The following is a 288,358-nucleotide window of genomic DNA, read 5'->3' as shown; positions in this document are numbered from 1 at the left end:
AAAAATTGCGAAAAAATATAGAAATGCAGAAACAAAATGTTTTTGAATAGACCCAGGAGATAGGGAAAAAAACAACACACCCTCGATCAAAATAAAAGAATAGATTAAATATATACAATGATGCTGCAAAATGGGTGAAAACTCCCACTGCTAAGAATCACTAAGCAAAGCCCAGTGCAGGAAACACCAATAAAGGCACGAGAATGGGCAGAGATACGGTAAAAAGTCCTATCAAGACCAGGGGGCCACAAACTCAAAGACATGAAGACACCCCCCACAGGAACATAGGTGAGGGATGAAATGTGGTGGCAGAGATAGAGAGAGAGAATAAACCTGGGAAGCCATACAGGGCTTAGATAATGGCATTTTCCCAGGGAAGTGATTTGTTAAGTCCATGGCTGGCAGTCTGCAAAGTGAAAATCAAAAAACCTCTCTCTGCTGTCTCTGGGTGTCCAACATTGCCATCCCTCGGGCTGGACACCCATTCCAGAATGAGCCATTTTAATTCCTGAATCATATGTTTTTGATCATGCCAATGGGCAACCAAAGGGGCCACAGCCCTTTGGTTGTGAATAGACGATTTGTGCTCACTAAACCGTGTTCTAAACTCTTTGCTTGTTTCACCAACATACCCTTTCTGGCAGGGGCATAACACAAGATTAACAACATTGGGCATGATGCAATTCGTCATTTCCTTGAGGGGAAATTGTTTCTTGCCCCAGACGAGTTCAGATGTGACAATGGCAGCATCACATGCGTGGCAATTTCCACATCTGTGAGTGCCACAGATAGGAATCAAACCTTTGATCGATCTCTGGTCAAAACCACTACTTTGAGTGACTGAAGCTCTGACTAATGAGTTTTTTTCAAATTCTTATTCCGCCGGAATGCGAAGGTGGGTTTTTCAAGTGCTTCAACTGTTTTGTCAGTGTTAAGAATATGCCATTGGGAGTTGATGATATGCCGGAGTTTATCATTGAAATTAGAGTGAGTGGTAACCACAAGCAGTTTGGGCTCATCTTTTTCCTTGTTGGAGCAGAGAAAGGCTTCTCTGTTGAAGTATTTGGCCCTTTTATAAGATTCTTACACCAATCTGTGGGGGTACCCTCTATTGAGAAATGTAGTTTTCAATTGAGAGGCATGGAATTCGAAGTCGCCGATGTTGGTGCAATTTCTGCTGAGCCTCAAGAATTGGCTAAAAGGTATGCTATTCTTCTGGCTCCGGGGATGAAAGCTTTCGTAATACAAAAGAGTGTTGCGAGCAGTCGGTTTGAGCTAACTATAACTCGCACCCCTGTAATGCACTGCTGATGTCACATATTACATAATTCATGATTGGGTCAGTGACATCACTGATGACATCACTGATGACATCATCCACGTGATAATCTGATGCACCTCCTCATACCCTAATTTAACCTTTGATACACCCTCTCTAAAATACAGACTACCATTTTCAAAACCATAGACACACCAATACCATTTACTACATACCCACTCACTGATTCCTAGGTCTACATACATATTTAATTTAATTTTAATTAAAAAAAGAACTTATAAAGCGCACGTACACTGAGTCAGTTTTATGGCGCTGGTGAGGTCCCTAAAAGAAAAAAAAAGAAAAATAAAAGAGCTAGAGATGATAGGATAGCTAAGTGCCAAAAGCCTGCTGGAATAAAAATGTTTTTAGTGACCTCCGGAACTCCATGTAGGAGGAAGAGAGTCTTAAGGACAGTGGGAGGCCATTCCAGAAGGTGGGAGCGAGCACAGCAAACTTCTGCCCTCCTGCCCGCTTCTTTTTGAATCGGGGCGTTGTTAGTAAGGCTAAGCTAGAGGAGCGGAGGTCTCTAGAAGGAACATAGAGAGAAATAGCCGAATTAATGAAGGCTGGGGCTGTACCCGCTCGTGCTTGAAAAGTCAAACACCCCAGCTTAAACCTGGCTCGTTCTTTTATAGGGAGCCAATGTAAGCTCTTGAGTAGGGGAGTCGAGTGATGGGACTTAGACAGGCCAAAAACCAGGCGGGCCGCCTGGTTTTGTATTAACTGTAGGCGCTGCAAGGCATATGCAGGGGCTCCATTGTAAATGATGTTTCCATAGTCAATCTTTGACAGGACCATGGCCATCAGAATTAGCTTTAGAGCAGAAGTGGAAAAAAACCTGGCAATTTTCCGGATGAGTCGAAGTGTAAAGAAACAAGAAGAAACCACCGAATTAATGTGTGAATGAAGGGTTAATTGGTTGTTGAGAATGATCCCAAGGGTTTTAACTGAACAAGAAGGGGAAGGAGGGGGTCCAAGTGAGGAGGGCCAGAAAGAAGAGGACCAGGGATTGGCAGCGCCGCCCGTCGCCACAAGTTCCGTTTTATCCGGATTAAGTTTTAACTGGTTGGTGTTCATCCAGTCTCGGATAAATAACATGACGGACTGGAAACTGCCAACCCCTGAGGGGGAGGAAAGGTCAAAAATAAGTTGGAGATCATCTGCATAGTTATATACAGTGACCTCCATATTCTGTAAAGCAAAAACCAGGGGGAAAATGTAAAGATTAAAAAGTAAAGGGGAGAGAGCAGAACCCTGAGGAACACCACAGGTGACAGTACGTGGAGAGGCCGAGAAGGTGCCGAGATGGACTGTCTGATTACGATCCTTCAGGAACGACTCGACCCAGGCAAATGCAAGCCCCCCGATCCCCGCCGCCCTGACCCGTGACAACAAGATGTTATGGTCCACGGTGTCAAAGGCGGCGGAGAGGTCCAAAAGGACCAGAATCTTGGGGGTGTTTGCGTCGAGTCCTTCCCTAAGTTGGTCCATGACCGAAATCACCACCTTCTCGGTGGAGTGTCGAGGTCGGAAACCAGCTTGACATGGGGCCAGGTAATTACTGTCCTCAACAAAGGTGCTCAGGATTTGAGACACATGCGTCTCCGCCACCTTGCCCAAGTAGGGAAGCAGGGATATGGGGCGATAGTTGACCAGGGAGGCAGGGTCAGCCCCAGGTTTCTTTAAAATGGGGATGATGGTAGCCGATTTAAAAGCAGTAGGGACAAGACCTAGGATGAAGGTATTGTTTAAAACGGTGAGAGCAGGGACAGGACAGGCCAAGAACACCTGGGCCAATATACGGGCCGGGCACGTATCAGAAGGAGACCCCGATTTTACACGCTTAAGTAGCGGGGAGAGGGACTCACTGGTTAATATCGGAATAGAAGTCAGGCACTGGGTGTTCTGTGGCGGAGAGCAATCTGGTAAAGAGTTAGATGCAGGAGGAATGCGAGCTTTTATTTGCGCAACTTTCTCAATAAAAAACTCGTTCAGTGAATTGCACAGTGACTGAGAAGGTATAATCGAAGGTGAAGGCCTATCTGATAGGGCTAACTCGTGGACTGTAGCAAAGATTTCACGTGGCTGGCAATCTGCTTGCAGAATGCGTTGGGAGAAGTAGTCTTTCTTGGCCGCTAAGATAGCTTTTTTGTATTCTGCTAGCAGGGTAGTGTAGTGATTTTTGCTAGTAGGGCAATATTTCAGCCTCCAAGCCCGTTCAGCTTGGCGAACAGTTAGCTTAAATGCTTTAAGGGCAGGGGTGAACCACTTGTTAGCATGATGGTGGTGATTTATAGTAACCTTCTTTAACGGGGCCTTTTTATCCCGAAGGTGGATTATCCAGCTGTCTAAGGTGGCCAGCTGTTGTTGGGGGGAAATGTCAATAAGATCAGGGCAGGTGGCAGTTAGGGCCTCACAGAAAGCGGGGGTATCCACACGATTCCAGCTTCGAACCCACAGGGTTTTAGAGCCACGGGGGACATTTTGAGCGCGGAGGTCCAAAGAAAAGGACAATAAGTAATGATCGGACCACACGCAAGGAGCAATGGACAAGTTAGTAGTAGGTAGATTAAGAGTCCATACTTGGTCTAAGGTATGGCCCCGGACGTGCGCTCATTCACTCATACAGTCACCACTCATACATGCAGCCACTCATCAATATAGCACTATCATAAGCACTCATAACTATACAGGCACTCACATGCAGCTGTTCATCCATAGAGTTACTCACACACCTAGTCAGTCATGCAAATAATCAATCACACTCCCATTTACTCATGCATACAGTTATACACACACATCACCTTACTTATCCATACAGATACTAACACATTCTTACTCTCTTATACAATGACTCATACAAGCACACACTCATCTATGCAGCCACCCTCACAATCACTCACTCTCACATAGTCATTTATATACTCAATACTCACATACACTGCCTTTTACATATGTAGTAACTTACACATGTACCACTGAGAGATCCATTCACTAATCAACACATCCATACACACATTCACCCACCCATACAGCCCTTCACAGATGCACTCTTGAACTCATACACCCAGTGAATCACCCACTCACACATCTATGCACAGAGTCACACCCCACACCCACCAACACAGACACTCAGCAACCCATACAGATACTCAGACAACAAATCAATAACCCATATAGACACTCGTGTAGCTACTCACCAACCCATGCAGCCGCTTACACACCAACTGACAGACTGATACAGACATTCAGACAGATTAGTCACTAACCCATGCATTCAGTAAGACACATTTAATCACTCACTTAGACAGTCATACACCTACTTAATCATCCATTCAGACAATTATACAACCACTCATTCTTCAATGCACCTTGACATATACATATGCAAAACATATTTAAACTTTTCTTTTAACACACAGTTACTGGATGATATCATCAGTGATGTAATTTGAGATGTCATCAGTGATATCATCATTGATATCACTAACCATGTCATGAATGATGTAATATGTGACATCATCAGCCGTGCATTGCGGGGGCGTGAGGTATAGTTAGCTCAACTATCTATATCAGCTGAATTCCTCTGGTTTTGTATGAGTGAAATATCCAACTAAATATAGTGTCCCTGAAACCAGTGTTTTTTTCAGTACATTTTTAAGGCTTTTTAAATGCTAATTGTAAAACGTCACTCAAGGAAAAAAAAACACAAAAAAACAGATATTCTCCTGGCTAAGGGATAAGTCCTTACCCGCTCTCACTGAACCCTCCAGAGATGCGCTTGATGCACCCATAACTATGGAGGAGATTAGGAATCAAATAAAGAGATTGAAAAATAAAAAAGCTGCTGGTCTTGATGCTCTCCCCAATGAAATATATAAGCTGTTACTATTTAACATATACTATTTAATTCAGTTTATTGTTCTAATGGGGTGATGCCTAGATCCTGGAAGGAGGCCACAATACTTCTAATATTAAAGCCAGGAAAAGACCCCCTGATGGCTGATTCCTACCGTCCGATCTCCCTGCTGAATTCCGATTATAAGATCTTTATGGGTGTTCTAGCAAGGAGATTGGCGAAACTGGCACCTAATCTAATTAATTCCGATCAGAAAGGTTTCATGGTGGGGAGAGCAATCCAGGAACAAACACAATTATTGATTGAAAATATCGACCTGGCGGAGATAAGGGTGGATCCCTTGGCAGTAGTGGCCTTAGATGCTGCTAAGGCCTTCGACCGGGTGTGTTGGAGGTACCTTTGGGGGGTATTGGAGGTCATGGGTATGGGTCCTGTTTTTGTGCAGACTTTAAAGCACTGTTACTTGGGCGCATCGGTGAACATTCCCCTGAATGGTTCCCTGACTCCAAGCTTGGATATTCAAAGAGGGACAAGGCAGGGGTGTCCCCTGTCCCCCTCTTGCTTAACATTTATATTGAGCCCTTAGCCCAAACAATCAGACTATATAACACTATCATTCCGTTTAAATCATCAAACTATGACTGCAAATTAGCATTGTATGCGGATGATGTGATAGTATATACTAGTGATCCAGAGCTTGTTATTCCACAACTTGAAAACAGGCTGAAGGAATTTGGTTTGATTTCAGGTTACCTCGCCAGTTCGGCAAAAACTGAAGTAATGTGCTGGAATACCCTCTACAGAGGCGGCCCCACCAGTAAAGAATTTAGGTACCTAGGCATTGAAATCGTTAACCACATCAATGCTACAGCAATTCATCCTCTGTGCTGCAGATCCTTGAATTCCATTGTTCATGACGAGCTCAGCTCGTCATGAGCACACAAGCAGTGTACTGCAAGACGAGCTGAGCTCATCATGAGCATGGAAGGGCTTAAGGACTTGAGCAAAATCCCCCTGGTAAATCTGGGGAAAATTGAAAAGGAGATTGATTATCTTTTTGCTAAATGGAGAAACCTCCCTTTGACCATCTATGGGAGGGTAAATCTTGTGAAAATTTCGGTTTTACCAAAATTGACGTACATTTTCAATGCAATCCCTTTAACTTTCCCCCACAGAACATAAGTAAGATTCTGGGGGAAATTGTCAGTTTAATATGGGGCCAAAAAAGTGCTAGGATGTCATGAAAAAAACTAAGAAGGAAGCTCCTAAAAGGTGGTTTGGCCCCGGACGTTAATTGGTATTTGATGGCTTTCAAATTTAAGGGCATTAGGATGCTGTTGCCAAATCAAAATAGAGAGAGAGAGGACTAGATAAGCCCGTCTGGATCCCCTAAGTTATATATAGTTTATCAAGAAGGACTAGCTAAGTTGTGTGAAGGGACTCAATGGTTACGCATGTTGACAAACCATTTGGTTTGGTCATGAAGCCCTCACCCACCAACCTAGTTGGTGGCATGCTTCATCATCGGGCCCACCACAGTGACACCGAATGTGTCCCGGGTGTGCTGCGACTCCAGATTACGGAGGAGCTGGTATACTCGCTGAGTGTGCAGTGTTGGTGAATGTGAAGGTGAAAATTTAAAAGCTATACAGTGGGTCCCAGTACCCGAGGGTATATGGATAGTCTTTAATTACTGGGCCCCTGTTAGCAACTAAAAAGGCAAATGGACGCGTGGAGTAAATTATGACCTCCTACGTCCTGTGTGGTCTACATGTTTCAGCCAGGCCTTTTGAATAAAACTGGCTTTCCCTAGGACCAATGAGTATGTGAAGGTGATAATAAATATTTTAAGTGATTTGTTTTGTAATTAAAAGTGTTGCACTCGCTAAGGTGCGTTACGTGTAAGAGGGGGATTCCCTCTACTTTACTGTACACATAACATAAAGGACACAGACAGACGTACAAGGTAGAGTCAATTAGGATGATATTTCAAAAACACAACGTTATGCCGGCTTCTACGGTGTGTGAAACGACCTAAAAGCGGCAAGGAATGTGGCCAGGCTGGTTGCATGGCTGGTGTGGTTTTAAGCGTAAAACCGGGGTGGGGGTGGTGGGCTAAACAGCGGGGTAAGTGCAGAGTGAGGTACAGGTAAGTATAATACATTTTCCTCACACTCGCTGTTTGCTGTTAAAGCTTCCTTGGGTCACCTGGCAGGGAGAAAAGACCCTAGACATTGTGGAAAGGCAGAGATTAGCGCCAAAACCTGTAGGGATAAAATTGCTGCAGCTTACCTAGTTCGTAGCGGTAGGGTAGCGTGTCTACTCACGGAATTGCCGATCTGTGTGCTCCATAGTAAGCATGGGCAAATTTTGCGAATTCGCGATCCTCAAATTTGCAAATTTGCGAATTCGCGATCTGCAAAATTCGCGAATTTGCGGATTTTTTAATTTTTGCGTGTTCGCGGGGCTTTTGGCGTGTTGGCGGGGTGCTTTGCGTGTTCGCGGGGGTTTTTTTGTGTGAGACCGCGATGCGCCCTCTGGTTCATCACTGCCACCCTCTCGTTTTTTTGTGCCCTTCTGCCCTCTGCCCCACTCGTTTTTGTGCCCTTGTGCCCCTTGCCCCACTCGTTTTTGTGCCCTTGTGCCCCTTGCCCCACTCGTTTTTGTGCCATTCTGCCCTCTGCCCCACTCGTTGTTGTGCCCTTGGGCCCCTTGCCCCACTCATTTTTGTGCCATTCTGCCCTCTGCCCCACTCGTTGTTGTGCCCTTGTGCCCCTTGCCCCACTTGTTTTTGTGCCATTCTGCCCTTTGCCCCACTCGTTGTTGTGCCCTTGTGCCCCTTACCCCACTTGTTTTTGTGCCATTCTGCCCTCTGCCCCACTCGTTGCTGTGCCCTTCTGCCCTCTGCCCCACTCTGTGACCTTCTGCCCTCTGCCCCACTCCTGTTTTATTTTAGAATGGCGCCGGCAAGCTGCCAGCGCCATTCTAAAATAGTTACTAAGTTAGCTTCATCAGGAAGCACTAATAGATAAAATAAAGCAGGTGCTCGAGCACCTGCATTTGATCTATTAGTGCTTCCTGTTGAAGCTAACTTAGTAACTATTTTAGAATGTTGCTGGGAGCTTGCCGGCGCCGTTCTAAAATAGTTACAAGCTTGAAGCTTGAACTTTTGCCCCCCAGATCCGTTCCGCTCGCGGGTTCGCTGATTTTCGGCAAATTTGAGGGAATTCGCGGATCGCGAATTTGCCGAAAATCCGCAAAATCCGCAAGCGGAACGGATTTTGCGCCCATGCTTACTCCATAGACCTGTTATCCTGCTGCGGTGTCCCAGGTAAGTGAGTGAGGGCACTGGTCTCATTTAAATAGCCTGTATGATTCGCGACACCTGGAGCGGGAATAAAGATAGAAGAGGTGCGGTCGCGCTGAAAGCGCTTAGTCATGTGGAGCGTGCGCATGCGTGCAGGACAAGTATTTTGTGCGCATGCGCAATGGGCTCCGAGTAGTGCAGGGTTACAGTGCATGCGGGTGGAAGCGCCGGATGCCAGAATATGCCCGCAAGGTGTGGGTCATTCAAGTGGTATGCGCAAAAGCCAAGACTGGCCCCGCAAAGTGTGGGTCATTCAAGTGGTGTTATTAGAGTAAACAGACTGGGATGTATGGTTACAATAAGGAAAAAACGGAGTATAATTACGATATAGGCAGGGATATAACTAATCAGTAAGGGTAGTACTGACAAGTAAATATCCAATCAGTAGGCATACTGAAAATTGTACAAAGACGTGGGGCAAGAAAAATACTATGCTGCTCAGATGATCAACGATACAGAAAAGGGGGTGGTGATGAACAGAGTGTCTGAATTAAGCAGACCACTCTTACCCAGTCCAAAGATCAGGGCTTGATCCATCACCGTTATTTATCTCACTGCCCCATCCCAGCTCAGAACCTGGCTATATGCAAATTAGTCTGTCCCTGGCCCAGTGCATCATGGGAACAGGGCAGACCAAACTACCAAGCCAATTCTTCACCAGAAAGGAGACAAGCTACCGGGGACCGGTTTCTGGCATTTCAGCCTCTTCGGCCCGGCTTGCTTGAATCCTGATGGAGCAGTGAGAAAGGGACTCATGTCTGAGTATACCCTGCCACACCTATAGTGGCCAAAAACGATACAGAAAAGGGGGTGGTGATGAACAGAGTGTCTGAATTAAGCAGACCACTCTTACCCAGTCCAAAGATCAGGGCTTGATCCATCACCGTTATTTATCTCACTGCCCCATCCCAGCTCAGAACCTGGCTATATGCAAATTAGTCTGTCCCTGGCCCAATGCATCATGGGAACAGGGCAGACCAAACTACCAAGCCAATTCTTCACCAGAAAGGAGACAAGCTACCGGGGACCGGTTTCTGGCATTTCAGCCTCTTCGGCCCGGCTTGCTTGAATCCTGATGGAGCAGTGAGAAAGGGACTCATGTCTGAGTATACCCTGCCACACCTATAGTGGCCAAAAACAATACAGAAAAGGGGGTGGTGATGAACAGAGTGTCTGAATTAAGCAGACCACTCTTACCCAGTCCAAAGATCAGGGCTTGATCCATCACCGTTATTTATCTCACTGCCCCATCCCAGCTCAGAACCTGGCTATATGCAAATTAGTCTGTCCCTGGCCCAGTGCATCATGGGAACAGGGCAGACCAAACTACCAAGCCAATTCTTCACCAGAAAGGAGACAAGCTACCGGGGACCGGTTTCTGGCATTTCAGCCTCTTCGGCCCGGCTTGCTTGAATCCTGATGGAGCAGTGAGAAAGGGACTCATGTCTGAGTATGCCCTGCCACACCTATAGTGGCCAAAAACGATACAGAAAAGGGGGTGGTGATGAACAGAGTGTCTGAATTAAGCAGACCACTCTTACCCAGTCCAAAGATCAGGGCTTGATCCATCACCGTTATTTATCTCACTGCCCCATCCCAGCTCAGAACCTGGCTATATGCAAATTAGTCTGTCCCTGGCCCAGTGCATCATGGGAACAGGGCAGACCAAACTACCAAGCCAATTCTTCACCAGAAAGGAGACAAGCTACCGGGGACCGGTTTCTGGCATTTCAGCCTCTTCGGCCCGGCTTGCTTGAATCCTGATGGAGCAGTGAGAAAGGGACTCATGTCTGAGTATACCCTGCCACACATATAGTGGCCAAAAACGATACAGAAAAGGGGGTGGTGATGAACAGAGTGTCTGAATTAAGCAGACCACTCTTACCCAGTCCAAAGATCAGGGCTTGATCCATCACCGTTATTTATCTCACTGCCCCATCCCAGCTCAGAACCTGGCTATATGCAAATTAGTCTGTCCCTGGCCCAGTGCATCATGGGAACAGGGCAGACCAAACTACCAAGCCAATTCTTCACCAGAAAGGAGACAAGCTACCGGGGACCGGTTTCTGGCATTTCAGCCTCTTCGGCCCGGCTTGCTTGAATCCTGATGGAGCAGTGAGAAAGGGACTCATGTCTGAGTATACCCTGCTACACCTATAGTGGCCAAAAACGATACAGAAAAGGGGGTGGTGATGAACAGAGTGTCTGAATTAAGCAGACCACTCTTACCCAGTCCAAAGATCAGGGCTTGATCCATCACCGTTATTTATCTCACTGCCCCATCCCAGCTCAGAACCTGGCTATATGCAAATTAGTCTGTCCCTGGCCCAGTGCATCATGGGAACAGGGCAGACCAAACTACCAAGCCAATTCTTCACCAGAAAGGAGACAAGCTACCGGGGACCGGTTTCTGGCATTTCAGCCTCTTCGGCCCGGCTTGCTTGAATCCTGATGGAGCAGTGAGAAAGGGACTCATGTCTGAGTATACCCTGCCACACCTATAGTGGCCAAAAACGATACAGAAAAGGGGGTGGTGATGAACAGAGTGTCTGAATTAAGCAGACCACTCTTACCCAGTCCAAAGATCAGGGCTTCATCCATCACCGTTATTTATCTCACTGCCCCATCCCAGCTCAGAACCTGGCTATATGCAAATTAGTCTGTCCCTGGCCCAGTGCATCATGGGACCAGGGCAGACCAAACTACCAAGCTAATTCTTCACCAGAAAGGAGACAAGCTACCGGGGACCGGTTTCTGGCATTTCAGCCTCTTCGGCCCGGCTTGCTTGAATCCTGATGGAGCAGTGAGAAAGGGACTCATGTCTGAGTATACCCTGCCACACCTATAGTGGCCAAAAACGATACAGAAAAGGGGGTGGTGATGAAAAGAGTGTCTGAATTAAGCAGACCACTCTTACCCAGTCCAAAGATCAGGGCTTGATCCATCACCGTTATTTATCTCACTGCCCCATCCCAGCTCAGAACCTGGCTATATGCAAATTAGTCTGTCCCTGGCCCAGTGCATCATGGGAACAGGGCAGACCAAACTACCAAGCCAATTCTTCACCTGAAAGGAGACAAGCTACCGGGGACCGGTTTCTGGCATTTCAGCCTCTTCGGCCCGGCTTGCTTGAATCCTGATGGAGCAGTGAGAAAGGGACTCATGTCTGAGTATACCCTGCCACACCTATAGTGGCCAAAAACGATACAGAAAAGGGGGTGGTGATGAACAGAGTGTCTGAATTAAGCAGACCACTCTTACCCAGTCCAAAGATCAGGGCTTGATCCATCACCGTTATTTATCTCACTGCCCCATCCCAGCTCAGAACCTGGCTATATGCAAATTAGTCTGTCCCTGGCCCAGTGCATCATGGGAACAGGGCAGACCAAACTACCAAGCCAATTCTTCACCAGAAAGGAGACAAGCTACCGGGGACCGGTTTCTGGCATTTCAGCCTCTTCGGCCCGGCTTGCTTGAATCCTGATGGAGCAGTGAGAAAGGGACTCATGTCTGAGTATACCCTGCCACACCTATAGTGGCCAAAAACGATACAGAAAAGGGGGTGGTGATGAACAGAGTGTCTGAATTAAGCAGACCACTCTTACCCAGTCCAAAGATCAAGGCTTGATCCATCACCGTTGTGTATCTCACTGCCCCATCCCAGCTCAGAACCTGGCTATATGCAAATTAGTCTGTCCCTGGCCCAGTGCATCATGGGAACAGGGCAGACCAAACTACCAAGCCAATTCTTCACCAGAAAGGAGACAAGCTACCGGGGACCGGTTTCTGGCATTTCAGCCTCTTCGGCCCGGCTTGCTTGAATCCTGATGGAGCAGTGAGAAAGGGACTCATGTCTGAGTATACCCTGCCACACCTATAGTGGCCAAAAACGATACAGAAAAGGGGGTGGTGATGAACAGAGTGTCTGAATTAAGCAGACCACTCTTACCCAGTCCAAAGATCAGGGCTTGATCCATCACCGTTATTTATCTCACTGCCCCATCCCAGCTCAGAACCTGGCTATATGCAAATTAGTCTGTCCCTGGCCCAGTGCATCATGGGAACAGGGCAGACCAAACTACCAAGCCAATTCTTCACCAGAAAGGAGACAAGCTACCGGGGACCGGTTTCTGGCATTTCAGCCTCTTCGGCCCGGCTTGCTTGAATCCTGATGGAGCAGTGAGAAAGGGACTCATGTCTGAGTATACCCTGCCACACCTATAGTGGCCAAAAACGATACAGAAAAGGGGGTGGTGATGAACAGAGTGTCTGAATTAAGCAGACCACTCTTACCCAGTCCAAAGATCAGGGCTTGATCCATCACCGTTATTTATCTCACTGCCCCATCCCAGCTCAGAACCTGGCTATATGCAAATTAGTCTGTCCCTGGCCCAGTGCATCATGGGAACAGGGCAGACCAAACTACCAAGCCAATTCTTCACCAGAAAGGAGACAAGCTACCGGGGACCGGTTTCTGGCATTTCAGCCTCTTCGGCCCGGCTTGCTTGAATCCTGATGGAGCAGTGAGAAAGGGACTCATGTCTGAGTATACCCTGCCACAACTATAGTGGCCAAAAACGATACAGAAAAGGGGGTGGTGATGAACAGAGTGTCTGAATTAAGCAGACCACTCTTACCCAGTCCAAAGATCAGGGCTTGATCCATCACCGTTATTTATCTCACTGCCCCATCCCAGCTCAGAACCTGGCTATATGCAAATTAGTCTGTCCCTGGCCCAGTGCATCATGGGAACAGGGCAGACCAAACTACCAAGCCAATTCTTCACCAGAAAGGAGACAAGCTACCGGGGACCGGTTTCTGGCATTTCAGCCTCTTCGGCCCGGCTTGCTTGAATCCTGATGGAGCAGTGAGAAAGGGACTCATGTCTGAGTATACCCTGCCACACCTATAGTGGCCAAAAACTATACAGAAAAGGGGGTGGTGATGAACAGAGTGTCTGAATTAAGCAGACCACTCTTACCCAGTCCAAAGATCAGGGCTTGATCCATCACCGTTATTTATCTCACTGCCCCATCCCAGCTCAGAACCTGGCTATATGCAAATTAGTCTGTCCCTGGCCCAGTGCATCATGGGAACAGGGCAGACCAAACTACTAAGCCAATTCTTCACCAGAAAGGAGACAAGCTACCGGGGACCGGTTTCTGGCATTTCAGCCTCTTCGGCCCGGCTTGCTTGAATCCTGATGGAGCAGTGAGAAAGGGACTCATGTCTGAGTATACCCTGCCACACCTATAGTGGCCAAAAACGATACAGAAAAGGGGGTGGTGATGAACAGAGTGTCTGAATTAAGCAGACCACTCTTACCCAGTCCAAAGATCAGGGCGTGATCCATCACCGTTATTTATCTCACTGCCCCATCCCAGCTCAGAACCTGGCTATATGCAAATTAGTCTGTCCCTGGCCCAGTGCATCATGGGAACAGGGCAGACCAAACTACCAAGCCAATTCTTCACCAGAAAGGAGACAAGCTACCGGGGACCGGTTTCTGTCATTTCAGCCTCTTCGGCCCGGCTTGCTTGAATCCTGATGGAGCAGTGAGAAAGGGACTCATGTCTGAGTATACCCTGCCACACCTATAGTGGCCAAAAACGATACAGAAAAGGGGGTGGTGATGAACAGAGTGTCTGAATTAAGCAGGCCACTCTTACCCAGTCCAAAGATCAGGGCTTGATCCATCACCGTTATTTATCTCACTGCCCCATCCCAGCTCAGAACCTGGCTATATGCAAATTAGTCTGTCCCTGGCCCAGTGCATCATGGGAACAGGGCAGACCAAACTACCAAGCCAATTCTTCACCAGAAAGGAGACAAGCTACCGGGGACCGGTTTCTGGCATTTCAGCCTCTTCGGCCCGGCTTGCTTGAATCCTGATGGAGCAGTGAGAAAGGGACTCATGTCTGAGTATACCCTGCCACACCTATAGTGGCCTAAAACGATACAGAAAAGGGGGTGGTGATGAACAGAGTGTCTGAATTAAGCAGACCACTCTTACCCAGTCCAAAGATCAGGGCTTGATCCATCACCGTTATTTATCTCACTGCCCCATCCCAGCTCAGAACCTGGCTATATGCAAATTAGTCTGTCCCTGGCCCAGTGCATCATGGGAACAGGGCAGACCAAACTACCAAGCCAATTCTTCACCAGAAAGGAGACAAGCTGCTCGAGCACCTGCATTTGATCTATTAGTGCTTCCTGTTGAAGCTAACTTAGTAACTATTTTAGAATGTTGCTGGGAGCTTGCCGGCGCCGTTCTAAAATAGTTACAAGCTTGAAGCTTGAACTTTTGCCCCCCAGATCCGTTCCGCTCGCGGGTTCGCTGATTTTCGGCAAATTTGAGGGAATTCGCGGATCGCGAATTTGCCGAAAATCCGCAAAATCCGCAAGCGGAACGGATTTTGTGCCCATGCTTACTCCATAGACCTGTTATCCTGCTGCGGTGTCCCGGGTAAGTGAGTGAGGGCACTGGTCTCGTTTAAATAGCCCGTATGATTCGCGACACCTGGAGCGGGAATAAAGATAGAAGAGGTGCGGTCGCGCTGAAAGCGCTTAGTCATCTGGAGCGTGCGCATGCGTGCAGGACAAGTATTTTGTGCGCATGCGCAATGGGATCCGAGTAGTGCAGGGTTACAGTGCATGCGGGTGGAAGCGCCGGATGCCAGAATATGCCCGCAAGGTGTGGGTCATTCAAGTGGTATGCGCAAAAGCCAAGACTGGCCCCGCAAAGTGTGGGTCATTCAAGTGGTGTTATTAGAGTAAACAGACTGGGATGTATGGTTACAATAAGGAAAAAACGGAGTATAATTACGATATAGGCAGGGATATAACTAATCAGTAAGGGTAGTACTGACAAGTAAATATCCAATCAGTAGGCATACTGAAAATTGTACAAAGACGTGGGGCAAGAAAAATACTATGCTGCTCAGATGGTCAAAGCATTCAAATTTATCATACTGTTCAGGTGGTCAAAGCATTCCATGGAATGGAATCGTTCAGCCCATCAATGTGTGTGGATAGGCGGTATATCCAACGTTGTTCCTTCATAAGGAGGGCTTTTTCGTTGAAATAGGTCACATCAAACTGCTCAATCACTGTCCATGTGAAATCATTCGGGGTGTGATTATGAGTGAGAAAATGTTCCGTGAGTTTACTGATGTTTTTACCACAGCGGATGGTACTCCTTTGTTCAGTCATTCTTGTCCTCACTTTTCGAGTTGTCATCCCAATGTACCTAAGGCCGCACCGGCACGTTATGAGGTACACTAGGTTTGATGAATTACAATTGGTGAATTGGCTCTGAGTCCAGGTTTTGCCATTTTCCAGGGCAAAACTCCCCTCCAGACAAACGGAACTTCCATGGGGAGTGTTTTTGCCCCAGTGTGGCGGGACTCTATGTCCATCATTTTGAAAGGACCTACATTGAGGCACCCACTAATCCCTAATCAACCAACATAATGAACTGGCGTCGTTATATCGATGACATCTTCATCATTTGGGAGGGCAATAAAGAGACGCTTAAAAATTTCCTCATGTGGATCAATAACCAAGACGCCTACCTCCAGTTTACTTGTACAAATAGCTCTACCGAACTTGCCTTCTTGGATCTCAACATCAAAGCAGAACACAACGGCCTGACAACCACCACATACTATAAACCTACAGCAAGGAACTCATTACTCAGATTTGACAGCTTCCACCCCAGGCCCTTGAGGGTAAACCTTCCCTTCGGACAATTTCTGCGCATTCAACGCAATTGCAGCAACATCAAAGACTATAAACAACAGTCTCAGGCTCTAGTCCATAAACTGGAGGATCGTGGATACCCCACTAGAATCATCTCCAAAACCTGCAAAAGGGCGCGAAATTAGAATAGAGAGGCACTTTTAGAAACCATTATCAAACCACCTGAGAAACCAGTGGTCACATGTGTTACCACTTACAACACTGCTTCCAATCAAGTGTCCAACATAATCCGCAGAAACTGGAAGATTATCAATTCGGGAACAAGAAACTGGGAGACTGCACATTTCGCGTACAAGAGAGCTAAGAACCTAAAGGACCAATTGGTGTCTACCAAACCTAGAGCGTACTCCCGCCCTACAGACAACACGATCCTAAACGCCTAGGGCCTACCAAAGCTCACTGGCCACCAACCATGCAATAACTGTAGTGTCTGCCATTTGACATCACTTTCAAAAACTCTTGCCCTGGAAAATGGCAAAACCTGGACTCAGCGCCAATTCACCAATTGTAATTCATCAAACCTAGTGTACCTCATAACGTGCCGGTGCAGCCTTAGGTACATTGGGATGACAACTCGAAAAGTGAGGACAAGAATACTGAACACAGGAGTACCATCCGCTGTGGTAAAAACATCAGTAAACTCACGGAACATTTTCTCACTCATAATCACACCCCAAATGATTTCACATGGACAGTGATTGAGCAGTTTGATGTGACCTATTTCAACGAAAAAGCCCTCCTTATGAAGGAACAACGTTGGATATACCGCCTATCCACACACATTGATGGGCTGAACGATTCCATTCAATGGAATGCTTCGACCACCTGAACAGTATGATAAATTCGAATGCTTTGACCATCTGAGCAGCATAGTATTTTTCTTGCCCCACGTCTTTGTAAAATTTTCAGTATGCCTACTGATTGGATATTTACTTGTCAGTACTACCCTTACTGATTAGTTATTTCCCTGTCTATATCGTAATTATACTCTGTGTTTTCCTTATTGTAACCATACATCTCAGTCTGTTTACTCTAATAACACCACTTGAATGACCCACACTTTGCGGGGCCAGTCTTGGCTTTTGCGCATACCACTTGAATGACTGACACCTTGCGGGCATATTCTGGCATCCGGCGATGCCACCCGCATGCGCTGTAACCCTGCACTACTCGGAGCCCATTGCGCATGCGCACGAAATACTTATCCTGCACACATGCGCACGCTCCACATAACTAAGCGCTTTCAGCGCGACCGCACCTCTTCTATCTTTATTCCCGCTCCAGGTGTCGCGATTCATACGGGCTATTTAAACGAGACCAGGGCCCTCACTCACTTACCCGGGACACCGCAGCAGGACAACAGGTCTATGGAGCACACAGATCGGCAATTCCGTGAGTAGACACGCTACCCTACCGCTACGAACGAGGTAAGCTGCAGCAATTTTCTCCCTACAGGTTTTGGCGCTAATCTCTGCCTTTCCACAATGTCTAGGGTCTTTTCTCCCTGCCAGGTGACCCAAGGAAGCTTTAACAGCAAACAGCAAGTGTGAGGAAAATGTATTATACTTACCTGTACCTCACCCTGCACTTACCCCGCTGTTTAGCCCACCACCCCCACCCCGGTTTTACGCTTAAAACCACACCAGCCATGCAACCAGCCTGGCCAAATTTTTTGCCACTTTTAGGTTGTTTCACACATTGTAGAAGCCGGCATAACGTTGTGTTTTTGAAATATCATCCTAATTGACTCTACCTTGTACGTCTGTCTGTGTCCTTTATGTTATGTGCACAGTAAAGTAGAGGGAATCCCCCTCTTACACGTAACGCACCTTAGCGAGTGCAACACTTTTAATTACAAAACAAATCACTTAAAATATTTATTATCACCTTCACATACTCATTGGTCCTGAGGAAAGCCAGTTTTATTCAAAAGGCCTGGCTGAAACATGTAGACCACACAGGACGTAGGAGGTCATAATTTACTCCACGCGTCCGTTTGCCTTTTTAGTTGCTAACAGGGGCCTAGTAATTAAAGTCTATCCATATACCTTCTGGTACTGGGACCCACTGTATAGCTTTTACATTTTCACCTTCACATTCACCAACACTGCACACTCAGCGAGTATACCAGCTCCTCAGTAATCTGGAGTCGCAGCACTCCCGGGACACATTCGGTGTCACTGTGGTGGGCCCGATGATGAAGCATGCCACCAACTAGGTTGGTGGGTGAGGGCTTCATAACCAAACCAAATGGTTTGTCAACATGCGTACCCATTGAGTCCCTTCACACAACTTAGCAAGTCCTTCTTGATAAACTATATTAGGATGCTGTTGACTACTCCAGAGGAAACTAAGTGGGGTAGAGTGCTGGGGGAAATGGCGCTGGCTGAGGGAGGTAGCGGACAAGGAGGGTTTCTATATAAATTTGGGGTCCCAAGCTTTTTTAAACAGGTTTGCCTTAAGGTTCTTAAGACAGCTTTGACTACTTGGTATAAAATCAGGCGTATTTGGGGTATAGGTTACTTTTCCGACTTTGCCCCCCTTTTGGGATTCCCCGGGGAACTCTCCTTATTTGTGTGACAGTCTGGCTACCCCGATCAAAAGTGTTGGTTTTGCGAGGTGGTCGGATTTGGTGGATTTAGATGGGATTCTCCCATGGGAGGTTTTACAAGCTAAGATCAGCCCCAGATATTCCAGGTTTAAGTTTCTCCAATTAAGATCATGGTACGAGACAGAAGCTACCGAAATTACTGGGAATTGGGATCTTCAACTGCTACTACAAGACACTTGGCCTAAAAAGAAAGAAATATCTCTTTGGTACACAAGATTTTTAGAAGCAGAGGAAATAGAGGCCCCCTCAAAAATATCAGTTTGGAATCAAACATCTCTTGCCAATGGTATAGAAGAATTCTTTGAACCATCACTTAAGCTACTTTATAAATATATAAAGCCTGCCAGTCTTTATTATACCCCGGCCAAGATCGTCAAATTCGCCCCGGCAACGGCGCCAAGCTGTCCTAGATGCAAACTCGCCAATGCCGATGATATACACATTTTTTTTAATGCCCGGAGTTAACCTCTTTTTGGAAAAATGTGGTAGATACCTTAAGATCTATTTTTGAAACTAACATAGAGCTAGATCTCCACTTGATGATTTTTGATAAGAACGACTCTACCAGTGGGGTGCTCTCACAGACCCAAATGTGCTTGCTGTTATATCTGGTGCTATTGGCGAGGAGGGAGATCCGCATATGATGGAAGGCTACCATTCCTCCGGGGAGGGAACATTGGCTCAAAGCCGCCTTCAACATGGCACTCTTAGAACAAGACGGCAGAGAGGAAAACTTACTAAATACTTGGCTCCCATTGTTAAGTTGGGGTCAGTGCCTGCGTCTGATAATCGGCTAAATACTGACCCTGCTCCTGAGTCCTATGATTACACCAGACCTCAAAAACTTGAGGAGGGCCAGGTAGGCCTAGACGGACACGGTTAGCCGAAGGGCGCCCAGTAACAAATGAAAAGTCGGCTTGTTAAATCTGCTAATGTCTTTGGTGAGATGAGGACAAAAAAGGTTTTTTAAATGCTAATTCCTAACTATAACGTCCCTGAAACCCATGGTTTTTTCAGTGAATTTCAAAGGTTTTTAAATTCTAATTTCTAACTATGCCTACAGAGGTATGACATGTGCAAAAAGAGAAAGAAAGGCACAGAAAGAAGCAAGAGATATGCAGAAAGAACCAACCGAGGTGCAGGAAGAGGTCTTGTTTCAAAGTCATCCTGGGCCCCAACATTTTTGCTGACTGGTAATGGTATGTGGTAACTGACTCTGACTAACCAGGCCCTGAGCCAATGCTATGCTGAAAGACACTTAGAATATAGTGAAAACACCGACATACACTAGGGTACACTATGGGCTGGGGTACCCCTGTGATTGGAATGACCTCCCCTGTAAGGCCCTAGTACATAATAGGGCAGGGGGATTGAAACTAACTCTAAATCAGAGGTGCAGAAAGAGGCAAGACACGGGCAGAAGGAAGAAACAGAGGTGCAAAAACACGCAAGAGTGGTACAGAATAAGGTAACAAAAAGGTGTACAACAAGGCAAGAGAGGTACAGAAAGAGGCAGGAGGGTTGCAGAAAGAGAAATGCAGAAAGAAGCAACAGAAGTTCTGAAAGAGGTGCAAAGGGTGCAGAAAGAGCAAGAGATGTGCAGAAAGAACCAATATATATACAGAAAGAGGCAAGAGAGGTGCAGAAATAGGCAGGAAAGGTACAGAAAGAGAAAATAGGGGTGCAGAAAGATGCAAGAGGAGTGCAGAGAGAAGCAAGTGAGTTGTAGAAAGAAGCAACAGAGGTACATAAAGGCTCAAAAGAGGTGCATAAACAAGCAAAAGAAGTGCCGAAAGAGGCAAGAGAATTGCTGACAGAAGCAACAGAGGTGTGGAAAGAAGCAAGAGAAGTGCAGAAAGATGCAAGTGATGTGCAGAAAGAGGCAAAAGAGGTGCAGAAAATGGCAAGAGAACAGCAGAAAGGCAAGAGGGATGCAAAAAAGGGAAGAAGGGTGCAGAAAAAAGCAGGCGAGGTACAGAAAGAAGCAAGAGAATTGCTGAAAGATGCAAGAGAGGAGCAGAAAGAGGCAAGAGAGGTGGAGAAAGAAGCAAGAAATTACAAAAAGTTGCTGGAGATGTGCAGAAAGAAGCAAGTGAGGTCCAGAAAGATGCAACAGAGGTGCAGAAAGAAGCAAGAGAGGTACAGAAACAAGTAAGAGAAGTGCAGAAAGAGGCAAGAATTGCTGAAAGAAGCAACAGGGGTGCAGAAAGAAGCAAGAGCAGTGCAGAAAGAACTAACAGAGGTACACAAAGAGGCAAGAGGGATGTAGAAAGAGGTAGGAGAGATGGACAAAGAGGCAAGAGAGGTACAGAAAGAGGCAGAAGGGGTGCAGAAAGACACAGAGAAGTGCAGAAAGAGGCTAGAGAATTGCTGAAAGAAGCAACAGAGGTGTACAAAGAAGCAATAGAAATACAGAAAGAGGAAAGTGAGGTGCAGAAAGAAGCAAGAGCAGCACAGAAAGAACCAACATAGATACAAAAAGAGGCAAGAGGGGTGCATAAAGAAGGGAGAGAAGTGCAGAAAGATTCAACAAAGGGGCTAAAAGTGGTGAGAAAAGTGTGGTGAAAGCAAGAGAAGTGCAGAAAGAACCAACAGAGGTACAGAAATACGTAACAGAGGTGCAGAAACAAGTAAGAGAACAGCAGAAAGAAGCAACAGAGATGTAGTGAGGGGGAAGTGGGGTGGAGAAGGAGACAAGAGGGATACAGAAATAAACAAGAGAGGTGCCGAAAGAGGGAAGAGTGGTGCAGAAAGAGGGAAGAGTGATGTGAAAGAGGCATGGGGTGCAGAAAGAAGCAAGAGAAGAACAGAAAAAAGCAATAGAGGTGCTTAAAGAGGCAAGAGGAGTACAGCAAGAAGCAAGAAAAGTGCAGAAAGAAGCAACAGAGGTGCGAAAGAGGCAAGAGAGGTGCAGAAACAGGCAAGAAAGGTACAGAAAGAGGGAACAGGGGCACAGAAAGAGGTAAGAGGAATACAGAAATTTGCAATAAAGGTGCAGAAAGAAGCAAGAGCAGTGCAGAAAGACCTAATAGAGGTGCAAAAAGAGGCAAGAGGGGTGCAGAAAGAAGGAGGCGAAGTGCAGAAAGAAGCAACAGAGGTGCTGAAAGAGGTACAAAGGGTGCAGAAAGAGGCAAGAGAAGTGCAGAAAGAAGCAACAGAGGTATAGCAAGAAGCCAGAGAGATGTAGAAACAGGCAGGAAAGTGCATAAAGAGGGAACATGGGTGCAAAAAGAGGCAAGAGAGGTGCCGAAAGAGGGAAGAGGGGTGCAGAAAGAGGTGAGCGGGCTGCAGAAAGAAGCAAGTGAGGTGCAGAAAGAGTCAACAGAGGTGCAGAAAGATGCAAGAGAGGTACAGAAAGAGGCAGGAGGGGTGCAGAAAGACGGAAGAGAGGTGCAGAAAGAGGAAAGATCATTGCTGAAAGAAGCAACAGAGGTGTACAAAGAAGCAATAGAAGTACAGACAGAACCAACAGAGGTGCAAAAAGTGACAAGCGGGGTGCAGAAAGAGATAGGAGAGGTGCATAAAGACGCAAGAAAGGTACAGAAAGAGGCAGGTGGGGTGCAGAAAGAGGGTAGAGAAGTGCAGAAAGAAGCAACAGAGGTGCTCAAAGAGAAGCGAAGGGTGCAGATAGAGCAACAGAGGTACAGAAAGAGGCAGGAGAGGTGCAGAAACATGCAGGAATGGTGCAGAAAGAGGTAATAGATGCAGAAAGACGCTAGAGAGGTGCAGAAAGAGATAACAGAGGTGTGGAAAGACACACGAAAGGTGCAGAAACAATTAAGAGAAGTGCAGAAAGAGGCAAGAGAACTGCAGAAAGAGTCAGGAGTACAGAAAAAACAGGCAAAAAGGGGTGCAGAAAGAGGGAACATGTGTGCAGACAGAGACGAGAGAGGAGCAGAGGCCTGGTTTAACGACTCCTCCACACCCGACATCGCCATAGCCATCCCAGACGGCTACAAGATAACCCGCAGAGACTGCACCAACGGAGTCAGAGGAGGAATCGCCATCGTCCACAAGAACAGCATCAGATCTCGACTAGCACCGACGACGCGCTCAGCACCGTCGAACACATGCATTTCCAGATCCACACAGACCCTAACTCCACCCTCAGAGGCACCCTCGTCTTCTGACCTCCCCAGACCCCGCCCCAGTTCAGCGACTCCATCGCCCACTTGATCAGCACGCACGCCCTGACCTCCACCGACTACATCCTCCTCGGAGACCTGAACTTTCACCTTGAGAACAACAACAACAATAACTCCACAACCCTGATTCCTAACCTCGCCAATCTCGGACTGAAGAAACTCGTCACAACGCCCACCCACTGTGCCGGCCACACGCTCGACCCCGTCTTCTCCTCAAGCCTGCATGTCTCCATCAGCCATACCACTGAGCTCCTCTGGACCGACCACCGCTGCATCCACTTCGCCTTCCAGAAGCCCACCACAGACCACCGCACCCAACAGATCCCCCACAGCTGCTGGAGCAAAATCACCGAAGACCAACTACACGCAAACCTCGCTCTCAGCCCACCCACCGAACCCTTCAATACCGACGCTGCTGCCTACAGCCTCAGACGCTGGATCTAGGACTGTGCCAACACCTTTGCCCCGCTGAAGAAACCTCCCCACAGAGATACCAGCAAGAGGGCCAGCTGGTTCACCCCAGAACTCCTAGCCTCAAAGCAAGGCTGCCGGAAACTAGAGAAGAAATGGCACAGTGAACAAACTCCAGACAGCCACACAGCACACAAGGACGCCATCCGCAACCACCTCCACCTCATCAGGGCGGCCAAGAGGACCGCCTCGACAACAACGCACACAATAGCATGGAGCTCTTCAACATCGTGAAGGATCTCTCCAGCCCCAGCTCCAACACCAACGACATCCTGCCGTCGCAAGCCCTGTGCGACTCCCTCGCCACCTTCCATTGCAAGATAGCAGACATCCACAACAGCTTCAACACCCAGACAGCCCCAACAGACAGCAACACAACAGACCCTCTGCACACCATTGACCCCCTGCTAGCCCGCGCCAGCGTGAGCATCGATAACACCATCAAGTCCATGCGCACAATCCACTCCGGCTCTCCGTAAGACCCATTCCCGCACCACGTCGTCAACAGAGCAAGCAGCTTCATCGCACCCCACCTGCGCAACGTCATCAATCTCTCCCTCGAGACTGCGACCTTCCCAGAGATCTGGAAATATGCCGAGATCAACGCCCTACTCAAAAAACCTAAGGAAGACTCAAGCGACCTCAAGAACTTCTTGCCCATGTCTCTGCTCCCCTTCCCGGCCAAGGTCATCGAGAAAACAGTCAACAGACAGCAAACCTGATACCTCGAAGAAAACAGAGTCCTGGAGCCTTCCTAGTCAGTGTTCCACAGCAACCACAGCACCGAGACTGCCCTCATTGCCGCCACCAATGACTTCAGGACCCTGCTGGACAACGGCGAGACCACAGCACTCATCCTCCTAGACCTCTCTGACGCCTTCGACACCATCTGCCACCGCACACTACGCCCACGCCTACATGCCGCAGGGATCTGAGACAAGGCTCTGGATTGGACCACCTCCTTCCTCTCCGGCAGAACACAGAGCGTCCGCCTCCCCCATTCCATTCCAAAGCCTCTGAGATCATCTGCGGTGTACCCCAGGGATCCTCCCTCAGCCCGACGCTGTTCAACATTTACATGGCCCCGCACGCACACATAGCCCGACAGCACAACCTCAACATAATTTCATTCGCCGGTGACACTCAGCTGATCCTCTCCCTCACCAAGCACCCCATCACTGCCAAAGCCAAATTCCACAAAGGAATGAAGGCCATTGCCGACTTGATGAAGACCAGCCATCTGAAGCTGAACTCGGACAAGACGGAGGTCCTTATCCTCGGCTTAACCCTTCAGCCTGGGATGACTCCTGGTGGCCGACGGCACTGGGGGCAGCCCCGACACCCATCGACCACGCACGCAACCTGGGAATCATCCTCTACTCAATGCTCTCAATGACCAAGCAAGTCAATGCCATCTCCTCCTCCTGCTTCAACACCCTTCATATGCTCCGCAAGATCTACAGATGGATCCCGACAGATACAAGAAAGACAGTCACCCAGGCCCTCGTCAGCAGCAGGCTCGATTATGGAAACATCCTCTTCACGGGAGCCCCAACCAAGCTCATGAAACAACTACAACGCATGCAAAATGCTTTGGCACGACTGATCCTCGGCATACCATGCCACAGTCTCATCACTCCCCACCTGAGAAACCTGCACTGGCTCCCCGTCAACAAGAGGATATCCTTCAAGCTCCTCACCCACGCACACAAGGCACTCCACAAGACCGGCCCAGCCTACCTCAGCAGATGGCTCGCCTTCTACATCCCCAACCGCCAGCTACGCTCTGCCGACCTCTCACTCACCACGGTCCCGCGCATCCGAAGAACAACCACCGGTGGGAGATCCTTCTCCCACCTCGCCGCCAAGACATGGGACACCCTCCCACTGAGCCTACGACAGACTCAAGACCTGCTGACCTTCAGGAGGATACTCAAGACCTGGCTGTTCGATCAGTAGCGCCCCCCCCCCAGCGCCTTGAGACCCTCGTCGGTATGTAGTGCGCTTTACAAATGATTGATTGATTGATTGATACAGAAATTTGCAATAAAGGTGCAGAAAGAAGCAAGAGGGGTACAGAAAGAGGTAGGAGTGATGCACAGATTGGTAAGAGAGGTAAAGAAAGTGGCAGTAGGGGTGCAGAAAGACAGAGGAGAAGTGTAGAACGAAGCAATAGAGGTGCTGAAAGAGGTGCAAAGGTACAGAAAGAGGCAAGAGAAGTGTAGAAAGAAGCAACAGAGGTACATAAAGAAGCAAGAGAGATGTAGAAACAGGCAGGAAAGTGCAGAAAGAGGGAACAGGGTACAAAAAGAGGCAAGAGAGGTGAAGAAAGAAGGCAGAGGAGTGCAGAAAGAGGTGAGAAGGCTGCAGAAAGAAGCAATTGAGGTGCAGAAACAGGCAACAGAAGTGCAGTAAGATGCAAGAGAGGTACAGAAAGAGGCTGGAGGGGTGATGAAATACAGAAGAGAAGTGCAGAAAAAGGCAAGAGAATTGCTGAAAGAAGCAACAGAGGTGTACAAAGAAGTAATAGAAGTACAGAAAGAACCAACAGAGGTGCAAAAAGAGGCAAACGGGGTGCAGAAAGAGATAGGAGAGTTGCATAAAGAGGCAAGAAAGGTACGGGAAGAGGTAGGTGGGGTACAGAAAGAGGGAAGAGAAAAGCAGAAAGAAGCAACAGAGGTGATCAAAGAGGAGCGAAGGGTGCAGATAGAGCAACAGAGGTACAGAAAGAAGCAGATGAGGTGCAGAAACATGCAGTAATGGTGCAGAAAGAGGTAACATGGATGCAGAAAGATGCAAGAGAGATGCAGAAAGAGACAAGAGAGGTGCAGAAAAAATTAAGAAAGAGGCCAGAGAACTACTGAAAGAGTCAGAAGTACAGAAGAAACAGGCAAAAGGGGTGCAGAAAGAGGGAACATGTGTACAGACAGAGACAAGAGAGGTGCAGAAAGAGGGAAGAGGGGTCCAGAAAGAGGCCAGACGGATGCTGAGATTTGCAAAAGAGGTACAGAAAGAAGCAAGAGCAGTGCAGAAATAACCAACAGAGTTGCAGAAAGAGGCAAGAGGGGTGCAGAAAGAGATAGGAGAGGTGCATAAATAGGCAAGAGGGGTGTAGAAAGAAGGAAGAGAAGTGAGGAAAGAAACAACAGAGTTGCAGGAAGAGGCAATAGAGGTGCAGAGAGAGGCAAGAGAGATGCAGAAAGAAGCAAGTGGGGTGCAGAAAGAGGCAAGAGAGGTGCAGAAAGTAGAGAGTGGGGTTCAGAAAGAGGCACAACAAGTGCAGAAAGAGGTAAGAGGGGGTAGAAAGAGGCAAGAGAGGTACAGAAAGAGGGAAGATAAGTGAAGAAACAGGTAAGAGAAATGCAGAAAGAGGCAAGAGAGGAGCAGAAAGAGGCAAGCGAGGTATAGAAAGAAGCAAGATAAGTGCAGAAAGAGGCAAGATAGGGGTAGAAAGAGGCAAGGAATTGCAGAAACAGGCAAGAGAAATGCATGAAGGGGCAAGTAAGGTGCAGAAAGAGGCAAGAGAGGTACAGAGGGAGGCAAGAGCGGGGCAGAAAGAGGCTAGGGAAGTACAGAAACAGGCAAGAGAAATGCATGAAGGGGCAAGTGAGGTACAGAAAGAGGCATGTGAGAAGCAGAAAGAGGCAAGAGAGGTGCAGAAAGAAGCAGGCGAAGTGCAGAAACAGGCAAGAGAAATGCATGAAGGGGCAAGTGAGGTGCAGAAAGAGCCAAGAGAGGTGCAGAAAGAGGCAAGAGATCTGCAGAAAAAACCAACAGAGGTGCTGAAAGAGGCAAGTGAGGTGCAGAAAGGGGCACGAGAAGTGCAGAAAGAAGCACGTGAAGGGCATGAAGAAGACAGTGGGGTGCAGAAAGAGGAAGAAAGGTGCAGGGGTGTAGTGTAGTTCCTATCATCTCAATAGGCTCTGCGCATTGGAATAATACCTACAGCAGTAAAGGCCTAGGCCAGACGTTAACTAGGTCTACTACTGTCGATACTAGACTTAAAGTTTTGGGTTTGCCAGCTTAGCTCAGAGTTCACTAGAAACTTTCTCGAATGTTCAGGAAAGAATTAACTCCCCTGATTAGACAAGAAGGGATTTAGTTTCTGACAACCATAGAACATGACAACTTTGCTCTCCCCTAATCAAGAGTATATCTCGAGAGTCGTGTGAACAAAAGGCAATTTATTTTACTCAGTCAGTACGTGCATTCTTAGTCTCATCAGAATGTAGAGAAAAGGAAGAGACGGGCGTGTTCAATAAAAAGGTGTTATTTATTGATCAGTCTCTTTTCTCATACAAGAGAAATGGATCGATATTATTGCAATACTTATAGCTAAGTAAAGTGCATACATTAAAAGCAATAGTATAAAATAATACTGTAAAAACATTGATATGGTTTCTAAGCCATAAGATGTTTTAAAATGAATAAAATATATTACATACACATATACATTTGACTAAACGTACTCAACTGGTGTTTCTAGATACGCCTACCCCGTGTACCTGACCTAAGTCTAATACGTGGGCGGGAATAGAAAGTTACAGTTTAAGTTAAGTTTGTTTTTGCCAAGTGAATAACTAAAGAATTCTCTGTGAGGGGTCATTCAGTTCTGTACCTGGAAGTTAGGATGAATGAGGAATGGTATCTCTCTCTCTGGTCTCGATATTCCAGGCTGCCTGCGAGGGCTGCCCAGAAATGCCGGGGCTGGATTTCTCGGCAGGAGAAAGCAGCGCGTCTCTCAGCGCGTCAGGAAGGCGGGGCTGCTGCCAGCGGGGTCTGCTCTGCTCTTGGCTTCGGCAAGTATGGCTGCTCCGTCTCGTCACCACGCAGGTGTTTGCATAGGGCAAGATCGGTAATATTTATACCTTTAAGGTGCCGAGATTGACGTAAGGATGGACATAGATACGTCAATAAGGATGTCATACGACTTGCTCGTTAGCACATTCTTTTACTGAAGTTCTCGGTGAAATCAAAACAATGGCCGCAGGGTTTTGCCCAGGTTGTCATAGGTTTGATTTGTTATGAGAACTCCGTATGCCTTATCAGGGGCTGGAGGAATATCGCTTGTCTAATTAGATCGCAAGCGTTATGACCTAATCAGATAACACGTTCCTGTGCCGTAGTGTGACTGCGTCAGATAACGGTATCTGCATCATGGGGGTTTTCTGCCTCATGGCCTGACTGCTAGTTAACTTGTTGGTTTGTTTAACTAGAATAGGGTCAGGAATAGGGGGATCGATTCAGAACCTATAGGAATACATGACACCCACTCCACGCTAACTATGGACATATTTACTAATCTAGGCATAGTATAACATAGTACAACATACTATAGAGTAGTGTGTATACCTTACCACCCCAAAATACATAAATGCATTTTGAAATTCTTCAAATATACGGAAAATTTGCAGACATATATATTGTATGCACTCAAGCTATGGAATAATGCTAAAGTAATCACGCATTTGTATACATTATTGCTTATTTGGTATATGAGAATTACACATGAAATGGTTTCTTAAATACAGAAAAAAGTTTCGAGACCATTCCATCACAGAATAAAATATTTGTGAACATATCAGCGGGCAGCTAATGTCTATAAGCTATCTAAAATTTAGAAACCTTAGTTCTTTAAGAATAGTTCTTACTTTAAGCAGAAGATAGTGTCCCGAAAAATATGCAAAAATATTTGGGGCTGCTGAAAAATTGCTGTCCGTGAACTGGAGGGAAAATCTGTTCATGTGACTTTATTTTTTAAAGTTGAAGGCCGAATTCAGGGAACGCCGTGTGCGAGCTTGCTCAAAAGTCTCTATTTCTGTTCGGGTGAGAACATCATATCATTTAGGCTTTCGAAAAAACTGTCAACAGCTTCCTGGGAAAGTTCCACTAACTCGGAAATAGGTGTAATCATGCATTCTTGTGCATGATTGTCTCCATTGACATTCTGATTCGCATTGCTGACAGAAGGTCGTACCTGTTCGATGCTGCTTTCATCTTGAACTTCACTACCCATCAATCGTAGTGGTGAAGCTTCCACGAATGCCGTCATCAGGATTGGTAGCCTTTGAGGGCAGCACAAAGCATGAACCTTGATCGGGCTCAACAATGTTTCTGCATCCATCGGCGCATCCGATTGTAGCGTCAGACAGGTGTCTAACACGCATTCTTCTCCGCATAGCAGACACCTTAATACAGGTAAAACACATCTCTGCCACATTGGTCGAAATGATAGAAACCAAGTCATGTTCAGGTCTCTAAGCCGGGAGAGTCCCAGGATTTTTGATATCCGGTCCCGGTATCCAATGGCTAGGATTGTTTCTTTCCTTGTCGCAAAAGTTTTGTCTGTGACATGGGTTGCCATAACGAAAAATAAGGACTAAGAATAGGATTCCTGCAATTAGTCCCAAGATCAGGGGAAGTCCGCCAAAAATCGAATGGACGAAATCTGGAAAAATACCCAGTATGGCTTTGAATGGTGTTAATGCCATCGAAAATACTGTCTTAAATACCTTTGAGACCCCATTGGTATCAGAAATATTTAAGATTTCATTCAGGATTTCCGCGAAATGTACGGGGGAATTAGTTGATAATAATGTATGTATCTCTGCAGTCGTCCTTGCGACTTGTAGATCATACGTTTCTTTTGATGACGAGAGCCTGGTAGGCGTCTGAAGAAGCACTGTTTTCATTCTGCTTAAAGTATCTATTCGAATAGAAGTAATTTTCAAATCGGGCCATGCCCTTGCCTCCCTGTCTGGGAAGGAGCTGGGGAACAATGAGCGTCCACAGCACTTGACCTTCGCAGTAGTAGTTACTAGATAAGGAGTCCCGGGCATAAGACTACAACATCTGCGGTCTACAATAAGAATGTAACTCCCATTATAGAGTCTTTGAAAGAATGGTTCTATTTCTGTTGCAGGTGCGCCTTGCTGGTGACATGAAAGGTTGTATGAATTCCCTTCACAGGCTCCATGCAAACTAATTCCGTTACACAGAAGTGTGCCACTTAGTCACATTGCACAATTGTTGCCACTAAGAAACACTTTCTGTCCTTTATTACTGACACATGCATGTAAATAGGGCAGGTTCCATGTTGTTTTAAGGTACCCCTTTCCCAATTTCCTGCTTGAAGTCTTTTAGTAATTTCATACCAAGAGTTAAAGCGGGTTCAGGACCATATTCATCTTGAATTTGTTTTAGCACATCTGGTATTACCGAAATGGATGGAACACCGTGCGTTTTTGTGTAGATGGAAGCAAAGACTGTACCCCAAGTGTCACAGTCCTCAATGTGTGGTGCGATTCCCATTGGAAGACAGATAGTCAGAATCCTGTGTTTTTCTAGCGGGGTGGTGTCAGGAAACACCGCCTCTATTTGGGTAATTTTCTGTGCCAACCAGAATGGTATTTGTTCCCGTTTAGCCGGTACTTTACCTAGGCAGGATTGGATGTTCTGTGGTGTAATTTTATTTGTGTTCCCCTGGTGAGGGGTCAGCTGTGGAAGTTTAATCGCTGGCTGAATTGTTGATGTCCGCATCACATACTGAACTAGTTGTCTATGAATTTTTATTAATTGTTTTAGCTGTGTTAAAAGGTTTGGTGCAGACATCCCATCGATGTCTGGATGTGGCGTGTATCCGGCTAGGACCGGCCACGTTGCTCCTGTTCTACCTAAAGGACCGAGCCTGGTGATATGATTGTTATGTTTTAGGGCGCCATCAAATAAGAGCAAATGCTCTTGAAATTTGAGTGGTACTTCCACCTCCTCGAAAGGAGTGTACTCATTAGGAGGTTCCTCTATTTTGTAATAGTGGAAGTACTTTGTTACAGCATTTGCTGCTAGAAAATGTATCCATGAATAGTATACCTCTGTCTGCCGATATTCGTGTGCCTCAATTACGAATATGACTGTGCCACCTCTAGGTGTCAGTCCATTTTCTATAAGTTTCAGGGTTATAGATCTCCTTTTGATGACCGGGATGAGTATTATATCCCCGTCCGCATCTAGTGCTGCAGCATCAGCCGCTGCGAGTTCAGCTGCTAATCTAACTGCCTCTCTTTCTTCTTCATTGTCTGACATTTTACTGTCCTGAAGGTTATTTCTTTTGTTTGCAGATCAGGTTTCTTATGGAAACAAAGATTAGATGCACAATATTTTGGAACAGTGTATCCTTCAACGTTGACTATACCAAGAACCATACATAGGAATTCCCTCCTGCGAGGTCTGGCGGATATAACCTTTCACCCACTCCAGACGTCTTTGGAGTATTTGGGAAAAGGGGTCTGAGTGAGAAAGCACGACTGAGTTACTCTAAATGTCTTACGTTAGTTTTATCGCCCTTTCCAAACGCGTTGGGCGCCATGTAGTGTAGTTCCTATCATCCCAATAGGCTCTGCGCATTGGAATAATACCTACAGCAGTAAAGGCCTAGGCCAGACGTTAACTAGGTCTACTACTGTCGATACTAGACTTAAAGTTTTGGGTTTGCCAGCTTAGCTCAGAGTTCACTAGAAACTTTCTCGAATGTTCAGGAAAGAATTAACTCCCCTGATTAGACAAGAAGGGATTTAGTTTCTGACAACCATAGAACATGACAACTTTGCTCTCCCCTAATCAAGAGTATATCTCGAGAGTCGTGTGAACAAAAGGCAATTTATTTTACTCAGTCAGTACGTGCATTCTTAGTCTCATCAGAATGTAGAGAAAAGGAAGAGACGGGCGTGTTCAATAAAAAGGTGTTATTTATTGATCAGTCTCTTTTCTCATACAAGAGAAATGGATCGATATTATTGCAATACTTATAGCTAAGTAAAGTGCATACATTAAAAGCAATAGTATAAAATAATACTGTAAAAACATTGATATGGTTTCTAAGCCATAAGATGTTTTAAAATGAATAAAATATATTACATACACATATACATTTGACTAAACGTACTCAACTGGTGTTTCTAGATACGCCTACCCCGTGTACCTGACCTAAGTCTAATACGTGGGCGGGAATAGAAAGTTACAGTTTAAGTTAAGTTTGTTTTTGCCAAGTGAATAACTAAAGAATTCTCTGTGAGGGGTCATTCAGTTCTGTACCTGGAAGTTAGGATGAATGAGGAATGGTATCTCTCTCTCTGGTCTCGATATTCCAGGCTGCCTGCGAGGGCTGCCCAGAAACGCCGGGGATGGATTTCTCGGCAGGAGAAAGCAGCGCGTCTCTCAGCGCGTCAGGAAGGCGGGGCTGCTGCCAGCGGGGTCTGCTCTGCTCTTGGCTTCGGCAAGTATGGCTGCTCCGTCTCGTCACCACGCGTGTGTTTGCATAGGGCAAGATCGGTAATATTTATACCTTTAAGGTGCCGAGATTGACGTAAGGATGGACATAGATACGTCAATAAGGATGTCATACGACTTGCTCGTTAGCACATTCTTTTACTGAAGTTCTCGGTGAAATCAAAACAATGGCGCAGCGTTTTGCCCAGGTTGTCATAGGTTTGATTTGTTATGAGAACTCCGTATGCCTTATCAGGGGCTGGAGGAATATCGCTTGTCTAATTAGATCGCAAGCGTTATGACCTAATCAGATAACACGTTCCTGTGCCGTAGTGTGACTGCGTCAGATAACGGTATCTGCATCATGGGGGTTTTCTGCCTCATGGGCTGACTGCTAGTTAACTTGTTGGTTTGTTTAACTAGAATAGGGTCAGGAATAGGGGGATCGATTCAGAACCTATAGGAATACATGACAGGGGAGCTGCTGACATGCAGCTCCCATTGCCCAAAAGCAATCTGCTTTGCTTCAGGGAAGCGAGAGCAGGTATTGTGCTGTTGCTTCCATGAAGTGAAGCAGTGTTTGCTATGGCAAGGTGGGAGCTGTGATCCCACCTTGCAATAGCAAATGGCAATTTCCTGGGGTTGGGCACCCCGGGAAATTGCAGGAACTTGCCCTGGGGGGGGTCCTAGAGCTCCAGGACAGAGGCTGCGTAGCCCCCTTCTCAACTCTTTAAAGCCCTGGGGAGGTGGTGGTCCCCCAGGCCCAGAGATACACAACGGACCCCCTATTTAAATAATGAGTACCCCGGGGAGGTGGTGGTCCCTCATGCAGTGTGAGGGGGCAGGAGCCCCCCCCCCCCACACTCCACTAATTAGATTGGAGCCCCAGGGAGGTGGTGGTCCCCGGGGCTTGAGGGGCCAATGAGTCCTTCCTGCCCCAATTAAATCAAAGTCCCGGGGAAGTGGCGGTCCCCGGGGCAGCATGGGAGGGCAGGAGCAGTTAGGGTTTGTACAAGGAACATAGCTCAGCCTCACACTGTATCATAAGAACATTTTATAGTCATGCTATGGTTGTATTTTGTGGAATAGTTGTTACAATTGCCTTTGTTTAATTATTACTATGCAGAATATCAGTAGGGCTCCATTGTTTGTACTAAAAGCTTAGTGGATCATTGTATTTACTTATGCTTTTTTTATGTTGCCCCAGTCATCTGCACTAAAGTCTGGTTACAAACATTGCACTTGCCTGTGCTTGTTTCTAATATGAGAATCGTGGGTGCATTTGTTTAAAGGTCACACTGTCAAGCCAAGAACTAATTTTCATAATCTGCACCTGTCTGGTTAGGCAGTTAAAACATGTGAGCCACGTTTCTCTTCCATTTCCAACTGAAGAAACCCAACCTTCAAGAACTTTATAAAAGCCCTTGAAACCCAATCACTTGTGCTTGCGCTCATTAGCTCTCTTCCTCACATGGATTCCAGTCTCATGTCTCTATCCTTCCTGCAGCAAGAGGATCTCTTCTTCGGTGCTTCCATTCCTGTTGGGTCTCCATGGCTATGCAAAAGCGCTGATTCCTGTTTCCGGTCCTGATTTCTTTTTGCGCCGACCTGAAAAACAAACCAAAGGAGAAGTTCAAGTAAGATTATCGCGTGCATGATCGGAAGCGCTTTCAAAGGGATTAAGGTATTTCCGAACTTGAATTTATAAATACTTTAGTTTGGATCCAAAGCACTTGTTCAACCAAAAGTGATTCAAGGGTTTTAAAGGCAAGACACTGTCATCGTTTTAGCACGCAAACTCCCCCTACCCCCAAAAAATGATCTTTGAGAACAAATATACTTTTACGAATACTCCCCTTGGAATTCTGGAACTTTTCCCAAAACTTTGGTGCAATGAAGGGCAGCAGCTGTGCCTATAAAGAAATAAGCCAAGAGAATAGGACAATAATTAAAAGCATTTCTAGACTCATTAATATGTTTTAAGAGACACTATATGTTGATATTGAAGATTGTTATTAATAAATTAGAGACAAGAAGCACTTTATACTATGAGCAAAGATTTGGTGCATATAAGTGAATATTATTATTTTATTTCTCTGCAGATCGAGTCAGAAATATAGTTTAGGCTGCATTCTTTAACAAACATTGTTCTGGTGAAAATAACCACAAGCAGTGAAAGGTATTTTTCCTAATGATAATGTTTAATAGATAGACAGAATAAGAATAGTCTATGAATACAAGTTAATACGTTTAATTTGTGTATTTAAATAGATGTCAGCTCACAGACGCAAGAGTACCTGAAACTCTGAACAAAAGAAAAGAGTGGAGTCAAGTGAAGTTGAAACCAGTGGAGTGTTTATTTTTGTTTATTATTTTGTCCCATTTCTCCCCTTCCCCTGGAGATCTATTCTTGTCAGATTGCGCTGTGAATTCAGTCGGGCGGGTATAGGTTTTTAGGGACAGAAGAGAAATAACGTTTCATCTCTCAAGTTGAACAACCTGGATTTCAGGTGAGTGAAGATTTAACAGAAGCGCAAGCCTTCACAACAATTTAAGTTCTTCTTGAGTGATATGGACTTGGAAGAAGACAGTATAGATGGCCAAGCCATGGCCCATGCTCTAGTTGAAGAAGTAGAGAGGAATACTTCAATAACCTTGATGTTAGAAATAGATATGTTAAAACAGGAAAACATTGCATCAGGTGGTGGTTCGATATAAACCTAGAGAATCTTCATGGAAAGCCCCTTTTTCCTCCACTTTTAAAAGATCTGACGAAACAGGAGCCAGGACTAAGACCTCAAGCTATATGGTATACAGGGTTTTGTAGTGCACTCAAATACTCTAGAGTGTCCTGGCACGTGCACAAACAGTGAGAGTGTGGGCAGAAAAGTGTACTTGACCATTTTGAAGAGATAAGTTTTTAGTGTTTTTTTAAAAAGCCCGAAGTCCTGAGTATGCTGAAGCTCCACAGGAAGAGCGTTCCAGGCAGCGGCTGCTTTCACGGAGATGGACTGACCACCTAAACGCGCCGTACGAAACTGTGGGATGACCAGCCGACGTTGAGTGGCAGAACAAAGAGGGCGGTTCGGCGTCTAGAAAACAAAGCGTCTCTTCAGATACGCTGGCCCTTGACCATGAATGGCCCTGTGAGATAAAAATGAAGCCCTTAAATTGCACCCGCTGGGCCACTGGTAGCCGGTGCAGATCACGCAAATGTTGCCAGACCCTAGATCTCTGCTAGATGTTGAACAGGAGTCTTGCCACGGCGTTCTGTATGATCGGGAGTTTCCTAAGCAGATAAGCCAGAATGCCAATGAACAAAGCATTGGCGTAATCGAGGCGGGAAAGGATGAGAGCACGCGCTACCATTTCTTTGGCCTCCCTCGGAAGCAAAGGAAAGAACCTTCGTAGGGCCTTGAGGGTACCAAAGCAAACGCTAGTGAGTTTTTTAATGTGCTCTTCAAACCGTACATTTTCCACAAACCAAACCCCCAAGTGTTTTGCCGGATCCCCCACATAGCTGGGACAAGGAACATTGGGAGGCCACAATGATTCTCTGAAAGCGGAGGGGAACTGACCGTAGAGGAGTACCTCTGATTTTTCCTCATTGCACTTAAGTTGGGCATGTGCAAGCCAGCGGAAAACCAATGAGAGGCAGGTCTGAGTGGTCTTTTATCCAGATCCGAGCCCCGCCAAGTAAATAGCAACTGGGTGTCATCTGCGTAGGCTATAATTTTCACGCCCAATTCCTCCGCTAAAAAATCAGGGGGTTCAGATAGATGTTGACAAACAGAGGGCTTAGCGTTCAGCGCTGAGGTACTCCAGTGGAAAGTTTCCTGACAGAGGACGAATAGGGGGGCACCCAGACCTGCGGAGTAGGGTTATCCAGAAACAATGCAATCCATTCCATAGCAGGGCCGGTAATGCCAATGGATGACAGCCGGGCAAGAAGACGTTGATGGGGCACCATATCGAAGGTGGCAGAGAGGTCCAACAAAGTCAGAGCCGCCCTGCCGCCTCCATCTAGGCACTTCCTGACAGCCTCAGTCATTTCAACCAGCGTCGCCTCCGTGCTGTATGAGGCTCGAAAACCGGATTGAGCAGGGTGCAAAGCATTGGATGTTTCCACAAAAACCTCCAGCTGACGAAATACCACCTTCTCACACATTTTTGCCAAAGTTGGCAAGAGAGAGATGGGACGATAATCAGATGGAACCGAGGGACCAAGCCCCTATTTTTGGAGAAGGGGTAAAAGTTTGGCCTGCTTCCAGCACATAGGACCAGTGGCCACCTGAAGGGAGAGATTAATGATCTCGGCTACCTCTGAGCTAACCACCTCTGCTACCCCAGCTAAAACTTGAGCCGGGCATGGATCAGTGGGTGAACCAGACTTCAATGATTTAAAAAAAGCTAGAATATCGGGCTCAGCTGCCGATGAAAAATGCCTTAACTGATCGGCCGGAGGGCTAAGGGTCAACGTGAATGCCGGGGAAGCACTCTTCTGATCAGAAAGAGCAGCACCCAGGCTGTCCTGAATCCTAGCAATTTTGTCAATAAAAAAGGATGACAAGACCTCACACCATTGAACAGAGGAAGGTAGCGTTGTTTGCTCTGCACAAGAGGAAAGGAACCTCTTAACAATGGCAAAAATCTCCTTGCTGTTATTATTAGCCTTAGTGATCCTCCCAGCAAAGTAATTTCTTTTAGTTTTCCTAATGGCAGAATAGTATTCCCTCTGAGCAGTACGAAGTGCCGACTTGGCAGAGGGGCAATACTCCAGCGCCAGCTGCGTTCCAATTTTTTGCAGCCCTGTTTCAATTCTTCAAGGCGTTTGAAAACCAGGGCTTTGAGGGTGGAGAGCGCTGTTTGCCACTAGCAACTGGTTTGGCAATAGAACTAACCCCTCGGCTAATCCAGGAGTTGAAGCTATGCACTGCCCCAATGAGATCATAATCCAGTAACGGACGGGCCCGAAGTAAAGCATCGGAGAGCGCTGGAAGACTAATCTTCTGGGGATGAGTAGGAGAAGAAATGGCAGAAGTACAAGAAGGTTTCCCAATATACCAGGAAAACCTGATCAGATGGTGATCGGACCAAGTAACATGCTCTGGATCAGTTAAAGATAGATCAAAATTGGAACAGACTAGATCCAGTAGATGACCCCCTGAATGTGTCTGCATCTTTACCCACTGGGTCAGCTGAGCTAGGTTAAGAGAGTACAGAAGGGTTCTAGAATTCAGGGCTTCATGGGCGTCAAGATGTAAATTAAAATCCCCCAGAAGTATGAACTTGGGAAAGTGGAGGGCGCGTGGTATGAAAACATCCTCCAAGGCATTAAGAAACACTCTGGGCGGGCCAGGCAGGGGGACGGTATACCAGCATGCCTCCCAGCGTGAAATGAGGGGAAAGAATGAGGGTGAAATGCAGAGCCTCGCCCTCCCTCAATTCCTCTGACACCTCACTAGAGAAGGACCAGGTGTCCCTGAACACCACTGCCGTTCCCCCGGCTCTCCAAGCTAACTCGTCGGCCCGGATGATTTTGAAGCCTCTAGGAATAGCAATCTCCACCACCAGGGCGCAGGAGTCATTCAGCCATGTCTCGGTAATGAAAAAAATATCAAGTTTACCATCCGAAATAAGCTAAAAAATGTCGGCTGCATGTTTGACCATGGACCCGGCATTTATAAGCGCCGCTGAGATCATAGTCTCATTACTAACTTGGTGGGCGGGATCAGCAATCTTTTGCTGAAAGCAGAAGTTGCAAGAGGGACACGACTTAGAGAGACTGTCCAGAACGTCCCACCACTGGACATCACTCTTACAGTCCGAGGCGTTAAGCGCCATAAGCTGCTCGTGGTTATACACCATCTTACCTCCCGGCAGTTCAGCAGAAGCTTGGGCAGCATGGCTGGCACTGGGCGCACCCGGGGCATGGACAATCGCAGGTGGGCTTGCCTTTGGCGTGCCTTCGGTGCGCACTTCTGGGATAGCATGTGCAATGTATGCAAAAACCTCCCTTCCCCAGCTAGACCGCAACCAGTCGAGTCGGGATCCGGGGCTTCCCCCAAGATGGCACCCTACCCTCCACACAATTGGCACAGAAAGCCGCGGTGGAACGGGGCAGGGGAGGCACACCTCCTTCACAAGTAAGTTGGGAACAAAGGTGGAAATACTATCACTAGCGAGTACAGTCAAAGATGTGATTTTAAAAGTAAATGCGAGCGCCTTAGCACATGTCTCATGGGCAATTAAAAGAACAACAGTAATGAGCACAGAAAACAAGTAAAACAATCATAAGCACAGACTGCCACTGCAGAGCAAACGGGGTCGAGTAGGTACTGCCACCACCTACCCTAGCCGTTCATGGCATCAGAAGCAACTGCGTCACCTGTACAACTCACAGTGGCAGTTCCAAATGTTGTGCCTTTATCTGCACCAGAACATTTCTTTGGAGATAGTAACAAGAAGAATATTTTTATTAGTCAGTGTCAATTACACTTCATTTGTAAACCACAATTATTTGCTACTGATGCAACTAAGGTGGGTTTTGTGCTTTCTTATTTAGGGGGTACTGCAGCTAACTGGTCCATCCCATATATTGACAGAGATGATCCCATGTTGCATAATTGGCCAATGTTTGAGAGAACTATGACAAATTGTTTGCTAAACAAACTTATGTTCAAGCTAGTGATAACGAGTTACTCAACTTGAAGCAAGGAAGCAAAGATCTGTCAACTTATGTAACCACATTTAATAGTTTATTAACTGAGACTCAGTGGCCAGATGAGAAAAGCACTTCCTAATTTTATAGGGGTTTGTGAGATGATTTAAAAGATGCTCAGGCTCACATCGTGGAATTACCTGATGACTATTCGGACTTTGTAGATCTGGTGATAAAGTTAGATCACCGTTTAGGATAGAGAAAAGGGGATAAGTCAAGAATAGAAGCCAGATTCTCCATAATGAAACATGACTGCAAAGAGTCAGATAATAAGACATCAGAACCAGAACCTATGTAGATAGGGTCCATTAAAGGGCCGTTGACTAGTGAAGAAAAAAAAAGAAGGCAAAAATTAAATTTATGTTTATATTGCAACCGATCGGGACATTTCGCCAAAGATTGTACCATAAAGCCCAAAATATCTAAAAAGACAAATGCTTTAGTGATGAGTCCACTGGAGCAGGACAACAAAAAAACTCGTCAAGAACGGAGATCACTTGTATGAGTAATAAAAAGTCCAAGGTCTCCCAATATCTAGCAAACACAGTGGCCTGTATTCCTCGCCATTTTGTTATTCAGGTCATTTTAATTTTCAGTACTCAACTGCGACTTTCTGTACCAGTCTTGCTGGATTCCAGGGCTATGGGTAACTTTGTGGATATTAAATTAGCTCAAAAATTACATATTCCTACAGGGTGGAAAACGCAACCAGAATCAGTTTGTGCAGTTATTGGTTCAGCATTATCTTCAGGATTGATAACAAAAAAGACTTGTCCTACTACTATTGTATGTCAAAATGGTCATACTGAAATAATAGGTTTTTATTTAACTGATACACCTACATTTGTTCTTATTTTAGGTCTTCCTTGGTTGACAACACATAATCCTAAAATAAATTGGACCCTACGAACAGTAACCTTAGATTCCTCTCATTGTTGAAAATATTGCTATCAAGAAGCACATAATGATTCTATGACTGTTGTACATTGTGCCAATACAATAACACCATCTCCTACAAATGGGAGAGGTGTGGCGCCGCGGCCAGGGCGACTGACGCTGGAATCTGGGGATCACGGTTCGATCCCCGGCTCCGGCGGCAGATTAGCCCAGCACCATGTGACTCTGGGCAATAGCTCGCTTAATCTTCCCGACGGCCCCCAGCGCCTAGAGACCCTTACGGGTGATTGTGCGCTTTACAAACGTGGACTTTACTTTACTTTACAATTCCGCTTGAGTCTCAAGAATTTCAAGATGTCTTTCACCCATTAAAAGCTTGTATGTTACCACCACACAGTTCATATGATTGTTGTATAGATTTAATACCTGGGGCTCCACTACCTAGCAGTAGAGTGTATGCTCTTTCAGAAGAAGAAACGAAATACTTGAGAACTTATTTAGATGAACTATTGGCATCAGGTTTCATTCGACACTTAATGTCCCCTGTTTCTTCGCCACTATTTTTCATTCCTAAATGGGGGCTTGCGTTCATGTATAGACTATCACAGATTAAACAAAGCTACAATTAAAAATAAATGTCCTTTGCCATTAATTCCAGTTCTCCTTGACCAACTACGCGATTCAACTATATACACCAAGTTAGATTTACGAGGGACTTACCAATAGTCCGAGTCAAAGAGCATGATGAGTGGAAAACAGCTTTCCAAATCAAATTTGGTTTGTTTGAGTACACCGTCATGCCCTTTGGCTTGTGTAATGCCCCTGCGGCCTTTCAATATTTTATAAATTAAGTATTGAATTAATTCCTTGATATCTGTGTAATAGTTTACATAGATGATATACTCATCAATTCTAAGACCAAAGAAGAGTATGCACATCAAGTAAGAGCAGTCCTTGCCAAATTACAAGAAAACCATTTATTTGCAAAATTAGAAAAATGCATCTTTAATACAGACACCGTAGAGTTTCTTGGATATTGTCTATCTCCAGCCGGAATCATGATGGATACAAAAAAAGTGAGCGCTATAGAGGATTGGCCAGAACCCACATCAGTAAAAGAAGTGCAGAAAATGTTGGGCTTGGCCAATTTCTGTAGATGATTTATACCTCATTTTGCACAGACAGTGGTGCCCATTACTAAACTTTTACAGGAAGGACAAGTATTCTCTTGGACAGGTCAGGCAGCCCAAGCTTTTACTAAGTTAAAAAAGAAATTCTCTTCTGCACCTTTATTGAGACATCCAGATCCAGATCTTCCTTTTTTTGTAGAAGCGGATGCTTCACAAATGGCAGTTGGAGGAGTTCTCTCACAAAGAGATAATCAGGATGGACAGTTACACCCTGTAGTATTTTATTCTAAAACATTACTCCCTGCCTAACAGAATTGCACAGTGGCAGAGAGGGAACTCTTAGCAATTAAGCTAGTTTTCACTGAATGGTGTCACCATCTAATGGGAGCAAAATATCCTGTAACAATATTTAGTGACCATAAGAACTTATAATTTTTTAGTTCTGTAAAGGCACTCACACCTTGTCAAATGCGATGGCTAATTTTTTTTAGTGCTTTTGATTTTGTGATTACTTATAGGCCAGGATCACAACAAGTGCAATCAGATATTTTATCAAGATATGGGTACACTACTGAATCTAAGAAAGATGCAACTTGTCCTTCTATCATTCCTCCACAGAAAATTGGAGCCCCAATTACACAAAATGATTTCATGACGTTAGTTAAATCAGAACATCTTAAGTTAAATGCACAAGAATGGCTAAAACATTTCAAGAATTCAATCCAAGAGGGTTTATTCTACCATAACTCTTTCTTATATTTACTATCCATTGAATTACAAAAAACAGTGTTAGCATGGCATCATGATTCAACCTTAGCAGGTCATCCAGGATATCAGAAAACTCTAAAAAATTGTAGGAAACATTTTTGGTGGTCTTCAATGATCACAGACGTTCAAAATTATGTAACAGTCTGTCCTATTTGTGGTAGAATTAAATCTTCACATAAAGCCCCAACTGGATTTCTGCAGCACTTATCAACTCCTCCAACTCGTTGGCATACTATAAGTGTAGATTTTATTTCTAATCTGCCTGCAGCAAATAAGTATACAACTATTTTCGTAGTTGTGGATTATTTATCTAAAATGGCACATTTCATACCTCTACACAAACTCCCAACTGCAGTAGAATTAGCTAACATCTTTATCAAAGAACTAGTGCGTTTGCATGGCTTGCTAACCAAAATTGTGTCCGATAAAGGTAGCCAATTTACTTCTAAATTTTGGATGAATCTGTGTACAAAATTACAGATGGACATAGCTCTTTCCACAGCCTTCAATCCAGAAAACGATGTTCAAATAGAAAGAACAAATCAAACATTACTACAAACACTACGTTGCTTAATGGCTGAAGTTACCAGTGAATGGGATAAAGCATTGCCACTAGCAGAATTCATTTATACCAACAATGTACATTCAGCTTCACAATGTACAACATTTTATTTTCTAAATGGTTACCATCCAAGAGCGTTACCCTCAATGATAACTTCTTCTTTTACACCAGCTGTCACAGAACGTCTCAATCACTAATTAGACATTCAAGAAAAGGCAACAAGACATTTAAATAATTACAAAAAAGTAATGAAAAAACAAGCAGATAAGCACAGAAATGACGCTCGAGATTATCAAGTTCGAAATAAAGTTTGGCTTTCTACCAATAATGTTAATATGATAGGTCCCCGAAAATCACGACCACATTATATTGGACCATTTCCAATTAAATTGAATTATAAACCCAGTTATGGTACAGTTAGATTCACCTTCTGAATATTCTATGCATCCCACCTTTCATGTCTCCTTGTTAAAACCTTACAATCCTGAAACATAATTTGAACCTCCACCCCCACCTCTTCCTGTTGATGGACATTTAGTATTTTAGGTACAATGTATTTTAGATGCCAAAAGAATTCAAGGTAAACTGTATTACCTGATAGCTTGGAAAGGCTATCATGCTGATGAGAATTATTGGGAACCAGCATCTTTTGTTCACGCTCCTAGATTGGTGAGACTGTTTCATTTAAGATTGCCACAGAAACCCCGCCCTGTAGTGTGGCCTTTGAGGTGAGCGACTGTTAGGGTTTGTACAAGGAACATAGCTCATCCTCACATTGTGTCATAAGAACATTTTATAGTCATGCTTTGGTTGTGTATTTTGTGGAATAGTTGTTACAATTGCCTTTGTTTAATTATTAATATGCAGAATATCAGTTGGGCTCCATTGCTTGTACTAAAAGGTTGGTGGATCATTGTATTTACTTATGCTTGTTTTATCTTGCCCCAGTCATCTGCACTAAAGTCTGGTTACAAACATTGCACTTGCATGTGCTTGTTTCTAATATGAGAATCCAGGGTGCATTTGTTTAAAGGTCAGACTGTCAAGCCAAGAAATAATTTTCATAATCTGCACTTGTCTGGTTAGGCAGTCAAAACATGTTAGCCACGTTTCTCTTCCCTCTCCAACTGAAGAACCCCAACCTTCAAGAACTCTATAAAATCCCTTGAAACCCAAGCACTTGTGCTTGCACTCGTTAGCCCTCTTCCTCACCTGGATTCCAGTCTCATCTCCGCATCCTTCCTGCAGCAAGAGGATCTCTTCTTCATGGCATCCATTCCTGTTTGGGTCACCATGGCTACGCCAATGCGGTGATTCCTCTTTCCGGTCCCGATTCCTTTTTGCTCCGACCTGATACACAAAACAAAAGAGAAGTTCAAGTAAGATTATGATCGGAAGCGCTTTTAAAGGGATTAAGGTATTTACGAACTTGATTTTATAATTACTTTAGTTTGGATCCAAAGCACTTGTTCAACCAAAAGTGATTCAAGGGTTTTAAAGGCAAGACGCCGTCATCGTTTTAGCACGCATAAACAAAAAACGATCTTTGGGAATAAATATAATTTTACGAATACTCACCTTGGAATTCTGGAACTTTTCCCAAAACTTTGGTGCAATGAAGTTCAGCAGCTGTGCCTATAAAGAAATAAGAGCAAGAGAAGAGGACAATAATTAAAAAGCATTTCTAGACTCATTCATATGTTTTAAGATACACTATATTTTGATATTAAAGATCGTTATCAGTAAGTTAGAGACAAGAAGCACTTTATGCTATGAGCAAAGATTTGGTGCATATAAGTGAATATTATTCTTTTATTTCTCTGCAGATCTAGTCAGAAATATAGTTTAGGCTGCATTCTTTAACAAACACTGTTCTGGTGAAAATAACCACAAGCAAAGAAAAATATGTTGCCTAATGATAATGTTTAATAGACAGACAGAATAAGACTAGTGTATGAATACAAGTTAATATGTTAATATGTTTCATTTGTGTATTTAAATAGATGTCAGCTCACAGACGCAAGAGTACCTGAAACTCTGAACAAAAGAAAAGAGTGGTGTCAAGTGAAGTTGAAACAAGTGGAGTGTTTCTTTTTGTTCATTATTTTGTCCCATTTTCCCCCTTCCCCTGGAGATCTATTCTTGTCAGACTGCGTTGTGTATTCAGTGGGGCGGGTATAGGTTTTTAGGGGCAGAAGAGAAATAACGTCTCATCTCTCAAGTTGAACAACCTGGATTTCAGGTAAGTGAAGGTTTAACAGGAGCCCCCAACGCATATTTTTGAGAAAAGCCACAGGGAAGTGGCGGTCCCCGGGGATACGGGGAGGGGCGCGTGCCCCCACACCATAATTATAAATTGCCCATGGGACCTGGCCCACCTGCGGGCTTAAAAGAAATAAAGGGCAGCAGGCCACGCTTCTTTAGTACAAATTTTCAGCAGGATTCGAACACCCAGCATAATTTCTGCATATTTTGTTTTTTAATGCTTTTTGTGGGGCTGGGGGGTCTTTGTGGATCCCCCTGAGCAGGCCTACTGGGTCAGGGTGTTCCTACCCTGCCCCCTTTTCTTGCTTTTCATCTTTTTCTACTGTTTTCTTGTGAGTCGGTTACCAAGTCACAAGATGGCTGCCAACACACTCTGGTTTGGAGTGTTGGCAGCCAATAAGAAGGAAGCTTGTGCTCTGGAGGATTTGCAGCTCTTCCTCGGTGCTCGGATATCGATATTATATTTTTTTTAATTTCTCAGGAACTACTGAACAGATTTACACCATTTTAAAAAAAATGGTCGCTTTCTGAACCAAGAGCTACCTTTTTGCCAAATTTGTTATAATTCCATTCTGCAGTTCGGGCTATAGACTGTTCTAAAAATTCCTAGGGATATTAACATGAGGAAAACTTGTTTTGGGACCCCATTTTTTTGGCCCCCGCTTGATGAATCATCCAGAAACTTTCAAGACAGGAGCTGACCTGAGCGCCCCATTGGTTTTGAAACTTTCACGAAGATTCGTCAAATGGCACCAAAGATATTGGCAAAAGAAAAAACGCTTTTTTAATAGAAACAAGGTTAATGTTAATGTTAATGTTATTTTGGAATTTGTAGAGCGCGAACTGACGCTCCGAAAGGAGCATCCTGGCGCTATAGGGAGAGGAATTCAACAGAAATGAGAGCGAGATGGCAGCCAATACATAAGCATCTGACATATTAAAAAGCCAGCTTTTAAGTTGATTACGGAAAGAAGCTTCTCGATCAAGTAGCCTTAACTCCCTTGGCATCCCATTCCAAGCCTTGGAAACCAGGACGGTAAGGATTTTTCCCCCTTTAGTTCTGTAATGAAAGGTGGGGATGTTAGCTAGGTTACTGCCTGCTGATCTCAGAACTCTGGTGGGACAGTAGCGTGAGTATCTTTTTGAGAGAAACTTAGGGCCGATGTTGTTTAATGCTCTGAAAGAGGTCAACAGGATTTTGAAAAGAAAACTTTTATGGAGAGTGAGCCAGTGTAGTTTCCTGAGGGCCGCAGAAGCCGAGGATTTCTGGGCAGTTTCAGTACCAGGCGGGCCGCTGCATGTTGGACACTTTGTAGTTTTTTTTATGTCAGTTTTTTTACACCAGCCATTAGACCATTACAATAGTCAAGGCGGGAAAGTATAAGGGCCACAGCCACAGACTTTCTTGACTCAATGGGAAGAAAATCAAATAATTTTTTCAATGATTTGATGATATTAAAACAACTACCTGCTAAACTCCTTACTTGGTGGTCAAAAGATAGCGACGAATCAAAAAGAATGCCCAGATTCCTGACCGTTTCAACCGTACTTGGAGGCGGGGTGGCTCCCTTTGGCCACCATTAGTTGGGACTGAAGTTGCCGTTTTTCCCAATGGGCAATATTTCTATTTTTCTAGAGTTGCATTTAAGGCAATTGTCATTCATCCATTGGAAGACATCCGTAAGACAATTCTGGAAATTCTGTTCAGCCAATCTGGAATTTTTGTCCAGGGATACAATCTGTTGGGTTTCATCAGCATATGATGTTGCCATTATCGCATTGGATTCAATTAAATAGATGAGGGGCGCCATATAAATTTTAAAGAGTAGGGGACTCAAGATGGAGCCCTGAGGAACTCCTGAGGTGACACTCTTCTCCTTCGAGCGGAAAGGCCCCGAGGCAATATTTTGGGTTCTCTCTGACAGGAAAGATCTTATCCAGTTTAGAGCCCCATCTGTTATTCCACTTAGTCTCAGCCTATCAAGGAGGATTTCATGGGAGATGGTATCGAAGGCCGCTGATAAATCAAGAAGAATCAGGACGGCGTTCTTCCCTTCATCCTGTACATTTTTAATGGCATCCGTTAGTTCCATAAGGGCCGTCTCCGTGGTGTGCTTTGGACGAAAGCCTGATTGATGAGAGTGTAAGATATTGTGAGTTTCCACAAAGTTTTGACAGTTCTTGGTGGACCATGTACTCGGTAATTTTACCAAGAACTGGGAGCAGAGATATGGGACGAAGGTTAGAAGAATCTGAATGATTTTTATTTTGCTTTTTCATCCGGGGTTTGACTATGGCTTTTTTCCAATACCGAGGAACGATCCCGGAGCTAAGTGATTCATTCACTATTTGATTTATTATGGAGTTCACTACCTCAACTATCTGGTGAAGAATGAAGTGCGGGCAGGCATCAGATGGAGATCCTGATTTACAGGACATGATGACTTCATATGTTTGTGCGAGGGTAACCGGCTTGAACATGCCAATGGTATACGGCAAGGAGGGAACGGGACCACTTATATTCGCTCTACTGGAGTGCGCAGTGGATGGAAAATCTTCCTGTAATCGTTTCATTTTGTCATCAAAGTAATTGGCGTTCTGATCGCAAAGGATTTGAGATGGAGGGATTTCTTGTTTCAAAATTGTCGGATGGGTGAAAGATTTTACTATAGAAAAGACAGTTTTCTGTCTTTGGTGGGCTTCCTGAATGAGTTTTGAGTAATAATCCCTTTTGGCAATTTTAATGTTTGCAAAATAGATATTCCTGTATTTTATGTAGAGGCTTTTTGCAGTTGGGTCATAATTTTTCCTCCAGTTTCTTTCCCCCTTTTTACACTGGAGCTGCGCTTCAGCTAGGGACTTCGTATACCACGGGGCACTAGTCTTATTGGATTTCTCCTTATTTTTAGCAGAAGGTTTAGGTGGGGCCAGATTCTTGCTTGCCAGCTGCACCCAAGTATGAAAAATTTGGGAATCTTGCGCCACATCACCGGAGAGGCATGGGACCAGTGACTGGGCTGAGGCCTTAAGCTGACTATTTTTTGCAATCAGGGCCCAGTTTTGACTGGTGGAGGCAGGAGAAATGTTTTTTACCATTTTCTGAGCGTAACCCATGTTTACTTCAAATGGAATAAAACAGTGATCAGTCCAGATTTGAGGGATTGGTGAATAAGGAACTAAATGCGGAAAGTTAGAACATATCCCGTCAAGCGTATGACCAGCTTCATGGGTCACATTAGTTACTTTTTGAGACAGGCCAAATATTTCGAGTGTCTGTCTGGAGGAAGTTGGAAACCTGTGGATTCGATTTAGAATCTAATTGTAAATTAAAATCTCCGAGTGTGAAATAGGGATAACTCACAAGCAGCTGTCCCAGAGCTTCGCCCAGAGATTCGAGGATAATGGCCGGACTGCCTGGAGGGCGGTATATTAGACCTCCTGTGTAGGACAAAGAGGCGTTGATCCTAATAGAGAAACCCATACTTTTGGCACATTTAAGATGGGTAAGACTGAAAGTATGGCACTTCAGGGTGCTTCTAATAATTATAGCGACACCACCTCCTCTACCCCTCTGTCTGTCCGCCCTGAAGATATTATAATCAGGTGGTATAGCAATAGACAGATCAGGATTGCTCCACTCGTTAAGCCAAGTCTCAGTTATGAAAAGGAAATCGAGTTTGTGTTCACGAATCAATTCCTTGATGTCCTCACTGTGGCTGCCCATTGATTGGGCATTTATAAGCCCTCCTTTGAGACTGGATTGACCGCTAAGAGTAGTGTACGCCAACGATGGAGTCTCGGATGGAGACGCGGGCTTTGACCAGGAGCATAATCTACAGGAAAAGGGACCCCACATGTGCTCCATATGTATTTGGCAGGGACACTTATTTAGCTGACTAAGCTTTCTAAGTTCATCTGCTGTATACACAAACTGGGGGAGATTTTGGCCAGCAAGTCCTGCGCCTGTCGCGGTCCTGGCACGGACGGGCGCAGACGGGCTTTCCTTAGGCGCGCCTCTGGCGCGCCCGCTGCGCGGTCGCCACATAGTGGGTTAAATAAGAAATAGGAAGTGTAGGGGTGGAGCCAAAAGTCAGGAACCATCCTGAACACTAGAAATTAGAGCGCTAATCTTCAGGCGGGTCAGGATAATGTTCTTGACACCGCGTTAGTGCTCTAGGTACAAATCCCCACAAGGTAGTAGCATTTAAAGTGCACAATTACAAAAAATTACCACAGTAGCAATTCCGAGATATTTTTAAAAATGATTCTAGTCACATTAAAAAGAAAACGAGCAGTGCAATTTAAAACTTAGCAATGCCTGTCTGTGCAGAGTGAGAAGCATGCCACGGGAGCTCACGATTCTGACCTGAGCGAACGCTGCCTCCCGCCGTAAATAGAAACAGGAAGTGTAGGGGTGGAGCCAAAAGTCAGGAACCAAGTTGCAGAGTGACAAGCATGCCACGGGAGCTCACGATTCTCCTAACTATAACTACCTACTGGCGATATATATATATATTCCAAATGCAAACGCCCAAACTTTGAAAAGCCTGATGCAGCGTGTGGTTACATCATTTATTGGCAGCCTGCAGAGTTCAAACAAAGCCGTTCACACGCGATATGCCTCATCTGCCATACGCGTTTCTGGATACCAATCCCTTTTTCACTGGCTCGGCAGTTCGAAGCTAGGGAGGCGAGAAGTGACGCTGCACTCGCAGCGTGATTTAAAGTTCCGCCATAGTGGCCGTTGCTCTCAAGCATTGTGGTATATTGAGTCCTGATTCAATCACCCATCGTGGGTACCTTGCATCATGCTTCCAAGTTGCATTCATCCTTTAGTAGGTTTGTGCGAAATGCAAGGTAAGAATTCCGCCTTCTGTTTGGCCACCAACGTTCGCACGCTGCTCCACTGGCACCCCTGTCCTTTCAAGTGCCGAAGACTCGCAACTTCTGCAAGGGGGCTTTCCATGTCCAAGACAGGCCACTCTATATTCCAAATGCAAACGCCCAAACTTGGAAAGCCTCAAGCAGTGTGTGATTACATAATTTATTGGCATCCTGCAGAGTTCAAACAAAGCCGTTCACACGCGATATGCCTCATCTGCCATACGCGTTTCTGGATACCAATCTCTTTTTCACTGGCTCTGCAGTTCGAAGCTAGGGAGGCGATAAGTGACGCTGCACTCGCAGCGTGATTTAAAGTTCCGCCATAGTGGCCGTTGCTCTCAAGCATTGTGGTATATTGAGTCCTGATTCAATCACCCATCGTGGGTACCTTCCATCATGCTTCCAAGTTGCATTCATCCTTTAGTAGGTTTGTGCGAAATGCAAGGTAAGAATTCCGCCTTCTGTTTGGCCACCAACGTTCGCACGCTGCTCCGCTGGCACCCCTGTCCTTTCAAGTGCCGAAGACTCGCAACTTCTGCAAGGGGGCTTTCCATGTCCAAGACAGGCCACTCTATATTCCAAATGCAAACGCCCAAACTTGGAAAGCCTCACGCAGTGTGTGATTACATAATTTATTGGCATCCTGCAGAGTTCAAACAAAGCCGTTCACACGCGATATGCCTCATCTGCCATACGCGTTTCTGGATACCAATCCCTTTTTCACTGGCTCTGCAGTTCGAAGCTAGGGAGGCGAGAAGTGACGCTGCACTCGCAGCGTGATTTAAAGTTCCGCCATAGTGGGCGTTGCTCTCAAGCATTGTGGTATATTGAGTCCTGATTCAATCACCCATCGTGGGTACCTTCCATCATGCTTCCAAGTTGCATTCATCCTTTAGTAGGTTTGTGCGAAATGCAAGGTAAGAATTCCGCCTTCTGTTTGGCCACCAACGTTCGCACGCTGCTCTGCTGGCACCCCTGTCCTTTCAAGTGCCGAAGACTCACAACTTCTGCAAGGGGGCTTTTCATGTCCAAGACAGGCCACTCTATATTCCAAATGCAAACGCCCAAACTTGGAAAGCCTCACGCAGTGTGTGATTACATAATTTATTGGCATCCTGCAGAGTTCAAACAAAGCCGTTCACACGTGATATGCCTCATCGGCCATACGCGTTTCTGGATACCAATCCCTTTTTCACTGGCTCGGCAGTTCGAAGCTAGGGATGCGAGAAGTGACGCTGCACTCGCAGCGTGATTTAAAGTTCCGCCATAGTGGGCGTTGCTCTCAAGCATTGTGGTGTATTGAGGCTTTCCAAGTTTGGGCGTTTGCATTTGGAACATTCATCGGTGGGGAGACGGTGGCAGGAGTTGGGGGCCTGGACACTGCTCAACATGACCGGACACAACAGCAATAGGGTGAGTAATGACCAGGGACTGGGAGGACGGGGGGAGATGGGCACAATTTCACACATGCACAATTAAGCATAGCAAACCATGCCCCAGACCCCCGACTTCCACCAAGAGCCCAATACACCCAAGTATGCAACATCTCAGCACTGCATAAGCACAGAAGCCAGAGGCACACCACATGTAAGGGGTAAGGGGAAGCTAAATCTGAGCTGCAGGGGTAACTCCCCCAAAATGTGGCCCACACACATTACATGCAGAGCACAACAACATTGACAATGATGTGGTACAATCCACAACACGTCCACTTCAGAACAAAGGACACAACTGGTGCAGCATGTGCATAGGAACTGGCCAATCACATTTGGCATTGCAGGGAAATGTGAGTTGAACAATGTACAAGTACAAACACACATCTGTGATGTTGTCAGAATGTCCACTTTCCCGCAGCAAATAGGCAGCTCCCTCAAGCAGTCACAATGTACACTGTCATGCAGTCTGAATGTAAACATGTACAATGCGTCAACATACATGTTGCGAATGCAGCGCATGCGCTGCTTCGCTAGCGAAACTCAATTGTTGCCGCTTTGGTGCTGGAAGGGAGACAGGAGATGGCACACGCGGACAGGAGATGTGCACGCGGACGGACAGGAAATGTGCACTCCGTACACGTGCACATCTCCTGTCAGCGAGCGCATCCCGCGCTTTCACTTTCCCTCCCCTCGTTGGCTCCACGGGGCCAGTTTGTTTGAACGGTGCAAGGCGTGGGCAGTAGTGGTATGAAATCCGAGCCTGTTTGTCTGCAAGCCTGGTCTGTTATTTTTAACTGATTAAAGCAAAGTACTAGGGGAGAAGGAGGAATAAGAGACTAGGTCGTCCTCCAGATACTGACCATGTAACCAAGAATCCAAGTTACTGGATTCGTAGACCTAGCTCAAGTTATGGCAACTGACCTGTGTGGTCAGTGGTGCCTACCATGAAAGAAAAATTTCTTTCTAGTGTCCCCTCACTCACCGGGGTTTCCCCACGGTGACATGCTTCATCATTGGGGCCCTCCCAGTTCTCTACGAAAAGGGGCGTGCTACGACTCACGAACTACGCAGGAGCACTTTTATGTGAGAAAACTATGTGTAGTGCAAAGTGTTGGAGTGGGTGTGGGTGAGTTAAGAATACCGTGATTAGTGGGCCTCAATAACTTTATTTTTGCTCCTAGTCAGGTATATTAAAAATGGGGTGGGATCACTGGTAACCAACCTATAATGGGGATTGGTTTAGTGAATGGTCAAGATGCGGTCCTGAGGGGAGCTGCCAGTAGGTATTTCCTCGCGTTTTCACGAAGAAGGAACATTGAGTCCATGTGGTGAAAACGATTCCTTAGAGAGACCATGAAGTGCCATTGAGCACAGGATCAAAATTTGAAAAACCCCCAAAAAACGTATGTATTCTAGTATGAACGCATGCTTTGGAATTTTTTTTATTATTTTTAATATCACATTCTAATTAAAGACCCAGGAGTGGCATATGTAGGGCTGGTCCCTACATGGTCCTGAAGAAATGCTAGGGGTAGCATGAAACATGTCGACCATTCACTAAACCAATCCCCATTATAGATTGGTTACCAGTGATCCCACCCCATTTTTAATATACCTGACTAGGAGCAAAAATAAAGTTATTGAGGCCCACTAATCACGGTATTCTTAACTCACCCACACCCACTCCAACACTTTGCACTACACATAGTTTTCTCACATAAAAGTGCGTCTGCGTAGTTCGTGAGTCGTAGCACGCCCCTTTTCGTAGAGAACTGGGAGGGCCCCAATGATGAAGCATGTCACCGTGGGGAAACCCCGGTGAGTGAGGGGACACTAGAAAGACATTTTTCTTTCTTGGTAGGCACCACTGACCACACAGGTCAGTTGCCACAACTTGAGCTAGGTCTACGAATCCAGTAACTTGGATTCTTGGTTACATTTTTAACTAATTGCCTGCTCCAAAAAAACAGAATCGGTATTTCTTTATTTTACAAAACTATACCTTTCCCAGCGGTGTGTGAAACAAGAGCTTCTTTCCCCTTTTGATAAACGCCTTTGAACGCTCCGTTTTGCAGTTGGATCTGGCTCGAGTAATTCGACTGCCTCCTTTCTAGCCAGGCGACACATCTATTTATGTGTTCTCCGCGGAAACCCACGCTGCTGACATTTTAAAACTTTTGAGTGTGATTTGTAACTGTGTTGTACAAGTATCAGCCTACCTGACAGAGCGATTTCATCACGCCCTGGGAGCCTGCTGAACGCGAGCAGCGCCTCCCTAATCCCCGACAAACGCCCTCTGCCCGCCGCCATTGACGGCGTGCACCTAGGCCACGCCCCCTCTCTGGCCACGCCCCCCCGCCCAGCCTAAAAGGCGCTGAATGCGAGCGCACTGGTAAGACTGTCACTCCTGAGGCGGAAAGCCGGGAGGTGTATCCTTGTATTTTACCGATTTTAAAGCCTTTTAAAACTTTTGAGTGTGATTTGTAACTGTGTTGTACAAGTATCAGCCTACCTGACAGAGCGATTTCATCACGCCCTGGGAGCCTGCTGAACGCGAGCAGCACCTCCCTAATCCCCGACAAACGCCCTCTGCCCGCCGCCACTGACGGCGTGCACCTAGGCCACGCCCCCTCTCTGGCCACGCCCCCCCGCCCAGCCTAAAAGGCGCTGAATGCGAGCGCACTGGTAAGACTGTCACTCCTGAGGCGGAAAGCCGGGAGGTGTATCCTTGTATTTTACCGATTTTAAAGCCTTTTAAAACTTTTGAGTGTGATTTGTAACTGTGTTGTACAAGTATCAGCCTACCTGACAGAGCGATTTCATCACGCCCTGGGAGCCTGCTGAACGCGAGCAGCGCCTCCCTAATCCCCGACAAACGCCCTCTGCCCGCCGCCATTGACGGCGTACACCTAGGCCACGCCCCCTCTCTGGCCACGCCCCCCCCCGCCCAGCCTAAAAGGCGCTGAATGCGAGCGCACTGGTAAGACTGTCACTCCTGAGGCGGAAAGCCGGGAGGTGTATCCTTGTATTTTACCCCTTTTAAAACTTTTGAGTGTGATTTGTAACTGTGTTGTACAAGTATCAGCCTACCTGACAGAGCGATTTCATCACGCCCTGGGAGCCTGCTGAACGCGAGCAGCGCCTCCTTAATCCCCGACAAACGCCCTCTGCCCGCCGCCATTGACAGCGTACACCTAGGCCACGCCCCCTCTCTGGCCACGCCCCCCCGCCCAGCCTAAAAGGCGCTGAATGCGAGCGCACTGGTAAGACTGTCACTCCTGAGGCGGAAAGCCGGGAGGTGTATCCTTGTATTTTACCTATTTTAAAGCCTTTTAAAACTTTTGAGTGTGATTTGTAACTGTGTTGCACAAGTATCAGCCTACCTGACAGAGCGATTTCATCACGCCCTGGGAGCCTGCTGAACGTGAGCAGCGCCTCCCTAATCCCCGACAAACGCCCTCTGCCTGCCGCCATTGACGGCGTGCACCTAGGCCACGCCCCCTCTCTGGCCACACCCCCCCGCCCAGCCTAAAAGGCGCTGAATGCGAGCGCACTGGTAAGACTGTCACTCCTGAGGCGGAAAGCCGGGAGGTGTATCCTTGTATTTTACCGATTTTAAAGCCTTTTAAAACTTTTGAGTGTGATTTGTAACTGTGTTGTACAAGTATCAGCCTACCTGACAGAGCGATTTCATCATGCCCTGGGAGCTTGCTGAACGCGAGCAGCGCCTCCCTAATCCCCGACAAACGCCCTCTGCCCGCCGCCATTGACGGCGTACACCTAGGCCACGCCCCCTCTCTGGCCACGCCCCCCCGCCCAGCCTAAAAGGCGCTGAATGCGAGCGCACTGGTAAGACTGTCACTCCTGAGGCGGAAAGCCGGGAGGTGTATCCTTGTATTTTACCGATTTTAAAGCCTTTTGAAACTTTTGAGTGTGATTTGTAACTGTGTTGTACAAGTATCAGCCTACCTGACAGAGCGATTTCATCACGCCCTGGGAGCCTGCTGAACGCGAGCAGCGCCTCCCTAATCCCCGACAAACGCCCTCTGCCCGCCGCCATTGACGGCGTGCACCTAGGCCACGCCCCCTCTCTGGCCCCGCCCCCCCGCCTCTCCCTCACTATAAAATGTGCCACTGGAGGAAGCGCAGCGGACGAGCGCAGCAGGAGCGCCTAAGGCAAGCCCGTCTGCGCCTGTCCACGCCAGACCGAGCACGAGGCCCAGTACCCCTGACTCAGCCACTCCCATACCTCTCAGGTATACCCGAGAAGCCCTCCTCAATATCAAGGACTCTATCCCTATTCCTTGTCACAGCACGACCCCTCTAAAGGATGGACAATCTTGCTGTCGAATCTGCCCCTATAGGCTAACACCTCGTCTCCCTCCAAAACCACGCTGGATCAAGATGGCCCTCCTTAACTGCAGATCACTCCCCAAACATCAAACGGAAATTAACATGATGCTGCTAAACTCGGAGTATGAGGTCCTCTTTCTAACCGAAACTTGGATCAACCCTAACTCAAACCCAGATATGGTGCAAGCACTGCCTCCGGGCTATCTCATCAAATATCATGACAGACCCTCGGGGATTGGAGGCGGAATAGCGATCATCTATCGTGAATACCTATCCTGTCTTTTTAAGGACAGCCCAATCCAGGAATGCGAAAACACTTTGTTCTCAATTCACCTTCCCCCATCCACAACTTTATCAGGGATCCTAGTCTACCGTCCCCCAGGGCAGCAGAAACTTTTCTGCAACTCCCTCTTGGAATCAACCTCCTCTCTCTCATGCTTGCTCCCCAATTTTACGATCCTAGGAGATCTAAACCTCCATTTCGATGACCCCCTGGAGAACACCGCCTCAGATTTAAAAAAAGACCTAGCCTCCCTTGACCTCCACTTGATAGGTAAGCTACCCACTCACTCCAAGGGCCACCTACTAGACCCAATTTTCACCAACGTGGCGAGCCTAGTAGCGAGTAACCCCCTCCCGGTCTCTTGGTCAGACCACTTCGTAATCCCGTTCAAGATGGTACTGCCATCTGAAGCACTGGCTAAAGCTCCTCCCCAAGAACCAGCCCGTCCGTGGCATAAACTGGACATAACTTCTTGGACTCAAGCACTCATTTCTATTACCCCGAGTCTTGACCCAGACCCTTTCAGAGCTGACACCCAACTCCGCGGTTGGATAAATCAATCCCTTGATAACATCCTCCCAGTCAAACCCCTCCCCAGTAAAAAGGGAACTCCTAAGTCCCCCTGGTACACGCAGGAACTGCGTGGACTAAGAAAACGATGTAAAAGGCTCGAACAACTCTGGAGAAGAGATTGGGCTATCGAAAGCAAGAACGAGTATAGGTCTGCCCTCAGACAATATAAAACCTGCATAAAAAATACCCAGGCTTCCTTTTTCGAGAAAAAAATCTCAGCTGCTGCCAACTCGGCCAAAGAAACATACCACATAGTACGTCTCCTGACCAAAACCCCAGTCCCCCCACCTATGCCAGATCCGTCCGGCACGAGATGTAATCAGCTAGCTGAGTTCTTCTCCACAAAAATTCTTAAGATTCTTAACTCACTTCCCCCACACTTTTTAACGTATACATGTCCCCGCTAGAAGACATCACATCACCATTCGGCATAAAAACAGTTATGTATGCCGATGATACACAACTTGTGGTGTCCATCAACCAATCTAATAAATGCCTAGACAACCTGGCAGCCTGCCTGGAAAACATCTCCCAATGGATGTGCGATTCTCGCCTGAAGCTGAACGGGGAGAAATCTGAAATCCTCTTCCTGGGTAACCCCCGCAATCTACCGCCATCCCTCAAATGGCCAGACTGCATGGGCCCTTCTCCCACCCCCAAAACAGAAGTTAAGAGTCTTGGTATCTGGCTAGACCAAGACCTTAACTTCAAATCTCAGGCCAGGAAAACTGCAGGTACATGCATTGGCCTCATTAAAACAGCGAGAAAGGTCCTCCATTTACTCCCCCCCCAATCTAGGAAGCTGCTCATGCAGGGCCTAGTAAACTCCAGATTGGACTATGGGAACGCCCTTTACTTAGGAGCCCCCGCCTCGGTCATCCATAGACTACAATGTGCCCAAAACGCGGCGGCCAGAATCTTAACAGGGACCGAGTCAAAATGCTCCGCGAAACCAGCCCTCAAAAGCCTGCACTGGCTTCCAGTGCAACCAAGGATCATCTTTAAAACCCTCTGCATCTCACACAAGATAATGCACGGCAGAGGTCCACCGGTCCTGAGCACTCTCGTCAAACCCCATCAGTCCAACAGGCAACTGAGATCAGACGCTCTCTCCCTGGCCAGCACCCCCAGAATCCACAAGACCCGTTCTGGAGGAAGATTGTTCTCATACAACGCCCCAAAGTTATGGAATTCCATGCCAATCTCCATCCGTAGAGAACCCAACCTACTGGCCTTCCGTAGACAACTCAAAACATGGCTATTCCCTTAGTTTTCCTCCCCCTCTGGATACATAGGTCAATCAACAGCGCTGGGATGCCCTTGGGTAGCTACGTGCTCTATAAATCCGCTTCCAAATTCCAAATTCCAAATTCCACAGGCCGCGGAAAGTCTCACCCACGTCACGGGTGACCGAGGTACGAGAGCCCGGCGTGGGAAGAAGGCTGTGCGAGAGGAGAAGTGCAGTGGGCATGGCGGGCTGTGGCAAAACGTAATGGCCCCGGAGGAGGCACAGAAACGTTGCCGGCCTCTCGGTCATGACAAGCTGTACATTTATGAATGACGTTCATGAGCTGGTAAATCATTGTCCAAAAACCACCAGGAAGCAGGCGGCAGCAGCCGGTCCCAGGCACGGGACTCTCTGCCAATCCTGAACCGAGAACCGTTCTATGCAGATCCAAGTGACAGGGGAAAGTGGTAAGGAAAAAGAGACATCTCCTAGCGACAATCCACTTGGTGAACGGAAATAAAGAGCTGAGTGTTTACTGTTCTACATGAAGGAGAAGGAAGCACTATTTCAGCCAAGTCAAATCAGGGCTGGCCGGCTGCCACGCCTTCCTATTTCACTGTGATAGGACGTGGCAACACCACTTTGTCCCTGAGGCCAGTAAATACGTTTAGCTGTGCATTGCCTGCACCTAGTAATGATCTGGCCGGCTCAAGGTAAAGCGGGCACCTGCGCCTTTCAAATTAGTGCATGCCCCCCCCTAATTGTATAGGCCACATTTCAAGGGAAGATTTGTCACGGAAACCCCAATAAAATGATTATAACAAGCACTGAAACAAACAAATACTGCAACAACAGGACTAATGAAGCCGCTGTAGCAAAGTGTGTGCACGTGAGGTGGGGAAAGTGGTTGACTTTAATCTTAAACTGCAGGTCCTGCGTTCATCATGAGGCAGGAGTCTCCCAGTGAGATGGCCCCCTCATCGATGGAAAGGAGTGAGTTCAGTTGCAGTGGTCCTACCACTGACTAATAATGCAGACTGACCCTGAAGTTAACTTAGAGTTTTCTTTTGCTGCCTCTGATATGGAAACAAAATGTGCTTGTGATGCACTACTGGGCAGATGTTGCATAAACTGTCCAAAGGCAGCAGCTGTGCTGTATCTGCAAAACAAGTTGCCTGTGACTATGGAAATAAGCATTGGCAATTCCAAAAGCGATTTGCCGGACCCAGCAACATCTTAGCACTTTTTTTTAGTTGAGCCTGAGCAGCACATGCGCTGTGAGGCATCCTGTATTCAGGTAGGGGCTTGAAGTGCTGTCCACTCTCCGCTCATATTTTTCATTGGCTTGCGTCATTGTCCACCGTAAACTGTGGCTGTTCATTGGTCAATAGGCTTAAAAGTCCCTTCTCTGGTCAGCCTTGTCTCATTTTGTAGCCTCCCATGGCGACACCTCCTGTTATGTGTGTTGTTACTTGGTAGGCTTTAATTACAGGCTTCGAGCACTATTTTCTCAAATACACGTTCTCCTAATGCTTTGAAAAAAAAATTATAGTATGGATGCCGAACGCCTTTGCAATGCAATAGGTCTCGCATTTGCGAGAGTTGAAGCTATTGGCATTGTAAATGACAATGCCTTTTATTTACCTGTTTTAAGAACACATAAATAAAAGGCGTTGTCATTTACAATGCCAGAAGCCCAGACTCTTGTAAATGTGAGACCTATTGCGTTGCAAATGCTTGTTTGTTGTAGTTGATCTCTAGAATTAAAACCTCTTCTGTTGATTACCTACTACATAGGTTTCAGGCACATGAACTCTTCTGAGTTGTTTTTTGTTCGCCTGTAGTTGCTTCTGCTACTGTTAGACTTACCAGGTTGCGTCTCAGGATCTCAGGTTGATATTTACAACTGCCCCAATGTACCCAACAGCAAATGCGCAGGTCAATGTTCCTGTTCATCTGGGTCATCAAATGAATTGTGGAATAGGACATTTTCCTCTACAGTTCAAAGAGAAAGTGCTACAGCTGAGAATCTGAACCGACAGTTATGTGGCAGGACTCATGACTCATAGTTATCAAATATAGATTCACTCTTAATTTGGAAATAAGCAACAATGGCATCAATGTTTTTTTAAATCATTTTTAAAATTTATTAACCATGAGTTCGAATCCGAGAGTATTAGAAAGACTATACGGTACTTCAAAAAAAACAACAATGGATAAAATACTGATCCAATAGAACTCACTATTGAGGGAAGAAAGAAAAGAAAAGAAAATGTGCATAGTAAAATGATACATTCATGAAGAAATAAGCATTCAAGAGAGCAGAGGAGGCGTGGGGATATCATGGAATGCTTCTGTAGGACAAAAGATGTTAGAGAAGCGAACAATTATTGTGTAAATCAAATCCTAAAGGTAATTTGGCCTCAAATGATCATTTAAATGAATTTTTGGGTTTCACTCTTATGGTTGGAAGCCCAAACACCAATTGTGAGGAAAAGGTTTCAATGTTGACAAACACAATAGGATATCAGGATCATTGGTCTATTGATTTCTTCTTAAACTCCCATTCATGTCCCACTGCCACTTTAGAACCAGCATGAAGAAAGAGAAGAAAACAAAAATATTGTTAATTGCTGTGCTAGACAAGCATCTGCAATGCAATAGGTCTAGCATTTACGCAAATTTGAGCTATTGACACTGTAAATGACAATGCTTTTTATTCATGCATTGTTTTTTAAAACATGAATTAAAGGTATTGCCATTTACAATGTTAATAGATTAACCTCTCGCAAATGAGAGACCAATTGCATTCCAAATGGTTGAAGGCATTGCTTAGTTGCCCCCTTCTTTCTCACATGTCCCCTGAAGAGCTCCCCATTTGCTGCAAGTTAAATAAATAAGCTGGTGGTCATAACTGCGGACGAAAGACCCTCCTGCAGTAAGAGAGACTCATTAAAGAAAATAGTGCTTGCAGACTAAAGACTTATCGTGTAATAACTGAAGTAAAAGGGCCAGTCCTCCTGGGAGGTTACAGATAAAGACAAGGCGGTACTAAGGACGGACTAACAAGCCTAATATCAATAAATCAATCAGTAAATTTTTAGAGTGCACTACTCACCCGTGAGGGTCTCAAGGCGCTGGGGAGGGGGCGTGGATGCTGCTACTGCTCGAACAGCCAGGTCTTGAGGAGTCTCTTGAAAGCCAGCAGGTCCTGGGTCTGTCATAGGCAGATCGGGAGGGTGTTCCAGGTTTTTGCGGCGAGGTGAGAGAATGATCTACCACCGGAGGTCGCTCGGTGGATGCGGGGGACGGAATCGAGGGCGAGTTCAGCGGAGCAAAGCAGACGGTTTGGGGTGTAGAAGGTGAGTCGTTTGTTGAGGTACGCTGGTTCGGTGTTGTGGAGAGCTTTGTGAGCGTGGGTTTGGAGCTTGAAGGTGATCCTCTTGTTGACGAGGAGCCAGTGCAGGTCTTTCAGGTGGGCTGTGATGTGGCTGTGGTGGGGGATGTTGAGGATGAGGCATGTAGAGGCGTTGTAGTCGTTTCTGGAGTTTGGCTGAGGTTCCTGCATAGAGAGCATTGCCGTAGTCCAGTCTGCTGCTGACAAAAGGGCCTGGGTGACTGTCCTTCTGGTAGCAGTGGGGATCCATCAGTAGATCTTGTGAAGCATGCAGATGGTGTTGAAGCAGGAGGAGGAGGAGACGGCGTTCACTGGCTGGGTCATTGACAATTCGGAGTCCAGGATGACTCCTAGGTTGTGTGCGAGGTTAGTGGGCGTCGGTGCAGCTCCCAGTGCGGCCGGCCACCATGAGTCATCCCAGGCGGAAGGGGTGGATCCGATGATGAGGACCTCCGTCTTGTCCGAGTTCAGTTTCAGGCGGCTGTTTGTCATCCATTCGGGGATGGCCTTCATTCCTTCATGGAGGTTGGATTTGGCTGTGGTGGGGGCCGTGGTGAGGATGAGCATCAGCTGGGTGTCGTCGGCATATGAGACGATGTTGAGGGTGTGCGATCTGGCGATGTTGGCGCGCGGTTCCATGTAGATGTTGTAGAGTGTCGGGCTGAGGGACGATCCTTGGGGTACGCCGCAGATGATCTTGGTGTCTTTAGAGGGAAATGGGGAGAGGCAGACACTCTGGGTTCTGCCGGTGAGCAAAGAGGTGGTCCAATCCAGTGCTTTGTTGCGGATCCCTACGTTGTGGAGTCATGTGTGAAGGGTGTGGTGCCAGACAGTGTCGAAGACAGCCAAGAGGTCCAGGAGGATGAGGGCCGTAGTTTCTCTCTTGTCCATAATGGCTCTGATGTCGTTGGTGGCGGAGATGAGTGCTGTTTCGGTGCTTTGGCTGCTGCGGAATCCGGATTGGGATGGGTCCAGGATGTTGTTCTTTTCGAGAAAGGAGGGAGATGGGCCAAAAGTTCTTGAGGTCCTTGGGATCAGCTTTGGGTTTCTTGAGTAGGGCATTGATAACGAATCAGAAGCCAGCATTTAAGAAGGACAATTACACAAGCCAATGACAACTATGGGCAGAGAGTGGGCGGGGCTTCAAGTACATAGCCCAATACAGCATGGCTTGCAGAGCAGCGCTTGCGCTGCCCAGGCTCGACCTAAAAAAATCACAGAACAACTGCCAAAGGACTCACGGAGAGCTATGTTGCCTGATAACTTGCACTTGAGAACTTGATTAGAAAGAACTGGAAGAGACAGTTTTTTGACTGAGTACACAGGGATATTATACCTACCTGCTAGGCACAGCAGGAAAACTGACTGGAGAACTTGCTCTATAGAGTGTGAAGTCAGTAATGTTGGAGAAGGTAGAGGATGTTGCTGAGCAAATTGCAGAATGTTTGTGTTGCTGAAAAGACTGCAGAAGATCAGCACCAGTGTTGTACAGTATTTTAGGACCCTACTGTAATTTTCCCGAATCATGCCCTTATATAGGTATAAATCACCATATCCTTATATAGGCATAGAAAACATAACCATATTTAGACAAAGCTCATGCAGTCCAAATATGGCACGGCTACTTCCACTAGTTCCGAAAATCCACAACGATTTCTTGTAAAACTCTGCTTCAGCAGCTAGGGACTTCCCTTTGCTCGAATACTGACTTGTCCAAGAACTCATGGAGTTTTCAAAGAACTGAGACTCTTTGATAACGTTATTATGTCCACCTTTACGCCAAACTCGGCACCTTCAAGGTATAAATATGCCCACACTTGCCATAGTAAACACACAGTGCTTTGGAGCAGTTCGACTATCTACTTGCCCGAAACATCCTGCTATAGCAAGTGCTGAAGGAGGCCGACCCTCCAGCAGACGCACTGAGAGAGACGCAGCCTTTTCTCCTGCCGAGAAATCCAGCTCCAGTGTTTCCAAGCTACCCTTGCGGGTTGTTGGGAAATCTAGTCCTGAGATTGACCTTCTTCATTCTAAACCAAGGTACGGAGCTGATTAGACCCTAAGAGAAATCTTGGATAGATTCATGGAAAAAAGAATACTAAATTTATGCTACACCTCACTTACTTCTTCCCTCGTACTAAGCTTAGGTTAGGTACATCGGGGTAGGCGTATTTTAGAAGCACCAGTTGAGTACATTTTCTAGCATCTGTTATTTATGTATGTATTTTATGGCTTAGAAACCATACCATACTTTTACAGTATTATTTTATAATACTCTTTTTACTGTACGCATTATACTGTGCAACCAGTATCACGATTGTAGCAGTTCATTTGTTATGCTTGAGAAAGAAGACTGTTCAATAAATCCTTTTATTGAAAATGCCCGTTTATCTATGTCTCTGCAAATCTGGTGAAACGAAGCATGCACGTATGACTGAATGAAATATCTATCTATTGTTTCCACGACTCTGAAGATCAGTTTTATCTTGGGGAAACAAAGTTGTCATGTTTATGCGTTGTCAGAAACTAAATCCCTTCTTGTGAACTCGAGAAAGTTTCTAGTGACCTCTGAGCTAGCTGGCACTCACAATTAAGTCTAATATATTCGATAGAGTCCTAGTAGACATAAGTCCTACGTCACATCTATAGGATATATTATTCCAATGCGCAGAGCCTATTGGGAATATAGGAACTACACTACATGGCACCCAACGTTTGGTAAGGCACTAATTTAATGCTAGATACTAGAGTAACTCAGTCGTACTTTTCACAGAGACCCCTTTTTCCCATAAAATACTCCAACATGACGTCTGGAGTGGGTTAAAGGATAAAATATCGACCTTAACCTTTTCAGCGCGACCGCGTTTCCCCCTCCGGTGCTGTGCCCTAATGAAAATGGGCGTGGTCATGACGGAACGGTTCCGTCATGAGCACAGCTCAACCGTAGCTCATGACGGAACCGTTCCGTCATGAGCATCGAAGGGGTTAAACTGAGTAGGACGAAAAATCCTATTTATTAGTTTTTGGTTTTGTTCAACGTTGAAGGATACAGTGTTCCAAAATATTGTGCACCTTAGCTTTATTATCTTGAAATTTGCTCTGCAAGACTTTCAACAGAATGTCGGATACCGACGAAGATAATCCCAGGGTAATTGGAACTGCAGTAAATACAAACCAACCAGGTCTTGACACTACAGGTTTCCGACAAGACGATGCGGATGCTATATTCATCCCGGAAAATGTAAGAAAAACCATAGCTATACAGCTTATAGAAAATGGCCTATCAGCAAGAGGTGGTAGGGTAATTTTTGTCCTAGAGGCACATGAATATCGGTAGATATAGGTATTCTATTCATGGATTATCTTCTCACAAGCAAATCCAACAACACATGTGTTCCACTTCCATAAGATAGAGGAACATCCAGCAGAATACGTTCCTTTCAAGGTCATTGAAATTCCACTAACTTATCAAGAACATCAGCTCTGGTTTAAAGGTGCCCTACAACATCAAAATCATATTACCAGGCTTGGTCCACTAGGTAGACCAGGAGCAACATGACCGGTACTAGCCAGCTATACACCACATCCTGCCATTGAACAAATGACAGGTCCAGAACTGTTGACTCAGCTAAAACAATTAATTAAAATACATAGACAATTGGTACAATATGTCATGCGGACTCTAACAGTCCAACCTGCTATAAGAATTCCACAGCAAACCCTTCATCAAGGGAACACAAACAAAATCACACCACAGACTATTCAATCAGTCATCTGTAAATTACCCACAAAAAGGGAACAAATTCCATTCTGGTTAGCTCAAAAAATGACTCAGATTGAGGCAGTATTTCCCGATAGTACACCTCATGAAAAACACAGGATTCTTACAATCTGTTTACCAATGGGGATCACACCACACCTGGAGGACTGTGACACTTGGGGTACAGTCTTTGCTGCAATCTACACAAAAACACATAGTGTTCCTTCTATGGCGGTAATACCAGACGTCCTGAAACAGATTCAAAATGAATATGGGGCAGAGCCTGCTTTAAATCTCGGTATGAAGTTACTGAAGGATTTCAAACAGGTCTCAGCTATAATATTAGCGAAAATTAAAGGTGATGCAGCATCAGTGGAAATCCGCTAAAAACTAAAAGAACCCTGATGTAACTGAGCAACCATATGAACTTGCGAGAATAATAGAAAAATCCTATAAAGAACTAGGAAGTGATAGTTTGGGAGGGAAACCAGTAAAGCCCGAACTAACAGAAAATCCTGAAAAGGTTTTTATTAAAAACACTCTCACTACTCCTAAAAAGAAGTGGGATAATACTAGAAAGACACTTCCTAAAGAAAAGCGCTCTCAATCAAGAGGTAGGTCTCCTCAAACGGAGCACTCTGAAAAGAGGTGTATCCTCAGAAACAGGGATAATTTAAAAAACCCGACAGATATCAAGATACTGATACACGTTCCTCTTGTACTTTTCAGACTTACTCGCAGAAATCCAAAAGAAGAGGATGATCAGAACACAAGGATGAACACGTGAAGTCCAAAGACGATCTACACGTTCCGGAAAATACGAAAACTCAATTTACAAAAAAGAAGGTATTAAGTCTAAAAATCCGACATGCAGAGGATCTTGAGGATACAACTCAAGAACGGGGAGTGGGCCCAGACAATGCTTGACAGCGCAGCAGAGGTTACCATAGCTCACAAGATCCTGAAGAAATATCTAGAGACAGTGGACCTGAATGAATGCATTCAGGTTGAAACTGCAGATACCAGGATTAGTGTACCACATAAGTTATTTGAAGTAACACTCCGAATAGAGGGGAACATAACTAGGAAAATAAAAGGACTCTTTTGGGAAAAACTATCTAAGGGTTATGACATTCTTCTGGCTGAAAAAGACTGGCCACCTGAATTTGTCAGGGAGTGCCCACATGGCGAAGAGATCATTATGCCAGCCTTCTCCAATCATATTCCTATTCATAAAAAATACACCTATGCCAGAAAATGGACTGTGGCCCACGCACCAGCGTTATATAACAAGCATTAGAAATGCAATAGGTCTCGGATTTATTTGAGTTAGAGCTAATGGCATTGTAAATGGCAATGTCTTTTAGCCATGTGTTATGGAGTGTATGCATGTAGTGTTTAGTGGAATTATGTGGGTTGGATTGGAATTGTAGCAATGGTGGCATGCTGAGCTTTAGATCAATATGTTTAAAAGTAAATTGCACCATAGTGCGATTGCTACAATAGTTAATTGTGGATGCGTTAACAATTGATGTGTGCACTGATGGCTGTTGGTGTGTGTGCCTGTAGAAATTGTGCACTGCCGGCTGGTGGTGTGTGTGCCTGGTGGAAGCGTGCACTGCCGGCTGGAGGTGTGTGTGCCTGGTGGAAGCATGCACAGATGACTCGTGGTGTGTGTGCCTGGTGAAAGCGTCCACTGACGGCTGGTGGTGTGTGCCTGGTGAAAACGTGCACTGACGGCTGGTGTTGTGTGTGCCTGGTGAAAGTGTGCACTGATGGCTGGTGGTGTGTGTATTTTTGGTGAAAGCGTGCACTGACGTCTGGTGGTGTGTGCCTGGTGGAAGGCTGCACTGACGGCTGGTGGTGTTTGTGCTCGGTGAAAGTGTGCAAAGACGGCTGGTGGTGTTTGTGCCCGGTGAAAGCGTGCACTGCCGGCTGGTGGTTTGTGGTTTTGTGTGTGGTTGTGTGTGTGGTTGCATGTGTGGTGGTGTGTGGTGGTGAGTGTGTGGTGGTGAGTGTGTGGCAGTGAGTGGTGGTGTGTGGTGGTGAGAGTGTGGTGTGAGTGTGTGTGTGTGTGTGTGTGTTTGGTCTTATGTGTGTGGTCTTATGTGTGTGGTCTTATGTGTGTGTTTGGTGGACTTAGTTTGGGTTTTCGTACCCTGCACACTCACACACTGCCCCTACACACTCACACACTGCTCACCCTACACACTAACACACTGCTCACCCTGCACACTCACACAATGCTCACCCTGCACACTCACAGTGTTCACCCTGCACACTCACACAATGTTCACCCTGCACACTCACACACTGCTCAGCTTACACACACATACACTGCTCACCCTACACACTCTCACACTGCTCACCCTGCACACTCACACACTGCTAACCCTACACACTCACACACTGTTCACCCTACACACTCACACAATGTTCACCCTGCACACTCACACACTGCTCACCCTGCACGCTCACACACTGTTAACCCTGCATACTCACACACTGCTCACCCTGCATGCTCGCACACTGCATGCTCACACACTGCTCACCCTGCACGCTCACACACTGCTCACCCTACACACTCACACACTGCTCACCCTACGTAATGCGAAAAGACCTAGCTCTGCCCTTTGGCCTGTGTTGTAATCAAACAGTAGGTTGTGAACGGTTGCTCTTGATTGGTTGGGGCGTCCCCACCTTGCTGCTCCCCTCACTGAGGGCCTGCAGTCACTCTCACTCTGCCTCCATGAAGCTCCCAAGACACGTGTTCAGCTGTTCTTTGTTTTAGCTCCTGTGTGTCAGTGCACCGTGTAACCGCACAAGCATACCCTGCTCTCTCTGGAACACTCACACTGCTGCAGTCGCTCTCACTCATGCAGTAACTCTCACTCATGCAGTCACTCTCACTCATGCAGTCACTCTCACTCATGCAGTCACTCTCACTCATGCAGTCACTCTCACTCTGCAGTCACTCTCACTCTGCAGTCACTCTCACTCATGCTGTCACTCTCACTCTGCTGTCACTCATGTTGTCACTCTCACTCTGCTGTAACTCATGCTGTCACTCTCACTCATGCTGTCACTCTCACTCTGCAGTCACTCTCACTCATGCTGTCACTCTCACTCATGCAGTCACTCTCACTCATGCAGTCACTCTCACTCATGCAGTCACTCTCACTCATGCAGTCACTCTCACTCATGCAGTCACTCACTCTGCAGTCACTCACTCTGCAGTCACTCACTCTGCAGTCACTCTCATTCTGCAGTCACTCTCACTCATGCTGTCACTCATGCTGTCACTCTCACTCTGCTGTCACTCATGCTGTCACTCTCACTCTGCTGTAACTCATGCTGTCACTCTCACTCATGCTGTCACTCTCACTCTGCTGTCACTCTCACTCTGTTGTCACTCTCACTCTGTTGTCACTCTCACTCTGCAGTCACTCATGCAGTCACTCTCACTCTGCTGTCACTCTCACTCTGCTGTCACTCATGCAGTCACTCTCACTCATGCTGTCACTCATGCTATCACTCTCACTCTGCTGTCACTCATGCTGTCACTCTCACTCTGCTGTCACTCATGCTGTCACTCTCACTCATGCTGTCACTCTCACTCATGCTGTCACTCATGCTGTCACTCTCACTCTGCTGTCACACTCACTCTGTTGTCACTCTCACTCTGTTGTCACTCTCACTCTGTTGTCACTCTCACTCATGCTGTCACTCATGCTGTCACTCTCACTCTGCTGTCACTCATGCTGTCACTCTCCCTCTGCTGTCACTCATGCTGTCACTCTCCCTCTGCTGTCACTCATGCTGTCACTCTCCCTCTGCTGTCACTCATGCTGTCACTCTCCCTCTGCTGTCACTCATGCTGTCACTCTCCCTCTGCTGTCACTCATGCTGTCACTCTCCCTCTGCTGTCACTCATGCAGTCACTCTCACTCTGCTGTCACTCTCACTCTGCTGGCACTCATGCAGTCACTCTCACTCTGCTGTCACTCTCACTCTGCAGTCACTCTCACTCATGCTGTCACTCATGCTGTCACTCTCACTCTGCTGTCACTCATGCTGTCACTCTCACTCTGCAGTCACTCACTCTGCAGTCACTCTCACTCTGCAGTCACTCTCACTCTGCAGTCACTCTCACTCTGCAGTCACTCTCATTCTGCAGTCACTCTCACTCTACAGTCACACTCACTCTGCAGTCACACTCACTCTGCAGTCACTCTCACTCTGCAGTCACTCTCACTCTGCAGTCACTCATGCTGTCACTCTCACTCGTGCTGTCACTCTCACTCGTGCTGTCACTCTCACTCTGCTGTCACTCATGCAGTCACTCTCACTCTGTTGTCACTCTCACTGTGCTGTCACTCGTGCAGTCACTCTCGCTCTGCTGTCAATCATGCAGTCACTCTCACTCTGCTGTCACTTTCACTCATGCTGTCACTCATGCTGTCACCCTCACTCTGCTGTCACTCATGCTGTCACTCTCACTCTGCTGTCACTCATGCTGTCACTCTCACTCTGCAGTCACTCTCACTCTGCAGTCACTCTCACTCTGCAGTCACTCTCACTCTGCAGTCATTTATCCTGTCACTCTCACTCTGCTGTCACTCATGCTGTAACTCTCATTCTGCAGTCACTCTTTCTCTGCTGTCACTCATGCTGTCACTCTCACTCTGCTGTCACTCATGCTGTCACTCTCACTCTGCTGTCACTCTCACTCTGCTGTCACTCTCACTCTGCTGTTACTCTCACTCTACTGTTACTCTCACTCTACTGTTAGTCTCACTCATGCTGTCACTCATGTTATCACTCTCACTCTGCTGTCACTCATGCTGTCACTCTCACTCTGCTGTCACTCATGCTGTCACTCTCACTCTGCTGTCACTCTCACTCATGCAGTCACTCTCACTCATGCAGTCACTCTCACTCATGCAGTCACTCTCACTCATGCAGTCACTCTCACTCATGCAGTCACTCTCACTCTGCAGTCACTCTCACTCATGCTGTCACTCATGCTGTCACTCTCACTCTGCTGTCACTCATGCTGTCACTCTCACTCTGCTGTAACTCATGCTGTCACTCTCACTCATGCTGTCACTCTCACTCTGCAGTCACTCTCACTCATGCTGTCACTCTCACTCATGCAGTCACTCTCACTCATGCAGTCACTCTCACTCATGCAGTCACTCTCACTCATGCAGTCACTCTCACTCATGCAGTCACTCACTCTGCAGTCACTCACTCTGCAGTCACTCTCACTCTGCAGTCACTCTCACTCATGCTGTCACTCTCACTCTGCTGTCACTCATGCTGTCACTCTCACTCTGCTGTAACTCATGCTGTCACTCTCACTCATGCTGTCACTCTCACTCTGCTGTCACTCTCACTCTGCTGTCACTCTCACTCTGTTGTCACTCTCACTCTGTTGTCACTCTCACTCTGCAGTCACTCTCACTCATGCTGTCACTCATGCTGTCACTCTCACTCTGCTGTCACTCATGCTGTCACTCTCACTCTGCTGTCACTCATGCTGTCACTCTCACTCATGCTGTCACTCATGCTGTCACTCTCACTCATGCTGTCACTCATGCTGTCACTCTCACTCTGCTGTCAATCTCACTCTGTTGTCACTCTCACTCTGTTGTCACTTTCACTCATGCTGTCACTCATGCTGTCACTCTCCCTCTGCTGTCACTCATGCTGTCACTCTCCCTCTGCTGTCACTCATGCTGTCACTCTCCCTCTGCTGTCACTCATGCTGTCACTCTCCCTCTGCTGTCACTCATGCTGTCACTCTCCCTCTGCTGTCACTCATGCAGTCACTCTCACTCTGCTGTCACTCTCACTCTGCTGCCACACATGCAGTCACTCTCACTCTGCTGTCACTTTTGCAGTCACTCTCACTCTGCAGTCACTCTCACTCATGCTGTCACTCATGCTGTCACTCTCACTCTGCTGTCACTCATGCTGTCACTCTCACTCTGCAGTCACTCTCACTCTGCAGTCACTCTCACTCTGCAGTCACTCTCACTCTGCAGTCACTCTCATTCTGCAGTCACTCTCACTCTGCAGTCACACTCACTCTGCAGTCACACTCACTCTGCAGTCACTCTCACTCTGCAGTCACTCTCACTCTGCAGTCACTCATGCTGTCACTCTCACTCGTGCTGTCACTCTCACTCGTGCTGTCACTTTCACTCTGCTGTCACTCATGCAGTCACTCTCACTCTGCTGTCACTCTCACTGTGCTGTCACTCGTGCAGTCACTCTTGCTCTGCTGTCAATCATGCAGTCACTCTCACTCTGCTGTCACTTTCACTCATGCTGTCACTCATGCTGTCACTCTCACTCTGCTGTCACTCATGCTGTCACTCTCACTCTGCAGTCACTCTCACTCTGCAGTCACTCTCACTCTGCAGTCACTCTCATTCTGCAGTCACTTTCACTCTGCAGTCACACTCACTCTGCAGTCACACTCACTCTGCAGTCACTCTCACTCTGCAGTCACTCTCACTCTGCAGTCACTCATGCTGTCACTCTCACTCGTGCTGTCACTCTCACTCGTGCTGTCACTCTCACTCTGCAGTCACTCTCACTCTGCAGTCACTCATGCTGTCACTCTCACTCATGCTGTCACTCTCACTCTGCAGTCACTCTCACTCTGCAGTCACTCTCACTCTGCAGTCACTCTCACTCTGCAGTCACTCTCACTCTGCAGTCACTTATGCTGTCACTCTCACTCTGCTGTCACTCATGCTGTAACTCTCATTCTGCAGTCACTCGCTCTCTGCTGTCACTCATGCTGTCACTCTCACTCTGCTGTCACTCATGCTGTCACTCTCACTCTGCTGTCACTCTCACTCTGCTGTCACTCTCACTCTGCTGTTACTCTCACTCTACTGTTACTCTCACTCATGCTGTCACTCATGTTATCACTCTCACTCTGCTGTCACTCATGCTGTCACTCTCACTCTGCTGTCACTCATGCTGTCACTCTCACTCTGCTGTCACTCTCACTCTGCTGTCACTCTCACTCTGCTGTGCACTCACTCTGTTGTGCACTCACTCTGCTGTGCACTCACTCTGCTGTCACTCATGCTGTCACTCTCACTCTGCTGTCACTCATGCTGTCACTCTCACTCTGCTGTCACTCATGCTCTCACTCTCACTCTGCTGTCACACTCGCTGTCACTCTCACTCTGCTGTCACTCATGCTGAGGCCTTGGGGCGCATAGTGCATTGTTTACAGTCAGTCTTTACGTCCATCTACACCGAGGCTATGGTGCAAATTGTGCAGTGTTTACAGTCAGTCCTTTCGTTCATCTACACTCAGGCCATGGTGCACATAGTGCAGTGTTTACAGTCAGTTCTTACGTTCATCTACACCGAGGCCATGGGGCACATAGTGCAGTGTTTACAGTCACTCCTTACGTCCACGTACAGTGAGGCCATGGTCCACATAGTGCAGTGTTTACAGTCACTTCTTACGTCCACTTACACTGAGGTCATGGTGCACATGGTGCAGTGTTTACAGTCAGTCACTACATTCATTTCACTGAGGCCATGTTGCAAATAGTGCAGTGTTTACAGTCAGTCATTACATTTATTTCACTGAGACCATGTTGCAAATAGTGCAGTGTTTACAGACAGTCATTACATTCATTTCACTGAGGCCATGTTGCAAATAGTGCAGTGTTTACAGTCAGTCTTTACATCCATCTACACTGAGGTCATGGTGCAAATAGTGCATTGTTTACAGTCAGTCCTTTCTTTCATCTACACTGAGGCCATGTGGCAGATAGAGCAGTGTTTACAGACAGTCATTACATTCATTTCACTGAGTCCATGTTGGAAATAGTGCAATGTTTACAGACAGTCATTACATTAATTTCACTGAGGCCATGTTGCAAATAGTGCAGTGTTTACAGACAGTCATTACATTCATTTCACTGAGGCCATGTTGCAAATAGTGCTGTGTTTACAGACAGTCATTTCAATCATTTCACTGAGGCCATGTTGCAAATAGTGCAGTGTTTACAGTCAGTCTTTACATCCATCTACACTGAGGTCATGGTGCAAATAGTGCATTGTTTGCAGTCAGTCCTTTCGTTCATCTACACTGAGGCCATGGGGCAGATAGTGCAGTGTTTACTGTCAGTCTTTACGTTTTTTTACACTGAGGTCATGGGGCACATAGTGCAGTGTTTACAGTCCGTCATTACATTCATTTCACTAAGGCCATGTTGCAAATAGTGCAGTGTTTACAGACAGTCATTAAATTCATTTCACTGAGGCCATGTTGCAAATGTTTACAGACAGACAGTCACTGAGGCCATGTTGCAAATGTTTACAGACAGTCATTAAATTCATTTCACTGAGGCCATGTTGCAAATAGTGCAGTGTTTACAGTCAGTTCTTATGTCCACCTACACCGAGACCATGGGGCAGATAGTGCATTGTTTAATCTGCCTCCATCCAGAACAAAATGCACACCCAGTTGTTGGAGTTCCTACAGCAAGGACATATTGCAAACAGTGTAGATTTTGTAATGTGTTGTGTTATGTGTAACGTGCACACGATGCACAGCACGAGTGCTGCACGCGTGTCCTGGCATGGCGCCGACGGAGGCGCGCAAAAATGTGAGCTCCTTGTGGTAGTGACGTCAGGTGCGGCCTCCGGGCACACATGGGTTGTACTCAGTGTAAGGGGGGGGCTCTGTCGGAGAGTGCCTGTGCAGTGTAACCTTGCACTTGAGCAAAAATGTGTACCTTTCCTGGAGGGGGGAGGGGTGTCTGAGAAGCGGGAGACGGAGGGAGGTGCCTTTGTTTATACAACACACACACACCAGCACCCCCGGATGAAAGGTGGCGCCTTGACCATGAAATGCAGATCCCACATGAACTTCCCTTTCAAGTGCGCGAGTCCGGCAGGGGTGCTATTCCAGGGGGGTCTCGGAAGGAAGCGGACCTTGGCACTGAGGGGCCCTATAAAGAAGGGGCACTGATATTCTGCCAGAACTGAGACTTACGGGCCACCTGACTGCTCTGTATTCCACCTGGTCTCCCCCCTCGTTCAGCGCTTCCTTTTGTGAATCGCTCTGACACCTTCGGGTAAAGTCCGCGCTGTATAAAAACACATAAAATAAATAAAAAAACTCTCATCCACCATCCACGTGGCACGTCGCACTTACCCCTGGTCTCCAGCAGTTCAATCCCTTCTGGGGGGTCCCTTGGCTTCTTTGGGGCGCTCAGGCTCCGTCTTGGGCCACAAAACACAAGTTCTAAAGCTTCGAGGCGCTAGTCCAGAGCAGGGTTTCCAGGTGCTATGTGTGGGCGCTTACACCTCACGGTGCTGTGAAAATACGGTGCCTGGCAGGCTGTGCAGTGTTTCCAGGAGCTGTACTCCGGAGCTGGGTCCTTTAAAGGCTTCGAGGCGCTAAGTGGAGGTGCTTCCAGGTTTCACAAGGATTGCAGGCACTGCGGGCGAGGCGCTTACACTCTTTGAGAAGTTGCACGCTGCTTCAAGGCGCTATTCACTAGTGCCTCAGGTCTCTGTGTAAACGTCCAAGTGCTGCCTGCGCTGGAGGGTTGTGTAGCGGCTTCGAGGCGCTCTTTCTATGCCCAGTGCTGGATGTCTCTAGTAGAGCGCCTGCTGCCATGCGGCCTGGTTAGAGACGGCAGAGCGAAAGGAAAGAGAGACAAGAACTACAGTGTAGACGAGCACGTATGAGTCATCTGTGAGCCTCGCCTGCTGCCTCTCCTCTCGTCATTTTACATTGAACGCGCTCACCGCTCAGACCATCTGGATTGCATTACACGGGCACTCTGACAGCTCCTAAATCAGACGAACGCGCGCCTGATACATGCAATGCAATGCTGAATGGTGAACGCGCTCCCACCATCTGGATTGCATTTGGAGGAGCACCCTGACAGCTCCTAATTAAAATTAACGGACTGCCGTGCGCGTAACCACAGAGAAAATGCCAACAATGGCGGACGATAATTACATATAGCCTATCGCGTCAAGGCTACTAAAAAGACAGCACAGCGAAGATGAATCACTATGCAGATGCCATAAAAAAAGTTCGCGCACTAAGGAATGTTTCTGGCCCGAGCCCTAAAGATACTTTTTTTTTTTTTTCTTTAACAATAGGAGCTCGGACCTCCGCCCCACTTCGTGGTGACGTAGGCCGAGCCCTAAAAATCATGTGGGATGGGATGAGGATTCTCCTCACCATAAGATCCAGTTAAAAAATCAACCAGCTGCTCAGAAGAAGTATCCAGTTAAACAAGAATCTAAAAAGCAATATCCTAGATCAACTTGAATACCAAGGGGTGATTGAAACATGCACCTCGTCCATGAACAATCCTTTGTTTCCTGTCTCCAAACCAGACAATAAATATCGTCTAGTTTTGGACTACAGACATATAAATTCCTGCCGCAAAACCTTTGCAGTACAAAATGCACACAGTGCAGAACTGATGAATAACATTGTGCGCAACAAATATAAAACGACATTAGATATTTCAAACGGTTTCTTCTGTCAAAACATTGCAACTGAAAGCAGGTATTTGACCGCTTTCTTGATAATAGGGACACAACAACATTTTTGTTTTCTTCCTCAGGGATTCAAGAACAGTCCTGGATTATTTTCAGCCAGTGTAACAGAGTTACTACAAACGTACGATGATGAGGAATTATCTTATGTCGATGACATCTATCTTACAGATGATTACTTGGACAGGCACTTGAACAGTGTGAACACCATAATGCTAGGCTTCGCCTCTGAAGGGTACAAATTCAATTTTAAAAATCAAGGATTGCCCACCTCAACGTCCTTTCCTCAGGATACGAACTTTCAAGTGAAGGAAAAAGCCTGGCAGCAAACTTTTTAGAAAAATGTGCGCTGCTCCAACCTCCAAAAACACAGAAAAACTTGCAGTCAGTTCTAGGATTCCTGAATTTCGGAAGAAGTTACATTCTGAACTGCGCAGAAAGGGTTAACCCTCTCTCTACGAACTAATCAAACCTGACTTCAAACCTACTAATTGGACTCAAAAACACACAGAAATTTTGCATTCAGTGCAAACAGACATGTTAGCAACAACCCATTTACAGACACGCGTAAACGAACGCAACCTTGTAATCCGAATCATCCCAGGGAGATGCGGATTCACATACTTAACCTTTAATGAAGGTGAAAAGGTACCAATAGCTTACAAATCACACTTGTACACACAAGCTGAAATGAAATTCACTTCAACAGAAAAAATTCTGACAGCGGTTCAAACTGCAGTAGCAAAAGAGAGAACCCTCACGCAGGGAAAACGCATAAAGGTTGTTACTCCTGTACCTGCCTTAAAGGCAGTAACAAAAGCGAGCATTCCGAATGCAAAAGCTTTACATCCAAGATGGATACAATGGGTTAATTCTCTTGCTGCAGCAGACGTTAAATAAGTTTTTGACCCCTACTTGAAAACTCAAGAATTTCTACAATACGAACAAGAATGTCCTCTGCCCACTGAAATTCTGCTTCTAGAACACTACAGATGTATAATATATGCAGACGGATCAGCACAGCTTGCAAATGGGGGTAAACAAGCTTATAGTGCTGCGTGTGCGATTGTTAAAGGTCGATGGCGTGATGGTAAATTCCGACCTATGGTCACAAAAATCTCAATCTCTCGGAGACTGTACAGCTCAGAGAGCTGAACTCCAAGCTTTCAAGATGGCGTTTGAAAATACCGATTGCGAATTCCACACACTTATAGTGTGCGATTCATATTACTGCGTCCAGTCTTATTATGAATATCTGCAGAACTGGGTTCAAAATGGTTTTAAAGACGCAAAAGGTGGCACAATCAAGCATAAAATACGTTGGGAACAAGTAAAACTACAAAAGACTCACGTGATCCATACACTGAGTCATCAGTGTGATGGCGTTCACGTTGAAGGGAATTCAGTGGCTGATGAAGCCGCGAAGGCAGCTGTGCAAACGGCTTCCGTAGCTGCAATCACTCATTCAAAAACAAAAATAGACAGCGAAATAATGCAAGCTGTCACTGCTTCAATAAAAGATAGTGGTAAAACATTACCAAAAGACTTTCCACTCAAGTACTCATATATAACTGATTCAAATAATGTTCCATTTGCTCGAATCCCTGGAGTGGGGGATAGAGTAATCCCAAACATGGAACACAGGTTAGGACTAATAATAATAATAATCCTTTATTGTATAGTTAATAAAAACCATTACAAAATATAAAATACCACAATATTTAAAAAGCAAGGAGTTCACACTGCTATGTAAAAGATAAAAATTTGTAAAATCAGATATCATTCAAGCTTAAGGATAAACTTGTCAGGAACCCTGGCTAAGCCACATTGAAAAGGAGTTCATGTTACAACTTTAAGTCTTTGTCAATAGCCCTCGCTTTTTCTCGAAGTTGGCAATAAGTCTGACTGTTCTAAAGATGAATTGAGGATCCACTGAGCATAGGATTTGTACAATCGCAGACCGACAAGTGCGTATACCATGTTCCTTGAACTTGGCCTTTAGCCAATACCGACGTTCCTGGTTTAGAGCAGGATAAATGCAAATCAAATGGATGAAATCTTGTTTTCCTGCAACACATAAATCGCATTCCTTACTTTCTTGGGGCCTCCATTTCGGTTGATCTGCACTTGTTGGAAGGTTGCCCAACCTTAGATTAGGGTATTTACGCTTAATGAATGGCGAGAAAGGGAGGTCTAGATAGGTCTAGATAGGCTGCTGGTACAGGCTTTTTATATGATTGAATTGTCATCCAGGCGTGGGTTCGATGATTAAAGGTTAACTTGTCGTTGAGGAGCGAGTGGTTGTTGGCAGTCTTCTTTACCACCTGTTTAAATGATGAAACTGGGAGCTTGGTTTCCCAGAGTGTTGCCAACTCGGTCGTTTCTAGTGAAAGTCTTAAATACTTGGCATAATGGGAGTTAGGACTCTTATGGATTGCTTCCCACATGGCGCGGTAGATCTCAATTTCCCGATTCCTCCAGACATCATACCAGAATTTGATGGTCTCATATTTTTTCAGGAGCATTTGGGATTGCAAACCAAATTCAAGTCTTACTTGTGCCGGTGATGCGTTGTTTGATAAGGCGAATACACGTTTATAGACTTTCGTTTGTATTTTGTCAATGAGTTGGGCACTTTTACCATGATACTAATACACTCCTGTATGCTATTGTAGGCAGTAGCTTAGCTTTCATTGCAGTTAGCACGGGGGTTACCAGGGGGCCTTTGAGTTTGGTCGCTAAGTTGCTGAAAGCATGCAATAGAGCAGTACCCTTCTTTTGAATGCAGTTGAAGTGTGTAGAGAAATGTAGGCACTTGTCTAGTTGTATCCCCAGATACTTATAGCTTTCCACGACTTCCAACTTAACGATGTCTATTAGGAAGGTTGGTGCGCTTTGCGGCGTCGAGTTATAACCATGATCTTGGTTTTCTTGCTATTTATTTCTAGCAAGTTCTGTTTAGTGTATCTGGTCAGTTCTTGTAGTAGACGTTGCAAGCCTATTCTCGTCTGACTTAGTAGCGCCACATCGTCGGCGTAAGATAGGTGTGTTACATGAAGATTGCCTATCCGGTTAGGACTAATCTTAGCAGCACATGAAGGGCTCGCCTATGCACACCCAGGTTTTTCTGCTACAGTGTCATTATTAAAGCAGAGATACTGGTGGCCACGCATGAGGAAACAAACCAGAAATTATGTTTTGGAATGTGAAATCTTCCAGAAAATGAACGTTTCAACAGTGAAACGCCCGGCGCAGGCGCCCCTTCTAATTTCAGATTAACCATTAGCATATGTTTACCTGGACCACTGGGGTCCCCTAAAAAGGGATGGTAACTATAAATACATCATGGTCGCAGTGGATTCATGCTCAAGATTCATTTGGATGTGGCCTCAGAGCTCGGCTGACACCCGAACTGTTATAAAAGATTTGCGAGTCTTTATCGGCACATACGCAATCGGCACGCTACATTCTGACCAGGGTCCTGCTTTTGGCTCTTGGGCATACAAGGAGGCCATGGCCAGCTTGGGCGTTGCATTGCGGTACACAAGTCCATTCCATCCTGAGGGAAATTCGGTTGTGGAAAGAAAAAACCTTGACCTAAAGCAATCTATAACAGCTAGGGTATTAGGTTTGGGTGATGGGTGGGTCAAACATCTAATAAATGTCCAACGTAGTCTTAATAAACTGCCAAGAAATTCTCTGAGTGGAATCACTTCATATGAAATCCTTTTTGGTACTAGAATGATGGTTGAAGATCTCGATCGTCATACTTCAGTGGTGGAACAAAAAACCCTTTGATATCAAAGATCGTTTGGCTGTTTTACAGGACTTAAATGAAACAAGAAGAAGTCTAAGCAACACCATACAAAAGCCAACGACCACTGAAGAAAAACCACCTGTCCCAGCAAGACCTTTCTGGATTCCAAAAATTGGGGATCTGGTCAGAGAGAAAAGAAGGAATTTGGGCTTTCTTACAGAAAACCAGTACCTGTACTAGCAGTCCACGGATCAATAACAGTGTTACTGCCGCCCCTTGCTGGAAGAAAGGAGAACAGGTCTGTATCAATTGACCTGGTAAAACCACATCATGTGGCCGATAATAAGTAGTAGGCCCAGTGGACTCCAAAAATGTAGCAGACGACCAATTCTTGCTACTATCCAAGAGGTTCAAACTGAAAGACTCATCACCTTTGAAAAATCTGCAGTGAGAAAAGAAGGACTATGCAACAAAGCCATGGAACTTGTGCCTCTTGAAACCCAAATAACAGTTCGTCAAGAAACTCCCATTTACCATGAGGTAGGATCTGCCTATACTAACATGTCAAGGGAACAAGCAGCTCCAGGGATTTCAAATAATCCGGATGCGATACCCACTATTGACAGAACTGCCTCTGGCAATTTCATCAACTTTGATACCTTTTCTGAGGATCCCAGTGAACCTGAAACTACACCAACAAACAAGACTTTCAAGGAACACGTAATAGAACTTTTTCACCAGCTTGCAAATACATATCAGGTTTCACCATGGGTTGAATTTTGGATTGTGATAGGTGTACTATTTCTCCTACTATGGCTCATCCTTGTTTTAAGTTTGGGAAAGCTGATAGATGGAAAATATAGTAAAATGGACACAGCAAGTGAGAACATCAACTTGCTCCTAAAGCCACACAAATCATCTCATCGTGAACAAAGAGACCTGTCATCAGTAAATATCACAGCCGTTCCTCTACCTGGTGGAATAGCATGGGACAGAACTGATTATGACATTTATGGTCCTGTCGAGCTGCTGAAGATTCCTCACCAATTTAAGGTTTCCTTGAGTGATTTTGTTTCAGCAAGTACATTTTCTGATGAGTGGGACTTTGAGACTGTTAATAACATGATGGCAGACTTAGAAATGTCGGCAACATTTGCAAAACATGAATACTTAAAAGGTTCATCAAATTATGAAGAAATGTATTGTTTTAATCATTTTGTTCATCATTATTTGCACAAATCGGCAAACCCTAGAAATGTTTTAACTTATAATCAATGGGAACATTGTCCAACACCTCCAAAAGGTAGCTCTAAAACAATCTATAGAATATTTCCATATGTTACAGGTTTTAATGTTACAAATCCAGAAAGCTTTTACTTTAAAAATGTTAATAAGACAGGGATGAAAATTATGTTAAATTCTAAGCAAATTCATTCTGCGGCCTTTTATGCTCAATTGTCCACATTAGGCATTGACTTTTGGAAAGACAACAATGAGAAAAAAACTGCTTGGGGCACAAAAGACTGGCAGATACAAGGGTTAGAAGCATTATTCAGAACCTGCATCATCCCAGAAAAAATAATGTTCTTAAATTAAACTGTTTAACAGACTTCTTGTCTTGGCCTGGCTAAGATAAAATATTTAAGAAAACTGTCCATACCTAAGCCCACACCTGATAGTAATAGAGCTACAGATGAGGAGGTAGACATAAATTATATTTTACAACAAAACAGAACTAATCCTGAATGGAAACAATGGTTAATCTGGCCGACAGACACGAATAACTGTCAAAATAGATTCCTGAACAAGACACAAGGGTTTACAGTAACTCGGCCAGATCCAAGATATGTCCAGAGACAACATCCAGGGATAATAACAACTTACAGTGTAGGAAAACTGTGCCTTGAGTGGCTACAAAAATCCACACTCCCAGAAAAAAAACAGCACTTAACTTTACTTAAAAATGACATTGATTTGAGAGAATTTTTACTTGGACCTCGCAAACCACGTCATAAACGTTTCATATACGCCGGTATATACGCTGTTTATAATGAAGCATGAAAAGTCACGCAAATGGAAACTGCAGAACGAATACGAGAAATTGATCGTATTAATTTAGAGAAAGCTCTCTCTGTAGTTGACAATGGTTTAACAACTCTGTCATCCAGAATTTATTCTTTGGACAGCATTGTATCCTCTGCAATAGACATAATGGAACAGGACTTGCTGATGTTACAACATGGCCAGTCTCAATTGCGTTCTATAATGCTGCTAGGCTGGACGTTACAAAACCTTCGTTCCGGCTATGTGCCTTGGCGTCTAATCAACACAACGTCATTGTTTATTGTATTTAACCTTACAGATAAACAAATCTCTTTGGCACAGAGGGGAGCAGACTATACGGTGCTGAGCATAGAAAACCTGGAGAGATTACCATTGACCGTTTCTGAGAAACCAGCCTTTGAGTGGATAATACATGGCACCATCACGATACCAGTAACGCTTTTCCAGTTTCAGTATTGCTTAAAACACATACCAGCAGGCCTGTATGAAAGGTTGGGTAAAGAGTACATAAAGTTGACCTGGGATTTACCACACACACACACAAATGTTGGAGTGGGTAAAAGGAGGTGTTTCTTAGTGGAATAAATTGCAAAACCGCACTAAGCCGAACTCTTCTATGTCAGGGCATTAATTTGCATGGAGCCTGCGATGGTTCTTCAAACAACTTATCATGCCACCTACAGGGTTCCCCGGCAGCAGTGATAGATCCAATTTTTAGGCAGCTTTCCAATGGGAGCTACAGAATGCTGAAGGATCACAGCTGTTGTGGAATGATGCCAGGGACAGCCTATCTCGTTAGTGTGTCAGCCAGGGTCACTTGTTGTATGCAAGTATTGTTTCCAAAAACTAAGACAGACGGGGAGTCGCCACTATGGCCTTCACTGAATATCTCTTCTATACGAATTGATACTTTAAGCAGAATGAAAGCCATCCTTTTACAAAAAACTGTGCCACTGACCTCGTCCAGAGAGACGTATGATCTGCAAGTAGCAAGGTCCTCTGCGGAGATACATGCATTATTATCAACAAACGGCCCCATACATTTTGCAGAAATGTTAGGTCGCATCTTAAACATGTCTGATACAAGTGTTATTGTACATGTATTTAAGGCGATTTTTTCGGGACTGTTAGCACCCTTTGAAGCAGTCCTGGGCATTTTTCCTAACTTCGTGCACTCTGTGTTCAGCGGCCTGCCTCTCGTTTTGGGACTGGTAGCAGGGACACCATTTTTATTCCTCCTGTTCCGTTATGGCAAGTCCGGTCACAAGCGATACCCAGATTACCATGGAGAACGCTCTTCTGGCAATGCAGTATCGTGAACACATAACACGGATCCTTGGCTTGGCTCGTTTGAGAAATCTGAATACTACATGGTTCCTGTCATTCAGACTAATCTGGCAAGATTGCATCTTACCTGTTCTATGATGCCTGCTTTGTGGAGAGGAATGCGCGTTAGATATCTGTCTAACACTTCTATCAGCAATGCCAATGGATGTTGACACTTTACTGGGTCCGGTAACTGCTCATGTATTGTGTTGCCCCCAATGGCTACCAATCCTGATGACGGCATTCATTGAGATCTCACCGGCAATTCCAGCTGAAGGTGTGATACGTGGGCCAACAGGCACACAAACAAGTACCATCTACTACGAACATTGCTAATGCGACGGACGCTGACGGCGATGCTTCTCATCTGTGTATGATTAATCTACTTAATGAAGTGGTTCAACTTTCATCTACTGTGGTAGACAATTTCTTTGCCAGCCTAGACGACTAATGGGTATATGCATAAAAATTCGGTAAAACGACTCCTTATTAGCGAAAAATAAGGTATCGCTAATAAGGAGTCGCATACCGCGATGCATCAACAGATTCGGTATTAAATACCGAATCGCTAAAAATCGTTAAATAATTCGGAAAACACGTTTGCGAGACTCCAAATCAAAGATTAGCAAATACCGAAGTAGCAAATACCGAATCGGTATTTGGATTTCGGTATTAGCGAATTCGCTAAAAAAGAAAAGTCACATCGGAAGCAGGTTGATGACATTACAACCAGGAAGTAACAGAGCCCATGGTTCATTCAGTGCCCTGAGGACCTCAGAGGAGGAGGCAGAGCACAGGAGCTGAGGAGTGAGACAGTGACAGCACAAACCAGCTATTGACCAGACAACCAGGATGGAGAAGGATGCAGCCCAGGACAAGAAGACGCCCAGGAAGAGAAAGCGAAAGTTTTCGGACAAAGAACTTGAACTGCTCATCGAGGGGGTGAGCAGCAAACACGACAGGCTTTTTGGCATGCTGTCCCTAAAGGTGCCATAGGCAGAGAAGCACAAAATGTGGCTGCGCATCAAAGAAAGAATCAATGCTGTAGGAGTCACCCACCGCAGCATTGACGATTTGAAGAAGAGATGGTATGACCTCAGGAAGAGGGCGAAGGAGAGGATAGCAGAAAGGGTGAAGGAGGCAGCTGGCACAGGAGCGGGAACATCCAGCATCACACCAAACACAGCCCTCGAGGACCTCGTTGAGGCTACAATTGAACCAGAAGCTGTTGTGGGAGTCACCCAATTGGACACTTCCGGCGCTGCAGCAGGAGGAGAAGGTAAGATGCATGCCAGCACAGATATGCAGCGTGTTGTCCACCCCTGCCCATTCCCCCAGGCCAAACACAGTGCATATGTAGCCGTGCCTAAAGCATATCCCCTCACCAGAGTATTGCATCATGGGAGTTGTAGTCATATCATGAAAGAATGCATCTCTGACCCCTAAAGTAAATGGAATGAAACCAGCAGCACAGGGCCAAATGTCAGTACAAAATGTCCTTAATATAGATGAAAGTATACAAAACAGATACATAATGGCAAAATAATAACAATGTATTGTTTCACACACAGATGCATCACCCCTTGAGTCAGATGACAGCGGATGCCTCGTCATCTCTGAAACCCCAGTGGTGACCGATGCTGAGACCCCGCAGAGACGTGAACCCACAACACCCCCATCACCACCACCACAACCATCACCACCAACCCCACCACCACCACCACGGCGGACAACCCCACCACCACCAGCACCGCGGACAACCCCACCACCACCACCACGGCGGACAACTACACAAAGCCGAAGGGCAAATGTCCCCTCCCTGCAGGTGATGGAGACAGAGCAGAGGCCAGCAGCCACAAATGTCCCACAACAGACAGTCGTTACCCCGACCGCCCAAGCACCAGCACGTGTCCGAGTCCGACAGCGGGCAAGGCCCCTGGGTAGAGCTGCAGAGAGATCTGATGATCCAACACACGGATACAGAGTGGATGAGATGCGGATGGTGTGTGTCAGCCGCCTGCAGGGGAAACACATGGGTGCTGTTAACATTAACATCACAAAATTGACAAACAAAATTGGCACCATGACTGACGCTATGCGTGAGATGACCACAGCTGTTGCTGAGGGCAACAGAGACATCAAACAGTGCCTGCAGGAACTCACACGTGCTGTAATTGCAGGCCAACAGAGCGAGCGCCGGAGGCATCGCCAGAACATGCTCCGTTCCAATGCTTCCATTAGGGCCATCACTAAGCTGTGCAACAGCACAGCTATGCTTTCGCGCAGGTCTGTGTCCCTGCAGGTCGACTTGGGCCATTATTGCGGGGATTTGGCAAAGTCCTTAGAGAGAGTGACCACTGCAGTGGAGCATCTGCAGTCTGGGACTTTCAGTGCCAGCAGTTTGGGAGGGGAGGAGGGGAGTGAGGCTGCTTCAAGCGTGAGCAGCATCTCTGTTCCGGAGGCCAGCGAGAGGAGGCACAGTGCGCGCGGCACCACAGCCACAGAAACACATTGCGGCGATGTGGAGGAGTCACGGGACAGGAGGCTAGGGGTATGGGGCAAGCGCAAATAGCCATGTTCCATTGGCTCCCTGGCCATGGTGATGTAACCATGGGCTGACTATACTGCAACATGATACACCCGTGATGACAACGGCCATGTATCCCATTATTATTTTGATTCTGCGTCATTTTGGTGTATCATTCATATGCACCTGACAGGTGCTCATGTGCATTAAAAATTTGCAAACCAGAACCTGTTGTGATGGCTCATTCACACCTGTCTCAGAAGTGATGTTGCGTGATGTATGTCCGCCTCCTTTGTCCCTCAGCTGTGTTAGGCACGTGTGCCTGTTGGTGTTGGGGGGGTTGCTGTGCACGTAAGTCGTCTTCTCCATCCACCTCTATTGGTATCCCCCTTCTTGTGGCAATGTTGTGCAGCATGGCGCCGACTGCTATTATCCGGCAGCAGGTAACTGGGTCATACTGCAAGGCTCCTCCTGTCTTGTAAAGTATCCGGAAGCTACTCTTGAGGATGCCAAATGTTCGCTCTACCACATTCCTGGTGCTGATGTGTGCTGTGTTGTAGCGCTGCTCCTGAGGTGTTGCAGGGTTGAGGTAAGGAGTGAGGAGATATTCACGCATGGCGTAGGCGCTGTCACCTGCAGGTTGGGGAGCAAAGGGTTAGCTGCATGAATACATTTACATATGTGAGGATGGAGTTAATTTTGAGGCATTTATATGTACCTAGTAAGTGTCCCTCTCCAAATTCACCGTTGATCAGACGCCTGTGGATGCCACTGTGTCTGAATATGTATGCGTCGTGTGTGCTTCCTGGAAATTGGGCTACGATGTCCGTTATGATGTGCTTGGCATTGCACACGACCTGCACGTTGATGGAATGGTATGACTTCCGGTTGCGGAAGATGTATTAGTTGGCAGAGGGGGCACAGATGGGGACATGGGTGCAGTCAACTCATCCTATCACATGTGGAAATTGTGCCACCTGGTAGAACTCCTGTTTGGTGCGGTTCAACTGCTGTGGGGTTCTGGGGAAGGTGATGTGGTGATGTATCAATGTTAGCATGGCATCTAGGAATTTGTGGAAGAAGTGTGAAAGCGTGCTTTGCGACACGCCTCCAGCTTCTGCTATGACCCCCTGGAAGCTTCCTGACGCCAGATTGTGCAGGCTGCATAGGACCTGGACATGGCGTTGCTCCTGTGGGTCTGGTGGTGCAGTAGTCGTTCCAGGTTGGCAATGAGGCGCATGATCATAGCCCGGTTCAGCCTGTACTTGTCGTAGATCAGTTCCTCTGTCTGGCCCAGCAATGTGATGCGCACCCTGAAGACTCTGTCCTGGAACATCCTCCTGCGCTGTGCAAGGGCGTTGATTCTCCTCCTCCTAACAAGAATGTAGGGGGCAGCCATTTTGGTAGACATACAGGGTCTCCAGAGGCATATTTGAAGACTTTTTGATCATCTGCACTTGTGTTAAAAAAAATGTCTTCCTTCCAATAACTTTACCTCCAGTTTGTGATTCCCCTATTTTGCTCATGCAAAATAGCGATTTTGTGCATTTTCGGTATTTGTGAGTTTTGATGCATTTTGTTGCGATTCTTTAATAGCGATTCGGTATTTCCGGAGGTTGATTTCTCTCTCGTTATTACCAATTGGCTATTTTGCTAATCGGTAATATACTGCGGGGGTTATTTAGTGATTCTTTATTTTTAAAGGGATTTGGGTTGATGCATTGATTTTCAGGTTTTGCGTTCGGTATCGGCCTGTTTTACCAAATCGCAAATTTACCGGGAGGTATTTTACTTGATGCATCTGCCAGTTAATGTTTTCTTCTGACACCGAAAATAACTTTTGAAGTTAGCACACCGCATTCTTTTCAACTCTGAAATTCGACCTTCGCTTTTTTCAAAACAAAAGCTTCTAACTTGGAACTATATTTTTGTACGATTTATTTGACTTTTTTCCAAAACACAATGAACTTTGGCACAAAATAATCTGCTTAACATAGGACTCTTCTTAGAGAACAAGAATTCTTTGAATACTTCCTAGAAACAATATTGACCTAATCCACAAACCAAAAAAGTTTGTATATTCTGCTATGGGATGGTCTCGACTTTTCTTCTGTAACTATGAGCCATTTCAGAAATGTAAATTTCATGATTATAGGCTTACAATGAAATCATTGCTTTTAAATGCGCTCAGTAAAAATGCAAATTTTTTGTGTGCAACCATTTCAAATGCATTTTATATGTATTTTTGCGTGGGATTGTAAACACATGCTATATGTTTTAGTGCTTGAACTTAGTTGAACATGATAACGTGGAGTGGGAGTCGTATAGTATTTTAGGACCCTACTGTAATTTTCCCGATTCATGCCCTTATATAGGTATAAATCACCATATCCTTATATAGGCATAGAAATCATAACCATATTTAGACATAGCTCATGCAGTCCAAATACGGCAGTGCTACTTCCACTAGTTCCGAAAATCACCAACGATTTCTTGGAAAACTCTGCTTCGGCAGCTAGGGACTTCCCCTTGCTCGGATACTGACTTGTCCAAGAACTCACGGAGTTTTCAAAGAACTGAGACTCTTTGATAACGTTATTATGTCCTCCTTTACGTCAAACTCGGCACCTTTAAGGTATAAATATGCCCACACTTGCCATAGCAATCACACGGTGGTTTGGAGCAGTTCGACTATCTACTTGCCCGACGCATCCTGCTACCGTAAGTGCCAAAGGAAGCCGACCCTCCAGCAGCCGCACTGAGAGGGACGCTGTCTTTTCTCCTGCCGAGAAATCCAGCTCCAGTGTTTCCAAGCAAGGGTTCTTGGGAAATCGAGTCCTGAGACCCTAAGAGAAATCTTGGATAGATTCTTGGCAAAAAGAATACTAAATTCATGCTACACCTCACTTACTTCTTCCCTTGTACTAAGCTTAGGTTAGGTACATCTGGGTAGGCGTATTTTAGAAGCGCCAGTTGAGTAATTTTTAGCCTCTGTTATTTATGTATGTATTTTATGGCTAAGAAACCATACCATGCTTTTACAGTATTATTTTATAATACTCTTTTTACTGTACGCATTATACTTTGCAACCAGTATCACGATTGTAGCAGTTAATTTCTTATGCTTGAGAAAGAAGACTGTTCAATAAATCCTTTTATTGAAAACGCCCGTCTATCTATGTCTCTGCAGCTCTGGTGAAACGAAGCATGCACGAATGACTGAGTGAAATATCTATCTGTTGTTTCCACGACTCTGAAGATCAGTTTTATCTTGGGGAAACAAAGTTGTCATGTTTATGAGGTTGTCAGAAACGAAATCTCTTCTTGTGAACTCGAGAAAGTTTCTAGTGACCTCTGAGCTAGCTGGCACTCACAATTAAGTCTAATATATTCGATAGAGACCTATTAGACATAAGTCCTACGTCACATCCATAGGATATATTATTCCAATGCGCAGAGCCTATTGTAAATATAGGAACTACACTACACCAGTAATTTTTATCCCCCACAAAAGATTCTAAAGGGACTGGCATCAAAGAAACTAGCCCATACCAAACTATATTGGCTAATATATAGAACACAGTAGTCGTATTTATAGGTTTCAGACGACCAAGCATCAACCCTGCAATTGTGAAACTGAATAGACCCACCTTCTCGTATCACTCTAGAAAGCTTTTCTTTCCATGCAAAAGCTGTTCAACTAAGACTGTATCAAAATGTACCTCTTGAAGCCATGGCCTGATGAATGTATGACGTTGCAACGCATACTTTTACAACGCCTACCTTTACAACGCATTTTTTACAAAGCAACATCCATTACAATGCATTCTATTACAACGCATGCATTTACAACGAATTTTTAAAAACAACCTTTACAACGCATTCCATTACATCGCATACTACCTTTACAACGCATACCATTACAACGCATAACATTACTTTGCATGTAAGGTAAGTATTGGATAGTGTAGGGGTAATAATTACTATTCTAACTCCAGGGGGTGCAACAGTAGGGTAAGTGTTGGATAGTGTAGGGGTAAAAATTACTATTCTAACTCCAGGGGGTGCAACAGTAGGGTAAGTGTTGGATAGTGTAGGGGTACTATATGTTGTAATGCTATGCGTTGTAATGGTAAACGTTGTAATGACTGCGTTGTAATGACATGCGTTGTAGTGGTGTGCATTGTAGTGTCATGCGTTGTAATGACTGCCTTGTAAATGCATGCGTTGTAATGGATGTTGCGTTGTAAAAGTTTTGTTGTAATGGTAGTGCGTTGTAAAAGTTGCGTTGTAAAGGTTGTTAACCTGGCCAGATACAGGCAGGGTAGGGTTGGCTTTAGAGATGTTGGTACCCGGTGCGACAATCATTTTTGCCTCCCCCTCATGTTCACCTCCTCAGATTTCCTCACAACCAGCAGCAAAAGTGCCCCTCACCTCTCCATAGCCCCTCTCTCACATACATTTCATTTGTTTTAAAGCACTGGCATTACTAGTAGGAATGTATATTTGCCAAACAAACACTTTTCAGCAACATCAGGAATAGATGAAGAAAAACTGGTGGGAAAAACAGAAAATCCTTACCTATTTTATGCAGTTTGCATGCAGTTTTTTTTATCTCAGTTCGAAACAGTCACTATTCTTTATAAGGATTGCATTTTATAAACGGTAGTAACAAAAGGATCTCTGTGACAAAAGCAGTATCCACTCAGCTATCCACATAAAATACAGAACTATGATCTGCGTAGTGCACGTTCTTTGCAGCAGGCATATTAACCCTCTAAGCTACTTTATGGTAAGTCAAGACTGCCCTTGACAAAACTCTGATTTCTCTTCTTTGAAGGAACATTAATTATAAGAGTTATCTCAACATTTTTAATGCTTCCTGAAAACTGGAAGCACAAGGAATTCTGCTGAAGGGTTTTTAAAATCGTAAATTATTACTAAAAACAGCACCACCTCCTCCAAGGTCAGGGCCAGTGGGGCCACACCAGACGCACTGACCTAAAGCGAGCCCTGGGTATAGGCTATGTGCTTATCCTGCAAGACCTTGTGGAGTATGGTTCTTGCCTTGTCTCAAGGCTTTGATGTAGAAGTACAAGCCATACCTTTGGTGTAGCTGAACTTGACTGCTTGGAGATAGTATTGTTATGTTATGAGTATTTGTAAAGTGCACTATCACCTGTGAGGGTATTGTGGCACTGAGCACTGGTGAGCCTAACCTCACCAAGGGGGGATGACGAGGGGTATTCAAGGAACCTTGTTTTCAGCTTCTTGAGGAGCTCAAGAAGAGAGGAATGGGCTCAAATTCAAAGAGGGAGGTTATTCCATGTTTTACGAGAGATATGGGAGAAGCCTCATCTGTAGATCTGATCTTGTGTATGTGTGGGGTGTGTTCGAAAAAGAGTTCGGCTGAGAACAGGTGTCTGGTGTGGTGGTAGAAGGAGATGAAGCTGTTCAGGTAAGCGAACCGCTATTGTGTAGTGCCTTGAAAGTGTGAGGATTTTGCACTGTGTGCATTTGTGTATGGAGAGGCAGTAGAGATTCCTGAGGTTTGGTGTGAGGTGCATTCTTCACCAAAGGTTAAGGGTGAGTAAGGGCTCTGAGTTCTGGATGGATTTCAGTCTTCTGATGAGACTCTTGCTGATTGCAGTGTAGACGGTGTTCCATTAGTATAGCTTGCTGATGATGAGGGTATGTGTGATGGGATTATGGGTGTTGCTGGAGAGTTATTTAAAATGCTATTCAGTACTTTCAGGGTGTCATACAAAGATGCTGTGATGGCATTGATTTATGCAATCATGTGACATTTGCCGTCCATGACGTTCCTGAGGTTACTGGTGTGGTTGCTGGGGGTGGGAGTATATCTAAGGTTGGCTGGGCACCCCTTCAGTGGAGTCCCATGGTGAGGTGTTTTTGCCGAAGATCACCATTTCTGTTTTGTCTGTGTTGAGCTTGAGAAGATGTTGACGTTGTGTGTATGGATGACATTGGCCAGAGGGATCATGTAAGAGATTGAGGAAGTGTGGCGGCTAGCGCGAAGTGCATGAAGTGTGGTTTATGTGATGTGAGAATGTGGTATGTGTGTTTTTGTAGTCCATGTTTGAGTGTTCTTGAGGGATGGGTAGAGATGGGTGCTGGGCTATACAAATGAGATCTTACCTATGGATGCAGGGGCTCTGGCCCAAGGATTCACGTAATCATGTGAAGTTTGCTGTCAATGATGAACCTGAGGTTACTGTCGCGTTGCTGGGGTTGGTTGTGGTTCTAATGATGGCCGGCCACCCCTGGGGTGGAGTCCCGTGATGAGGTGTTCTTGCCCAAGATCACCATTTGTGTCTTGTCTATGTTGAGCTTGAGACAGTTGGACTTTATCCAGTTGGTAACTTCGGCCTTTCAGGTTGTGTTGAAGGTCTTGTCTGACAGGGAGAGTATGAGTTTTGTTGTCAGCATATGAGAGGATTTTCATATTGTGAGTGTTGATGTCATGTAAGCATTTTAGGGAGTGTGGTAGTTAGCAGGATGTGGACGAGGTGTGGTCTATGTATGGTAAGAATGTGGTGTGTGTGTTTGTGTGGTCAGTTGCAGCTCCTCCGATCAGGCAGAAAATTCAGTTTTTTTTTATCAGTATAAGAAAAAATAGAATGATAATAACTCAGTTATTATCATTTTATGTTTCCCTTTTTCATGCAGGGCAGCCAGCCGAGGTGGGGCGTGGCAGGGCTGACAGAACAGCTGAGGAGTGGTATGCCCCCACTCCTAAGTGCATATGACTGTTTGGCCGTCCCTCTTGGGCCAACCATAACAGTCATGCACCCCTCACGCCATACCCCTGCTGCCTCTCCACCCCTGATCGGTGCCAGCCGCCGCTGTGTGTGGTCCAGGTCTGAGTGTAATTGAGGGATGGGTAGTGATGGATGCTGGGCTATGCACATTAGGAGATATTGCCTTGTAGTTGCATTCTATGGATCCAGGGGCTCTGGCTCTCACTATGGTCCAAGCATTTCAAGTTTGTTGCCCGTAACAATCCTGAGGTTACTGGTGTGGTTGCTAGGTATGGGTGTGGGATTAAGGTTGTCCGGGCACCCCTTGGGTCGCGTCCCATGGTGAAGTTTTCTTGCCCAAGATCACAATTTCTGTCTACTTTGAGCTTGAGACAGTCGGACTTCATCCAGTTGTTGACTTCAGTCTTGCAGGTGGTTAACTTGTTCCTTGTGTTGGAGGTCTGGTCTGAAAGGGAGAGTATAAGTTGTGTATCATCTGCATAGGAGAGGATGTTGATGTGTGAATGGATGGCATTTTCCAGAGGGATCATGTACGCATTTGTGGGAGTGTGGTCGTTAGCAAAATGTGCATGAGGTGAAGTCTATGTGTTGTGAGAATGTGGTGTGTGTGTTTATGTTGTCCAGGTCTGAATGTAATTGGGGGGTAGGTGATAGGTGGCAGGTATGCACATGATGAATCTTACCTTCCAGCTGATTTCTATGGCCGCAGGTACTCTGGCCCATGGCCCACCGTGGTCCTAAAAGGTCCAAACATGCAATGCCCTTACCCTTGTCTTCATTTGCACTTATCTGGGGAAGTCATGATGTGGGATGCACTGAGGTGTTGACTGCATCATGAAACCAGTGACGTCACTTGCTGTAGAGATGTCTGCTAGGAATTGCAGTGAAATTACTTTTTGCAGAGATGTTTGCTGGCATTGAAGTCAATATGTTTGGATCTTTCTTTTAAAGATGACTTTGGCAGCTGTTACTTCCTGTCAGGATGGATGATGGAAATCACAGTGATGACACTTCCTGTGAAAATGGATGCTGGGGAATGTATTTGCAGATCGGTCATAAACACCTTCAATACTAGCCCCTGTTTGGTGACCTTTTTGTAATATCACTACATCTTTTGTTCAGCTTTATTGGGCTTTCACCCAGCACTAGTATGTTTTTATATGCATTATTGCTTTTCTTCTCCTATATTTTTTTATGTAAGTTGTTTTGCGTAATGCACTCTGACCGCATTTAGACTAAGGACCCGATTACGAGTTTGAAGGTGTGGTAGTGGACCACCATGCCAGCAAGCCTGCTCCCGCACACTAAACCAGTGGTCAGGACGCCCGCCAGATTACAAGTTTCCTCATGTCTGCAGGCTGTTTTTGCCCTTCCCAATGCAGTGCCTTTGAAAATAAGCACCGTGGTAAGAATGCCCAAAAAAGTTTCTGAATGACATGGACTGTAATGTACATGCCGTACAGGAACTGTGGTGTATGTACACAGGAGGGGCACATGTTGCAGCCCCCTGCATGCACTTACAGGGTCCAGAGGCACAAGGCGACCCTGTAGGACCCCCTTTGTTTTCTCGTCACCACGGTTTTCATGGAGGAGGTAACGCCATGAAAAACGTGGAGGAGAGGAAACCCATAATATGCTTGGCAGGACTGTGGCAGTCCCACCAAGCATACTGCTGCCTCTACACAGCTGCGCCACCACCAGGGAATGGGAGTTCCCTGGCGGCCTCTGCGCTGCAATGGCAGACAGACCTCCCTACTCGTAATGGGGCGGTGAGAACGTAGGTGCGGCTGTGGCTGGACCGCCACCTCCGCGCCTCTGCGAGCCTGGCGGTCTGCAGACCATCAGACTCATAATTAGGGCCTAAGAGTCCGAAGCAAGAATTGAAAATTAAATAAATAGAATGATATAACAGAGATTGGAGGCTGGCTTGAAGTATTTGCTACTCCGCTAGATTCTGGCTACCATCCCAGACTAGATTTGTAAGCTTTATCCTATGTCCACATCTGCAAGAAGCTGAGAGGTTTAGAGATTCTGTGTTAGGGTCTTCCCTACGAAAAACCCTGAAACTGGATTTCAGTCGCACTACCTGCTGCCAAGATTTCCTAATGCAACAAAAGTGTACTCTCTGGCCTGCAGTAGCTCAGTTTCTCTTGCTGTTGTCATCCTTTTGCTGGTAACCGTCGAGCAGTGATGATTTGGTTCATTGCTGTGCAGTGCCCATGACTATTTCTTCAGGGATACTGTAGGCAATTGGTTGGCATGCTCCCGTTCTATCTGAAAGCAGCTCGCTTCCGAACAGCATGGATTCAAGGCAGATTTCAGAGAACCCCAAGTCAAGTAAGACCAAATGGAGCCTGGGACGAGAACTCCTTGCGTCTAGTCATGTTCCCTCGAGGAGAGCCACGTGCGGTGCGTGACACTGTATTTAGGAATGTATGACGTTCCATCGCATACATTCACAACTCTGTATTTTACATCACGTTCGTTACAACGCAAGTCATTACAACGACTTGCGCTGGAGGACGCTGGACTTAGGAATAGTATGATTTACTATTCCAAATCCAGCGTACATAACAGTAGGGAAGGTGTCGGAATAGTAAATCATACTGGGGCATATTAGCAAGAACCTCGTTAAAATTATTGCTGTTTTAGTGCCAGAAAAAGATGCTAAAACGGGGATAATGGGCTTGCTAATATGCGTTATAGAATTCAAATAGAAGCCAAGGTTAGATGTGCAGGACATCTAACCTGGGCTTCTATTGGAATTCTGTAGCACATATTAGCCAGCCCATTATCGCCGGTTTAGCAGCAGTTTCCTGCCACTAAAACAGCAATAATTTTAACGAGGTTCTTGGTAATATGTCCCACTAATCCTTAGCTTACGAGCGCCATCCAGTGCAAGTCGTTGTAACGACTTGCGTTGTAATGCCCACGATGTAAACAGACTGCGTTGTAAAGGTTGTTCTCCGTATTTAGCTGTATAACCAGCGCCTTTTCAGCATCTAATAACTAAAGGGTTTTAAGGGCATTATATGGCCAGTCCCAGAGTGTGAACACAAGGCCTACACGCTGAAAGTCAGCTTGCCTCAAACCCGCCTTACTGGTGAGTGTCACCGTGATACAACTGTGCCACGTCCACTTAGGTCTGGTTTGGGAATCAGGTCATTGCTGACTCATCCTGCCCCTCTCAAGGCATGACTTCGAACCACGTGGAACAGCATGAGATCTAATAAACTCGTGATCCCATTACAGAAAGGAAATATAGGTCAACAACAACATGCTCGTAATAAGCCCGGCTCCACTTTTCCAGACATAGTGTTCCAATGAGCGACGCATCAGATATGGATGCCTGCGACGAGGCCTCTGCCCCCTGTTGCTTCCTAGCGACCCAAGGACTCCGCGCTCGGGGATTATTGCGAAAACATCGCCAGCACTTCTTTCTTCAGGTGCTTACGCATGACGGAGCAAGCCAGATGGCTCTTTATCAGGCAGGAGGTCGTTGCAAGCCAGATAACAACATCGTCCGCTGGCCATTGGAGCTCGCTTTTAATATCCGGTTTGGGTTTAACTAGAAGTGGAAGTGGATGGGTGTGGTGCTGGAGCTGTTCCGATGCACTCCAAGATGAAATAAAGCAGTGCAGAAAACATGTCAACAATTTCAAATCGCGTTCTCATCCCTGAGGCCCTAATTACCAGTTGCGCAGACCTGGAGCGGATTTACCACATGTGAATTTAGCATTAAATTACCTTCATTTCCTAAGTTATGTGGTGAAAGTAGCAAGAGCAGCTCATGCGGCGGTAGCACCCATCCATAGTTCCCAATGGAAAATTTCAGCTTGATCTACGTCTTCTGCCAGTGAAAACGATGTGCTAAGCATAAGAAAACCAGAAAACCCAAGGTTGTTCAATACAATTATGTTCACATAAAAAAATGTAATGTCGGCTTGATTTTTTTCCGGAGGAAGCCTAAACAGAGATGAGAATCTCCATGTGGAATTTCCTCCCCCACACTATCCATGAGGTGAAGGAAATTTTGAAAGTGGATTTATTCAGGCCCCTCAAAAGCTTTTGCGGTGCCCGGAGCAAAATATATTCCCAAAGCCCCTGCTGTACCTCTCCACTGGCATGTTACCGACATTTATTTCTGCTATAGAGCCTTACAATAACGTATACTTCACCATTATGCATTTTATTTCAGTGCTTTGTGCTGTGAGGATTTGTCTGATGTTGGACCTACAGGACAGTTCACACAAAAGGATGGAGCTGCAACTACACTGATCCAGCATGCGATTCTAAAGAGGCGCACACAAAAACTCACTGTGAGATTCAAGGTGGCATCACGAGAAAAGAGACCTTGCATCAATCGTGTGACGTCTTCTCAGATAGTGAGGCTGAAAGCAGGCTTTGTCACAACAGAGTGTATGTCTAGATTTACGAACATTAAGAAAGCGATTACCAAATAATATTTTTTTTTTAATTATTTGTTTTGTGCGCAACAAACAATTGGGCAGAATACATTCGTACATAATCAACAATTGGAGTCATTTTGGTTACAATTGAGCATTTAACATGTCGGATAACAGATTGAACAGGTAAGTACAATATCGGAAAAGAAAACCCTACTTCTCCCTAAAGTCCCCTGAATACCTTCCATGGGCCCACATATTTTGTTCCCATTTTCACTGGAAACTTCTGGCTTTATATGCATTTATATATAGTCAGCTCTGCCTGGAGGCACCAATCTAAGTCGGTTTTCCACTCCGCTATTTTGGGAGGGTGAGCTGTGCCTCAGTGTTTTGCGATGTTACGTTTGGCGATCACAGCTGCTGGGGTCAACCACGTTCTTGTCCACTTAGGCCAGTCCTCCTCACCCATGATCTTCAGTTAAAACCATTTAGCATCCAACGAGACCTCAACTCCCACCACTCTAGACATACTATCCCATACTTTTCCCAAATATTTTTGTATCTAAGGGCATTTCCATATTGCGTGTATGAAAGACCCTTCCTATCCACAGCCCCTCTGACAGAGATCGTTTTCCGTCCTGCCAATCTTGTGCAGCAATGTTCTGGGGTAGTAAACTCTGTGTAGGACCTTCAGTTGGACCAGGTGGAATCTGCGGTGTCCGTCCATTCCTTATCATCAAGTTGCCCTATATCTTCCTCCCAAGCAAGCTTTAGTGATGAGTAAGGATCAGGGGAGTTATTGAGGATTTTTCTGTAAATTACTGAGATGGCCTTGGAGTGTAGGGGTTCTGTGAGTAGGCAATCCTCCAAAGGTGAGGCATCCACCAATGTTTCCCCTTCCGGCATGTATTGATGTTTTAGGGCATGGCCCAGTTGGATTTATCTCAACCATTCTATTTGTTCCAGTTCGAATTTAGTTTGCAATGTTTAGAATGTGATATATGCCTGTCCTCTTCAGATGTCCCTCAGCTATAAAGTCCCAGAAGCTTCCACTTCCTGAACACCTTGAGCCGGCCCATCTCAGCCAATTGGGCACTTTCCCAGAGAGGAGTAATCCCAGTCAGTTTTTTATTCCAACCCAAGAATCTGGTCATTGCTTTCCATGCTTTTATGACTGTCAATGTATGAGGGGGTAAGTCTCTCTGCCTTGACCTATTATACAGGAGAGAGGGCTATCCCCTAACTCCTATTGTCTCTCTGTCAAGCTGGACTTCCGGGTCAGATCTATCAGTAAATACCCAGTCATTAACACACACACAGCAAGACCACTGACTCATTGTCAGTGAAATTGCTCTCCCACCCTCGCAGCTCCACCATTAAGTGAGGTGCCCTGCACTCTTGAGTGTTGGTGATCGAGGCCCTCCTCCACCCGCAGGTTTCCCTGCGCCTCATCCCTGGTGGTCCAGTGGACCTCTGTCTCCTTTCTCTCAGTCTGCTCCTTCACTCGTTTTTCTAACCCTTTCTATCTTTCACCTTTCTGCTCTTTTCTGCATCTCTGCTCTTTTGTGCCTTATTTCTGCTTATTTTCCCTTTTTCTTTATCCCTTCTTTCCTCCCTTTACCTTTCCCCGCCGCTGCTGCCCCCGCGGCCCCTCCCCCCCAGCGCGACCGGCCCAATCCAGCTCCCGCCTCCCAGCTGTCCAGCCCTCCCCAACCCCTACTTAATGGCGGCCACTGTGGAGCGCCGCTGGTGAATCAAAGGCAAGCACGTCTGCGCCCGTCTGCGACCCGTCCGCGACCAGCACCAGGAACCCTGGACCTCCGCCCCACCAACGCTACGACCCAGCAGCACTCCACGCACTCAACCCAGGCTGCAACAACAACTGCAAGCTAGCATCACCAGCCGACACCCATGGACCCTTCAGCTGTCACCGCTGCTGGCACACCTGCAGCACCGCCAAGAACACGGATCCAGCACAACCCGCCCACACCTGCAATACATCCGATCCCTCCACAAACACGCCACAGAAATCTGGGACCTACTTGACAGCACCACCCCGGACGTAGCATTCTTCACCGAAACCTGGACCAACACCACCTCGGGACCGGACATCGCCATCGCCATCCCCCAAGGATACAAGATCTCCAGGAAGGACCGCCCCACCCACCCAGGAGGAGGAATCGCCATCGTCCACAAATCCAGCCTCCGCCTGAGCACACTCCCTGACGAGTCCACAGAACTGATGGAACACCTTCACTTCAAGATACTGGCCAGCCCCACCGCCGCCCTCCGAGGAACCCTCATCTACCGACCCCCTGGACCCCGCGGACCCTTTGCCAACTCCATCACGGACACTATCTCCCCGCAGGCCATCGCATCCACCAACTACACCCTGCTGGGAGACCTCAACTTCCACCTCGACAATCAACTGGACCCCAACACCACATGCCTCCTGGACAACCTCCACAACATTGGACTCCGCCAGATCGTGACCGAGCCAACGCACTCAGCAGGACACACCCTCGACCCCCTCTTCACTACAGGAAACTCCATCACCTTCAGCCACACCACCGAACTCCCATGGACCGACCATCGTTGCGTCCACTTCACCTTCAGAACACCCACCATCCACAGACACCAGCACCTGCTTCCACAAAGAAACTGGACCAAAATCACCGACGACCAGCTCACCTCCTCACTCAACAACTCCACCCCAACCATCGCGGAAAACGACGACCCCAACACCGCAGCCCGAACCCTGCATAGATGGATCTCGGACAGCACCAACACCATAGCCCCCCTCAAGAAAAACAACAATACCCGTGCCAAGAAAGCCAGATGGTTTACCACCGAACTTCGAGAATCCAGGCGCACATGCCGCCGTCTCGAAAAGGCCTGGAGAAACACCAAATCCACAGAAGCCCACAACAACTTCAGAGCCGCCACCAACGCCCACCATCAACTCATCAGAGAACCGAGGAAAAAAGCGATTGAAGACAGAATCTCCACCCACGCACACAACAGTAAGGAACTCTTCAGCATCATCAAGTAGTTCGCCCAACCCACCAGCGAGTCTACCAACATCCCTCCCTCACAAGACCTCTGCGACAAACTCAGCACCTTTTTCCACCACAAAATCAAGAGCATCTACGACAACTTTGACGAAGACAACCAACACACTGAACCCTCACCAACCACCCCCGACACCCGGAAACCAGCGATTGATGACTGGACAGCCCTCACCACTGAAGACACACTGAACACAATGAAGTCAATCCACTCAAGGGCCCCCACGGACCCCTGGCCCCACCACATCTTTAACAGAGCCGCCGACACCATCGCACCCATGCTCCGCCACACCATCAACCGCTCCCTGGCGACTGCCTCGTTCCCCGACGACTGGAAACACGCCGAGGTGAACCCCCTCCTAAAGACACCCTCAGCGGACCCCACAGACCTCAAAAACTACAGACCCATCTCCCTGCTCCCGTTCCCAGCGAAAGTCATCGAGAAAGCCATCAACAGCCAACTCGCCACATTCATTGAAGAACACAACATCCTCGACTCCTCCCAATCCGGCTTCAGAAAAAAACGCAGTACGGAAACCGCCCTCCTCGCCGCAACAGACGACATCCGCACCCTACTGGACAAAGGAGAAACAGTAGCCCTCATCCTCCTCGACCTATCAGCGGCGTTCGACACAGTCTCCCACCGCACCCTAATACGCAGACTCTATGACGCAGGAATCCAGGACAAGGCCCTCGACTGGAACTGCTCCTTCCTCTCCGGCAGGACGCAGCGGGTCAGACTCCCCCCTTTCCTCTCGGACCCCACACCTACCACCTGCAGAGTCCCCCAGGGCTCCTCCCTCAGCCCGACGCTCTTCAACGTCTACATGGCTCCACTTGCCCCCATGGTCAGAACCTACGGACTCAACATCGTGTCATACGCAGACGACACCCAGCTCATCCTCTCCCTATCCAACGAGCCCAACACCGCCAGACGCAACTTTCGAGAAGGCATTGAAGCCGTCGCCAAATGGATGAAAAACAGCTGCCTATAACTAAACACCAACAAAACAGAAGTACTCATCATGGGCCCAAACCCCGACGCCTGGAGCGACACCTGGTGGCCCAGCGCCCTCGGAAACCCGCCAACCCCCACAGACCACGCACGCAACCTGGGAATCATCCTGGACTCCGAGCTCAAAATGGACCGCCAGATCAACTCTGTCTCATCTTCCTGCTTCCACACCCTCTGCCTCCTTTGTAAGACCTTCAAATGGATCCCCCTCGAACACCGAAAGACAGTCACTCATGCCCTGGTCACCAGCAGACTCGACTACGGCAACGCACTCTACGCCGGAATAAACAAAAACCTCATCCGCAAGCTACAGAACATCCAGAACGCCGCCGCAAGACTGGTCCTCAACCTGCCAAAACACTGCCACATCTCCCAGCACCTGCGCACACTCCACTGGCTCCCCGTCGAGGCGAGAATCACCTTTAAGATGCTCACCCACGCACACAAGGCCCTCCACGGCACCGGACCAGCATACCTGAACAGCCGACTCAAATTCCACGCACCCCAAAGGACCCTACGATCAACCTACGCTGTGGTCCCCCGCACCAGAAAGACCAGATCGGGAGGCCGCTCCTTCTCCTTCCTCGCTGCCAAAGCATGGAACGCCCTTCCGCTCCACCTCAGACAGACAACATCGCTCCCCATCTTCGCAAGAAACCTCAAAACCTGGCTCTTCGACAGACCCCTTCCTTGATGGAATGGAACCTGCACCCCCCTCACCCCTAGCGCCTTGAGACCCTTATGTCGTAATTTAGCAGCGATTAGATTAAGCATTAGCAGAAGACATCCTGTATTTAGAGACTATCTTGTCTTTTTATGGAATCCATTTTGTATTTGGCAGCCATTTTAGATGGCCATGTGCTCACCATGTACTCAGTCCTATCTTGCTGTTCTCTGCTCGGTATATTTAGCCTCTTCCTTCTACTTTGCACATGCTCAGTTGTGCTTGCAGCTGCTAATATTCTGTAACTGTCAGGATGTGCTTGCTAGCATTGGCAAAACTGTTAGCTCCTCCTACTTGTCGACTGTGCATTTTCTGTATGACCATCTATGTGTGTAACTCTTCTTATGTGCACTTGTACTGCCCCTTTTTAGCCACTGTGAGGGTATATAAGAGATACTGTGGCCTTCAGTCCTCAGACCATCTCATACAGAGTGCTGCGGCTTCTGTGTGACATGGCCTCACTTGTTGTAATTTAATAAATATGTTTCTCTTGATTACAGATTCTGTGCCAACTTTTTTCATGCTGCTTTAAAGGATCAAGTGTTAGTGCAAACCCCTGAGATGGGATTTTTGATTTCCTTCATTTGGCGCGCCAACTTGGGGCTCATCAGAGCGGTGTCTATCTGCAGGAGCGGTTTTTGGTCAGGAGACAGACATTTACTGAGGACGACAAGGCAGGATTCTACTAAAGGAGGTACCAATTCTGGGGGTTCTTAGTCTCTGTAGCCCAGTCTACTTCTGATCTTACTGATTTTTAATCCTCCACATGATGGCACCCCTGACTCAGAACATTTCTGGCGTGAATATTTTAAAAGAAAAGACTGTTAGGTCATTCAAAACTTGGCAGATAGAATCTGGACGCTCGTGCTTGGTAAGAACCATTGTATGGTAAATACTGTGAGCTTATGGTAGCCAGTGACTCGCAAGGCAGTTTTAGGATACGCTTGCTGTGGCTTATGGATATGGATATGTATGGATGATCGATCATATTTATGATATGGATTATGTGATATATGCGTTGCAACACATGTAGGCAGGTAATGTGGAGATGTTTCTCCATTTATGGTTATGAGCGGCGCAATGATTAAGTGCCATTTTAGATTATGATAATGCATATTTTGCATTATGTTTGTTTGCATGCCTGTTCCAAACTCACATGTAAAATGTGTAGTTTTATGAGAGGTACCATAGTGAGATATGAATTGCATTAGCCGGCTTCCCCTAGAGGGAAAACTTAAAATAGGTTTTAGGTATGAAAACATATTTCTTCCTTGGTGAAATTTTTCCCCAGGGAATTTAAATATGCCCATAATACATATGAGGATCCTTTGTTCTGTCGAATTTTATGTATGAAGATATGCAGAGCGGTTTTTGGTGTTCTGCCAGCCTGAATTAGTGAATTGAAAGTATTTCTACTTCAGTTTTTAGAATACTGTTGAGAATAGGGTTTTTCCTTGTAAATATGACTTACAACTGGAATTTACATAGGTGGTTTGGATGCAGTCTGCGGGCTGTCTTTTGTTTCTGGCTTTAGTGTTGACCCATGGTTTAAAAGGTGTGTTTAAATGTCTAGCTGGTTTGTGGGTTTTTTCCATTCATGTAACTTTTGCTTGTACATTGCGTCGTCGCTATTTACGAAACATGGCTAAAGCGCGCTGTAATGTGTGTCTTTTCTGTTTTACCCCTTTCTGTTTATGTCTGAACTGAGCTCATATGTATTTTTGTGGTTATTTTTGATGTTTTCAGTCTGTTCAACATACTGTTAGATTAATTAATATTGGATAAAAATTCGATAGAAATTCAGGAGTGACCTATGTGATGTGCTAACATAACTATATGTTGCTCTTTAAAGTTATAGGGTAAGGAATAGCGCATATGTACAACTGTTAAATGTTTAAGGGATGAAACTAAAAATTCTTATTCACTAGGAATATTAAAGGCCTATAGCAGAAAAATGAAATTGTGTGTTTTTGTAGACAACACACTCATAGCGTGTTTACTTAATATACATTGCATTAAGATGCTTACAGGCAAAACAGTTTAGCTGGAGTGAGTTTTTCAGAACTTAAAATATGTATTCTTAAACACGCATTTCAAAGCTTGGAATGTCTGTTTTTAGTAAGGCTGCCTCCAGGAAATTTAACACTGGGTAGGGCCTGCCGTCAAGGGCACAGCTGTTATTTTCGCAGGCCTCGTTTATTTAGCCAGGACTTCTTCCTTAGTTAAACGTGCAACTTTGCATCTCAGAGTGTTATTTTGGAAGCAAGGTTTACAAAAATAAGGTTAATTATTTGTATCACAGACAGACATTTCAATTTCGGTTTTCCTTCTCTTTTAGCATTTTTCTCGTCAGCACATGTCTGGCTCTGTTGCTAAAATCATTGTCCTTTTCAAACAAAAGTGGCGCGAAGTTGTCGTATATTTAAAATTGAGCTTATGTACTTAGGCTTTTGAATAGTTGCTCTAAAAACATAAGCAAGGGGCAGATTTATGATAGGGATGCAGCTTGGTTTTAAATATAGGATTATTACAAAAACGAAATATGGAGAGTAATTTTAAATTATGACATAAAAAAAATTTTGAAAAAAAAATAAGTGCTTTTTAAAATCGTTTTTTGATATTCATAAAGTTCAATACTCATATTGTGACCTCCTAGCATTATAATTTAATTTAAGTTGTGCAGTACTGCATAATGAGGACATTTATGTATGGGACCTTCACTTGGCGCAGGCGTAAGAAGTCATTTTTTTAAAAGATCTATATGAGATATGTCTAAGTCTGATTTCTGCAATCTGTAAAGAACAATCTGAGGATGATTAATATGTAACACAAGTATAGGTTATTTATTTTTAAGTACCTCAAATTGCAAAAACGATATTGAGTTAAATAGACCATTTTAAAAGGCTTTTCTTGCCATTTAAACTAGTTTTCTAATGCCTTAGGCTTCAGTGAATGCATACATTCAAGTATAATACAAATGCGCACGTTTGCTTTTTCATAGCTTAGTGAGTCAATGTGCCCAGCGCAGAGGCTTATGTTTAATATCAGGGTTGAAAGTTTTGACTTCAGCGGGCCTACTGAGCCATTCATTCATTTAAGGTTGATAAAATGTGTAACATTGCATGGCACAGTGACACACATTTATTCTGAAGCTGGTATGGTGTGTTATGTTCCATAAATTATTCACAGGCTCTGAGAATAAATAAATTGTAGTTCTCTAAAAAAAGTAATATATTTAAAATATCTTTTTTAAATAGGGTTGATTATTGCACAGACTTGCAGTGACTTATTGTCTTTGTCAGTTTCACAGGGAGGTTACAAGAAAGCTTGGTGCTCCAGCCAGATTTTGACCTTTAAGTCAGTGTGGTGGGGGCTTAGGAGTATGTGACAACAAATGGTGAAATGATTGCTTGGAAAAGCGTCACGCAAAGGAGCCATTCACGTCGACATTTGAAGAGTGCATTCCTGACACGGCTTTTTATAAACAGCAGGGCCTAAACTGGGGGGTTGGTGTAAGGGACACGCAGAGGCTGTGAAAGAGTTATTGCTTAAGATATTTTGTACATTTACAAAAGCTGGGTGGTTCCACTTGAGATTTTGCGTGTTATGTGAAGTATTGGCTGTATGATGAAACAAAGATGTGTTTTTATGACTTCTTTGAAATGAATTATTTGTGCATTTTCATGTTTTTTGCATTTCTTCCATGAATTTTCCCTGCTTTTCCTGTGTGTCTGACGCGACACAGTAAGTTATATTTGACAGCTGATCTTCCCTGACTGCTTGATCTGCTGTCAAAGGGGTGAGGATGGATTAAAAGAAGGTGTTATTTAGGTATAAGTCTGCCAAAATTAAAATGGGCCCGAATGTTTTTTTTTTTATGTTATTGGAGTGTTTATTGTGCAGAAAGTGCATGAAATGGTGTTGCATGCTATTGTGTTTTTTCTGTGCTTCGGTATATAGCAAAGTATATCTGATGGCTTGGCATGAAATGTCCTATATTATGTATGTTTGTGATCCATGTTGTTGCTTTTGTAAGTTTTGCTGTGTTGTGAAGGGATGACATGACGATGTATATCCTTTGAGCAACAGTGGTTAAAACTTGTTAAGTGGTAAAACTTGCTGATACTAAATTATGATATATGATATTGTTATATTGTGAGCAAGAACAGACAGCACTTCACCAAGTGCATGCCTATGTGGTTATAATATATACAGCAAAGTGTGTCACCTTTACTCACGTTACTGCTCTTTTCCCTTAAGGAAAAGGCAGCCTCACATTCATATATCCTTGATTGGACCTAAGGAAGCAATTATAGATCTGTGACTCTTATGCAAGGTGACCTAATTTCTATATAGTATTAGTTAAATGATGTTCTGTCTTAAAAGGAAACCAGGTTTCATTTTCCCCGAGAAAGGAAGGAATGGGATCACTAGCTGAGATTACCGTAGATGGTGTAGTGGCCAGCGGTAGAGTTATAATATGTGTACTATTTTTGACTTTTTTGTATCACCCATGCTCTTGGCATTATGTCACAAACTTGACTATCACCCAAGTACTTTTTGTCCTTCCTATAGATTTTTCTTTTGCTGCTTCTCCCCTGATTGATGTCACATTGTGCCTAGTATTTGGGGGTTTTAGCTGTGTTCTAGTCCTATTTTCTTTTTTGTTTTTCTTTCACCATTTAGAGGTTTACATTTCCAGACTACAGTGATGTATCAGGTTCCTCTATAATATGTGTAATTCCCTTTTGTATGACCAAACTGGTTTTCAAAATTTTTCTTTAGGCCTACTCGGATGTTTTCTAGTCTGACTGTTAGGGTAGTGATAGATTATAGTAAGATCAGTTGTCCACCTCAATAGGAGATACTTTCACGTGTATTTAGTATGACAAATTCAAATGCCTATTCTAATTTGGTTTTTAGTTCTTTTTTCCCTGCTGCTTTAATTTTTGGTGGGATCAGATGTGTCCTAATCATAGAAATACCAGGACTCTAGTTCTTGTCTGTTGTTTCTACATTGCTATTAGCTTTTGTATTGTATAGTCCACCTGACGCACAATTAGTCTACATGTCCCTGATAATCTGTATTATGTGATTTCTCTTTTTGAGGTGTTCTAGATAAGGAATTTAGGAACACCTACACTTAATAATTGAGGACAGTGTGTTTACCCCCTTAGACAATGTCACTATGTGTAAAAACATCCACTCAAACAGAATTTTCTATGTAGCTGTCTACCTTTAGATGGTAGAGGGTATGCTCTCACATGGAAACATAATTGAAGAGGCTAGAGGTGCTGTTTTACCTACTACCTTTTGTCTTTGTACTCTATGACAATATTTTGTTTTAGATCACTATAGTCCCATGGTGTATGGCCACTCCTTTGAAGATTGCAGGCCACCTGCTTGCAAATCCCCTGCAATGAATTGTTTTTTGTATACTTGCCAATAGGTCCAGCCTGTGTTTTTCTTTACTCTCACATAGATGGATGGAAGTGGTTCTTGGGTGCCTTGCTAATATATGGGGCATCCCAAGACTAGGAAGTATTTTCTAACACTCTGTTGATAGACTGTTTCTGTGCCTTGTCTAAAGACAATTTGTTCTGTCCACCAATAGATATTTGCTGCTGTACAAACCACTACCAGAGGGGCCCGGACATCAGATTCAGCCTGGGGAGTCAGCGTCAGCACCAGTGCAGCTTGAAGCCAAAGTGAAGGTAACCAGCACAGGCATTGCTGGCAACTAGGACCTCAGTGAAGGCGGAAGCCCTGTGATTAAGTGTGTACCCCTGCCACTGTTTTGAGCGAAAGACGGGGTCACAAATCAGAAAGGAGAAATCGTGGATCATGCCCAGCTGAGAGTCACAGACCGACCAGAATGGCAAGGAGGTTTTGCTTGAGGTGACCCCTTCTGAAATAAGGGTTGCTTCAGAGATCCTAGAATAAGGCCTCTGATTTCTGGTCCTAAAGTGAATACAAGTTTGCACCTTTGTTTGTTGGTCAAGAGATACCTGGGTACACTGGATGCAAATGTGTAGCCCCAACGAATGAGCAGTGCGCCAGCAGAGCAATATAGGAGATAGGGAAGGACTTGAGATTAGGGTTCAAGTGCTGTGTCTCTGGTGCCTGTTAGATTGAAGTGAAGAGAAGTGGTGCACTGTTTGAGACACTGGACAGGATCGCTAAGAGCATTTGCCTGTTGGGTGACTGCCCTATCCTGAAAGAAGAGACTTTTTTCCTTGAAACTGGACTGTGATTCTTGAGTTGCGAGTTGTGCAGCTCCACCGTGGAAACAACAAGAGCCTGCCTGTGAGGCTCAAACGGACACAGGGAGAAGACTCCCCCTCTGGTTGGTTGTACAACGGCTTCAATTTCCCCAAGGACTTCCTCTTTTTTGTCAATAATGTATCCCTTTAGTTGTCCCATTTTTGAAGAGCAGCCCTTTGCAGCTCTTGGCCCTAATTTCTATGGCCCTGTGTGGTCCTCCTGGTCCCAGATATGCTTGATGTTCTAGCCCTCATAAAAGGAAAATGTAACAGTCAATTGGAAAATGTTTTTATTAGATATGAGCTGTTAGCTATTCTGAAATTTAAAATGAATAGTCACTGAAATGCATAGGAGCCCTGAAAATGTCTACTAGATGATTTTAGGATTTGCTTTAGCTTAGGCCAAGAAAAATGATAATTCTGTTTATAATAGTGGCCATTGCTTTCTCCTACTGTCTGTATGTTTATTATGATCCAATGCCCGTTTTTCTTGGATTTCTGCTGATACCCTTAGTGAAATGTTTAGACTGGAAAATGCTCCCCTAGGAATAAATTAGGATATTGATAAATTGTGAAATTGAATGTACAAATATTTTCTATGTTCTTACTGGATCATGGGAATGTCTTCAGCTAATGCTGAAAGGGTCGTCTGTCGTAATTTAGCAGCGATTAGATTAAGCATTAGCAGAAGACATCCTGTATTTAGAGACTATCTTGTCTTTTTATGGAATCCATTTTGTATTTGGCAGCCATTTTAGATGGCCATGTGCTCACCATGTACTCAGTCCTATCTTGCTGTTCTCTGCTCGGTATATTTAGCCTCTTCCTTCTACTTTGCACATGCTCAGTTGTGCTTGCAGCTGCTAATATTCTGTAACTGTCAGGATGTGCTTGCTAGCATTGGCAAAACTGTTAGCTCCTCCTACTTGTCGACTGTGCATTTTCTGTATGACCATCTATGTGTGTAACTCTTCTTATGTGCACTTGTACTGCCCCTTTTTAGCCACTGTGAGGGTATATAAGAGATACTGTGGCCTTCAGTCCTCAGACCATCTCATACAGAGTGCTGCGGCTTCTGTGTGACATGGCCTCACTTGTTGTAATTTAATAAATATGTTTCTCTTGATTACAGATTCTGTGCCAACTTTTTTCATGCTGCTTTAAAGGATCAGGTGTTAGTGCAAACCCCTGAGATGGGATTTTTGATTTCCTTCACTTACGGGTGAGTAGTCGCGCATTAACAAACCCCTGATTGATTGATACAACGCCTCAACAACGTCGGAATACAAGGAAAAGCACTGGACTGGATCACCTCGTTCCTTGCCGGAAGAACTCAGAGAGTCCGCCTCCCACCATTTAAGTCAAAAGCCACCAAAGTCATCTGCGGCGTACCACAAGGATCTTCACTCAGCCCCACCCTCTTCAACGTATACATGAGTCCCCTCGCGAGCATCGCACGCCAACACAAGCTCAACATCATCTCCTACGCTGATGACACTCAACTAATCCTCTCACTCATCAAAGACCCGAACACCGCCAAAACCAACCTACACGAAGGAATGAAAGAAGTAGCCGAGTGGATGAAGCACAGCCGTCTTAAACTGAACTCAGACAAAACAGAAGTTCTCATCTTAGGTACTTCCCCTTCCGCATGGAACGACTCCTGGTGGCCAACGGCCCTAGGAAAAGCACCCATCCCAACAGACCACGCACGGAACCTGGGCGTCATCCTGGACTCCTCACTCTCGATGACCAGACAAGTCAACGCCGTTTCATCTTCTTGCTTCAACATTCTCCGCATGCTCAAAAAAACATTTCGCTGGATCCCCTCCGAAACCAGAAAAACGGTCACCCACGCACTGGTCACCAGCCGCCTGGACTACGGAAACACCCTTTACGCCGGTACCACCGCAAAACTTCAGAAAAAACTCCAACGCATCCAAAACGCCTCAGCCAGACTCATACTAGACATTCCGCGTAGAGACCACATTTCCGGTCACCTGAAAGACCTCCACTGGCTCCCCGTCAATCAGAGGATAACGTTCCGCCTCCTCACCCACGCACACAAAGCACTCTACGAACTTGGACCCGAGTGCCTCAACACGCGACTATCCTTCTACACCCCCTCCCGCCAATTACGCTCTTCCAACCAGGCACTCGCTGCTGTTCCACGCATCAACAAAACCACCATGGGAGGAAGATCCTTCTCCTATTTAGCGGCTAAAACCTGGAACTCCCTTCCCATTCACCTCCGCCTTACTCAAAACCACCTAGCCTTCAGAAAGCAACTTAAAACCTGGTTATTCGACAAGTAATTCCCCACCCTTCCTCAAGCGCCTTGAGACCCTCTGGGTATGTAGTGCGCTATATACATTTATTGACTTGACTTGACTTGATTGACACACTGCCTGGGAGGCTCATTAATAAGCTTTAATATGCGGTACAGCAAATCCTCCCTCGTAGACACTTCTATTCAGTTTACATAGGGCTATGCATGGGACTTTTCCATTCCAAATATGTGTTGTCAATTATGCATTCACTTTCTGGAAAAACACTAGGGATTTCATAAGGCATGTGTTGAATTGTGTATAGTAACCGTGGGAGTGTCATCATCTTAAACAACACCACCTGACCCATAAGTGTAAGGGGTAGCAAGCGTCAGCATTTGGCATCTGTAAGAAACCTTGCTAATTAGACTTCTGTATTTTTTTATAGAATTCACCTTGTTCTCTAGTATATACCTAGGAATTTAAAACCCGACGTCTCTACCAAGAGTTTACTTCTGGAGGTAAGGGTAGGCACCCCCACCCTCCAGTGGGAATGAAAGCGACTTATCCTATTTTATGCAGTAACCGGAGTATACACCAAAGATCCGAATGATCTGAATGATTCTATTGATTGACTGGGTCTCGCCACATACAGGAGTGCATCGTCAGCGTAGAGGAATATACGTTCCTCCCATTCATCCCTGATTTGGATACCCCATATCAAGGGATCCTGCCTGATACACGCAGCCAAAGGCTCAAGGGCTAGGCAAAAAATAGTGGGGAGAGAGGGCAACCCTGTCTCGCCCCTCTTTGTAACTCAAAGGGTCTAGATATTGAGAAGTTAACCTTCACCCTCGCCAATGGTTTATAGTAAACAAATAACAATTTTTTTTGTGACTTGCTATTACTAATGTGCTGTTACTTATGTGAAATCTTGCCCTGATTTTCAGATGAGCTATTCCTAGTGGGTTGCAAATAGACATACCTCATGCATATTATTTAGGTATATTGCAATTTGTGACCCACTAGAATTCACTGCCATCATAGGACCACCATGTCTTTGATCGCTTTTAAATAAAGCAATATTTTTTTTTCAAATGCAGTCCATTTTCTTTAAAGGGAAACAGGATGTGTTTCCCCCATTTTAATTGGTGATAAAGTGTGAATGTTTTGCGACTGCATTTCAGTGGCAAAATATTACTATATACCATACAGATTTCCAATGTGGAAGGGACGCCCTAAACACGCCCTTCAAAATCGCAATTTTGTTTTTCTTCAAAAACCCAAACTGCGATTCAGTAACACGTTACCGAATCACAATTTGGTGTTTGTACATTAGAGAAAGTATTTTTATGGCTGCAAACTGTTAGCAATAGCAAAAATGCTTTGTACATATAATCCTTAGCTCCGAGAAGCAATATGATATTTGTTACACAAATATTCATGTTCATTGTCAACAGTGAGGCACAAACAAGTTTCGTTTTGGTTTATTTGCACAAAAAAAAGACATTAATTTTTTTCTGGTAGTCTCTCACTGCATTTGCCTGCAAATTAATCACCGACCGGCAAGGACCTACAGAAGTATGGAGTCAAGGAGAGAACTCGTAGGTTGCTCTCACCTTCTTTGAATTTAGCAGTTTATCCAGAAATTTGAGAGGCACATCTGCAAAGAACTGATGGGGTGACTCACTTGTAGGCTAAAATCAGGAAGCATACCTACAAAAACCTACCAGTTTATAGCTGTGAAATTACATCAATAACATAAAAAAATTCAACAATTTTCAAGAGGCGTTGCTTTTCCTCAACTGAGAATACAGTTTTGGGGATGCAATTATCCGAGACCATGGGCAGTACAACCATTGCTGTGTACTAGGGACAGTCTTAGGAGTAGCAGAGAACACCAATTGACAATACAACCCTTGTGGAGATGGCCTATTCCCTACAGCTCTTGGTACATTAACATTTGTAAACATGATGCAATGCTAGACTTAGACTGCCCTACCTGGCAATAGGCTCTAAAGGCCAGTTTGGGCTGCTTTCTTCAGATTAAATACAATCAATGGCAAATATAGATTTGGTAATTACCGAATCAGTAAATACCGAATGCTGCCAGGGGGAACGGGATGTCACTTTGACACCCTGTAGCACCCCAATGTCAGGCTTGTGTGCCATGTGGTACACATACATGCCCTAAGGGCATGTCTGAGTGTCACATGGCACAGGTGTACATGCACAGATGTGCATGTACACCTGAATTCGTTATTTACCATGCAATAGTATTACATGGTAAATAACGAATTCTTAGGGGCCTGTGGCACTGTTTAAAGCGCCACCTACATCTGCATTTACAGATTCGGTATTTTTACCGAGTCTGTATTTACCAATTCGGTAATTTTACCGATTCGGTAAATACAGATTCGGTAAAAATACAGAATCTGTAAATACATGCCCCCTACATTGGAAAAGGCATTTACCAGTCGGTAACGGCCGTATTCGGCCGTTACCGACCGGTAAATGCCTACCTACATCGGGCCCAAAGTTTCTCACCCAGCTACAAACACAACTGTGCTGTTAAAAGTTTGATGTTGCAGTTTGTGGATATCACTACTTGTATTTCCATGGCTGTTTTGTTCCAGTCAGGTCCTGTGCAATGCTCTCACTGCAGTTGGTAAGTAACAGTTCCTCAATGGGGAACCAGGTATAGTCTCTGCATCGGCTCAACCTCCTGTGATTCTGGGCAAATCGCTTAATCTCCCTGGGCCCTCAAAAAGAACAAAAAAGAATATGTTGTTGTGTAAAGTAACTGGTGCTTCAATACCTTCAAGTCGAGTTTGCGCTATGTAAAACTTAAAAAAATAAATACATATTCAGCGCAACATGTAAAGTTGCTGCGCTAGGTTGCATGAACGATAGAGAACAGAACTACATGATATCTTCAAATAAATGTTGCAGTTCTGATCTCTGAAAGCACTGGCAAAATTGTTGCTGCCTAGCACCAACAAAGGCACCCTTGATCCATAGTGTAAAGATGTCTGCGGTCCGTCCAGAGTGGTTTTTGGGCAGAAAGGGTGCTTGACCCTGGGCACTTTCATCACAAGGGGAAGGGCCTTGAGGCAGTTTTGTCAGGCTAGGGAGGTCGCGCCTAGAGGGCTCTGACAAACTCAGCTTGGCAAACGTTCATCTCAGACAGCTAGGAGTCTGCATATTTATAGAATGTCTAGCTTCTGGCTGCCCAACCAAGGGTAGGGTCAGGCTGACCTTTGTTCAGCCTGACATACACTCTTCTTCTCTGGAAAAAGGGGAGGTTGTGGGGCCCATTCGCTCGTATGGCGAGCCGCGGCTGGACTCAAGTAAGATTAGGAAACCAGCCTGGCCCCATGTTAGATTTAGGGGTCTCCAGTTCGCACAAGTAGGTACTTGTGACAAATAGGGACCCTTGCCTCTAGTCAGGATAAGGGGATTACACTCCTAAATAACCCCTGCTCACTCCCTTGGTAGCTTGGCACGAGCAGACAGGCTTATCTCAGAGGCAGTGTGTAAAGCATTTGTGACCACATACAGTAATACAGTGACAACACTACAGATGGACACCACACAAGGTTTTTATATAAAAAAAATAAGTATACTTTATATAGATTTAGCACAAGAACATAAATGACAAAAATACACAATACTGTTACTTTAAGATGGTAGATTTAGCTTAGTTCAATTCAGTTCTTAAGATGCAACACTTTGCGTCAATGTACCTTACGATGCGTTGCATTTCCACGACAAGCAATGTAGCAGCGATGGAAATGCGGCAAAGTTCTGGTGCAAAGAAATAAAGAAGTGAAGATCTTCCAGATGCGGCACGCCTCTCCGGGGATGCGAGAAGTTCTCGGTTCGATGCGTGGACTGCAGCGGCAATACCCTTGTTCAGTGATGCGACAGCAATAGCTGCAGCTGCGACACTCTTCTCCCACGTTTGCGTGAAGCTTCCACACGATGCAACAACTACATCAGCGACATCCTTGTTCAGAAATGCGACGGCAGCAGCTCAGACGGCAGCGCACTTCTCGGGGGATGCAGGGCGCTTTCCTCGATGCGGTGCAATGTGGCAGTTCCAGCTGTGACACCCTTGTTCAGAAGTGCAACGGCAGAAACAGCGACGGCGACACGCTTCTTCCTCGGTGCGAGACTCTTCTCTCGATGTGGTGCAATACGACAGCTCCAGCAGTGACACCCTTGTTCAGAAGTGCGACGGCAGGCAGCATCGACGGCGACACGCTTCATCTTCATTGCGAGATGCTTCTCTCGATGCGGTGCAGTGCGACAACTCCAGCGGCGACACCCTTGTTCAGAAGTGCAACGGCAGCAGCAGCGACGGCGACACGCTTCTTCTTCGTTGAGTCGCGCTTCCAGCTCCTTGCGACACGCAGTCCCTCAGAAGGCCCAAAACAGCAGCAGGCACTTCCAGAAGAACTCTGGAGAGCTGGGGGTTGAAGTCTTTTGTCCCTGAGACTTCAGCAGGAGGCAAGCTCTTTTCCAAGCCCTTGGAGATCCTTCACAAGTTGAAAGTAAAGCACACAAAGTTCTTTCTCCTCTCTTTGGCAGTCAGGCAACCACTGCAGGCCAATCCTCTAAGCAGCACTTCAGCTTAGGAATAGTCTCTGCTCAGTTTCTTCAGGTTCCTCTCCTCAGCAGAGGTTTCTTCCTGTTTGTCCAAAAGTGATCTAATTTCTTGGGATCAGGGTCCCAATATTTATACCACAAAATACTTTGTCCTCTGAGGGCAGAGGGGCCTTTGCCTAGTCCAAACCAGTTCTGAAGCACTCTGTTTACATGACTTCTTCTTTCCTTTCACAGTGCAGGGCAGAAACATCAGACACCCCACAGGAGGTGGAGCCAGCATTGTGGAGGGAAAGCACAGCCCTGGAGCACTTTGTTGACATGATTCCTTCTCTCCTTTCACAGTGCAGGTCAGAGACATCAGACACACCACAGGGGGTGGAGCCAGCACTGTGGGGGCGGGCACAGTCCTATTCAGTTCCCAGGTGCAACTCTTCCCTCCCATCTAGATGCAGATCTCTCTATTCACCACTGGGCTGACTCATTCTGTCACCTGCAATCCCCCAGCCCTGTCACTCAAACTCCAGACAAGAAATACACAACCTAGCAGAGGCAGGCTTTGGATAGTTAGACAAGAAAATACCTACTTTCTGAAAGTGGTATTTTCAAACACAGAATGTTAAAACCAACTTCACTAAAAAATGTATTTTATCATTCTGAGTCCAGGCATACTAAACTCGAATTTCTACCGTCGTCCCTGAGTCAGTTAGAATTATAAGAATGTAATAACCTAACTGCCCATTCTGGCCTATGGAGAACAGTTAGCCTTGCAATAGTGAAACACGGAAATGGCTGTAATTCACTATTAGGACAGGCCACACACATCAGGGCTTGCCCTACCTTATACTTACAATGCATGCACCCTGCCCTTGGGCCTACCATAGGGGTGTCAGATATGAAGAAAAGGGAAGGTTCAGGGACTGGCAAGTGGGTGCACTGCACTTGCCCAGTCAGCATGACAGTACCAGACTGCATGCAGGCTCTGTGGAAAATTAGTACGGTTTGGTAAACATTATCTGCGCCATCTTGCCTTTTCCCCTGATGCCACACTTTTGTCGTGCGCGCCCGCCATTTTAGGTGCCTTGATCAGAACAGCCCTTTTTGCATGCCACTGGCCCCCGACATAGCCCTTCGCCCTCACCAAGCCTGCACGCTGACCAACCCCCCCCCCTGCTCGCACCTGCCTAGAGTCATAAACCCCTCTGCAGCGCGGCTCTGCCTCAGAACCCCATCCTGTTCCCAGCGCAACACCTCCCTTCATTCCTTTCATGGTCCCCGGCCCTTTGATGCAAACCCCCTTTTTCCCCGTGTGCCCGTTTGTCTTCCTCGTTCCCAGGCCGACACCCAGCTCTGCCGATACTATTCCTTGCCCCTCCCCGTACAGTAGAAAGCTTCCTTCATCAAAGGACCCCCGAGTTGATAAAAGCCCCCACCCCATGAGATCCGATCGAACCCCACCTTCCATGAATCGGCGGAATGTCCAGCTGCGCGATAATCATCACCTATTATGACCGGGGTGGGGACTTCTACGGTAAATGTGTGTGGGATCGGGCCCGAGGGGGAGATCCCGGGGATGTCTTTCCGTACATCAAAGTATTGACGAGAATGTGTTACATGCAATAAAGTGGTAAACTTGTGTATAAGAGGCCAGGCCTCAGAGATGCGGGTAGAGCACCTCAGAACGATACCTGCTGTCTGTTTTGCTGTGTTCTCCTCCGGAGAGAATAAACCTTGTTTCCTGCTTTCCAGTCTCCAGCGCCTGCCTCTTCATTGATTAATGATTCGTGGGTTACAGAGGCAATACCGCCGGGCAAATATCGATTGTCCCCCACCCATTAGGTTTTACAATTGGCGTCCCAAGCGTGGGGCCCATCAGCGACTCGTGGATCCAGTGGGAGAGGTCCCGACGACAGAGTGAACGACTGCAACGATCGGGAGAGCTCTTGCCCAATAGACCCTCGTCTGGCAGCCGATCATCCGAACTTTACTAGTTCCGAACAGACCTCTCTCGAGTGATCTACGGTCCTGACTGGGAACCATTAGGAGTGCCGTGAGAAATACGAGAAAAAGAGGACGAACGGGCGCTGGATTCGGAAGACAAGAAACTGTCCATGCGGTCCGGGTAAGGTCGTGTAAACACGACGAGTTGCGAAATAATTGCTTGATTGTTTAGGAAATACTAGTATTACTCTTTATTTGACTTATTCGGAGATTCACTGTCTGCACACGGAGAAACAGTAGGCTCTTTCCCTTTTGCAAACAGTGAAGGATAGGTAACGCAGCCGTCGTGCCTATTTTTCTCCCCCACTGAATCCTATTATTTATTAACGGTTTTCGGGAGATTCCCTCTCCCACACTGATTAACTGGGTTCTTTGACCCCGAACTACTGTTCACGGATTGTCTTCTGGAGATTCTCTGTCTGCAAACAGGAAATAACAGATTCCTGTTTACGGATAGTGAAAGGGTAGAGGACGCAGACTTTTGTGCCCTACTTACTCTCCCCACTGATTTTATTTTATTTTATTTATTATTGATTGTTCCTTGTTATTGATTATTCCTTGTTATTGGTTCATGAGGTATTCACTGCCTGCAAACAACGTAGAATAGAAATATTCTGTCTAGTCTTTGCGCACAGTGATAAGATAGGCAGTGCTGACTTTTTGTCCCTCGTTGCGAGCCGTCATGTCTGTCTTCTCCCCACTGATTGATAATTGGTTCAGCCCGGACCGTTTATTAGAGGTGGATCATCTAGCTCCGCTGGAAGGCACCCCTAATAAGGACATGTTCATAAACTATGGATTAGTTACCATAGCCTATAATAAATTGTGGCACAGGTATACCAAAGAAAGTCAAGACAAACAGTGGCCACTGGTAGGATCCTTTGACCTTGATAAAATAGAAACGTTAGAAATAGCTCTTCGCAATAATAAGACAACGCCTATTATGCTCGACAGTCTCGGTATGTGGCGCAAAGAGGCAATGCAACGACAGAAAAAAGACGAGGACAGAGCAGGTAGAGAAATATATCGACAGGACAACCCCTGGGCACCACGACCCGAAAGTTATCCCCCGACACTACGCGCAGGACGGCCAGACTTAGGGCAAGACCAATGCGCTTTTTGTAGATGTGTCGGACACTGGAAAGCACAATGCCCGACTCTGCTGAGCAAGAGTGGGAATAGAGGGCCGACAGGAATGACAGGCCGACAGAAAGGGAAAAGGCGCGAGACAAAGAAGAATCAGACTCACATGGACAGACCAGATAGAACCACCACGTTTGATTATGCCCGATGGCACAGATTTCGCCAGAACAATTTCAGCGACATGTTCGAGTTTTCCTAGGTCGGACAATGTAAAGACGGGAACCCAGCCTAGCTCTAAATTAACAGACGGAAAAAGATAATTATGGCCAATAACTGTTTTTATGTTTGTCTTTGGATCTTGTGTGTCATACTTTTACTGTCTCCCCGTCTGAGTTTGTGTGTACGTAATGTATGAATCTGCGCCATCCCTCTGCACGTGCTTCCGTGTTACATAAACTCTGTTAACAGAAATTTTAGCTTGAAACAACCTGGAAAGAAAGGAATGGGAAACGAAATCAGTGAGCCACTGATGAACACGAACTTTTATTTAACATAACAAACAAGAAACAATAACGCTAGAAACAAGAACGGTAAAATGTAGAAAATGAAAGTCAACAGAACATCCGCCCCCCCCACATTCTGGAACCTTCCAAAGTAGGGCAGGGTTACGGCTACGCCCAACCGGCGGCAACCCATATAAGGCGGGCCCCGCTGCCAACACTCGGTCAGGAAATCTTAACATATGGGGGAGCCGGAGGAGAGGCAGGGGCCAGCGGAGTCCGGCCGCAGCGGCCCTGGGTAGCTGCAGGTAGTCCCGCCACATGCCTCCTCGGCCCAGCCACAGCGGCCCTGGATAGTTGCAGGCAGTCCCGCCACATGTTCCCCCCCGGTCCGACCACCCATGGCCAGGGACCGGGGCCAACTGAGTCCGGCTGCAGCCGATAACCTAAGGAAGCCCGGTCCAGAGAAGAACGAGACACCTCTTTCTTTTCCCCTCCGTGACAGCCGCAGCAGCTCTGGACGGCGGGATGTCCTGTTCGTACCTCCATGGAATTTAGTCCAAGTTGGGCTGGGAGGGAGAGGCGACGCGGACGAGCCTCTCCCACCTCCATAGATAGGAGGTCTCCCAGCCCCCGGCCCAACGCCGAACTCCCCCAGCCAGGCGGTGGTGCCAATACCTGCGTAGCACCGAACATACCATGGTGGCACCCCAGTACTTGCGCAGCACCGAACGTGCAACGGTGCCCATATTTTCGGAGCACCGAATATGCAATGACTGCACCGATACTTGCGCAGCACCGAATGTGCGCCGCAGGTGGCCATACCTCCGTAGCACTGGGCATGGGCCTTGTGGAGCACAGGGTGTGGAGAGACCATCGTGCATGCCCATGAAAGAGAGCGGCCTGGAGTGCACCGGGAGAAGGAGACGGCGCGAACGAGTCTCCCTCGCCCCCCAGGTGGGGGCATCACAGCTGCACCCCAGCCGGACGTCCCGCTTCCACAACACAAAGTTCCATTCCCTATTTTTCCTCAGAAAGGTCTCTACCACTCTTGCAGACTCGACGAGAGGGGACTGCTGCAGGGCCTCAAAATGGCGTCTGGGTCCGCTAGAGAGCGGGCCTCGGCCGCTAGAGTAACTTTGACCAGCAATGTAACTCGGGCGCTTGCCCGCCGGGGCACAAGCCCCCACCTCCGACAACATCTCCACAGCCTTGAAGAGTCTGAAAAGGTACCCGGCGGAGCCATCGGCCCCTGCAGGCTTCCGGTAAGGGACAACTGCCTTGATCGCCAGCGAAATAAACATGACATTGCCACTCCTTCTGTTAGCATGAATTCTAGAACTGCCGAAAAGGACTCTGGTCCAACCACCGGTTGTAGGAAACTTTTTCCTGATGCTACTTCCGGACTGACCCGGCCCCGCCCAAAATGGCGCCGGTATCAATAGGAACTTACGAACACCTCGTGGTGTTTCTTTTTGCTAAAAAAAAAAAAAACTTGATGTCCTGAGACATGTATATGATCCTTTGTACACTTGACGAGAAAGAAGGAGAGTTCACTCGACGAACATGTAAAAGGATCCCGTTAAAAATGTTGATTACAAATGTACGATGTATTATATTTTTTTTTTTTAGCTGATGTATAACCTCGCTTATGACGCAAGCACACGGTATGCATATAGGAAATCTGATTGCAACTAGTCTGACTATGCTTCTAAATTATGAAATAAATGCCCCCGATTCCCCCAGTCAATTGATAAACGTTTTAATTTCCTACAAATGAATTGATAAAACTTTCTAATGTTTTTATTGCTGCAAAACAACACCCCCACTGTACGCACTTTAGCCATTGCCGTGTCCGGCCACATACGATTGCACCCTCATAAATCCACGTACTGAAATGATTTTGCAAAATAAAGGTTTTCGAAATTATGAACGGGTACTGCATGCTTTATTTAAAAATGTGGGATCGGCGGGAGAGTTCTTTTCTGTGCACCCTACTCTGCTCTCTCTTTAAGGTTATTAGAAGATGGTTGCCCAGCCCCGGAGGAAGGATCGGATCTACGACACGATACTCTGCCTTCAAGGTACGCGACTGACTCATGAACTCTCGCGTGGAGAAAGACCTCGACTTCTGAGGATGGGTAAAACGAAACGGTATAAATGATCGAATGTAAAAGAAGGGTAAAATAAAACGATGTAAATGTTATAAAGTACGACACTCAAAGGTATTAGGGAACAGAGCTGACCAAAGAACTGAAGAACCTTAGAACGTCACAGCGTTGAAGGAGATCTAAGGACCCCGATAGTGAGATACATCTACTAACTAGATACCTCGCACTAGGTACCTCTGGTTTCCTTTTTTTCACGTTTCCCTGCACACGACCTATAAGGACGCACTGCCCCCCCCCCCCCGACTCCAGAAACCATACCCCAGGGATTCTACCCCGAGGAGGAAAGACGAGTATGAGGTAAGTAAAGGACTCTTGAATACAGGTATTTGATATGCGCGAATGTTGTCCCCCTCCCTTCCCCTCTTTTCCCTCCCTCTACAGGTTACATCAGGGGCCGCAACCGAGGTTTGGCAAGGATCTGAAGCCTCGCCCCGTCCGATACACGAAGCGGACCAACGCTGCAAGGTGGCGCCTAAGCACGCCCACAAACTACTCACGTAGCTAACGAGCCCATAAATTTAGTATGATCTGATGAAAAATGATCACCCTTAACCCATGCTGCATGAATGAACCCATGTTACGTATGTTCGAAACTCTGAGAGAATGTGTGTGTGTGTGACTGAAGCGTTGACTCAACTGGTCGAAGGACCAAGAATGCAAGAAAGTGCGACACAGTGGTACCCTTTTTTTCCTTTTCTCAAAGCATGTCCCCTCTACCCTGTCTAATGCTCGTCCGCCTCAAACTGCATGCTTTCACGATTCTAACGCAGACCCGTAAATGCCCTTCGCTGTGTAATGCACTAAATAGCCTTTCTTAAATACACTGCCACTCTCCATGTCGCACGTGTACTATTTAGCCTGCTGTTGCACTCTCTCTCTCTCTCTCCCTCTCTCTCTCTCTCTCTCTCTCTCTCTCTCTCTCTCTCTCTCTCCTTCACACTCCCACTCTTCCGAGCGATTAGCTCCGAAATTGGCGTACTGCCACCCCTAGCGCACCACCCAATTGGCTCCAAATACCGCCAGTATTTACACAAAACTTGTCTGTAATAAAATCATCATGAGACCGTGTCACTACCTCTCCTTTCTGCTAAATTGACGAAACCGAGAATTGACCATAAGGGAAAGGACAGGTAAGACGACTGAGGTTCCCTAATCTGACCCGTAATAAGGGAACTACATGTCAGCGGCTCCCCTGATGGAATAGAGTGCCCCAGATAACGCGACCTTCCCCGTTCCGAATTGTCGCAATCCCCAAACCATAAAGGTAATCGAAACCCTCCCATCTTCCCAGGACGCACCCAGTATTGCGTTCAGTTGCCCCCGATAAGAGTTTTTTTACTATCCTTCACCCCCCGATCGTAAGAGATGGATCGACTTGCGACTAACGCAGGCCAGCTGTGGGTCCGAGAAATGATTTTTTTTTTGATAGGCAAATTTCAGAGTTTGGAATTCGAGAAATGTCACTGAACACTCACCAACTGAACTGTGGCCTTCTGCCGATAATGCCCTTATAACCCAAAGTAAGACGATGCCCCCCCACCACCGTTTTCTATGTCCCTAGTCATTTTCCCATGAGACCCCTGTCTTTTCTAATTTAGTAATCAGGCCGTGAGAGGCTGCATAGGAACCAGAATGATGTTTTACAAAGTTAAAGACTAGACCTAAGCGAAGAAAACCATCACAATGAACCTTGTTGAAAAGCGAAAATGTTTAGTTAAAAGGCAGGATGCATTGATAAGATGAAAGATGTTTAGCCTATGTTCGCCCCTCAGCGAGATACCTATTAGTACCATGTTGATAGCTCGCAACACCCTTTGTAAATATAAACCCCTAGAGAATGGTATAGCTTTGTCAGGCTTGTATTACGAAGGTGGGTCTCCATCAGATGAACTGTTGCGACTATAATAACCAGTTGTGAAGGAAAGTCATAGTAAATCCAGCAGGCCCACCATCGATCATTTATATGTCAGTTGTGAACCCTAATATAACGGATGTTTCTATTCTCATTTACCTGGAGCTGGGAGAGAAATAGACTTATGTGATTACTTTCCTCTACCAATTCTCTAAAGACTGTCTTTTCGAACTCATTTAAGGGTACGACTGTCGGAGGAAAGAAGGACCGGATGTGGGAGCACGTGGCCTGACTACAGATCTTGGAACATCTGCGACGTTGGCCAAGGCGAGACCGCGACAGAAAGGAGCTGCAGGACGAGGCACTATTTCCGACAAAGTGAGAGGAAAGGGCTAACCTGATGCCCCTGCCTAATGTTCAAATGTGTGCCGAAAGGTCCCCGCTCCCTAAACTCGGTCATGAGCCCGCCAACCTGAAATTTTCCGTTCCCCTAGTCTGTTCTCGGTCTGGCCTTCGCTCCATCCCCTTTTTTCGCCGACCTACCCTATGGACTACTTACACACTCTTCTTCCACCTGAACTCTTTGACTATCGACTCCAAAGGACACGGGGCGAAAAGGACCTTTTTGACCGGGAAAGCAAGAAAGAGGTCACACCCTGCAACGCGGAATCTAGAATAGAGCTGGACCCATAAGCTCCACCGCCGATGCTCCACAGTGCCAACGGAAGACGGAAACCAAAATGCTGAGAACTCGCTAACTTCGAACATTCCTTAATTATCGTTTCTACTATGTCTCATTTCTCTCCCAGCCACCATTGTATTGATTATGCTCCAACCATATATATATATGGAGCCCGTATATAATAACCTGTATGCAATGTACTCACTGCTCGCTGCAGAATCATTTTTGTATTACATTACTATGACTTTCCTGCTAACAAATTTATCAAAGTTTATCAATAGAGAGCTCTGCAATGGCAGACCTTAGACACATTTTACAAAGCTGCTTCTGTGGGTGGCACAACCTGTGCTGCAAGCCCACCAGCAGCATTTGGATTTACAAGCCCTGGGCACACTCAGTGCACTGTAGAAGGGTCTGACAAGTAAACCAAACAAACCAATCATGGAATCACTAATCCATACATCAATTTACAGTAGGGAGAGCATATGCACTTTAGCACTGATCAGCAGTGGTAAAGTGCCCGGAGTCATAAAACCAACAAAAACTGGTAAGACAAAATACAGAAGGAAGGCAAAATGTTCAGGGATGACCCGGCTAAAAGGGCCACGTCCAACACCTCAATTTATGCACTTCCCCCAAGTATCGTTGGATTGGTGTTTGGGCAAGAAACCCCATCTCACAAGTTATGTACTTTACCCAATGCTTGCTAGATTGGAGTTCTTTTATTTATACACGTTCTCAAGTTAGTGGTACTGGAGTTCGAATAGTAAATCTGACTCATTCATTTACTCATGTCTCCAATTCATGTTTTGTTGCAATTGAATCAGAATAGTAAATATCACTCACCAAATGAATGCACGTTCTACAATTTTTTGTTGAGAGGGAGTTAGAATAGTAAATCTCATCCCAAAGTCTGAACTATTTCATTGATTATCTCTCCCAAATGTTTGTGAGACTGGAGTTAGAATAGTAATTTTCACTCCCACAATGTATGCGCTTCCTCAGTGTTTGCATGAGTGGAGTAAGAATATTAAATCTCACCCCCTTTATTTATGATCTTTCCCCAATTTTAATGGGACTAACGTTGCAATAATATATCTGACATGATGTCTTTTATTTAAGCACTGGCTCAGTTTTGTTGCACTAGTGTTGAAATTGTAAATATACCTTCTTTATTTATACACTCTCTAGTGTTTGTGGGACAGGAGATAGATCCCACCCCTTTTATGCATTTTAGTTAATGTTTGTAGAATAGCAAACAATATAGTAAATAACCAGTCTTTAATTACACTGGTTTGAGTGGTTTCTTTCTCAATTCCCCCAGAAGATTTAACCAATATCATCACCGGTGTAACCCATGGTAAAGATTCCACAGGTTCACTAATTTTTTCTCACATAAGTTTGCAAAATGTCTTTAAGTTCTCCCCTGTTTTACAATGGCGCAAAGGCATAACATTGTCATGCAATTTAATGCAGTGCTTAAAACCTTGACACTCCAATAACTTGCCACTGAAAACAGCAGGGAATTGTTGCTTCAACCCTTGCACAAAATCAGAAACATCACTCACACATGCAGAATTCCCAACTGTGACATCGGTAGGGGGTCCATTAGTGTACAGTAGAGGATCAGCTCTTGGGTCTTATCTGATACCTAGTTCCTCCTTATGTAACCAACCTAACACGTACTGCTCACTTTTTGCCATATAAACTTTCCCAAAGGTGCGGTGTCCACCAAATTCTATGTTTGCCCAAAAGTAACCAACTAAATCAGTTTTATGTCCCATGTAACCACCTGAGAGACGTCAGGAGACAAAATAATTTTGTTTGACATTTCTTCTTGACCAAATCATGGGAAATTAGGGTATGCCAAGCACACGAGTCCACTAAGATCTGTATACTCATACCATCTACCGGAATGTCACATGATGGGAATTTAGTTGCACATGTGCCTCCATTAATATTCAAAACAGTGTTGATATCCTGTAAAAAGTAGTCACAAAGAGAATCACAATAATTATAACTTTGCACAAGATTCACTCTCCTGAGCACAGATCTGTACACTCTACCAACTGACCCTTCTTGTTGCTCCTGGAACACACCTTATCCATCACAGGACACATCTTAGAATTGCCCGAATGCCCATTACTTCCACATCTGTAACATAGCAATATCACCTTTCTTCCTTCAGGCCTTTCCCATTTGTTTTTCATCTCTGATCTTTGCAACTTGTCATCTTTTTGCACAGGGAGTTTCTTTGACTTAACTCCGTCTTTAGATACAATATGGACCTCACTCGTCTCTTTACCCCTTGTCTTCTGTACAAGCTGGATGTACAGCGAACTCTGTAGTGGTGCTTTCAAAACGACTGCACTGTTACAAAACCGGTACCCCATCATTCCAGTCTCCACCATTCGAGTCTGGCCTTGAGCACAAACCTTCAATACTTAAGCAATAGACTACAGCAGTGTCTTGCGACATACCGTCTCAGGAAGGATCCTGCATTGTTAAAAGGTTCACTTCCTGTCACCGCGCGCTATTAAGCTATAAAACTCTTGTCTTCGGGCAGGGACAGCATGCTTCCCGTGAAATGATTAGAGACAAAATGCCTCCAATCATTAAATACATGGAACACCACATGTAACAACAACAATGAAACATTTTGTTTTTAGCACATCCCGGTGTTCAAACCACAGGCACAGCTCCGGAAAGGCAGGCGCGACCGACCGTGAATGGCCATAATGGAAAGTAATAAATACTTTCCACGGTCACCAAAGTCACTAATTATGAAACGTATCTGTGTGGGAGCTGCCGAGCAGGAAGCTGTTTTTGAAATCAATGCGTGCCTGTGCCGTACTAGCAACGAACGCTGCAGCCTGACCAAGAGAGACAAATTCATGCAGCTTTACAACTAAGAAGTTCAGGCTTTTGCCGCGCAGCAGCTTTGACATGAGTCCTAACAGCGGCAAGTGCAGTGCAAACTCTGCTTCGATGCACTAGTGCATTTTAGAGAACTTATTTCAACCACTACTAATAACAAGGGCTTGGTAGCAGCCGCACACCCCATTTTAGAAGTAGCTAGCAGGATCAATATGCACCAGCCCTGCCCTCACACCTGAAAACCACCAGAGGGACTGCAGCTAAAGAAACACCCATTGCCACTTATTAAAATACAGACAGAATTGAACCCCCTGGCCGTGCAGGAGACACAGAGAAAAGGTAGTAGGATTGTTCGAGGGGTGTCTGTGCCAACAAAAACGAGATTTGAGATTCAGCGAGCTGCAAAGTCACAGATCCGACCAACACGCACTGCACCAGAGACCCCAAGCAACTACACCAACACCTCTACTTGGTTGCCTTTCCCGGGGTGGTGTTACATACCTTGATTCACGATGTGGAAAATCTCAGTTGCAAAACTGCCAGGGCAGTGGCGTAACGAAACTTGAGGGGGCCCCCTGCAAACTACATGGAGGGGGCCCCCCTTCCCATCCTCCATGCCAGTCTAGAGCTCTCAGGCCAGTGACCTGCCATACTGCAGGGGATGCGGGGCTATTGTTACGCCACTGTCACCAATCCAGCCGTTATAAGTAACACTGGATGGTGGAGTTAAAGGTTGGGCTTAGTCTGCCAGCAAGCTATCATAGGTGGTGGTCCATTCATTACAGGGTCCCTGCCATCAGTACGCATGGGAAGTTTGTCCAATTTTAGGTGGGTTTCCTAATGCAGACTCCTGTCATGATATACAACATCGGGCCCACTCATCGTTCAGTTTTGACAAAAGTGCATCCACTGCTCCGTCTCGTTTCCGTTTTAAAACATTAGACAAAGCGACAATGCAGTATTTCAAAAGCAGATGTAACTACAAAGAGCACATTTTGATAATAAATTTTTATTAGTAGACAATAGCAATCTTAAGAGGCATTGCATAGCTTCATACACACTGTGACCCCAATTCCATCACAGTCTCTCTCTCTCTCTCTCTCTCTCTCTCTCTCTCTCTCTCTCTCTCTCTCTCTCTCTCTCTCCCCTCTCAATGAGTCAGTCTCTCTCTCTCAGTCAGTCAGTCTCTCTCTCTCTGTCAATCAGTCTCTCTCAGTCAGTCAGTCTGTCAGTCAGTCAGTCTGTCAGTCTCTCTCTCTCTGTCAGTCTGTCAGTCATTCGGTCTCTCTCTCTCTGTCAGTCTCTCTATCTCTCTCTTTCTGTCAATCTGTTAGGCAGTCAGTCACTCTGTCAGTCAGTCTCTCTCTCTCTGTCAGTTTCTCAGCCAGTCAGTCTCTCCGTCAGTCAGTATTCAGACTCTGAGTCAGTCAGTCTCTATTCTCTCTCCACTCTATCTCTCTCTCTCAACTCTGTCCACTCTATCTCCACTGTCTCTCTCTATCTCTCTCCACTCTCTCTCCACTCTCGATCCACTATCTCTCCACTGTCTCTCTACTGTCTCTCACTCCACTGTCTCTCCGCTGTCTCTCCACTCTCTCTCACCATTCACTCTCCCTCCACTGTCTCTCCACTGTCTCTCTACTGTCTCTCTACTATCTCTCCACTGTCTCTACTCTATCCCCACTCTCTATCTCTCCACTCTCTCTCTCTCCACTCTCTCTCCACCCTCTCTCTCTCCACTCTCCTCTCTCTCTCTACTCTCTCTCCTCTCTCTCTCTCTACTCTCTTTCTATATACTCTCTCTCTCTCCACTCTCTCTCTCCACTCCCTCTCTCTCTCCACACTCTCTCTCTCTCTCCACTCACTCTCTCTCCACTCTCTCTCCACTCTCTCTCCACTCTCTCTCTCTTCACTGTCTCTACTCCCTCCCCATTCTCTCTCCACTCTCTCTCTCCACTCTCTCCACTTTCTCTCTCTCTCCACTCTCTCCACGTTCTCTCTCTCCACTCTCTCTCCACTCTCTCTCCACTCTCTCTCTCCTCTCTCTCTCTCTCCCCACACACTCTCTCTCTACCCTCTCTCTCTCCCTCCGCTCTCTCTCTCTCTCTGCACTCTCTCTCTCCACTCTCTCTCTCTCCACTCTCTCTCTCCACTCTCTCTCTCTCTCTCTCCACTCTCTCTACACTCTTGATCCACTATCTCTCCACTGTCTCTCCACTGTCTCGCACTCCACTGTCTCTCCGCTGTCTCTCCACTCTCTCCACTCTCTCTCACCATTCACTCTCTCTCCACTGTCTCTCCACTGTCTCTCTACTGTCTCTCTACTATCTCTCCACTGTCTCTACTCTATCCCCACTCTCTATCTCTCCACTCTCTCTCTCTCCACTCTCTCTCCACCCTCTCTCTCTCCACTCTCCTCTCTCTCTCTCTACTCTCTCTCCACTCTCTCTCTCTCTACTCTCTCTCTATATACTCTCTCTCTCTCCTCTCCCTCTCTCTCCACTCCCTCTCTCTCTCCACACTCTCTCTCTCTCTCTCCACTCTCTCTCTCAACTCACTCTCTCTCCACTCTCTCTTCACTCTCTCTCCACTCTCTCTCTCTTCACTGTCTCTACTCCCTCCCCACTCTCTCTCCACTTTCTCTCTCTCCACTCTCTCTCCACTCTCTCTCCACTCTCTCTCTCCACTCTCTCTCTCCACTCTCTCTCCTCTCTCTCTACACTCTCTCTCTCTCCTCTTTCTCTCTCTCCACACACTCTCTCTCTACCCTCTCTCTCTCTCCGCTCTCTCTGCACTCTCTCTCTCCACTCTCTCTCTCTCCACTCTCTCTCTCCACTCTCTCTCTCAATTCTCTCTCTCTCTCTTTCTCTCTCTCTCTCCTCTCTCTCCACTCTCTCCCTCCAATGTCTCTCTACTCTCTCTTTCTCCACTCTCTCTCCACTCTCTCTCTCTTTTCACTGTCTCTCTCCACTGTCTCTCTCTACTCTCTCTCTCCACTCTCTCTCTCCACTCTCTCTCTCCACTCTCTCTCTACTCTCTCTCTACTCTCTCTACTCTCTCTCCACTCTCCCTCCACTCTCTCCACTCTCTCCACACTCTCTCTCTCCCCTCTCTCTCTCTCTCTCCACTCTCTCTCTCTCCACTCTCTCTCTCCACTCTCTCTCCACTCGCTCTCTCCACTCTCTCTCTCCACTCTCTCTCTCCACTCACTCTCTCTCCACTCTCTCTCCACTCTCTCTCCACTGTCTCTCTCTCCACTGTCTCTACTCTCTCCCCACTCTCTCTCCACTCTCTCTCTCCACTCTCTCTCTCTCCACTCTCTCTCTCCACTCTCTCTCTCCACTCTCTCTCTCTCTCTCTCTCTCTCTCTTCTCTCTCTCTCTCTCTCTCTCTCTCCTCTCTCTCTCTCTCTCCCCTCTCTCTCCACTCTCTCTCTCTTCACTGTATCCCTACTCTTTCTCTCTCTCCACTCTCTCTCCACTCTCTCTCCACTCTCTCTCCACTCTCTCTCTCTTTTCACTGTCTCTCTCAACTGTCTCTCTCTACTCTCTCTCTCCACTCTCTCTCTCCACTCTCTCTATCTACTCTCTCTCTCTCTCTACTCTCTCTACTCTTTCTACTCTCTCTCCACTCTCTCTCTCTCCACTGCCTCTCTCTCTACTCTCTCTCCACTCTCTCTCCACTCTCGCTCTCCACTCTCTCTCCACTCTCTCTCTCCACTCTCTCTCTCTCCATTGTCTCTCTCCACTGTCTCTCTCCACTGTCTCTCTCCACTGTCTCTCTCCACTCTCTTTCTCTACTCTGTCTCTCTACTCTCTCTCTCTACACTCTGTCCACTCTCGCTCTCCACTCTCGCTCTCCACTCTCGCTCTCCACTCTCTCTCCACTGTCTCTCTCTCCACTCTCTCTCTCCCACCTCTCTCTCTCTCTCTCTCTCTCTCTCGCTCCACTGTCTCTCTCCACTCTCTCTCTCTCTCCCCTCTCTCTCTTTCTCCACTCTCTCTCTTGCTCCACTCACTCCCTTGCTCCACTCTCTCTCTCACTCCACTCTCTCTCTCACTCCACTCTCTCTCTCACTCCACTCTCTCTCTCACTCCACTCTCTCTCACAAAGTAGTGTGCATTGCCATGGACGTCCGCAGAAATGTTTCCGGGGGGGGGCACATTTTTTACTTCATCACCTGAAGAACAAGGTCAGAACCCAGCGGTGCCAGGGACACACCTGAAATCTTCGGGTTCCACCTGTCTTGGTATACAGAGACACGGAATACTTCTGTGTGGCGTCAGAGACCAAGTTTATTAGCTGCAGCTAGTAACAGAAATCCCAACAATACATCACAATGTATATTCCTAGGAGACTGTTCAAATTACTAACGCAAGACATCTCCTTTTATACACCATATTCTCATTATAAATGTACACCCACTGCGCACAATTCTAACCAATAGGGCACATTTTCTAACTGACTATCACATTAACAAAAACCCAATTTACAGTAACCCAACCCAAAAGTTAATTATTAGGAATGTCCCAAATTCAATCTTTGCAAGCCGGACACATTTATAATTGAAAAGCACAACCCATGTAATGTCAGAACATAAAGGAAACAGTAATAGATGCTGAACAAGATAAAACATGTGCAAGGAAACTAAAAGTTAATGAGGTCCTGAACATTAAGTGGCAATCTTAGACAAGGATCAAACCAAGGGAAATTGGCTTTGCGAGGCCAGTTTCAGGTGGAGAGGTCAGTTTCTCTGCAGTCCATTCAGAGTCGAAAGAAACCTAGTTAATGTATACATGACCTCAGAAGGCCAGGCCACTTGTTCGCCAGGCCTCTTTCACAGGCCTACACGAGGGCAACACAAAATGGAGTCAGGCTCGAGAATTACAGAACCTCACACCACCCCCTTGCACTCTTCTCCCCTCTGCCTTGCACCCTTCCTGCCCTCTCCCTTGCACCCTTCTCCCCCTCCCCCTCGCACCCTTCTCCCCCTCCACCTTGCACCCTTTTCTACCTTGCACCATTCTCTCCTCTGCCTTGCACCCTTCTCCCCTCTGCCTTGCACGCTTCTCCCCTCTGCCTTGCACCCTTCTCCCCTCTGCCTTGCACCCTTCTCCCCTCTGCCTTGCACGCTTCTCCCCTCCGCCTTGCACCCTTCTCACCTCCGCCTTGCACCCTTCTCATCTCTGCCTTGCACCCTTCTCCTCTCTATCTTGCACCCTTTTCCTCTCCACCTTGCACCCTTCTCCCCTCTGCCTTGCATCCTTCTCCTCTCTGCCTTGCACCCTTCTCCTCTCCACCTTGCACCATTCTCCCCTCCGCCTTGCTCCCTTCTCCCCTCTGCCTTGCAACCTTCTCATCTCTACTTTGCACCCTTCTCCTCTCTACCTTTCACCCTTCTCCCCTCTCCTTCCACCCTTCTCCCCTCTGCCTTGCACCCTTCTCCCCTCTGCCTTGCACCCTTCTCCCCTCTGTCTTGCACCGTTCTCTCCTCTGCCTTCCACCCTTCTCCCCTCAGCCTTGCACCCTTCTCCTCTCTGCCTTGCACCCTTCTCCCCTCCGCCTTGCACCCATCTCCTCTCCGCCTTGCACCCATCTCCTCTCTGCCTTGCACCCTTCTCCCCTCTGCCTTGCACCCTTCTCGGCCCACATGATGCTTCTAATAAGAGTGCTTACCTGAGGGCACCATTTTGCTGCCTCATCCCTTCTCATATGAGCTTTGCCCTGGAGAATGCTCTCTCTGGGGGCCCCCACTCCCACCCTTGTCAGGGTCCCGAGCAGTGCTCTGTGCTGCCTCCTGCTCTCTCTCTGGGGCCCCCACCCCCGTCCTTGTCAGGGTCCCGAGCAGTGCTATGTGCTGCCTCCTCTCTCTCTGGGGCCCCCAGCCTCCGTCCTTGTCAGGTTCCTCAGCAGTGCTCTGTGCCGCCTCCTCTCTCTCTGGGGCCCCCACCCCCGTCCTTGTCAGGGTCCTGAGTAGTGCTCTGTGATGCCTCCTGCTCTCTCTCTGCCCCCCCTCCTTGTCAGGGTCCTGAGCAGTGCTCTGTGCTGCCTCCTGCTCTCTCTCTGGGGCCCCCACCCCCGTCCTTATCAGGGTCCTGAGCAGTTCTCTGTGCTGCCTCCTGCTCTCTGGGGCCCCCACCCCCGTCCTTGTCAGGGTCCCGAGCAGTGCTCTGTGCTGCCTCCTTTCTGTCTGGGGCCCCCAGCCTCCCCGTCCTTGTCAGGGTCCCGAGCAGTGCTCTGTGCTGCCGCATGCTCTTTCTCTGGGCCCCCCTCCTTGTCAGGGTCCTGAGCAGTGCTCTGTGCTGCCTCCTGCTCTCTCTCTGGGGCCCCCACCCCCGTCCTTGTCAGGGTCCCCAGCAGTGCTCTGTGCTGCCTCCTTTCTGTCTGGGGCCCCCAGCCTCCCCGTCCTTGTCAGGGTCCCGAGCAGTGCTCTGTGCTGCCGCATGCTCTTTCTCTGGGCCCCCCTCCTTGTCAGGGTCCCGAGCAGTGCTCTGTGCTGCCTCCTGCTCTCTGGGGCCACAACCACCCCGTCCTTGTCAGGGTCCCGAGCAGTGCTCTGTGCTGCCTCCTGCACTCTCTGGGGCCCCCACCCCCGTCCTTGTCAGGGTCCCGAGCAGTGATCTGTGCTGCCTCCTTTCTCTCTGGGGCCCCCAGCCTCCCCGTCCTTGTCAGGGTCCCGAGCAGTGCTCTGTGCTGCCGCCTGCTCTTTCTCTGGGCCCCCCCTCCTTGTCAGGGTCCCGAGCAGTGCTCTGTGCTGCCTCCTGCTCTCTCTCTGCCCTCCCTCCCCCTTTTCAGGGTCCTGAGCAGTGCTCTGTGCTGCCTCCTGCTCTCTCTCCGGGGCCCCCACCCCGTCCTTGTGAGGGTCCTGAGCAGTGCTCTGTGCTGCCTCCTGCTCTCTCTGCCCCCCCCCCACCTCCTTTTCAGGGTCCCAAGCAGTGCTCTGTGCTGTCTCCTACTCTCTGGGGCCCCCATCCCCATTGTTGTCCTTGGCTCTTCTCAGAGGAGCAGAGCCCTGTGGGGAATGCTGTCTCTGGGCCCCCACCCCCATCCTCTTTCGGGGCCTGGCTCCTCTGACTGAAGAGAAACAATGTATGTTGATACTTTGTTTCTCTTCGGTCAGAGGGAGGGGGCGAGGGCTCAGAGCAGGCTGCAGACAGACTTCACCTGCTTTAGAGGGAGAGAGGCTTGTTGCTTCAGCGCAAGCCTCTCTCACAGCTCTCACTGAAGAGAATGGGGCCCCGCACCGCAGGGCCTACGGGGGCGTTTGTTACGCCCCTGTGCCAGGGGTTTGGAGCATCACCAGGGGCTTGGAGCAGCACCAGGGGCTTGAAGCATCACCAGCGGCTTGAAGCAGCACCAGGGGTTTGGAGCAGCACCAGGGGCTTGGAACAGCACCAGGGGCTTGGAGCAGCACCAGGGGCTTGAAGCAGAACCAGGGACTTGGAGCAGGACCAGGGGCCTTATTTATAAAGGCCTTGCGCCGCCGGTGCGTCACTTTTAACATGGGAAAAAGTGACGCATCAGTGGCGCAAGGCTTTCATAAATAAGGCCCCAGGTGTAGCAGCACCATGGGCTTAGAGCAGCATCAGGGGCTTGGAGAAGAACCTGGGGATTGGAGCAGCACCAGGGGCTTAGTTCAGCACCAGGGGCTTGGAGCAGCACCAGGGCCTTGGGGCAGCACCAGGGGCTTGGCGCAGCATGACCCCTTTGAGTGTTAGTTTCCTCAAGATTGGTTGAGGTACCTCTCCAGTGCCTGGAGTGATGGAACATCAGAGCTGCGCAGTGCACCAGCATGCCCCCTGTTAAACCCTACATCTCCCTCTCCCAGGAGGAAATCCTGCACAAACTGCAGCAGGTGCTTTCGAGCCAGGCCATCAGTAAGTAGGAGGCAGTGACCGGCAGCGCCTGGAAAGTCACACTGGGTTTTGTGAACAGGCAAATACTTGTAAACATACCTACAATTTAGTTTTACAGTGTGAAACTCCTCAATAAATTGACCAGTTTTCTGGCAGCAGTCGGTTGCCACCTTCAGTGGAGTCGCTGACCACTAACTACAGGGTCTGGGCAGAGAGCTTTCAGAAGTGCTTTCATTACACCTGAAGCCTTCTATGGCACCTAAAAACCCTATCCAGGTTTAACAATGGGATGTGGTGAAGTTTGTTTTAACATGTACATCATTTCAGTCTAAGTTTGTTTGAAGATAGAGCTGTTATTGCAGGAGGTGTTATGCACACCAGCTATGCCGGCGAGACCAGGATGATGTCTGTCAGCAGTCGGAGCAGGCACCAGACGACCGGCTGCAGAAGCAGATGAAGAATACAACGCACCACACAGGCAATAAAAACATGTCAATAAACTCTGCTCAGCCGGCAAATTCTTAAACTCTTTTACCCAATCCCTCCCAAACAATGCTTAAGTTGGGGTAGCATCCTCTCGGGTTCGCACTCACCCTCGACCACTTCCACATGAGCTGAAAACACAGCTTTCCATGTTTACCAGTCATGAGAGGCTAACCAGGAGCTGTGAGAAACCAAGGAGGTGGAATGATGACTGAGATGGAGTAATGTGGAAGCACACACCCTTAAAACAACTTGAATAGTATTTATATGCCTAAGAATTACAGAGCACCAAAGTCATGCATAAACACCAAAATAATAACCATCACTCAAGCGTATCACTGTAATTTGACATGCAGCGAGCCTCACCCAAATGTAGTGCGCATCACTATTGGCAATGCACTGGTAGCATAAATAAATGCCAAATAAACGCCTCCTGCAGCGAGTCTCACCCAAGTGGTGTGCGCATCATCACGCAGTAAGCATAAATAATGCAGCTGCGTTACAAACTTGAGGGGGTTCCCCTGCAAGGTACGTGGAGGGGCCCCCTCCAGCTCAATCAGGAGCTCTCTGGCTGAATTACTATGCTGAAGCTTGGGGCCCCCCGCACCATGGGGGCAGCGGGGGCCTTTGTTGTGCCCCTGAAATAATGCTAAATATACACCTCCTGCACATGCCACTGGTGTACACGTCACTGAAGAGAAACTGACCACTGCACTCACAGACCGCAATCTCCCCCTAGTATAGAAATTGACACACCAGGACACTTCCAGCATCAATCTCTTTGCAGCAGGACATGCTTGGCCATCAAGGCGCCTCAATAACCAATCCGCTGGCAGTAGGCCGTGTCCACCACTCATCCGTCAGAAGCTGTGGCCAATGAAAACAACACCGGAAAACCAGAGCTTAACCAGGAACCAATTTATGAAACAGGAACCAGTCCAACAGCAGCATTCTTCAAACAACAAGGCACTCTACTTTGAAAATAAAACCAATGAGGCAACAGCATTGCAGTGTTCATCCAATGACAGGTCCTGAAGAAATAAGGAAACAGTTGCCACAAAATGTTGCTCCACACACATAAATTTGTACCAGATTGTCACCAATCTAGATGTGCAAACCAAAACACTGGAAACCACTGTATGCAGACAGGAACATGTATTTAGTGTGAGAAGCTGCCTTAGTATATGGTGCACACTTATGTAATGAACACCCTGCACTAATCCAGACAACACTTATGGTGATTTTAGTAGTCTTAAAAAGCCTTAGAAAGCTCTATAAATAGTAGCTGTGGAGAGCAGCCTTCAGGCTTAGTCCAGAAGGTGGGAAAAGCAGCCTGTTTTTACCATAGAATAATCTTATTGGTATAGATTAAGTAAAAAAGAACCACACAGTGTATTTATAAAAATATATATTTATTATAAGACACTCACTAACAGATACAAATATCTCCTGCCTGGAGATATACATAATGCATACAATACTTTGCAAATAAAGCAGGTAAGTAGCATGAATACACAGTGGTCACCAGGGGGAGGCCAAACCATATACGAAAATAGCAGTATGCGAACCACGACTGTTATGTTGTTATGTTATTCTTTTTTTTTTCTTTTTTTTTTCTTTTTTATTATTTTTATAAAAATTTTCCATGTTGTATCCACAGATCATACATGTCATAAGTACTCATCATATCCCCCTCTTCAACCCCCCCGCCCTCCTCCCCCACCATTTGCACATTTCCAACAAAATCTCCTGAAGGCCTTTTTACCCCCCACTTGACCACCCCAGAGCCCCGGAATACAGTTCTGATATACATCTCCTTCAACCCAGCTGCTGCCATCGTGAGTCCGCCTCTTTGATTCAGGTCAGAGTCCTCCATTCAGTCCATGGTATCACCGCCACTTGCCCCACACTCTATGAAACTTTTTAGGGCACCCCCTCACCTTGTATGTGACCCTCTCAGCAGCCATGTATCCATACCCCTCCTCAATTCCTCTAACTGGGGTATCTCTGATGCCCCCCATTTCCTGGCCACATCCCTCTTCGCCACAACCAGAGCCAGCACCAGAAATATCAACTGTGGACGTGGCAAGTCCACGTCGTTCGTCATGCCAAGGAGGACCAGTTTAGGGTCGGTCTGTAAAGCAACTTCCAGTACTTCTCCCAGCCCTCTCAATACCTCCCCCCAAAAGACTTGTATGCTGGCGCAGTTCCAAATAATGTGTAAGAAATTCCCCTCTTCATGCCCACAGCGCAGGCAACATGGGCCAGTCGCCCGTCCTATTCTGTGTAGGCGAACTCTATCGAAGTAAGTCCTATAAAGGACATTAAATTGGATGAGCCGTAAGCGTGATTTGATTGCTACTTCCCTTGGGTGCATCAAGACCATGCCCCAGTCCACTTCATCCATTTCCCCTACCTCCCGCTCCCATACATTTCTGAGATTCTCTAAGCCATCCGGTAGGTTATTCATTAGTGTCCTATATGTCAGGGACACATCCTTATTAGGGATGCGTTCTTGTAAAAGCCGTCCCTCTAGTGGGGCATACTCGGGGAGAGCCTCTCTCAAAGCCCCTTCCGCTCTCCACACATGTGCCAATTGTATGTACCGGTAATGTTGTGTGCGGTGGAGTCCATATTCCTTTTGCAGTGCTACAAAGGACTGCAGCTCCCCCTTCCTCATCACATCAGCTAATGTGGAGATACCGATGGCATCCCAGGTCCTGTAGCCCCTCAGCTTATGTAACTCCTTGAGCCAGGCACACTTCCATAAGGGAGTTTGCTTCGTTGGTTTACCTTCCCACCCAGTGGCCTTCGTTGCTCGTGTCCAAGCTCCCAGTGTAACCCTTGTGGCTGGGAGCAATCTACTGCCCCCCTTTCCACCGTACAGGTAGTGTAGACATGTGCGATTCTCCATGGTGTGGCATTCTAACGCATATGTGGGATGGGTGGCCGGGGCATGTATCCACTCATTTATAGGAGTCAGGTGTTCCGCCCAGTAATACGCTTCTATGTTGGGCAGCAATATTCCCCTGTCATATTGATGTCTCTGTAGTGTCGTTAGTGCTACCCGGGGCTGTTTTCCCAGCCACAGGAAGGCCCTCAGTTCTGCATGTATATCTCGGAAGACCCGTCGCTTGAGGGGGAAACACTCGTTTTGAAACGCATACAGAAATCTTGGGAGGGATATCATTTTAAACATGGCAGCGCGGCCCAGCAAGGTAAGTGGGAGTAGTCGCCACGGCGCCGCATCTTCCTCAAAATTGTTCAGTGTGCGTTTGACATTCCTAGTATAGGACCGGGCACTATCAGTAGTTACAAAAATCCCTAAATAAACAAAACCCTCCCCCATTGTCTGTAATCTCCCCGGAAGATTGGGCCATCTCCCCTCCCCTTTTGGACCATAGAGAATCGATTTATGCCAGTTTATCCGGTATCCAGCACTGGCACCATATTGTGCTAATTCCGTGAACAAGGCCGGGATCGTAGTGTCCGGGTGCGAGACGTACAGCAGAACGTCGTCAGCATATAAAGAGATCTTCTCCTCTATGGTGTCTCTCTGCCCCAGTCTGAATCCCCTGATTTCCACGTTTTGTCGTACCGCACTAGCCAGCACCTTTATGGTCAGCGCAAAGAGCAGCGGAGATAAGGGGCACCCTTGTCTGGTGCCTCGTCTTATCGGGAAGTCCTCTGACAGCACCCCATTGACCCGTACCCTCGCCCTGGGATCAGTGTAGAGCAGCTTCACCCACTGCCTATATTTTAAACCAAAACCGAAGCGAGTCAACACTCCTTCTAAAAAGGGCCAATGCACAGCATCAAACGCTTTCTTTGCATCTAAGGATAAGAACAGGTGTGGCTCTGCTCTGTGACGAACCTCCATTAACCAATTATGAGTTCGTCGAAGATTGTATCTGGTCGCCCTGTCAGGCAAGAAACCCGTTTGGTCCAGGTGCACTAGGCCTGTAATCACTCCCCGCAAGCGGAGAGCCAGGATCGTTGCCAGGAGTTTCGCCTCCACATTCAAGAGCGAGATGGGCCTATAGGACGCGCAATCGTCAGGGGGTTTACCTTCTTTAAATATTGGGACGATAGTGGCTTGTCGGAGATCTAGAGGCAGCTCACCCTCTGTCACTGCGTCCTCAAAGAGACCCACCAAGTTGCGTGACAGCAGATCAGCCGTTTTTTTGAAACATTCCGCCGGAAAACCATTAGGTCCCGCAGATTTCCCCGCCCTGAATTTACCTAGGGCCTCTCTAACTTCATCAACCGTAATGTCTGCGTCCAGCTCGTGTTAGTCGTCCTCCGTAAGGTTCGGAAGCTCAATATGGCTCATATATTGCAGCGCATCCTCCTGCTGTCCCAGATCTCTAGCTTCATAGAAGGCATGGTAATAGTTTGCGAACGCTTCTGCTATACCTTCGTCAGTCCATGCCCAGCTTCCCTGTCCGTCCCCCACCTTTTCCACCCACCTCGCATCTCTGTCTTTTCTACTTAGCCAGGCCAACAGCCTCCCAGACTTATCTCCAACATCATATAGGCGGTGGAGTGTCGCTAGGGCCTGCATCCGTGCCTCTCCCGTCGCCAGGTCTCTATACTGCCGTTGTACATCCAGAAGTTGTCTGAGGGACCCTTAGTCACCTTCCGACTGGTGCTAATGTTCCAATGCCAGAATCTGAGTTTCCAGCCATCAGATCTCCTCTCCCTCCTTCCTACTTTCGGCCGCTATCCTATTCTGAGCCCTGTCCCTTAGGACCGTCTTAAGCGCTTCCCAGAACGTTACCCGAGAGGGAACTGTGCCTTCATTCTCCGCTACATATACTTTGATGTCTGCCTGCAAGCCACGTAAAATGTCAGCGTTCTGCAGGTCCCATGCCGCTAGGCGCCACCCATCACGCCTCCTTTTCTCCCTTGCCCCCCCTATCGTAGCCAAGAGAGCCGAGTGGTCCGAGATACCCCTTGCCTGGTAGTCTGCTTTATCGGTAACCTGCAATTCCTGCCGGGCCATGAATATATAATCCAGCCAGGAGAACACTTTATGCGCCCCAGAGAAAAACGAGTAAACCCGAGCCTCCGGGTGAAGCCACCTCCACGTATCCACCAATCCCAGGGCCACCATTGTCCTTGCTAGGAACGTGGGTGTCGTTGAGGCCCTATCTCTGTCCCCCGTCCTGTCAAGCGCTGGTTCCATAACATCATTAAAGTCACCCCCCACTACTTGGACTGTATCTGACGTTTGTAGGAGAATGTTAGTGATCGATCTAAGAGTGCCTGCCTGTAATTTGGGTGGTGCATAGACCGAAAGAAATGTGTAGTCCCGTCTCCGCCAGCGTCCCCGCACTCCCACATACGTCCCTTGTGGGTCCAACCAAGTTTGGGTCACCTGAAATGGCGGGTGTTTCTTAATCAGAATCGCCACCCCCCGTGAGCCTGAAGTAAATCCCGCATGTGCAAGGACTCTATATTGTCGCCTAGCTAGAAAAGCGCATTTGGTACACTGCATGTGTGTTTCTTGCATTAGTATGATATCGGCCCGACCCTCGTTACTGCATTGTGGACTATCCCTCGCTTAATCTTACAGCCAAGGCCGTTGATGTTCCACGTGAGGATCTTAAGTCCACCCAAAGTCCGGTCCTCCCCCATTGGATTTGTCATCCACAGTGTCTACCCGGTGGCCTACGGTGTGTAAGGGGTAAATGCACAGGGGGCTCAGTATGTGAATAGTACGACATGTTGCAAACATTCCCCTTCCCCCAACTCCCCCCTCCCACAAGAGAGCAGAAAACATCCATCCCTCCCCAGCTCCCTCCTCCCACATAGGAACCAAAACCATCACCTGTCTCCCCCCCTTAACCCCAAACTTCAAACAGCCAACCCTCACCCCAACTCCCCCCACCCAACCTCTCCCCCCCGGCAGCCTCATCTCCGCCATATGGCTACGTGCAGGACTTTCGGGCAGAGAAGGCCTGTCGCCCACCCAAAGACCCCCTTAACAAGCTAGCCCCAGGACAAAATTCCGGGGACGTGCAACTAACCCCTCAGCTGTAGCCGTCTGCAGGGGAACAATCTACCCCGAAGAACAGCAACCCAAAAGGGGAAAAAGGGGGAGAAATGTCTACTTGCGCGCAGTCCGGTTGAGAGCCAGTCTCTCCATGGTCCCGATAGTCCCAGCTTCAAGAATGAGAGTCCTGGAGATTGTCCAGGGAGACCCGGGCCTCTTTGTCCCCCTCCTGTTCCATCTCATTGATCACCGCTACCAGAGGATGCATGGAAGAGGGCCCTGCATCCTCGTCTCCCGAGGAGTGTCCACCAGCATCTTCGTCTCCTTCCAAGCGGGCAGACCTTTCCAAGCAGCGAAACCTGGACCCTGCTTGTCTTCCTGAAATTGAAGGCGACGAGTTCCGTCTCCGTCTTTGAGGCGCGGTGTGTACTGGATAAGGTGTCGTCTGCTTCCTCCTGTTGCCTCGTGGTCCTCTGGTTCTCTGTGTTCTTGGCATCTCCCATCCGTGATCCTTAGCTGACGTGCCTGACCCGCTCACCTGTCGCCTGCCATCTGCATTCCGTTGAGGCGGGCGCTCCTCGAGCCACTGCCATGCGTCGTCCGGGTGAGTGAAGAAGTGCGTTTTCTCTTGGAACACCACTTTCAGCTTTGCCGGGAAGAGCAGCATATACTGTATGTGAAAGTCTCTCAATTTTGCTTTCACTTGGTCAATGGAGCGCCTCTGCTTCTGTACCTCCTGGCTATAGTCCGGGAAGATCATGATGTGTGTGTTTTCAAAACGGATCTCCCCCAGTTTTCTAGCCTCTCTCAGTATCAAGTCACCGTCCGCAAAGTTCAAGAAGCGAGCGATAACCGGCACTCGGTCTTGCCCCCTCCGGCGGTCTAGCCAACAGTGCGTGGTGCGCCCTCTCCACTACAAAGCAGTCTGAGAAGCATGTCGTCGGGAAGGTCTTCCGCAGCCAGGCAGGAAGGAATGCCGCCATGTTGCTCCCCTCAATTCCTTCTCGAAAGCCTACAAAGCGGAGGTTATTGCAGCGTGCCCTATTTTCCGCATCGCCGACCTTCCGCTGGAGTTGCTTATGCGAGGCCTGAAGTTCTGCAACATCCCTCTTTAGCGTGTGAACTATATCCTCCGTTTCGCCCAGCCTGGTTTCTGCTGTGGTCACCCTCTCCGTCAAATTACGGAAGTCTTGCCTCAACAGGTTGACCTCCGAGCCAACCTCTCCAATTTTAACTTCTAAGGCTGCTCTAGAGGCCTGGATATCCTGCCGTGACGCCTGGATGGCCCCCATGAGAAGCGCCGTATCCGAGCGGGACCCCTGTGGTTCTGGCTCTGCGGCGGGAGGAGCCAACGCATACTTATCCAGGGTGCCCTGTCGCGGGGTTCTGGCAGTTGCCTCCTTCTTCCCCATGATCCGTACTTTCGAAGGCCGGTCCAAGCGGGAAACCCCCGCTCCAGCCGCACTCAAACCGTGAAGTCTCCAATGTATAGGGTGCGACAGGGGCGTCAAGCTCTCATCCACCACTCGCCCCCTCAGTGCCAACTGCCTGCAGTGATTAAGGGTGGGGGGAATCTCCAGTCTGCCAGCTCCAGCGAGTCACCCCGCTCCCAGGCTTCAGGGGAAGGGGCGAGCAATGTCTCCAGCCCTGGGTCAGGAGTCATAGTAGGCAGGCCTCAAATTCGCGCTCCCCCACCTGTTTCTTTATTCTCCTCTCTTAGATGTCGGCCCCCTTGCACTCCGTGCCTTTTGTGTGTTGCCCAGTCAAAAGTCCTGCCAACTGCCTCCTCAACCCGCCGCCACTCAGCCCAGGCCACAGCTCGCACTTGCCTCTGTCCAGCGCTCGAGGGGGAGGCCTCCCCCAGTGTCCACAGGGAGCAAGGCCCCGCCAAGTAGGCTTCTTCTTCCTCCGATGCCTCCCGGAGAATCCTGTTCCCGCTGCGCTCACCGTTCGCGGGGGCCGCCCGCAAATGTGTCCCTGGCCAGGCCGGTGTTCCCAGTATCTGCTTCCTCCGTTCGAGCCCTCCAGTCCCGGGAGGGGGATCTCCCAGCTCTGCCGTCCGTGCTTGTCCCCGTGGGCTAGGAGTTCAGCAGACCACCTCTGTAGCCCTCAGCAGGCAGGCAGCTCTCCCGTCAGTCGTCTCAGCGCTCCCGGCCGTATCCCTACCAGGCGCCGCAGGGCTTCCACTCCGATGGAAGTTACGGGCACCACAGCTCCCACTCCTACAGAGCAATACACAGCTCAGAGACCACTTCCTCGCCCTTCACCTCCGTAGCGGATGGGCGCCGCCATCTTGGAATCCCCGTCTTTCGGCTCCGGGCTCGCCGCGGCTATATCTCTCCCGCCAAATACCAGGGGTACAATACCGCTCTCCAGGCACTCCCCAAACCTTCAGATGCCGTCGGGGGTCAATTATAGTACTATCAGGTGCCGTTATTGTGCCGGATTTGGATTCGCTCACCGGAGCTGCCGGGAGATAGGTCTCACTCGGCCATGTTGTTGGCCACGCCCCCTTGTTATGTTATTCTTGATTGTATAGCGCGCGAATCACCGGGGGGCATCTCGGCGCTTTTTTCTCAGTCGCAGTCACAAGAGGCATAGCAGGACAACTAGAACTGGTACAAGTGGGCTTTAAGATATTTCCTGAAAGATTGGTAGGAGGGGATGTCTCGAAGGGTCACAGGGAGACTATTCCAATACTTGGGGGCCAGGTAAGAGAAGGCCCTACCCCCAGTCCTACTTCGTTTGATGCGAGGGACATGCAGAAGATGCCGCGAACTAGACCTCAGTGGGCGGTTGGGCGTGCATTTTTTCAGCTTTAGTTGGAGATGCAGTGGAGAGCCGTGAAGGTCAGGCAGCAAACTTTAAAAAAGGATCTTTGCTTCACTGGAAGCCAGTGTAGGATTATCAGTAGAGGCAAAGATGGAGTGTCCGCCGGTTGGTTCAGAACCAGCCTAGCGGCCGTATTCTGAATGACCTGCAGTTTCCTTATGTGTGTTGCACCTACTTCAGCAAGCAGAGCGTTTCCATAATCCAGCCGGCTAACGATTGTTGCCTGAGTCAGCGTTCTGCGATGTGTCATGGGGATAAAAGGAAGGATCTCCCGTAATAATTTCAATCTATAGAAACACGCCCCGGCTACCAAGGAAATGTGATCTTGCATTGTAAGGGTGTGGTTTAATTTGATGCCCAGATTATTCACACTCTGAGATGGCGAAGGGGGCGAGCCTAGTTGTGCTGGCCACCAATCCGGGGACCAGGATTCCTCGGCTTTACCCAACAGCGTGACTTCCTTCTTGCTCGGGTTCAATTGAAGGCAGTTATTGGCCATCCAATTTGCGATCTCCATCATACCAGTGCGAAAACGGAGACTATCGGCTGCCACGTCTGGCCCGCAGTTGAACACCAGTTGGGTGTCATCGGCGTATGACACCGTCTCAAACCCCAGGGCTTCTACCACACTCGCCAGTGGAGCCAGATAAATATTAAAAAGGGTGGGGCTAAGGCAGGAGCCCTGGGGGACACCCTTGTCCAGCGGAGTTTTTTGGATCCATACGGGCCCATGGTGACCGTTTGGTACCTGTCCTGCAAAAAACTCTGCAGCCACTTGAGGGCTAAGCCCTGTATGCCTGCCGCTCTCAACCTCTCCGCGAGCTTAACATGGGAGATGGTATCAAAAGCCGCGGAGAGGTCAAGCAGGACCAGGATTGCCGAGCCCCCAGTGTCTATGGTCATCCTTAGGGAGTCTGTTACCATCAGTAGAGCTGTTTCAGTGCTAAAACCCAGCCGAAACCCAGATTGAGAATGGTGCAAGATGGTGTTTGACTCTAGGTACCTATTTAATTGCCGGTTTATAAAGCTCTCCAATATATTCCCCAATAATGGTAGCAGGGAGATAAGGCGATAGTTACCTAAATCCTGAGGGTTTGCCGCGGGCCTTTTGAGTATGGGGCGGACAAAGGCTTCCTTCAAGGATAGTGGGACCACACCTTCCAGGATTGAAAGATTAAAGATCCTTTGAATGGCGGGGGCCGCAATGTTAGAGAGCAGTGACATGACCTTAGGGGGGCAGAGATCTGCAGGTGAGCCTGATTTTGCCACCTCCAAGGCTCTTTGAGTCTCCAGGAGGGAGATCGAAGAAAAAGATTCCAGGGAGCAGTCTCGTTGCCCAAGGCGGTGTCCCAGCCTGTGATCCAGTGGTGGGGAACCCTGAGCTTGGGTAGGAAAATTGGCATAGATTTTATCAATTTTCTGTTGAAAAAAGTCAGCCAAGGAGTCACATAACTCTTGGGATTCGATGGGTGACGATTTACAAGCATCCGGGGTAGTGAAGCCCTTTACGATGTCAAAGAGGGCTTTCGATGAATTATCTGCCCTTTCGATCTGACTTACAATAAACTGACATCTAGCTGCCTTCAGAGTATGATGATAAATCACCAGTGCAGCTTTAAATGTCGCCTTTGACTGTAAAGACTTGTTTCGTCGCCATATTCTTTCCAGCTTCTTACAGGCAGCTTTTTCCTGCTTGAGTTCGGGCGAGTACCATTGGGCTGAGCGTCGGCTTCGACTGGGTCTGGTCTGTCTATTTACCGGCAGGATGGTATATAAAACATGTTCCAGGCCCTCCCTAAAGCCCTTCAGGGCCCTAGATGCATCTTGATCCTTAGGCGGGGGCAACACCAGGAATTCGAGTTCGAAACTCTGTAGCAATAGCTTATTCCACTGACGCGGACGGTGTTTCCCCCTCTCCAATGGGTGACCTAAGGGGCTCGGCCCACTAAGGGCCAGCGTGAGCTTGATCATCGCGTGGTCTGTCCACGTGAGGGCAGCCGGGGGATCACAGCTAATAGAGTCAATGTTGGTAAAGACTAAGTCCAAGGTGTGACCACTATTGTGTGTAGCTCCCTGGACTCTCTGTGAGAGCCCGAGGTGTTCCAAGTCTGAGAAGAGCTTACTCACTTTCGGAGAGGAGAGTACCTCACCGTGAAAGTTAAAATCACCCAAGAGGTGGAATTGATTTACAGCAAGGACATGTGTGGCAATCAAGTCCACCAGGTTGTTTACAAAGTCGGCCTTAGGACCCGGGGGGCAGGTAAACTAGGGCCCCCGTCCAGCTCTCCGACGGGGAAAAATTAGCTTTAAAAATCCCTACTTCCATACTGTCGTCCATTAGCGTACTGACCCAAGTAATATTTATATGGCTTTTACAAACAATCGCTATCCCTCCCCCTGATTTCCTCGTCCTATCCTGATGGATAATTTTATAGTTCTCAGGAATGGCTATATTAATCAAAGGGAAATTGTAAGTGTTCAGCCACGTTTCCGTCAGAAAACAGATTTCTGGCGAATATGAACTGATCATATCCCATATCTCAAAAGAGTGTCCATCCAAGGAGCGTACATTACACAAAATGAGGGTGCGCTCTCCCGGAGGAGGGACGGATTCCTGGCCCATCAGGTTAATCTCCATAGCCCCTTCAAACGTGCAGTGTTTGCATGCCACAGGACCTTCTAGCTGGGGAGGGAAGTGATGAGAACAGTTTAACATGCCACCTCCCGATTCCCTCGTTGTCTTTCGAATGTTCCACAGATCTGAGTAGACTATCCTAGGGGAAGAATTTTCAGGAGACGGACCAGGGATTTTGGCCTCAGGGCTCGGACTGGCCCGGACGGGCACAGACGGGCTTACCTCTGGCGCACCTCCGGCGCGCACATGGCGCGCCCGCTGCGCGGTAGCAATCCCATATTCTTTTAAGCAGCTGCAGGTCGCGTCACCGATCTAGGCCGCGCCCCCGCGTCCCGCCTCCAAGGGGGGCGTAGAGGTTACCGGCGGCCACTCTGTGCGGGAGATGTCAATTCCGCAGCTAATCGGCGGAACAGGCAAAGGCTTCCCAACGTCTGGTAGGAGTTTTTTATTCAGCACACTACCTCTCGGTCGATGAGCGACCACCAAAACAGAGAGCAATTAAAAACTTGTAGCAGCGTGTGAGACCTGGCTCCCGGCTTTCTGCCTCAGGAGAAGCTAAATTAGTATTTTAAAATGACACAAGTGCAATGAAGCAGAGTAAAACAGTACAAAAGTTTAAGACCAACACTACTGCGTCCTAGCTCCTGGCTGAGCCTCAGGAGCAACTAAGAAGGGCAAGTATAGTGCAGGCTGCTTCCTTTAAGCAGCTGCAGGTCACGTCACCGATCTAGGCCGCGCCCCCCACGTCCCGCCTCCGAGGTGGGCGTAGAGGTTACCGCGGCCACTCTGCGCGGGAGATGTCAATTCCGCACCTAATCGGTGGAACAGGCAAAGGTTTCCCAACGTCTGGTAGGAGTTTTTTATTCAGCACACTACCTCTCGGTCGATGAGCGACCACCAAAACAGAGAGCAATTAAAAACTTGTAGCAGCGTGTGAGACCTGGCTCCCGGCTTTCCGCCTCAGGAGAAGCTAAATTAGTATTTTAAAATGACACGAGTGCAATGAAGCAGAGTAAAACAGTACAAAAGTTTAAAACCAACACTACTGCGTCCTAGCTCCCGGCTGAGCCTCAGGATCAACTAAGAAGCTCAAGTCAAGACTATACCCAGAAGACATAGAAGTGCCGGGGACCCAAAGAACCACCAGAAGTAAGTAACCATGAACTCCACGGAGGCCGTGTGCAGTGTGGGAACGCGACCACGTGCTCAATACAAGTCAATGGGCAACTCGTGGTTGCAATTTTAAAGAATAAGGACCCTTCCCAGTGGACCCTGAAGAAACCCCATCGAAGACAGAAGGTTGGAGAGTGCCCCCACCCGTAGACACCCTGGGAACAGGGGTGTAACACAGGCCCCCGCAGCCCACGTGGTGCGGGGGGCCCTCAAGCTCCAAGGGGCCCCCTCGGCACTGCACTCTGGCCAGAGAGCTCATGATTGAGCCCAGAGGGGGCCCCTCTACGTACCGTGCAGGGAGGCCCCCTCAGTTTTCGTTACAGCAGTGCCTGGGAACCAGGATACCTATACTAGGGAAGCCAGGTGCAAAGAGGTGAAGTGGTGAAGTGGCACCAGAAACCGCTGTCAAACTCAGTGGAGGACTTCAGGAAGATGCTACTACTCAGGAGTGACCAGGAGGCACGGAAGACTAATGTCCGCTGAAGTCGGGTGCAGTCTAAACAGGCCCGAGCAATCAGGGGAGCGTGCTGAAATCAAAGAAGACCCTCAAGAGGACCCACAGGCCGGAGGCACCGGAGTCGCAAGAGGACCTTGAGAAGCTCACCAAAGATGCAGGCCCATGGTGCAAGTGATGTGGTGAGCACAAAGATCTTGGTAACAGGAGATGCTTGTGGATGGGGCTACTTGGAGCCCAAAGATCTTGGAGAAAGGAAGCCAACAAGCCTTTGCAATGGCAAGTCAATGCGGTGCACAGGGGTTCAGTTCCTGCAGCTCTGATGAGGGATACTGACCTCCAACTTGGTGAGAGGACAGGTCAGGCCTCGAGGGATGTGCAGAACTACAAGCTGTGTTGCCCAGCCTTTCGGAGTCCGAGGGATCTCAGGATCGGCAGACCGGTCAGCTTTGTTGTCATGCCTGCAAATGCAGGGAAGTGACTCCTTCACTTCAAAGGAGATTCCTTCAGGTGTCTTGGATGGTCCCTGTATGGAGCACGGGCACAGACATTGCAGACTTGCAGGATGACAAGACCACGAGCAGCAGGATTAATCCCAATGGCAGTCTCTGAGCCCAGAGGAAGGTCCAGCGAATATAAAGACCCACATTTAGGCAGGATAACTACCCTAAAGAAAGGGTTGGGACGATTCAGGGATCCCTCCCAGTGGAGGGGTCGGACAGTGGTGAGGAAACTCCCATGTCCTTTGTCAAGTTTCGCACCAGAGCAGGAGCCAACGGCTCCCTCAGCTGGTTTGAACTGGACTATGCAAGAAGGCCACCGAATGTACCCCTCAAGCAGACTGAGTGGTGCTGGCAAGCGCCCCCACCGGGCCAAATACACTAAATCCTGTCTGGGAGGTAGTCACGCCTCCCTGTGATAGGATACCTATTGTTTTGCCTTCCCCTGCTCAAGATTGGCCCAGCAGCAGGAGTGCAGAATTATGTCACTGGTCAGCAGCGGCCATGTTGTGCTGTCCGGGTCTAGGAGACTGGTACCGGTAGCACTGAGGGCCTCCCAGAGGAGCTTTACAGTGCATTGATTCATACCCCCGCACCGGTGTGGGGGTATGATTCCAACATGTTTGATACCAAACATTACAGGGTTCGTTGCAGCCAGTTTAGAGATGGTCATCGCGTGATGACGCATGGCCTCTCTATGTATCATAATGACTGATGCACTTACAACCCTCAGGATCAACTAAGAAGCTCAAGTCAAGACTATACCCAGAAGACATAGAAGTGCCGGGGACCCAAAGAACCACCAGAAGTAAGTAACCATGAACTCCACGGAGGCCGTGTGCAGTGTGGGAACGCGACCACGTGCTCAATACAAGTCAATGGGCAACTCGTGGTTGCAATTTTAAAGAATAAGGACCCTTCCCAGTGGACCGTGAAGAAACCCCATCGAAGACAGAAGGTTGGAGAGTGCCCCCACCCGTAGACACCCTGGGAACAGGGGCGTAACACAGGCCCCCGCAGCCCACGTGGTGCGGGGGGGCCCTCAAGCTCCAAGGGGCCCCCTCGGCACTGCACTCTGGCCAGAGAGCTCATGATTGAGCCCAGAGGGGGCCCCTCTACGTACCGTGCAGGGAGGCCCCCTCAGTTTTCGTTACAGCAGTGCCTGGGAACCAGGATACCTATACTAGGGAAGCCAGGTGCAAAGAGGTGAAGTGGCACCAGAAACCGCTGTCAAACTCAGTGGAGGACTTCAGGAAGATGCTACTACTCAGGAGTGACCAGGAGGCACGGAAGACTAATGTCCGCTGAAGTCGGGTGCAGTCTAAACAGGCCCGAGCAATCAGGGGAGCCTTCTGAAATCAAAGAAGACCCTCAAGAGGACCCACAGGCCGGAGGCACCGGAGTCGCAAGAGGACCTTGAGAAGCTCACCAAAGATGCAGGCCCATGGTGCAAGTGATGTGGTGAGCACAAAGATCTTGGTAACAGGAGATGCTTGTGGATGGGGCTACTTGGAGCCCAAAGATCTTGGAGAAAGGAAGCCAACAAGCCTTTGCAATGGCAAGTCAATGCGGTGCACAGGGGTTCAGTTCCTGCAGCTCTGATGAGGGATACTGACCTCCAACTTGGTGAGAGGACAGGTCAGGCCTCGAGGGATGTGCAGAACTACAAGCTGTGTTGCCCAGCCTTTCGGAGTCCGAGGGATCTCAGGATCGGCAGACCGGTCAGCTTTGTTGTCATGCCTGCAAATGCAGGGAAGTGACTCCTTCACTTCAAAGGAGATTCCTTCAGGTGTCTTGGATGGTCCCTGTATGGAGCACGGGCACAGACATTGCAGACTTGCAGGATGACAAGACCACGAGCAGCAGGATTAATCCCAATGGCAGTCTCTGAGCCCAGAGCAAGGTCCAGCGAATATAAAGACCCACATTTAGGTAGGATAACTACCCTAAAGAAAGGGTTGGGACGATTCAGGGATCCCTCCCAGTGGAGGGGTCGGACAGTGGTGAGGAAACTCCCATGTCCTTTGTCAAGTTTCGCACCAGGGCAGGAGCCAACGGCTCCCTCAGCTGGTTTGAACTGGACTATGCAAGAAGGCCACCGAATGTACCCCTCAAGCAGACTGAGTGGTGCTGGCAAGCGCCCCCACCGGGCCAAATACACTAAATCCTGTCTGGGAGGTAGTCACGCCTCCCTGTGATAGGATACCTATTGTTTTGCCTTCCCCTGCTCAAGATTGGCCCAGCAGCAGGAGTGCAGAATTATGTCACTGGTCAGCAGCGGCCATGTTGTGCTGTCCGGGTCTAGAAGACTGGTACCGGTAGCACTGAGGGCCTCCCAGAGGAGCTTTACAGTGCATTGATTCATACCCCCGCACCGGTGTGGGGGTATGATTCCAACATGTTTGATATCAAACATTACAGGGTTCGTTGCAGCCAGTTTAGAGATGGTCATCGCGTGATGACGCATGGCCTCTCTATGTATCATAATGACTGATGCACTTACAACCCGGGAGAATGAACTCCGAAGGTTGTAGGGGTGTCCTGCTCATGTACGGGCACACTCACACTTAGAACCGGGCACCCTACCTTCAGGATTGAACGGCCTGCCTTAGGGGTGACTTATAGGTTTTAAGTGCAGTGACATCAGATATAGGCAAACCTATATCTGTCGTACGCGGTGCGAGCACCCGCTTACACAGCCTGCAATGGAAGGCCAGTAGTCATTCCTTTTTAAAAGGAGAGAATTATAAAGCCCATTCCAGATTTATAGACAAAACAAATTTTAATTGGCAAGAAGTACTGTTTATTCATTTTTTATTTTTGCTCTATTTTACATTTTTGAGTCAAATGTTTGCACGTTGATACTTTTTGGGTGAAGATAGAGTTGAATTTGTTTACGTTGGCTGGAGTGGGAATAGTAAGTTTTTAACCTTACGCTATCCAACGCTTTCCCTACTGTTGCGCTCTCTGGAGTGTGAATAGTAAATTTAACCCTCTCGCTATCCTACGGAAAAAATATTGTATATGTTTTGTTAATAATATGTATATATATATATATATATATATATATTCCATCTTCACAGGACTCCAATTCGACAAAGGCCACAGCAAGTTAAATTCAGCTCCGTCTTTATTTCTCTGCAACTTGCTGAATGATCCCCGGCACAGAAAAAACATCCATACTGGTAAAACGCCAGACGCGTTTCGGGAAAATGAAATCCCTTTCTCAATGGCGTGCAGTTCATGGAAATGAGTCCCAGCGCTCTATACTCTGCACTACTTATTGACCTTTACCTGCCACGTGGGCGCCGCCCACTCAATGGCCTTGTGGGAGGTGTAGTGCATACATAACACCCGAGTGGGTGCGCTGTCTCTCAGTCCTTATTAAAACATTAATGTTCCCAAGTGGGTTGATGTAGATTCAGGCGGGCATCAATTCGTGCTTTGTAGAAGCCGAGACGAGCTCATACTGAACGCCCCCTGCAAGACGCCAGCATTCTTGCTTCCTCAATTCAAGCACCAGCCTGGTGCTCATCTGGACCCGCTGCAGCAGTGAGCCTTCGTACGCGACCGGAGAGCCGCACATAATTCCATCTTCACAGGACTCCAATTCGACAAAGGCCACAGCAAGTTAAATTCAGCTCCGTCTTTATTTCTCTGCAACTTGCTGAATGATCCCCGGCACAGAAAAAACATCCATACTGGTAAAACGCCAGACGCGTTTCGGGAAAATGAAATCCCTTTCTCAATGGCGTGCAGTTCATGGAAATGAGTCCCAGCGCTCTATACTCTGCACTACTTATTGACCTTTACCTGCCACGTGGGCGCCGCCCACTCAATGGCCTTGTGGGAGGTGTAGTGCATACATAACACCCGAGTGGGTGCGCTGTCTCTCAGTCCTTATTAAAACATTAATGTTCCCAAGTGGGTTGATGTAGATTCAGGCGGGCATCAATTTGTGCTTTGTAGAAGCCGAGACGAGCTCATACTGAACGCCCCCTGCAAGACGCCAGCATTCTTGCTTCCTCAATTCAAGCACCAGCCTGGTGCTCATCTGGACCCGCTGCAGCAGTGAGCCTTCGTACGCGACCGGAGAGCCGCACATAATTCCATCTTCACAGGACTCCAATTCGACAAAGGCCACAGCAAGTTAAATTCAGCTCCGTCTTTATTTCTCTGCAACTTGCTGAATGATCCCCGGCACAGAAAAAACATCCATACTGGTAAAACGCCAGACGCGTTTCGGGAAAATGAAATCCCTTTCTCAATGGCGTGCAGTTCATGGAAATGAGTCCCAGCGCTCTATACTCTGCACTACTTATTGACCTTTACCTGCCACGTGGGCGCCGCCCACTCAATGGCCTTGTGGGAGGTGTAGTGCATACATAACACCCGAGTGGGTGCGCTGTCTCTCAGTCCTTATTAAAACATTAATGTTCCCAAGTGGGTTGATGTAGATTCAGGCGGGCATCAATTCGTGCTTTGTAGAAGCCGAGACGAGCTCATACTGAACGCCCCCTGCAAGACGCCAGCATTCTTGCTTCCTCAATTCAAGCACCAGCCTGGTGCTCATCTGGACCCGCTGCAGCAGTGAGCCTTCGTACGCGACCGGAGGGCCTTTGTCGAATTGGAGTCCTGTGAAGATGGAATATATATATATATATATATGTTTTAATTTTTTTTTTAAAGTTACATTAATTATTTATTAATTTTAAGTTTATTTAAGTATTTTAAGTATGTTTAAATTAATTATATTTATTAATATACTACTTTTAAATTACTTTTAAGATATTTAGAAAATTCGATATTTTGACTGTCTATATTTTTTCCTATCGATATTTTGGAGTCGATATTTTTGTACTTAACTGTTTGTAGATAGGATGTCGATATTCTGGCATTCTATATTTTTACCTCGATATTTTGGCAAGTCGATATTTTGACTACCGATATTCTGTCAGTGATCCGTGAGCAGATAGACTACTGACCTCTATAGTTACCGGAAGTGAGAGTGGGACACTACCGGCTCTGGCGATCTATCCCTCCACTCAATCTGAAGGATCAGTGGTGGACCGGGGAACACGCCAGGGCACGAGAAGAGGTGTTGAGGTTTTAAAAAAATTAAAGTTGCTTGTAGGAGTTTAAACAATGCAGTGTGCATAACGTTAAAGTTAAAAACTGCTGGGAAGCTCTTTAACAAGGCGCTTCCGTTGGCGATTCAAGGTGCTAATTAAGTTAAGTTACCTCTGCTGGGGCGGGGGAATGTCTCTAAGCTAGGTGCTTGTAGTCCGTGATGGAGCGACCGGTAAGGATGCCCTTTGCCCGGCTCTTCATGCCCCGTGACTACGTGCTCTTCGAGTTAAAATCAATGAATTATCATCCTATCATCATATTAGCGACGAGCATCTACTAAGATACGCACTGGATCCTGTTATCCCGTTAATACTACTAAAACTTGATAACAAGATAGGTTTTTATGCAGTTATGTGTCAGCAAACATATAAAGTGACCAAATGCTTCTCTCACAATGGTTAACCAAATACTCACAGACTCACAGTGTGATTCTAGACAAGCAACACTATTCCTTGGACTCTAGCAAAACAGACTCACTAGTCTGGAAGGGGTAAGGTGACTGCACACATTCTACATATTTCACTACTTCACTCTAGTATGAATGTCTGACTCATTCTGCAAATGCATAAGCAATGACTGGCTTCTAATACTACTAAAACTTGACAACATGATATATTTGTAAACAGATGTGTGTCAACAAAGAGATGAAGTAACCAAATGCTTCTCTCACAATGGTTGACCTAATGCACACAGACTCATAGTGTGATTCCAGACAAGCAACAGAATTCCTTGGACTTTAGAAAAAGAGACTCACTAGTCTGGAAGGGGTGTAAGTGTAAGTTAGCGGCGGCACCCGGAGCGACAGAGATCGGAGTGCAGAGCGCAGAGCAGAGCGCGGAGCGGTGAGAGCGAGCTTGAGCGACGGAGATCGGAGTGCAGAGCGCGGAGCGGTGAGAGGGAGCTAGAGCCAAGCCCGAGTACCGAGTACCAAGTACTGATCGCCAACTCCAACGCTCCGCACCAACACTACCTGCCCGCCTGCTCTGCAGTGTGCTACAGCTGCCGCCACAGAACTGTGAACCGCGCTGTGCAGTTCCCGCGGTTTCCGCTCTAGTACCGCGGCTCCGGCTTTGAACCACACTTCACAAGACCAAGAAGAGGTCTGCGGCGATAGGAAGGCGGCAGCGGGGGGGTAGAAAACACCATCCACGGTGCAGAACGGAGCAGAGTCATCAGACGCTACCAGGAGCTACCCCCCCCTTCAGAGGGAAGGCGTCCACAAGTCAGCACTCAGCAACCAGCTACCTGCAGCGGAGGCGCATAGGAGAACTGAACGGTGAGATGCTGGTGCTGGTGCTGGTGCTGGGGTGGATGTGAGGGGAGCCAGACTCAGGTCTGGTAACTTTTTTACTGCCCCCGTCCTGCAGTTCACCCGTATGGTCTGCCCTCGTATGATTGTGCAGTGATTGACAGTGATTGACAGTCAGGCTAAACCAAGCAATAAACTCAACAAACACTAATCACCCATTAGTCCTGCCTGACCAACCCAGCACAGCCTGTCTCAACTCTGCTTTTTGTAAAAAATGAAATCTGTCATCAGGCAATAATACTAAGTATCATTGGTCAAAAGCTAGGAAAAAAGGGAAAAAAAACGCAAAAAAAGTTTTACCACTCCAAAAATCACAACGCAGATTGACGCGGAGGAAGTAAAGGACCCTGTAGATTGGGCTTCACACAATTAGGCAGAAACTAGCAGGAAAATAAAGGTGGAAGGTGGAAGGTGGAAGGTGGAAGGTGGAAGAAGGAGAGCAGAGCCTGAACTTTGCCAGAACTTTGCCAGACACCTTGCCAAAAACCAGAGACCTGTGCTAACAAATACGACGAATAAGGAGAATAAGTCATGTGGTGAGTGGCAGGCAAGAGAGAGCAGGGAAAGCATGTGGATTTAACATCGCAGAACGCCAATCCAAACCACCAACTCCAACCGCCCCTCCCTCTCTTTCGCCCCTTGCGAGTTTGAAGTGCTGTGAGCAGGAGCGAGCACAAAGGGATAAGTGCATAGGCAGTGAGAACAGGAGACGGTGAACGGCCGTAGGAGGACGGACCAAGGACTAAGGCCCCACTTGAGGTCAGAGGCTCAGAGTGGTGGTGCAAGGTCCAAGGACCAAGTTTTGCGCAGAGAAGAGAAGTGAGTGTGCAGAAACAGGCTAAAAGCTGAAGCGAAGGGAGCCTCTCTGCCAATATCCTAAACACCCTCTTATTGACGCGGATCGAAAACGATTAAAGGAAATCCGACCAAATCTGACGAAGACACCCACAAACATCATACCACAAGGGTCACAAGACGTACGGCTCGGCACCCAAGACAAGAGTCTCACTCAGTGAGTCCCCTACTGCAACCCCCCATCAAGGGCTCATCACCCATTACTTCCAGACGCCGGGCATCTCACCACCCCTGGGAATGCCTGTTGGGGGACAGATGAGCATGCTCAGACTACTGCGTGCAATCCCCAATTGTCGTGGCACGATCATGGGCCTATTGAGCTACTCGATAGCAAAAATCCCCCTTCCGGCGGAGGAAGACATCTGTGGCCCAAAGAAGGGGACCAGAATCGGGTCCAAGTGCAGGAAGCAGGGGCACTGGAAGGCCCTTCAAACGGGCGCAAAGTGGGGGATGCAGGGAGAACAGTAAAACACACAATGAATGGATCGGCAATATTGACCCAAAGTGGGATACCGCAGTCGACCTAGAGTGGCACACAGCAGTGGAAGGGATCATAAGGAAGCCCACTGTAGCGACACAGAGTCTACTATCGACAAAAGCCATGATCCACCAGAAATTTTGGAGGTCAAAGACCTGCCCTGCACTAGCCGCAACCCTTTTCAGGAATGAGCATAACGGCCTCTACAACTGGACGCCAACAACTTGATTCGCCAGAGAAAGGAGACCTCACCGATTCCTTTTTACAAAAACTAGAGCGAACAATTGAAAGTACTTTAGACCTTACCCCCAACCTCATCGGGAGAGGGGTCGTGGCAAACAATCAGGCCACAGACCGAGCAGGAATGCTCCCGTCAACAGACCAGAAGGATCGAGTTGAACAAGATGATTTGATAACCATCAGAGAAGAGCAAAAGTCAATAGCCAAGGCCCTGTTATGGCAAGCAACTAAAATGGAGGTCCAAGTTGACCTACTCCAAACAATAGCCCAATGCTTAGGGAATCAGGGCCGCATACTGGAAGAACTGGAGGCAATAATCAAACACAACCAGGCAATGACAGCTCGTACAATAGAGAAGTGGGCAGAATTGCCGGTAATATTGGGTGACATAGTGTCCCGAACTAAAAGCAGAGGCGAATCACCAAGGACTTAAAAATTTATTGAATCATTGGGAAAGGGTAATTACAAAGTGTCGACCAATGGAGAATACAGCCAAATGCGAGATTCGGAAATAAAAGCCAGAGAAAACGAGTTCAATAGTCTAGAGTCCCCGGCTCCCCCAACAAAGAGTGAGGCTAAGGAAATTTCGTCAAGCCCAGCCATAAAGGCAGTCGAAGAGCAAAAGCTCCTCTAATACGGAGGGCGAAGAAAAAGCTGAAGAAACAGTTGAAGAGAGCAAAACTGAAAAGTTGATCCATTCTGCCAGCAATGCTGAATAGCCATAGAACTAATGAGAAAAGCAACTCACTGCCATCCTACCACATGGAAGGCTCCCACGACACCCTAAATAGAACTAACATTCTCTGACATTTTGTCCACGTCAAGTCCTTGTGCCAGATAACTTCGGAAAACATAGAGTGGGTAAAGTTCAAAAGGTCACCAGGAGACAGCCATGGTGATCCAACTCTACTGGGCTTTAACGATCAATCACTCCAACGGGCAGTTCTTGGAGAAGCGCAACAACTAGCAAGTTGGGGCATAGACGCATCAGAACCCAGACAACCTAACTACCCCTCCGTGCTTAAACCTCAAAAGGGGGGCATCAATTCTGAAAGGCACAAGTCACAACAGAAAACAAGGGGAACACATCAATGAACGCCTTAATACACCAATAAACATTTCTGTCCTTCAAAGCGACAATCTATGTTGAGTGCTAATTGGTCAAACTAAACAGGCCACAAGCGGGGACAACTGGCACCAGCAACCCTAGCCAAAATCAAGTACTCATTAACGAAGGAAGAGCAAGTCGGTGTAGGAAGAGCAACACAAAGGCCAAAACCCCGACTTCCCTCAAGAACTAACACTTATATTGTGGAACATAGCAGGGTTAAACAAAAAAGCGGGGATCAAGGAAGTACAGGATTACCTCGCTAAAGGGGACATTATATGCTGCTAAGAAACCTGGTCAATGACATCAACACCCATAGAGGGCTACCATGAACATCTGCTAAACGCAATAAAAAAAAACATCTTTGGACGTCCCTCTGGGGGTCTTTCAATCTTCATATACCATGCACATAAACTCAGAACCACAGAAATAAGAGTAAATTCCCCAGACCTGCAAGTAATGACAATTGCTGGTTTCAATGAAGGCCACTGGCCGCTCAACTTGCTGCTCATAAACTGTTACATCAACCCGGCAATGACCGCTGCCAGCATTGAATCATTTACCAACATGCTAGAAGATATAACACTCAAATACGAACATTACCACTTAATCGTTGCAGGAGATTTTAATTTTAGGAATCTGGAAGGTGCCTCTAGCATACCAAACAAAGGGCACAAGGCGACCCCACTGCTCTATCTTCTCCAAAATGTCAAACTCAAATCAACTCATCCCACGATGAAATTACATTCACCCACGTGGTGCCCAAAGCCATCATTTCGAAACATATCTACTATTGACTATATTTTAATCAACGAGAAAATGGTTGATAAGCTGAAAGAATTCTAGGTCGATGACAGAGGAGAAAGCAACCACAGGCCTCTATTTGCAACCTTCTACCTAGGAACGGAATCAAAGGACTGCCAGAAAATGATGGGAGGAACATTTCAGAGCCATTAAAAGAATAAAATGGTCAATCAAACTAGAAGGGAAAATGCAGGAGTGGGCAGCAACGTGGGAAGCTAGAGTACCGTGGGAGACGATTGGGCAATGGGAAGCACTAACAGATGACCTGTGGCGGAAGCTGGGCAAAGAACAAGGCAAAAAAAGACCTTCCCACAAGGTCACTTTCTTAAAGAACCCACAGATACTGAGGAGCTTGAGCCAACGCAAAGGTGCTCTAAAGAAGGCACTTAGAAAAAGGAAAAACAGAGGCTCATTGGAAGAAGGGGCCTCCTTAAGTGCACTGAGAGACGCCTACAGGAGGGAAGTAGGCGAGCACAAGAGGAAAGAAATGGAACAAAAATGGCTTACAGTATTTGCCTTGTTAAATGAAAAGAACAATGCCAAATTATGGAGGTATATAAACTGCCTGAGCTCTCAGCCCAGATGCAAGGCGAATAACATTGCAAGCAATGAATGAGAAGTGTATGTAGGGGGCTTATATACCAAAGGAACATCAACCTCAGAGCAAGCCCCTCTTAAGAACACCAGGGAAACAAGCACTGACATAGACTCTCTCCTCGAGCACACAGATGAAGCAGGAACAACGACGCCTGAGGGCAATGGCTTCACAGAAACTGAAATAAGAAGGGAGATGAAAAATGAGAAATGATGGGGCGCCAGGCCCAAATGGCATTCCACAACTGGCATTCAAAACAGCTCAACCACTCTTCACCTCAATCCTCACCCCTCTATACAATATTGCATGCTTAACGGCAACCATCCCACAAACACGGAAAAGATCAATTCTTTTTCCTATTCACAAGAAAGGTGACCACTCCAACCCCGCCGACTACAGGTTAGTGGCCCTGCTGGACATGGAAGCCAAAGCCTATGCCAAATTACTATTGAGAGAATTAGAGGACAGGGCTAATAACAACAAAATACTACCATTCTATCAGACCTGCTTCAGGGCTAACAGTGCAACTACAGATAAAATCATGGCCCTTGCCTATCTTTCAAAACGAGCGGTGATAGACAGGCATCTGCCACTGTTTCGACTACAGCACAGCCTTTGACAGAGTCGATAGAGGCAAACTCTGGGGAAAACTGTCAGGCTGGGGAGTTCCATCAAAGCTACTGAAAGCTATTATATCCCTTTATGAGGGGACCTGGGTACAAGACAAGATAAGCCTCACAGCGTTATCAGCAAGAGTGGAAATCAACAACGGATTGAGCAGGGCTGCGTCTTGGCACCCTTATTATTCAATCTCCATGCAGCCGACATGGGGGGAGCTTTGAAAGAGGCAAGTCTAGTTCCACCTAAACTGGGTACGGCGAGACTGGCAATTCTTCAGTACGCAGATGGCAAAGTAGTGATGAATCACACAAGGGTGGGCATCCAAAGATCATTAAAAGAGCTGGGGAATTACAATAAGGAAAACCACCTGACGGTTAACCAGAGCAAAACAAAGACAATGGTATTCGGCAGATATCCTCACAAACAACATGCCTGGACCTAAGGAGACCTCCAAATTGACACCACCATAGCCTATAATTATCTTGGGGTTTGGCTACATGAGAGGGCAACATCGGCAACTCATACAAAACATCTAATTGCCAAAACCAAGGGTGTAATCCTATCTATGAGACGCCTAAGTCAACGCTTGACCAGCCCCACAACGGAGCCCATGTTGAAGGTCCTCAGGGCAAAACTAATCCCGGCCATCAACTATGGTCATCTGGCTTTCCCAGGAGATTTAGATAAACTCATATCAGCAGCGCAGGTCAAAGCCCATAAAATCATGCTGCAAACACCCAGGTATGCAAGGAACATCAGGCTACGGCTGGAATTAGGGCTCAGCAGACCCGAACTGACCCTCCAGGGGGACCTAATTAAGTATTATATCAGAGTTCTGAAAGCACCTTATGACTCTCTTAAACACCACTTGGTAACAATCTTTAGAGTAGAGGACTTCCCCTGGTACATCAAGCTGGGCAAAGCAATAGAGACCCTCAACATTGAACCACAAAGCTTGCACCTAACAGACATCCCGCACAAGACCTGGTCAAACATCATGGGACGGCAGGTCCGCTCCATATCATACAAACTGGATCTAATCGCACTTCGCCATAACACCCTCACCAAGGCATTGAATGAATCTTACATTGTGGGGAAAGCTCAACCATACCTAAATGAAGGACTAGGGGCCCAGGCCTGCAGGAAAATCCTTTTTACGAGACTTGTGGCCCTAAGAACTGCGGACTTCAATCCAGCATGGGCACGTGCAGATGGTGCTACATCTTGCTGCCTATGCAACTACTAAAAGGAATACTGGCTCCACTTACTATGTTGCTGCCCCAAATTAGCCAGTGAGCGACAAAGAATGCTCTGCCCTATCTTAAGAGACCTTGGCATCAGAACATGCAGGGAGGCATCGAGCTGGTGCTTCTCGGAAACAATAACCCATTTCCTCGCAAGAGCGGCAAAATGTACTCACCATATTAGGCTGGCCCTAGACGTAAGTGCTTTACCATAAGTATGTGAAACACAGAGACTGATAACAGGCAAACAAGGTGCTTCAGGAACAATTTATGGGCAACAAAGAGCCAGCCCGATTGAACCATTGCCGAAGCACAATTAAGTTCCCGGAGTTGACGGCAAAAGGGACTTTGCAATACAGGATTTGTTTGTCGGAAACAGGGTTCTAAACGCTCGCAGTTCAGCGGGGGAGGGAGGCGGCAGGGGTGGGCAAGAAAGGGGGGATGGGCTTCAATTTTTAGCTTTTTTTTCTTTTTTTTTTACTGTAATGATTTTAAATAATTGACCGGTCAACAAGAAATCAATAAATCAATCATATTCTGGAAGGGGTAAGGTGACTGTACACACTCTACATTTTTCACTATTACACTGTAGTGTGAATGTCAATGAATAAGCAATGACTGGCTTCTAATAATACTAATGCTTGACAACAGGATAGGTTTTTAACCAGTTATGGGTCAGCAATGCCATGAAGTTACCAAATGCTTCTTTCACAATGGTTGACCAAATGCACACCGACTCACAGTGTGATTCTAGACAAGCAACACTGGGGCATATTACCAAGCAATAGCGATAATTATCGCTATTGCTTGGTTAGAGACAAAAATTTACCGCTGAGCTGCGGCGATTTTTATCGCAGATAAACCTTGCTATTACCAAGGTTTATCGCAAATGCGATAAAAAAACGGCCGCAATGCATGAATATCGCTGAAAAGTCAGCGATATTCATGCATTACCGAGCTAATGGTCTTAGCCATGTTATCCACCTCCCATTGGATAACATGGCTAAGAACTGCTCAGGGCAGGTGTTAGCTTTTGGAGATATTCGCGCTTAGCGTGAATATCTCCAAAAGTTGGTAATAGGAGATAGCGATGTTAGCGACTGTTTCCAGTCGCTAACATCTTGGCACGCCCACTTTGCATGTCATTAGTGATAAATATCACTGACATGCAAAGTGGGGCCCAAGATGGTCGCTATCTCCTACTAGCTGTCGCTAATTGGTGTTAGCGACAGCTAGGTAATAGGGAGATAATTTTATCTCCGCTTTCTTGGCTTTCAAAGCCAAAAAAAGATATACCCCCTTGATAATATTGGAGAACCTGACCTTATGGGCCAGGCGGCGCAGGGCACGCCTAAGATCTCCGAGTTCACCTGCCTCGACCGACAGAGACACGAGACATTCTGTTAGGCGTAGAAAAGTAGATTTATTAGCTGCAGCTAAGCACAGTTGTCTAAGAAGTACCACACAGGTAGGTTCTCAAGAGACTGCCACTTTAATCCGTGGCGCACAGTCTATTATAAAACACAAGTTTACAATGACACCTCCCAATATACACAAAACTGACAAATAGGAATAGTTCGAAAACAAGCTATCGGATGTCTAAAACACACCCTCCTTTCAGACCCTGTGTGCTCTCCTCCCCTCAGGTTAATCAACACTAGTGCCCGTAATTCAATTTGCAGGGGCAAAACATGTGTAGAATGCTTCAAAAGAAGGGCTATGTAACAAGAGAACACACGAAGAGAATAGTGAAGGCCAGTTAAATAAGATAAGGTAGAGAAGAATGGTGGGACCCAAACAGTGGAGTAAGACATGGATTAATCAGTCTAGACATGGCTTTGCGAACTCGGCCAGACCCTGACATCGGTATCGCACACAAGGACAAAGGTTGTTCTTTAACGAGGAAAACATGGAGCAGCTGAAAACGGCAGAAAGACCATTTTACCGCGTTAGCCGTGCTGCCTGAGTGAGGCAACATAAAATGGCGACTAAACACAAAATGGCAGCTATAGCGAAGTGGGGCCGAAAACTACGCAACCTCAGACCCTCCTTTTGCCATACTCAGGCAATGCACAAAGGAACCCATGTTAGTTTGAGTCAATATCAATGGTCATGAGGTCACTGAGATGTTGTTGCACCATCATCTTAATGTGTTCTGTCTGCTGTGCTACTGGTTTGGAGACACAGATCGTGGCACAGAGTCCACAAATGGCTGGACCACACTGTAGACAAAGACAACAAGAAAACACGAGTGCTAAAATCATTCCAAGGAAAGTTAGCACTTTCCATACCCAAGTGGACAGTAGTCCCCAAAACCATCCCATCACAGACCAATCTCCAGTATCTTGGTGAATAGACTCAGAGATGACATGTAGCTTAGAGATGGCTTGGTATACCGTAGGGGCATTGTCAGGAATATAAATGCAACAACTAGACCCAATCAGTTTACAGACTCCTCCTTTATCTGCAAGGATTATGTCTAAAACCATTCTATTCTGTAAAGTCATAAGTCGATCCGCCTGAAGCTCAGCAGTCAAATACTTTAATGCTCCAGAAGTTACATTGATTGTGGCATCAACCACGCGGACCAACTGTCGGATATTTTTGCTATTGGCCATCGGACCCCAAAAGGGAAGAAACCCTTTCAGAAAATCCCCTCCTTCTTGCCCTGCTGTATCTTCCGAATCTACAACTCCTCTAGCAACTCTCTTTTTATGATAATCAGCAGGAGCAGTATATGTAGGAGGGAGGAGAAAAGCTATATAACACGTCCCCGAGAAGTATGGGGGAAGCCATGTATAAGCTTTGTCATGACAGATAAAATATGTACCCTGCGACGCCACCAATGGTGCGGGGGTAGAAGGAGTATAGACATAAGTATGGGAGCAAATGCTCCTCTCTTGCTTAGTTTTGGTATTCTGGCCATTTATTTGCAAGCACATACGACCTCTTTGGGGTAATACCCAAATTGGTGTAGAACTCTGTTGCTTAAGCTTGTCAGTGAGGCTGAGAGTATAACAAGTTATATTCCACCCATCGTATGCTCTCTTTTCGTCATTGGGAATCTTGATGATGTCAGCAATCTTTGCCATCGTTACAATACCCTATATCAAAGAACTGTGACTGAAATCCACTCCACCATTATAGGATCCACCAGAAGGGTATCGAAGTAAGTTCTGGTATGCATTGGAAAACATAGCCAGATAGGCTCAAGCAGAACCTTCGTATGAAAAGGGGAGGACTAGATACGGCATCCCTCTTTGTGTATTATGTGGTATGAGACCACAGACCCAACAATCAGTGACATTTACTATCAATTGATGCTGGTGTAACAGTTGAATGAACAAATTATTAAGATATTCCATTCTTCTCATTTGCTCGTGGTCTGGGAGTGAGTAAAATTTATGCGGAGAAACAGTAGTAGAGGGAGTGAGAGGGGCAGAAACGGGAACAGGTACCAACTGTAGGACGTGAATAAGCCATCCTATGCATGCTAATAAACTACATAAACATACTAAAACACATAGTGCTACGCCACAACGACCAAATAATAATTTCTTATAATGAGCTCTCTTCATCATTTTAATATCACTTCCTTTCCCTGTACTATCCATTACTCTAAAGGCGTTGCTCACGATAATCTTCCTTAATCACTTGGCTGTGATTGTTAGCAGTCCTTAGACACTGCAAGTCCTGTTGACCTAGTCACTATTCAGGTCACAGCTCAAGACTCCCACCGTGACCCTGCAACTTGATGGATAAGGGGAAAAAACTTTTCTTTATAAACAGAATTAAAGGAAATCAAAATTACTTGTTTGTCGGCAATCTGGTTCTCAAATTGTATTGTCTCTTTCCAGGGGTTGTTTGGTCCTTGAATAAATGTTCAGGATCTGTGGAGTTAAGTCTCAGGTGCACAGGTACATCTTCTTGTAAGACGTCATCGTCCTCCTTCTCTGAACTAGTCCAATCCAGGCGTGCACTGCTGAATGGTACGAAACTGGGTACCTTCTCGCACTCACTATCACCGAAACCTTCTCGGACCCACTGGTCATAAGGTAAAGGCAATGGTACCCTTTTGCAATGCACGCCGTGGATCCAGTTTTTTTTTCCCAGGACCTTGACAGCTGTACGGGTTGTGAGTAACACTTGTCTCGGCCGCCCCCAGCGAGGTTCCAAGTTCTTTTTCCTCTGGAAATTCTTCAGACACACCCAATCCCCAGGCTGGATGGAGTGTCCGGGATCTGAGGAGGCCTCTGGTAAAGCGTTTTGGACCTGTTGACGAATAACATGCAATTTAGTGATGAGATCATGCAAATAGTCAACCAACAGCGGGTATGGAATATCTGAGTACTTTTTGGGTCTGGGGACTCCCCAGACATTAGCTGGACGTCCGAACACAATCTCGTATGGGCTAAGCCCCAAATGAGAATGAACAGTCGTTCTAGTAGAAAGGAGTGCCAAAGGCAAGGCCTCAGGCCAAGAAAGGCCCGTGCTGGCCTGAATCTTTGCTAACTTAAGTTTGAGAGTGCCATTATAGCACTCTAGCAGACCTGCTGACTGGGGATGGTTTGCCGCATGGAATTTCTGTCTAATGCCTAGACCCACACACACCTTTTGCATAATTTGACCTACAAATTCACTTCCATTGTCACTACAGACAATGCGCGGCAAACCAAATCTCGGGAAGAATTCTTTCAAAAGTATTTTTGCAGTGGACAGGGCAGTGTTGTCCTTTAGGGGGTAGGCCTCTATCCATCTGGAAAAGGCACAAACCACCACCAGGACGTACTTGAGATTATTAAAGCATTCCATATGGATATAGTCTATTTGCAGTACCTCGAATGGGTACGTAGGGGGCGCAAAGTGACCTGCTGGAGTTGGGGTTCCCTTTCCTGGATTGTGCATCAAACAAACAATGCAATGTTTCACCACATTTTCTGCACATTTAGGAATACCCTCATTCTGCCATACTGGAGCTAAAAGCTTACATATACCCCGTGCATTAATATGGGCTGGTCCATGGGCCATAGTAACTACAGGCAGTACATACGCATCTGGAAGCAACCATTGTTGATGTTCTGACAATTCCGTCCAACATCCCATAGTATCCAACATTCCCGTACTCTCTCTCCACGTACTTAGTTCTTTCTCAGTGGCCTCCTTCTGAATCGCTTTCACACTTTCCACTGTGTCTTCACACATACCAGCTTCTGCGACCCATCTAGCAGGGCCCGCAACATACATGCGACTTTCAACATTCCTCGCTGTCTCCTTCGCTATTTCATCTGCAAATGCATTTCCTTGACCGACATCATCAGTAATCTTTTGATGTGCACTGCACTTCACAATCGCTATTTGAGTAGGCAAAGCAAGTGATTCAAGAAGGTCAGTTACCAACTGACCATGCTGTATCTTGGTGCCGTGGGAGGTAAAGAATCCTCTTTCCCTCCACAAACGACCAAAACTATGGGCAACGCCAAATGCATACTGACTGTCAGTATAGACAGTCACTCTTTTCCCTTTCGCCAACACACATGCTCTTGTCAACGCAATCAATTCTGCAGCTTGCGCTGAGTTATGCGAAATGCGTGCAGTTTCTACCACTGTGTACAAAGTCGTTACTGCATAAGCAGTTGTGGTTTCGCCATTAGGAAGCTTGAAACAAGACCCATCTACCCATAGGATCCCATCCGGATCCACAAGTGGCGTATCCTTCAGATCTATTCGACCCTTTGTTTCTTCTTCAGTGCGAAGAAAACAATCATGCTGATCTTGTACATGGTTTGCATCCAAAATAGGCAACAATGTTGCTGGATTCAGAACATTACATCTTTTTATGTGTATATGGTTAGCTAGAAGTGTCAACTCATATCCAGACAAGCGAGCACTCGTTAAGTGCTGAGTTTTCGTCCTGTTAAGAAGAGTATCTACAGGCATGTGGCACCATAACATTAAGAGTATGATCTAGCACTAGTCCAGCAGATTGACGAATAGAAATTGCCGCTGCTGCTGTTGCTCTAAGGCAACTAGGTAATGCCTTAGCTACTGGATCTAATGTTGCAGAAAAATAGGCACACGGCCTTTGTTTGTCGCCGAATTGTTGCGTCAATACTGATAATGCACAACCTTCCCTTTCATGGACATAGAGCGTGAAAGGTTTCCTGTAATTTGGAGTACCCAACACAGGAGCTGAACACAAGGCAGTATGTAAATCTGTAAAACTCTTTTGACATTCATCAGTCCAAGGCAGAGGCTGGGGCGTATCTTTAAGTGTAAGTGCCAACAGAGGTTTAGCAAGTAGGGAAAAATTTGGAATCCACTGTCTACAGTAAGAGGTAATGCCTAAGAAAGCACGCACTTCTCTTTTGTGTGGATGGCACAGGCATCCGTGCAATTGCATGAATACGTTCTGGAGTCAATCGCCTTCCCTCCTTCGACAAGAGATGACCTAAATAGGTAACTTCTTGTCTGCAATATTGTAACTTGGAAGATGATACTTTATGATGTAAATCAGACAAATGTCGTAAGAGCGATACAGTTGCAGTTTTACAAACATTTTCCGAATCAGCAGCGATCAACAAATCATCCACATATTGGATAAGAGTGGCACCGGAGGGTAAAGAAAAGGTGTCAAGCTGAGACTTTAAAGCTTGACTATATATAGAAGGACTTTCACAATAGCCCTGAGGTGCACGCTTAAACCGGAAGCTTCGGCCTCCGAGAGAGAAGCCAAAGAGATCCCTACTTTCTTCAGCAATGGGAATGCTAAAGAAAGCATTCTTAAGATCAATAACCGAGAACCAGACTGCTGAAGCAGGAATCATAGTAAGCAAAGCTGTTATATCTGGCACAACAGGGAACTGAGGGACAACAATTTTGTTGACCTCTCGAAGATCAATTACAAAACGGTACACGGGTGGCTGAGAGGGATCAGTACGTTTGAGAATAGGTAAAACAGGGCTATTGCAAACATTCCCTCTAGTCTCTTCAACCACACCCTTCTGAACCAAATCATGAACAATGGCCAACAAAGCTCTCTCACCATCACTAGATATTTTATATTGAGGAAAACGTGGCATCTTAACATTGTCTTTAACAGTAATCACATATGGTGGAATTTGCAATAAGCCAACATCATTCGGACCCACAGCCCAAAGTGTAGCAGGAAGTGAACGCAACTCGGGTGGTAGCTGTTCTTTAGATACATACATCGGAGAAGTTAGTTTATCACCCAAAGTGAGGTGCACGCCAGAGGGTGAACAATACAGTGTAGCATGTAGACATTTCAATAAGTCCAAACCCAATAAATTCTCTCCGCATCCTGTTGTTAAAAGGAGTGGAGCTTCCAAATCGTATGGACCAATGGAAATGGGCAAAGGGCAAGAAATAGGATTTGAAACTGGGGCACCAGAGAATCCCACAGAAACATTTGTTAAGCCAGACAAAGGTGCCCCAGGGAGTTTAGAATGCATTATGGAACTTCTCATAGCACCAGTATCCAAGAGAAATGGTTCTGTAACACCCAATGTCATAACATCAACATACGGTCCTTCCTGATCTACTGGAACTGATACGACTCCCTTACTTTGCCTATGGCTGTCCTAGCTAGTATGAAAATCAACGTCCTCATTATCGAAACAATAGTCATCATTGTAGTATTGTGTAGATTGAGAATTCTGCTGATCAAAATAATTTGTAGAATCCTGAGGGGGAGAGGGACGTCGTTCCTGCATCGACGCACCACGACCCCTACCTCTGGATATGGATCGAGAACCACCACGACCCCGTGGCGCTAATGGTCCACCATACCGCTGTAATAAAATTGGATAAGTATTCTTAAAATCATCATCTTCCTTACATTAGGCACATTGATTAGGGCCCAATGGAACTCGTGGAACTGAGGGTACTGGCTTCTGTAACAACCTCTGAAACTGTGGGGGCTGTGGAAATTGGGGCTAAGCAGAACGAGGGGGAAAAGCCTGTTGCAGAAGGACCTTCGTTTTTAAGTCTTTAGTCTTTTTCTCCGCTTTCTCCTTATCTTCCTTATCCCTATTCTCATAATATTGAGCAGTAGCCAATATCTGAGCAGTGGAAGAGACAGCCCACGAACTCTCCGATTGTTTTAATTTATGCGATAATTCTGGAAGTAAATTAAAAACAAATTTGTGTACGAATAATCGCTGTCCACCTTCAGTACTCATGTCTTGCCCAATATGGTCGATGAAAGTCTCCTTGAAACGGGTAAAGAAGTCGGAGACACTTTTATCCGTCTTTTGCTTACACGCCGCTAACTTATCCCAGTTAACGCGCACCGCAGGCATCATTGTTTTCATCAAATCTATTATTCTTCCAGGTAATTCCGTAATCAAGACATCCGGTTTGGCACCACCTACTTGTCCTGCATCCGCAGCTGTAATGGCAGCCTAATCACCACCTAAGGCTGCAGCATGATCCTGCCTACGAATCTTGGCCCATATTGCTTGTGGGACTATATTTCCCATAAGTAAGTCAATATCTGCCAAATTCATAATTCAAGCGTCCACAGTCTGAGACAGCTCTTTATAATACCCAGCAGGATTCTTACGGGGGTCCGGTAAAAACTGTTTAAGTGCCAATACTTCTGACCTTTTCCAAGGGTCATGTACCCATATACGCTGAAAATGAGCAGGAACACCTGGATTAGCACCTGCTTGAGGAACCTCATCTCTCCATATCGGAGGAACTTCTCGCATAGGATATTGTGCCGTCTTACGACAAACCGCGGGATCAGGCTCAAGAGAACTTTGAGAGAAAAAGGTAGATCGAAAAGTAACAAGCTTCTGAACAGCACGCTCTACAGCAGGACCCACAATAAGTCCCTTATCAAATTGATCCTGTATTTCAAGTAAATCCTGAGGAGGTGAGTCTAGATCCTCGTCTCCCCATTCTTTAATCAGAGTATTGCACATAACATTAAATACGTATCTCTGTGTGGGTGCGTTCCATTGAAGGAAAGTATCTAAAATATCACGTATACTATATTGTACACTACTCATAATCCAATTACGAGCAAGAGAATCTAATTTAGTCTGTTCTTCCAAATCCGGAAACTGACTACGGGATTGTCTCCTAGACGACGCAGGAGAAAAGTAAAGAGGCCCAAGAAAAGGTGACAAAATACCTGAAACAGTATCGACTAAACGTTGTCGGGCTGTAGGGGAATCTGATACCAAAACAGGAGACAACGTATTCTGTAAAATAGGCGAAGCATCTGTAGCAAAGGAAACGACAGATGGAGGAGGCTGAGACACAGGAGATTGGGGTACAGATGTCGCTGGCAAAGGGGGCAGGAGTGGAATCACAGGAATAGGCAACTGTGCAGGAACCAAAGCAGCTGGATTAACAGCAGGCTGCAACGGTGGTGCATTAGCACCTAACACATAAGGTGGAGGTAATGTCAACAAATGGGACATAAAAGAATCGTCATCAGGTGTTTTGTTCTTTGATACAGTAGGTAATACAGGATAGCATCTATCTATTGCCATACGATGTTGTCTTTCCGACACCTCAATCATCTGATCAGCTTCGTCATTCTAAAATTGTTGTGCAGCCTGTAGAATCGACATACTCTGCTCTTTCTTATCTTTCTTCATTTGCTTAATTTCTTTCTATTTAGCTTCTTTACGCCATAGGCGAAAGGAGTCAAACATTGCCGGCTGGGCTTTCCTCTTGAATAGAATCGTTTCCAAATTAACTAATATATCGGGCTCAAAAGAACCATTTTGTGGCCATTGCAAAACACCATCCTTCCTGGTGTATCGGATCCATGTTTCGTTAAAAACAATAGGACCCAGACCATGTTTCGAATACAGTTCGTAGGTAGGAGTTCCAACTGGAGGGATCGGACAAGAATCCTCTAGTCGGGAATCCCTAGAACAACCAAAACAACAGCATTTCTTAAACTTACTAAATCCAGGCATTTCGTAACAAACTGGACTTCCTTACAAACGTCAAGGGATTTTCAGACAATAGAGTCACAGCACAAACGTACTTACCCCTTGGCTTCGGTTAGCACGCTAATCGAATAACAAAATACAAAAACAAAGAGAGTGGGCGCTACCCACAAATACTTAACTAAATGCTTTTCTCACGCCAACAGATGTCCGTCTAACGTCTCGCGATACCAATCATCACCAAAGGGCCAAAGCAGGGCGACAGTCAGGGCAGCAGTCGTCAGCAGCCGTCGGGAAGGAGTAGCCACGCTTCAAAAGACCTTCGGTCCACTTCTACATGCAGGGGTCGCTCACGTGGTTCGCGAAATCCTCCGGAATTTTCTTGCGAAGCTCCTCACGACTCTCGGGCAAAACTACTACCGCTGAAGTCGCCCACACGTTGGGCCGCCAATTGGAGAACCTGACCTTATGGGCCAGGCGGCGCAGGGCACGCCTAAGATCTCCGAGTTCACCTGCCTCGACCGACAGAGACACGAGACACTCTGTTAGGCGTAGAAAAGTAGATTTATTAGCTGCAGCTAAGCACAGTTGTCTAAGAAGTACCACACAGGTAGGTTCTCAAGAGACTGCCACTGTAATCCGTGGTGCACAGTCTATTATACAACACAAGTTTACAATGACAACTCCCAATATACACAAAACTGACAAATAGGAATAGTTTGAAAACAAGCTATCGGATGTCTAAAACACACCCTCCTTTCAGACCCCGTGTGCTCTCCTCCCCTCAGGTTAATCAACACTAGTGCCCGTAATTCAATTTCCAGGTGGCAAAACATGTGTAGAATGCTTCAAAAGAAGGGCTATGTAACAAGAGAACACACAAAGAGAATAGTAAAGGCCAGTTAAATAAGATAAGGTAGAGAAGAGTGGTGGGACCCAAACAGTGGAGTAAGACATGGATTAATCAGTCTAGACATGGCTTTGAGAACTCGGCCAGAGCCTGACATCGGTATCGCACACAAGGACAAAGGTTGTTCTTTAACGAGAAAAACATGGAGCAGCTGAAAACGGCAGAAAGACCATTTTACCGCGTTAGCCGTGCTGCCTGAGTGAGGCAACATAAAATGGCGACTAAACACAAAATGGCGGCTATAGCGAAGCGGGTCCGAAAACTACGTAACCTCAATATGCCCCACTATTCCTTGGACTTTAGAAAAAAAAACTCACTAGTGTGGGAGGGGTAAGGTGACTGCATACATTCTATACATTTCACTACTGCACTTCTAATGTGAATGCCTGACTCATTCTGCGAATGCATAAGCAATCACCGAGTTCTAACACTACTAAAATTAGACAACAGAAAACCTTTTAAGCACTTATGTATCTGCAAAGCCATGAAGTAACCACATGCTTCTGCCACAATGGTTGCACAAGTAAACACAGACTCACAGTGTGATTCTAGACAACCAAGACTATTCCCTAGACTTTAGCAGGAGAAACACAGTACTCTAATTAAAAACAAAGGCACCACATACAACACCTCACATATTAATAACTCACCTTTCAAATTGATTAGTAGATTAAGAAGTATCTGAATCACCCACCAGATTTTCTTATACAGAATGTCTGTAGTGCACTGCTCTTAGCAAAACCAAACAAACTCTCCCTCTCATTCTGCACACATATACATGTAAATATCAAATCACATTGCTTTCTACATTAATTCAAAAACTAATTCACATTTCTATTGGTTACACATTTCAACCCTTTCCAATAGACATACCTTTCAACCCTACCCCCATTCTGTCTAATGCCTGTTACCATAGTAACAGTTCAAGGAACACTCAACTGAACACGTAGGTCACAAGTTCACCACACAATGTTGCAAATCCAAACAGCAAGTGTGCTTCACTTTTCAAAATATCAGCTTATCCTATGTAATGTTTCTTTCAAACAGTTTTTATTAACCAATAAGAAACATGCTTTTAAAACACAGAAACATGCACCCTACTTTTCAGTCTATAATGTTCTCAAACAGCCAATTATTTCTCTTCTTTCTTCAAAACTGCATATTATCCACCCTTTAAAAAAATCTTACTTTTCAAACTGCCCATTTCACATACAGACACCTTCTGAGTGCATCCAGACCTCCCTTCAAGATGCTTAGAGTGTGGATTGTGGGACACCGCTATATGTTCTGGAGCCAAAGGTATGCAGAAAACAGAGGTATTGACAAAGACCTAGCTTTGCCAAATGTAGACATTAAATGGATTGGACAGAGAGGATTAAAGTGGCACCAATTGATGCCATTGGTTAAATCCTTTCTGCATCTCCAACACCCTGACCTTATAATTGTGCACTGTGGTGGCAATGACCTAGGCACGTTGACTGGGGTAGGTCCGTAAATGCTTATGAAGGACACCTTTGGAGAATTGATGTCACTTTTCCCCCAAACTGCCTTTGTCTATTCTAACATATGCCAAAGACAGAAATGGAACTGGTCCAATCAATTTTGTCCACAGATTAAGAAAGCTAGGAAACATGTCAATAAAGCTGTTTCTGCTTATCTCCCAGGTTATAGGATGGGGTCCATTTACAACAACAATCTGCGTTTTAATATGGATGGCATCTATAGGAGAGATGGTGTACATTTCACAGATGAGGGCTAACAGAGTCTTCCTCACCAACTTTAGACTCTGCATTGGTACTTACTTATAGGTACCAAAATCTCCCAATAAACACAACTTGTCTCTTTAGAGCCACCCAAGAGCTAAACACATAAGCTTGATGTATATGTAAAAAATATTACTTTTTTTGACTTGGAGTCGTGCACCCAGAGCGTTTTGAAGTCGCGCACCCAACGCGTTCACACCATTGGGCCACTCTGGGAGTCACGCACCCAATGCGTTCACACCAGAGGGCAACACTGGGAGTTGCGCACCTAACACGTTTACACCAGCCGGCCACGCTGGGAGTCGCGCACCCATCGCGTTCACACCAGGGGGCCGTGCTGAGCGACGCGCTAGGTGCGCGACTACTAATTTTACCGTAAATTTTTTTTTAGCACCTACCACTAATTTCTATTCTCCCCAGTGACCCCATTCCCTGGGGACTATTTACAACATTGGGGACCATGGGGGGAGCCCCAATGCCCCACAGCCCCGCCAGCTCCCCGCGTCCTTCGGGAGCCGGCATTGCTTTTCCACATGGGGAGCTGCTAACATGCAGCCCCCCGTGTGGAAAAGCAATCTGGTTTGCATTTTGAAAGAGAGAGCAGGTGTCCCTGTTCTCTCTTTCAAAATCCAATCCAAGTTTGGTATGGCAGGGTGGGAGCCACGACGCTACCACCCTGCCATGGCAAGCAGCAGTGTCCTGGGGTGGGCACCCCGAGACACTGCAGGAGCCAGCCCTGGGGAGTGGTGGCCCCCAGGGCCTTCGAGGGCTCCAAGAGTACAAATGTACAAAGCCCCGGGGTGGTGGTCCCTGAGGTTTGGGGGGCCTTTGAGCCCCTCACCCATGTATTTGAAAACCCCAGGGGGCGGCGGTCCCCGGGCCTGGGGGGGCCCTTTTGGCCCCCATTACATTAACTATTTTTGCTTTCAGTATTTGGCCCCCCCAGGGCTAATTATTAAAGAAGCGCCGCCGCACTTCGTTTTTTAAAAATTTTCACCGCAGGATCTGCGCACCCTGTGTGGATTTTGTTGTTTTAAAAAAAAAAAAAATTATAATTCTGGGCCCTGGGGGTCTTTGTAGGACCCCCTAAGCAAGTCTAGGGGATCGGGGTGTTTCTACCCTGCCCCCTTTTTACGTTTTGCGCACTTGTTTTACTGATTTCCTGTGCCTCGGTCCTACAAATGGCTGCCAACGCTTCTTGGTGTGGAGTGTTGATAGCCAGTTGACAGCCAATTAGCATGCAGCCCGTGTTCGGGAGGGTGCGCGCAGGATGCGCACAGGGTGGCAGATCCTCCGTGGCCCTAGATATATATATGATTTTACTTTTCATTTTCTCAGCAACTATTTACACCATTTGACAAAAAGGCACGAGTCTGAACCAAGGACTACCTCTTTACCAACTTTGGTGTAATTCCGGGTTGTAGCTGCGGCTAAAGGTTCCTATAGAAATTGCATGGGGGAAACACGTTTTGGGACCCCCCCTTTTTTCTCGGCCCCCGCTTGACAAATTGCCCCGAGACTTACAGGATAGGAGAGGACTGGAGTGCCCCACGAGTTTTGAAAATGTCATGAAGATTCGATTAAGTTATTGGGAATAGAATGTCACGGATTTCCTATAGAAAATAGGTCCTAACTATAACTACCTACAGGCAACCGCCAGTATATATATATATATATATATATATATATATATATATATATATATATATATATATATATAGTATATATATATATATATATATAGTATATATATATATATATATATATATATATATCAAAGAAAGTTTTTTCCCATGAAGGAGAGCCACATACAGGAGGTAAGTTTTACCGCTTTTATTCACGATGATGCAGCAAGGCAGCAAGGAAATCCACAATTAAAATAAACAGACTATTGCCTGACGCGTTTCATGCTTGCTCGCATTTCCTCAGAGGCAGTCTTCTGGCGCACAGCGTGATGTGGTGACGGCATTTGATAATCCTTTTCACCTGTTCATGTGGGCGGTGGCTCACCTAGAGCCTTCTGGTCATTGTAGTGCCACAAATGAAAACTTCAGTGAGTATTGCCACGCTGTGTCTGCTTGTGCCTAACATCAAAAGTCTTACTCACTTTGCTGCTCAAATAGTTACTCGTGAAACACGATCTCCTGCCCCTAGCGCCGGTCGCCGTTTGACTCCAGCAGGTCCGCTTTGCAGCTTCAGAGCTCTCCCACGGCCGGGACCAGCCGTTTTAATCTCAAAGAAAGTTTTTTCCCATGAAGGAGAGCCACATACAGGAGGTAAGTTTTACCGCTTTTATTCACGATGATGCAGCAAGGCAGCAAGGAAATCCACAATTAAAATAAACAGACTATTGCCTGACGCGTTTCATGCTTGCTCGCATTTCCTCAGAGGCAGTCTTCTGGCGCACAGCGTGATGTGGTGACGGCATTTGATAATCCTTTTCACCTGTTCATGTGGGCGGTGGCTCACCTAGAGCCTTCTGGTCATTGTAGTGCCACAAATGAAAACTTCAGTGAGTATTGCCACGCTGTGTCTGCTTGTGCCTAACATCAAAAGTCTTACTCACTTTGCTGCTCAAATAGTTACTCGTGAAACACGATCTCCTGCCCCTAGCGCCGGTCGCCGTTTGACTCCAGCAGGTCCGCTTTGCAGCTTCAGAGCTCTCCCACGGCCGGGACCAGCCGTTTTAATCTCAAAGAAAGTTTTTTCCCATGAAGGAGAGCCACATACAGGAGGTAAGTTTTACCGCTTTTATTCACGATGATGCAGCAAGGCAGCAAGGAAATCCACAATTAAAATAAACAGACTATTGCCTGACGCGTTTCATGCTTGCTCGCATTTCCTCAGAGGCAGTCTTCTGGCGCACAGCGTGATGTGGTGACGGCATTTGATAATCCTTTTCACCTGTTCATGTGGGCGGTGGCTCACCTAGAGCCTTCTGGTCATTGTAGTGCCACAAATGAAAACTTCAGTGAGTATTGCCACGCTGTGTCTGCTTGTGCCTAACATCAAAAGTCTTACTCACTTTGCTGCTCAAATAGTTACTCGTGAAACACGATCTCCTGCCCCTAGCGCCGGTCGCCGTTTGACTCCAGCAGGTCCGCTTTGCAGCTTCAGAGCTCTCCCACGGCCGGGACCAGCCGTTTTAATCTCAAAGAAAGTTTTTTCCCATGAAGGAGAGCCACATACAGGAGGTAAGTTTTACCGCTTTTATTCACGATGATGCAGCAAGGCAGCAAGGAAATCCACAATTAAAATAAACAGACTATTGCCTGACGCGTTTCATGCTTGCTCGCATTTCCTCAGAGGCAGTCTTCTGGCGCACAGCGTGATGTGGTGACGGCATTTGATAATCCTTTTCACCTGTTCATGTGGGCAGTGGCTCACCTAGAGCCTTCTGGTCATTGTAGTGCCACAAATGAAAACTTCAGTGAGTATTGCCACGCTGTGTCTGCTTGTGCCTAACATCAAAAGTCTTACTCACTTTGCTGCTCAAATAGTTACTCGTGAAACACGATCTCCTGCCCCTAGCGCCGGTCGCCGTTTGACTCCAGCAGGTCCGCTTTGCAGCTTCAGAGCTCTCCCACGGCCGGGACCAGCCGTTTTAATCTCAAAGAAAGTTTTTTCCCATGAAGGAGAGCCACATACAGGAGGTAAGTTTTACCGCTTTTATTCACGATGATGCAGCAAGGCAGCAAGGAAATCCACAATTAAAATAAACAGACTATTGCCTGACGCGTTTCATGCTTGCTCGCATTTCCTCAGAGGCAGTCTTCTGGCGCACAGCGTGATGTGGTGACGGCATTTGATAATCCTTTTCACCTGTTCAGGTTTTAATTGTGGATTTCCTTGCTGCCTTGCTGCATCATCGTGAATAAAAGCGGTAAAACTTACCTCCTGTATGTGGCTCTCCTTCATGGGAAAAAACTTTCTTTGAGATTAAAACGGCTGGTCCCGGCCGTGGGAGAGCTCTGAAGCTGCAAAGCGGACCTGCCTTGCTGCATCATCGTGAATAAAAGCGGTAAAACTTACCTCCTGTATGTGGCTCTCCTTCATGGGAAAAAACTTTCTTTGAGATTAAAACGGCTGGTCCCGGCCGTGGGAGAGCTCTGAAGCTGCAAAGCGGACCTGCTGGAGTCAAACGGCGACCGGCGCTAGGGGCAGGAGATCGTGTTTCACGAGTAACTATTTGAGCAGCAAAGTGAGTAAGACTTTTGATGTTAGGCACAAGCAGACACAGCGTGGCAATACTCACTGAAGTTTTCATTTGTGGCACTACAATGACCAGAAGGCTCTAGGTGAGCCACCGCCCACATGAACAGGTGAAAAGGATTATCAAATGCCGTCACCACATCACGCTGTGCGCCAGAAGACTGCCTCTGAGGAAATGCGAGCAAGCATGAAACGCGTCAGGCAATAGTCTGTTTATTTTAATTGTGGATTTCCTTGCTGCCTTGCTGCATCATCGTGAATAAAAGCGGTAAAACTTACCTCCTGTATGTGGCTCTCCTTCATGGGAAAAAACTTTCTTTGAGATTAAAACGGCTGGTCCCGGCCGTGGGAGAGCTCTGAAGCTGCAAAGCGGACCTGCTGGAGTCAAACGGCGACCGGCGCTAGGGGCAGGAGATCGTGTTTCACGAGTAACTATTTGAGCAGCAAAGTGAGTAAGACTTTTGATGTTAGGCACAAGCAGACACAGCGTGGCAATACTCACTGAAGTTTTCATTTGTGGCACTACAATGACCAGAAGGCTCTAGGTGAGCCACCGCCCACATGAACAGGTGAAAAGGATTATCAAATGCCGTCACCACATCACGCTGTGCGCCAGAAGACTGCCTCTGAGGAAATGCGAGCAAGCATGAAACGCGTCAGGCAATAGTCTGTTTATTTTAATTGTGGATTTCCTTGCTGCCTTGCTGCATCATCGTGAATAAAAGCGGTAAAACTTACCTCCTGTATGTGGCTCTCCTTCATGGGAAAAAACTTTCTTTGAGATTAAAACGGCTGGTCCCGGCCGTGGGAGAGCTCTGAAGCTGCAAAGCGGACCTGCTGGAGTCAAACGGCGACCGGCGCTAGGGGCAGGAGATCGTGTTTCACGAGTAACTATTTGAGCAGCAAAGTGAGTAAGACTTTTGATGTTAGGCACAAGCAGACACAGCGTGGCAATACTCACTGAAGTTTTCATTTGTGGCACTACAATGACCAGAAGGCTCTAGGTGAGCCACCGCCCACATGAACAGGTGAAAAGGATTATCAAATGCCGTCACCACATCACGCTGTGCGCCAGAAGACTGCCTCTGAGGAAATGCGAGCAAGCATGAAACGCGTCAGGCAATAGTCTGTTTATTTTAATTGTGGATTTCCTTGCTGCCTTGCTGCATCATCGTGAATAAAAGCGGTAAAACTTACCTCCTGTATGTGGCTCTCCTTCATGGGAAAAAACTTTCTTTGAGATTAAAACGGCTGGTCCCGGCCGTGGGAGAGCTCTGAAGCTGCAAAGCGGACCTGCTGGAGTCAAACGGCGACCGGCGCTAGGGGCAGGAGATCGTGTTTCACGAGTAACTATTTGAGCAGCAAAGTGAGTAAGACTTTTGATGTTAGGCACAAGCAGACACAGCGTGGCAATACTCACTGAAGTTTTCATTTGTGGCACTACAATGACCAGAAGGCTCTAGGTGAGCCACCGCCCACATGAACAGGTGAAAAGGATTATCAAATGCCGTCACCACATCACGCTGTGCGCCAGAAGACTGCCTCTGAGGAAATGCGAGCAAGCATGAAACGCGTCAGGCAATAGTCTGTTTATTTTAATTGTGGATTTCCTTGCTGCCTTGCTGCATCATCGTGAATAAAAGCGGTAAAACTTACCTCCTGTATGTGGCTCTCCTTCATGGGAAAAAACTTTCTTTGAGATTAAAACGGCTGGTCCCGGCCGTGGGAGAGCTCTGAAGCTGCAAAGCGGACCTGCTGGAGTCAAACGGCGACCGGCGCTAGGGGCAGGAGATCGTGTTTCACGAGTAACTATTTGAGCAGCAAAGTGAGTAAGACTTTTGATGTTAGGCACAAGCAGACACAGCGTGGCAATACTCACTGAAGTTTTCATTTGTGGCACTACAATGACCAGAAGGCTCTAGGTGAGCCACCGCCCACATGAACAGGTGAAAAGGATTATCAAATGCCGTCACCACATCACGCTGTGCGCCAGAAGACTGCCTCTGAGGAAATGCGAGCAAGCATGAAACGCGTCAGGCAATAGTCTGTTTATTTTAATTGTGGATTTCCTTGCTGCCTTGCTGCATCATCGTGAATAAAAGCGGTAAAACTTACCTCCTGTATGTGGCTCTCCTTCATGGGAAAAAACTTTCTTTGAGATTAAAACGGCTGGTCCCGGCCGTGGGAGAGCTCTGAAGCTGCAAAGCGGACCTGCTGGAGTCAAACGGCGACCGGCGCTAGGGGCAGGAGATCGTGTTTCACGAGTAACTATTTGAGCAGCAAAGTGAGTAAGACTTTTGATGTTAGGCACAAGCAGACACAGCGTGGCAATACTCACTGAAGTTTTCATTTGTGGCACTACAATGACCAGAAGGCTCTAGGTGAGCCACCGCCCACATGAACAGGTGAAAAGGATTATCAAATGCCGTCACCACATCACGCTGTGCGCCAGAAGACTGCCTCTGAGGAAATGCGAGCAAGCATGAAACGCGTCAGGCAATAGTCTGTTTATTTTAATTGTGGATTTCCTTGCTGCCTTGCTGCATCATCGTGAATAAAAGCGGTAAAACTTACCTCCTGTATGTGGCTCTCCTTCATGGGAAAAAACTTTCTTTGAGATTAAAACGGCTGGTCCCGGCCGTGGGAGAGCTCTGAAGCTGCAAAGCGGACCTGCTGGAGTCAAACGGCGACCGGCGCTAGGGGCAGGAGATCGTGTTTCACGAGTAACTATTTGAGCAGCAAAGTGAGTAAGACTTTTGATGTTAGGCACAAGCAGACACAGCGTGGCAATACTCACTGAAGTTTTCATTTGTGGCACTACAATGACCAGAAGGCTCTAGGTGAGCCACCGCCCACATGAACAGGTGAAAAGGATTATCAAATGCCGTCACCACATCACGCTGTGCGCCAGAAGACTGCCTCTGAGGAAATGCGAGCAAGCATGAAACGCGTCAGGCAATAGTCTGTTTATTTTAATTGTGGATTTCCTTGCTGCCTTGCTGCATCATCGTGAATAAAAGCGGTAAAACTTACCTCCTGTATGTGGCTCTCCTTCATGGGAAAAAACTTTCTTTGAGATTAAAACGGCTGGTCCCGGCCGTGGGAGAGCTCTGAAGCTGCAAAGCGGACCTGCTGGAGTCAAACGGCGACCGGCGCTAGGGGCAGGAGATCGTGTTTCACGAGTAACTATTTGAGCAGCAAAGTGAGTAAGACTTTTGATGTTAGGCACAAGCAGACACAGCGTGGCAATACTCACTGAAGTTTTCATTTGTGGCACTACAATGACCAGAAGGCTCTAGGTGAGCCACCGCCCACATGAACAGGTGAAAAGGATTATCAAATGCCGTCACCACATCACGCTGTGCGCCAGAAGACTGCCTCTGAGGAAATGCGAGCAAGCATGAAACGCGTCAGGCAATAGTCTGTTTATTTTAATTGTGGATTTCCTTGCTGCCTTGCTGCATCATCGTGAATAAAAGCGGTAAAACTTACCTCCTGTATGTGGCTCTCCTTCATGGGAAAAAACTTTCTTTGAGATTAAAACGGCTGGTCCCGGCCGTGGGAGAGCTCTGAAGCTGCAAAGCGGACCTGCTGGAGTCAAACGGCGACCGGCGCTAGGGGCAGGAGATCGTGTTTCACGAGTAACTATTTGAGCAGCAAAGTGAGTAAGACTTTTGATGTTAGGCACAAGCAGACACAGCGTGGCAATACTCACTGAAGTTTTCATTTGTGGCACTACAATGACCAGAAGGCTCTAGGTGAGCCACCGCCCACATGAACAGGTGAAAAGGATTATCAAATGCCGTCACCACATCACGCTGTGCGCCAGAAGACTGCCTCTGAGGAAATGCGAGCAAGCATGAAACGCGTCAGGCAATAGTCTGTTTATTTTAATTGTGGATTTCCTTGCTGCCTTGCTGCATCATCGTGAATAAAAGCGGTAAAACTTACCTCCTGTATGTGGCTCTCCTTCATGGGAAAAAACTTTCTTTGAGATTAAAACGGCTGGTCCCGGCCGTGGGAGAGCTCTGAAGCTGCAAAGCGGACCTGCTGGAGTCAAACGGCGACCGGCGCTAGGGGCAGGAGATCGTGTTTCACGAGTAACTATTTGAGCAGCAAAGTGAGTAAGACTTTTGATGTTAGGCACAAGCAGACACAGCGTGGCAATACTCACTGAAGTTTTCATTTGTGGCACTACAATGACCAGAAGGCTCTAGGTGAGCCACCGCCCACATGAACAGGTGAAAAGGATTATCAAATGCCGTCACCACATCACGCTGTGCGCCAGAAGACTGCCTCTGAGGAAATGCGAGCAAGCATGAAACGCGTCAGGCAATAGTCTGTTTATTTTAATTGTGGATTTCCTTGCTGCCTTGCTGCATCATCGTGAATAAAAGCGGTAAAACTTACCTCCTGTATGTGGCTCTCCTTCATGGGAAAAAACTTTCTTTGATATATATATATATATATATATATACATATATATATATATACATATATATATATATACATATATATATATATATATTCACTGAAAAAACCATAGGTTTTACACACGTTATAGTTAGGAAGTAGCATTTACAAAACCTATGAAATAACGTGGAATTTCATTGGTTTTATATCAGTAAAATTTCCAGCTAACTATAACTGGTGTCAAACCTATGTTTTTTTCAGTGAATTTCATAGGTTTTGTAAATGCTACTTCCTAACTATAACGTGTGTAAAACCTATGGTTTTTTCAGTGAATATATATATATATATATATATATATATATATATATATATATATATATATATATATATATATATGTATATATATATATATATATATATATATATACATATATTTATATATATATATATATATATATATATATATATATATATATTCACTGAAAAAACCATAGGTTTTACACACGTTATAGTTAGGAAGTAGCATTTACAAAACCTATGAAATTCACTGAAAAAAACATAGGTTTGACACCAGTTATAGTTAGCTGGAAATTTTACTGATATAAAACCAATGAAATTCCACGTTATAGTTAGTTGGACTCACTATAACTTGCGCGTGTAATGCACTGCGGATGACGTCACATATTACATCACTCATGACATCACTGATGACACTATCCAGTGAATGTGTATCTTTCTGAAAAATAAATATGTGTTATATATGTATATATTATTGAATATCTTAGTGAATACATATATTAGTGAGTAATGCTTAAATATTTAAATACATGTATTAGTGTTTCACTTTGTGTATAAGTGGCTGCATGGGTTGATGAGTAGGTACATGTGTATGTATATAGGTGATTAGATGTTTTTCTTAGTATCAGTATGAGTGTTTCCATGCTTTGCTGGGAGTATTACTTAGTACATAGATGCAAGAATGACTGAGTCTCTGTTTGTATGTGTTTTGAAGACAGCATATGTGCAGGACTGTATGGGTGGATTCGTGTGCATATGTCTGTGTTAGTGAGTGAATGACTGTCTTATTAGTGTCTTTATCAGTAACTACATATGTTTTAATGTAGTATATGTGAATATTGATGTATATATGTGACTATATGTGAGAGTGAGGGATTCTAAAAGTTCCTGTTTAAATTAGTATGTGTTTCTAGAAGTGATTTTTTAAGAGAGTAAGTATGTGTAAGTTTCCTTAGAAGTAAAGTGGTAGTGTGTGTATATTTGTTTATGCAAATAAATGTATGCTCAATAGTTTATTTGCATGTGTGACTATGTGTGTGAATAACTTTTGGATGACTGTCGGTGTGTAACAGGATGTGTAGGTGTATCACTACATATGAGTAGTGAATATATGTATGAGTGACTATATAGAACTGTTGGTGAATTAGTGCATGTGTATATACATGGTGGAATTATTGAATTGGTTGTTGTAACTGGTATGGGTATCTCCATTTTTTTGAACATTTTAGTTTCTATTTTTGAATATGCGTTTCAAGGGTTAGATTACAGTAAAAGGAGGTCTGTCACTGTGTCACAAGGATGGTGTCATCAGTGATGTCATGAGTGATGTAATATGTGACGTCATCAGCAGTGCATTACACGCGCAAGTTATAGTGAGTCCAACTAACTATAACGTGGAATTTCATTGGTTTTATATCAGTAAAATTTCCAGCTAACTATAACTGGTGTCAAACCTATGGTTTTTTCAGTGAATTTCATAGGTTTTGTAAATGCTACTTCCTAACTATAACGTGTGTAAAACCTATGGTTTTTTCAGTGAATTTCATAGGTTTTTAAAATGCTAATTTAGAAATATCTCATGTATACAACCTATACTTTTGTCAATAAAGTTCTGGCAATATTTTTTTCAGAAACAAGCCGTTTTCTTCACTGTTCAAGTTGCATAGAGACTCCTTGTAAAGCGATACAGAATTAGAAAGTCTGTACCTTGCCTTTTTTTCAACGCATTAAAATTTGCCTGTAAATAAAAATAGCCTTTCTAAACTTTCGTGCACGACCCGGTGTGCGCACTCTCGGCAACAGTTCTCAATAAAATGGATAGCACATTTGCAGGCTTTCGTGCGCGACCGACTGCGCGCACCCGCCTATATATTTCGTGAAAACTTTGCAATCTGAACTTATTAAATTTCATTATAGACCCATCAAAGAACTTATACTACGTCAAAGACACTAAACCTAGGCTTCTTTTTTATTAATATGAAAATTTACATTAAATGGAGCCGAATGTCTTTTTAAACTTTCGTGCCTGACCGAATGTACACACCTTGCTATTTTTAAAAAAAATATAAAAGATTTTATACTTTAACAATTGTATGCTTGAATCGAGCTCAGAAGATATATTAAATCCGGATGTATTTGGATTTACTCCTTTACACGTTTTGAAACTTAGCTGAATTAGACCGCTACTTCCAAATGGCGTACGTGACCAGATACTGTCACCGCCTACACGTCCCGAGACGCGCATGTGAAGTCATGTGACTCGAAAACAACACTTCCAATTGGTTCTTAGTAGTTTCTATTCTGCAATTTACATGGAGGACTCCACCCACTCCTCTCACTATCTTTTCTACTCTCAAAAGAGAACGACGTTCAACACCCTTCGGAAGACTTTGCTGAAATGGCTGCCGCCCCGCATTCATCTTCCGAATCTGAAGGAAATGAGCGACTACCTTTAAAAAGAAAAAAGGAATCTTTTATTTGGCAATTTTTCACTTATCCTGAAGAGCAAAAGAAAGTGAATGCGTCAAAAGTTACCTGCACGATATGCAATTCGGTTCTCTCAAGAGGAAATCCAAGAAAAAAATATTCCTTTTCCATACATGCCATGGTGCGGCATGTCAAACAAGTGCACCCTGTGGAATTTGCACAGGCATTGACAAGAGCCCTGGCCACGCTATTACCATCAGAGGTGGTTCCTGAGATTCTTGGATGTCACTGCCTTCCACAAATGGCATAAGTCCTGGATGTTCGGTGCCATACTTGAGGGTTTGACCTAAAGACACGTCCTGCGGTGCCCTGGTCCAAAATCAAGCAACATAACACTTGTTTTAAAAAAAAAAAGTTCTTTTCAGAACTAACTCATTGTACCAAAAACAGCTCCAGGAGCATATTATAAAGGGAGTTTATCTCCGCTTTTTTGGCTTTCGTTTGTGCGCGACCGTGTGCGCGCACCCGCCTATATATTTCGTGAAAACTTTGCAATTGCAACTTATTAAATTTCTTCATAGACCCATCAAAGAACTTATACTACGTCAAAGACACTAAACCTAGGCTTCTTTTTTATTATTATGAAAATTTACATTAAATGGAGCCGAATGTCTTTTTAAACTTTCGTGCGTGACCGAATGTACACACCTTGCTATTTTTAAAAAAAATATAAAAGGTTTTATACTTTAACAATTGTATGCTTGAATCGAGCTCAGAAGATATATTAAATCCGGATGTGTTTGGATTTACTCCTTTACACGTTTTGAAACTTAGCTGAATTAGACCGCTACTTCCAAATGGCGTACGTGACCAGATACTGTCACCGCCTACACGTCCCGAGACGCGCATGTGAAGTCATGTGACTCGAAAACAACTCTTCCAATTGGTTCTGAGTAGTTTCTATTCTGCAATTTACACGGAGGACTCCACCCACATCCCTCACTATCTTTTCTACTCTCAAAAGAGAACAACGTTCAACACCCTTCGGAAGACTTTGCTGAAATGGCTGCCGCCCCGCATTCATCTTCCGAATCTGAAGGAAATGAGCGACTACCTTTAAAAAGAAAAAAGGAATCTTTTATTTGGCAATTTTTCACTTATCCTGAAGAACAAAAGAAAGTGAATGCGTCAAAAGTTACCTGCACGATATGCAATTCGGTTCTCTCAAGAGGAAATCCAAGAAAAAAATATTCCTTTTCCATACATACCATGATGCGGCATGTCAAACAAGTGCACCCTGTGGAATTTGCACAGGCATCGACAACAGCCCTGGCCACGCTATTACCATCAGAGGTGGTCCCTGAGATTCTTAGATGTCACTGCCTTCCACAAATGGCATAAGTCCTGGATGTTCGGTGCCATACTTGAGGATTTGACCTAAAGACACGTCCTGCGGTGCCCTGGTCCAAAATCAAACAACTTAACACTTGTTTTTAAAAAAAAAAAAAGTTCTTTTCAGAACTAACTCATTGTACCAAAAACAGCTCCAGGAGCATATTATAAAGGGGGTTTATCTCCCCTTTTTTGGCTTTCGTTCGTGCGCGACCGTGTGCGCGCACCCGCCTATATATATTTCGGGAAAACTTCGCGATTGCAACTTATTAAATTTCTTCATAGACCCATCAAAGAACTTATACTACGTCAAAGACAGTAAACCTAGGCTTCTTTTTTATTATTATGAAAATTTTCATTAAATGGAGCCGAATGTCTTTTTAAACTGTCGTGTGTGACCGAATGTACACACCTTGGTATTTAAAAAAAATATATAAAAGGTTTTATACTTTAACAATTGTATGCTTGATTCCAGCTCAGAAGATATATTAAATCCGGATATATTTGGATTTACTCCTTTTCACGTTTTGAAACTTCGCTGAATTAGACTGCTACTTCCAAATGGCGTACATGACCAGATACTATCACCGCGTACACGTCCTGAGACGCGCATGTGAAGTCATGTGACTTCACAACAACACTTCCAATTGGTTCTTAGTAGTTTCTATTCTGCAATTTACACGAAGCACTCCACCCACATCTCTACCCTGTTATCTGCAATTGTGAACATCAAAAGGAGCTGCGCTACGCCCCTGTAAGAGGCCTCACTCCCACTGCTGCAACGGCTTGGCAGTCCTCCAGATGCACAGGAACAGCCCCTCCGATCCATTGAAGTTCTCTGTCGTGAGAGGCCTCACTCCCACTGCTGCAACGGCTTGGCAGTCCTCCACATGCACAGGAACAGCCCCTCCGATCCATTGAAGTTCTGTGTCGGTCTCAATACCACTTACGAAATGAAAATAAGCACTGAAGAATATTTATGCTGTAGCAGGAGGAGTACTACATGCTTGCAGAATGCATTCTATTACCTATAAAAAAGTGAAACACCCACGCTACAATCATATAGAATACTTCCTCTAAAGAAGCCTGTGAATAACTTTCGAACATCAGGTTAACCTTTTTTTACTCTGTCATCATTGTTAAAGATAAGTATTTACAATACTATATTAAACAATGCCATGATTTTTCCTTTTTAATTTTAAAAATCTTGCAATCTTTCACAAACCCAATGCTCATGGCTTCTTTTTCGTGACAAAAATCTTGCAATATTACATACCTACATAGAATAACAGAAAAAACATAAAACTACAAAGGCCAAACAGTCTACTAAACGCGGATTTGTAACCTATGGGGCAGATTCATGTTAACTACTTCATACCCAGATATGCACCAGTTAATGTGCACCACAGTATGGTAGTGCTCCGTTACCCATGGTGTGCCACATTTGAAATGTGGCGCACCATGGTACAAAAACACCATACATGCGTAACACATCTGTGCTCAAAAACTAATACATTGCTAGAGTTGCATCGCAACTGTGATACAGCTCCAGCAAGGCTCACCAATGCACTATATTCACAATGCTACGTCAATACCTACGCCTGCTTCAAGCACATGCACAGTTTTGAAACAGCATGGGCCTGAAAGTCACTGAGTGAAATATCATACATTACAGTCAGCCACTTTCAAGACGCATTCCTTCAGAGGAACACTTACCGGTTATTAGAGGTAGATCGTCCGACTCCACCGGAGGAGACCCCTAATAAAAAAGACATATATAAAATGCGGACTAGCCACTGTATCGTGCTAGCAAACTTTAACTTAAAAATCGTTAGAAAAAACAAAAGGAATCGAACAAAATTAGTAGGCCACTGATAGGATCTCTTTTTCACCTCGCTAAAATAGAAACATTAGGAACAACCCCTCATGAGAAATATGAAACTAGTGAGAGAAACCGAGCTCGACGCCTTGATGGCTGCAAGATAGCTCGGCTCCGCCGCCCACCCTGCCCAAAATAACGACAAACCCTATACAAATATTATAAATAAATACAACACATCAGCAAAGTAACAGGGTAAAACGTTTTATTAAATAACTATTTACATGGCAGCCTGCTGCAACATGAAAACAACACTTCCAATTGGTTCTTACTAGTTTCTATTCTGGAATTTACACGCAGCTATCTTTTCTACTCTCAAGAGAGAACAACATCCTACATTTTTCGGAAGACTTTGGTGAAATGGCTACCGTATCTCATTCATCTTCCGAATCTGAACAAAATGATCGACTACCTTTAAGAAGAAAAAAAGAATCTTTCATCTGGCAATTTTTCACTTATCCTGAAGATCAAAAGAAACTAAATGCACCAAAACTAACCTGCACGATATGTGACTCGTTTCTCTCAAGAGGAAATCCAACAAAAAAATATTCCTTTTCCATACATACCATGGTGCGGCATGTCAAACAAGAGCACCCTGTGCAATTTACAGAGGGATTGACAAAAGCCCTGGCCACGCTATTACCATTAGAGGTGGCCAGCACATTTTTTGATCGACGACCTGTATCTCCATCGAGTGCAGAGATGGACTTGAGATATTTAACTATATATGGTCTATTACCTATAGTTTTTTCAGTGAATTTGCTCCGCCGCCCACCCCGCCCAAAATAACGAGAAACCCTATGCAAATATTATAAAAATATACAACACACCAACAAAGTAACAGGGTAAAACGTTTAATTAAATAACTATTTACATGGCAGCCTGCTGCAACATCGATCCAAATGCATGGTTTTTTCAGTGAAATTCCTCCGCCGCCCACCCCTGCCAAAATAACGAGAAACCCTATGCAAATATTATAAAAATATACAGCACACCAACAAAGTAACAGAGTAAAACGTTTCATTAATTAACTATTTACATGGCAGCCTGCTGCAACATCGATCCAAATGCATGACACTGTTCCTGTCAAGGTAGCATAGCTGGCGGCCTAGGGGTGGAGGACCGTTGTGCAAATACCCCGGGGAAGACTCTGCATATGCTTGGTCCCTGACATTCTTCGATGTCACTGCCTTCCATAAATGTCATAAGTCCTGGATGTTGGGTGCCATAGTTCAGGGTTTCACCTAAAGACACGTCCTGCGGTGCCCTGGTCCAACCATCACATATTCCTGCGCCAGGAGACGGCGTGGGGTGCACTGCAAGGGAGAGGCGGCACGAACGAGCCTCCCCCACCTCCCCAAGTGGAGGTTTCTCAGCTGCACCCCAGCGCTTCACTCGACAAGATGAGTTGCGCCCGCTCCTGCGGTACAGTGCCTCGCTCGGCCAGCTGAATTACGCCTGCTCTTGCTATTACAGCGTCTCACCCGCCATCCGGCTGAATTGCACCCACTCTTCCGGTACAGCGACAGGCGGCTGCCACGGAGCTCAGGAAATGGCGGTCGGCTCCACAGACTTGGGCCTGGCCTGCAAGGATGGCTCTGGACAACCCTGAAACTCGGACGCTTAACTGCTACGGCATGGGCCCCATTCCCAAAAGCGTCCCCTCAGCCTTGAAGATACTACAAGAGTCACGGGGCCCCCGACTCCCGCAGACTTCCGGTGGGCAGCTTCTGCCATGATTGCTCGCAGAATGGCCACGACGTAGCCACGAGGTGCTCTCATGCTGACGCCAGCTTCAGTCTGAAACATCCAGAAACACTGTAGTATCGCGTTGTCGCGTAATGCGTCATATGACGCGCCGCGTTAGCGCATCCGGTGCGCGAAGCGCAGCTTCCCGGAAGCGATCCGGGGCGCGGCGCGAAGCGCGTAACGTAAGCATAACAGGTCATGTGACTTGTTAATAAAACTTTTCATTGGTTCATTTCACTTTTGGTTTCCTAATGATGTAAGGCTAGGTCATGTGACCTAAAAGTAACACTTTTCATTGGTTTAGAACTAAACCACACCTCCTCAGGTGGTGGTTGAGCAAGAGGTGCCCCCCCTCCCCACCTTCATGTTGCCTGATTCGGCCAGCTCAATCGATCGAGCATGAGACTCTGTTGTGATCTGAAGAACAGCTGCCTGCGGTGCCTCACAGAACCGCTTAATGAAGGCCCCCGAGGGGCGGTGTGGTGGCGCGGACTGGGAGGGGCCGCTTATCTCCTACCCCGTCCCCAAGTCTCGCTTGGCCAGCTGAGTTCCGATCACTCTTGCGGCCTACGACATGGAGAGGCCGAGGCGTTGACTAGGCGGGACCTCCGGCCGCAACCACAGCGCCACGGAGGGGAGCCTTGCCGGTGAGAGCCACTGATCTGAAGAACCGCTACCTGCGGTGCCCCCATGAGCCGCTAGACGGAGGCCCACGAGGGGCGGTGTGGTGTGGTGGCGCGGACTGACAAAGGTCGCTTGGCTCCTGCGCCCTCCCCAAGTCTCGCTCGGCCAGCTGAGTTTCGCCCACTCTTGCGGCCTACGACATGGAGAGGCCGGGGCGTTATGGATCAGTATCAGCAAATTGATACAGATTGATCTCAGTCTTGTTGCCCTGGTGTGGCCTGAGATATGCGGCCTGGTCCCTGAATGTGTGCAGGGGGACGGTATTGATTGGATCAAGATGGCGGCTTCACACAAAGCTGACTCAAGTGTTGCTGCTGATGCTATGCAGACAAAAACTGGTTTTCAGTTTGTACATTCTTCAGGCTTTTTCTTCATAAATGTAACAATATGAGACTCACTAGGAGAACGGCCGTTTATCTTTCCTTTCAAAATGCTGCCAACAATATTTTCTGAATGGAAGACACCATCTTGTAGCATAAAGGGCTGCGTCAAGGGTGGTATTGCCCAGAATGTCTTGTTTTCTAGTGCTCGTAATGACGAAGCCAGAAGACTTTCTTTTCACGCGATAATGTGAAATACTGAGATTGTTACAGAATTTTCTATCAGATATGTGTTCCCATTGCTGTAGAAGCACTAACACCGTGGAAAATTCCACCGATAGCAGTAATATTTTTAACGCCGAGCACCGGCGATTTTTATCACTTAGAAGCTTTCCTATTATGAAGGTTTATCTCCTAAGTCTCTGATTCTCAAACTGTGCAACGCGGCTCCCCTGTGTGCCGTAATGAAGTGCTAGGGGCGCCGCCCACACTCTAGTGTGACTAACCATCTATAAATTCCACAGACATCTCTACCCTGTTATCTACAATTGTGAACATCAAAAGGAGCTGGGCTACGCCCCTGTGAGAGGCCTCACTCCCACTGCTGAAACGGCTTGGCAGTCCTCCAGATGCACAAGAACAGCCCCTATGATCCATTGAAGTTCTGTGTCGGTCTCAATACCACTTACGAAATGAAAATAAGCACTGAAGAATATTCAAGTATGTAGTACCCCTCCTGCTACAGCATACAAAATGCATTCTATTACCTATAAAAAAGTCAAACACCCACGCTACAATCATATAGAATACTTCCTCTAAAGAAGCCTGTGAATAACTTTAAAACATCAGGTTAACCTTTTTTTACTCTCATCATTGTCAAACAATTTAAATGAAACGGTTTACATTTTTACTTTTTATTTCCAGTAAATTTTAAAAATAAATGTTTATAGTTCCATAGGCTCAAGCAGGTCAGCTTCCCACCCTATGTAATACAAATCTGACAAATCGGCATCCTCATCATGTTCTTCATCATCCTCAGGATTTAAATCATCTAAGGGATCTACTTCCACTGACGTTTCAATGACAAGTTCAACGATAACATCGACATCAACGGATTGCTCATTATCACTCATGGTTGATGTCGTTATCTTTAAAGAAAGAGAACAACAATGAGATGTTGCAGAGTAAGAGACAAATCTCAGAGACTATAATAGTAAAATTGTTTAACAAGAGTAACATTTTGCAGCTATTATTTAGCCATGTCCAGCGATGCTGAGGAGGTGAGGCCTATGTCCAAGTTTTCAGTGAACAGGACTCATCTCTTCTTAACCTTGGATAAGCCTCACCGACTCTGTGTCCCCTACTCATACTTAAATGTAAAGAGGCAGATTTATGTTAACTGGCGCATCCCCAGAGATGCACCAGTTAATGTGCACCACTGCTCTGCCACCCATGATGTGCCGCATTTACAATGTGGAACACCATTGAGTAAAAACAGCACAGATACGTCACGCATCTGTGCCCCAAAAGCGGCGCATTGCAGGAATCACGTCGCAAGTCCAACATGTCTACTGCAATGCACAGGAGGAAGCCACACATTGCATGGTGCATCACTCCTTATGCCTGTTTCAAACAGGCGTAAGGATTTGATTCAGCAATGCTATAAAGCTGACTCAGTGAAATCTTCTAAATTTCACTGTGTTAGTTTTACAGGGCTTTCATACATGCACCTCTCGCCATTTTGTCGGTTTTGGCGTGGTTTTTTTCCCTTACACAATAGCATAACAGAAACGTGATAGTGCTTCGCATGAAGAGAGCTGATTGATAAAGACATAATGTCTAACCACTAGCATTTTTATATATCGTTCCTAAACTGAAAGGCCAGAGACCTTCTTCCATTTATTAAAATATAATATACTTCCTCATAAGAGTGTATTATTAATTTTGCAAAACCATATTCATTTTTCATCAACTATACCGTTTGTATTCTATGTACTACTGACTATACCGATTACTTTGTTTTTTGCAATGTCTCTACTCGTATTACATTAGAAACTTGCCTTGAAAACAGTGCATTTCTGAATAAACATTTCAAATATACACGTTCTCTCTTTTAATCCATAATCTCAACTAAAATGATTGTATACTGAAACAGTATTCATGTGTTCCACGTAACTTCAGCTGTACTAACTTAATATTTTCTTTTGTCGACCTGATTTATTCATACTAGAACCCGCAGGCCTATAACAGCCCGTGAACCCTTTCTTAGTATGTCGCGCACCATGCAGACAGTTGTACCTCTGTAAAAAAATAATTTATTACTCTTCTCAAGCACCGCCGCAGTTCCGCTTCACTCAGTGTTAATCACTGCTCCCACGCTTCTACAGACCAGACGCTATGTCGTATTTCACTCCTTATCACGCTTTAATCTCCACAATAACAAACACTTCTCCGCCAGCCACCAGAGAACAGAGTGCAGATGCAGAGGCACTAAGTCGTGAAATACAACATACCCTCTGCTCTATGGAAACAACCGAGCGGTAATTCTGAAAGAAAACATTCACTAGCGCTTCAAAAAAGCATTTCAATTATATAAATAGTTTTTTGAAAACGTTCCAACTACTTTGATGCGACTATCTGTGTGTGCCTCCACAGCAAAATTCCTCAGCCCGGACTGAAGGCAGACACAGACAGACACACACACAATAAGATAACACAGGGCAACGGAGACGGAAAACAGAAGAGAGATAAAGATGCAGTCAAAAAGCAGGAGTGAGAGAGATAGTTTTATACTCCGTTTGGTACCTCAATTTACGAACACATTTACTGCACAAATCTGTGTACAACCTCATGGTCAGAACTTTTTATTTTTTTTTACTCGACCACCTCCCCCTCTCACCCCACCAGTACAAGTCGCGGCCACAAACTACAATGTAATTTTGTCGTCTGTCAGAAAGTTTAAGAATTCATTAAGCATTACCACTTTTTGAAGACGATATCACATGTAATATACCATTTCTCTCTCTATCTGCATTATCTGTCTCTCTGCTAATATCATTTTTTCACTTCATAAACAACTTCTCTCATTATATATAAAGGCTTCAAAATCACACAAATAATTACTCTTTATATTAAACATATTTTATACTTCATATATCACATTTAAATTAAAAATAGTTTTAGAAATACAACACATTATGACAGCCAAAAATCAGTTTAGTTTCAAACTATGAGGAAAATCAATCCTTGTTTGTGAGTAAACCATATTTTACGGTACATGACAAAACAAACAGTTACAGACTTACCTTTACCAATGCTTTGTACGATGTACAACAATAACAGTCACAAAATAGATATTCGTTTGACGGAATCTCAATTATGCTGCTATCACTGCAACCAAAATTCAATGGCACAGATATACAGTCAATACACACTCATATATGTCTCTTCAGCCAATCATATTTCCTCCCGCAAAATTTTGTATTCAAATTTACATTTCAGTTGGTTGTCCCTCACAATATTCTCAATGTCACATAAAAGTCACCCATCACCCACTGCCATCTCTGGCTGTTTCCATGGTAACATCTCATTCTGCACCTGGCTGAAGGCACAGGTCAAAAGTTCATATCTCAACGTTCTACAGCAAACTAACAACACTGTTTTCCCTCCAGAAACACCTGCCTATCCACAGCTCTGTTACATGTCATTTTTTTCACACCCAATACTACTTTTTCTTTTACATAACATTAACATGCAACGTAGTCTTCAATCTTCACGTATTAGAATCAACCAATCATTTTTCGTTTTTCAACCACACCAAGCTTCATCCATTTTTTTATCCTGACTTTCAGCTTCTAACTGCCATTCCACTTCCAGAACCCATCGGAGTACGAGTGCATCTGCCTTGAAAATGAAGGTTTGGCTTTTAGGACACAGCTATATTCACTGGAGTGGAAAATATGCAGCAAGCAGACGAATTTCCAACCTTGATTTACCAAATGTGCTGATAACGTGGATTGGGCAAAGAGGATTAAGATGTCACCAATTAATACCATTGGTGAAAACTTTTATGCATCTCCCAGAACCAGACCTTATAATTGTGCACTGTGGTGGGAACGAGCTTGGCACATTGACTGAGGTAGGTCTGGAAATGCTTCTAAAAGACACCTTTCGACAATTGATGACACTTTTTCCTCGAACTGCCTTGGTATATTCCAATATATGCCAAAGACAGAAATGGAATTGGTCCAATCAACATTGTGCACAAATTGAGAAAGCAAGGAGACATGTTAATAAATCTGTTTCTGCTTTCCTCAGAGATTATAGCATGGGTTCTATTTACCACAACAACTTGCGTTACCACATGCAAGACATCTATAGGACAGATGGTGTTCATTTCACGGATGAGGGAAACAGAATCTTCCTCTGCAACATCAGACTCTGCATCGGTACTTACTTATAAATGCAGAAAAAACTCAATTAACACAAGGGCTCTTTTCAGAGCCACCTTATATCAAAGCACTCAAACTTCTGATTTATCTCCATTTTCACACTCTTGTAAATAGGTGTGCGCGCCCGGGTGCGTGCACCCCGCAACTTAAAAAAAAAATATATATATATATTTTCGCGTTTAAGGTCCTTACTGCACACCCTGAGACAACCTTCGCAGCAAAACAATCTCTACCTTCTCCCCTTTCCATGTTCCAACGCTTTGAAATGACAATATATTTACTCGCAGTGACAAAATGGCGGTCAACACTTCCTGATTTCCTTCAAATCGAACGTTAACAGACGTCACGCAGCAACAAAAAAAAATTCCGCTTGCGCGCAGCCGCTTTAGTGCGCGCACCCGTACGCGCTTATAGATATATAATTGACTTTAACTTTAATTTTCTCAGCAACTACTGAACAGATTTACACCATTCCAAAAAAAGCGTAATCTGCGAGCCGGACTCTACAGTTTTGCCAAATTTCTTATAAATTCATTCAGCTGTTCGACCTGTAGCCGTGTCTAAACGTCCTATGGAAAATAACATGGAGAAAACACATTTTGGGACCCCCTTTTATCTCAGCCCCCACTTCACCAATCCCCCCCAAACTTTCAGGGAAGGAGCGCAGCGGACCGAGCCATCTTCTTTGAGAAATTCGCAAAGATTCATCCACCAGGGCCAAAGTTAATCCAAATAGAATGTTGAGGATTTCCTATGGAAACTAGGTCCTAACTATAACTACCTACTGGCGACCGCCAGTAGGTAATATATATGCATATACAGATATATATATATATATATATTCACTGAAAAAACCATAGGTTTCAGGAGTTATATAGTTAGGAATTAGCTTTTAAAAAACCTTTGAAATTCACTCAAAAAACTATAAGTTTTAGTGGTGTTATAGTTAGCTGGACATTTTACTCATACAAAACCATTGAAATTGCTCCTATATAGTTAGTTGTACTAACTATATTTTGCGCACCCGCAATCCACTGCTGATGATGTCACATATTAGATCATTCATGACATGGTCAGTGACATCACTGATGACATATCAAATGACATCACTGATGAAGATTCCTCATTTGAGATGTCATCAGTGATGTCATCAGTGATGTCATTTGAGATGTCATCAGTGATGTCACTGACCATGTCATGAATGATGTAATATGTGACATGATCAGCAGTGGATTGCGGGTGCGCGATACATAGTTAGTACAACTAACTATATATGCGAATTTCAATGGTTTTGTGTGAGTAAAATAAGGTCTTGTAAATGCTAATTCCTAACTATATATGGTCTATAACCTATGTTTTTTTCAGTGAATTTTCAAGATTTAGTAAATGCTAATTCCTAACTATATATGGTCTATAACCTATGGTTTTTTCAGTGAATATATATATATATATATATCTATATATTACCTACTGGCGGTCGCCAGTAGGTATATATAGTTAGGATTTTTTCTCTATGGGATTTTTGAAAATTCTATGTCTAATAACTTTGGCGTTTGTGGACGGAATTGGCTGAAATTTTCAGGAAAATGGCACATTTTGTTTCTGAGTAGCCCTTGAAAATTTGGGGGGGGTTCGTCAAGGGGGGGCCGAGAAAAAAGGGGGGTCCCAAAACGTGTTTTTAACATTGAGTTTTCCATAGGGCGGTTGGCCTCACTTTTAGCCCGAACGGCTGAATGGATTTGCACGAAACTTGGCAAAATTGTAGGGACTGGTAGCCCGATGTGCCTTTTGTAGGTTCTCAATATATGTGCTACAGTGGATTTTGAGAAATTAACGTTTAAAAAAAGATATATATCTGTAACAGCGGACCGGGCAGCGCTCCAGGACGCGTACTTTTCGCGCAACGGAGCTTTGTGAAGCGAAGCTGATTGGTTCTCCGGCGTCTGTAAACATTCCAAACAGTCCGTAGCGGCCGCCATCTTGTCTCTCGGTAGGATCGAGAGACAAGCGGAGGCCAAACCGAAGGGGCAAATGACCATAAGGGGGCATAGTAGATCCTCCCTGACCGTTTAGGTTTGATGTGGAGGTTTTAAAAGGGCCCCGCGGGGCAAAAAAAAAAAATAATAATAATAATCGAACAGCTGAATGGATTTGCACGAAACTTGGCAAAATTGTAGGGACTGGTAGCCCGATGTGCCTTTGCTAGATCTCAATATATGTGCTCCAGTGGATTTTGAGAAATTAACGTTCAAAAAAGATATATATCTGTAACAGCGCACCGCTTCGCGTACTTTTCGCGTTACGGAGCTTTGCGAAGCGAAGCTGATTGGCTCTCCGGTGTATGTAAACATTCCAAACAGTCCGTAGCGGCCGCCATCTTGTCTCTCGGTAGGATCGAACAGCTGAATGGATTTGCACGAAACTTGGCAAAATTGTAGGGACTGGTAGCCCGATGTGCCTTTGCTAGGTCTCAATATATGTGCTTCAGTGCATTTTGAGAAATTAACGTTGAAAAACAAGATATATATCTGTAACAGCGCTCCGCTTCGCGGAGATAAAATTATATGTGTATTACCTAGCTGTTGCTAACACCAGTTAGCGACGGCTAGTAGAAGATAGCGACCATCTTGGGCCCCACTTTGCATGTGAGTGATATTTATCACTAATGACATGCAAAGTGGGCATGCCAAGATGTTAGCGGCTGGAAACAGTCGCTAACATCGCTATCTCCTATTATCAACTTTTGGAAATATTCGAGATAAGCGCGAATATCTCCAAAAGCTACCACCTGCCCTGAGCAGTTCTTAGCCATGTTATCCAATGGGAGGTGGATAACATGGCTAAGAGCATTAGCTCGGTAATGCATGAATATCGCTGAGTTTTCAGCGATATTAATGCATTGCGGTCGTTTTTTATCGTATTTGCGATAAACCTTGATAATAGCAAGGTTTATCTGCGATAATTTCTGACGGTAAAAAAATCGTTGCTAAGCATCGTTAGGGATAAATATCGCTTAACTTTGGTAATATGCCCCAACGTCTGTTAACGTTCGATTCGAAGGAAATCAGGAAGTGTTGAAAAACATTGTCTGCGCCATCTTGTCTTTTTTCAAATGCCACACTTTTGTCGTGCACGGCAGCCATTTTAGATGCCTTGACCAGACCCACTCTGTGCACGCTGTCGATCCTTAGCATGGCTCCCCACCCTCGCAAGCATCTCCCCCAGGCAGTGGTCACCCCCGCTCTCTGTCTTATGCATGGGTAATAAACCTCCCCCCATCTGCGCTGCTCTTCCCTGAGAATCACACCCTGTGCCCGCCCGACACCTCCCTTTCGCCCTATTCACTACCGCACCCTCTGACACTCCTTTTCCTCTGTGTCCGATTGTCCAGGCTGGTCCTAGGGTATCAGCTAGCCCTGCAGATGTAGTTTATGGCCACAGCTGTAAAGAATCACCCCTCTTCAAAGGAGTTATAGTAGATCAAGGCCCACACTCGATGAGATCCGTCACAGCAGAAGCGTTGCTATTATCTGAAAACCATCCTGTATTGTGATTGGGGAGGGGACCGAGCCTGAAGCGGAAGATTCCAGGGATGACTCTTTGTACATCAAAGTTTTTACAATTATGTGTCACATTAAAAATATATAGCACTCCGACAAAGTAGTAAGATTATAAAACTTTAATAATTTATAAATATATACAAGAAAACAAAAATAGTAATAACATATAAACATTTTTAGGGAAAAACAACGAAGTAGCGGTCGGCTGTGCGAATAGTCCCAACGCAGCACAACGTCCAGATTTCCGGCGTGGGGCGTCGCGGGGGGTGGGTCATCAGTAGCAAACTGTTGTGCGAATAGTTCCAAGGCAGCAGAACGCGCTGAAATCTAGATGACACGAAAGTGATGTCTAGTAAGTTGCCACCCAGCAAATAACGGCGTGGGGCGTCGCGGGGGGTGGGTCATCAGTAGCAAACTGTTGTGCGTATAGTTCCAAGGCAGCAGAACGATGGCACCAAGGTGATGTCCAGTAAGTTGCCGCACTGGTTTTGGTATCCTACAATGCTGCTCCGAATAACGGCGTGGGGCGCCCCGGGGGAGGCGGCGTGAACGGGCCTCTCCAGGTGGAGTGTCATCTGTTGTAGTGGGGCGCCCCTTTACCGTTTCAGTTGCCATTCCGTCCGTTTTTGGTCCACTGTGTCAAAAGCCGCAATTCAGCTGAGTTGCGCCCACTCTTGCGGTGCAGCGATAGGCGGCTGTCACACGACTCTCAAAATGGCGGCAGGCTGTTTCCTTTTTGGGCCTGGTTCACTGAAATGGCCCTGGGACACCTTGGAAATCGGACGCTTGTCTGCTAGGTCTTGGACCCCATTCTCGAAAGCGTCCCCTCCGCCTTGAGAATTCATCAAAAGTTTTGGGGGCCCCCGACTCCTGCAGGCTTCTGGTGGGGAGCGGCTGCCATGATTGCTCGCGGAATGACCACGACTGAGCTACGAGATGGTGGTGCTCTCATGCTGACGCCAGCTTCAGTCTGAAACATCCAGAAACAAGGTGGGGCTTTCATCGTTTGGGAAAAAAAAAAAGTTTTCATCCAATGAAAAGTGTTGTTTTTAGGTCATATGATCAAGCCTTCCATCATTAGGAAACCAAAAGTAAAATGAACCAATGAAAAGTTTTATAAACAAGTCACATGACCTGTTATGCGGCATAGGGTATAAAATGCGGAGAAAATACGTTGGCACGTGAGGCGGCGTCAGTAGCGGACCGATGTGCGAATAGGCCGAAGGCAATACAACGCGCCAAGATCCGGATGGCACCGAGGTGGTGTCATAGTTGAGAGTTCTGAGCAGCGGTTGTAACACTGTCTGAAGCTTATTTGCAGCTGCTGCAGCTTCACTACGCGCCAAGATCCGGATGGCACCGAGGTGGTGTCTAGTAAGGTGCACTGGTGTGGCCATCCTACAATGCTGAAAGTCGGCGTGGGGCGCCCCGTTGGCCTGTGAGTTTGCGTCAGTAGCGGACCGATGTGCGAATAGGCCGAAGGCAGCACAACGCGCCAAGATCCGGATGGCACCGAGGTGGTGTCTAGTAAGTTGCCGCACTGGTGTGGCCATCCCACAATGCTGAAAGTCGGCGTGGGGCGCCCCGTTGGCCTGTGAGTTTGCGTCAGTAGCGTACCGATGTGCGAATAGGCCGAAGGCAGCACAACGCGCCAAGATCCGGATGGCACCGAGGTGGTGTCTAGTAAGTTGCCGCACTGGTGTGGCCATCCTACAATGCTGAAACTCGGCGTGGGTCGCCCCATTAGCCTGTGAGATGGCGTCAGTAGCGGACCGATGTGCGAATAGGCCGAAGGCAGCACAACGCGCCAAGATCCGGATGTCACCGTGGTGGTTTCATAGTTGAGAGGCACTTCATCTGCAGTGGGGCGCCGAGATCCGGATGGCACCGAGGTGATGTCTAGCAAGTTGCTGTACTGGTGTGGCTATCCTACAATGCTGATAGTCGGCGTGGGGCGCCCCGTTGGCCTGTGAGATGGCGTCAGTAGCGGACCGATGTGCGAATGGGGCCAAAGGCAGCGCAACAATATATTCTGAATTGAAGACACCACAAGGCGCTGAGATGCCAAGTTCCAGATGGCACCGAGGTGGTATCTAGCAAGTTGTGGCACTGGTGTGGCCATCCTACAATGGTAAAAGTCGGCGTGGGGCGCCCTGTTGGCCTGTGAGATGGTGTCAGTAGCGGACTGATGTGCGAATGGGGCCAAAGGCAGCGCAACAATATTTTCTGACTGACACCACAAGGCGCTGAGATGCCAAGATCCGGATGGCACCGAGGTGATGTCTAAGTTGCGGACCGATGTGCGAATGGGGCCAAAGGCAGCGCAACAATATTTTCTGAAGAGAAGACACCAAAAGGCGCTGACATTCCAAGATCCGGATGGCACCGAGGTGGTGTCTAGCAAGCTATGCAGTTGAGTTGTGTGCGCACTTGCGGCGAATAGGTCGAAGGCAGCATAACAATGTTTTCTGAATAGAAGACACCACAAGGCGTTGAGATTCGGTTACCACCGGGGTGATGTCTAGCAAGTTGCCGCACTGGTGTGGCCATCCTACAATACTGCTCCGAATAACGGCGTGGGGTGCCCGAAGGGGGGGGGGGAGCCGGCGTGAATGGGCCTTCCTAGGTGGAGGCTCGTCTGCTGTAGTGGGGCGCCCCTTTACCGTTTCAGTTGCCATTCAGCTGAGTTTCGGCTGCTGTTGATGCTACAGCGACAGGCGGCTGCAAGAGGACTCTCAAAATGGCGGCCTGTTCTTTGGATTTGGGCCTGGTCCACTAAAATGGCCCTGGGACACCTTAGAACTCGGACGCTCGATTTTTTTTTTCCTTTCCTGTACATGCAAAAAAAGGTAAATGCCCGGTACGTTACACGCTTCATCTGCCACGATGAACTCTCCAGAGGAACCGAAAAAAAATATAGTTGTGGTAACTATACCATGCATCGTCATATGGAGAGGTGGCACCAATTAATTATAGTGCTGCATAAAAGAGAGATTTGGAGGAGAACCCCTGACCTGCTAGTACATTCATCAAAGAAGTGGCACTGAGAGCTTCAGAGGCAAGGGAAACGGTCCCAAATATTTAGAAGAACTTTGGAAAGATTAAAATGACATGTTTAGATTGTGGTAAATTAATTTCATGTGGACAGATGAGTGTTACTCTAATAAATACAGCATATGAACATCATCATAGTCGATGGTTGGTAGAGACATTTTGACTATATCCTGGACCTGCCCGTCCTCGCCCAAAATGGCGCCGGAATAAATGGGACTCGTAACTCCTTGTTGTGTACTGGTTGCAGAACCTTGAAATCACGAGATACGTATGCAGTTTTGAAGCACATGGCGGGCGGGGACGAGAATTGATTGAATATTTCGACATCCCTATTGATATTAAGTTCTGATGTGTTATTGATTACTGTACTGTTGAAAGTTCGAATTAACGTCACCCATGGTACTTGCCCGCAAATGTATATCTAGATAATTTTATTGTAACTGGCCCTGTCGTATTTTAATTATAAAATGTACGTCCACCGATTCCGTAACTGTTAGACACCTTAGTTCTTGCAACCTAATGGCCCGCCCGTTACGTTCCTCTACAGTGTAAATGTCTATTCATCATATACGATTACAGTTTGCTCCGTGGCAGGCCCACGTGGTTATAGGCTCGTATTTGTATAATGAAATTTTCACAATAAAGGTTTTTAAAAGAAAACATGGTAGTAGTATATACATTGGTAAAGTTTTTAATAATAGTCACTGTTTTAGAATCATTAAAAGGCAAGTGAAATAAAGCAGACCAATTACATGAAGGGTAAAAGGTATAATACGAAGGAACGCAGTAAAGATAAATGGTCAAGGGCTGTTGTGTTTTCTATTCCTGCAACATAAAGTGATCGATAAGAATCTGATATTCAGGCGTATCGGCGACTAAGACAGCAGGTCGACCCTCTTTTGCTCAACGGCTCCGTCATGGGACGAAGAAACGCTCTTTTTCGCGAAAAAAGAATATATTTTACTTGCAGGACAGTTGTAAAATTTCCGGGAAAGTACATTAGCCTGGAACATTATAACATATATTTAAGAAAAAATAATGTTCGGAAGTAATGAAAAGCGTAATTTTTAGGTGATATGACCAAGCCTTTCATCATTACAATAAGAAAAGTAAAATGAACCAATGAAAAGTTTTATTAACAAGTCACATGACTTGTTATGCTTACGTTACGCGCTGCGCGCCCCGGATGACTTCCGGATGCGCTAACGCGGCGCGTCATATGACGCATTACGCGACAACGCTGGTCCAGAATATAGTCAAAATGTCTCCACCAACCAGCGGTCGGAACACAACCCCTTTCAGCAGGCTAAATAGTTCTGTTAAATGACAACAGAAGGGACAGGCAACAAGAACCATCAGTCAAAGAGGGGAGGGCTAGTTCTTCTCTACCGGGTTACATTGGGGCGCTACCGGAACTGATCGAATTGGTAGTCTACAGTGTTTCTGGATGTTTCAGACTGAAGCTGGGGTTAGCATGAGAGCAGCACCATTTCGTAGCTCCGTTGTGGCCATTCCGCAACCAATCATGGCAGCCGCTCTTTATCGTTATTTTGGGCGGGGTGGGTGGCGGAGCCGAGCTGTTTTGCAGCCATCATTGTGTGGAGTTCAGTTCATCTCACTAGTTTTGTATTTGTCATGAGGGGTTGTTCCTAATGTTTCTATTTTAGCGAGGTCAAAAAGAGATCCCATTAGTGGCCTACTGATTTTACTCGATTCCTTTTCTTTTTTTTTACACGATTTTTCGTTATCTGCAAAGACTAAACAGAGTATTGCGACTCTATGTTTGTTTGTAAATAGAGAATGAACCAAAGAGAACTAATTCTAAAACAGTAAATACTTGGATAACAATCAATCAAATGGAGAGAGAAGCAGGCACGACGGATTACAACGGGGGCAAAGGCCTGCGTTAACTACCTTACACTATCTGCAAAGAGAGAGTACTCCTAATAGAAATGAGGGGGGGGGGCACCATTCAAAGCAGATCAGTGTGCATAAACACGAAAATGTTTTCACTTACCACGTACTTGACATTCGACAGCTTATGATATTTGCTATTAAAAAACCATTGAAATTCACTGAAAAAACCATAGGTTATAGACCATATATAGTTAGGAATTAGCATTTACAAAACCTTGAAAATTCACTGAAAAAACCATAGGTTATAGACCATATATAGTTAGGAATTAGCATTTAAAAAACCTTATTTTACTCACACAAAACCATTGAAATTCCATATATAGTTAGTTGCACTAACTATATATCGCGCACCCGCAATCCACTGCTGATCATGTCACATATTACATCATTCATGACATGGTCAGTGACATCACTGATGACATCACTGATGACATCTCAAATGACATCACTGATGACATCACTGATGACATCTCAAATGACATCACTGATGACATCACTGATGACATCTCAAATGACATCACTGATGACATCACTGATGACATCTCATTTGACATTACTGATCACATCACTGATGACATCATTCATGTGATAATACGATGAACCTCTTCAGACTCTAATATAACCTTAGATACACTCAGTGTAAACAGACACTCACAGACTGTCACTCATCCATGGAGTTACTCACACACCTAGTCAGTCATGCAAAGAATCAATCACACCTCCATTTCCTCAACTATACAGTTATACACACCTTACTTATTCAAACATATACTAACACATATTTACTCTATTATACAATCCCTGATACAAGTTCACAGTGATCCATACAGCCACTCACACATTCACTGGCTCTTATGCACAGTTATTTATATATGTCAACTCTCACATGTACTGTGTTTTACATATGTACTTACTTTGACATGCAGCACTGAGATATCCATTCACTCACCAATACACTCATGCACACAGTCAACCGCCCATACAGCTGTTTCCACATGCACTTTTGAACCCATACATCTAGTGAATCAACTGCTCACACATCTATGCACAGAGTCATACACCTCCCAGCCACCCACACACACACTCAGTCTCCCATACAAATACTTGGGCAACCAATCAATAACCCATATAGTTACTCATATAGCTACTGATCAACACATGCAGCAGTTTACAGAACAACAGACATAATGATGCACAAATTAAGACAGTTTAGTCACTAACCCATGCACTCAGTGAGACACATTTAATCACTCACTCATACAGTCAGGCATGCACCTACTAAATCCTTCATCCAGACACTTATACATCCACTCATTCTTCAATATGTAAGACATATTTTAACTTTACAGAAACATAGTCACTGGATGTTGTCATCAGTGATGTCATCAGTGATGTCACTGACCATGTCATGAATGATGTAATATGTGACATGATCAGCAGTGGATTGCGGGTGCGCGATATATAGTTAGTGCAACTAACTATATATGGAATTTCAATGGTTTTGTGTGAGTAAAATAAGGTTTTTTAAATGCTAATTCCTAACTATATATGGTCTATAACCTATGGTTTTTTCAGTGAATTTTCAAGGTTTTGTAAATGCTAATTCCTAACTATATATGGTCTATAACCTATGGTTTTTTCAGTGAATATATATATATATAAATATATATATATATATATATATATCCACTCGATTGGCCCGAGCGGAGGCTTCCGAGCGCTTCTCTCGGCGGTGCGTTGGAGATTGCAGCAGGGCCCCGCTGCTCAAAATTCCATCGGTTTCCACAAAGCAGAGATTCTCCCGCACTCCCGGTATCAAAGTACGACTCCCACACAGTTAGGTCATTTAAATTTTCATTTATATAAACAGCTCGCAATCAGCATACACCTCGACGCGTTTCGCGGCCCCACGCCGCTTTTTCACGAGGAAAGATTACATTTCTGCCTTGTTACCAACGTTTAAATAAAGTATTGAATTCACTTCAAAAAAATGGGAAGGGAGTGGTTGGAAGTGACGAAATACAAAGAACTTCCTGTGCAAAGTGCAGCTAGGCATTGTGGTACATGTAGTTTTTAGTCATTTTGTTATCTAATGTACAGTATAACGTGTATTTTGGCACATTCTTTTTCTGACTCTTAAAGTGAAATTTGTGACATTACAGTGACTTCATTCTCGCCCTCTGGTGGGCATAAATTCTTATGACATATTTAATTTACATTACTCCTTCCTCTGGTGGATTGCTGTAATAGGTCAATATTTCTGGGAATCTATGCCAATTTATTCACTTCAGATTGTACATGATTGTAATGACTTTCCTTTGCACAGTTAGTATTTAATTAGTTTAAGTTCCTGAAAGTGAAAGAATTATCAGTTAATTCATGATTAAAATATTCGGTGATATTAAAGAGGAAGATAGAAACGATTGTCTTTTAAGCAGTTAATTGCATTTTTGGCATTTGATGTTACAGATGGTAATGAAGTTCCTCATCCTGGTTCAATCCATGAGGGGTCAATGTTCGAAAATTAAGGATGTGTTTTGATTCCTTCTGTCTTAGGGTTTTTACTCGATCGCCACCGCGAGGATTGTTGATGACACTTTCGATGGCATAAAATTTCAGTTTTTTCCAGTCACTGTTATGTTCTTTTTCCATGTGTCTTGAGATGGCGTTACTCCTGTCGCAATTTGTTGTTGCCCTTGCGTGCTCAAGGATTCGCTTTTTCAATTCGCACTTCGTGCTTCCCACGTATTTCAAAGCACATGGACATTCCACTTCACTTTTACAGTTGATGAGCTGTTGTATTTTCCAAATTCTATTATTCGCCATTGTGATTTCCTTTTTCTTTTCCGCAATGGCACATACTTTGCATCCAGAGCATTTGAAGAAACCTTTTACTTTTGGCCAAGCCTCTGGTTTTTTTGGCATTTGGAAGTGGCTGTGTACTAGTTTGTCTCGGAGATTTTGTGCCCTTTTATACGTCACTTGTGGGTGATCCCCTACTATCTTTGCCGTGGTCTGATCCATGTGCAAAATGTGCCAATTTTTTCTCAAGACTGCTAGGACTTGGTTGTTGCTGGTAGAGTAAGTTGTAATGAGTCTGATCTTATTCTCTTCATTTTTAGGTGTTTTCTTTTCAATGAGTAAGTCCGTTCGTGATCGTTTTTCAGTTCTCTCTAAGGCAGATTCAATTGTGCTTTTATTGTACATCCTCTTTTTAAATCTTGTTTCCGCCTTTTGGCGGTGCTTTAACCATTCATCTTGTTTTGAACAAATTCGTTTTATGCGGAGGAATTCCCCGTATGGAATATTTTGGATTAGGCTGGTCTGGTGAAAGCTCTGTGCGTGTAGCACCGAATTAGTGGCTGTTGTTTTACGATGGAGCGTCGTGTGAACCTCACTGTTTTCAATGTAAATCTCCGTATCGAGAAACACTACCCTTGATTCATTTATCTCATAGGTGAATTTGAGATTGTAGTTAGAATTGTTCAGAATGTTGAAATATTCAGAAAATTCTTCTTTTGTGCCGTCCCATACTAGGAGAAGGTCGTCGATATATCGAAGCCAAGATATTGTTTTGTTTTGGAATCTTTCATTTTCGATTTTCCAAGCCCATTCTTGCTCCCAGAGGCCCATTGTCAGACAGGCATACGAAGGGCTAAAAGAAAAGCCCATCGCTGTGCCTTTGATTTGCTTATACATTTGATCCCCAAATACAAATGCATTTTGTACCAAACAAAGCTCAATCATTTCTTTTAACATTTTATTGTGGCTTGTGTATTGTATGTCTCGATCTGCCAGGAATTGTTCGCATGCTCTCAGGCCAATGTCATTTTGTATATTAGAATACAGAGACACCACGTCCATGGTTACTAGTTTGTACGTGGTTTGCCACGGTGTTTCCTGTAGATGTCGCAAGAGATCCCCAGTGTCTTGGAGGTATGATGTTAGGCCCTTCACATAGGGTAACAAGAAAATGTCTAAGTAGTTGGCAATGGGTTCTAGGAGGGATTCCTTTGCTGAGATTATGGGTCTCCCTGGTGGTTTCGTGGGATGTTTATGTAATTTAGGCAAAAAGTAGATAGTGGCCATTTTGGGAAAAGGTGTTTTAAGATATTTCACTTCATCTTCATCCAACAGATTTTGAGCCAACCAGCCATCCAGTTTGATGTCTAGTTCTTCCTTCCATTTAGTCGTCGGATTGTTTGAAAGCTTGATGTAATATTCCTTATTTTTTAGTTGGGAATTCGCCTCCTTCATGTAGGTGTCTTTGTCCAGGATGACGACGTTGCCGCCCTTGTCGGCCATTTTAATTTCTATGGTCGTGTCTTCTTTCAGATTGTTGAGAGCTTGTCTCTCTATCGTTGAGAGATTGTCTTTTCTTTTGGGTTGCGATAGATTGTATAAATCTTTTATGACACATTCATGGAAGAAGTCAATTTTGTTCCCTGGTGGTAATTGTGGGTAGAATTTGGATTTCGGTCGCAATTTACTGCATCCAGCTCCCATTTGGGGAACATATTCCTCTATGTTAGCTGGTTCTCCCTGATCCTCCTGTAGTTCAATTAGTGTCATAAGGCTTTGAGCATCTCTAGATGGTAAGGTGAGTGCGCCTTGTGGAGTCTGTCTTTCAAATCTTGCCATTTTGGGGTTTTCCGCAAACAGCTTTGCCAATTTGATTTTCCTTATAAATTTATAAAGATCAATTCTAGTCTCGGCTAAGTCGATGTTATTTGTGGGACAGAAACTTAATCCTCTTTTTAGAATGTTCGATTCTGTCTCCGTAAGGTTCCGTTTGGATAGGTTGACTACCTGTAGTTCTGGATCCACATCTTCAATTTTGGATTCAGACTGTGGCACTGTGTCTGACTCTAGTTCCATTTTTGACGCATACTTCGGGTCAACGATGACCCGAAGTATGCGTCAAAAATGGAACTAGAGTCAGACACAGTGCCACAGTCTGAATCCAAAATTGAAGATGTGGATCCAGAACTACAGGTAGTCAACCTATCCAAACGGAACCTTACGGAGACAGAATCGAACATTCTAAAAAGAGGATTAAGTTTCTGTCCCACAAATAACATCGACTTAGCCGAGACTAGAATTGATCTTTATAAATTTATAAGGAAAATCAAATTGGCAAAGCTGTTTGCGGAAAACCCCAAAATGGCAAGATTTGAAAGACAGACTCCACAAGGCGCACTCACCTTACCATCTAGAGATGCTCAAAGCCTTATGACACTAATTGAACTACAGGAGGATCAGGGAGAACCAGCTAACATAGAGGAATATGTTCCCAAAATGGGAGCTGGATGCAGTAAATTGCGACCGAAATCCAAATTCTACCCACAATTACCACCAGGGAACAAAATTGACTTCTTCCATGAATGTGTCATAAAAGATTTATACAATCTATCGCAACCCAAAAGAAAAGACAATCTCTCAACGATAGAGAGACAAGCTCTCAACAATCTGAAAGAAGACACGACCATAGAAATTAAAATGGCCGACAAGGGCGGCAACGTCGTCATCCTGGACAAAGACACCTACATGAAGGAGGCGAATTCCCAACTAAAAAATAAGGAATATTACATCAAGCTTTCAAACAATCCGACGACTAAATGGAAGGAAGAACTAGACATCAAACTGGATGGCTGGTTGGCTCAAAATCTGTTGGATGAAGATGAAGTGAAATATCTTAAAACACCTTTTCCCAAAATGGCCACTATCTACTTTTTGCCTAAATTACATAAACATCCCATGAAACCACCAGGGAGACCCATAATCTCAGCAAAGGAATCCCTCCTAGAACCCATTGCCAACTACTTAGACATTTTCTTGTTACCCTATGTGAAGGGCCTAACATCATACCTCCAAGACACTGGGGATCTCTTGCGACATCTACAGGAAACACCGTGGCAAACCACGTACAAACTAGTAACCATGGACGTGGTGTCTCTGTATTCTAATATACAAAATGACATTGGCCTGAGAGCATGCGAACAATTCCTGGCAGATCGAGACATACAATACACAAGCCACAATAAAATGTTAAAAGAAATGATTGAGCTTTGTTTGGTACAAAATGCATTTGTATTTGGGGATCAAATGTATAAGCAAATCAAAGGCACAGCGATGGGCTTTTCTTTTAGCCCTTCGTATGCCTGTCTGACAATGGGCCTCTGGGAGCAAGAATGGGCTTGGAAAATCGAAAATGAAAGATTCCAAAACAAAACAATATCTTGGCTTCGATATATCGACGACCTTCTCCTAGTATGGGACGGCACAAAAGAAGAATTTTCTGAATATTTCAACATTCTGAACAATTCTAACTACAATCTCAAATTCACCTATGAGATAAATGAATCAAGGGTAGTGTTTCTCGATACGGAGATTTACATTGAAAACAGTGAGGTTCACACGACGCTCCATCGTAAAACAACAGCCACTAATTCGGTGCTACACGCACAGAGCTTTCACCAGACCAGCCTAATCCAAAATATTCCATACGGGGAATTCCTCCGCATAAAACGAATTTGTTCAAAACAAGATGAATGGTTAAAGCACCGCCAAAAGGCGGAAACAAGATTTAAAAAGAGGATGTACAATAAAAGCACAATTGAATCTGCCTTAGAGAGAACTGAAAAACGATCACGAACGGACTTACTCATTGAAAAGAAAACACCTAAAAATGAAGAGAATAAGATCAGACTCATTACAACTTACTCTACCAGCAACAACCAAGTCCTAGCAGTCTCGAGAAAAAATTGGCACATTTTGCACATGGATCAGACCACGGCAAAGATAGTAGGGGATCACCCACAAGTGACGTATAAAAGGGCACAAAATCTCCGAGACAAACTAGTACACAGCCACTTCCAAATGCCAAAAAAACCAGAGGCTTGGCCAAAAGTAAAAGGTTTCTTCAAATGCTCTGGATGCAAAGTATGTGCCATTGCGGAAAAGAAAAAGGAAATCACAATGGCGAATAATAGAATTTGGAAAATACAACAGCTCATCAACTGTGAAAGTGAATACGTCATTTACATAGTGGAATGTCCATGTGCTTTGAAATACGTGGGAAGCACGAAGTGCGAATTGAAAAAGCGAATCCTTGAGCACGCAAGGGCAACAACAAATTGCGACAGGAGTAACGCCATCTCAAGACACATGGAAAAAGAACATAACAGTGACTGGAAAAAACTGAAATTTTATGCCATCGAAAGTGTCATCAACAATCCTCGCGGTGGCGATCGAGTAAAAACCCTAAGACAGAAGGAATCAAAACACATCCTTAATTTTCGAACATTGACCCCTCATGGATTGAACCAGGATGAGGAACTTCATTACCATCTGTAACATCAAATGCCAAAAATGCAATTAACTGCTTAAAAGACAATCGTTTCTATCTTCCTCTTTAATATCACCGAATATTTTAATCATGAATTAACTGATAATTCTTTCACTTTCAGGAACTTAAACTAATTAAATACTAACTGTGCAAAGGAAAGTCATTACAATCATGTACAATCTGAAGTGAATAAATTGGCATAGATTCCCAGAAATATTGACCTATTACAGCAATCCACCAGAGGAAGGAGTAATGTAAATTAAATATGTCATAAGAATTTATGCCCACCAGAGGGCGAGAATGAAGTCACTGTAATGTCACAAATTTCACTTTAAGAGTCAGAAAAAGAATGTGCCAAAATACACGTTATACTGTACATTAGATAACAAAATGACTAAAAACTACATGTACCACAATGCCTAGCTGCACTTTGCACAGGAAGTTCTTTGTATTTCGTCACTTCCAACCACTCCCTTCCCATTTTTTTGAAGTGAATTCAATACTTTATTTAAACGTTGGTAACAAGGCAGAAATGTAATCTTTCCTCGTGAAAAAGCGGCGTGGGGCCGCGAAACGCGTCGAGGTGTATGCTGATTGCGAGCTGTTTATATAAATGAAAATTTAAATGACCTAACTGTGTGGGAGTCGTACTTTGATACCGGGAGTGCGGGAGAATCTCTGCTTTGCGGAAACCGATGGAATATATATATATATATATATATATATATATATATATATATTACCTACTGGCGGTCGCCAGTAGGTATATATAGTTAGGATTTTTTCTCTATGGGTTTTTTGAAAATTCTATGTCTAATAACTTTGGCGTTTGTGGACGGAATTGGCTGAAATTTTCAGGAAAATGGCACATTTTGTTTCTGAGCAGCCCTTGAAAATTTGGGGGGGGTTCGTCCAGTGGGGGCCGAGAAAAAAGGGGGGTCCCAAAACGTGTTTTTAACATTGAGTTTTCCATAGGGCGGTTGGCCTCACTTTTAGCCCGAACGGCTGAATGGATTTGCACGAAACTTGGCAAAATTGTAGGGACTGGTAGCCCGATGTGCCTTTTGTAGGTCTCAATATATGTGCTCCAGTGGATTTTGAGAAATTAACGTTTAAAAAAAGATATATATCTGTAACAGCGGACCAGTTAGCGCACTGGTTCGCGGACTTTTCGCGCAACGGAGCTTTGTGAAGCGAAGCTGATTGGTTCTCTGGCGTCTGTCAACATTCCAAAAAGTCCGTAGCGGCCGCCATCTTGTCTCTCGGTAGGATCGAGAGACAAGAGGAGGCCAAAGCGAAGGGGCAAATGACCATAAGGGGGAATAGTAGATCCTCGCTGACCCCCTAGGTTTGATGTGGAGGTTTTAAAAGGGCCCCGCGGGGCAAAAAAAAAAAATTATAATAATAATCTTACGGCTGAATGGATTTGCACGAAACTTGGCAAAATTGTAGGGACTGGTAGCCCGATGTGCCTTTGCTAGGTCTCAATATATGTGCTTCAGTGGATTTTGAGAAATTAACGTTCAAAAAAAGATATATATCTGTAACAGCGGACCGCTTCGCGTACTTTTCGCGTTACGGAGCTTTGCGAAGCGAAGCTGATTGGCTCTCCGGTGTCTGTAAACATTCCAAACAGTCCGTAGCGGCCGCCATCTTGTCTCTCGGTAGGATCGAGAGACAAGAGGAGGCCAAAGCGAAGGGGCAAATGACCATAAGGGGGCATAGTAGATCCTCGCTGATCCCCTAGGTTTGATGTGGAGGTTTTAAAAGGGCCCCGCGGGGCAAAAAAAATAAATAATAATAATAATCGAACGGCTGAATGGATTTGCACGAAACTTGGTAAAATATTAGGGACTGGTAGCCCGATGTGCCTTTGCTAGGTCTCAATATATGTGCTTCAGTGCATTTTGAGAAATTAACGTTCAAAAACAAGATATATATCTGTAACAGCGCTCCGCTTCGCGGAGATAAAATTATATCTGTATTACGTAGCTGTTGCTAGCACCAGTTAGCGACGGCTAGTAGGAGATAGCGACCATCTTGGGCCCCACTTTGCATGTGAGTGATATTTATCACTAATGACATGCAAAGTGGGCATGCCAAGATGTTAGCGACTGGAAACAGTCGCTAACATCGCTATCTCCTATTATCAACTTTTGGAAATATTCGAGATAAGCGCGAATATCTCCAAAAAGTAACAGCTGCCCTGAGCAGTTCTTAGCCATGTTATCCAATGGGAGGTGGATAACATGGCTAAGAGCATTAGCTCGGTAATGCATGAATATCGCGGAGTTTTCAGCGATATTAATGCATTGCGCTTGTTTTTTATCGTATTTGCGATAAACCTTGATAATAGCAAGGTTTATCTGCGATAATTTCTGACGGTAAAAAAATCTTTGCAATGCATCGTTAGGGATAAATATCGCTTAACTTTGGTAATATGCCCCAACGTCTGTTAACGTTCGATTCGAAGGAAATCAGGAATTGTTGAAAAACATTGTGTGCGCCATCTTGTCTTTTTTCAAATGCCACACTTTTGTCGTGCACGGCAGCCATTTTAGATGCCTTGACCAGATCCACTCTGTGCACGCTGTCGATCCTTAGCATGGCTCCCCACCCTCGCAAGCATCTCCCCCAGGCAGTGGTCACCCCCGCTCTCTGTTTTATGCATGGGTAATAAACCTCCCCCCATCTGCGCTGTTCTTCCCTGAGAATCACACCCTGTGCCCGCCCGACACCTCCCTTTCGCCCTATTCACTACCGCACCCTCTGACACTCCTTTTCCTCTGTGTCCGATTGTCCAGGCCGGTCCTAGGCTATCAGCTAGCCCTGCAGATGTAGTTTATAGCCACAGCTGTAAAGAATCACCCGTCTTCAAAGGAGTTATAGTAGATCAAGGCCCACACTCGATGAGATCCGTCACAGCAGAAGCGTTGCTATTATCTGAAAACCATCCTGTATTGTGATTGGGGAGGGGACCGAGCGTGAAGCGGAAGATTCCAGGGATGACTCTTTGTACATCAAAGTTTTTACAATTATGTGTCACATTAAAAATATATAGCACTCCGACAAAGTAGTAAGATTATAAAACTTTAATAATTTATAAATATATACAAGAAAACAAAAATAGTAATAACATATAAACATTTTTAGAGAAAAACAACGAAGTAGCGGTCGGCTGTGCGAATAGTCCCAACGCAGCACAACGTCCAGATTTCCGGCGTGGGGCGTCGCGGGGGGTGGGTGATCAGTAGCAAACTGTTGTGCGAATAGTTCCAAGGCAGCAGAACGCGCCGAAATCTAGATGACACAAAAGTGATGTCTAGTAAGTTGCCACCCAGCAAATAACGGCGTGGGGCGTCGCGGGGGGTGGGTCATCAGTAGCAAACTGTTGTGCGAATAGTTCCAAGGCAGCAGAACGATGGCACCAAGGTGATGTCCAGTAAGTTGCCGCACTGGTTTTGGTATCCTACAATGCTGCTCCGAATAACGGCGTGGAGCGCCCCGGGGGAGGCGGCGTGAACGGGCCTCTCCAGGTGGAGTCTCGTCTGTTGTAGTGGGGCGCCCCTTTACCGTTTCAGTTGCCATTCCGTCCGCTTTTGGTCCACTGTGTCAAAATCCGCCATTCAGCTGAGTTGCGCCCACTCTTGCGGTGCAGCGATAGGCGGCTGTCACAGGACTCTCAAAATGGCGGCAGGCTGTTTCCTTTTTGGGCCTGGTCCACTGAAATGGCCCTGGGACACCTTGGAAATCGGACGCTTGTCTGCTAGGTCTTGGACCCCATTCTCGAAAGCGTCCCCTCCGCCTTGAGAATTCATCAAAAGTTTTGGGGGCCCCGACTCCTGCAGGCTTCTGGTGGGGAGCGGCTGCCATGATTGCTCGCGGAATGACCACGACGGAGCTACGAGATGGTGGTGCTCTCATGGTGACGCCAGCTTCAGTCTGAAACATCCAGAAACAAGGTGGGGCTTTCATCGTTTGGGGGAAAAAAAAAGTTTTCATCCAATGAAAAGTGTTGTTTTTAGGTCATATGATCAAGCCTTCCATCATTAGGAAACCAAAAGTAAAATGAACCAATGAAAAGTTTTATAAACAAGTCACATGACCTGTTATGCGGCATAGGGTATAAAATGCGTAGAAAATACGTTGGCACGTGAGGCGGCGTCAGTAGCGGACCGATGTGCGAATAGGCCGAAGGCAACACAACGCGCCAAGATCCGGATGGCATCGAGGTGGTGTCATAGTTGAGAGTTCTGAGCAGCGGTTGTAACACTGTCTGAAGCTTATTTGCAGCTGCTGCAGCTTCACTACGCGCCAAGATCCGGATGGCACCGAGGTGGTGTGTAGGAAGTTGCCGCACTGGTGTGGCCATCCTACAATGCTGAAAGTCGGCGTGGGGCGCCCCGTTGGCCTGTGAGTTTGCGTCAGTAGCGGACCGATGTGCGAATAGGCCGAAGGCAGCACAACGCGCCAAGATCCGGATGGCACCGAGGTGGTGTCTAGTAAGTTGTCGCACTTCTGTGGCCATCCTACAATGTTGAAAGTCGGCGTGGGGCGCCCCGTTGGCCTGTGAGATGGTGTCAGTAGCGGACTGATGTGTGAATGGGGCCAAAGGCAGCGCAACAATATTTTCTACTATATTTCCGGTGTAGAAGAGACCACAAGGCGCTGAGATGCCAAGATCCGGATGGCACCGAGGTGGTGTGTAGCAAGTTGCCGCACTGGTGTGGCCATCCTACAATGCTGAAAGTCGGCGTGGGGCGCCCCGTTGGCCTGTGAGATGGCGTCAGTAGCGGACCGATGTGCGAATAGGCCGAAGGCAGCACAACAATATTTTCTGACTGACACCACAAGGCGCTGAGATGCCAAGATCCGGATGGCACCGAGGTGATGTCTAAGTTGCGGACTGATGTGCGAATGGGGCCAAAGGCAGCGTAACAATATTTTTTGTATGGAAGATACCACTAGGCGTTGAGATGCCAAGATTCGGATGGCACTGAGGTGATGTCTAGCAAGTTGGTGTGGTCATCCTACAATGCTGAAACTCGGCGTGGGTCACCCCATTAGCCTGTGAGATGGCGTCAGTAGCGGACCGATGTGCGAATAGGCCGAAGGCAGCACAACGCGCCAAGATCCGGATGTCACCGTGGTGGTTTCATAGTTGAGAGGCACTTCATCTGCAGTGGGGCGCCGAGATCCGGATGGCACCGAGGTGATGTCTAGCAAGTTGCTGTACTGGTGTGGTCATCCTACAATGCTGAAACTCGGCGTGGGTCGCCCCATTAGCCTGTGAGATGGCGTCAGTAGCGGACCGATGTGCGAATAGGCCGAAGGCAGCACAACGCGCCAAGATCCGGATGTCACCGTGGTGGTTTCATAGTTGAGAGGCACTTCATCTGCAGTGGGGCGCCGAGATCCGGATGGCACCGAGGTGATGTCTAGCAAGTTGCTGTACTGGTGTGGTCATCCTACAATGCTGAAACTCGGCGTGGGTCGCCCCATTAGCCTGTGAGATGGCGTCAGTAGCGGACCGATGTGCGAATAGGCCAAAGGCAGCACAACGCGCCAAGATCCGGATGTCACCGTGGTGGTTTCATAGTTGAGAGGCACTTCATCTGCAGTGGGGCGCCGAGATCCGGATGGCACCGAGGTGATGTCTAGCAAGTTGCTGTACTTGTGTGGTCATCCTACAATGCTGAAACTCGGCGTGGGTCGCCCCATTAGCCTGTGAGATGGCGTCAGTAGCGGACCGATGTGCGAATAGGCCGAAGGCAGCACAACGCGCCAAGATCCGGATGTCACCGTGGTGGTTTCATAGTTGAGAGGCACTTCATCTGCAGTGGGGCGCCGAGATCCGGATGGCACCGAGGTGATGTCTAGCAAGTTGCTGTACTTGTGTGGTCATCCTACAATGCTGAAACTCGGCGTGGGTCGCCCCATTAGCCTGTGAGATAGCTGTTCTTTGGATTTGGGCCTGGCTCGTCTGCTGTAGTGGGGCGCCCCTTTACCGTTTCAGTTGCCATTCAGCTGAGTTTCGGCTGCTCTTGATGCTACAGCGACAGGCGGCTGCAACAGGACTCTCAAAATGGCGGCCTGTTCTTTGGATTTGGGCCTGGTCCACTAAAATGGCCCTGGGACACCTTAGAACTCGGACGCTCGATTTTTTTTTCCTTTCCTGTACATGCAAAAAAAGGTAAATGCCCGGTACGTTACACGCTTCATCTGCCACGATGAACTCTCCAGAGGAACCGAAAAAATATATAGTTGTGGTAACTATACCATGCATCGTCATATGGAGAGGTGGCACCAATTAATTATAGTGCTGCATAAAAGAGAGATTTGGAGGAGAACCCCTGACCTGCTAGTACATTCATCAAAGAAGTGGCACTGAGAGCTTCAGAGGCAAGGGAAACGGTCCCAAATATTTAGAAGAACTTTGGAAAGATTAAAATGACATGTTTAGATTGTGGCAAATTAATTTCATGTGGACAGATGAGTGTTACTCTAATAAATACAGCATATGAACATCATCATAGTCGATGGTTGGTAGAGACATTTTGACTATATCCTGGACCTGCCCGTCCTCGCCCAAAATGGCGCCAGAATAAATGGGACTCGTAACTCCTTGTTGTGTACTGGTTGCAGAACCTTGAAATCACAAGATACGTATGCAGTTTTGAAGCAAATGGCGGGCGGGGACGAGAATTGATTGAATATTTCGACATCCCTATTGATATTAAGTTCTGATGTGTTATTGATTACTGTACTGTTGAAAGTTCGAATTAACGTCACCCATGGTACTTGCCCGCAAATGTATATCTAGATAATTTTATTGTAACTGGCCCTGTCGTATTTTAATTATAAAATGTACGTCCACCGATTCCGTAACTGTTAGACACCTTAGTTCTTGCAACGTAATGGCCCGCCCGTTACGTTCCTCTACAGTGTAAATGTCTATTCATCATATACGATTACAGTTTGCTCCGTGGCCGGCCCACGTGGTTATAGGCTCGTATTTGTATAATGAAATTTTCACAATAAAGGTTTTTAAAAGAAAACATGGTAGTAGTATATACATTGGTAAAGTTTTTAATAATAGTCACTGTTTTAGAATCATTAAAAGGCAAGTGAAATAAAGCAGACCAATTACATGAAGGGTAAAAGGTATAATACGAAGGAACGCAGTAAAGATAAATGGTCAAGGGCTGTTGTGTTTTCTATTCCTGCAACATAAAGTGATCGATAAGAATCTCATATTCAGGCGTATCGGCGACTAAGACAGCAGGTCGACCCTCTTTTGCTCAACGGCTCCGTCATGGGACGAAGAAACGCTCTTTTTCTCGAAAAAAGAATATATTTTACTTGCAGGACAGTTGTAAAATTTCCGGGAAAGTACATTAGCCTGGAACATTATAACATATATTTAAGAAAAAATAATGTTCGGAAGTAATGAAAAGCGTAATTTTTAGGTCATATGACCAAGCCTTTCATCATTACAATAAGAAAAGTAAAATGAACCAATGAAAAGTTTTATTAACAAGTCACATGACTTGTTATGCTTACGTTACGCGCTGCGCGCCCCGGATGACTTCCGGATGCGCTAACGCGGCGCGTCATATGACGCATTACGCGACAACGCAGGTACAGAATATAGTCAAAATGTCTCCACCAACCAGCGGTCGGAACACAACCCCTTTCAGCAGGCTAAATAGTTCTGTTAAATGACAACAGAAGGGACAGGCAACAAGAACCATCAGTCAAAGAGGGGAGGGCTAGTTCTTCTCTACCGGGTTACATTGGGGCGCTACCGGAACTGATCAAATTGGTAGTCTACAGTGTTTCTGGATGTTTCAGACTGAAGCTGGGGTTAGCATGAGAGCAGCACCATTTCGTAGCTCCGTCGTGGTCATTCCGCAACCAATCATGGCAGCCGTTCTTTATCGTTATTTTGGGCGGGGTGGGTGGCGGAGCCGAGCTGTTTTGCAGCCATCATTGTGTGGAGTTCAGTTCATCTCACTAGTTTTGTATTTGTCATGAGGGGTTGTTCCTAATGTTTCTATTTTAGCGAGGTCAAAAAGAGATCCCATTAGTGGCCTACTGATTTTGCTCGATTCCTTTTCTTTTTTTTTACACGATTTTTCGTTATCTGCAAAGACTAAACAGAGTATTGCGACTCTGTGTTTGTTTGTAAATAGAGAATGAACCAAAGAGAACTAATTCTAAAACAGTAAATACTTGGATAACAATGAATCAAATGGAGAGAGAAGCAGGCACGACGGATTACAATGGGGGCAAAGACCTGCGTTAACTACCTTTCACTATCTGCAAAGAGAGAGTACTCCTAATAGAAATGAGGGGGGGGGGGCACCATTCAAAGCAGATCAGTGTGCATAAACACGAAAATGTTTTCACTTACCACGTACTTGACATTCGACAGCTTATGATATTTGCTATTAAAAAACCATTGAAATTCACTGAAAAAACCATAGGTTATAGACCATATATAGTTAGGAATTAGCATTTACAAAACCTTGAAAATTCACTGAAAAAACCATAGGTTATAGACCATATATAGTTAGGAATTAGCATTTAAAAAACCTTATTTTACTCACACAAAACCATTGAAATTCCATATATAGTTAGTTGCACTAACTATATATCGCGCACCTGCAATCCACTGCTGATGATGTCACATATTACATCATTCATGACATGGTCAGTGACATCACTGATGACATCACTGATGACATCTCAAATGACATCACTGATGACATCACTGATGACAACATCCAGTGACTGTATGTTTCTGTAAAGTTAAAATGTGTCTTACATATTGAAGAATGAGTGGAAGTATAAGTGTCTGGACAAAGGATTTAGTAGGTGCATGACTGAATGCATGAGTGAGTGATTAAATGTGTCTCACTGAGTGCATGGGTTAGTGACTAAAGTGTCTTAATTTGTGCATCATTATGTCTGTTGTTCTGTAAACTGCTGCATGTTTTGATCAGTAGCTATATGATTAACTATATGGGTTACTGATTGATTGTCCAAGTATTTGTATGGGAGACTGAGTGTGTGTGTGGCTGGCTGGGAGGTGTGTGACTCTGTGCAGATCAATGTGTACTTGTATCAATGATTGTATAACAAGGTAAGTATGTGTTAGTATATGTTTGAAAATGTAAGGTGCTCTATGTTTAACTGTATAGACAAGAAAATGGAAGTGTCATTGATTCTTTACAGGACTGACTAGGTGTGTGAGTAACTCCATGGATGAGTGGCAGACTGTGAGTGTCTGTATAGGTGTATGAGTGCATATGATAGTGTTGTAAAGATGAGTGATTGTATGTATGAATGATAGTATGGGTGAATGAGTGAAGGTGTGTGTAGACGTAGGAATCAGTGAGTGCGTATGTAGTAACTAGTATTGGTGTGTCAATGGTTTCAAAAATTATATTCTGTATTTAACACTGGGTGAAACAGAGGTTATATTAAAATGTGAGGAGATGCATTGTATTGTCACATGAATGATATCATCAGTGATGTGGTCATTGATGTCAAATGAGATGTCATCAGTGATGTCATCAGTGATGTCATTTGAGATGTCATCAGTGATGTCATCAGTGATGTCACTGACCATGTCATGAATGATGTAATATGTGACATCATCAGCAGTGGATTGCAGGTGCGCGATATATAGTTAGTGCAACTAACTATATATGGAATTTCAATGGTTTTGTGTGAGTAAAATAAGGTTTTTTAAATGCTAATTCCTAACTATATATGGTCTATAACCTATGGTTTTTTCAGTGAATTTTCAAGGTTTTGTAAATGCTAATTCCTAACTATATATGGTCTATAACCTATGTTTTTTTCAGTGAATATATATATATATATATATATATATATATATATATGCCAAGGTGTATTAAAGAATGAGTGGGTATATGAGTCTCTGAATAGATGATTTAATAGGTGCATTGCTGACTGTATAAGTGAGTGATTGAACGTATCTTAGTGAATACATGGTTGAATGACTAATCTGTGTGAGTGTCTGTATCAGTCTATCATTTGGTGTGGAAGTGGCTGCATGGGTTGGTGAGTATCTACATGAGTGTCGATATGGATGTCGTAGAACCATTCAATATCTACCAGTGAAACATCGCAGGATGGTGGTCCAGGCGATGGTGGTTAGCCATCTGGACTACGGAAATGCTCTACTGGCTGAAGTTGGTGAGACCCTGATAGCAAATCTTCAAGTAATCCAAAACACAGCAGCAAGGATGGTTTTGAACCATCCCCCTGGTTCACCATCTCTCCCCTTGCTGAAAGACTTCCACTGGCTTCCAGTGAAGAAGAGGTCTTTCTTTAAAATCTGTTGTTTCACCTTCAAAGCCATCAATGGAACTGGCCCAGAATGTCTGCAAAACAAACTCTATAAGCAATCATCCTGCCTTAATCTGAGATCTAACGGAAATGCCTTGCTGATAATTCTGCGAATTTGGCGGACACGTTCAGGAGGGAAAGCCTTCTCATTTATCACCCCCAAATACAGGAACTCCCTACCAGAAGTCCTGAGAAAGTCCACCTCCTAGCTAGTATTTAGGAAATTACTGAAGGCTTTCCTTTTCTAAAAAATATTGCCTCATCCGAAGCTTCCGATCCCTTCCTTCTCCTCAGTCAATCGTCTAAGTAAGCGCTGAGATGCCCCTGGGTGAGTCATGCGTGGTACAAGAGCCAATTAGCATAACAACATTTGGGTTAATGATTTCTTGTCTGAGTACCTGTATGGGTACCTATGAGTCTGTGTGGGTGGATGAGGGGCTGTGTGATTCCCTGTATGAATGCATGAGTGGGTAAATACCTGGGTGTATGGGTTCATGAGTGCATCTGTGAGGAACGGTATGGTTGAGTGAGTGTGTGTATTGCTGTGTCAGTGAGTGTATGGAAGTCTCAGTGATACATGCCTGAGTAACTACATATGTGAAAGGTAGTATATGTGAGTGTTGGAGTATATAAATGATTATATGTGAGAACGAGTGATTGTGAGAGTGGCCATATGGAGGAGTGTGTGCTTCTGTCAGTGATTGTATAAGAGAGTAAGTATATGTTAGTATCTTTATAAATAAGTGAGATGGTGTGTGTATAACTGTGTAGGTGAGTAAATGGGAGTATGATTCATTGTTTGCATGACTGACTTGCTGTGTGAGTAACTCTATGGGTGAGTGGAGGTGCGTGAGTGTCTGTATGAGTGCATATGATAGTGGCTGGTTTAATGAGTGACCGCATGTATGGTTGAGTGAGTGGATGTGTGTGTAGACCTAGGAATCAGTGAGGGGGTATGTAGTAATTGGTATTGGTGTGCCTATGGTTTTGAGAATGGCAGTCTGTTATTTAGAGTGAGCGCATCAAAGGTTATATTAGATGTGAGGAGGTGCATCAGAATATCACATGGATGATGTCATCAGCGATGTCATGAGTGGTGTCACTGACCATGTCATGAGTGATGTAATATGTGATGTCATTAGCAGTGCACTGCAGGGTGTGAGTTATAGTTAGCTCAACTAAGTATAGCTGCCAAATTTCTCTGGTTTTGTATGAGTAAAATGTCCAACTAACTATAACGGGGCTTAAACGTGTTTTTTTCAGTGAATTTGAAAGGTTTTTTAAATGCTAATTCCTAACTATAAGGTCCCTGAAATCTATGTTTTTAGAGTGAAAAAAAAAAATATATATATATATATATATTCATTATCTACTGGTGGTCGCCAGTAGATAGTTATAGTTAGGACCTATTTTCCATAGGAAATTCGCAACATTCTATTCGCAATAACTTTGGCACCGATTGACAAATCTGCGTGAAATATTCAAAACGTATGGCCTGCTCCGGTCTGCTCCTATCCTCGAAGTTTCTGGGTGATTCGGCAAGCGGGGGCCGAGAAAAGGTGGGTCTCAAAACGTGTGTTCCCTATGCAATTTTCCATTGGAAACTTTAGACATGGCTACAGCCCGAACTGCTGAACGGAATTACACCAAATTTGGCAAAGAGGTAGTTCTCTGTTCAGAAAGAACCTTTTTTGTTAAATTGTATAAATCTGTTCAGTAAAAAAAATAAAAAGTAAAAACACATATATATATATATATATATATATATATATGTGTACTAGCAGCCCGTCCCGACCTTGTCCGGGAGCAATCAGGCTTCCCCGACCCCCCCCCGTCCCGACATTGTCCAGCAGCCCAGGCCCCCGCCCGCCTCGTTCCCCCGCCTACCACGTCCCCCGCCTGCCCCGCCCTCCGCCTGCCCCGACATTGTCTATGGGTCCCCCGGACACTTACCTCAGCCGCCGCTCCTCCCCCGCGCTCCTCAGTTCACCGCTCCGCAGCTCCTCACCGCTCGTCACCGCTCCTCCCGCCTGTCCACCGGTCCTCACCACCTGTCCGCCGCTCGTCACCGCTCCTTCCTCGCGCCATGTCCGCCGCTCCTGGACGCCGCTCCTCCCCGCGCTCCTGACATCAGCACTCAGGTCGCGGCCGGCGCTACTTCGAAGGGACTACTTTATTTTTAAGGTACATTTTTTAAATAACGCATATTTTTATAGTTTATATAGCCTATGTCCATCTGCACACCCTGACGATTACAATGATGTATCGGGTGTGTGGATTGGCGCTGTGGTTCCCGAGTTTACCAGCCTCAAAAGTTCAAAGTTCTTGCTTTATAATAGTAGTATAGATATATGGCTGGGCAGGATCCGCGCACCCTCCCGAGCTGTATGCTAATTGCCTGTCAACACTCCAAATCAGGAAGTGTTGGAAGCCATCTTGTGCCTCAGTAGAACCGAGGCATACAAGTGCGCATAACACAAAAAGGCGGCAGGGTAGAAAGACCGTTACCCCCTAGGCCTGCGTAGGGGGTCCCACAAGGACCCCCAGGGCCAAAAAATATATCTATTTTTTTTTTAAAATGGGAAAATTATCTGCGGATCCACATGAAAAACTCCCAAAGCGCAGGCTCCCGTGCTTCGTTAGTATTTAGCCCCCACGGGGGCCAAGTCCAGAGGGCAATATTTGTTATGTAATGGGCCCCCCGGAGCTTTTTCCAAATATGTGGGGGGGGCTCTCAGCCCCCCCGGCCCCTGGGACCACCACCCCCGGGGCTTCAAAAAGAAATGGGTGGGTGGGCTCAAAGTCCACCACCCGGGGCTTTTAAAAAATATGTGGGGGGATCACTGCCCCCCCAGCCCGGGGCTTATAAATATATGGGCGGTGGGTCTCATGGCCACCCACAGCCCCGAGGACTGCCACTCCCCGGGGCTTGTGTTTTTTAATTAAAAAAATAACCTTTGAGGGGGCTCCAGCTCTTCCACACGCCCCGGGGACCGCCACCTCCCGGGGCACTAAGTCTTTAAATTTGGGGGTCCGTTATGGACCCCAAAGCCCCGGGAACCACCAATCCCCGGGGCTTTGAAAATGTTAGGAGGGGGGCCGCGCAACCCCTCTCCTGGAGCACTTGATGGCCCTGGGGACCGCCACCCCTCAGGGCCAGCTCCTGCAGTGTCCCGGGCTGCCCACCCCCCGGGACATTGTAGTTTGCTATGGCAGGGCGGGAGCCTTACGGCTCTCACCCTGCCATAGCAAACACGGTTTGGATTTTGAAAGAGAGAGCAGGGAAACCTGCTTTCTCTTTCAAAATGCAAACCAAATTGCTTTTCCACACGGGGGAGCTGCATCTTAACAGCTCCCCATGTGGAAAAGCAATGCCGGCTCACGATGGACGTGGGGAGCCGGTGGGATCTTGGGGGATTGGGGACCCCCCAGGGCCCCCATCAGAGAGGGCCAGCCCCGTGGGATGGGGTCCCTGGAGCTACAAATGGCCCGGGAGGGGAGCCACGCGGTCCCCTCCCTTAAATTTTCACAAAAAAATAAATTAATGAGAAAAAAAAGGCCGGCACTGGGTGATGGGGTCCCCAGGGCCATAAGTGGCCTGAGGAGGGATGCAACACAGACCCCCTTCAAAAGAATTAAAGAAAAAAATGGCCATGCCCCTGGGGAGGGGGTCCCCGGGGCCGTTTAAGGCCTCGGGAGGGGGGCCACGCAGACCCCTTCCAAATGTCTTTTATTTTTAAATAGGTGGCAGACCCTGGGGGATGGGGTCCCCAGGGCCAATGCATTAGAAAAAGAAGGGGGGCCACACAACCCCCTTCTTTAAAAAAAATAAAAAATAAAAGACCAGCATCGTGCTGGAGGCCACACCCCTCTTAGCAGCCTTGGAACGAATTTCCCTTGAATACTGGGGTCCCTGGGGGCCAAATAGCCTACCAGGAACCTCCAGTATCCGACAGGGGTTGCATTGCAGAGAGGTGTTCTGAGGCCACGCCCCTTTTTACACCGCACTGCAACACAGCTCTGTGGCGCTTAATGGTGGTAGCTGTAGGGCTCGTTGCACCCCAGGGACCCTCAGGACTCAAGGGGAGTTAATCCCCCAACTTAAAACGTGCCACGGGCGCGTTTGCACAGTGGTGAAGTGAGGGGTGGGGCCAGAGGTGACATGTGTGCAAACATGCGCATTTTAAGTTGAGGAATTAATACCTCTTCAATCCTGAGGGTCCCTGGGGGTCAACTAACCCACCAGGTACCTCCAGTAAGTGCCACAGAGCTGCGTTGCAGAGTATTGTAAAAAGTGGCCTCTAAACACCTCTCTGCAACGCAGCTCTCTGGCGCATGCTGGAGGTACATGGTGGGCTAGTTGGCCCCCAGGGACCTTCAGGATTGAGGAGAAATTAATTATCCAACTTAAAATACAATACAGGGCATGTTTGCAGACATGTCACCTCAGGCCACGCCCCCTTCCTTCACCATTGTGCAAACGCGCCCTGTGGCGAGTTGTAACTTGGGGAATTTATTCTCTTTCAATACTGAGGGTCCCTGACGGCCAACTAGGCCAATAGGTATCTCCAGTATGTGCCAGGGAGCTGCGTTGCGGACATATGTTCAGGGGCCACGCCCCTTTTTACACCTCTCTGCAACGCAGCTCTTTGGTGGTTACTGGAGGTACCAAGTGGGCTAGTTTGAGCATAGGGAACCTTAGGATACTAGGGAACTTAATCTCCCAACTTAAAACGGCCACAGGGCGCATTTACACAGTGTTGAAGGGAGGGGACGGGGCCTGAGGTGACGTGTGCAGATATGCCCTGTGGCGCATTTTAGGTTGGGGAAATAATTCCTCTTCAATCCTGAGGGACTGTGGGGCCAACTAGCCCACCAGGTGCTTCCAGTAAGCACCACTGCACTGCGTTGCAGAGAGGTGATCTAGGCCGTGCCCCTTTTTACACCTCTCTGCAATGCAGCTATGTGATGCTTACTGGAGGTACCTAGTGGGCTAGTTGGACCCTAAGGCCCCTCAGTATTCAAGGGGACTTAATCTCCCAACTTAAAACGGCCACAGGGCGCGTTTACATAGTGTTGAAGGGAGGGGAAGGGGCCTGATGTGACGTGTGCAAACACGCCCTGTGGCGCATTTAAAGTTGGGGAAATAATTCCCCTTCAATTCTGAGGGACTGTGGGGGCCAACTAGCACACCAGGTGCTTCCAGTAAGCACCACTGCACTGCGTTGCAGTGAGGTGATCTAGGCAGTGCCCCTTTTTACATCTCTCTGGAACGCAGCTCTGTGGCACTTACTGGAGGTACCTTTTGGGCTAGTTTGAGCCTAGGGACCCTTAGGATTCAAGGGACTTAATCTCTCAACTTGAAATGGCCACAGGGTGCGTTTACACAGTAGTGAAGGGAGGGGACGGGGCCTGAGGTGACGTGTGCAGATACGCTCTGTGGCGCATTTTAAGTTGGGGAAATAATTCCTCTTCAATCCTGAGGGACTGTGGGGGCCAACTAGCCCATCAGGTGCTTCCAGTAAGCACCACTGCACTGCGTTGCAGAGAGGTGATCTAGGCCGTGCCCCTTTTTACACCTCTCTGCAATGCAGCTATGTGATGCTTACTGGAGGTACCTAGTGGGCTAGTTGGACCCTAAGGCCCCTCGGTATTCAAGGGGACTTAATCTCCCAACTTAAAACGGCCACAGGGCGCATTTACACAGTGTTGAAGGGAGGGGACGAGGCCTGAGGTGACGTGTGCAAACACGCCCTGTGGCGCATTTAAAGTTGGGGAAATAATTCCCCTTCAATTCTGAGGGACTGTGGGGGCCAACTAGCACACCAGGTGCTTCCAGTAAGCACCACTGCACTGCGTTGCAGAGAGGTGATCTAGGCAGTGCCCCTTTTTACATCTCTCTGGAACGCAGCTCTGTGGCACTTACTGGAGGTACCTTTTGGGCTAGTTTGAGCCTAGGGACCCTTAGGATTCAAGGGACTTAATCTCTCAACTTGAAATGGCCACAGGGTGCGTTTACACAGTAGTGAAGGGAGGGGACGGGGCCTGAGGTGACGTGTGCAGATACGCTGTGTGGCGCATTTTAAGTTGGGGAAATAATTCCTCTTCAATCCTGAGGGACTGTGGGGCCAACTAGCCCATCAAGTGCTTCCAGTAAGCACCACTGCACTGCATTGCAGAGAGGTGATCTAGGCCGTGCCCCTTTTTTATACCTCTCTGCAACGCAGCTATGTGGTGCTTACTGGAGGTACCTAGTGGGCTAGTTGGACCCTAAGGCCCCTCAGGATTCAAGGGGACTTAATCTTCCAACTTAAAACGGCCACAGGGCGCGTTTACACAGTGTTGAAGGGAGAGGACGGGGCCTGAGGTGATGTGTTCAAACACGCCCTGTGGCGCATTTTAAGTTGGGGAAATAATTCCCCTTCAATCCTGAGGGATTGTGGGGGCCAACTAGCACACCAGGTGCTTCCAGCAAGCACCACTGCACTGCGTTGCAGAGAGGTGATCTAGGCAGTGCCCCTTTTTACATCTCTCTGGAACGCAGCTCTGTGGCACTAACTGGAGGTACCTTTTGGGCTAGTTTGAGCCTAGAGACCCTTAGGATTCAAGGGACTTAATCTCTCAACTTAATGGCCACATGGTGCGTTTACACAGTAGTGAAGGGAGGGGACAGGGCCTGAGGTGAAGTGTGCAAACATGCCCTGTAGCGCGTTTTAAGTTGGGGAAATACTTCCCCTTCAATCCTGAGGGACCCTGGGGGCCAACTAGTCCACCAGGTGCTTCCAGTAAGTGCCACTGAGCTGCTTTGCAGAGAGGTGATCTAGGCCGAGCAATTTTTTACACCTCTCTGCAACACAGCTCTGTGGCGCTTACTGGAGGTACCTAGTGGGATACTTGGACCCAGGGACCCTCAGGACTCGAGGGGACTTAAACCCACAACTTAAAATGCCGACAGGGCGTGTTTGCACACATGTCACCTCATGCTCTTTCTTTCCCTTCATCAGTGCGCAAACGCACCCCACGGCGTGTTTTAAGAGGTAGTTTTAATCCCCCTGCCCTATTATGTACTAGGGGCTTACAGAGGAGGTCATGCTAATCACAGGGGTAACCCAACGCATAGTGTTCCCTATTGTATGTAGGTGTCTTCCCTGTATTCTAAGTGTCTTTTAGCACTGCACTCTTGGACTGGTTAGTCAGAGTCAGTTAGCACCAGTACCCGTCTGAAAAAGTTGAGTGTACATGATGATTTTGCAACAACGCCTCTTTCTGCTCCTCTGTTTGTTCTTTCTGCACCTCTTCCTTCTTCCTGCACTTGTTTTCTTCTTTGAGGACTTCTGTTGCTTCTTTCTGCATTTCTTTAGCTCCTTTCTGTGTGTTTTTTCTACTTTCTTCACATGTCCTACCTCTGTAGGCATTGGTAGAAACTAGCATTTAATAAACGTAGAAATTAACTGAAAAAAAACATAGGTTTCTGGCAGGTCATAGTTACGAATTAGCATTTAAAAAACCTTTGAAATTCACTGGAAAAACCATAGGTTTCAGGCACGTTATAGTTAGGAATTAGTATTTAAAAAACCTTAGAAATTCACTGAAAAAAACATTGATTTCAGGGGCGTTATAGTTAGTTGGACATTTCACTCGTACAAAACCCTTGAAATTCCCCCGTTATAGTTAGTTGAGCTAAACTTTAAAATAGAAACTAACATTTTGAAAACAATGGACATATCAATACCACTTACAACACACCTATTTAGTAAGTGTATTGTCACTGACCATGCCATGAGTGATGTAATATGTGACATCATCAGCAGTGCATTGCGGGCACGCAAGTTATAACAGGCAAATTTCTCTGGTTTTATATGAGTCAAATGTCGAACTAACTATAACGTCCCTGAAACCTATGTTTTTTTTGTGACTTTCAAAGGTTTTTTAAATGCTAATTCCTAATAATAACGTCTGTAAAACCTATGGTTTTTTCAGTGAATTTCAAAGGTTTTTTTAAATGTTAATTTCATATTTTAATGTTCATTAAGCCTATATTTTTTCTTTAAAAAAAAAAATATTTTGGAACTCTATTATCTTTCTTTTTTTAACTTTAACAATGATGTAATGTTTTATATCTTCCCCTAAAAATATGAATATCTTTTTTTTTGTGTAAAATTTTTATTTTGTATTTTATGGAAGAAACAAGGAGAAAAAGCATACAAGCGACAGTCCCCCAATTCTTCCCACACAGGGGGTACGTTGAAGAGGCACAAATCATAGATAGGGTGTTATAGAGAGTTACCACAGTGCTATTCGAAAATCAGTCTCAGAGGTCAATTTGGCGGGTACTCAAAGTCAATCCCCCTCCAGTATCCCGAAGGAGTAGAAGCCCTGCGAAGAAGGAACAGCGGAACCAAGGCAAATGCTGCAGGACAGAAGAACGCTGAAGCCTCCAAGTGCTCTGTGGGCGTCGCAACCAATATCCTAACAACAAAACCCCACCCAACCTCCCTCCCTACCCACCCCCCAGGTGATGGTGACAATCACAAGCATTCATTCACACATTCATACGAGCATAGTTATATCTGAAAGAGGTGGAGCGCGCGTACTGAGGATGGGCAGACTGTTGATGGTAAGCCCCGTTAAAGAAAGCGGACCAGGGGACCCCATCGAAATATGAAATTCTTGAAGTTGCCTAGGAAGATGTCCGCCACTCGTTCCACGCTCAGTAGTCTCTACAGTCTAGCATGCCATAGGGAAACTGCCGGGGCGTCCGGTTTCTTCCAGGCCGCCGACAGGGTGAGCTTGGCCGCCCCTAGACAAAGCAATAAGATCTGTTTGTCAGCTCTTGTTTGATGTTCGAGAGTAGGGTCCCAAAGACCCAGCAGAACGTGTTCCAATGAGTCAGCTACCGGGTAGCCGAGAATTTCCTTGAGATGGGACAGAATCTCTTCCCAGTAAGGGCGGATGACCGGGCAGTCCCACCAGATGTGGCGGAAGTCCCCCAACAGACCACAGCCCCTCCAACAGCGGTCCGAGGAGGCCAGGAATATGCGATGTAACTTGGATGGGTACAAGTACCAATCCATAAGGGTCTTAATATGGGCCTCCCGCAAGTCCACTGAGCGGTTGTGCGCTGTAATGTCTCGCCAAAGGCCTGACCATTCCACCTCCGTAATGTCCCTCCCGAGCAGTTCCTCCCAGTGCCCCATATAACGGGGACGGGGTGTCACAGCCGTTGTAAGTAGCAGATTATAGAGGAAGGAGATAGCCCCTTTCATAGTGTTAGTTCGTAGGATGAAGGCCTCAAATGTGGATGGAGGTCTTGTGGCTGCGTAGCCAACCCCAGCTGAAGTAGCCCAGTGGAGGAGCTGGATGTGGTGAAACCGCTCAGAGGCCGGGACTCCATAGTCCCTCATACAGTTGGCAAAAGTGAGCGGAGTGGAACCGTGGAACAAGTGTGTAAGGGCCCTACAGCCCCCCTCTCTCCACAGTCGAAAGGGGCCCTCCTGCATCGCCGGCGGGAAGGCCAAGTTGAAGTGTATTGGTGTGAAGGGGGACGGGAACGTAGTCCAGTGATCATCGCTAGAGACTGTGTCCCAGACTTTCAGGACCGTGCTAGCGGGTGTACTGATGTAAGCGTTCTTGGGCCTATCTACCTTAGGTTTCCAGGCCAGATCCCAAATGGACCATCCTGCGACACTCCTATCCATGTGCAGCCAGTGTTTTTCCGAGAGTTGCTGGGACCATTCCACGAGGACCCTTAGTTTTGCTGCTTTATAGTACAGGTGCATATCGGGGAAAAGCCCACCCCCCCTCCTTCCGCGGCCGTCGCAGTGTGAAGAAGGAAAATCACGCCCGCCCTCCCTGCCAGATGAAGTGGAGCATCAAGGTCTTGAGGCGCCGAAAGAAGTCCAGGTCCACCGGGATAGGAAGAGCCTGGAAGAGGTATAAAAATTTGGGGAGTAGGACCATCTTAAGAGCGTGGATTCTACCCAGCCACGAGATATACTTAGGCCTCCAACGGTCCAAATCCGCCCGTACGGATGCCAGCAGCGGGGGGAAGTTCGCGGAGAACAAGTCCCTTATGGAAGGCGTCAGCCGAACCCCGAGGTATAAGAGAGAGGTGGTCGCCCAAGACAGAGGTGTTAATAGCCGCACCCGCTCCTTCTCAGCAGGGGGAAGCGTGAGATTGAGGATATACGATTTATCAAAGTTGACTTTGAAACCGGCCACCTCTTCAAAGCCGGACAGGACTGCATGGACGTGCGGGAGTGAGTGAGCCGGATCTCCAACGGATAACAAAACGTCGTCCGCAAAAAGGGAAATTTTGTGCTGTTCACCAGTGAAGGGAAGACCCCGGATCTCCTCGTGCCCCCACACCGCCAGCGCCAACGGCTCAATGCTCAGCGCGAAGAGTAGGGGGGAAAGAGGACAGCCCTGTCTGGTACCGCGGGAGTGGGAGAAAAAGGCAGAAAGGTGACCGTTAATCGTCACCCTAGAGCGGGGATCACTTTAGTTTGCCCGTATCATTGTGATAAACTTGTCCGAAAAGCCAAAGGCGACCAGGGTGTGGAACAAAAATCCCCAATCCACGCGGTCGAAGGCCTTTTCCACATCAAGGCCCACCAGCACCGCTGGTATGCGAAATCTATTGGCCTTTTCTATCAGCTGGATCACTCGTCTCATATTAACGTGGGTCTGTCGTCCCGTGATAAAGCCAGATTGGTCCGGGTGGATGAGGACCGGCATTAAGTCCTGGAGTCTACGTGCAATGATAGAAGAGTACAATTTAGCATCGATGTTGAGGAGGGCGATCGGGCGGTATGAGGAGCAGCTAGACGGGTCTTTCCCTAATTTAGGAATAATGGAGATCACCGCCTCGGCCATAGAACCGGAGGTTCTACCAGTCTCTGGCATTGCGTTACAGAGGGAGACCAAATAATCACACACCTCTGCTGCGAACGTCTGATAAAAACTGGCGGTATATCCAGCTGGCCCCGGTGCTTTATGGGGCTTCAGGGCTTTGATAGCATCTAGCACTTCCGTTCTGGAGATGGGGGCAGCCAAGATGTCATTCCGTTCTTTAGAAACCTGGGGTAAAGGAAGATCCGCCAGGTATCTCTTCTGAGCTTCAGGATCGAGGTCATCTCCCGAGTAAAGGGCAGCATAAAAGCGGCCAAAAAGGGCCGCCTTATCCTCATCCCGGTATTGCAAATCTCCCGCCGTGTCCCGGATACCCCCGATGTAGTCCCTCTCCCTTTTGTCTCGGAGTTGGCGGGCCAAATGTCTTCCCACTTTGTTCCCCTGCGAGTACGAAAGTTGCCTTAGCCGCAACAGGGTGAGCTCGATTATTGTAGTGGGCCCTCAGTTTCCCCCTAACCGCTGTCAGCGGGCGGAGGGTCAGTCTAGAGGGATTCAATTTGTGCGCCTGCTCCAAATTGGCGAGCTCCGCCTCCAAGCCCTCCCTCTCCCTCCTCCTTAATTTGTTAAGATTAGCGTTAAGAGCGAGGCAGGTGCCCCGCAGGGATGCCTTGCATGCGTCCCAAGTATTGAAGACGGACGTATCTGAAATGGGATTAAGGGTCAGGAAGTCCCGAATGGCCTTCCACAGTTCCTTACAGGAAGTGTTGTCTCGAACTAGCGCGGCTGGAAAGTACCATTTGCGCAGACCATCACCTTTCGCCGACCAGAGTATCCCAAGGACTAGCAAGCTGTGATCAGATACAGAGAGCGGAAAAATGCTGGAGTCGCGGACATCGCCCCTGAGGGCTTGGCTCACAAAGATGTGGTCTAGGCGAGAATAGGAGTGGTGGACAGGAGAAAAGAAGGTGTAGTCCCGGGATTGGGGGTGCAAAGAACGCCAGCTGTCAATCAAGCCCAATTCTCCCACCCTGCGCTGTGTCTCAGTAGAGAACAAACCGGGATCAGATCCCTGAGCACAAGAGCTATCCAGGTCTTTGTCCCAAATCAAATTAAAGTCTCCCAGAAGGAATAAGTGTCCCTCAACAAAACTCTCAACTCTACTCAGCAGATCCTGGAGGAAGCTATTGTGTCCCGAGTTGGGAACATACACGACCACAAAAGTGCAGAGCCTATTATACATCAACCCCTTAACCATTAACCAGCGGCCTTCCTTATTGCAGCTCACCCCCATAGGTTGAAAGTGAAGGGTCGCACGGAACATAAGGGCAACCCCCCTGTGTTTAGTGGAAGCAGAGGACCTATAAATGAGGGGGAAGTGTCTGTGCCGGAGGCGGAGCTCATCCCTGCGCGCTAAGTGGGTCTCCTGAAGGCCCACCACATCCAGTTGATGATCATTCAGGTATTTCCAAATTTTCTTACGCTTTTGTGGGGAGTTCAGACCTTTCACATTCCAAGTACCAATACTAAGTGGCATTGCAACATATTGGGTTCACTCTCTCTACTCTCACCTTGTCAATGCACCCCATCGTTCCACCCAGCACCCAAGACTGAAACCCCCCCGCCCCCCAATCCCGCATCCTCTCCCGCCGGTACGCCCCTCCCCCTCCCGAGCAACCTCCTGATCCACTCTCCAAGCACAACCGTGGGCCTTGCCGACAGCATCTCTAGATCAGCACCATCAGAGCCAAGAGCATAGCTAACTCCCCGGCCGGGGCCCAAATCAACAGAACGTATACATACCCCCCATGCAAAAGCAACAGTCACATCAAACCACGCATTCCGGTCACCACCACCCCCTAGTGCAGCCCCACCACCTTCCCCAGAACCCACCCTCCCCACACCCACAACATACCATCCCGGATCCCACCCCCCCAAAACTGAAAACAGTTCCCATGTGTGAACATATGCAGTCGCCCCCATGGGGTGGGGGAAGGGGCACCAGTAGGTGTGCCCTCCGAGGGCCGTACCGGGGTGTCTTCCCAAGAGTACAAATTACCCACAGTACCTGACGAAGAAAGGCCCCTCCGGCGCCAAGCAAGTTCCGTTGCAGGGCTCAAGCTGCCCCAGAGCTCTCCTGTGATGATGGCACCGTCACAGATGCGACAGACGCCACCACTGCTCCCCTCTCCTGCAAGCTGGTCGTGCGGTCAGGCCGTCTCAAAGTCGTCTCTCTCCCCACTCTCTGTCAGGACGGTGATCGCCGCCTCCGCCTCGATGGGGAGACCCCGGCATCTGGAGCGGGGGCCGCATCCGCAAGACCCAAGAGGTCTGTAGCCGCCTGAAGAGACCGGATCTGCACTAGTCTGTTCTGCCACCTGAAGATTAGGTGAAAGGGGTGGCCCCAGGAGTAAGATATATTCTGCTCTCGTAAGTAGGTGGTCACTGGTCGAAAGTCGTGTCTTTTCTGGAGTGTCGAAGCCGCCAAGTCTTGGTAAAGCTGGGGGTGGTGGTCTCGGAATTGTAAAGATGGGATCTCCCGAGCCTTCCGGAGGATGCGCTCCTTCAGTTGGAAGTCGTGGACGCAGACCAGAATATCGGGGGGAGGGCCCCCCCCACGTCGAGGCAGGCCAACCCTGTGGACCCTGTCCATCCTGATGGCGCCCACATCCTCGTCATTTAGGATCTGCAAGAAAAGCGCTTCCACATACTCCCTTAGATCACCAGCTTCCCCTTCCCACGGCACAGCTCGGATGCGGATGTTGTTCCGGCGGGAACGGTTCTCCAAGTCCTCCGCATGTGCCTGGAGGTCTAGGTTCTGTTCCGTGAGGCGGATCACATCTTGCTGTAGTTGGTGCACATCGTTCGCCACGTTCAGGTCATGGCCACTCGCTCCCCGATGCTATCCACATCTCTCCTCACCTCGCGAAGGTCTGAAGCCAGCTGAGAGCGGAATTCAGAGATGTCCTCTTTAATGGCGGCGAAGAGCTCCATCATAAAAGCCTTGGTTGCAGGTGCTTCTTCGTCCTTCGGTTTAGGTGATACGCTGGGCCCAGGAGACGCCGGCTGCTGGGTCCCCTTCTGAGGGCCATCCTTACCAGGCTTCCCCTTGCGCTGTGACGTGGACATTGTGGCATCGTCGGTCTCCCACTCACTCATGCGAAAGGCAGCTCTGGCTCGTCGGGGGGGATGCGTCCTGGGCCTCCTGCAGCGATCAAGATCGGTTCAGGCCCAGTATTACCAAAGTGTAGACCACTCGAGGAGTGCGGCCAGGTGGCGCAGCAGTTGTTACCCCGGTGGCCCCTGATCGATACTCCAGGCGCCACAGAAGCAAGGGTCACCAGTCCCCGCACAGGAGCGAATCTCCCGCGGTTCCAGCAGCGACCCCATCGGGTCCAGCGTCAATGGTGCGGCCCAGACCCACCTAGCAGGAATCAGGCTGAGGGGGCCACTGATCGCTATCTCCGCTGCGCAACGAGCCCAAATGTCACCTCAGCACTGTCCAAGCCTCGGGCCAAGCGCTAGACAAGGGCTCCCGCGGACCTTCGGGAGTAATCATGCACCCCACGCGGCAGATGGAGCCGGCTACCACTCACAGCGCACAGATGCCCCCGCTGGACTATTGCGCCTTCTGCGCAGGTAGGTTCCCACAGCGGTGCTGGTCCAATATGCTCCTGCAGGAGGGCCTAGGGAATGAGCCGGCCAGGGCGCGAAGGTATGCTGCGGGCTCCTCGACCCCCAGTCGCCCCAAGGGTCCGGGCCCAACCTCTACCGCAAGCTCCCGTCGTTAGGGCCAAGCTCCAGGAGACCTCGGCGTGATCTCGGGATCCCCCGGTTGGCAGAGCGATCCCAAAACCCAGGCCCGGGGGGGGGGTCGTCTCGGCAGGGCCTCTGTAGCTCAGGGAGAGTCTCTCGCCGTCGTCCCGGCACTCGGGCGGTCACAGGTCCATACAGGCCCGGATCCACTAAGGCGGCCTACCGTAGCAACTCAGGTCACCAGCCACGGATGATGCAAGGGCCTCCTCCGAGCATCTCTTTCAATGCACCAGTGCCGCAAAGGCCCGCCGCAGCAAGGAGGGTCCAACCGCCAGGCAGCCCGGTGCTCCGGGAGGGGGGGAGGGGCAGCGCGGCCGCAACCCTCGTCGTCTCCTGCAGGCCGCCGCCGCTGGTACTCCCCCGCAGGTCCCGATGTGGTCGGGTGGCGGTGCTCAGAGCGTCCCGGGGCCCCCTGTGGCCCCCGCCGGGAGAGGTGAGCTCAACGCCGGTCGAGTCGTGGCTCGGTCAGCGCACGGCCCTCAGCTGGTGTTCGCTCCCCGCACCTCAACGCCGGAAGCTCGGTCTGGGCCGGTACTCGAGGCCGGGGATATCTGGGCCTCACTCCGCCGCAGCCACGAGGTCCGACAGCACCGCTCCTGCACCTCCGCGGTCCAAAATTTGGGCACCGGACTGTGCCTCTCCTCCTTGGGATTCCCGGTAGGCAGGGGGGACGCCGGTGATACACTGCTCCGGGGGCTTAAACAAAGCGTACCTGAAATTGGCGCCGGAGGGACTCAGCCGCACGTCTCACTCAGTCGCCATCTTGGCCACGCCCCTCTTTTTTTTTTTTTTTTAACTGCAGTCCCGTATCGTTAGTGTACCAAGCTCTATCACCACGCGAATCCTATCTACCATATTGCTAAACTCATAAATGATGTGCATTTCGTATCTGACGGGTTCCTGGCACTGCGTCCCACGTAACATCAGATACATAGGAGGTTGTGCCAGCTGCTACTTTGGTATCCGACGGGTACGCTGTACCAAGCCACGCGTTACGTCATGTACGTATGGGGTTACGCCTGCTGTGCGATCCGTATGCGATGAGTGCACGCTGCCAGGCCCTGTGTTACGTCATAGACGTATGGTATCGCGGCGGGTACGCCATTCCCTCATATTTTTTTATGTCTCAAAACTATATCTAAATAACTTTAAAGTGTATATGATAGCAAGCGATAATCTAAAGTATTTTAAACATTTATATATTTCTAACCGTAATAAACTTATATTATGATAAATATATTTTCTCAAAATCACGTCGGGTGCGGCCTCCTTGCGCCCTCGATACGCGATTGCCATGTGACCTTAAAAAAAAGCATTTGATTAGTTCATAACATGTCCCATTGTAACAGTTGGAGGACCCCTCCCATTTTAGTCATTCTCTCTACAGCGTTTGATGAGACACACCCCTTCTGCTTAAAGAGCTTTTTTGAAATGTTTTTTTACTGTGTACACATATCTTATACTACACACAACATGCAACGATCATCTTGATCAAAATTCATGTTCTGTACAGTAGCCTTCCACGTGTGATGGCCATGCATCTGAAACGTTACATCAAAAAACAAATGTGTGTTACACGATGCCCCTGGAGTGTGTGAGTGCACATTATTGTGCTGCCTTTTGGCCTGGGTATTGGTGGCTTGAAAGGGCATCATCGCCCATGGGCAGAGTGCACATCCTATATCACATGTGACAAACAGTAAAGAGTAATGTGTAGATTTTTGTTGCAGTATGCTCTGTTTTTAGGCTTTACCAGTATAGTAGTATCATATGTGAGACTTTCAGATTCACTTGTGACATGCATTGCTTGACTGTAATGAGCGTTATCACTATGTATGACGTAGTGTTGTAGTTCTATCTAGGACCCTAATTCGATATTCCTGATGTATGCCCTTGTGTGGTTATAATAAATAATATCCTTATAAAGGCATAAGAACCAAATCCATATTTAGTCATAGCCCATGCTGTCCAAATTAAGCAAGGCTACTTCCCCAGGCTCCTAGAAAGTACAACGAGTTCTGTAAACAAACCAAACATCCAGCAACCTGGGAATTCCCCATTGCTTTTGTTTTGATTTCGTCCTAGAACTCCTGTGAGCACTCTAAGAACGGCCAGTTCTTAGTGACATCTTTATTGACGTCTTATGTCCAACCTTACGTCAAAACCCGGCACCTTTCAGGTATAAATATACCAACGTTGCCTTAAGCAAACACACGGTGGTTTGGAGCAGAGCGGCTATCTACTTGCCCGAGAGCCCAGCTGATGCGAGAGCCCACGGACGCCGCCCCTTCCCTTTGACGCACTGAGAGAGACGCTGTCTTTTCTCCTGCCGAGAAATCCAGCTCCGGTGTTTCCAGATACCCTCGCGGGTTACTGGGATATCGAGTCCTGAGAGAGAGATACCAGACCTCCTGCTTTCTAATACCCAGGTAAGGAGCTGACTAAACCCTTAAAGAGAATTCTTGATTCAGATTCCTTGGCAAAACCAACTTAACTTAAACTGCTACTTACTTACTCGTTCCCACGTATTAGGCTTAGCTCAGGTACACCGGGGTAGGCGTATTTAGAAGCACCAGTTGAGTACGTTAGTCAATGTATATTTATATGTATATATTTTATCCATTTTAAAGTATAATAATAATAATAATAATACAGCATTTTGTAAAGCGCGAACAGCTACCTCGCTAGGAGGTGTCCCGGCGCTAGGAGAACACAGTTGACCTGGGGGGGAAGAAGTGAGAGAGTTTAGCGAGGTTGAGTGAAGAGCCACGTCTTTAGTAGCTTCTTGAAGCATCGTTCGGAGGGGGCTTGCTGAATTGCGGGGGGTCGAGCCCTTCTAGTACGTGGGACAGCCAATTGAACGCGGCAGTTGGAGCGCAGCGCGCGCGCTTTGGAGTATCCTGGGAGCCGGCATATCAGGTACTCCGGGCAGGTGCCAAACAGAGATCTGAAAGCCAGCGTGAGGGCCTTAAATTTGATTATGCTGGCAACTGGAAGCCAGTGCAGTGATTGCAGATGCGGAGAGACTGACTGCTTGAACGGGATTCGCAGCAGCAGTCTTGCAGCCGCATTTTGGACCCCCTGAAGTATATGGGTCAGGTATTTTGGTAGGCCCAGATAGAGTCAGTTGGCGTAATCCAGCCTAGATGTAACAGTGGCATGGATAACAGTTTTCCGGCAACTCTCCGGGAGGAGTCTTAGGATCTTACGGAGGTTCCTCAGCTTACTCAAGCAACAGCCGGCGACTTGTTGAATATGCGAGGTAAAGGACAGGCTATCGTCCCACCTCACTCCAAGATTTTTAGCCATACGGCTGGGTAAAGGGGCTTGGCCCATCTCCGTAGGCCACCATAGTTCTGAGGGAGGTGGGGGGCCTTTTCCAAAGAAGATCACTTCAGTCTTATTGGTATTTAGTTTTAATGTGTTCGTATTCATCCAGCAGGCTATATCTTGGAGACAGCCCTTGAAGTTCGAGAAGGACTCCTGCGACACCTCTGAATACGGAAATACCAACTGGGTGTCATCTGCATAAGAGATTGCCTTGACACCCCAGTTGGCAATCAACGTAAAGAGAGGAGCGAGGTAGATGTTGAACAAGAGGGGGCTGAGTGCCGACCCTTGCGGGACTCCACAACTGAGGACTTTGGGTACTGAAGAGACCGACCCTAGTGCCACCTTCTGTGTTCTCTGGGACAGATACGATTGTATCCACCCCAGTGCTTTGTCACGGATACCTGTCTCGGCCAGTCGCATCAGTAGTCTGGTGTGGTCAACCGTGTCGAAGGCGGCCGACAGATCGAGGAGTACCAGCATCGCTGAGTCTCCTGCATCCATCGACCACCTAACTGACTCTGCTACCTCAATTAGCGCTGTCTCCGTACTAAAGCCGGGACGAAAGCCTGATTGTGTCTCATGAAGGATCTTATTTACTTCGATGAATTTACTCAGCTGGCGCTGTATTACTTTCTCAAACATTTTTCCGGGGGCAGCTAGTAGCGAAATCGGGCGCAGATTAGTGAGGTCTTCTGGATCCCCATTAGGTTTTTTTTTCAGCGGGAGAAGAATAGCATGTTTCCAAACGTTCGGGAATACTCCCGAAGCGGTGGATGAGTTCCAGATTTGTTGTATTGTAGGGGCTACAAAATCAGCTATGGAGCCTCATAGTTTGGCTGGACATGGGTCGTCCGGAGATCCGGATTTGCAACGGGCAAGTTCTTGTCTCACCGCACTCAGAGGTATAGTCTTGAATTGAGTAAGGGTTTCACCCATCGCGACTTTATTCGCTAGGTCCGATTTCACCGTTTTTGTTTCAGGCCTAAAGGATTCGTAAACTTTTTTGATTTTTTGGTCGAAGAACTCAGAGATGTTTTCGCATAGAGTAGGTGACGAGGGGACCTCCCTCTCGATGCATTTGGGTTTAAAAAAGGACTGTACCACCTTAAAGATCTGTTTACTTGACTGTGCTGCCTGTTGAATAGAGTCCGCATAGTATTGTTTTTTGATTTTCCTAATAGCTTTCTGTAGTTTTTTTAGATACTTCCTTATATTTGGCTTTCTCTGCCAGCCTGTAGTTTGCTCTCCATAGTCTTTCCAGCTTTTTACAGGCTGCTTTCTCTTTTCTAAGATCCTGCGAGAACCAGGGGGCGGAGGGAGAGTCTCTCTTCGATAGCGCTCGTGAGGCCGGTGCAATGGAAGAAACCATATTCCCGACCCACTCATTAAGAAGCTGTGCATCTGTGTTCGCGTTGGCAGTGAGAGATGGGGTGTTCTGTACCAGAACAGGGCCCATAATATCGGGAATCAGTTTTTTCCATTGTCTCTTCGGGAAAGAGCATTTGTTTGAAGCCGGACTGTCATATGCCATGTTCAGTTTAAATGGGACCAATGAGTGGTCTGACCATGTAAGTGGTAGTGGCGCCTCTGGCTGCACATCCTTAATATTAGAAAAGATGAGATCGAGCATGTGGCCCGCTGTATGCGTAGGGCCATCATTAATCAGCCTAAGCTTGACCATATTTAATGTAGATCTGAGCAGCTCTGCAACAGCACAGTCTGTTTTGTCCATGTGGATGTTAAAATCTCCTACCACGATGAATTGAGGGTGGAGGAGGGAGCTCTGAACAATCGTATCCAGCAGAGTGAGTAAATTAGGATCCGCACCGCCTGGCGGGCGATAAATCACTAATCCTGCTAATGATAGCTGAGGGCTTACCTGTAAACAGAAGTGAAGGCCCTCAATTCCCTGAATTATGGTAGGGCCGAGGATGTTAGTGTTAGCTGCACTTTAAAAATAACAGCTACACCTCCACCTCTTTTGGCGCCTGAGCGGTTGGCGAGACATATTTTAAATCCCAGAGGGACTGCTAGCGCAATGGCGGTCATATTATCCTCCTTGATCCAAGTTTCTGTTAAAAACAGAATGTCCCACTCCTGCTCTTCTAGTAGTAGCCAGACATCGTCTGTGTGTTTAACTAGGGATCTGCAGTTCAATAGGCCTGCTCTGAGGCCTTTGTGAATTACAGGTTTGGGTTTGGGGAGCCTCACCGTGTCTCTAGGACCAAGAGATACCCCACAGGCCCCACAGATACGGGGGGGGGGCGAAAGTCTGAGGGTCTATTTCGTGAGTGCAGCACTCAAATGTGGGATTAAGAGCCCTTAAATCCTCACCTGACCACACAATCCTTCCTCTGTATACTCCTTTACAGGCAGCATGTCTGGCCCCGGCCGCGGTCTGGTTGCGGACGGGCGCAGACGGGCTTGCCTTAGGCGCGCCTTCGGCGCGCAAACGGCGCTCCCGCTGCGCTGGTCCGCTGCGCTTCCGGTCGAAGCACATACTAAATAAGAGGCGGAGGAAGGGGCATGGCCTGACAGGTGGTGGGCGTGGCCTGCGTGTCCTAGGGGGGGGCGTCGACACCAGGAAGTGTCCCGCGGCAGCGTTCCTGCAGCTGCGCGGGAGAGCCCAGGGGGAGAGAGGTAGGTTTGTAGTCAATCACAAATTACACTCAACGAAATAAAACCTGTATTTAAAAACACAGAAATTACACAATGTTAAAAATAGCGAGGATCGACTCTCCCGGCTTCCGCCTCAGGAGGTCAGTATGTTCAGGCTTGCGCTATCCTTGGCGCGCTATTTATGTGCGCGAAAAAGGGGTGTGGACTGACAGGTGGTGGGCGTGGCCTGCATCTCCCAGGGGGGGCGTCGACACCAGGAAGTGTCCCGCGGCAGCGTTCCTGCAGCTGCGCGGGAGAGCCCAGGGGGAGAGAGGTAGGTTTGTAGTCAATCACAAATTACACTCAACGAAATAAAACCTGTATTTAAAAAACACAGAAATTACACAATGTTAAAAATAGCGAGGATCGACTCTCCCGGCTTCCGCCTCAGGAGGTCAGTATGTTCAAGCTCGCGCTATCCTTGGCGCGCTATTTATGTGCTCGAAAAAGGGGCGTGGCCTGACAGGTGGTGGGCGTGGCCTGCATGTCACGGGGGGGGGCGTCAACACCAGGAAGTGTCCCGCGGCAGCGTTCCTGCAGCTGCGCGGGAGAGCCCAGGGGGAGAGAGGTAGGTTTGTAGTCAATCACAAATTACACTCAACGAAATAAAACCTGTATTTAAAAACACAGAAATTACACAATGTTAAAAATAGCGAGGATCGACTCTCCCGGCTTCCGCCTCAGGAGGTCAGTATGTTCAGGCTTGCGCTATCCTTGGCGCGCTATTTATGTGCTCGAAAAAGGGGCGTAGCCTGACAGGTGGTGGGCGTGGCCTGCGTGTCCCAGGGGGGGGCGTCGACACCAGGAAGTGTCCCGTGGCAGCGTTCCTGCAGCTGCGCGGGAGAGCCCAGGGGGAGAGAGGTAGGTTTGTAGTCAATCACAAATTACACTCAATGAAATAAAACCTGTATTTAAAAACACAGAAATTACACAATGTTAAAAATAGCGAGGATCGACTCTCCCGGCTTCCGCCTCAGGAGGTCAGTATGTTCAGGCTCGCGCTATCCTTGGCGCGCTATTTATGTGCTCGAAATAGGGGCGTGGCCTGACAGGTGGTGGGCGTGGCCTGCGTGTCCCGGGGGGGGCGTCGACACCAGGAAGTGTCCCGCGGCAGCGTTCCTGCAGCTGCGCGGGAGAGCCCAGGGGGAGAGAGGTAGGTTTGTAGTCAATCACAAATTACACTCAACGAAATAAAACCTGTATTTAAAAACACAGAAATTACACAATGTTAAAAATAGCGAGGATCGACTCTCCCGGCTTCCGCCTCAGGAGGTCAGTATGTTCAGGCTCGCGCTATCCTTGTCGCGCTATTTATGTGCTCGAAAAAGGGGCGTGGCCTGACAGGTGGTAGACGTGGCCTGCGTGTCCCAGGGGGGGGCGTCGACACCAGGAAGTGTCCCGCGGCAGCGTTCCTGCAGCTGCGCGGGAGAGCCCAGGGGAAAGAGAGGTAGGTTTGTAGTCAATCACAAATTACACTCAACGAAATAAAACCTGTATTTAAAAACACAGAAATTACACAATGTTAAAAATAGCGAGGATCGACTCTCCCGGCTTCCGCCTCAGGAGGTCAGTATGTTCAGCTATGATATGGCTAAGAAACCATATCAATGCTTTTACAGTATTATTTCATAATACTACTTTTACTGTACGCACTTTACTTTATACTGAGTATTGCAATTGTGGCAATTCATTTCTCTTGTATGAGAAAGAAGACTGCTCAATAAATAACACCTTTTATTGAAAACGCCCGTCTCTGTTTTCTCTACACTCTGGTGAAACTAAGTATGCACACTTGACTGAGTGAAATAGCTGTCTATTGTTTTCACACAACTCTAGAGATACACTCTTATTCTGAGTGAGCAAAGTTGTCATGTTTTATGGTTGTCAGAAGCTAATCCCTTCTTGTCTATCCAGAGAGGTTAAACTCCTCCTCGTTTATTCGAGAAAATGTCTAGTGACCTCTGAGCCAGCTGGCAAACCTTAAGTCTAATATAGTCAGTAGAGACCTAGTCGACCTCAGTCCTACGTCTACACTGCTGAATATATTATTCCAATAGATATCAAGATATTGATACACGTCCCTCTCGATCTTTTCAGACTTCCTCACAGAAATCGGAAAGAAGAGGACTTTCTGAACACAAGGAAGAGCACGTCTAGTCCAAAGACAAGGAACCTGCTCAACAAAGTAAAAAGTTACAATTTCCAAGAAAGAAGGTAGCCAGTATTAAAATAATTAAACATGCCGAGGATACTGAGGACACAACTGAAAAACGGAGAGTGGGCCCAGACAATGCTAGACAGTGCAGCAGAAGTGACCATAGCTCGCAAGATCCTGATGAATCTTCTGGAGACAGTGGACACGAATGAATACATTCAAGTGGAAACTGCAGATACCAGAGTTAGCAAACCTCATAAAATATACGAGATAACTTTACGTATAGAGGGAGATAAGACCAGGAAAGTAAGAGGTCTCTTTTGGGATAATCTTTCAAAAGGCTATGACATCCTTTTAGCTGAGAAAGACTGGCCACCAGAGTTTGTCAGGGAGTGCCCACATGGTGAAGAAATGATTATGCCTGCCTTCTCAAATCATATTCCAATACATAAAAAATATACATATGCAAGAAAATGGGCAGTAGCCCAAGATCCTGCATTATACAAAAATCATTGTAGGATGGGATGAGGACTCTCCTCCTCATAAAATCCAGTTAAAATGTCAACCCACTGCACAAAGGCAGTACCCAATTAAGCAAGAAGCAAAAAAGCAAGTCAGGGAGATCTTAGATCAACTTGAATACCAGGGGGTGATTGAAACATGCACCTCTCAAATGAACAATCCTTTGTTTCCTGTCTCCAAGCCAGATGATTCATATCGTCTAGTTTTGGACTACAGACACCTTAATTCATGTTACAAAACATTTGCAGTACAAAACTCACACAGTGCAGCACTAATGAATAACATTGTGCGCAAAAAAATACAAAACGACATTAGACATCTCTAATGGGTTCTTTTGTCAAAACATTGCACCTGAGAGCAGGTATTTGACCGCGTTCTCAATAATGGGGTCGCAAAAACACTTCTGTCGACTCCCACAGGGATTCAAGAATAGCCCAGGATTATTCTCAACAAGGGTAACAGAGTTACTACAAATATATGATGATGAAGCATTATCATATGTCGATGACATCTATCTCACAGATGATGACCTGGATACTCACTTGAAAAGAGTGAACACCATAATACTTGGGTTCGCAGCTGAAGGTTACAAATTCAACTTTAAAAAGTCACGAATTGCCCATCTAACTGTCCTGTTTTTAGGATATGAATTATCAAGTGAAGGCAAAAGCCTAGCAGACAACTTCTTAGAGAAGTGCGCTGTACTCCAAGCACCTAAAACGCTGAAGAACTTACAATCAATACTAGGTTTCCTGAATTTCGGTAGAACATGCATTCTAAATTATGCGGAAAGGGTTAAACCTCTCTATGAATTAATAAAACCTGATTTTAAACCAATCAATTGGACTCAGAAACACACAGAAATTTTGAGATCATTGCAAACAGCCATGTTAGCTAAAACAAAATTGCAAACACGCGAAAACATACGTAACCTTGTAATCCGAGTCATCCCAGGAAGATGCGGATTCACGTACCTGACCTCTAATGAGGGAGAAACGGTACCAATAGCTTATAAATCACACTTGTACACACAAGCCGAAAAGACGTTCAGTCTTACGGAAAATATTGTAAATGCGGTTCAAACTGCTGTAGCAAAAGAAAGAGCCCAAGCCCAAAGCAAAAGGATAACTGTTTTTACAGCAGAATCAGCCTTTGAGGCATTAACAAGCCCACGCAATTTGACTAAGGTGGCATTAGATCCAAAATGGATACAATGGGAAAATTCTCTTGCTGCAGTAGACGTGAAATACTATTTTGACCCGAAAATGAAAAAACTGAAAGATCTAAGTTATGAAAAAGAATATCCTCTGCCAATCGAAATTCTGCCTCTCGAACAATACACATGTGTAATCTATATGGACAGATTTGCACAGCATTACGATGTAAAGAAAAATCCTACAACGCAGCGTGCGCGATTGTTAAAGGTCGCTGGCGCTTGGGTAAATTCAAACCTTTAATTACCAAAACTGAATCAGTCAGAAACTGTTCAACTCAGCGAGCAGAAATAAGATCCTTAAAGATGGTGCTTGAAAATGCCGATCGCGAATTCCCCACACTAATAGTGTGCGATTCGCATTACTGCGTCAAATCTTACAATAATGACTTGCAATTCTGGATTCAAAACGATTACAAAGATGACACAGGTGCCACAATAAAGCATAAAAAGCTTTGGGAACATGTAGTTCTTTTGCAGAAAGAACTACGAAAGGCTCACGTGATACATACACTGAGTCATCAGCGTGATGGCGTTCACGCTGCAGGGAATTCATTGGCTAACACAGCCACAGCGGAAGCAACTAATCCGGCTTCCGTAGCCACAAAAAAGCGTTCAGGAAAATACATAGACGGGGAAACCATGCTGGCGGTAAAAGCGTCTTCTAAAGGCAGTACTGCCTCTGAACTATCCACTCACTTATACATACATAATTGATGCAAACTCCGTTCCTTTTGCTCGAATCTCTGGAGTGGGGGATAGAGTGATTCCAAACACGAACAGGAGAATCTTCTTGATTCAAGAAGCACATATGGGATTAGGTCTAAGGCACCAGGAGATCATGAAATCTCTGAAAGAATTACAATCAGAATACTGGTGGCCGGGGATGAGCCTGCATAACTACAAATTTGCGCTGGGCTGTCAAAACTGCAACAGAGATCGCAGTGGCGAACCGGCCGGAGTAATGCCAGGACCCTTCTTTTAGAAAGCATAAGGCTATCTATACGCAAAAATCCAATGGAAGAAATGCGTCCCATTGATGTTCAAGACTATATTCACTTAAAATGTAGACACCAGCGCTCGGCTGACGCCAGAACTGTTATAAAAGAATTGCGAGTCTTTATCGGCACATACGCAATTGGCATGCTACATTCTGACCAGGGTCCTGCTTTTAGCTCTCGAGCTTATAAGGAGGCCATGACCAGCATGGGCATTGCATTGCGGTACTCTTGTCCCTTCCATCCTGAGGGAAATGGGATAGTGGAAAGAAAAAACCGGGACATAAAGCAATCTATTACGGCGAGGGTATCAGGTTCGGGTAATGGGTGGGTCCAACATTTAACAAGTGTCCAACGTAGTCTTAATAATCTGCCAAGAAATTCTCTGAAAGGTTTCAGCCCGTACAAACTATTGTTCAGGACTGGAATGCATATTCAGGACCTTGATAGTCAGACTTCAGTGGTAGAAGAAAAATGCTTTGATATCAAAGATCGTTTGGCTATTTTACAGGACTTAAATGAAACAAGAAAAGCCCTGAGCAACGTAAAGTTAAAACAGCAGCCAACAGCCACTGAAGATAAACCACCTGTCCCAGCAAGGCCTGTCTGGATTCCAAAGATTGGGGATCTGGTCAGAGAGAAGATCGCGGTGAAGAAGGAATTTGGGCCTTCTTACAGAAAAGCAGTACCTGTCTTAGCTGTCAGCGGAACAAGATCAGTTGTACTACCGCCCCTTGCTGGTAAAAAGGAGAACCGAGTTGTATCCATCGACCTGGTAAAACCACAATCATGTGGCCAATAAAAAGTAGTAGGCCCAGTGGACTCCGAAGAAATAGCAGAGTACCAAAATTTGCTACAATACAAGAGGTTCAAACTGAGAGACTAATCACATTCGATAAACCTGCAGTGACTAAAAAAGGACTATGCAACAATGCCATGGAACTTGTGCCTCTTGAAACCCAAATTGCAACAGTTCGTCAAGAAACACCAGTCTACAACGATGTAGCCTCAGACTATGCTAGTGAAACAAAGAAAAATCCAAAAGCAAATGAAAATTCGGAAGCAATTCCAACAATTGACAGAACTGCATCTGGCTACTTCATCAATTTCAATAACTTTTCTGAAGATCCAAGCGAACCGGAAGAAACGCCAGCAAATAAAAACTTTTAAAGACAAAGTAACTGAACTTCTACATCAACTCAAAGAAACCTATCTGATTTCTCCATGGATTGAATTTTGGATTGTGTTAGGTGTACTTTTCCTCCTGCTTTGGCTCATCATGGTTCTTTGTTTGGGAAAATTAATTGAAGGAAAATACAGTACAATGGACACAGCAAGTCAGAACATCAACTTGGTCCTAAAGCCTCACAAGTCATCTCACATCGAGAAAAGAGAACTATCATCAGTGAATGTCACAGCCAATCTAATACCCAGTGGGGTAGCATGGGACAAAACGGATTATGAAATCTATGGCCCGGTTGAGCTCTTGAAATAGCCACATCAGTTCAAGGTTTCATTAAGTGACTTTGTAAAACAGAGTACATTTTCTGATGATTGGGACTTTGAAAGTATTAATGATATGATGTCAGATTTAGTAATGTCAGCAAAATTTTCAGAACATGATTACTTACAGGGTTCATCAAATTATGAAGAAATGTATTGTTATAATCACTTTGCACATCACTATTTGCATAAATCTGCTCAGCCTAGAAATGTTTTTAATTATAATCAATGGGAACATTGTGCAACTCCACTGAAAAGCAGTTCGAAAACATTTTATGAGAAATTTCCATACTTCTCAGGGTTTAACACAAGTGATGCAGAAACGTTTTATTTCAAACTATTAAATAAGACAGGGGTAAAAACAATGCTGACAAATACTAAATTGATTTATTCTGAAACATTTTATGAAAAAATGAATACATTTGGTTTTGAATTTTGGAAACCAACATTGAAACAAAAACCATCTGGGGTACCAAAGATTGGCAGGTACAAGGTTTAGAAGCATTATCTAGAGCCTGCATGATCCCAGAACAAATAATATTCTTGAATGATACCATTCAACAGACTACTTGTCTTGGCCTAGCCAAGATAAAAGATTTAAATAAACCGTCTATTCCAAAGCCAACACCTGACAGTAATAGCACTACAGATGTTGAGATAGACGTATCCCATATTTTTAACCAAAACAGAACACATTCTGATTGGAAAAAATGGTTGATCTGGCCCATAGACACAAATAACTGTCAAGATAGATTCCTGAACAAAATACAGGGGATAAAAATGACATCCAGGGATAGTCACAACATACAGTGTAGGGAAACTCTGCCTCGAATGGCTACAGAAATCCACACTGGCTGAAATTAAGCAACACTTGACTTTACTTAAAGACGGTGCTGACTTGCGTGATTTCATTCTGGGACCACGCAAACAGCGTCAAAAACGTTTCATAGCGGCCGGTATATACGCTGCGTATAACGAAGCTTGGAAAGTAATGCAAATTGAAACAGCAGAAAAAATACAAGAAATTGATCGTATTAATTTGAAAAAATCACTTTCTGTTGTGGACAATGGGTTAATGACTCTGGACAGTTTGTATCATCTGCTATTGATATAATAGAGCAGGACTTACTAATGTTACAACACGGTCAGTCCCAATTACGTTCTATTGTACAGCTTGGCTGGACGTTGCAAAATCTGCGTTCAGGCTACGTACCATCGCGTTTAATCAATACAATGTCTTTATTCTCTATCTTTAACCTTACTGATAAACAAATCAGTTTGGCACAAAAAGGAGCAGACTATACGATTCTGAGCATTGAAAAACTTGAGAGATTACCATTGACAATGTCAGAAAGACCTGTCATTGAATGGATAATACACGGTATAATCACAATTCCGATAACAACTTTCCAATTTAAATACTGCCAAGAGTATATATCAGCGGGCCAGTATGAAAGGTTGGGTAAAGGGTACAACAAGTCAACATGGAAATTACCTTATACACACACATGCTACAGTGAAAAGAAAAAGAATGTATTTCTTAGTAGTAACAAATGTAAAAAATCACTGAGCGGTACACTTCTTTGTGAAGGCATTAACCTGCATGGAGCCAGCGAAGGGTCTTCAAATAACCTTTCATGTCACCAGCAAGGACACCTGCAACACAGATAGAGCCATTCTTTAGACAACTTTCTAACAGGAGTTATATTCTAATAAATGACCACAGCTGTTGTGGCATGGTGCCAGGAAAAGCCTATCTCGTCAGCGTGCGTTCCACGGTCACTTGCTGTATGCAAGTATTGTATCCAAATAGCACTCCAGATACGGAGGCAACAATTTGGCCTTCTTTGAATATCTCTTCTATTCGAATTGATACTTTAAGCTGAATAAAGTCTGTTCTTTTACAGACAACAGTGCCCTTAACGTCATCAAAAGAAACGAATATTCTGCAAGTCGCAAGGACAATGGCAGAGATACATACCCTTTTATCAACAAATTGCCCCGTGCATTTCGTAGAAATGCTAAGCCAAATCCTAAATATGTCAGATACCAGTGGTATCCCACATGTATTTAAGACAATTTTTTCGGGACTGTTAACACCCTTCGAAACAGTCCTGGGCATTTTTCCTAATTTTGTCCATTCTGTCTTTGGTGGCCTACCAATTCTTTTGGGACTCGTAGCAGGTATTTTGTTTTTGATCCTTCTGCTCCGATATGGCAAGCCAAGTCGCAGACAAGACTCCGGCAACGATGGAAGAAACGATCCTAGCTATACGCTATCGGGACCGCATAACTAAAGTCCTTGGATTAGCCCGGCTTAGAGATCTGAATATGACCTGGTTTCTTTCATTCAGACCCATCTGGCAGAATTGCATCTTACCTGTGCTTCGATGTATGCAATGCGGAGAACAATGCGTGTTGGACGTCTGTCTTACACTACCATCAGCAGTACCATTGGATACAGATACTTTGCTAAGTCCTGTAACGGCTCATGCATCGTGTTGTCCCCCGCGGCTACCCATTCTGATGACGGCATTCGTTGAGACTTCACCACTACGATTAGGGGGTAGTGAAGTACGAGGTGAGAGCAGCATCACCCAGGTACGACCTTCTGTGAGCATTGCTGATCCTGACATCGATGATAGCAATCATTCTCACGACTGTACTATTGCGGCATTTTCAAACTTGGTCGAACTTTCACCTGAAGCCGTAGACCAATTTTTTGAGAGTCTGTCTGAAATGATGTTCTCCCCTGAACAGAAAGAATAACTTTTTAAGCAACGAGCACACAGCGTTCCATGAACTCTGAATTCGGCCTTCAGCTTTGATAAACAAAAGCTACTGAAAACTTTTGGAACTATTTTTTTCCCCTGAAAGCAAAATTATTTTTTCTCACTTCCAAAATATTTACTTTTTTTAGGCACATGTACTCTGCTTAAAGTAGAACTATTCCTAGAGAACAGAGCTTCTATTTTAGGAACTCTAGAGACAATATATTACCTCAGCCTCTAGCACATGTACAGCATTTTGTATTAATATGTGATCGAATGGTCTCGACCTTCTCTTCTGTATTAAGAGCCATTTCATGTGTAATTTTCGCAAATCATTCAGCTGATAATTATATGCAATCCTTTTTTCTGAATGATAACACTGCTTGAAAAGCGTACAGTACCAATACTCATTTTCGTGTATTACCATATACCATTTCAATATGCAAAATTATGTATTTTGGGGTGGGTTGGAAAACACATGCATCATTATATGTTTATATGTTTACTATTGCTTAGTTTTAAGTAATGAGGGACATTAGATCGTGGAGTGGGTGTTGTAGTTCTATCTAGGACCCTAATTCGATATTCCTGATTTATGCCCTTGTGTGGTTATAATAAATAATATCCTTATAAAGGCATAAGAATCATATCCATATTTAGTCATAGCCCATGCTGTCCAAATTAAGCAAGGCTACTTCCCCAGGCTCCTAGAAAGTACAACGAGTTCTGTAAACAAACCAAACCTCCAGCAACCTGGGAATTCCCCCATTGCTTTTGTTTTGATTTCGTCCTAGAACTCCTGTGAGCACTCTAAGCCAGTTCTTAGTGACATCTTTATTGACGTCTTATGTCCAACCTTATGTCAAAACCCGGCACCTTTCAGGTATAAATATACCAACGTTGCCTTAAGCAAACACACGGTGGTTTGGAGCAGAGCGGCTATCTACTTGCCTGAGAGCCCAGCTGATGCGAGAGCCCACGGACGCCGCCCCTCCCCTTTGACGCACTGAGAGAGACGCTGTCTTTCCTCCTGCCGAGAAATCCATCTCCGGTGTTTCCAGATACCCTCGCGTTTACTGGGATATCGAGTCCTGAGAGAGAGATACCAGAGCTCCTGCTTTCTAATACCCAGGTACGGAGCTGACTAAACCCTTAAAGAGAATTCTTGATTCAAATTCCTTGGCAAAACCAACTTAACTTAAACTGCTACTTACTTACTCCTTCCCACGTATTATGCTTAGGTCAGGTACACCGGGGAAGGCGTATTTAGAAGCACCAGTTGAGTACGTTAGTCAATGTATATTTATATGTATATATTTTATCCATTTTAAAGTATCATATGGCTAAGAAACGATATCAATGCTTTTACAGTATTATTTCATAATACTCCTTTTACTGTACGCACTTTACTTTATACTGAGTATTGCAATTGTGGCAATTCATTTCTCTTCTATGAGAAAGAAGACTGCTCAATAAATAACACCTTTTATTGAAAACCCCTGTCTCTCTTTTCTCTACACTCTGGTGAAACTAAGTATGCACACTTGACTAAGTGAAATAGCTGTCTATTGTTTTCACACGACTCTAGAAATACACTCTTATTCTGAGGGAGCAAAGTTGTCATATTTTATGGTTGTCAGAAGCTAATCCCTTCTTGTCTATCCAGGGAGGTTAAACTCTTCCTCGTTTATTCGAGAAAGTTTCTAGTGACCTCTGAGCTAGCTGGCAAACCTTAAGTCTAATATAGTCAGTAGAGACCTAGTCGACCTCAGTCCTACGTCTACACTGCTGAATATATTATTCCAATGCGCAGAGCCTATTGGGAATATAGGAACTACACTCAAGTAGCCTCACTGCTGATCCTCCTTCCATCCGAGCACATTCACATGTGTGCGCTTCGCAAAAGCAACACTTTCAATAATACCACACACCTTTTACATGCGTGTCTGCACATATCAACAAGCTTGACAACGACATGTGATGTTGTCCATTCAATGTTTTCTAACAGCATCTCATTAGCGATAGTTGCCGCCCTCCCGGTAAATTGCGCATTCTGCGACATTAAAACTGCAACAGAAGCACACATAAGTACACTTCCTAGGCAGTCAGGAACTGAACAACGCCTAGGTCCCGGAACAATTATTCACACCCCTAAGCTGGCCTGGCGTGCGCAAGCCCAGCCCACTTTGCGTACGTATAAATAGGATAACACGACGCCACATGTCCCAGTTCTTCCACCCTGCCTCAGGTGATATGGCCGCATCCACCTCGCATATCACAATGGCCAATAAAAAAAGGGATCCATGAGATGAACACCATCCTGGCAATCAACACTGAACATGAATTGTGAACCCTACTGGATGTCATGTTTCAAAGGGGATCCATGAAGTGTACACCATTCTGCAATCAACACTGCACATGGATTGTGAACACTGCTGCCCATCGTGTTTGGACACACAACAATGACAGCAGGTGAGCAGTGGGGCCTGGGTGCACAGGGGCTGCAATTGAGCTCTGCTGCGGGAGAGGTGGGGTACATCAGTCTAGTTGTGCAGGTGCGAACAAGCGATATTGCTGTGCATAATGATGTGATCTCTGACCTCATTCAGTCACATGTCTGTCTCATTTTAAGGACCTGCTGGACCGTACTGTAGGCCTGAGCCAGTGGGCAGCGCTGCCCTACAGACACATGGCATTGGCTTTTTGGGCACTGTAGTGAGCTGATTACTAAGTGTACATGCACACAGGCTTGCACCACTGCATTACATGCGCACATTATGCTTCTAGCATACGCTCTGATCCTTTGTATGTGAACGTTGGCATAACATATTATTATTTAACCTTGTATATTCTCAAGCACTCCAGCTCCTCTTTGAACCACGATTACCACTAATAGTTGGTAGATCGTACTTCAAGAAGGAAGGATGCACTCAACTGATGTTCTCTATTAATCTTGAAATAAACCTTCATTTACCTCCAGACTTTTCCACCATTATATTATTTCTCCCTTTTCAGACACTGAATTGGTTGCGCCAAAATGGGCGGAACGGCTGCTCACCCCATGATGATGCCCTGGGCATTCTGACGCCTTCCATTGTGGTATCAAGACCCCGTCCCCGAACGGAGACCTGCTGTGCCAAGCTAGAGAGGCACCCGGAGTCGGAGCTTTCACTGGCACATCGTTGCTGCAATTGAGCACAGTGCGAGGGAAGGGGCTGGGGTGCAGGAGCCTGGGTGCACAGGTGCAGGCAAGCAATGCTGTCATAGATAATAATGTAATCTCTGGTCTCATTCATATCTGTTTCATTTTAAGGACTTGCTGGACTGCACTCTTTCTCGCGGACCCCAACGTCCCAGACACATGGGTGACGGGAGGTGAACAGTGAGGGCTGGGTGCAGTAGGCCGACGGTCTGTCTCCTCCTTCCTCTGTTCTTTTGACTCTCCCTCCACTTCTTCATTCCACCCACTCCCTCTCTGTCCCATTCTCACTAACTTCCCTTCATTCTCAATACCTTTCTTTTTCTCTTGGACGTGGCACACATACTTATGTTTCTTTTTTGTCTTGCAGGTTTTGTACGCTGCTTCCGGAGGAGTCCCACCCACTTATTTCATGTTATACTGTTGTTTTTTTTAATAAACTTGTCTTTCCATTTATGTTGTTTTAATAAAGGTTATTTTTTTTACCAATAAATAAGTGCGTGCATAGGTCTTCCTTTTTCTGACAACACTTGTCTGTAGTTTATTATGGAATTCCGCTGTTTATGAGGGAAAACATTTGTAATTTTACGGTGCACCTACCAAATATAAACCAACAGACTATTACATAAATGAAGCCTGTGTAATTCTATAACTGCAAGGGTTTTATGCGTGTATCACTTTATAATTCCATGAGTTCTGCCCGTGTGATTACAAAACCAATAAGGCACTGCCTCAGACCACTGAGGCTTCAGGGACTGGTGAGGCCTACCCTGCATATTTAAGTAAAGCCCTAGAGGGTGGCGATCCCCAGACTTCAGTTAGCCTCGAAGCCCCCCCGAACAATTAGCAAACAATACCCCTGGACGTTGCGATCCCCCAAGCTGCAAAATGTCTTTATGCCCTCCCACACCTAATTTACATGTGCGATTAAGGTCCCCAGTGCTGCAGAGACGCCACAATATCATAATAGGATTGGCCACGGAACATTACCCACCAGGGGGCTCATATTAATGAACAGGTGAGACCATGCTTCATTTTTTTTCCCCTCCATTTTTACCATCCGGATCCGCTGTATTAAAGCAATACGAGGTTTTCCTCCTCTAACTTCAACGAGACAAACAAGGATTTGCTATCACAGGGTGGAAGCCATGCACCCGTCCTCTAATAGCAAACATAAATGTCCCGAAGATGCACACCCCAGGATATTGTATGAGCTGCACCTGGGATGTGGCGCTCCCTAAGACCATGATGCATTGGTTACTGCATAACTACAGAATTAGTATAAATGCATACTACTTGCACACGTGTAGTACAGCGACCAGAGTGTACTGAAAAGGCAGAGGAAGCCCAAAATCTAAAAATCTAAATCCTACCAGAGGTCGGATGACATAGATCAATGAGCCGAAGACCCTGGGATGAGTAGAAACAGGTTCACGAAGAAAACGGGTTATCAGCACAATGCAAGCAAGCTTGAAATATTGGTGAGTGCTGCCTTCTTTTTACCGCCAAATTTAAGTACTGAATATCGTTATAGTATATTCGCATGGTAGTGGTCAGTAGTTCGCTTCCCACTCCCTGTATGGTATAAACGCCTACTAACACTACTTGCAAACGTATGCTACAAACACCAGACCACATCACTTTACAGCAATGACTCACGGTTTAGGCTCTCGGTTTCATACCTAAGTGTAGCAGCATCTCATCTCAGCACCATTTCACTCTGAGCAACACCGCACTTTCAGACCGGTAGGAGTCACTACTTCGCTTCACACTCCCCCACAGAGGTTACAGTGCTCCTATCCTCCTCTTTCCTACTCTTTTCGCCCTTTTTTCCCCTTAATCGTTTCAACGAAATCACAAAATGGCGGCCAACACTTCCTAGTTGCAAACGTTCGCAGCGCTCGCTACCAATAAGCAGCAAGCTCGTGCTTGTAACGCAACAGCCAATCAGATGGCAGAATTCCCAAATATTGATATCTGTAAATTTCGATATTTCTCCAAAACTACTGAACAGATTTACAGTAAATAAACAAAAGTGTGCTTTCTAGAACAAGACCCTTCTCCCTGCCAAATTTGGGGTAATTCCGTTCACCCGTTCGACCTGTAGCCTTGTCTAAAGTTTCATATGGAAATTGCATTGAGAAAACACATTTTGGGACCCCCGTTTTATCTCAGCCCCCCCCTTGACGAATCACCCCCAAACTTTCAACATAGGAGCTGATATGAACAAAGAATTAGTTTGGGAACTGTCATGAAGATTCATCAAACGACGTCATAGTTATAAGCAAAACAAAAAATGCACTTCCTATGGAAACTTGGTCCTAACAATAACTACCTACTGGCAACCACCAGTAGGTTTTTATATATATATATATATATCTATCTATATATATCTATCTATATATCTATATCTATCTATATATCTATATATATATATATATATATATATATATATATATATATATATATATATATATATATATATATATATATAGATATATAGATATATAGATAGATATATATAGATAGATATATATATATATACGTGTGTTTCACCAAATGCCTTTGATCTTTCGCAGGGCGCACTCGGCAGCAGGCCTCCCCTCTGGTTAATAGTGACCACTCGCCCTACACACAGGTATTTCAGTTGTTTAGCCTAACGCGTTTCAAGACACCAAGTCTCTTCATCAGAGGCAGCTCACAGGTGAGTACGGGTTGCTCTTCTTTTATTTTTTATTTAACATGCTTCAATCTCATTGGGCGTTTCCCCTTAGTGGGTTGTACACAAACATAATGCATGCTGGTAATTGAAGTCTAGAAGAGCAGCATGACATCTCCCTTAAGTAGGTTCCGACTCACTTGTCCTTTTAAAAGCATATTTTTCTTACTTCGTAGGATCCTCTCTGTTTGTCATGAGTGATGTCACTGACCATGTCATGAGTGATTTAATATGTGACGTCATCAGCAGTGCATTGCACGCGCAAGTTATAGTGAGTCCAACTAACAATAACGTGGGAATTTCAATGGTTTTATGCGAGTAAAATTCCCAGCTAACTATAACTGGGTTTTACAGTGAATTTAATATTTTTTTTAAATGCTAATTCCTAACTATAACTGGGGTGAAACCTATGTTTTTTTCAGTGAATTTCATAGGTTTTTTAATAGCAAATATCTATAGGTAAGAAAGTAATAATTTTTATAATAAATTTTAAATAGTGTAAATATTTTTTTATTTTTTTTATTGTTTGCCCTGGTAGGCTCCCCGGAGCGCCCGGGGCGCGTACCGGGGAGCGTCCCGAGAGCGCTATTCCCGCGAACGAAAACAACATCATGACGTTTCGCGTAGTCGCGTGATGCGTCATATGACGCACTGCGTAAGCGCACCCGGAATCACGCGATCGCATACGATCGCGCAACGTCATGACGCGCTTGCACTTTTCATTGGTGCAGATCAGTTTTGGTTTCCAAATGATGAAACCTTGGATCATGTGACTTGAAAATAACACTTTTCATTGGTCCAGAACACTTTTTTTTTCAAATGATGAAAGCCCCCACCTTTTTCCTCACTCTGACTTTCTACTTTGAGAGAGGAAGACCTGTATCTGATTCTCACAATGGCATCATTAGTAGCTGCAGCTGGTGGACCCCCTCACCACCACAACCACCTAGAAAGGAAGGACCACCATCCCAGTTCCTTGTCCCTGAACAAGAAGAGGATGAGGAGGAAGAACAGGAGGAGGAGGAACAACCCAGGCAATTTTTGCCTGAAGAGCCAAGACAGAGTCACATAAAAGTGCATTTTATTTGGGACTTCTTCTCCCACCCTCCTGGGCAGAAGAAAGTGAATGCCCCTAAGGTTAAGTGCCTTATTTGCGGCGATATTCTTTCCAGGGGCAATTCCAAGAAGAAATATTCATTCGGCAATTATACTATGTTGCGCCACATGCAAAGGTTGCATCCTAATAATCTTGCTCAAGCAGAGGTTCGTACCATGGCGCAAAATCAGAAGAATCCACAGCCCAGCACCTCCTCTGCCAAAGAATCACATGCAGCACCTGAAGGACGGCAAATGGTGCCCAATGTTCAAAAAATTTTTGGCAGTCTCAAATTTGTATGTGTCTTCTGTGGCAAGACACTGTGCTATGGGGAACTAAGCGAGATCTTAATAAGCAATGCGGTGGAAAACCATCAATGTAACCATAAGAAGAAGCAATAAATCTTTTTTTTTTGCTCCTGTTGAGCCATTTGTAATTCTTTTTTTGTTGTTCCCCCCAAAAAAACACCCAAAAAATTATAAAAGTGTTCACAAAAAAAAAAAATGTTCAGAAAAATAATAAAAAAATATAAAACAAAAAAACATTAAAAAAAGTTATTTTCAGAACTACCTCCCATTTTTAAAAAAAGACCAAATTTTTTAGCACTTTTGCCTTCATTTTTCTCATGGGTTCGCTTCCCGGTGCGCGCACCGTCAGCGCATTAAAAAAAAAACAAGAAAAAAAAAACAAGAGAAGGAGAGCATAAGAGAAAGAGAAAGAGAGAGTAATGTTAAGAGACAGACAGCAAGAGGGAGCAACACAGAGGTACTGTGTAATACATAGTAAAACAGTGTAAAAGATATAAGAAAGTGTAAGAGAGAAAATGAAAAAAATATAAGGCTGTGAAACAAAGAAAGAGAGAAAAAGAATACTAAAGCAGAGGCACATGAAGAATGTAAGTGGCTGTAAAGAGTAAAAGGAAAGAGAAAAAATGATGTACAAATAAAAGGTAATAACGGAACCAGATTTAAATAACACTGGTGAGGGAGAGAGAGAAAAAAGTAGTGTGCATAACTAAAGAGGGATGAAATAAGATGGATAAAATCGACTAAAGTTAAAACATGTGGATTGACAGAGAGAAAAAACTGAAAGAAGAAAAGAAGAAGTAACAGAAAGGGAATAATTGAAGTAGCAAAGAAATGTAAATAACGTAGTGTGCTTGAACTTCAGGGAGAAAGCACAATGAACAAGTAGTGAAAGAGTGAAGAGACAGAGACAATTACAGTAAGAGAGATGGACTGAGTGAACGGGAGTGAGGAACTGTGAGAACAGAGGAACTGAGAAAAGGAGTGGAAGGAGTGCAGTAAGTAAATCACCCAGACAACACAACAGCTACCCTACCTCAAAGCACTCTAAAATATTATTTTACTGTTTCTCTTGGTTTTCCCCTTGTTACGCTCCCCGGTGCGCTACCCATAGTATAAGTAAAGAGGGGTGAAAGAGGGAGAAATATTGAATTAGGATAACACATGGGGAGTGACAAAGGGAGAGGACAAAGAGAGTAAAGGAAACAGTACCTGAATGGGCTTGAGTAAAACAGCAAAAAAAGATAAGTAATGCAGTGTGTGTGACTTACAGGGAGTCAGTGGGTGTAGGTCGGAGTGTGGGTGTGTAAGGTGTGTCTGTGGGTATGGTTGTGTGGAGTGTTTTGGTGTGGGTAGAGATGAGGGTGTGTGAAATATGTGTGAGAAGTGTATGATTGTTCGATGTATGTGTGTGTATGGAATGTGTGTGTGTGTTTGAGGAGTGTGTGTGGGAGGATTTTATGTGTGTATGAGGTGTGTGTGTGGGGTGTATGTTACAGGTGTGTGTATGTGTTGGGAGGGGGATGAGGTATATGTGTAGGAGTAAGGTAAATAATACAGAAAAAGAGAATGAGTGAAGAAACAAAGGAAGGGAACAGAGGGTAAGTGAAGTAAAGAATAGGGATCAAAAGAAGTTGAATATGAGAGGGTAAATAGGGAAAGGGGAGTAAACATGGAGAATAAGAATAAGTGAGAGAAGCAGAGTAAAAACACAGGAGTGAGGTAGATTGAGAAAATGTTAGTGACCTTAAAGCAAAGGGTGATAACAAACTACAATTTTTAGTCATACTTACCATATAATAAATGTAACTTTAATTTTTTTTACTACAGTTGGTATCTGTGAAAGAGAGAAGAAAAAATAAGTTATAATTAGTAAAATATGTATTTTAAATTAAAAGATACAAATGAAGAGGTTAAAAATCATAACACTATTTAGAAATAAAGTTAGAGTGAAGAACACAGAAAGTGAAATAAACTAAGGTAGAAGGACAAAAAGAGGGAAAAAGAAATAGAAGGAGAGCAAATTACAAAGAGTAAAGCATATAGATTAAGTGAGAAAAAGAGAGAGAAGAACAGAGAAATGAACTGAAGGTAAGAAAGATACTAAAAGAATGTGAGTTAGCAAAACTAAATCAGGAAACAGAAGTAAGTAAAAAGATAATGACTGAGACAGAAAACAGTCTAATTAAGGATGCATTTAGAAGAATGAGGAATAGAAGATAACTGAGAGTAAGTGAAGAACAGTCATAGAGTGAAAGGATGAAGGGAGACAGGATAATATACAACGATTGAAGGAAATGGACTGAGGAAGTTATAAGGTAGACACACTAAGAGAAAAACTGAGTGAGGTGGAGTACAATGAGTGAGAAAAGGAAATGAGTAAGTGAGGAAAAAGAAGGAAAGAGAGGAGAAGACGACTAAAACAGTGGTACTGAGAAAAAATAATTTGGTGATGAAAGTAAAGAGAAGGACATTGAAAGAAAGGAAATGAAGGATAGTAATGGAACCAGAGTAAAAGAAATTGGATGAAGACCGATGAGAAAGGAGCAGTGAAGTTGTTGTAAAAGAAGTGATAGAAGGTATATAAACACAAGTGAACATAACACAAGTGGAGTGAGGCACTGAGGACATAGAAGTAGTGAACGAAAAACAGAGAGAAGAGGTCAAAAGTAAGGAGCAAACAAAGATAAGCTAAGGAGAGTGGGTGATTTATAGTGATAGAGTGCAATAATACTGCTGAGTGAGTAAACAGGAATTACTAAAAGAGCAAAGGAGGAAAATACGGAAAAGAAAAGAAAAGCAGAAAGACTGAAAGCTTAAAAGTTATGCAAGGGAGAGACGGGATACACACAGTTGAAATGAAAATGAGGGATTGTCAAAGAAGTGGAGTAAGGGAACGGGGGTTACAGAAGGTGAGAGAAAGACATTATAAGTGAGTAAAAAGAGGTGAAAGAGGATGGAAAAAGGAAAGTAAATGTCAGAGAATGGAATACAATTTAATATACACAGTCCAAAGTATAAAATAACTTGTACAACATATTACAAAGTTTATTTTTGCTGTTCTCAGAATATATTGAATTTCACTTAAAAGAGTGAGTTCAAATTACTCATCATATGACAGCGGGAAAAAAAAACACAATCTAAAAGATTGTGTTTTAAAAAAAACCTTAGATACTGACAAATCACAAATCTACGCTACTCTTAGATTAACTTACTTTTCCTTGAGGCCAAAAACTGTATCATGGTGGTCCTTTTCGCGTTGGAAAGTACTTTGCTGTTCACTTAAAAATCCATTTCATCGACTTTCTAGAAGAAAAGCTTCAAGAACATCTGAAGTATTTTCAATATTTTCATATACTCCTTTTTTCAGTCATGACTCTTTACTCATTCCTGCACCTTTCCATTTGGCCAAATAGTGTCAGATGTATGAGTATTTGTTCAAATTAATTCTAAGGCATTTTGAAATGATCTTTTTCCCGACATTCTGAAAGAAAGGCTCTACAACATTTTCACAACATTTAAATATTTGTAAAACCATCTCTGACTCACTCATGTTCATCATTTTGTATAATACTAACCTCACTTATTATGAGATCCAATTACAGTACCTATATGACAAGTCAATTTTTTATATTGCCTGGAACACTTTTACTCAGAATATATTTTTAAACAGCAAAATAACCTTTATAAACTACTCCCGTCTTCATATGCCAATAACTTTTACCTAAATTTTGGCTGTAAAAACACTAGGTATGAATTTATAAAGCCAAAAGGCAAACGTTGTTTGAAAGTCAAATGAGAGTCGTTACATTGGGTCCAACCTTTAGAAGTTTTTAAATAGCATGTGTAATGCCCTGATGTTGTAGAAGGACCATCATGAAAAATAATAGCTACAGTTGCAAAGGTTCTTCCTGATATCGATAACTGAGAAGCCACGAAATTTTTAATAGAAGTTGTCAATTTAGTTCCATCAGGTCTACATCGTTGAAACATTAAAATGACATAGTGACCATAATTTTGTAGAAATATTGTGGACAGCATTGTAGACTTACATTGGGTACACACCATATTGTGATCAGCTGCTTTAACTAGATTATTAAAAGGCAATGATTTGCAGTCTGGTAAAGTCAAATATATAAATCTTTCACTGTCTATTCTAGTAGTTATCACAGTCATGTTGCCATTGATAAGAAAGATTAAAAAGATTTTTTATATCTACTCCTTCATCTTCCAATACATCAAACATATGCATTAAAAATTCCTGACAATCCTGCTGAATTATCTGTGAAAATTGATTTTGACCTGAACATATGTCTACAAGATTCCTAATTTCTGAAACACTTTCTATTTTTCCTCTATCACTACTACATTTCTCTAACACAGATTCAATAAACAGCACAATGTTTGTTCCCGATTTTCGACAATCTGTTTTTGTAAATTTTGAAGAAAAAAAAACATTAACTACTACATTAGCATAGCAGTTGACACCAGAACTGTTTTCAAACTGAAATCCAACAACATCTTCAACAGAATCATTTTTCTTTCTGCTTACAATTACAGTTTCATCTATTTTTTGTCTTTTTGCTACTACCTTACTGCAATTATTCTCATTTCTTCTTTTTCGGCCTACCACACGTTTTTCAATCAGAGGATATTGAGGCAAATGTGGAGCATACTCTCTTCTTAACCTATTGTATTCTTTAACACAATCTAGATCAGCACAAATCTTTGTTTCATCACACTCAATCAAGTACAATCCTGATAAAGTTCTCACTCGTGATAATGCCACATATGCCATACCCTCTTTAAACACAGAACTTCCAATGTTCACCAAAGCACTATCTACACTTAAACCTTGAGATTTATGAATTGTCACTGCATATGCCAAACAAACAGGAAACTGTTTTCGGCGAACATATAAGTCTTTCACAAGCAAAAATCTAGCTGAACAACGACAAATTTGTTCTATTTCGTCAATGCCATCAAATTTAATTTTTAAAATTTCAATTCCATCTCTATTTTTGTAATTCTCAAAACCAACAACATGACCCATTGCTCCATTTACCAGACCTCTTTCAACATTTAAATTCCTTCTCAAAATAATACGACAATTTAAACACACATTAAGAGTCTTTTCAAAACCAGCAGTTTTAGATATAGTCTTCTCCAATGAATCCAATTTTGATTTCAAATTTTCTGACAAAATAATTGTTGCTCCCATATGCTCTATTTTATCTATATTTTCCAGTTTCACTATCTCTTCATTTTCTAACTTCAGCATTTTGTTGTTGAACATGGAACATTCTTTCAGAGTAGGCATCAAACATATGGCAGATTTCTTCTCATTAATTTTCTTAAAAATATTCTCTAGAAGAATGTTTTCATTTGGGTACAAATTAGAAATTAACCGTCCATGTAAAGCTTCTTTCCCTAGTTGACTTATTTTTCCTACTCTTACATCTTGTAAAATATTTTTATAATCTTCATCCTTTGCCTGCCGCATATTTTGAAGCAGTTCTGCATATTTGAAGTTTAACCATTTATTAACGTTTCCAATGCTTCCTAGGTACTTCCTGGTATCTTCATGTGTGAGCATTTTGAACACAGGTTGTCCTTTCACTGGAGTCAACTGCAGAAGATCTCCAAAAACAATAATATGTTTTCCTCCAAATAAAACATCATAGTCTGTTCTAAGAATTTCTTGCATTCTCAAATGCACAAAAGCAAGCATTATATTTGACACCATGCTTACTTCATCAATGATAAGAAGTTTCATTTTCTTCAGGACTCTCGAAACTTCGGAACACGCATCTCCAGATAGCTTGTGATATTGCAATTTGTTATCATGCTCCACTGGCAGCATCAGTAAACGATGTAAAGTAATCCCTTTCATATTATGTGCTGCCAGCCCAGTTGGAGCGGTAACAACACAAGACAGCGGTGATTCAGTCCTTTTCTGCAGATAAGATACAATTGCTTTAATCAGAAAACGTTTTCCAGTTGCCGCTTCTCCACTCACATACAGTTGGACAGGCTTAAATGATGTACATGAGCACTCTTTCTTCTCATGACTCAATCCATGTTCAACCTGTTCTGTGACTTCGTCATATATCAGTTTCTGCTCAAGGTTTAATTGTTTCACCAAATCTTCTAAATGAATTATATCCTCTTGAGCTTGCTCCATAGCTCTTTCCACTTCATCCATTGCAGTGGCAGCTTCATTTTGGATAATTGGTCCTCCTAGTGGATCCTGACTCAATGAAGCAGAACTCTGACTGCCTTGAGAACTATCTCTCGCAATCTCTGCAGCAATTGTTGATTCTTGCTCTATTTCTTCATTCAACATTTGCAGATAATTTGGAAAAACAGGACATTCTATTGTATCCTTCGTAGCATTAAAAGAGTCTTCATAACAGAGAAAATCTCCAAGTAGTTCCTCTTCTTCTCGCCATGGTTTAAAGAGTTGCAAAAGAGCCAAATAGTAAAATTCTCTTTTGTCTGGATTTTCACAATTCAATTTTCGATGATTAATCAAATGACCTTTTTTCTGTTTCACTAGACATCCTTCACATCCAATGATTCCATATATTCCATTATTGATATCTTCTCTGATGTTTCTTTTATAAATATATCTTTGCAGAACTTCATAGAGACAAACGTTCTGAAGGTGAGGACTTCTATTTGGATAGTATGTATCCAACATGTTTGTCTTCAAAATATCTGTACTTTCTGGTTCTTTCTCCGCCAAATACTCTATCTCTTGTACAGATTTCAAAACTCGATTTTGTGTTGCAGCAAGACCTAGACTCACCCAAATGATGGTTCTAGATTTGGCATAGAGACTTGCTGACGACAATCGATCAGAACATTCATATGCTCCAATTTCTCGATGCGACAACATCTTCAGACTGTAACTGTACAATTTCTTGCTTAGGCTCTTTTCAAGTGAAATGTGCTCCCACATTTCCTTCAGTTCTGTCTTTTCTTTTTTTGTGATGTAAGACGTCACATATCGAGCTACAGCAATAGAGTTGTCAGCAACGAATTGAATATCCATGTTAGCATTCCACATGGACAAAATCACTGGGTTGTAGTCATTGATGTACTTGGACTCTTCGTTTCTTTTTAAATTGTATGTATTTTTTGGTGATTTTCTCATCACAGTATGTCACAGAGAAGACATTAAATTATTTACTCTTCCTTTAGAAATCACTGGTCGTGGAAAAGCGAAACGACATTTTGTGTAGAACTTGTCCTTGTTTCTGAATTTTCGACGACAGTACTTTCCACAACGATGGGATTGAAAGCGTAAAACTTGTTGCCTTAAATTGTTTTCTTCGGTAGTTTTCGGAACAGCACATGTTGAATACTTTTCAATGAAGCTCATCACTGTCTCATCTGAATCTGTTCCAAATTTGGGTGCATCTTTAATCCATAATAACATATGTATGTGAGGAGCACCTCTCGCTTGATACTCCTTTCTCCAAAAGAAATCCAAAACCTCTCCAAGGGGAGGATTTTTTTTGTTGGTAATAAAAGACATCATAGCTTCAAATCTATGATTGAAATATCTGCATACATTCACTGGATCCAAACAACACAGTTCTCCAGGTGTTTTGAATTCTATATTTTGTAAATTAGCATTGGCCTCTCGTAGAAATTGAAGTAAGTCCTCCCATGCATACTCGGCACAGCAAAAAGTGAGGAACCATGTAGGAGTTCCTAAGTTTCTTAGCATACATTTCAATTCCCCATGGCGACGGTACCAATACTCATTTGTACCACGCTGACATGCCATGAGATTGATTAGATGAGATTCTAAAATATTATCTTGCAGATTCACTTTCTCCATAAAGTCCCTCGCCGAAACATTTTGCAGATGTGCTCCACTTTTCAGAATATGGTTTACTGCATAAGAAAGCCCAGACAAGTCACTTTCATACAGTAGATGAAACAAATAGGGAATGCATTGACGAAACCTTGCATCTTCAGCATATAATCTTACAGTTCGATATTCAGATGCAGGAATTTGAAGTGGTCGATCGTCATATCGTCCACCTCGACCTGTTGGAAATAGCTGTGGAAAACAACGAGCTTCCAAACTTTCTTCCCATACACTAATGGGACTTCCTTTTGCTGTTTTCATTTGAAACAATTCAATTGCATTCCCCATTACTTCTTTGGAATGCAAAGGATGAACAGTATAATGTTCATATATTTCTTCACTTCTAGACACATCAACTTTTTCAATTTGGCCGCCTGAACAATCACTGTCTTCATCTGCAGCTTTTTCCTCTGCTGCAACACATACATCTTTGTAGTACTCATTGTTTTTGACTAAATACAATGTTGCCTTTTTGACTTTCCTAACATCCACTAAATCTTGCCAAATTTTTTTACTCTTTGTTGGAACCCCATTAACTAGAATAACTAAAGGTTCCTCTTCTACTTTTTCTATACCAATTGTATCAATATTTTTTTTCAAATCTAGGGGCAAATAAAAAACTCTTTACTTTAATCCTCTCTGCAAATCCGTAGGAGGCAATTTCCCTATCTTAGGCTCCATGCGAACAATTGCCTGAAAAGGATGGACACATTGAATCAAAATAGACTCAGATGTATTTAAATCCATCAATTCACGGGGAATGTCTACCAACTCCAGATTATTATGAACAGCTCTAGCAGGCATTCTGTTTTGATTTAATTTATCATAACAATATTTACAAATACGCTGATCAGAACTCAAATCAAAACAATTCTCCACCCACAAATAAGTTGCTAAATCTTTCCACTCATAATTATCCATCTTTTCTCTTTTTGCATATAAATCAACTAACCTAGTCTGAATCTTATAATGAGTCCGTCGACAACACACACAAGTAAAATTCGGCCTTTCACTTGATTTCACCTTAAACCTGGTAATTTCCTTCTCAAACTTTTCTGTATTTAAAATCTGTACATTGTCTTCCACATTACCTTGAATTGCTGTCTCAATTTCTACACTGTCCTCTTTTTCACGAAAATAACAAATCTCAATTTCTTCACAAATCTTCTTCACATCTAATTCAGTTCCATGCAAAAGAGCACTGTTTAATTGTTTAAGCTTAAGTGCGGGACTTTTTGCATAATACAAAATTCTCACTAATTTCCTCATTTTGGTATGATGCACTGCTAACATCCTAAAATGATGAAAAACACTCTGACAGACTTTTCTAGAAAGACAAGCCAGTGAATGGCCTTGCAAACCTGTGATTCCTCTCACTCTGCAAGGATCTAAGTCTTGCAACAACTTCACTTTCTGCTTTAGACTTTTCTTACTATATGTACGTAAGAAATTACAAAACAAATCAATTGATTCCTGTCGCACACTACAAATACGACTGCACTTCCAAGTGTACACTGGACCCTTAGTACGTCTCCCTAAAACTTCATCAGTTAACACCTCTTCTGGTTCTCTAGGCACAAGTTTCTCTTTTTCAATCAGACAACCGTCTTTCACTTCATACGCTCGACCACTGGTGTCAACTGCATGCACTAAATAATTCTCCTGGAAGTAACTCTCCTCATTAAAAAATGGCTCACAACTTGAACTGTGCATCCATTCTCCAGAAAAAACTTTACAAAAATTAGTCCGATTAATTACTCTTCTCCATCTACTGTTTGATTTGAAAACATCAATTGTCTTGTTAAGTGTCCTAATTCTATTGATTATTAAAATAAATAATTTTTTCTTAACTTCAAAAGCCTGATCAACAATCTTCTCTACACTTTTCTTTTTCTTATAAAAAGCAGCTCTCTGTTTACCTTTCCTAATGTTTTTTAACAAATTTAAAACCACTCTATTGCGAAACATTCATCTACGAATGTCTCTAAACTGATTCTGCCTTCTATTCCTATACATATTATTCTCTCCTGCTCCAGTTTTAGGATTCTTTGAAGTTCTCTCCTTCTTTTTCAATTTTACTCTCTCATTTTCTTTTTCTACATGCTGTCCATCATTTTTTTGGGATGTACATATGTTACGTAAAAAAGACTTAGTTGTCTTACCAGGAGCTTGGTTCCTGTTTTTTGAAGTATTTGATGTGGAAGAGTGCTGTAATTCCGTTGCTGTTTTTGATTTTTCCCGGTAACGTTGTTTTTTGTCCTTTCCCTTGTGGGCATCTTTGCTTACTCTTCAAATAACGATTTCAATCTGTGTTAAAGAAAAAAGTAGCACATTATAGACCACTATTACCAAACAACAAAGCAATGACAAAAAGCAAACGATCTATACAGGGTTACAGATCAGGTGAGGATTCTCCAGGGGTGCACAAAAGGTGAGGCCTGTATTGAAGAGTATAGTGGAAGACAGCTCTGTCCACAAGTACAAAGAAGATGAGACCTATGTCTAAGTCCACTGCACTCTTATACACAGGCTTCACCACCTATGCTTCCCGAGAAAGTATTGAGTTATATAGTTATATAGAATTGTATTTTATAAAATTGTGAAGCTCCATGTGAAAGCGTTTGCCTCAGTCTTATTCCTGTTATGAGGCAGGTGCAAGATTTTGCCTCAGTCTTATCCCTGCTGTGAGGCAGATGATTGTAAATAGGATCTGTGCTGTGTTTCCTAAATGTGATGTCAAAAACGATTTTGGGGAAAATAAATGTTTTTTACATTTTTGAGTATAATGTGGCGCAGAGGTTTAAAAAGTGACGCATCTCTCTACATGCATCAATTTTTAAATATGGGGCAAAAAGGTACTTGTTTGGGCTTTCCTGGGGAGCGTAGGTGGTGAGGCTTGTGTCTAAGAGTGCAGTGAACTAGGCTTCATGAAGCCTACCACTGCTGCATTCTTAGACACATAAATAAATAAATAAATAAATCTGCTGTGAGGCAGATGATTGTAAATAGGATATTTATATTATATATATATATAAATAAATAAATATCTCTGCTGCATTCTTAGACACATAAATAAATAAATAAATAAATCTGCTGTGAGGCAGATGATTGTAAATAGGATATTTATATTATATATATATATATAAATAAATAAATATCTCTGCTACATTCTTAGACACATAAATAAATAAATAAATAAATAAATAAATAAATCTGCTGTGAGGCAGATGATTGTAAATAGGATCTGTGCTGTGTTTCCCAAATGTGATGTCAAAAACGATTTTGGGGAAAATAAATGGTTTTTACATTTTTGAGTATAATGTGGCGCAGAGGTTTAAAAAGTGACGCTGATTTAAAACACAAGTAACATCATTGTAAAGAGTCAAATTGACACCTGCGTCTAAGAATGCAGACAGGTATATGCTTCATGAAGCCTAGTCCACTGCACTCTTAGATACAAGCCTCACCACCTACGCTCCCCAGGAAAGCCCAAACAAGTACCTTTTTGCCCCATATTTAAAAATTGACGCATGTAGATAGATGCGTCACTTTTTAAACCTCTGCGCCACATTATACTCAAAAATGTAAAAACCATTTATTTTCCCCAAAATAGTTTTTGACATCACATTTAGGAAACACAGCACAGATCCTATTTACAATCATCTGCCTCACAGCAGGGATAAGACTGAGGCAAAATCTTGCACCTGCCTCATAACAGGAATAAGACTGAGGCAAACGCTTTCACATGGAGCTTCACAATTTTATAAAATACAATTCCTCTATGCAAACAAACTCAATATGCTTCCTACACTGAGTTAACACAGGTAACATCATTGTAAAGAGTGAAATGTATTTCTATTAAACACACATTCTTTATTCCTTTTAAAAAATGTAAAAACTTTTCATTTTTCCCAAAATCGTTTTTGACATCACATTTACAAAACACAGCACAGGTCCTATGTAGAAGCATTCCATGTCACGACTAAAACTTCACAATTTTACAAAATACAATTACTCTATGCAGTAAAAACTTTTTACCAAGCATTATCAAAAAGCATGACACAAAGCAACATTAAAAAAACACAATTTGCTTCCAAATCTTCTCCATAGAGTATACAAGTCTCTATGTATATAAAATGAATCATAACTCACCTTTACAAATATTTTAGGAGATTCAGAACAGTGTCAGATACACACACCAATATTTCTTTAGCAGAGCAAAAGGTATGTTCTCCAGACACTGCAAACCATAAAGGCACAGAAAACCTCTAATTCTACACACATATTGCTCATGGTAACCAATCAAATCTCTTCCCTCTGTATTTTCAAACCAACACCCTTCCCCCCTCTGCCCTTTCTACCTGTTACCATAGCAACTCCCTCCTCACTGAGCTCCCAGGGTTAAAAGTTTATTCTACAATGTTTCAAATCAAATGAGCAAGGGTGTTTGACCTCTCAATACACCAGCTTATCTGGTGCAATGTTTCTTTAAATGACTTTTTTTTAGCATTCAAATTACTTCTTACACAGAACACAACCATGCACCCTAACTTTCAGTTTTCAACTATCTCAATCTACCAATCATTGCTTGTGATTCAAGAGCACTGAAACTCCACAGGTTTTTTTTTTGCAAACTCCTATTGTTCCAACTGCCATTTCTTTTCCACACTTCACCTGACTGCATCAGAATCTCCTCTCACCATGTATTCTGTCTGGATTATTGGACATAGCTATATCCACTGGGCTCAAAGGTATGCAGCTACCAGAAATTTTCACAACCTTGACTTACCAAATGTGAAGATTAAATGGATTGGCCAGAGAGGATTGAAATGTCACCAATTGATACCATTGGTGAAAACCTTTTTGCATTTGCCACACCCTGACCTTTTAATTGTGCACTGTGGAGGAAATGACTTGGGCACTTTGACTGGGGTAGTTCTGGAAATGCTTATAAAGGACACCTTTGATCAATTGATGGCACTTTTTCCTCAAACTGCCTTGGTATATTCCAATATATGCCAAAGGCAGAAATGGAAGTGGTCCAATCAATTTTGTCCACAATTTGAGAAAGCACGGAAACATGTGAATAAATCTGTTTCTGCTTACATGAGAGACTATGGAATGGGTTCAATATACAATAATAACTTGCGTTACAACATGCAAGATATCTACAGGGAAGATGGTGTGCACTTTTCAGATGAGGGGAATAAAATATTCCTCCTGAATTTAAGACTGTGCATTGGTACCTACTTGTAGGTACCTAAATCAGCCACAGAACCCAAAAGCCCTTTTCAGGGCTACCCTATCTCTGATCACTCCAAATGATTATCTTTTTCTAGCTTTTTTCACTATTTTTCACCATAGTACGCTCCCCGGTACGCTTCCCGGTGCGCGTACCGGGCGCTCCCCCCGCGAAAAATAAAAACATTTTTTTTGGGCCTTTTTGGGCCTCCTAAGACCCCCTCAGAAAACCTAGAGGGTCAAGGAGTGCCTACAGTGCCCCCTTATACCCATTCCCAACGTTGTTTGTCCTCCATTTTCTGTCTTAAATCTACTGAAACACAAAATGGAGGACTCCCGTAGCGCTGCCGGTACGCGTACTGGGGCGCGCACCGGGAAGCGCTCTAAAAAAATGTTAAAAGGTAATTTACATAAAAACCACTGTAGACACTTTCACCAAATATAGAATTACTCATACTACATACCAATCCCTACCATTTTCCCAAATTCGATGGAATTCCATTGAGCCATTTAGCCTGTAGACCTCTCTAAAAAATACCCTGAGGTAAATTACTTCACAAAAACACATCTGAAGTGTTAGAATTGACAACCAATTAAAATGTTACTTTCATTTTCTATTTTTTTTTCCTGACATTTGATTGGTTATGTACATGAATATAAATGAAAAATGAGAGGGAAACACGGCCATTTTTACTACAACTACCTGAGGTACATCTTGAAAGGATTTTCGCATTTTGTCTTCTTCACCTCTCTGTCAAGTAAGTTGATAATTTGTAAGGGGCACTTTAAGTTATTTTTTTTAAAACGTTTTCTGATAGTTATTTACTGTCCCTCTGCTATAGTTATAGATAGAGATAGGCTCCTCTGTTATATTTATGGATTGACTTAGGCTTCTCTGCTACAATTATGAATTTACTTACGCTTCTTCACAGGCACTTTTTTATATTTCTACTTCCTGCCTGTTACCATACATTGCCCAAAGTTAACTTCACTGTTAAAAAATCAAAACTACCTGTCTGAACTTAAACCCAACAGTGCCATATTTCTACAGATTTTTTTTAATGCAAATTTCAGCACAAAAATGGAAGGAGAACAGAATGTTTCCTTTGAAATTGTCCTAGAGATGAACAATGAGGAAATCATTGAACCCAATGACTTGGAATTCATGGATGAATCACAGGACCATGAACTTTTACAATGTGTAGAATCTGTGGATTTGTTAATTCAATATGAGGACGTTTCTGACAGTCAAATGTTGGAAGTTATGTTCACTCAAAAAGAGGACATTTCGGACAGTCAAATGTTAGACGTTCTATCAAATTTTGAAAATGAATCTCAAAAATAAATTTATATTTAATAATTCTAAAATTGTTTGAGACATTATTCATTTTTATATGTAAATCTTAAACTACTACCAAATTGATTATAATGTAAAGTCAAACTTATAGTATATTGTGCAACTTTTTTGTTTTACATACTAATTTTGCTCATAGATACTTCCTTTCTCCCACTATATTATCTCCAAAGTGTATTTGACATCTCTTTTTCATCTCCTGCCTCCATGTTCTTTATGTTTTCCTGACAGACTATGGTATGGATTCCATATACCACAATAACTTCTATAACAACATGCAAATTATCTACAGAGTAAACGGTGTACATTGAATTAAGACTCTGCATTGGTACCTACATGTTGGTACTTAAATCACCCACACAGCACAAAAACTCTATTCAGAGATGCCCTACCTCTAAGCACTTTAAATTATTATTTTAGTGTTTCACTGAGTTTTCCCCATGTGTGGGGGTGGGGGAGGTGTGTGTGGGGGATGTGCGGGATGTGTCTGTGAGGTGTGTATGTGTGTGTGTGTGTGTGTGTCTGGGGGGATGAGGTGTATATCTGTGTGGGGTATGTGGGTGTGGGTGGGGATGTGGGTGTGTAAAGTGTGTGTGTGGGTGTGTGTGGTATTTCGGTGTAGGTGGAAGTGTGGGTGTGTGAGTTGTGTGTGGGGTGTGTGTGGGTGTGGGGAGTATGTGTATAGGATGTGTGTGTATGTGTGGGATGTGTGGATGTGTCTGTGATGTGTGCGTGTGTGTGTGGGGGGAGGTGTGTGGGATGTGTGAGGTGTGTCTGTGAGGTATCTGTGTGTGTGTGTGTGTGTGTGTGTTGGGGGTGAGGTGTGTGTGTGTGTCTGGGTGTGTGGGATGTGTGGTTGTGGGTACGGATGTGTAAGGTGTCGGTGTGGGGGTGTGGGTGGAGGTGTGCGTGTGTGAGGTGTGTGTGGGGAGTGTGTGGGTGTGGGGTTGTGAGCGTGTGGGTGTGTGGGGGACGTACATGTAGGTACCTAAAACAGCCACAGAACGCAAAAACTCTTTTCAGAGCTACCCTACCTGTAATCACTCAAATTGATTATTTTACACTATTATTTTCACTATTTTTCACCAAAGTACGCTCCCCGGTACGCTCCCCGGTGCGCGTACCGGGCTCTCCCCTCGCGATAATCGACATTTTTTTTTTTACCCGCGGGACCCTTTTATGGCCCCCACATCAAACCTAGGGGGTCAGGGGGGGTGTACCCTGCCCCTTTTTGCTAATTTCCCCCTTTGATTTTTGCCACCTCTTGTGTCTCGATCCTACCGAGACACAAGATGGTGGCCGCTGCGGACTGTTTCGAATGTTTACAGACACCCGAGAACCAATCAGCTTGCCGTGCGCAAGTCGCGTGGCGCGCCCGGAGCGCTCCCCGGTACGCGTACTGGGGCGCGGCTCTAGATATATCAATTTTTTTTAACCTAAATTACTCAAAATCCTCTGGAGCACATATCTTGAGACATAGCAAAGGCACATCGGGCTACCAGTCCCTACAATTTTGCCAAGTTTGGTGAAAATCCATTCAGCCGTTCGAGCTAAAAGTGCGACAGACCGCCCTATGGAAATTAACATGGGGAAAAGACGTTTTGGGACCCCCCTTTTATCTCGGCCCCCGCTTGACGAATGCCCCCCAAACTTTCAGGAAAGGAGCGGAGCGCCGCGAGGCAAAGTTGCTGAAAAATTCAGGCTGATTCCTCAACCGGCGTCAAAGTTATTCCAAATAGAATGTTGCGATTTCCCTATGGAAATCGATCCTAACTATAACTACCTACTGGCGACCGCCAGTAGGTTATATATATATATATAGATATATATTACCTACTGGCGGTCGCCAGTAGGTATATATAGTTAGGATTTTTTCTCTATGGGATTTTTGAAAATTCTATGTCTAATAACTTTGGCGTTTGTGGACGGAATTGGCTGAAATTTTCTGGAAAATAGAACATTTTGTTTCTGAGCAGCCCCTGGAAATTTGGGGGGGGTTCGTCCAGGGGGGGTCGAGAAAAAAGGGGGGTCCCAAAACGTGTTTTTAACATTGAGTTTTCCATAGGGCGGTTGGCCTCACTTTTAGCCCGAACGGCTGAATGGATTTGCATGAAACTTGGCAAAATTGTAGGGACTGGTAGCCCGATGTGCCTTTTGTAGGTCTCAATATATGTGCTCCAGTGGATTTTGAGAAATTAACGTTTAAAAAAAGATATATATCTGTAAGCGCGCTCTGGGCAGCGCTCCGGTCCGCGGACCTTAAGCGTACCGGAACTTCGCGTAGCGAAGCTGATTGGCTCTCCGGTGTCTGTCAACATTCTAAACAGTCCGGAGCGGCCGCCATCTTGTCTCTCGGTAGGATTGAGAGACAAGAGGAGGCCAAAACAAAGGGGGAAATAACCATAAGGGGGCATACTAGATCCTCCCTGACCCCCTAGGTTTAATGTGGAGGTTTTAAAAGGGCCCCGCGGGGCAAAAAAAACAAAAAAAAATTTTGTTTTTTTTGCGTGGGTAGCGCCCGGTCCGCGAACCGGGAAGCGTTCTGGGCAGCGTACTGTAATGAAAAATGAATGATAGACTTTTCAAATACTGTATGTTAATTGATGTTGGTTTTGTTGATTATTTTTTTATTTTTTTATTTTTTAAGCAATTATTTATCATTGTGATTGTGTTTCAAAATTTAATAACATTTCTAACATTTCTCTGTCTGAAATGTCGTCATTTTCATTGAACATAGCTTGTAATCTATTAGGGTGTAAAATGTCCTCATTTTGAAGGAGGTCATCCACTGCTTGCACACATTGCAGTAGTTCTTGGTCCCAAGTTTCATCCATAAATTCTATATAATTTGGATCAATTAATTCTTGGCTGCTCTCTTGCAGGACAATTTGAAATGAAACTTTCTGTTCGCCTTCCATGTTGCCTGAAATTTGGATAAAAAAAATATATATTAGTAGAGATAGGGCACTGTTGGGATTAATTTTAGATAGGCATTTTTTAACAGAGAATTTATCTTTGGGCAGTGTATAGTATCAGAGTGGAAGTAGGAATATAAAAAAGTGTATGTGATTTAACGTAAGTAAATTCATAATTATAAAAGAGAAGCCTAACTCCATCCATAACTATAACAGAGAAGTCTATCTAAATCTATAACTACTACAGAGGGATAGTATATAACTATCAGAAAAAGTTTACCATATTAACTTATAGTGCACAATATAGTTCAGTTTTTAAAATAACAACTTACCTTTAGAAAGAAGTTGAAGTGATTAGTGAAAATCCAATTGAAATGTACACCAGGAAGTAGTAGTCAAAATGGCTGTGTTTCATTCTCTTCTTTTATATATATTCAGGTACATAACCAATCAAATGTCAGGTAAAAAAAGTAGAAAATGAAAGTAACATTTTAATTGGTTGTCAATTCCAACACTTCAGATGTGTTTTGAGAAGTAATTTACCTCAGGGTATTTAGAGAGGTCTACAGGCTAAATGGCTAAATGGAATTCCAATCAAATTTGTGAAAATGGTAGGGATTGGTATGTAGTATGAGCTAATCTATATTTGGTGAAATTGTCTCCAGTGGCTTTTCTGTAAACTACTTTCCCACCTTTTTTGATGGTGCGCTTCCCAGGGAGCGACCCCGGTACGCGAACCGTTGAGCGCCCCGTTTCGCGTACCTTAAGCGTTACGGGAGTCCACCATTTTGTGTTTCGGTCGAATTAAGATATAAAATGGAGGGCAAATAATGTTCAGAATGGGTAGAAGGGGGCACGGTAGACTTATCTTGACCCCCTAGGTTTTGTGAGGGTGGCTGAGGAGGCTTATATGTGCGAAAAAAACCATTTTTTTAAAAAAATTCGCGAGGTTAGCTCCCGGTTCGCGTACCGGGTAGCGCCCCAGGGAGCGTACTTTGTTGAAAATTAGTGAAAAATGTTACAGTAAAATAATAATTGTGAGTGATCATATGTAGGGTAGCTCTGAGAAGAGCTTTTGGGTTTATGGTACATTTAGGTACTTATAAGTAGGTACCAATGCACAGTCTTAAATTCAGAGTGAAAATTCTGTTGCCCTCATCTGAGAAGTGAACTCCATCTCCTCTGTAGATATCTTGCATGTAGTAACGCAAGTTATTGTTGTACAGGGAGCCCATTCCATGGTCTCTCATGTAAGCTGAAACAGATTTGTTTACATGCTTCCTCGACTTCTCAATTTGTGGACAAAATTGGTTTGACCACCTCCATTTCTGTCTTTGGCATATATTTGAATATACCAAGGCAGTCTGAGGAAAAAGTGCCATTAATTGCTCAAAGGTGTCCTTTAAAAGCATTTCCAGACCTACCCCAGTCAAAGTGCCCAAATCATTACCTCCACAGTGCACAATTAACAGGTCAGGTTTGGGCAAATGCATAAAGGTTTTCACCAATGGTATCAATTGGTGACATTTTAATCCTCTGTGGCCAAACCACTTAATTTCCACATCTTGTAAATTGAGGTTAGGTAATTTTCTGTTCTCAGCATACCTGTGAGCCCAGTGGATATAACTATGTCCAACAATCCAGACAGAAAACATGGTGAGAGAAGGTTCTCCTGCAGTCAGATGAAGTGTGGCAATGAAATGGCAGTTGAAAAAATGGGAGTTTAAAATGAAAAAAACTGTGGAGTTTCTGTGTTCATGAAGCAGTAACAGTGATTGGTGGATTTTGATTGCTGAAAACAGAAAGTTAGGGTGCATGGATGAGTTATTTGAAAGATGTTTTTTGAATGGTCAATAAAAAATCATTAAATGAAAGAATGCACTGGATATGCAGGTGCACTGAGAGTTCAGAGTTCAATTGCAACATTGTTGTGTGAACTTGCAAACACCAGAAGTCTTCCAAGAGGTGGTTGCCATGCAGAAAAGGTATGAAATGGCAGAGGGGGGAAGGGTTTTCATTTGAAAAAAAGTGAGGGAAGAGTTTTGATTGGGTGACATGAGAGATATGTGTGAAGAATTACAGCATTTCTGTGCTTTTGATAGCTGCAGACTCTGGAGTGCATACCTTTTGCTCTGCTGAAGACAAATTGGTGTGTTTCTGAGACTGTTTTCAAACTCAAAGTATTTGCTAAGGTGAGAAAATATTTCTTTAATTTAGATAGAGAATAGTGTGCTTTAAGGAGAAAATTATGAATTATGTGGCGCAAATTGCTTGTAAATATGCTCCCACCTGTGCATGGAAAATTTAGATTTTGAATGTTTGTGTTACATAGCCATGTTAAAAGTGATACAAACATGCTGCAAAGGCAATCAAAAAACGCTTTTATGTGTCTTAAGGACATTTTAAGTAATTTTCCCATGTTCAGTGTTTTGAAATTATGATTTGAAAATCGTTTTTGGGGAAAAGGAATTGTTTTTAAATTTATGACAAGGACATAATGGTGTATGCTTCTTTATAAGGCAATTGACTGTCCCTGATGTTATTTTTCCCATTTTAATGTAAGACCTTTCTCTGTGGCGCAAATTGCTTGTAAATATGCTCCCACCTGTGCACGGCAAATTTAGATTTTAAATGTTTGTGTTACATAGCCATGTTAAAAGTGACCCAACCATGCTGGAAAGGCAATCAAAAAACACTTTCATGTGTCTTAAGGACATTTTAAGTAATTTCCCTGTGGGCAGTGTTTTCAAATTATGAATTGAAAATCGTTTTTGAGGTAAAGGAATGTTGTTAAAATTTATGTGCGCCATATGCCCCCAAATTTCTTTTTCAGGGGTGCAGCAGGGTGTTCTTGAGATACCCCTGCACCCTTGAAAAAATTCCTAATTTGCGATGAGCTAATTGCTAATCGCAAATTGCACCTTCATTCCTATGAGCCTCCTAGCCCATGGAAATGAATGGGTAATTTGCAATTAGCAATTTGCTCATTGCAAATTAGGAATGGTAAAGAATTGCTATTTATTCCTTAAAATTCGCTATTTAGGAAATGTAAAATAGTTTGATGGTACATATGGTGGTTCATCTGTAACAAGATAAGAAGCTTAGGGATACATTTATGATGACTGGCGCAATAAAGTGCACATCACTTACTTCATTGGTAGGCCTTTACATGTATTATCTCCTCTGTATTCTTCATCAAGCGTAACTTTAATCTGCAATCCTGAGTAGGCTTCACCTTAAACAAACCTCTGGATAGGCCACACCTTATCGTCATCATGAATTAATCATTTAAAATGCTAGGGACAGATTTATGATAGGTGTATGCCTCTTTTGCGCCACTTACAAAACACTGTCCACGGGGAAATGACTTAAAATGTCCTTAAGACACATGAATGTGTTTTTTTAAAGCGTTTGCAATTTTTTTGGGTCACTTTTAACATGGCTATGTGACTCAAACAGTCAAAATCTAAATTCACCATGCACAGGTGGGAGCATATTTACAAGGAATGTGCTCCATGGGGAAGGTCTTATAATGTAATATGGGAAAAATGACATCAGAGACAGTGAAATGCCTTATAGAGAAGCATACACCATTATGTCCTTGTCATAAATTTGCAAACCATTGCTTTTCCCCAAAAACGATTTTCAAATCATAATTTGAAAATACTGCACATGTGGAAATGACTTAAATGTCCTTAATTCAAAATTTGCTATTCTTTATTTTGCGATTGCACTGAAGGATTTGCAAATTTTGCGATTCCTTAAATGCAATGTATCAAACAAAAAATAAGTAAAAAATGACATTAAGGATTTGGAAACTACCACCAACTTCTAGTTGGTGGTAATTTGTGAATTCTTTTCAAAAAGCTTTTTTTCCAAAAAACAAAAGGTGCCATATGACGCCAATACATGCCCTTAGGGCATGTATGTGTGCCATATGCCCCCAAATTTCTTTTTCAGGGGTGCAGCAGGGTGTTCTTGAGACACCCCTGCACCCTTGGAAAAATTCCTAATTTGTGATGAGCTAATTGCTAATCGCAAATTAAACCTTCATTCCTATGAGCCTCCTAGCCCATGGAAATGAATGGGTAATTTGCAATTAGCAATTTGCTCATTGCAAATTAGGAATGGTAAAGAATTGCTATTTATTCCTTAAAATTCGCTATTTAGGAAATGTAAAATAGTTTGATGGTACATATGGCGGTTCATCTGTAACAAGATAAGAAGCTTAGGGATACATTTATGATGACTGGCGCAATAAAGTGGACATTACTTACTTCATTGGTAGGCCTTTACATGTATTATCTCCTCTGTATTCTTTATCAAGCGTAACTTTAATCTGCAATTGTGAGTAGGCCTCACCATAAACAAACCTCTGGATAGGCCACACCTTATCGTCATCCTGGATTAATCATTTAAAATGCTAGGGACAGATTTATGATAGGTGTATGCCTCTTTTGCGCCACTATGCGTCACTTTTATGATGCAGCGGCGGTGCAAAAGATTTGCTATGAGGCGACAAAATTACAAATTGATGCATTTAGGCAGATGTGTCATGGTGTAAAAAAAACGTGCCACATGAAACCGATGCAGCAGTGATGTAAAAGATGCACCATGTTGCAAGACAGGCCTCACTTGGGGCCATATGTATCAAGCTAATTAGCATTCGCAAAGATCAAAATTCTGCGAATTTCGGCCTTTGCGAATGCTAATTAGACAAATGGTATGTATCAAACAAGTTTGATGCAAAATAAGGAATAGCAAAATTTGCTATTCCTTATTTTGCGATTGCACTGAAGGATTTGCAAATTTTGCGATTACTTAAATGCAATGTATCAAACAAAAAATATGTAAAAAATGACATTAAGGATTTGGAAACTACCACCAACTTCTAGTTTGTGGTAATTTGCGAATTCTTTTCAAAAAGCTTTTTTTCCAAAAAACAAAAGGTGCCATATGACGCCAATACATGCCCTTAGGGCATGTATGTGCGCCATATGCCCCCAAATTTCTTTTTCAGGGGTGCAGCAGGGTGTTCTTGAGACACCCCTGCACCCTTGGAAAAATTCCTAATTTGCGATGAGCTAATTGCTAATCGCAAATTGTACCTTCATTCCTATGAGCCTCCTAGCCCATGGAAATGAATGGGTAATTTGCAATTAGCAATTTGCTCATTGCAAATTAGGAATGGTAAAGAATTGCTATTTATTCCTTAAAATTCGCTATTTAGGAAATGCAAAATAGTTTGATGGTACATATGGCGGTTCATCTGTAACAAGACAAGAAGCTTAGGGATAGATTTATGATGACTGGCGCATCACCAGGGATGTGCCAGTCATCCTGCGCCACTGTTCCGCCACCCATGGTGTGCTGCATTTACAATGCGGGGCATCATGGGGCAAAAATGGCACAGATGCGTGACGTATCTGTGCTGTAAAGGTAGTGATTGCTGGAGTTGTATCGCAAGTGCGATGCAGCTCAAGCAAGGCTCAGGGGTGCCCCATCTCCACAATGTTGCGTCAAGACCTATGCCTGCTTAAAGCAGGCGCAGGGTTTTGACGCAGCTTTCTCCTATCTGATTGTAAATACGGCACACCATGGGTGGCAGAGCAGCGGTGCACGTTAACTGGTGCATGCCTGGGGATGTGTCATTTAACATAAATCTGCCCCTTTACATTTAAGTATGTGCAGGGGACACAGAGTTGGTGAGGCTTATCCAAGGTTAAGAAGAGATGAGTCATGTTCACTGAAAAATTAGACATAGGCTTCACCTGCTCAGCATCGCTGGACATGGCTAAATAATAGCTGCAAAATGTTACTCTTGTTAAACAATTTTACTATTATAATCTCTGAGATTTGTCTCTTACTCTGCAACATCTCATTGTTGTTATCTTTCTTTAAAGATAAAGACAACATCAACATGAGCGATAATCTGCAATCAGTTGATTTTGACCTCATCATTGAACTTGTAATTGAAACATCAGTGGATGTTGATCCCTTGGATGATTTAAATCCTGAGGATGAAGAAGAGCGTGATGAGGATGCAGATTTGTCCGAATTATATGACATAGGGTGGGAAGCTGACCTGATTGAGCCTATGGAACTATAAACATTTATTTTTAAAATTTATAATAACTAAAAAGTAAAAGTGTAAACCGTTTAATTTAAAAATAAAGACACCTTCAAAAACAGGTTATGTGTAGTGTCTTCAATAAAATATTAAAATATGCTCATAAAATTAGATCAGATTCACATATAAAATAGCACAGGTAACATGAACATAAATTCCATTTCTTTTCTGCTATTTCTGTATTGTAAATTTGCCAAGGACTAAAAAATCTTCTATTTAAAATGTCAAGTAGTGTGTTAAGTTTTTGATCACTGTTATTGATTTACTGTTTGGTAATAGTGGTTAATAACATTTTTTAATATATTTTACCACAGATTCAACTGCAGATCATTTCAACATTTCACCATGCCAACGAAAGAAAGAGAGAGAAAGGCTGCAAAACGTCAAAGACAGCAGGTGAATCAAAAGAAGCAGCAGTCCTCTAACAAAAAGATTTGTCAAGTCACGAAGAAAGCACCGGGTAAGAGTACAAAAACATTCATAAGAAATATGTGTAGTAAAAAAAATATTACTACAGAAAATGTTTCAGTCCATAAAAAGAGAACCAATTCAAATGGAAAGGAAAGGCCAATCAAAAATGTTACTGCTAGAGCAAGAGATAACTCTGTGCATGATAGTAGAAGGAAACAACAGTTTAGGGACATTCGTAAACGAATGTTCCGCAACAGGATAATTGGCAATTTGTTAAAAAATATTAAGAAAGGTCAACAGAAAGTGGTTTTTTATAAGAGAAAAAAAAAAGTTGAGAAAGTTATTGATCAGGCATTTGAAATTAAACGTAAGTTATTTATTTTGATAATCAATAGAATTAGGAATCTAAACAAGGCAATTTATGATTTCAAAAGAAATAGTAGATGGAAGAGAATAGTTAATCGTAGTAATTTTTGTGAAGTTTTTTCTGGAGAATGGATTCATAGTTCAAGCTGTGAGGCATTTTTTAATGAGGAGAGTTATTTCCAGGATAATGATTTTGTGCATGCAGTTGACACCAGTGGTCGTGCTTATGAAGTGAAAGATGGTTGTCCAGTTGAAAAAGAAAAACTTGTGACAACAGAGGCAGAAGAGGTGTTAGGTAATGAGGTTTTAGGAAGACGTGCTAAGGGTCCTGTGTACACCTGGAAGTGTAGTAGTATTTGTAGTGTGCGACAGGATTCCATCAATTTGCTTTGTGATTTTGTACGGTCATTTAATAAGAAAAGTTTGAAGCAGAAAATAAGGTTGTTGCAAGAATTAGATCCTTGCAGAGTGAGAGAAGTGACAGGTTTGCATGGTCATTCACTGGCTTGTCTTTCCAGGAGAGTATGCCAGAGTGTTTTTCATCATTTCAGAATGCTAGCAGTGCATCATAATAAAGTGAGGAAATTAGTTAGAATGTTGTATTATGCTAAGAGTCCAGCAATTATGCTTAAACAATTATGCGCTGCTCTTTTGCATGGTTCTGAAATAGATGTGAAGAATATATGTGAAGAAATTGAGTTTTGTTACTTTGGAAGTAAAGAGGAGAATGTTGAAATTGACCAAGAAGAAGCGGGTAATGTGGAAGATAGTGTACAGGTTTCCAGTACAGATAATTTCCAGAGGGAAATTGTCACATTTCAGGTCAAATCAAGTGAGAGGCCAAATTTCACTTGTGTGTGTTGTCGACGCACTTATTATAAGAATCAGACTAAGTTAGTGGATTTATATGCAAAAAGTGAAAGGGAAAATAATAGTGAATGGAAGGATTTTGCAACATACTTGATGGTAGAAAATTGTTTTGATTTGGGATTGGATCAACGTGTGTGTACTTATTGTTGTTGCAAATTAAATCAACACCAGATGCCTGCTAGAGCAGTTCATAATAATCTGGAATTGGTTGAGATTCCTTCTGAATTGAAGGATTTAAATACTTATGAATCTATTTTGATTCAAAGTATCCATCCCTTTCAGGCTATTGTAAGAATGGAGCCAAAGACAGGGAAATTGCCTCCATCAGATTTACAGAGAGGATTAAAGGGAAGAGTTGTTTATTTGCCTCTAGATTTGAAGAAAAACATTAACACAATTGGAGTAGAAAAAGTGGAAGAGGAACCTCTGGTTATCTTAGTTAATGGGGTTCCGACAAAGAATAAGAAAATATGGCAAGATTTAGTAGATGTTAGGAAAGTTAAAAAGGCAACATTGTATTTGAAAAAAAATAATAAATACTATAAGAATGTATATGTTGCAGAAGAGGAAGTAAGTGAGGAAGAGGATAGCGATTTGTGTGCTGGTCAAATTGAGAAAGTAGAACCCTCTACTAGTGAAGAAATATATGAACATTATAGTGTTCATCCTTTGCATTCCAAGGAAGTCATGGGGAATGCTATTGAGTTGTTTCAAATGAAACAAGCCAAAGGGAGTCCCATTAGTGTTTGGGAGGAAAGTTTGGAAGCTCGGTGTTTCCCACAGCTTTTTCCAACAGGTCAGGGAGGAAGATATGATGAGCGACCTCATCAAATTCCTGCTTCTGAATACCGGACTTTGCGATTGTATGCAGGAGATGCTAGGTTTCGACAATGCATTCCTTATTTGTTTCATCTCCTGTTTGAAAGCGATCTGTCTGGACTGTCATATGCAGTGAACCACATCTTGAAAAGTGGTATACACATGCAAAACATCTCGGCAAGTGACTTTATGGATAAAGTCAATGTCCAAGACAGTATTTTGGATTCTCACCTGATTAATCTCATGGCGTGTCAGCGTGGTACTAATGAGTACTGGTACCGTCGTCATGGTGATTTAAAATGTATGCTAAGGAACTTAGGTACTCCCACATGGTTCCTCACTCTGAGCTGTGCCGAGTATGGCTGGGAAGACTTACTTGAATTTCTACGAGAGGCAAATGCTAACGTAGATAACATCGAATTCAAGACACCCGGAGAACTGTGCTCTTTGGATCCAGTCAATGTATGTAGGTACTTCAATCATAGATTTGAAGCTATGGTGTCTTTCATCATGAATAAGAAGAATCCACCTCTTGGAGAGGTGTTGGATTTCTTCTGGAGAAAGGAGTACCAAGCAAGAGGTGCTCCTCATATACATATGTTGCTGTGGATCAAGGATGCACCTAAATTTGGAACGGATCCAGAAGACTCAGTGATGAGTTTCATCCAACAGTATTCTACGTGTGCTGTTCCAAACGCAAAGGAGAAGAAAAGCCTAAGAGAAAAAGTTCTGCGTTTCCAAAGCCATCGATGTGGAAAGTACTGCCGTCGTAAATTCCGAAACAAGGACAAGTTCTACACCAAATGTCGTTTCGGCTTTCCACGACCGGTGATTTCTAAAGGATGAGTAAACAGTTTGATGTCTTCGCTGCGACATAATGTCATGAAGAAATCACCTAAAAACACATACAATTTGAAGAGGAACGAAGAGTCCAAGTACATCAACGACTACAACCCGGTGATTTTGTCCATGTGGAATGCTAACATGGATATACAGTTTGTGGCTGATAACTGTATGGCTGTGGCTCGGTATGTGACGTCTTACATCATCAAAAAAGAGAAGACAGAATTGAAGGATATGTGGGAGGACATTTCCCATGAAAAGAGCCTCAGCAAGAAGTTGTACAGTTTCAGTCTGAAGATGTTGTCGCATCGAGAAATTGGAGCTTACGAATGCTCTGACCGGTTGTCTTCAGCAAGTCTCTATGCCAAGTCCAGGAGTATCATTTGGGCGAGTCTTGGTCTTGCTGCAACGCGTAATCGAGTTCTGAAACCTGTGCGGGAAATTGAGTATTTGGCAGAAAAGGAGCCAAACAGTACCGACATTTTGAAGACCAACATGTTGGATACATATTATCCAAATAGAAGCAGTCACCTCGACAATGTTTGTCTGTATGAGGTTCTTCAAAATTACATATTCAAGAGGAACATCAAAGAAGATACTGAGAAAGGAGTGTATGCTGTAATAAGAAGTGAGGGATGTCTGGTCAAGCAAAGAAAATGCCACTTGGTAAACCATCGAAAATTGAGTGGCGAATCTCCTGAAAAAAAGGAGTTTTTCTATTTAGCACTTTTGCAACTTTTCAAGCCTTGGCGTGCAGAAGAGGAACTGCTTGGAGATTTCCTCTGTTACGAAGACTCTTTCAATGCCGCCAAGGAGACCATAGAATGTCCTGCTTTTCCCAAATATGTAGAAATGTTGAATGCGGAAATTGAGCAGGAAGCAACGATTGCAGCCGAGATTGCCAGAGACAGTTCTCAGGACAGTCAGAGTTCTGCTTCATTGAGTCAGGATCCACTAGGAGGACCTGTTATCGAAAATGAAGCTGCCACTGCCATGAATGAAGTGGAAAGAGCCATGGCACATGCTCAGGAGGATGCGGTTAACTTAGAAGAGTTGGAAAGACAACTCAACGTTGAGCAGAGGAAAATATATGACGAAGTTACCATGCAAATTGATCATGGATTAAGTCATGACAAGAAAGAGTGCTCATGTACGTCGTTGAAGCCTGTCCGACTGTACGTGAGTGGAGAAGCGGGAACTGGAAAAAGTTTCCTCATTAAAGCAATTTCATGCTATTTGCAGGAAAGGACAGAGTCATCGCTGTCTTGTGTTGTCACTGCTCCAACTGGACTGGCAGCACATAACATTAAAGGGATTACTTTACATCGTTTACTGATGCTGCCAGTGGAGCATGACAACAAATTACAATATCACAAGTGACGAAGTAAGCATGGTTTCCAATGTCATGCTTGCCTTTGTGCATTTGAGAATGCAAGAAGTTCTCAAAACAGAGTATGATGTGTTATTTGGTGGCAAACACATCATTGTTTTCGGAGATCTTTTGCAGCTGACACCAGTGAAAGGGCAACCTGTGTTCAAAATGCTCACGCATGAAGATACCAGGAAGTGCCTAGGCAGCATTGGCAACGTCAATATATGGTTAAACTTCAATTATGCTGAACTGCATGAAAATATGCGTCAGGCGAAGGATGAAGTTTACAAGACTATTCTACAAGATGTTAGAATTGGAAAAGTGACCGAGCATGGGAAAGAAGCTTTACATGCACGATTACTGTCAAATTTATATCCAGAACAAGATGTTGTGCCTGAGAATATTTTTCAGAAAATTACTGATAAGAAATCTGGAATATGTTTGATGCCAACTCTTGCAGAATGTGCCAAATTCAACAACAAAATGTTGCATTTAGAAAAGCAAGAGATTGTGAAACTGGAAGCTATTGACAGAGTAGAGCATATGGGATCCACAATTATTTTGTCTGAGAATCTGAAAACAAAATTGGATTCATTAGAGAAGAGTATATCTAAAACTGCAGGTTTTGAAAAGACTCTGAATGTGTGCTTGAACTGCCGTATAATTTTAAGAAGGAATTTACATGTTGAAAGAGGTCTGGTAAATGGATCAATGGGTAATGTTGTTGATTTTGTAAAATACAGAAATAGAGATGGAATTGAATTTTTAAAAATTAAATTTGATGGCATTGAGGAAGTACAGCTAATTGGTCGTTGCTCTGCTAGATTTTTGCTTGTAAAAGACTTATATGTTCGCCGTAAGCAGTTTCCTGTTTGCTTGGCATATGCGGTGACAATCCATAAATCGCAAGGTTTAAGTGTAGACTGTGCATTGGTGAATATTGGCAGTTCTGTGTTCAAGGAGGGTATGGCATATGTGGCATTGTCACGAGTTAGAACTTTATCGGGATTGTACTTGATTGAGTGTGATGTCACAAACATTTGTGCGGATCTAGATTGTGTTAAGGAATACAATAGGTTAAGAAGAGAGTATGCGCCACATTTGCCTCAGTATCCTTTGTTTGAGAGACGTGTGGTAGGCCGGAAACGAAGAAATGTGACCAATACTGGGGAGGTTGTAGCAAAAAGACGAAAAGTCGATGAACCTGAAATTACAAGCAGAAACAAAAAGGATTCTGTTGAAGATGTTGTTGGTTTTCAATTTGAAAACAGTTCTGGTGTCAACTGCTATGCTAATGTAGTGGTTAATGTTTTGTTTTCTCTAGAAAATGTAAAAGAAGAGATTGTGGTCAATTCTGATCAAAGATTTTGCAGTTTGTTAAATTCTGTGTTAGAGAAATGTAGCACTGATAGAACAAACATAGAAAGTGTGTCTGAAATTCGAAATCTGTTAGACAGATGTTCAGGCCAAACACAATTCTCTCAAAATATTCAGCAAGATTGTCAGGAGTTTTTAATGTATATGCTTGATGTATTGCATGCTGAAGGTGTAGATGTAGATCAGCTGTTTGGGCTTTCTTATCAATGGCAGCATGACTGCGAGAACTGTATGGTATCAAGTACTACTAGTGTAGACTCAGAAAGATTTATATATTTAACTTTGCCAGACAGTAAATCAGTCTCCTTTAATAAGCTAGTAAAAGCAGCTGATCACAACATGGAGTGTAGCCAATGTAAATCTGAAATGATGTCCACATTATTTATACGAACATATGGCCAGTATGTCATTTTAATGTTCCAACGATGTAGGCCTGATGGAACAAAATTGACAACTTTAATTAAAAATTTTGTAGCTTCGCAGTTGTCAATATCAGGAAGGACTTTTGTAACTGCAGCAATTATATATCATGACGGCCCTTCAATAACATCAGGACATTACACAGCTTATTTAAAGTCTAGAAATGGCTGGTCATTCTGCAACGATTCTGTTTTAATTTTCAAAAAAAAATTGCCGTATGACCTTAAAAACTCTTACCTGGTGTTTTTAAAACCAAAATTTTAGGGAAATAATCTCGGGATGTGCTCTGTGGAATTTCAAGAAGTTCTAATGGCTCCTACACAATTTGGCCTTGAGGATAAGTGTAGTTCAGAGACATAACTTCTAACCATAAGACTGGACGTCATGGAGAAATAAATGCACTTTGAATGAGTTCAGAAAAACTATTTCTTTTTATAAGCTAATTGAAGCAGCCAATCAAAACATAGAGTAGAGGGAATGTAAGTCTGCAATGCTGTCTACTGTTTTACATTGCTTTGTGATTGAAAGTGATGTAGAGAATTAAATAATTGTACTAGTCATAGAGTTAGTGTAAGTCTGCTTCATAGTAAGCAGTATCAGTGTCATAGGAAATGT

The sequence above is a fragment of the Lissotriton helveticus genome, chromosome 3_1 (assembly GCF_964261635.1).
Source record: "Lissotriton helveticus chromosome 3_1, aLisHel1.1, whole genome shotgun sequence".
NCBI classification, from domain to species: Eukaryota; Metazoa; Chordata; class Amphibia; order Caudata; family Salamandridae; genus Lissotriton; species Lissotriton helveticus.
The sequence above is the reverse complement of the archived record's forward strand: the minus strand, read 5'-3'. Positions refer to the sequence as shown.